This window comes from Narcine bancroftii, chromosome 1 (assembly GCF_036971445.1).
Source record: "Narcine bancroftii isolate sNarBan1 chromosome 1, sNarBan1.hap1, whole genome shotgun sequence".
Taxonomy (NCBI): domain Eukaryota; kingdom Metazoa; phylum Chordata; class Chondrichthyes; order Torpediniformes; family Narcinidae; genus Narcine; species Narcine bancroftii.
This window is the reverse complement of record NC_091469.1, coordinates 260,920,592-261,206,844: the sequence shown is the minus strand read 5'-3', so window position 1 is coordinate 261,206,844 and position 286,253 is coordinate 260,920,592. Positions and strand designations below refer to the sequence as shown.

The 286,253-nt window shown below is 41.6% G+C and overlaps 2 protein-coding genes and 1 long non-coding RNA gene across 7 annotated transcripts; 1 reads left to right on the top strand and 2 right to left on the bottom strand.

The window, feature by feature from the left end:
• Positions 1-52,249: 52,249 nt before the first annotated feature.
• On the bottom strand, positions 52,250-55,487 carry LOC138751344 (uncharacterized). Its single transcript, XR_011349853.1, has 4 exons — positions 55,084-55,487; positions 54,338-54,382; positions 52,530-52,769; positions 52,250-52,420 (listed from the first exon to the last, which is right to left on the bottom strand). It is a non-coding gene; the product is annotated as an uncharacterized lncRNA (long non-coding RNA).
• Positions 55,488-119,511: 64,024 nt separating this feature from the next.
• Positions 119,512-183,242, bottom strand: LOC138742388 (testis-specific serine kinase substrate-like). Of its 4 annotated transcripts, XM_069896697.1 has the most exons (10): positions 182,898-183,242; positions 181,673-181,796; positions 177,978-178,055; positions 172,936-173,282; positions 167,545-167,739; positions 161,244-161,402; positions 153,065-153,200; positions 150,179-150,303; positions 148,806-148,928; positions 144,072-144,144 (listed from the first exon to the last, which is right to left on the bottom strand). In XM_069896697.1, the coding sequence occupies exons 1-9, from the start codon at positions 183,029-183,031 to the stop codon at positions 148,832-148,834; spliced, it is 1,395 nt and encodes a 464-aa protein (XP_069752798.1). In that variant the 5' UTR covers positions 183,032-183,242; the 3' UTR covers positions 144,072-144,144; positions 148,806-148,831. The 4 variants fall into 4 exon arrangements, with proteins under 4 accessions (XP_069752799.1, XP_069752797.1, XP_069752805.1 ...); XM_069896698.1 differs by lacking the exons at positions 144,072-144,144; positions 148,806-148,928 and adding an exon at positions 119,512-119,685 and having other exon boundaries at positions 182,898-183,241; XM_069896696.1 differs by lacking the exon at positions 148,806-148,928 and having other exon boundaries at positions 143,865-144,144; positions 182,898-183,241.
• Positions 183,243-191,453: 8,211 nt separating this feature from the next.
• ptdss2 (phosphatidylserine synthase 2) lies at positions 191,454-279,259 on the top strand. 2 transcript variants are annotated; one of them, XM_069896680.1, is made up of 12 exons: positions 191,454-191,818; positions 204,570-204,671; positions 214,981-215,063; positions 217,721-217,788; positions 231,225-231,359; positions 234,337-234,387; positions 236,155-236,268; positions 243,602-243,720; positions 251,112-251,226; positions 252,275-252,420; positions 255,018-255,203; positions 268,721-279,259. In XM_069896680.1, exons 1-12 carry the CDS (start codon positions 191,616-191,618, stop codon positions 268,860-268,862), a joined length of 1,464 nt encoding a protein of 487 aa, XP_069752781.1. In that variant the 5' UTR covers positions 191,454-191,615; the 3' UTR covers positions 268,863-279,259. The 2 variants fall into 2 exon arrangements, with proteins under 2 accessions (XP_069752781.1, XP_069752789.1); XM_069896688.1 differs by lacking the exon at positions 234,337-234,387.
• Positions 279,260-286,253: the final 6,994 nt, after the last annotated feature.

Sequence of the window (286,253 nt, the reverse complement as noted above, 5' to 3'; positions counted from 1 at the left end):
AATTGGACTGAAAGCTGCAAACCATACACATGAATTATGTAGCTGAATACTTAATGGAATGTTGCACTCTGTCTAATTATTTTCATTGCCATACCTAAACTTTCTTTTCAAGCCATGACATTAGAAAATAGAACATAAACCAGTAAATGAACAGTCACTTCAGCCCATGATATGTGCAATGACTACAATACCAAGTTAAACTAATTCCATCTCTCTGTGCCTGATCCAAATCCCTCCATTCCCTGCATGTTCATGTTCACTCCATCAAGGACATCTACATGAGGCAGTGTCTTAAAAAACCAGCTCTATCCTCAAAGACCCCCACCACCCTCTTCGTTCAGCTACCATAGGGGAAAAGGTACAGGAGCCTAAAGATGAGCTCTCAGCGACACAAGGACAGCTTCTTCCCCGCCCCCATCAGATTCCTGAACAATCAGTGAACCAAAGACACGGACTTACTTTTCATGCACTACTATTTTAATTTTTTTTAATTGTAATGCTATAAGATGATTCTAATATGAATGTTTGCTCTATGATGTTGCCACAAAACACCGAATTTCATGACTTGTTCATGACAATAAATTTTGATTCTGATTCCAATTGTTTAAATACCTCTTCAATGTTTCCATTGTAACTGCATCCACCCTGATCCCAGCAGCTCATTCCAGGCACCGATTACCTGTGCTCTCTGTATAAAAGCTGGCTTCATAAATCTCCTTTAAACCTTCTCCCTGACACACACTCCACCCTGAGGGTCAAGAAGATTCTGATTGTCTGCACTATCTGTGCCTCTCTTAATTTTATAGACATCTATCCGGTTGCCCCTCAGCCTTCAATGTTCTGGGCAAAACAATTCAAGTTTATCCAATCTTTTGTTATAGCCAATACTCTCTACTCCAGGCAAAATCTTGATGAACCTCTTCCGCACCCTCTCCAATGCCTCACAATAGGAAATGCCCACAATACAAGTGCAGACTTTAATACAACTGCCACATAACTTCTGGATGTTTATACTCAACGTTCAGATCTGTGAAGGAACCCAGTCTGCTCATGTTTTCATTTTCAGGGCACAATACCAAGGTCCTTCTGTACATCAATTCTCTGAAGAGTCCTGCCATTTACAGTAGATTTTCCTCTTATATTTGACATCTGAAAATGCAACATCTCAACATCCAGTTTAAATGGCATCCACCATTTCTTAACCCCATTTTTAATGGGTCTGCATCCCGCTTACTCCTTTGACAATCTTCCTCACTATATACAATTCCATCAAGTTTTGTGTTACCTGCAAACTTGCTAATAAACCCATCCAGATTTTTGAAATTTATCAGCATTAATAGAGGTTTCAGCACTAACTCCTGCTGAACACCACTGGTCACTGACCTTCAGTCGGACAAAAAACACTCCTCTCCTACTCTCTCTTCCAAGCAAGACCAACTGGAAATACAATTTTCCATGGATCCCACATGCCTTAATCTTCTGCATCAGCCTACCAAGCTTCACTAAAGTTGAAGTAAACGACATCCACTGCCCTACCTCATCAATCATCCTTCTCGCCTCTTCAAAAAACTCAGTTAAATTAATATGACCTCCTCCTCACAATGTCAAGCTGACTTTCCTCAATGTGTCTATGCTTTTCCAGATGAGCGTAGATCCTATCCCTAAGAATCTTCTCCAGTAATTTCCCTAGCTGTAAGATTCACTGGCTCCTGGTTGGTCTCTATGGTCCTTCTCAATCAGAGGATAAACATTGGTTATTTTCCAGTCCTCTGACATCTCGACTATAGCAAAAGAGGATGCAAAGATTCTGTTAAGGCCCCAGGAATCTCCTCTCTTCCGTCTCTCAATAAACTGGGATAGATCCTGTCAGGCCTTGGGGACATCCATCTTAAAATTCTTCAAGGACCTAGCCCCTCATCCTTCTTGATATCTTTCTATTCTTTTTAAAATATTTGTATTGATTTTAATAAAGAACTTATAGAAACAAAAAAGGTACAATTCAATAAGATAGTATGGACAGTTACATAAACTAGATAAGATATTCTGTATATCACCATCATACATAAATTGTAATCATATCCATAATTCATATTCTAAATAGTACATACCAGTACCTTTTTAAAAAAAAACTCTAAAACTCTAATAATACAAAAAAGGAGGAAAGAAGAAAAACTCAAATCCTTTACCTAACCACGTTGCAAGATGCTATATATATCTCGTATTAAAAGAAAAATAAAGGTTAAAAAAATATATAAGGAATGTGAAAAAGATACAGGTCTGACAATTTGATTACATTGGAGTAAAGTTATAAAGTAAGACAATGATTCATAAATGACCCCCATAGCCTCTGGGATCTTATGTCTGAATTATTAATTGAGCAACGCATCCTTTCCATATTCAAACAGGACGTGATGTCACGTAACCAATGATCATGAGTAGGCGGGGCAGCATCCTTCCATTTAAGTAAAATCACACACCTCGCTTAAAGAAATGGCGCGACTCTGAACCGGAGATTAAGAAGAATCATTCCCTCCCGGATTCTTTGTTAAATCTATATTGAAAAATATCATTCTAATTGAGAATAATGGCATTGCAATACTCCATATACTTCTCCTTTGTGAAAATAAATGTAAAGACTTCCTTGAGTACTTCACATATATTCTCTGGCCCCACCAGACATAAATTTCTTCCTTTCTTACCCTCTTGTTTTTAATGTTTGTGTAGAATTTCCTGTAATTCTCTTCAGTCTTACTCACCAAAGAAATGTCATGGTTCCCTTCTGGCCCTCCCAATTCTCTGTTTAACTTCTCTTCTGTTTCCTTTATAATCTTCCAAACCTCTCCTAAACCACACATATGCTTCCTTTCTCTTTATAATAACATTCACAACATGTCTCAAGATCCAAGGTTTCTGAATCTTACTTTCCTTGTTTTTCTTCCCCATAGGAAAATGCTACTCCTGAATCCTGACCAGTTGGGCTTTAAATAATTCTAGCATGCCAGACACGAACTTACCTAATAATGCTTGTTCCTAATCTACTCTCCCCAGCTCCTCCTACTATACTTCTATTTGAGCCTTTCCACAGTTTAACACTTTAAAATTTCAGATTTATTGTCAGAGTACATACATGACATCACATACAACTCTGAAATTCCTTTTTCCTGAGGGCATGGCAGAATTACCACTAATTGGTAGTGCAAAAAAAAACTCTACACAGTGTAAACATGTAAATAAAAGAACTTCAAATAGATAACAAACGTAAATAAACTGACTGTGCAATACAGAGAGGATAAAAAAAATAAATAAGGTTCACAAGTAAGAGTCCTTAAATAAGCCCTTGATTGAGTATGTCGTTGAGGAATCTGATGGTGCCACTGTTCCTGAACCTGGTGGTGCGACTCTTGTGACACCTACACTGCTTTCCTGATGGCAGGAGAGAGAACAGAGTGTGTGCTGGGTGGTGTGGATCATTGATGATTCCTGCTGCCCTCCGACGGCAGCGTTCCCTATAGATGTGGTTTCCCCTGTGTACCAGTTATATACTTTGCCATAACTATCTGGAAACTTTCGGACAATGTTCAAAGTATTTTTATATATTCTTAAAAACATTTTAGAGATACAACATGGTGACTGTATCGCCACATAAACAGCGCGGGATTCAAACCCAGTTCACATGTGCGTTGAGCTAACTGCTCCTCTAACCGTGCAGCATACAGTAAGTGTACACAAATTAGCTACGGGCATACAACACCTTTCCCCTGGTGTTTAGTGTTTTGGACTTCACAACTTAAGTGTGAAATTCGCCAGATTGAAGAGAGAGAGCATCTCTGTCAATCAGTCTCGCAACGTTTCAGCTTTCTACAACATACAGTTTCTGCTACCAAATAAGCTTCCCAAACCTCCCACATGGTTCAACTAATTTGGTTTAAAAAGCTAAATTCTTTTGAATGGAATTTACAGCAGTCTGTTAATCTGATCAGCAAAATCCAAGTTGAATTGGCCAAACCAATGCAAAAAAAATGTGCAACTTTAAATATGAGGAATTACAATCAAAATCTCTGTATTTACTGTTATCGTCAACATTTGACATGCTCAATTTGTAAAAACACAGAATGCTGGAGGAACTGACGTTGTGGGCCTGAGCCCTTCGTCAAGGTACCTGCAAAACTGGCTGAGCTCCTCCAGCATTTCTGTGATTTTACTACAATCACAGCATCTGCAGACTTTCCTGCTTCACTCTAATGTTAAGTTTGCCACAGTTAAGTCCCATCCACAACAATGGTCTGAACATGGGTCCACATTTCAACATTCTTCTGAACTCATTGCATTTCGGTCAGCCTTCCACTTTCTACCATTCTTAAATTAAAATGAATCCAAAACCTTCTGATGGATCCTCATCCAACACTAAGTCCTGTTTACCCGAGACCTCTGTGCTCTACGGCCTACAATGGCTTCTGGATTAGCAACTTCTTGATATAAAGATTTCTATCCTCATTTTTAAATTCCTCCATTGGTTTATCTCTGCGATCTCTTCCAGTTTTGTCCTTTCAAACAATCTGCACTCATTAATTTCCTCCCCTTGAGAATTTTTGGTTTGAATTCAACACCGCCACCCATGATTCCATGGTCTTGACCCTAATCCTGGTAATTCTCCTTCAAAACCATTTTGCCATACTGCACCTGCTTCATCTGTTAGGATTACACTTAAGGCTGACCTTTCTGGCCAGTATTTTAATCGTCTGCCCTATGTAGTTTCAATGTTAATGTCTCTATTAAAATTGTCATAAATCACCATGGGATAGTTTCATTTTTTCTTGGGAAGTTGCAGACTCTTTCTTTTTGAAATATTCCCTTAGATCAGTGGTTCTCAACCTTTTTCTTTCCACTCACATACCATTTTAATTATTTCCTATGCCATTGGTGCTCTGTGATTAGTAAGGGATTGCTTAAGGTGGTATGTGGGTGGAAAGAAAATGTTTGAAAACCACTGTTTTAATCATACCTAATTGACTCGTTATGTGCATGGTTTCACAACTCCAAAGGAAATGGCCCAATGACAATTTTTCTCAAGCAAAATATTTCAGTAACAATTGGATCTAGAGCAGTGATCCTCAACCTTCCCTTCTCACTCATATTCCACCTTAAGCAATCCTTTACTAATCACAGGGCACTGATGGCATAGGAATTACTTAAAGTGGTATGTGAGTGGAAAGATAAAGGTTGAGAACCACTGCATTATATCAAAATATTAAAAAAGAAAAAAGAAAACAAAAAAAGGAAAAGAAAATCCCCTCCCCCCCCATTAATCAAACCCTTTCCTCTAAACAAGGCAATCTTGGATATCTAATATACTTAGGAAATGAAGGATGACATTTGGAAACCAGATAACGCCAATCAGAAGCATCCAAATACCCTGATTCTTTAAATTATGGCTTGGAAAAATTCACATTTACATCTTTAACATTATATCTGATTTTATTCCAAACTCAGGAAGGACATGACCTCCTGTGAATCCTCTTTCTGTGGGCGACATTGTTTATTGCAATCAAAGTGGGGCATAGAGCACATATTTCAAAAGCTAAATTATCTCACTTTTATTCTGATATCGATCCATGATGTGATCAATGTAAAAATTTTACAGCTTCATTGATACATATGTTTTGGGCTTGCCCCAGATTAGAAACTTTTCGGAAAAATTATTTTCAAACTTTATCAGTCATTTTTAGGGTCAACTTAGAACCATGCTCCTTAATTGCTTTATTTAGTTTTTCCTCAAGAAGAAATATTACTGACCATCTCAGAAGTGAATTTTAGCGTTTACCTCATTGCTAACTAGATGGGCAATCTTGGTGAAAGGGAAAGGCAGTACTCCACCCACTCATACTCAATGGTTGCAAGTTGCAGACTCTAATGTGGCAAGTGAGAATAATGAAAGCATCCTTCTCTCAGACAGGGCAGGAGGTACCTGATGGGGTGGGCTGCTCAGTTATTTATGAAGGCATGTTTCCTCTGCTGCTGGGCTCTTGATGCAAGGACTTGCGGTCCTCCACGCCATTCTGAATGTTCCTAGCCAACTTGTAGTTAGTATGGGGCAAAGATTTCCAGGAATCAGTAGAAATATTGCTCATCGACAAAAAAAGCTTTCACCACACCCCTGATTTATTTTTCGCCATCATGATAGAGCATCTGTTTTTGGAGTCTTGTGTTGGCATTGAACAACCTGCACAAACAGAACCAACTGAATGTAACTAGGGCCTCAATGCAAGTGACGTTAGCCCAGGAGAGGATGCTGATGAAGCTGTGGGTTGTTTAACTGTATTCTTCTTTGGCTTGGCTTCGCGGACGAAGATTTATGGAGGGGGTAAAAAGTCCACGTCAGCTGCAGGCTCGTTTGTGGCTGACAAGTCCGATGCGGGACAGGCAGACACGATTGCAGCGGTTGCAAGGGAAAATTGGTTGGTTGGGGTTGGGTGTTGGGTTTTTCCTCCTTTGCCTTTTGTCAGTGAGGTGGGCTCTGCGGTCTTCTTCAAAGGAGGTTGCTGCCCGCCAAACTGTGAGGTGCCAAGATGCACGGTTTGAGGCGTTATCAGCCCACTGGCGGTGGTCAATGTGGCAGGCACCAAGAGATTTCTTTAGGCAGTCCTTGTACCTTTTCTTTGGTGCACCTCTGTCACGGTGGCCAGTGGAGAGCTCGCCATATAACACGATCTTGGGAAGGCGATGGTCCTCCATTCTGGAGACGTGACCCATCCAGCGCAGCTGGATCTTCAGCAGCGTGGACTCGATGCTGTCGACCTCTGCCATCTCGAGTACTTCGACGTTAGGGGTGTAAGCGCTCCAATGGATGTTGAGGATGGAGCGGAGACAACGCTGGTGGAAGCGTTCTAGGAGCCGTAGGTGGTGCCGGTAGAGGACCCATGATTCGGAGCCGAACAGGAGTGTGGGTATGACAACGGCTCTGTATACGCTTATCTTTGTGAGGTTTTTCAGTTGGTTGTTTTTCCAGACTCTTTTGTGTAGTCTTCCAAAGGCGCTATTTGCCTTGGCGAGTCTGTTGTCTATCTCATTGTCGATCCTTGCATCTGATGAAATGGTGCAGCCGAGATAGGTAAACTGGTTGACCGTTTTGAGTTTTGTGTGCCCGATGGAGATGTGGGGAGGCTGGTAGTCATGGTGGGGAGCTGGCTGATGGAGAACCTCAGTTTTCTTCAGGCTGACTTCCAGGCCAAACATTTTGGCAGTTTCCACAAAGCAGGACGTCAAGCGCTGAAGAGCTGGCTCTGAATGGGCAACTAAACTGTATAAATAATATATAAATAAACAGTTGCTGATTGCATTCATTTCGGGATGAATTTCCTTCCTTTACAGCCACTAGTAGATATCTTTTTATCATGCATCAAGATAAACTTAATTTACTAAGGATCTGATTAATATATCTCAGTAAATCAATGATACGCTGCAGCCTGGTTTGTTGAAGTTGTTTTCATTGTATTGAAAATCAGGACGACGGTCTATTTTACAAGCTAACTTGCCTGAATTTCTCTCTTATTCAGGTTCTCCTATCTAAATAATTTTGTCTATTAAAAGGCATTAACGAAATGATCAGATTCAAGCATCTAAAGTTCCACATTTTTAAATAGGCATCATTCACACAGTTATGAGCACTAATTGGCAATTGAGTGCTGAGACTGGTGTTCAAAATTCAGATTTATTGTTAGAGCTCTTTGCCAGGTCCCATTTCTATTTTAGTGGGACTATCACTTTAAGAGTTCACAAATCAAATTGCAAAGCTGGACAGCTTTGGAGAGAGTCATGTGACCAGCATTACAGGAACAGGATGCCTTTGTGAGCAATTGCCATCTCATAAGCTGTGCTGGAGTGACTCCATGTGATTATGGACAATTTGTTTGATTCTCCCTGTCAGGGGAATAATTATTGAACCCCCACCATGACAAAAAAAAAGATAATTTTGAAGGGGAATTATTGAATCCCAACATCACCAAAGAAAAGGCCACTTTGTAACAACCACCTGTCTGAAAGGACATTAGCACTGGACGCAACGCGACAAGGATTCGTGAGTTTTCAACAGTCTGGTCACTCGGTCTCTCCGACCTCCTTTGTGATTACTTCTTTGCCTCAGTTTAAGAGTCGTCATATCAACACTGGATTTCTAAGACAGAGTTTGGCATAACTTTCCAGAATTGTGCCCAAGCTGTAACAGTTTTGGTAAATCAAACTCACACACACGCACGCACGCACGCACGCACGCACGCACGCACGCACGCACGCACGCACGCACACACACACACACACACACACACACACACACACACACACACACACACACACACACACACACACACACACACACACACACACACACAAGCATAGTTGGGGATTAACTTTAGATAAGTTACCGGGTACTTAGGGTGTTATAGTATGAGTAGTTAGGTAATAAAAATAGTGTTTTAAAAATAACATTGTCTTGGGGAATTTCTATTGCCCCTGGTCTGTGACATAATCTTGAGATTCTTTTTCCTGCAGGGCAAGGAGAATTTCAACTTAGTTGTAGTAAACAAAACTTGCACAAAAGAGAGAAATTTAAACAAGAGGCTGTTCAAACAAACTATGCAATGCAGAAAATAAATATTTAATAATAAATAATGTGCAAAGTAAGAATGAAGAATTGTCCTCCCCCCTAAGCTACCTCCTCGTTTCTAAACTAACTCCTCAGCCCAAAATACCTCCCCCCTAAACAACCTCCATTCCACCCCCCACCACTTGAATCAAAGAAGGATTGCATCAATTATATTTTTGCATCTGGAGATTTCTTCAATAAATGCGAGAGGGATTTTAAGCACCTTCTTGTGACTGGGAGACTTGCTGTAACTTCGATTCTTTTTAGCCTTGCTCTGGATGAACATTTATAGTTCAGTCTCCCTTTTTTGTTTTTTTTATCTGGAGCGTTCTCTCTTTTCAAGTCAGATCTCTACTTTATTTCCTGAAAATTATTGCTTTCCCCTCCAGGATCCTTCTAACTGGTGGCAAGGAAGATATTTTAGAACCAAAGCAAAACTGTGTGCCGTCTTTTAAAAAAAGAGCACAAATGCCATTTCAGTGCATGTGCCAAAAACCTAGCTAAAATATCTTGAAGTGAGACACTAGATGTAAGTGTGACGGCTCCCAAAGATCCAAGAAAATAAGAGTAGGGATCGGCCACCAGGCCTCTCTTGTCAGCACTGCTGTTCAATGTAATCATGTCTGATCTATGTTGATTCAAATCCTCTTCTGTGCCACCTCCTCATACCCCTTTATTTCTTCGTCTTTCAAATATTTATGGATCTCCACCTTAAATATACTTAATGATCTGGCCTTCATTCCAAAGATTCACTTCCATCCAGGAGAATAAATGTTTTATGTGACTGACACCATGCTTTGTAGTTTTATCCCCATGGTTATGACTCTCCCTCAATTGAAAACATCTCAACATCTATCCTGGCAAGCTCTCGTAGGGTCTTACTTCTTTGAATCTGGTTGTAGTGCTGTATATATGTTTTGATGTGCCTCTTGCTGTCTGTACCTGAGGTTCTTCCCACTGACCCCCTGAATAAAGGCGACTACGCCACAGCCCCCTCCTCAGTCCAGGAAAGTCGACCAGCATGGGCGGACATCCGTTCTGGTGTGAATAAAAGCCTACCAGTTTCTCTACTAGTCGTTGAAGTTATTGATGGTCACCTTCATTCTTCTAATCTCCAAGGAATACAAACTCAAATGACCCAGCCTTTCCTGACAAAATGATCCTCTCATTCCAGGAATACGCCTGTAGAATCTCCTCTGGACTACCTCCAATTTCCTTTTTTTAAGTCAGGGGACCAAAATGGACCAGAGCAGAGAATGTGGCCCCTGAGGAAAGCAGAAAGGAGAGGCAAAGGGAAGATGTGAGTGGCAGCTAGTGGAAATGCAGAGCTTGATAGATGAAAGGCGAGGACTGGTTAGAACCAGTTCTGTTTGGAGGGGAGGAGTCAAAAGGAGAAGGCTGGGAAACAGGAAGTGAAAGATCATGACTGCAGGGGAGCCACATTTCCAGAAAGAGCTGGACATTTCACTCACTCTTCCCATGCCCATTTGTCAGATTTGACCTGGTTTGAGATCCACTTTCTCAGATTTAGATTTTAAGAGCTGCCTTAATTATCAATTCCTTTCCCAAGCATGCAATGCAAAAGATTTGTGATCATAGCCCATCCAAACTATTGTGCAGTTTGAGTAATTATTTTTTAAGTTCATCCATGATTAGCATCCCACTATGAAAGTCATGCATTCAATTGTAAATTTGTCTCCTTGATTTAAATTCAGACAGGCAGCACGGTAAAAGTCCCTTCTGGAGCATGAGCCCAAGCCCCGAAAATTAACCTATAATCCCTGCACATTTGGAAGGGTGGAAGGAAGCCAGAGTGCCCAGAGGAAATCCCCACAGAAACAGAAACACTAACGCCTTATGGACAGCACAGGATTCGAACCCCTGACACTGGTGCTGGAATAGCTTTGAGCTAACTGTTGCAACAATTGTGCCGCTCAATTTCTCCATCTTGGCAGATGTTGCTATTTTTCTTCCCATTCATTCTTAACCAAATACTTGTTCAGGCAATGAATTCCTTCGGAAATTATTGGGAGCATTAGAGAACAATTTGCATAAATAGATAGCAACAAGATAACACATGTAAACCTCTATTAGTGATGGCAAGTTCCATGTTATTTTTGTATTTCCTTGCCACGTCAAAACAGGCCTTTTGGCCCATTGAGTTCATGCCAGTTTACCAAGTAATCCCATTAAATGATTGCAATGCAATCTTCCAAATGCATGCAATATGTTGGGAAAATCACTTAAGCACAAAACAAGCTTTCAATAATTAACCAGCATTTCATGTCGCTTTTAAAATACTTCTCCTAAATCTTATTTAAACATTTTAAAATAACCAGAGCATATTCAATTTGATGGCCATTTTCTCATGCTAATATAAAAGGAAAGCGAGAAAAGGTTTTATTAAGGAACAAGATAAAAGAACATTATGAAGTTTAAAAGGAAAGTCTGCTGGCACTGCAATTGTAGTGCAATATATAAAAGTGCTGGAGAAACTCAGCTGTCACGCAGGATCGAAAGGAAGCAAAGGGGCATAACAATGTTTTGGGCCTGAGCCCTTTATCAAGGTGAAAGCAAAAAGGTTGGGGGGGGGGGAGGGGTGGTGGTGGACAAGAAGAAAAGGTGGGAGGAATTGTCAAAGTATGAGGGAAAAGCCTTCACTCCTTTCCTCTGTTCCAATAGACTTTGTATAACCTGCTGAGTCCTTACATTTGGCTCCTGTTGGCATGTGAGACATGATTCAGAACAATAGACCCAAGAACAGAGCCAGTCTCGGTGAGAATTGTTGTCAAGCAAGATTGTATCATTGCTTTGACACATTTCTCAATCTTTCTTGAATGCAATGTTGCACCTCTGCTTCAAGTTTCTTTTTTCTTGAAAGGTACCTGAAACATTTGAAGCTTGAATGGAGCAAGAGCTGGTTAGGCCTGAAGTGTCTGTTTCCAGGCTGTAAAACTCTATGTCCCTATGCTGGAGGGGAGCCAATCTACAGGACTAAAGGAAAACTGTTCAAACTACATCTCCAATCCATAAACAAAGTCACCCCACCTCGGACATTAAGTTGCAGTATGTGATTGACCTTAACATTTTGTTTATGCTTGGAGGCTAAGCTCCAGGTCATCAAGGAGGCACACAAGAGGATGGACGTTATGTAAGATCATGTTCCTTGTCTATATACCACTGGTTTACATGCACCAGAACAGCCTTTAGTCCATTGGTGAAAAGTGTAATGGAAGATCCAGAACTGGCCCAATTGGGTAGCAGTGATTCCCTGCACATTTGGACTTGCAGTGTGTGTGTGTGTGTGTGTGTGTGTGTGTGTGTGTGTGTGTGTGTGTGTGTGTGTGTGTGTGTGTGTGTGTGTGTGTGTGTGTGTGTGTGTGTGTGTGTGTGTGTGTGCACGCACATGTTGGTAAGCTGGGGTTGGTGGACTGGGGTGGGACTTGGGAACATATACTGATGGTGGGTGAGATTCAGAGAGCTGAGAGCGGAAGCAATTTGTACTTGCCCATTGATTTAACTGGAAATAGAAAATGCCGGTGGGGACCAGAAGAGTGAATATGGAATCATGTCAATAATTTCTATAATTAGATCCAAATTCAAGGAACTTGCATGTAGTATTGTGGAACGGAACAGATGGGCACTGCTTACCTGTGGGCACAGTCATCAGAATATAAACTCATACACTTCAAATGTGTTTCTGACTCACCAGAATCAAACTTTTCTTTGGAGGAGGGACAATTTTGCATAAAGGTTTGCCTAATTTGATTGTGTGGATAAAAAATTATTTTAGGCCAGTAGATGCTGAATACAAGAAGATTCTGTGTAAAATTAATTTCTGTGACATTTAAAATTTCATGAACAAATAAGCACCAGACTTGTAAACAAGTTTTGGAATTCAATAATTTGTGCATTTCAAAATATTGGGGCCATCAAGTGCAGATAGGAGAGAGGCAGTCTTTCCCTTACTGACAATATTTGGACCAAGAGATAGGTCAGTTTATTCAATGAGGGCAATGTTCAGGAACCATCTCCTGATTTGGGTGGGTGATTAGTTTAGGGTGGCTGACCGTAATTAAGGTTGATCGGCAAGAGTCACAAAGACTCCAAGTTGCTCAGTATCTGAAAGGATCAATGTGGGTTTGTGCTGTCATATCTTGAAGATTTGTCTCTCACTTAGGTCACATCTAGCCCTTGGATACTGAACTGCCTCTTCAAAGACACCATGACATTGGTATTCATTCTAGAGAGCCATCAACATCCACTCCCTTCCACGTGATCTGCCAGGATAACAAAGGTGTATAGATTGTCTATCAGTTCACCTCAGTCCCTGATTTCCCTATTATTTGATCTTTATTTTTTCCAGTTCTAATGAATAATTGCAAACGTAAACTGCTAACGTTTACTCTCTTCATGCGCATGACTGAACTGCTGAATATTTTCAACTCTGACTAGTTTTATTTTTCAAGTTAGTTCTCACTTTATTTTATAATAAAACCATAGAATCTACCAGAACAGAAAACAGGTCCTTCGTCCCTCCTAGTCTGTGCTTAACTGTTATTCTGCCTAGTCCCACTGACCATATCCCTCCATAATCCTTCCATCCATGTTTCTGTCTAAATTTTTCTGGATTCCCAAACCCCTCTGACCTACCGGACTCCTCAGTACCCTATCGTTTATCGTATATGTCCTCCCTTGGTTTGTCTTTCCAAAATGCAACACCTCACACAAATTCCATCCACCATTTTGCAGCCGATTTTTCATCTAGATCCTTAATATAGATGATAAACAACAATTTATCCAACATCAGTCCTTGAGGCACACCACATGTCATATGTCTCCGGTCGGAGAGGAAATCATCCATTACTTCTCTCTGAATCTGTTTGAATAATGCCAGAGGAATATTCTGATTAATGTAATATCCCACTAAATCAAGGTGAAAGCAAAAAGGTTGGCGGTTGGGGGTTGGGGGGGGGGGGGGGTGGACAAGAAGAAGAAAAGGTGGGGGGAATTGTTTAAAGATCAAATCTTAAATGGTGCTCACACTGATGGAGGTGTCACATCACAAGGTGTTTACTACAAAGAAAGTCAGCTCAGAATAGCTATCTTGTCCATAATCAAGGGAGAGGAGTGAAGCTGCAGATCAAGACTGTTGGAGGGAAGCAAGGACAAAAGAGATGAAAGGAAAAAGGATTCCACAACACCCAATTACTCTGTGCAAAGTGCTTTCAAAATAATTTGCTTCTGTGGAAAATGAGATTGCTCACTTCTTGAAAGCTGGGTTGCTGCTACCCTTTGATACACTGGCAAAACCTTCCCCACTATTGAGTCCATCTGCAGGGAACTTTGCCGTTGGAGGGCAGCAGCAGTCATGAAAGACCCTCACCACCCAGTACACACTCTGTTCTCCCTGCTGCCATCAGCAAAGAGGTATAGGTGCCACATGTCTCGACCCACTAGGTTCAGGAACAGCTGCTACCCCTCTGCCATCAGACTCCTCAACAACAAAGCCAATCAGAGCCTCATTTGAGGACTCTTTCTTGTACACTTTACTGATTTTCTTTTGTTCTCTCTGTATTGCACAGTCAGTTTGTTTACATTCATTTTCTGTGTACATTTCTTTTATTTGTTTGCATGTTTTACGCTGTGCACAGTTTAGTTGTTGCACTACCAATCAGTGGTAATTCTGCCATGCTTGAAGGATAAATGAATCTCAGGGATGTCATGTATGTACCTGAAATCTGAAATCTGACAGAATGATTGCAACCCCTGCAACATTCACCGAACACCTCTGACTGGAAAGTTCTAAAAAGCTAAACCATATTATGAAAGTGGAATTTTTTATCCATCTTCCCTAGCATTATGGATGAAACAAGGACCAAAGCAAAGCCCTTTACAAAGTTTATTCCAACTATAAGATATCACACTTAAGAACGGCATCATTTTTCACAGACAAAATCAGGGAAAACATAAAAGATTACTCCCCAGAGCCCAATAAAATGACAAAAAAGTTCAGAATAGATATTGAAAAGATACGTTTGAACATAAAGAAACAGGGTTCTGTTTGATCTGTTCCATGTCCAGGGCTTATCTGGAGGGAGTAAAAGACATTTATGATCCTACATCCGAGGCTCACTTTGGCCAGTTATCTCACACAGAAAACTTCCTTGGATCTTTCATATTCTAACCACAGCACTGGTGTGATGCCAACAGTACAAATGGGCCATGGATTCATTTGGAGCACAAATTTATTCTGGAGCAAAGAAGAATGAAATTCATAAAAGAGGCTTTATTCTCTGAAATGGAATAAAAAATGTTGGGGATATTCAGCATGTCAGGGAGCATCAGCAGAGAGAGATTGACCCCACAGGCCTCCTGAGTACCCTAAAATTCTCAGTTTTTATTTTGGGTTTCCAGTATCTGCTGCTTTTCGTTTTACATTCTCTTTCATATCGATCAATTTAGATCTCAAACATCAATTTACACAACATACATTTAGCATTGGAATAGAGTCGAAAAATTTACAAGTACAATAGCCTGTTTATTTGAGACATTAATATGACAAATGACTTGTAAACAAGTTTTGGAATTCAAATAAATGAGAAAGGCAGAATTAAGTCAAGGGTAAAGTTTCTCTTTAACATTGGAAGAGGTGAGCGGAAAAATAGATGAAGTTTCCTCCAGTTTTAAAAAATATTACATTTTTGTTTTTTATCATAAATATACATATCAAAGTTTCCCATTTTCAAGATATATAGATATAAATAAGTAATAAGTAAAATAAGTAATAAATAAATAATAAATATTTATGTATCTATATTTACAGCAAAACTTCATTAGAACATGATAGTTGGGGTCCAAGATTTCATATCGCATTACAGCCGAGTCGCGGAACAGATGCATATATGCCATGATTCAGGAAGCAAGAAAACAAGATACTGTGACTTAAACCCTATAATAAGACCTTTAAGACCTTTAAACTCCACATATTAACATACACATCTTGTAAATGACTCATAAGAGTCCATTTCTGAATTTATGGCTGTGAGCCATTGTTAGCCTAGCATCCTAAAATTAATGTTTGGGGTCCACAGGCACCCGCACTATAAATGATTCCGCGGATTCAGGAATCGCATACTAACGAGGTTTCAACATGTATATAAAAACACAACAACCCTTCCCTCTCACCCCTTCACACTATAAATCCATACACCGTCAGGGCTTACAGTTGGGTTTGAAAAAAAAAGTTTCCATTGGGGAGTCAGTTATATTTTTATAATAGTAGCACTTTTTTATTATATTTGGGCTCCTACATAATCCAAATATGGATGCCATAGTTTTATAAATACCTCATATTTGTTCTTAATATTGTATGTGATTTTTTTTCACCTTAGGTATACAACTGTTGTATGTGATGTCATGTATGTACTCTGACAATAAATCTGAATTTTGGACTTAATGCTTATCAAGATATTCATCCTTCCATTTATCAGCAGGAATCTAATTTTCCCTGGGACTATTTTACCACTGCAAAATTTCCCCAAATTACATCAACCTTGCTGCAACGTGCAAAGTTTTTACCTGCAGTGAGATCTTCAGCCGCAGCAACCTCAAATTTGAACCCCCTTGCACAATTTAACCATAAAAATTGCTTGCAATCATTTCCAGATTGGGAAGCAGTCATCAGGAAATTGGCTCAGACTCCTCCAGGTTCAGGGCTGATCTCTGCTGACGTCGCTTGGCATCAATATGCGTGGCCAATGATGTCCCAGGGTGCGCAAAGCGTGGCTCCACTGCCGACGGAACTTGGCAGTTTTTGAAGGCCACGTATCACCTTCATTGTAAGCTCATGAAAATGAAAGTGTTTCCAATGTCTCATTGAATCCTCCAACAAGGAATCCGCCAACCTCAGCAAAATGTCAAATAATTCACCCGAGCTTCTTCACTGATGATATATTTTTAAAAAAATATATATTTTAATATAAACAACTGGAAACGATCACTTGACCTTGATCAGGCCCAAACTACCCTTGGGCCTATCAGGTCAGCTCATTGTGTGTCTATGGAGCGGGGGACAGGAGCCCCAGCACACAGTGTTCCTTCCCTGCCAATCTGCCACCACAGTTTTCTCTCAGCTCAATAGTAGCCTTCTCTGCTTCAGTACAGTGACTGCCATGTCCACTGCAGACAGTGGATCAATTGGCAGCTTGGTCCATAAAGCCACCACCCTCCATTTGGAAAAAGTTGCACCTTGGGTATCTTTGAAACTATCCAGCCACCCCTGCCCACATGCCTGTGCTGAAACTGAAGCCTTCTAGTTATAGACTCTCTGATCCTGGGGAATAGACTGTGACTTCTCACCTTAACTATGTTCCTACAGATGCTAGAATCTGAAAGCAAAAAAACAAACTGCTAGGCCAACAGCAACTCAGAGGTACAGCAATTTCTGTGGCATTTTGAGTCAAATCAGGTCAGCTTGTTTTTGGACCATAGGGGTTTGGCTGCTTGGCAGGGTTCTCTGTAGACAGCTCTTTTAGTAGAGGCCTGCTTGGCATTCTCTTGCCTTACATACTAGTCTGTAGCCCAAGGGATCAGAGTGCATCTTTTGCTCATGAATCTATGTGAGTATGTCAGCCTTTGATTATATATTGTAGGTAGTCTCTGACTTACGACTGTAATTGGGGCAGAAGAATCGGTCGTATCTTTTGCCTGCCTGCTTGGCGTACCAAAGTCTTAAAGCAAATTATTTAATTAAATCTTTTTTTTTTCATCGTACATTTGACAATAACAACTTAAAGCTTTCTAAATTTGTAAATCAACCTTGGTGAATCTTTCCACATTCTGGTCCTTGCACATCTTGTTAGTTGGCGTTCCTGGGTCCCAGGGCTAGGCAAGGCCATCTTGATGCCTGTGCAAATGCGCGAGTCTTCAGTAGGCTCATGCGTAGTGGGATCGCTTATTGGAGTTCGGCTGGCCCCTGCGCAAGAGTTAAGGACGTAAATTCCATATCGTCAGGGTGCTTAATTCTCACGCAGGGGCCAGCCAAACTGCAATATGCGAATCCACTGTGCCGACTGAAGACTCACGCATTTGTATTGGAATTAAGATGGCTGCACCCAGCCCCGGGACCCCAAAACGCCAACTAACAAGGTGATATGCACATTTTGGCCTGAATCCCTGTTATAGTTTGTGAAATACAACGTAAACTGCATAAATTTTATATGTATGTGTATAAAAATCAATTTCTTTAAAAAATTCAGTCGTATGTTCTGATGGTCTTAAGACACATAGTTCGTAAGTTAGGGACTACCTGTACACCTCTCTCATCTGTACCATAACAAGGCTGTGGTTTGAATGGGATTGCTTACTGATCAATTTCTCTTAAATAGGTTAACAAAACTTTACAAAATAAAATTTAGATCTTGAGAATAATTTCCAGTCATAAAGTAGTAATCTTTTTTTTAATATTTTATTTATTAGTAAACAAAGTAATAAACACAAGTGCATGATTAAAATATTAACAGATTATCAAAAAACTCATCATGGTTACATAGAAAAAAAACTAAAAGAAACTACCAGAAATCCTAAAAAAAACCTGAATCGCCCCACCCCTCTTAACTTTACCCCTCCCCTTAACCAAATTCAAACCCAACTACCCCCCCACCCAAAAGAAAAAGAAGCTAAGAAAAATGTAGATAAGGAGAATAACTCAAATCATTCGTTTACTATTGTGGTGGTACACCACCGGCCTACTGCAGGGGGCAACCTCTGTACCTCCAGGAGTGTAAGGGGGACAGGACAACACCTGACTGGCTGTCAATCAGTCAGCCTGAAGGGATCAAACCACACCCGGTCGGGTGTCAATCACCCTCCGGGATATAAGCCTCCCGAAGCTCACTCAGAGCTGCTGCAGCCACAGCCAGCCTGGCTCTGTGGAAGTCTTTGTGGATTAAAGCCTGTTGTACAGTCTTTACCTTTGAGTGTGTCTGATTCTGGCGAACAGCACCCCACAACTATATGATACGGAGATTCAGCAGCACTCACAACCAGTCTCAAATCTTCAACTTAAAATAATTCAAATGTGGGCTCTGAATCCTTTTAAATATATAATATTTATCCATAAAGTAGTAATCTCAGTCTGAACTTCTGATGAAAAATAGATAATTTATCAAGGGAGAAGGAAGATTCAGCATTTCCTTAATTTTGGCCACACATTGGGATCCTTCATTCCAATAATCCCAACAGAGTTAAGCATTTTGTAGAGTTTAGCATTTATCTAAATTGCAAAAACTGAAGAGTAATGCATTTAATCCTGTGATTATTAGAGATTGTGAAATTTGAGATACTTTTGCAGAAGGAAATTGTTCATATGTATATTTTTTTTAAAGGATGATGGAGTGTACGAGGTTGATAAGAGCATTGAAAAGGATTAATCTTGAAGAATGATCAAAAACTAGCATAAAAGTGTGAGGAAATATCACCTGTAGTTAAATCGCTGAAAATTGTTAGTTGGAAACTTGGAAACTTGCAAAGTTGCTTCAAGTCAGAGAAATTGAAATCAACCACTTCATCTAATGAAAAGTCCTCGACCACATTCCAATACCCAAGTTTTAACCCTAGTAATATGATCAAAGAGGTGTTGCAGGGACTTTGTAAGTTGATGATCGCTAATGAAGCCTTTAGGACATTTAACCAAAAGCTGAAGCGTGTTCGGGAATGGAAAAAAAAAATTCGAAACTGAGATTGTTGAAGAGATCAAACTTTTTCTGGATTTTCAGCAAGTACAGGAAAACCTTTCCTTTTCAGGAGACACAGGAGAGATGGCAGTTGCTGGAATCTGGTGCAATGCATGACCCACTGGAGGAATGCAAGGGGTCAAGCAGCATCAGCGGGAGATGCTGCAGGACAGAACCTTTCCTCAGGAAGTCATGTCCTTCAGCAGGTCGGGTATTGCTTTAACTTCCTTCTCTGGCGTCCCCATTTAATCATAGTTGTCTGGAGGTTCTTCACAAGGATTTTATGGTCAGAACTAAAGAAATGAACTTGTGGAGGTGGTGAAGGAAATCTGTTCTCTGTTCTTTGAAACTATAAATAAATGACTCAATGTCAGGAAAAAAAAATATTGGTGAATTTTAATTTTCTCGACCAAAGCATGTTATGTTAGTATGCTCTTTGCTCATTACTGATGGGTCCATTGCTTAAATAATGCTTCCTGCTTCATTTAAGCTGATAGTAGTTTGTGGGAGATGTTAGAATCTCATGTTTTCACGGTACTGTGCGATGTTTGCCGTGACAACTAGAAATCAATGCAAGTTCAATCTTTCCAAGGTTGATTTGCTGTCATTTTCTTGGTCACATAATTAGAATCCAATTTCTTTTTGCCATATAAATTCAGGCAAATGAATTTTATACCTGAAATGATTGACAGTGGTATGTAGTTATGCATTGTCAGGCTGAAAGCACTACATTGGCCTGAAAATCAAGGTGATTAGATAGAGTGGTAGAGAAATAATGTCGCTACAAATTTGTCGCTCCATCACTCCACACTCTGAAAAATGGGAGTTTTCATCTTGTTTATACTGAAGGGAGAATTTTATTCCAAGATCATTCCGAGACGAGTTTTGAGAGTACTGTAATGACCCAGCCACAGAATGCGATCCCATTTGGGATGGATTTTGTGACGAGGCACCTCAATTGCAACAAAACCATTGCTTTAGAAGCCCTGTTGTATTTTGGAATGAGAACAGAAAAACGGCCAACTCCTGTTTCACTTCTACACTTCCACCCAATCCTCACATCTTGCCGTAACTTGCTGGGAAAGACAAAATAAGGGGAAGAAGTAACAGATCCAATGAAGTTAAAAAACAATGCCCTGGAAAATTATTTTCTGACCTTCTGAGGTAATGCAAAGTAATCCAGAAAATGGCATGGGCCAAGAGTTAATTATTCAAAATGAATTATTCCTAATTGGACAATAGTGTTGACATATTAGATGCTTTTCCTCCCTTCACAGATGCTGAATGAGGTGCTGAGTAGTTTCATCATTTCTGCTTTTAGTGCTTTTAAGGCATGATGGTGGCAAGCCTTCTTGAAGCACTGTTGTCCTGGGGGTGGGGGTCTATACAGTGCAGTTTGATCAAAAGTCCCAGGATTTTGATTCAAAAACAGGTGAAGTATTCCAAAGTCTGGATGGAGTGCAGGTTGGAGGAGAACCTGCAGATGCTGATGTTCATGCTTGGTAGAATTGTAGGTGCTGTATTTAGGAGATGCTGCTGGAGTTGTTTTTTTCTGTATTGCACAGTCAATTTGCTTAGATATCTTTATTTATTTAATGTATATGTTTATTCTTTAGTACAGCTTTTTGCACTGTGGTGATTCTGCCTCGCCTGCAGGGAAATAGAAATCTTAGGGTTGTATGTGACGTTATGCTCTGACAATAAATCTGAACTTTGAACTTTTAGTAGCCCCGATGTCTCGCTCTCCACAATATCCCCTCTGCTCTGCCATTGGAGACTTCATCAGACCTTTGAGGATCACTCCCATGGCAACATGTTTGTGGGCCAGACTTGAGTCACAGTCAATAAAACTTTCTAGTTTAGGATCAATCTATAACGTAATACTGAAAGAATTTACGGGAAACATCACAAATTCCCAAGTGCAGATCATTCAACTCAATGCTAAGATTGGTGCACTGGGTAGATATCCCTGCCCACAAGTTGCTACACAGCTGAATTTGACCCAAATTCTTCTTTGTTTCCTGTGGTTCCATACAGGCATCTCTGCAGAAAATGGGAAAACTGGGAGCTTGATTGTTTGTTAATATCAGACAGCATATTTTATCCCACTGCCAGACAGTATATTCAAGATTCAATTTATGGTCATTGTAATCAAACAGTGTCATATTACATGAAATAGCTTTTGCCTGCTGTAAGGCAGAAATTGCCTGAAGCACCTCTTACAGTCAGAGAAAGAGATGCAAAACAGAGTAGCCCCAAGTCACTGAGTGTCCATAGATTCACCTCCAGGGCTTCCGCAGCCTCACCAAACCGATGGCAACCCAAGCTCCAGATCTGGAAGGTCAGGAACCTTTCAGTGCCTTCCGCACCCCCTCGCATCCCAGTTCTGATACTGGTATCCCTTCAGCCAATTTCTAGCCAGTCTCCAGCAGTCCACTGCCTGGTGCGAGTCTCTTGACAGCAGTCTCCAGCAGCCCCCGACCTCCGTGGTTCCTCACCTTGAGTCGCCAGCAGCCCGCCGCATGCATGTGTCTTTTCAGCCGCAGGGCCCCCTCACTAGTGGGCACTGTCCCATGGTCGTCTCCTCTGCTTCTCCTTCTCAGACAGGGAATGGTCTCCCCATTTTCTGGTGCCCTGCTCCAGTCCTACGCTCGCCCTGGAGTCTGCAGCCCTTCATGGCTGCTGCCGGATAGAGGCACCGCCATCTTGGGTTTAGACTCCGCGGTCATGGGATTTTAAATAAAACTACTGTCGGCTCATTTTACGGGCCGTTCAAAGCCTGTGCAGAGCTGATGACAGTCAATTGGGTGGTTGGACCCCACAGGAGCTCTGTATTTCCACTCCTCGAACCTTGCGGGTCCGTACCAGCAGAAATGCTGCCATTACAACGGCTCTGGCATTTATAGTCCCCACGTTAGAAGCTTTCTCAAATCACTTAATCACCATTTTACTAAATTAATATGTGGCTATGCAGCAGGCCACACCGTGAGGGAATCATTCTCAGACTCCAGAATCCCTTTCTAAATGGTCAGTGTTGTGGAGAGAGTTGAATGCAATTCCGCATTTTCTCCTCTGACAGAGTTTATAGATATGTTTTTGGGAGATAAATTGGGAAAGGTTTGTTACAGTAGGTTACATATAAGTACTTTAAAACAGATTTTATTTAAAATACTAGAGCTCTGCCCAATGCTAGACATATCAGGGCATCACAGCCTTTGCAAGAGCTTTGAAGAGTGCTCAAGAGACTTCACTAATTGATTGTTGTTTACAAAATGCAACAGATGAAAGATCTTGCTGGAGTCACATATTGTCTGGAAGAGAACTTGTTGTTCTAGGAAGGTCATGTGGTTTTGCAAGCAAAGAGAGTCTAACAGGCTTTTCTCTTTTCTTTGGCAAGACACTGGAGTGGCTGATTAAAAAGGAATCAGTTGTGGAGGTCCTGGAACAACAAATCTCTCTCTGAAAACCGACAAGAACCTTCCTGAACAGTAACCATTTACCTTTCGAGCACCAAAGCCTGATTTATAAATGTTAAATTCTATGCACAGTATAAGAATTGCCTGCAACCAGTGAACTTGGAGCAATGAGAAATGAGATTGGACTGTGAACCAAAGAACCTTTCTGAACTTACACACACATACGTGTGCGCTTAGAATTAGAAGGGGGTTAAGTTAGGTTAGTTAAGTTAAAGTGTGATTCTGTTTTCATGTTTAAAGATAATTAAAAGCAACTTTTGTTTAAGTAACTATTTGTCTTGGTGAATATCTATTGCTGCTGGGTTTATGGGCCCTGGGCTCATAACACTCCTCATTCTCTATCTCTACACCTCTCAGTCACTGAACAAACTCCACAAAAAACAAATCTCCGCTGCATGTCTCCTGGACCAGTTAAAAATCATGGAGAAGCACAAATCCTGCAGATGCTGAAGTCCTGAGAGTCAGGTGGGTGTCCTGCACTTATCTCCTTCCACATTAGAGGCCCAGCATCCGTAGAAACACATTCCACCTGATGTACGAGAAATACCCAGCCAAGCACCCCACAGCATGGAGAAATTTCCTTCATTGTCACTGTTACAAATACAAAATATTTATTTATCTTTGTTTGCCTGTAGAGCTCCTACCATGAAGGGAAAGAAAAGCAGAAGATTGTCCCTTAAGAGACATTAAGTGTCCGTGGATCCCACCACCTGCTCCAATCCCACCACCTGCTCCAATCCCACCACCTGCTCCAATCCCACCACCTGCTCCAATCCCACCACCTGCTCCAATCCCACCACCTGCTCCAATCCCACCACCTGCTCCAATCCCACCACCTGCTCCAATCCCACCACCTGCTCCAATCCCACCACCTGCTCCAATCCCACCACCTGCTCCAATCCCACCACCTGCTCCAATCCCACCACCTGCTCCAATCCCACCACCTGCTCCAATCCCACCACCTGCTCCAATCTTGTAAACTCTGTTGCTGCACATCTGTTTCAGCCACGAACCTAATCTCTAGTATCCAAGTCACCATCTTTAGCCTCTGGTTCCAAACCCCAAATATGTGTAGGAAGTAGTGTGTAGGCGTCCGAGGAGTTTCAGGAGCTCCACTTGCTCTTGACACCCTCACGTTACCTGGTTTCCAAGAGCCCGTATCCAGCAGCCTGCAGCCTGGTCAGAGGCCATCAGCTGTCGAGAACCTTGCTGGACTACTAACTCCCAAGTGCTAATTTACATCCACCAATTCATCGACCAGAAGTTCTTGGAATGTGAGATGATGCCATAGCATTCCGCAGAAATCCTCAGAGTCATGGGAGGGAAAAATAAAATCCACCCCATGTCAGGATCAAACCTTGGAGATTAATGCTGTGGCACCATAAGAAATACCCAGGGATTGAGATGGAAGAGCATGGCATGCTACCAATAAGCTTTTCATATCAAGCCTTTGGTGTCTGACTCTGTGCGTAAGCCCTTCCACTTTAGACTGCAGTCTCCAGATCATTTCTTTCCTACTTATCACAACATAGGTGAAGGCCTTTCAGCCCTTTGGTCTCATTCCCCTTCCTCATTTCCCATGTCCTTAGGATCTGGCAGAAAACCAGAGCACCTGGGAGAAACCTACATAGTGTCACAGAAAGAATGTACAAGCTCAACACAGACAGCACCAGAGGTTGCCATGTCCCGAGAGTGGCGAAACAACAGTGCTAACTATTGTCTCAATGTGCCATTGTTGCGGTGGTGAATGTTGTCAAAGAAGTGCATCAGAAGTTGATCAATATTATGAGATCAAGCACAGCTATGAGAAGTGCTATATAATTGTCTTATTTCTAGATCATACATCTTATTGGATCTGTTCAGAATTTCCAACAGTAATATGCTTCTTTTATTCCTTGCAGGTTTGAGATTTGGATATCGTTTGAACAAACTATTGCATCAAAAGTAATAGCACTCTGGCATCCCAAGCTTTATTGATTTGTGGAAAATGTAACCATGTCCTTAAAAAAAATAATTGATTGATTGATGATGGTTGGAATTGTTCTTCTTCAGTACTTATGCAAAGCAGAAGAAGCCATGAATTATTCTGGGAAAATATTGCTGAGGCAGGAAAAGGCAAAACAGGCAAGAAGCGCTGTGATTACTGACAAAACAGCGATTAAGTAGATAATAATGAAATTCATCAGTACAAAAGGAAAAGGTAGGTTGTCTGCTGAACATTTCAATCTCTGAGCACATTCAGTGCGCCAGCTTAATATAATTTGTGCACGGATATGATACATTGAAAACAATAGTTCCATTCTCTAAATCACTTCCTTATTCATTCTAGACAAAGAATAGAGATGGTTATTTAAAATCTATCTATTCATTACACTGGATACACTGTTTACGGATTAATGTCATCTTCCTCTGCTAATTTCCAGTCCCCAAATGTCCTCGTGCACAAAGTTTAAAGCAATTAGACCCCAATGGAATGATTTAAGAGGGACCTAAGGGGGAACTTTTCATTTACAGGGTGGCCTGTATCTGCAACGTTGGCAGAGGAGGTACATATTTGAACTTCAAAATACATTTACATAGATATTTGGAGAGGAAGAGTTTAGAAGGATATATACCAAATATAGATTAACTTAGAATGATAACTTGGATGGTATGGATGGGTTGCTCCGAAGGGCAAGTTCCATTCTGTATGGTTCTATGGCTCTATGACTAATTTGCCATCCTCAGATTCCCCCATCGCCAGTACCTTTGGAGTCACTGTCCACCCCCAATAAAAATGATTTGTGAGATAAATAATGTAGGTATAAGAGAAGGACAGACAGTTGAGGTGTGGCTCCTATCTTTATGCCCTTGTACTTCCAACAGCTCCAAGCCACAATACGAAAGATGATGAAATGCATTCTATTAGACTGATTTAAATTGCTTGGCAGGACTTACGAACCAAGCTGCTTCACTGAAAGTTATTCTCTTTGCCACCAGCCGTGGCTGCAGGGTGAGCAGCCAGAGGTTATGGTCCATGAAGGAACAAATAACATGGGTAGGAAGGGTGCTGAAGTCCTGCAAAGAGAGTTAAGAGAGTTAGGTGCGAAGTTGATGGGTTGTGCTCTCAGGATTCCCACCTGAGGATAATGCAGCTTAATACATGGCAGCTTAATGCAGGAAAGAGGGCATCTGACTTCTGGATCATTGTCTGCTCTTCCAGGGAAGGTGGGACCTGTACTGACAGGACGGTTTGGTTCTGATTTGGGCAGGGGTGCAGTGCTGCTGGAGCTCGCCGGAGCACAGCACCAGCACCTCAGGGAGCAGTTCCAGGCACCTCATGGGGCAGCTTCAACACCTCCTTGTCGCTGTTTTTGGTGAGCTTCGGCCCCCAAAAAATTAGCACTGCACCCCTCTTGCAGGAAGGTTTGCTGGAACTGCTCTGGGGGGATTTGTAAGGGAATGGGAACCAGAGTGGCAAAGCAGATAGTGTAGTGAAGGAGGAATAAGATGACGTTAAGACTGCATGCATGGTCAGAAATTAAAGGGCTGTGCGTGGTGGAAATAATGCTCTCAGGTGCATCAATTTTAATGCAAGGAGAATTGTAGGAAAGGCAAGTGGCCTTAGAGCATGGATTGGCACATGGAATTATGACAACATGGTTCCCAGGGGCATAGCCAGGTTCTAAAGTTAGGGGAAGCGAGCACATTAAAAAAAAAAGCCACGACACATACCAGATGGTGAGTCAGTGGTTGAACGGTGGGTTGCACTGATTTTTCGGTGGCGTTGAACTGTGGGGGGGGGGGGTGGTGGTGCGAGGCGGGGTGGGGGGGGGGAACGGACTCTCCTGAGTCTGTCAGAACACAAGTAAAATCAACAAACATCCACGAGAGATAAACGGAGATTAGTTCCATACTTAAGCGTACATGAATTGCGATTAAATGATGGGAAACCACAAACCACAGGTGTCTTCATAATCTTACAGTGTGGACAACATTCAAGAAATGAATGATAATCTTAACTCAAATTAAACACGGAGAAAAGTTCTGGGAAGTGTGATAGTACAGATTCTATCACCAATGTATATATGTACATATGTACAGATGGTAGTGTAGGATGACTGTGATTGGCTGAGAGCGTAGCCACACCTACTGGCAGGCCTTAAAGGATTGCTCCTAGCCAGACCAGGTCATTCTGGACTGGTTGACCTACTTGTGATATGCTCCAGTCTTTTAGTTAATAAAAGCCTTGGTTTAGATCAACAAGTCTTTGGTTCTTTTGACGCGCATTATAGGAAGAAAAGAGGAATGTCTTCAAAACTGAGAGAAGCCTAATTCTGTAACTGATAATATAAATTAGAAAAATCCCATGTGTTGCTCCAGTTCTGCAATGGATGACAGGAGCTGTGGATCCTCATGCCTCTTCCTGGTTATAACTTTATTCGAAAATGGGCATGGACATGATGGACAGCACAGATCGAGACCACTTTTGGTCCCAGCCTGTAGCAATACTGCCAATCCAGCCAATGTGTGCCTCGTTTGTACCTGTGCACAACCCACAGAGTCTAGGACCTGCTGTGTTGCACCTCCTGTTGACCGAGGAGTCCATCGAGCTGGAAGCCCCTTTTAGGGCTTCAGCTGGTCTACACGCATAAATAAACAAGGCCATGCGGGGCAAAAGTCTTTGAATAAAGCAGAGTTCATTTGGGGGAAAATAAAACAGTTCGTCCTCAGTTTACTTCAATATTTAATATTGCTGATTTTTTTTAAACATACTGAGTGAGGGTGCGGTGACAATGCCTGGGAGCACATTTCAAGCAAATGGATGGGGGTGTGTGTACAGTTCTTCATTCTCACCCCAACTCATGTGATGCGAGAGACTGAGCAGTGAGCACACAGTTCAAAAAGGCCCCACTTCTGAAGAATGTGCCACTCCCCCTGCAACATTCCTCCCCCCCCCTCAGCTTCGCCACTGATTGTGACCACAAGTGAAACTTGGTTTCAGGAGGGGCAGGACTGGCAGTTCAATATTCCTGGGTTCCATTGTTTCAGAGGTGATAGTCCAGGGGCGATGAAAGGGGGAGGAGTGACATTGCATTTCAGGAAAAATAGGATAGACTCGAAGGCTCATCACCTGAGGCTATATTGGTGGAGCTGAGGAATGGGAAAGGTGGGACCACATTAATGAGGTTGTATTATTCACCACCCAATGGTGAGAGAGAATTGGATGAGCAAATCTACAGAGAGATAGCAGGCAGCTGCAGGATGCATAAAATTATGTTAGTTAATAGGTTATTTAACTTTCCACACATTGATCGGGACTACCAAACTGTAGTATGGTAGTTTATCAAATGGGTTCAGCAAAGTTTTCTAAATCAACATATTAAGCTACCAACTGGAGAGCATGCAATACTGGATCTCCTATTAGGGAACGAGACACAGTCGGTAACAGAAGTATGTGTCGGAGAACACTCGGGTCCAGTGATTATAATGCTAATACAGGTTCTACCTCTTTAATCTGTAATGTTGGGACCTGGCCATTGCCAGACCACAGAAAATGAAAAATGACCCCTAAGGGAACCCCCTATGTAAACATATCAAAGGTAGAACAAAGCTTAAAAGAGGAAATAATGCTACGGGGCAGCATGGTTAACGTAGCGGTTAGTGCAGCGTCTTTACAGTGCCAGCAATCAGGAGAGGGGTTCGAGACCTTCACTATCTGTAAGGAGTTTTTACTAACAGTGGTAGACTCAAACATACCAGACCAAGGGAGTTGCTGGACAACAGAGCACTGAATAAAAGAGGCACAACCTGGACTTTTAAGATAATTATTGGAGAAGGTCTGGTCCTCGGGTTGAGATTCTAAATTGGAGAAAGAAATGAGAAAGAATCTAAAAAGTGTGGTTTGGGTAAGGTTGTTTTTTGGCAAGGAAGTGTTTGGAAAGTGAAAGGCTTTCAAAGGTGAAATTTTGAGAGTACAGAGTTTTTATGTTCCTGACAGGATTAACAACCATTAGGAGCCTTGGTTTTTGAGGGATATTGGGGGATATGGTTAAGAAGAAGAGAGGTGTCTAGCAGGTATAAGCAACAATGGCCAAATTAGGTACTCGAGAAAAGGATTTAAAAAATGGAAGCAAAAACTTAAGAAGGAAATGAGGAGGGAGAAAGAAGAGTGTGATTGCTCTGGCAGGCAAGGTACAGTAAAATCCTCAGGGCTTTTACAGGTATATTAAGAGCAAAAGGATAGTAAGGGACAAATTGGTCTTCTTGAAGATCAGAGTGGTCAGCTTTGTATGGATCCTAAAGAGGTGGGGGAGATCTTAAATGTTTTTTTTGCATTAGTATTTCCTCAGGAAACTGGCACAGAGTCTATGGACAAACTAAGGTAGGACATACTCGGTAAATGATAGAGCACTTACAGTGGGAGGTTGGTAGAACAGAGAGATCTGGGAGTACAGATACATAATTCACAGTTAGATATGATTATAAAGTGAGTTTTTGGCACATTGATTTTCATAAATCAAAGCATATATAAATGTGTTTTTGGGATGTTATGGCAAGGTTGTGTAAGACGTTGGTGAGGCCAAATTTGGAGTACTGTGTGTAAATTTGGTCATCAAACTTCAGGAAAGATATCAATAAAATTGAAAGAATACAAAGAAGATTTACTAGAATATTGCGGGAGTTGAGGAACTGATTTATATTTATTTATGCCCTGGAGTGTAGAAGAATAGGAGAGATTTGATACAGGTATAAAAAATTATGGCAATGGAATCAATGCAAGTAGGCTTTTTCCACTGAGGTTAGATGAGATACAAACCAGAGGCTAAGGGTGAAAGGGGAGAAGTTTAAAGGGAACATTAGGGTGAACTATTTCACATAGAGAGTCATGGGATTGTGAAAGGAGTCGTCAGCTGAAATGGTGAATGTGGGTTCAATTTTAACATTTAAGAGAAATTTGGACAGGTACATGGATGGGGGGGATATGGACTAGATGTAAATCAGTGGGACGAGACAGAATAATAGTTTACCACAGGCTAGAAGGGCTGAAGGGCCTGGTTCTGTGCTGTATGTTCTATGGTTTAATGGTTCTATCTACATGATATTTAGACTCCTTAGACAGCACCTTCCAAATTCACAAACTCTGAAGCTTGGAGGACAAAAGGCAGCAAAAGCATGGGATCACCTCCATTTGAAAATTGCCCTCCCAGTTACACACCATCCTGTCTTGGAATTATATTGTTGTTCCGTCACCGTCGCTGGCTCAAAATCCTCCAATTCTTTCCCGAACAGCATCTCATGAACTGCAGCAGTTCAAGAAGACAGCTCACCACCACCTTCTCAAGAGCCTTTCAGGGCAGGCAATTAAATGTAGGCTTAGCCTGCTCAGCCCATATTCCCTGATTGGGTTTACAAAAAACCTCAGCAAGACTTCTTAACGGCCACTTTCCAAATCCAAAGCCTCTTCTGTCTTGAAAGGAAACACAGCCGAGTGATCTAACCACCTGCAAATTTCCTTCTACTTTAACTTGGAATTATATTGCATCTAGATTGCATTACAACAACACTGTTAGCATAGCAGTTAGTGCAATGATATTACAGCACCAGGGACCTGGGTTCTGTGATGATGTAATGGGGGGGGGGGGGTGTATTATACTGGCTGCTTGCTATTGGCTATGGCTGTAGAGATACTCCACCCCACTGGTATAACAGATGGAGATGCTTTCCCACTGGCCAGTTTAGAGGTGGTTCTATTCTGTTAATAAAATTGATATGCAATAGACATGGACCAGACAAGTGTTATACTAAAAAGGGCTTTTATTAACAGACTAGAACCACCATTAAACCGGCCAGAGGGAAAGCATTTCCATCTGTTATACCAGTAGGGCAGAGTATCTCTACAGCCATAGCCAATAGCAAGCAGTCAGTATAATATGCACTCCCCCCCCCCATGACATCACCACAGTATCAAATCAAGAGCAGTCTGTAAGGAGTTTGCACACTCTCCCCGTGATCGCATGCATTTCATCTGGGTGCCCTGGTTTCCTCCCAACTTCCAAAAAATGTACGGGATTTGTAGGTAAGTTGTATTTGGGCAGTATAAGCTCATGGGTCTTTTTACCATCCGTTATCTCTAAGTTAAATTTGAATAAACTCTTTAGATATATTATTGCTTGGTCAAAATCCTGCAGCAGTTGAAGGAGGTGACTCATCACCACCTTCACAGGGGCATCAGTGCTGGCATTGCACAAAGATTGGATAATAAACCAACAGAGAGAGGCATCTTGGAAAGGATCCAAAAATGAACACCCGGTTCTGTTCTCATTAAGTCTTTACTGCGGAGGTTACCAAAACTCAAGCTGTACTCCACATGTCCACTCACATAAATACAGATCAGATGTCACAGATGAAGCAGGCCTGCCAGTAATTCTTTCACAAGTATAACAGAAACATTGGATTAGCTTTCCCTCAAAGAATTAGCAGGCTAAGGCATCAACCTTCACTGCTGTTAACCAGCTGAAGTATAGATATTCATTGTCGTTAATGTGACCTTTAAATTGAGATTTCTTTTTCTATAAATATTAAGCAGAACTGAAAATTAGATGAAGAAGAATATCTATTCTGAGTGAAATTCAATATTATTTGAGAAATATTCCTACTGATTTCTCTTTCAGTATAAAAGTCTTTAGAAACATAGAAAACATAGAAAAATAGCTGCAGGAGTAGGCCATTTGGTCCTTCAAGCCTACACCACCATTCAATATGAACATGGCTAATCAGTACCCGGTTCCTGCCTTTTCCCCATACCCCTTGATCCCCTCAGCCACAAGGGCTAAATCTAACCTACTCTTAAATATTGACAAGGAACCAGCCTCAACTACTTCCTGTGGCAAAGAATTCCACAGATCCACCACTGAGAGAATAAATTTTTCCTCATTTTGATGAATGTCTACCTGTAAGAAAGAACATAGAAAACAAATGAATTAAATCTTGTTTATTTTCATTGTGTGATTACATTGTTTAATGGGTTTAATGTATCATATAGTTTGAACGTTGAGTGGGTGGGGAGGGGGGTGAAGGAGGAAGGGAAGGGAGGGGGGAAAAGGGGAGAAAATGACACTGTGTATATTCAAGAGGGAAATGTTTGTGTGTATTTTGGTTAGTATGGTTCATAGTGTGAAAAATTTTTAAAAATTAAATAAATAAGACCAGAAGGAGGCCATTCACCCCCTTGAGCTGCTCTGCCAATTGTACAGAAAAACCCTTGGAACCTGCAAAAAAAATTGGGGAAAATACATTTTAAAAATTCAAATAAAAGGAATAAAATAATAGGTAAAAAAATATAAGTGCCTTGATCATACTTTGTTTGCAGCAGCTGTTTGAATAAAGTTTGAGTAATAGGGAGTTTTTCTGTACCTATTCAACAGGTTGTGGCCTTCTCTACATTGATGACTAGAAGAGCCATCTTATTCAAATGGAAAGACTCTAGATCTTCAACAGTGTTTCACTGGTTTTCTCATATTATTTTGTTTAAGTTCAGAAAAAAAAATAGATATCATGTATTTGGTTCATTGGTGAAATTTGAAGATACATGGTGACCTTTTATGTCTTATTTTCATATCATGTAAATGTTTCTAATGTGATTAGATGTATTTACTCTTCCAGATAAGATAGAGTTTTATCTTTGTTTTTTTGATTTACGATAGGAATCAAAAGCTACAAAATATATGTAACCCTCAGGATAAGATGCTCAGCTGTTTTATGTTTAGTTGGGTTTTTTTACTAGAGTAGGTTAGGTGAGGGTTTTTTTATACAATAATTTTGTTTTTTTTTACTTTCACCCTTTGCAGTGGAGGAGTTTATACTGTTTGAAGTTTTATATTATATGCATATGCGATACTGTATTGTCAGTTTCATTTTCTTTTCTTCATTGCATTGTATTTCCTAGTTAAAAAAATTAAAAAGATTGAAAAAGAAAGAAAATTTGAGTAAAGTTTGAATAAAATGGCATCACCCAGGATGATGCCACTTGCCATTGGGGTGACCCTCTTAAAGTGTCTCTTTATCCCTGTTTAGTAAGGGTCACCCAGTTGGTGGCTGTGATAGTACGGATTCTATCACCAATGTGTATATGTACAGATTGTAGTGTAGGATGACTGTGATTGGCTGAGAGCATAGCCACACCTACTGGCAGGTCTTAAAGGATTGCTCCTATCCAGACCAGATCATTCTGGATTGGTCGACCTACTTGTGATATGCTCCAGTCTTTTAGTTAATAAAAGCCTTGGTTTGGATCAACAAGTCTTTGGTTCTTTCGACGCACTCAACAGTAGCTTTATCTATAAACCTGGGGGAGTGGGGGGTTAATTATCTCTAATGTTACTGTTCATCTTTTGGGTGGCTCCATGGAGGGGGAGGAACCTGTAGATGTTGCAGTGGTTAAATGTTTTGAAAGAATGTGACTGAAAATAAAGTAAAATGCATTAAGGTTTATATATTCGTACAAGGAAGTTGGTTCAATGGAAGCAGAGTATAGTATTTTTGTCTTTTAAACCGTTTATTGTTAATGTAGGGGCTTTTCTGTACATGGTTATGGCTGAATTCCACTTCAATACCATCTTCCCGTCCTTACCCACATCCCTAAACTCCTCCAATAAGGGGGAGGGACAAAGTGGCGACTCTTACGGTAGACAGAGTTAAAGACTTTCATGTATCTTAAATTCTAATTATAGTATTACGTGACAATAACGAAACCTTTATCTTTACAATATCCAGAAATCTATTGGTCTCAGTTTTGAATGCAACCAGTGACTGAATCCTCACAGCTTTCTGGTGCAAAAGATTCCAAAGATTCTTCCCTCTCTTGAATGAAGAAAATTGCCCTGCATTTCAGTCCTAAGTGGCTCATTGTTTATTTTGAGGATGAGACTCCCAGTTCGAGACACTGCAGCCAGTGAAAACCTCCTTGAAACTACCATGTTGAGGCCACTAAGAATGATGTACATTTCAAACTGGTCATCTCTCATTCTTTTAAACTTGAGGATACAGTTTTAACCTCAAATGATGGATGTCATCCCAAGAATCAATCCATGCTTTTATAATTACATTCCCTCTATAATAACTGCAGGAGATCGCCAAGTCATAGATGACCTGACAAGCAAGGCCCATCAGCTCTTCCCCCACTTTTTTTGAGGACTACATCGGGCTGCCTCATGCATCCGCTTCATTCACCTCACTGCCAACTTCCACCTGGTTTATCTCCAACAACACTCTTCACTTTCTGGACCCCTCTGTCTCCATCTCAGAAGACAAGCTTTCCACCAGCATATTTTACAAAGCCATCAACTCCTACAACTACATTGACTACACTTCCTCACACCCTATACTCTGCAAGGAATATATTCCCTTCATGCATTTTCTCTGTCTCTGCTGCATCTGTTCCCAAGGATAGTCCAGATCATCTGAAATGTCTGCTTTCTTCCACAAATGTGGCTTCCCTTCAACCACCATCAACTCAGCCCTCACCTCCACCTCCTCCATTTTCTGCTCACCTGCCCTGGCCCCCTTTGCCCCTAGATACAATGAACACAGGATTCCCCTTGTCCTCAGCTACCACCCCACCAGCCTCTGCATCCAACATATTATCCTTCCAAATTTCCAGCATTTATTACAGGGTCCCACTACCAGACACATCTTCCCTTCTCCTTCCCTCTCCATGACTCCTTCATGCACTTATCTCCTCCCCCACACTGGCACCTTCCCCCATGGCTGCAGGAAGTGCTGCACTTGCACCCATATCTCCTCCCTCACCACAGTCCAGGGCCCCATACAGGTCTTTCAGGTGAAGCAACACTTCACTTGTGTATCTGCAGGACTGATTTATTGCATCCGGTGCTCCCTTTGTGGTCTTCTCTACATCTGGGCGCAGACTGGGAGATCGCTTCATTAAGCACCTTTGCTCTGTCCACACATGTGACAGAGACTTCCCAGTGGCCAACCACTTCAATTCTGCATCCCACTCCCATACTCACATGTCTGTCCATGGCCTCATATACTATCCCACCAAGACCACCCGCAAATTGGAGGAACAACACCTGATTTTCCGTCTGGGCACTCTCCAGCCAGATGGCATTAACATCGACTTCTCTGGTTTCTTCTAACCTGCTCTCCCTTCCTTCCCTTCCCTTCCCCTGTCTTCTTTCCCCCAGCTCTCCACCTCCTTCCCTCTCTATTCACCTAGACATCTTTCCTCCCCCTGCTTACTGATGTTACCTCCCTCCCTTCTTGGGCCTTTGTGGCCGTGCTCCTCCCCCCACGCCTCCCCACCTTAACTTTTTATTTGGACGCCTGCCGACATTTTTTCCATACCTTGATGAAAGGCTCAAGCCTGAAACGTCAGTTGTGTATTTTTATCTTTGCTATATAAAGGACACTGTTTGACCTGCTGAGTTTCTCCAGCATTTTGTGTTTTTACTTCAACCACGGTGTCGACAGACTTTCGTGTTTTACTTCATTATGAAATGCGATGTTACATGGATTATCCCTTACATTTTTAAAGCATTTTGAAGATAATAACAATAATAAGAATGAAATGTTTCATGATATTCGTGAGTGAGTGGATACAGTATATAGTCCATGAGTTTAATTAGGGGTAGTGTAATGCTTGATGAAATAAAAGCATTATGATATGAGCACCTTAAGAAAATGAACATTGGGGTGTCTTTTTTCCTTTATTTTAGTTAGTTTAGGTTCCCTTTCGTTTCTTTTTTTAAAATGGGATAATAAATCAGATAATGGCTCTGGTCAATCGTGAATAAACCAACTTTTGATAAAAATTCTTATAGAATGAGAAGGAAGGACAATTATATAAACATTTTCCTTTATTTTTCAAAAATGTCAAAGAAATTAATAATTCATTCGAGAAGAACTTTTAACTTTATATTTCCTTTATTTCTCTTCCTTTTGGGTTGTTTTTTTTTCTTTTTATTTTATGTTATATTTGACTACACTATGTGCATCGGTCTTTTGAATTATGTCCATATTTGAAATCATTTTTTCCTTATTTTTAAATGTATTGCGCATTGTATCAATTGTTTATATATTAAATACCAATAAAAATATTTTGAAATGAACATTTCTGACATGCAGGTACCAGCTATTCAATAGTACTCAGTAACAAATCGTTAGCTGAGGACTGCCCATATATCCTTTTTTTAGACAAAAGGACCAAAATTATAAAGAACACTCAAGACTTGATATATTGTAATAACACATACAGTATTCACTTTCGTACTTAAATTCTCGAATAATAAAAGCCTTCCTAACTGCCTGCTGCACCCACACGTCAGCAAACAGTGACTTATCAACACACCATATATAGTGTTTCTGCCATTACTTTAAGATTTTTCATCATTAAACATGTTTTTGCCCACATTGTCTAGAAACCTCTTTATGCCCCATCTCTGTTCACATTTCTGCAGATTTTTGTGTCATCTGCGAACTTACATTTGATCTCTTCAGCTAAGTCCTTGATATAAATGGTGCCATCATTGTGACCTAAGCAGTTATTTCTGCAACACCCCTCCAATCAGAGCCTGCAATCCGTTTATTATCAGACTTCTGAAGTAAACGGCTTTTGAAAATCTAATTACACCACATCTTTACTTGATTCATCCTCAAAGAACTCAAAATGATTCAGAAAGCCATACTGACTTCACTCGCTGCAGTGCCTTGGTATCACAGCCTTTAATATAGATCCCAGCATTTTTCCAGCGACCAATATCAGGTTAAAAGGAATGTAGTTCCCTGTTTACACTCCTTTCTTTCTTCTGTAACATCTGTTACTTTCCAGTCTACAGGAATCTCCCAGTCCTGCACTGTTGCAGAAGATGATAACAAAAGCATTCACTATCTCTCTTGCCATCCCTTTTGAAACCTTGGGATTTAAGCATGAGGCTTCAGGCTCATTAACTTCTTCCAGCAGCATTGCTTCCGTAATGCTAATTTCAGTAATTTCTCATTTGCACTCAATCCTTGCTTCTCCAGTATTTGAGTATTTTTTTGTGCCTTGGAAGCTGGAGATGTTTCACCCCCCAGTTATTTTCAATTTGTAAGGTGAAGACTCATTTCTAGTCAGTATTGCGGAGTGAGGGATTGTAATATATGAGAGATGTCTCGGCAGTGATTTCCAGTGTGTGAAAGGATATTTCATCTGCAGTGAATAGCAGCAGTAAAGTGGTACAAAGAACAGGAGAAAGTGCCATATTAGGTTTTTTAATGCAGATTGTAACATTTGAAAATAGATATTTTTTGATATTTAAATTTAGACACACACCACGGAAACAAGCCATTTCAGCCACAAGTCTGTGCTGCCCAATTTACACCCTATTAACCTACAACCCCAGTTCATTTTAAATGGTGGGAGAAAACTGGTGCCCCGGGGGAGACACGGGGAGGACGTCAAACTCCTTAAAGACAGTGTGAATGGAACATAATTGTGATAATTTCCAGTCAACGTATTGCACTGAAAATCTGTTATTCTATGATCTGTACAAAAAGCCACTGCATATCTTCTTTTGGATTAATTGTACATCAGCACATGTAACTGCCTTTGGAGAGCTACCAAGGAAATTAGTCTGTTGTTGGACCCAGGCATTTTTTTCCCAAGCAATATTGGAGGCTAGGGGTTTGCTCGGGTAGGACCTCCTTCAGATTGCTCTTTCATTCGGCCTCAATCCTCCACTCATCTCACTTCTGGACATTCAATTTAGCTCAAGCCCCAATCTTTCCCTCACAATGTGCTGATCTTTGGTGGACCATCATGTCCTGGGCTGACTCTCCCACCATAAAGCCCCTGGTCACCAGTCTCTGCTGGTTCATCACTTACCGAATGTGGCGTGTGTGTGTGTGTGTGTGTGTGTGTGTGTGTGTGTGTGTGTGTGTGTGTGTGTGTGTGTGTGTGTGTGTGTGTGTGTGTGTGTGTGTGTGTGTGTGTGTGTGTGTGTGTGTGTGTGAGTTTGCACGATTTCCCTGCATTCACATGAAGCTTCCTCTGGGCGCTACAATTTCCTCTCCATCCAAAGATATTAGATTGGTAGGTTAATTGAACAAATTGCTCTTGGTGTGCAGGTGAGTGGTATAATCTGGGGGAATAGGAAGAGAATAAAATGGTTTAGTGTAGAGTCAGTGGAGAAATTATTTCTTGATGATTGATGGTCAGTCACACCTAAGGCTCAGGCTGCTGATGTTGGAAGCAATGGCCCATGGCCCAAATTGTTACTGAAAGTCTATAATGTTTCTATTTGGTCCCTCAACTGCTTCAGAAACTGCCTGCTCCTCGGTATTTAACTTTTGTTTTTAACCTAATAACTCCTTCAGAAAATAGGAGTTAAAACAAAGCAAGTTACTTTGGCTGAGACACGAAAACCAAATCATAGACTGATTATCTTAGGAAGTCACTGATTAGGTTTGTCAGAAGGCAAAGTAAAAGCTTCGCTGATTGGCAGAAGATTGAGACTGAGTCTGAAAAAGCAGGTTATGCTTTGAGAGGAAATCAAATATTGAATTCATCTCAAAAAATTATTGTGGCATCGCTGGAACTGTGAACAATCCAATGAAGAGCCTTTTAAATTGTAAATCTTTGGAAACATTTTGAGAATAAAGCTATTCCTTGGGAACTTAGAAAAGAGAGGAATCACCTGTCATCAACCAGGATTCATGTACGATGCTTCTCTGCAAGAGGACTTTTTATATTAAACCCCTTTACTCTCGTGGCTCTCCCAAATTTTATCCGGTGATTTTGTGTTACTTTGAGGTAATGAAGAATAAAGAAGCATGTGGATGATTTACTCAACCCGGTGCACCAGTGGGCTTCTCACAGCTCCTAGACTTTGGTGAGCTTTGTTAAATGGGAAATCTCAGCTCTGAGGTGTGGCTGGAAATCAAATGCAGAACAGGAATGAAATGATTTGTTCATTCTGGTTGACAATAATGCAGCCTACTGTTATTTTTGAAAACAGTCAAATTAGTTGTGGAACGCAAAGGGTACAACTCTCTTTCTTTGTCATAACATAATTTAACCTCAATATCAGAATCATGCAAATCTGTCCTGATCACCCCACCATCCCCTCGTTCCTTACCTTTCAAGTAGAAATCTGTCTGTATATGGCAGAGTGAGGAAAAATTCACCCTGTTCCCAAGACCATATTACGATTCTGTCAACGAAATATGTGTACAGCACCCAAAAAACAAGGAGGATTGTGATATACTTGTCCACCGGATGCACCATCAATAATCACAAAAGATTGAAGTTGTGAAACTGATAGGCATTTATTAATGATAGACTGAAACAGAAGCCAACCTCTGGCTGATCAAGGCAGTGTAGAATGGGAAGCATGCAAAAGGCTATGGGTAGGATATGGTGGGGGGGGGGGGGGTGTCCAGCCACCAGAAGCCAATCACAGTATAACAGTGGTTCACCACACCACCTTTGTGTCAACGTTTCTCCATCTCTCAAATTCACCTGGATTAACCTATTTAAACAAGCAAAATCCTATGACAAACAGTAAACCTTAGCTCCCAGAGTTTGCTTGTTTAAATGGGTTAATCACTCTTTACAAGTCTTTTCTGTCACTGACAACACTAAATGAGGCCACAACTGTTCCTCTGGTCACCAGGTACAATCCATAACAATATGTTTGAACACAGAGTTCCCAAGCATTCACAATTTCTTGTATCATAATGACCATTTTACAATTTATTTTCCAGACATTTCCTCAATGAGACTCATACTTTTCCGCCAGACCAGTCCCTCCCAACGACTGCTATTATCCCTAAATCCCACTGATGTTTTCTGATCTTCCCAGCTACAAAATATGAGGACACTCTCGGAACCCAATTCCTTTCGGTTCTAACTCACCCTCTGGCCAGTGAATGTGGATTGGAGAGAAGAAACAGAAGGTGATCAGTATGTGCCAGAGGAAGTGGTAGAGGTGGGTACAAATGCAACCTTTATTGGGTTCGTGTGGATGGGAAAGGATAGGAGGGATATGAATAAAACACAAATGAACAGAACTAGGTTTGGTGTACAACTTGGTCGGCATGGACAAATTGGTCCAAATGGCCTGTTGCAGTGCTGTAAAATATGACACTAGGATTATGTCTCTCAGGCAGTCATTCTCGCAGAGGATGTTATGACCCTACTAGTGGCCACAGATCATTTAAGTAAAAACCTTGTTTTCTTTTCACATCAACTTACATGACTATTTTTCATTTGTTCTTACCTAGTTGATTGGAGGAAAGTACAGAAGAAACCAAAACTTGACTGCTTCACAGGGAAGAGGGCCCACAAACTTTGAAGAGTGTCCTAGGGGGATCCATAAGCAACAGAGATTGAGTATGGCTGCTCTAAGGCAACGTGGAAGATGGTAATAAACTCTCAGTTTAACATCATTTGGCTGAGCAGGTAGCTGAAGAATCAGCATGAGAGATGCACAGAATTCTTGCATTGAACAGTCATTACTAGTGACTGATAAACAGATGTGCAATGACAAATGCATTTTTTTTGTCTGCAATATATTATTTCTCGGACAATGTACAGATGAATTTTGCATCGATGGTCTTAGGCATAAAATAGTTACAAATTAATCCAGCAGAAACTTATTTACCCAGAGAATGAAAACTAATATAAGTTGAAGTGCCAAAGATGCCATTAAGGAAAAGCTGAGCACCGGCACAACTCAAGAGCTGTGTGCTCAGCCCACTCCTGTTCATGCTGTCACATGACTGCATGGCCAGATCCAGCTCCAAAAGAGTCATCAGGTTTGCAAATGACACATCTGTGTCATGATAATGAATATGTATGAGATGTACCGGAAGTCACATGGTATGAGAGAGAGATAAGAACACAAGCAGGAGAACAAAGGAAACTGGAAAATAAAGCCACTGAGAAGTTTACCTGATAAAACTTGTGTTTAATGTTTTATTAACTTCACATTTCGGGCCACAAATGTGACAATCTGCAATGACGATGAGTCACACTTACAGAGAAGAAGTGGAACGTCTCATGAAATGGTGCAAGAATATAGCAACCTATGTCTCAACATGGACAAGATGAAGGAGATGACTGTGGACTTCAGGAAGACCAGGGTTGAACGCCTTCACTGCACATTAATAGCTCAGTAGTGGTGAGAGTAGAGAGCACCTAGTTCCTTGGAGTCCACTTAAGAAGTGATCTATCCTGGACATCTCCTCACTGGTCAGGAAGACGCACTTTCTGAGAAGACTGAGTCTTTCTACAGGGCCTCTACTGAGAAAGCCCGAGCTGGCCTGCATCACAGTTTGGTGCAGTTGCTGTGGCACATCAGATTGGAGGTCAATCCACAGGACCATGAGAAGCAGAGAGGATTACGGGGGTCTCCCTCCACCACCACCCCCCACCCCATTGATGGGATTTACTGAGATCATTGCATAAAGAGGACTTACAAAATCATTGAGAACTCCAGGACACATCTTTCAGCTACTCCCATTGGGAAAGAGGTACTGGAGAACCAGAGCCAGAATCATCAGGCTGAGAAGCAGCTTCTTCCCATGGGCAGTGAAAATACTGAATGACTGATCAACAGCTCAAACTCTTCATGACTCAACTATTTAGTTAACAATAATATCTATTTGTTTCAATATTTGTATAAAAGTACTGTGCATATGTATTGCTTGTTTGTATGTGCGTTACGTCCATATGTGTGTTTGCACCGAGAATGCTATTTTGTTGGGTTGTACCTGTACAATTGGTCAATGAATAAACCTGAACTGGGAAGAAAGGAATACAATGTCATGCAGTTAGTGTGAGATAAAGTTTGGAGGGAGCGGGCTCCTATGAGCACAAAGACTTACATAGCACATAGCTAAAGATCTGCTGTGAATACTTTGCATAGATTTTTTATCATCTTTATTTGCGATCTTCCCTCCCAGCAGCTCTGCATCTTAAAGAGGAAGTGTTAGCTCCTTTAATGGTTCTGATCGTAAATTCACTGTGAAGTTCGCCAGCCTACCAAATGCCATGCTTTCAAAGAGCTCTGTCAGCTAAATGCCCCTTTATACAGGGGGTGGGGGGTGGAAGAAACATCTGGCCTGCCAGTTGTAATTTCGTGGTTCTGGTATGGATCTCATCAACCTATTTTGCACGTTCCACAGTGCTTTCTGACAATTCTGGTCTTCTGACTGTTCCAGTGAAGCACTTTAGATAGTGGGTGACTATTTTGATTCTGTGCTCCTAAGACTGGGGTGGGGGGGAGGGCAGGGGTCTTAGGAGAGATACCCAGTTGCACAAAGCATGTTATGATTACAGAGTCCAAAGCATTAGATTCTACTACATCTTATTAAAAGAAAAGAAAGTGGATTCTCGTGTAGATAGGGTGGTGAAGAAGGCTTTTGGTATGCTGGCCTTTATAAATATAGGAGCTGGGAGGTGATGATGAGACTATTCAAGGCATTGCTGAGGCCAACTTTGGAATATTGTGTGCAAATTATAGGAAGGATATCAATAAGGTAGAGAGGGTGCAAAGAAGATTTATTAAAATGTTGCCTGGATTGCAGTATCTAGAATACGGAGAAAATTTGAATAGACTGCATCTTTATTCATTGGAGCGAAGAAGATTGAGGGGGGTTTGATATAAAATTTAAGAGATAGAGTATATGTGAATAGGAGGCTCTTCCCCTTGAGGGTAGGAGAGATTGGAACGAGGGGTCATAAGTTAAGGGTTGGGGGCAAAACTTTAGAGGTAACAAGAGGAAGCTTCTTCACTCAGAAGTGACTGAGTGGAATGACCTTCCGGAAGAGATGGTTGCAGCAGGGTCAAGTTTGCATTTAAGAGGAGGTTTGTATAAGTACATGGATATGAGGGGGTTGGAGGGTATTGGGCAGGGAGCAGGTAGGTGGAAGCAGTGGAGTTTCACTTAAATTGGTGCAGACTAGAAGGGCCGATATGCCCTGTTTCCGTACTGTAATTGTTAAATGGTTATAAAATTCTGTTGAAATGTTTGAAATATTGGTGCTCTTTTCCCTTCCTCGAGTGATATATTTCCACATCTATACCTTCAAAGGTTCTGTAGGTCGGGGATTGTTTTCAACAGATTGTTAATAATAAAGACAAAAGTATTTGAAATTGATAGGGAATTATGGATTTTTTTAAAAATCGCTTTCCAACAAAAAAGTTGATTGCTTCAGATTCATCACAGAATGCACCGCTCTGGTACAAAGATTTTCCTGTGGTAAAAGGTATGAAATTAACATGAGATAATATTACAGAATGCAGCCCCCACCACCACTGGTTAATGTCTAATTCTTCCCTTTTGGAAGAGTAGTCAGGTACAAGCAATCATCAGATATAAATAGGAAGAAATGCTTTCCCTGGTAACAAAAGAAATTGATGAAGCGAGAGTGGTTGATGTGATCTACATGGAATTTAGTAAGGCAAGGTCCCCCCATGAGAGACTCGTTCAGAAAGTCATGAGGCATGGGATTCATGGAACCTAGGCTTGCACGTAGAAAGCAGAGACTAGTAGTGGATAGAAAGTATTCTGCCTGGAGGTCAGCAACTAGCGGAGTTACTTGATGAAAATTTGTTTTACGCTGTGTGTTTGGTATCTGGAAGCCATTACCTGCAAATGTGATGGAGGCAGGATTCAATGAAGCCTTCAAGGAAGAATTGGATAAGTATATGGCGAAGAAAAAAATGCAAGGCCAGTGAGAGGAACTAAAGAATTACTTTGCTGGAGTTCCAGTATAGTCATGAGAGGCCAAATAGCCATCTGCCTTGGTGCTGTAACTCTTTATTGGTATTGTAAGTATCTTTCTTCTCTCTTCTCTTCTCTTTGGTTTGGCTTCGCGGACAAAGATTTATGGAGGGGTAATGTCCACGTCAGCTGCAGGCTCGTTTGTGGCTGACAAGTCCGATGCGGGACAGGCAGACACGGTTGCAGCGGTTGCAAGGGAAAATTGGTGGGTTGGAGTTGGGTGTTGGGTTTTTCCTCCTTTGTCTTTTGTCAGTGAGGTGGGCTCTGCGGTCTTCTTCAAAGGAGGTTGCTGCCCGCCGAACTGTGAGGCGCCAAGATGCACGGTTGGAGGTGATATCAGCCCACTGGCAGTGGTCAATGTGGCAGGCACCAAGAGATTTCTTTAGGCAGTTCTTGTACCTCTTCTTTGGTGCACCTCTGTCTCAGTGGCCAGTGGAGAGCTCGCCATATAACACGATCTTGGGAAGGCGATGGTCCTCCATTCTGGAGACGTGACCTACCCAGTGCAGTTGGATCTTCAGAAGCGTGGATTCGATGCTGTCGGCCTCTGCCATCTCGAGTACTTCGATGTTGGAGATGAAGTCGCTCCAATGAATGTTGAGGATGGAGCGGAGACAACGCTGGTGGAAGCGTTCTAGGAGCCGTAGGTGATGCCGGTAGAGGACCCATGATTCGGAGCCGAACAGGAGTGTGGGTATGACAATGGCTCTGTATACGCTAATCTTTGTGAGGTTTTTCAGTTGGTTGTTTTTCCAGACTCTTTTGTGTAGTCTTCCAAAGGCGCTATTTGCCTTGGCGAGTCTTTTGTCTATCTCGTTGTCGATCCTTGCATCCGATGAAATGGTGCAGCCGAGACAGGTAAATTGGTTGACCATTTTGAGTTTTGTGTGCCCGATGGAGTTGTGGGGGGGCTGGTAGTCATGGTGGGGAGCTGGCTGATGGAGGACCTCAGTTTTCTTCAGGCTGAATTCCAGGCCAAACATTTTGGCAGTTTCCGCAAAACAGGACATCAAGCGCTGAAGAACAACTGATTGTAAGTATAATACCAATGCAAAATACACAAAGTATGCAAGACTGATGTGTGACTGATTAATCATTGAAATGCAGGTGAATAGTAACAGATTAAGGATGTGTGACCACTGGTGACAGCAAATGGTAGAGTGAGGAGAGGCAACATCATTGAACGGAACAATTTCTCTTGGCCTTTGAATGATTAGAATGCAGATTAACGTGCCACTGGGAAACTTGCACCATTCCTTTGTAAACACAGATTAGGTCTCATTTGAACAAGGTACAGTATCTAATTCTGGGTAGCACACTTCCACTGGAATGCCTTGTGAAAGGGAGCAGATGAGTCTTACTAGAACAATATCAGCCCCTTTTACACTGCTCTTGAAAGATGCTAATTATCCATCTTTTAACCACTTCACTTACCTGTGTGAATGCGATGAAACTGGGATGGGAGGGGGGGGGGGGTCATTTTTATCCCAGTACTTACCTTCCAAGGTAGGTAGTATCAGAGTCAATGCATTTCGCTTTGGCTCTTGCGTAAAAGACTTACCTGCCTTTGGGATGCCAAAGCTGTAATGTTGCAGGTCCAGCCTCTTTTTGCACCGGGAAGCCGGGTCCTCATGTATAAGGTCGCACTGAACCGGCTTTTCTTGGTTCAATGTGAACGCTCCAATCCGACCCAACCTGGCTTTAAACGTGGGTCATTGACACGGCAATTTAGTGGGATCTCTGTGTAAAAGGGCCTCCTTAGGGATGCAGGAGCATTTACATGGGGAGAACAGAGAAAGGTAAGTGGGATTGGAAAGAATATAAAAGTTATGTAGGGTTTTATTAATGCAAATAAGAAAAAAATACATTCTTTGTGGTAAAATGTTTAGTGATTGGAGGAAACAGATTTAATATTGGGGTGAAGGTTTCAAGATTTTTTAAAACGAAAATGTGTAAATTTCTTAGTAGCTACCTTTCATCATAGCACTGTATTCTAGCTTTCTCCTATGTTTAAAACATTGTAGCTAACCAAAGAAACAGAGGGGCAACAGAGTCATTACATATGACCTTGAAATTTTTGGTCCATCAATTTTAACTCACTATCATTACTAATACCTGTACTTGGGTTTTAGTGGGGGGGCTAAACATGATATGCCCAAAAAGAGGGGGCCGAGTATTGTTATGCACAGCGCATGATTAAATCAAAATGATTGATTACAATGCAGGCAGCATTGCAGCTTTACTGCCTGATCATTTCAATGATTTAAGAGTCCATCCAGTTTTCAGTGCATCCTTGACTAACTGGGAACATCAGCAGGGAGCCAATCTATTGAGTGTCTAGCTGTGCCTCTTAAAGGGGTAATAAGCAGGCAGTGGCAGCCGTGGAGGAAGCGAATTCGAAGCAATGAAGAACAGCACAATCCAAGGCTTTAGCAGCATTAGATAAATTGTGCAGGGGGGGGGGGGGGGCAAAGGATATTGTTGTGTTTTATTCACATGGGTCCAAGTGGCTCTCCAGACCTTGAGGAGCATGTAGCCCAGAAACATCAGTTGGATCAGGGACCCAGATGCCACATGGCAATAAGTTCATGACCTCAAGGTCAGAGAACACATCTTCAAATGATGTTTCCTACCAACTTCACCTCTGAACTCTGGCATTATGCAATTTATCACCCTTCCACTGCTCACTTCTGAACAATCTCAATCTCTCAGGATCCAGACTTGCAAGCACTGCTACAATTTCACCCTTGAGAGACCCTCTCCCACATTTCAGTTTGCACAAAATAACACAAATTCAGCCACGGTGACCATTGGGTACCATCCTCTCATTTGCAGGTGGCTGTGGGCAACTGAATGCTCCATTCTCACTTGCATATCAGTTTGACAGCAGTTTAAAGCACTTGCTCTGCTCTGAGATTGCAATTGTGGCTAAAACATAACATGGATTTCAATAGCATCCTCACAAGAAGAAACATCCTCTGCGCATCCCTGGTTCTTCGACCCTTGATACCCAGAAATATCCTAAATTGGAGAGGTTTGCCACAGATTGATCCAAATTGAATTCCATTGGCCGTTTCTGGAAAGTAAAACAGTATGAGGCTGATAGCTTGTAGACCACTGGGTAATTGTTAAGCATTTAAATTTTGGCACTGTAAAATCAAAGTTTGGGACTGCATGCAAGAAAATATCATAAATGATTTGGGATTGATGTAAAAACCACATACGGTTCATTAATGTCTTTTATGGGCATTGATCCAGAACTTACCAATGTGATTGACTCTTAATTGTTATGGCCTAGAAAATGATTCACTTCAAACTAAATTATATCAGAAAAAAACATAATGGAAAAAAATCCTGAAGGCAACCAGACCAAATTCAAGTTTGTTATCATCTGACTACACGCAACCTGATGAAACAGTGTTTCTCCAGACCACGGTGGACACACATGCACACACAATACACTGCACATAATAATCACATTTATATATATATAAAGATATAATTTAAAATAAATATCTACAGATATTTTTGGATACTGTTCATCAGTTTCAAGGGTTTCAGCAAGAAGCTATTTCCCAGCCTGGCAGTCATGATTTTGATGATCCTGTGCCTTCCTCTTGATGGTAATTGGTCAAAGATACTATGTACCCGATGGAAAGAGTCTTATATCATTCTTTGAGTCCTATTTAAGCAGCTCTTCCATAAAATGTTGATAGAGGAAAGAGAGGCCCCAGTAATATCTCAGCGTTTTGATGATCCTCTGCATTGACTTCCGGTCTGATGCTTTGCAGCTACCATAATGATGCATCCAGACTGGACACTCTCAACTGTGCCCCTGTAAAAAATTGTCAAGATGGGAGCTGGTAGCCTTGTCTTCCTCAAACTCCTAAGAAAGCATGGGTGTAAAGGTTAAAACATGTTTTTTGATTCTTAGTTAATTTTATGTCTGTCTCTTTAGAGAACTATTGTTTGTTGTGTTACCATAGAGACAACGATGTAATATGTTGTAATATCCACCCAGGCTAACAGCTTGCCTTTAATTCTACAAGATGTGAAGGAAGTGTGAGCACGAGAAAGTTTTCTTTAAATTTTTGTATCTCTTTAAAATTTGGTATCTTTCCATACCTCGTGTATCTCTTTAAAAGCTTTGGTATCTCTTTAAGTTTTTTTATGTTTAAATACATTTTGTATTTCTATTATACAGTAAATGTTTTGTTTTTCATTGTTATGAAAGTCTTGTTGCAAAGCTATGCAAGACGTTTATCTGTTCTATCAACAGATTAAAACTACATAAAGTTACATCCACAGAGTTTGATTTGTTGGATTAAAGAGATTAAATTTTGGGATATTTTAACTCTTGCTTTGGAAGATGATACTTTGAAATTAGGATATATTAGAATAAGGAAAGTGACGTCTATAATAGGTGCTGCTGTGCCTTCCTGACTAATGAGGTGCTGGGAGTCCAGGATTTTCTTCACCATTACTTGTGATGCCAATACTGTCGCATGAATCTAACAAGTACACCCATCTCAAATCTCTCCAGATCATTCCTCCTTCATTGATTTGCCCTTTCTTCAAGAATATCAGTCATACCTTCCACAGCCCAGGTTCCTCCCCACCAACCCCCCCCCCCCCACGCCATTTGTGTCATCTAAACCCGAAGCCCTTCTTTATGCCCAAGAATCTGTTTCGCCACATAATTTCTGCCCTCCTTTTCATGTTCTCAACAGTACAAATCTGTCCCATTGACATCTCAGCTGACAGTTCTCTGTTTGATGAGTGTTGTGTTAGAATTACAGAGAGGCTGTAAAGCAAGTTCAAACCGGTCATATAAAACAATGTATTTGGATAACCTATATTAGCCAGTAAGCTTAACAACCCCAAAACATCATGATTTCAATACTGTGTTCCATGCAATTATTTTATGATGCATCAGTTTGATGGATGTTTATTCAATCAGCTCTGCTATCAAGATAAATCAGGCACAATGGCATTATTAGCACATCAGATGAAATTTCGTTAACTGGGAGTTTATTTATTTAAGATCAGTTCCATTTTTTAACATTATGAATGTGAAGATTATGTTTTCACTTGATCACTGATCAGCACCTGCATTCGTGTTTACATTGCTGAATTGTTTCTTAAACTTTTCGGTGTGTTTGATCAAGTTTGCTGGCAGCGTTTGCAGGGAGATAATAAGGTTAAGAGAAACACCAACATGCTGGGCTTCTGGAGATCCATGTGAATTTAATAGCTGAGTTTTTTTTTATTTCATTTCATACTTAGTAACCTGTCAGGTTGAAAGATGGTGGCTGTCAGATTGGAGAAACAGTGATCAAGTACAAGGATAGACAGAGGTTGAAAAAGGGCACAGGCATGAAGGGGGAGTTTGGTAGGGAGCAGTGAGGTACAACGATAGCAGGAACGCTAGGCCTGAGTGGAAGGGAAAGACATAAGGAGGCACAATGCCATTGCTTCACTGCTCCAGTGCCCCAGGTTCAATCCTGACCTCTGGAATTATCTGTGTGGAATTTACATATTCCTCCTTTGACTGCATGCATTTTCTCCAGGTACTCCAGTTTCTCCCACCTCCCAGCCACATGCAGGTTGGTGGTAACTACTTACTGCAAATTTCCCCCAGTTTGTGGGTGAATGGCAGAATCTGGAGAAATGATGGGATTTGAGGGAATTGGGTTTGTCACCAAAGACTTGTAAAATTCTATAGGTGTACTGCGGAGAGTATTCTGACTGGTTGCATCACTGTCTGGTATGGAGATGCCAGAAAAAAACTGCTGAGTTGTGAACTCAGCGTCAGTCTCCACCTCATCAAGGACATCTACAAGAGGCAGTGTCTTAAGAAAGTGGCCTCCATCATCAAAGACCCTCACCACCCAGGCCACTGCTACCAATGGGAGGAGGTATAGCCTGAGGACGAGCACTTAGCAACATAAGGGCAGCTTCTTCCCCTCTGCCATCTGATTTCTGAAGTGACAATAAACCACAGACACTGTCTCATTTTCTCTTATGCTTGTACTAATTTATTCATTGTTAAATGTAATTTTATAGCAATGTTCACACAGCAATGCTGCCACAAAACAATGAATTGTGTGGTATGTTCATGGCAATACATTCCGATTCTGAAATTCTAATTCAGAATGTAGGGAGAATTAAATGAGATTAGTATTATTAATTGTTTGATGGCTAGCATGGACGTATGGGCCAAAGGGCCTGTTTCAGTGCTATGTGATCTATGGTTCCAGGGTTAAAGGAGAAACCCTCCTACTCTTCCAACACCCCCATGGCCAAGCTCAAAAAATCCTTGGCTGCTGGAACTTTCAGCTCCTCTTGCCCTTCACCTAATTGGTTGCAGAGCTGGCCAGTGTCAGATGGCAGGTTCTGATGGAGGATCATTGGTATGAAATACAAACTTGTTTTTCTCTCCCTGTAGATGCTGCTTGATCTACTGATCATTTTCTGTTTCATCTGCCCGGTGTTGAAATCAAGAGCCAAAACGTGACAGGAACCTTGCTCACTAAATGCAGTTTTCTAATCTTATGATGCCTCAAAACGCATTGTGATTGCATCAGAACATTTGGAGCAGGCTGGAATTAGTTTTACTATGATTACCAATTGAACATAACCCTCCTCCCCCCACGAAACAATCCTCTCATCCTTATTGTGAAGATGGGGGCAATGCTCAAAATGTTGCATGTGCCCATATTCCAGAATGACACTACCTCTTTGCTGATCCAATGAAGCTCAGCTTTACATATATCTCCAACCATCCATAGAATAGGATGGTTGGTTACTGGATGATCTCACTTCCATGGGTTTCAAATGAGAGAGAGAGATATTTCTGGTTGCAGTTTTGATTTCCCCCCCCCCCCCCACCACCACCCCCCCGCCACCCAAAAATATTCCACACCATGTGACTTGCCCCTGATCCCATGGGCAAAGAGGACAACAGCTAGTTCCAATGCAGGGTCAAATGAAAGCACTAGGATTGTCTTGAATCTTTCCCTCCCATATTATCCCAGCAGTGGCAGTGGAGGAAAGCCACTTTAGCTGGCCATTACAAGCAAGTGTGGTTTGTTTCAGTGAGTGAAGGAGAAAAAAAATATGATAGCAGCTTTTAGCCTACAGGATTAAACCAGTTTTCAAACTCTTCAACAAATTAAGTTAAAAAAAAATTTAAACACCTCATCTTTTAATTTGGTGATACTCCCTGGGCTTGTTTTGTCCAAAAAGAAAATTACCAAAATCTAAAAATACATATTTTCCACATAGAATTTCTCATCTAGATTCAACACTGTCATTTTTCTTTTTAAAAAAAAATGGATTTTAAAAAGATAGCACTGTTGAATCTAAATGAGAAATTCTTTTTTTAATCCAAAATCCCATCTGAGTTTGGTTTGAGGTCTTTGGTGTCTTGCTTGTTGCAATCACCAGTGTTCCACTTAGAATCTAGACAAGAATCCTCAGAGGAATTTCCTCCAGCACTTTTAGTTTCTTTAACATTAAACTTATTTTTTTCAATGATTCACCCTGCAGAAATTGTGTGTAGCAGAGAGCATTATTTTCTTTCTGGAATTAGTGAACAAAACTTTTTTTTTCTTTTAGCATATTGAGTACATCCACTCTCATTCAACTGCAATCTGAGCTTCTCCAGTTCCTTTTTCAATCCTTTAATTGTTTCTGAAAACAGAATGCATGGCTTGACCTATTTTTCATTGAGATTCGGGCAGAGCTTCTTCTCACTTGCTACATTAACCACTCCAGCAACTCAGGGTCAAAAAAATGTTGATTTGCCTCGTGCATGATGAGAGGTGGAATGAAATGACTTGCTCGAGCAAAAGTAGATTCAAAATGTCCCGGTGAGAGACAACAATTCAAAGAGGGGTCACAAGAGTGCAACAATTCATAAATAAGTAAGACCAGAGCATGTGCAAATTCACCATGTGCTGAGTGATAGATGCCAACGTATTCATCAGTTCTCCGTATTGCTAGACTGCACATCACCTTGGATGCCATTTCACATCCACAGGATAGAGTACCTTTGGAATTTCTTATCAAAGTAGGCTGTGGAGATTCTTTAAGTGTAAAAAAATCATTTGGCAGCCGTGTAAAGCTTGGATTATGCCACACTATTGTGTTAATTTCCTCAACTCATGACAGAAAGGATGTGAGCCTTTGGAAAGGATATAGCAGGATGTGGCCTGGATGAGAGTTTGAGCTAAAGAGAGTGGTTGGACAAATCTGGGCAATTTTTGCGGGAGTGTTTGAAACTCGGGCAAGGCCCACTAGAAGTTTATAAAATGACGTGAGGCGTAGGCAAGGCACAATCTTTATCCTCGGATGGAAAATGTCATGAGGCTTGCGTTTAAGGAGAGAAGCAGTAAGTTTAAAGGAGATGTGCTTGGAATTTGCCCTGAGAGTCTGAAGTAAATAGTTGTACCAAGCAAAGAGTGAGAATAGGTCTCTCAGTACAGAATCAAGCTCGTCATCTAAAACAGGGGCGGGCAACCTTTTACCATGCGTGGGCCGTATGGTGTGTCAGTGGGTGAACGGCGGGCTGCACTGATGCTACCATAAATTAAATTAATACTGAAACACAAACATTATGTAATTTAAGTTTTCGATGGTCTCTGCTTGAAGTAGGTCATGTACAATGCATGAACATGATGGACACTCATTTATCAAAAAACAATCCACAGAAAAAGCTCAAGCAATGAGATCAGCTGTCTTCCATCCAAAAAACTACGATGGTGTATTTCAGGTCAGGGAAGGCATCTTCAAATCTGGAAATGCACCAAAATTCACGAGTTGGTCATTAAAATGGCACAATTAAAAAAACCATAAAAATCAAAAAGGAGAAAAATTAGTCACAATTAAAACAAAATAACTCACCACCAATCAGTGGGGAACTTGATTTTGTCTGTTGTTTGAAAGCATTTCGATATTGGGTGACATCGTTGTTGATGCCAAGAGTTGTGCTATCAATCTCACCACCGGTAGAACCAACTACTTAGCAGGAGTAATAAAATCATCCCTTGCTGGATATAAATATTTCAGACAAGCATTTGGAGAGCTGCAAACTGTCATTTCAACTTGGTTGCTTTTAAATAATTCTTCAAATCGTTCAGGAGTCTTAAAAATATTCAGTAACAATTATTTTTGTTCTAAAACTGCAGACATAAATATATTTTTTCAAATACAGCATCTTGAAATTTTCTCACCAGAAACTATTGTGTATTCCTCTCAACTTCTGCCTTTGATGCAGATCTCCCGCTTTTATTTAATTTCTCTGCCCTCTAAGGTGTGTTTTGAACCATGAGTGAATGAAATTTGCTTTGCGCTATGAATTTTGCTTGCAGCTGGAGTTGGATGAAGGAACATCACAGCATCCCACACACGGACATCTGACTTTGTGCCTATCTGAGTGGCTCAGGCGAGCGGGAAGGGGGGGAGCGGGAAAAGGGGGTAGCGAGGAGTGTGGCTTAGGAGCAGGGAGAGAAGGACAGCTCAGGGAGCGGGGAGAAAGGGTGACTCAGGGGAACGGGGAGAGAGAGATTGGGGAGAGGGGGCAGCTTGGGGGAGTGGAGGGGGCGCTTTGGGTTTGCTCTGAAAGGTTCACTCGGTTGGTCGCCCAGCTCCACAATCACTGGTGGGTGAGTGGCCTGGGACCAGGAGCAGGAAAGCTGGCCACTGATGCACAGCTCATCTCAGGCCTATCTTAATTCAAGAGGAAATATAGTCAAAACTGTCAAGAGAGTGAGAAAGTGGAACGATTTTGGAACAATTTGAGTATATTGCTAGGACAACATGAAAATAAAGAATATCCAAGAATATTTTTACTTGGAAACATATATATAAAAAAGATATTAAACTGAAATTGGATAAATATCAAGAAAAATGTTTAAATATAGCAATACCGACTGCAAAGAAATATACAGTGGGTCACGTTGAAAACTGAGAGTGGTACAATTAGACTGATGGTGTACTGAAATGCAAAATGGTATGCCTTTATAAAAAATTACATATAGCTTAAGAAATCGAGTTGAAAACTTTTAACAAATTTGGAAACCATATATGGATTTTATGAATAAAATTCCATCCACTTTTTCCATCTTACCCACCCCTCTCAATTAGAAACTATAAAAAGTAATCAATGAATATTATATATGTTAATAATGTTATATATGTAGAAGTAGGTGTTCTTTTTCTTCTTTTTGGGAGGGAGGGGGGTTGGGGAGGAAAAAATATAACAAAATCATTTTGTTATCTTTTTTTTGTAATGATGCAAATGATAAATAAAATTTTCAAAAAAAAGCCCATCTTGAGGTGTGTTCCTGAGGGCTCCAGGGTGAGTTATTTTCTGGGGGAAGAAACTGATGCGATTGATCATTGATTCCTGGTCATAACGATGTTGAGAGGCTTCAGTGAACATTCCAATGCGAGCACAGTCATTTCGTGCCCCGAAGAAACGTGCAGCATTTATATAGCCACAAAGTATTTCCTTTGCTGAGGGATGTTTAATCCACGTGCACAGTCCCCAGGGGGCACTGATGACAAAGGCTGACAGTTTAGTGTGGCAGACGGTGTATGTTGGAGCAGCTGAGGGTGTTTGGGTGCATCCCTGATCTAAAACGTACTGCAGAACTTTGTTCAGTTCTAATAAATTATTGTTAACCTGGAGCTGGCAATGACTTACCTACCTGAGGTGCAAAGCAGAAGGATTGTAATTTATATTCCCTGTGGCCCTACCATCAAGTGATGGGTGATAGGAAAACAAAATTCTGTTTAACAATAAATAGTTTGTTCATCCATCGTTCCTTGAATACAAACCATGTCATCAAAATGAAACACTACTGTTATTTCAAAAGCTGTGTCTTTTTGTTGTTCACAAAGTTACTGGGGCTTCAAGTTTATTGCTTTCCCTTCATAGTTCAAAGCACAGAAACAATTGTCTTTTAGAAATGAGGTCCTTAATCCCTATATCCAAGCTATCGTTAATACTGGAGCATTGTGTTGGCAGCATAGACCATGACAAAATGGTCATTTGACCAGTGGACCGAAAACAATTTTTTTCTAATTGGTCTCCCAGCATCGGAAATGAGGTATCTAGTGTACCAAGGCAGAAAATCAGGGCATCGACAGGGGACCCAGGGAAATGTTTCAACGAAGAAATGGCCTTCCATGCTAGATAGAGTCACAGGAAGGAGAAAAGTGAGTCTGGGGCTCCTAAGCTGACATTATGAGGAGGATATTCCTGCCTGGCTTGCACTTCCAAAAGTAAATTAATGGAAGATTATACCTGGGGTCCTCATCCTTTCCTACATTTGCGTCATTTCTCAGGTATCATTAGAATGAAACAGTAATGGGGTTCAAATGACATAACAACTTCTAAATATTTTTGAGCCCCTCCCCCCCCACCCCAACCAACAACCATAGCAATGAGAACCTCAAAAGCTCTGTCAGGATCCAGGGCTAAAATGAGGCCTGCAGAATTTCTTATGAATCTTTGCTGGAAATCAGGTGCTCTTTACCGCCCATGTGTGCATCAAGGAACAAATGACATTTCAATGGAACTCAACAGATGGCATTAGATTAGACGGATCAGGCACAGCTAGGAACAGCTGTACTAACACAGTTCTCAATTAACAGAACTGTGCTCCAGTGCCAGCACTGCTTTCGTATTGGTTGAAGGCCTTTAATGAGGTCCAGCTCTATTGTCAGGTTAACATCAATTAACAAGACTGCTTTACTGATACATGATGTTCACTTGGCACGTCCACTGTGACGTCATCGAGTTTCAGCTGGTCATGTGACAGTTTGGCTCCAGTCAAACAAAGCTGACATCTTGCCTTCAGATGTCTCAACTGCTCTGCCATCACATTCCGCAGATCCAAAGAGATCCATTATGCATAACCAGAAACAATTAATATAGAATGTAGAACACAGAATGTCACAGCACAAGAACAGGCCCCTCGGCCCACAATGACAGCACCAAACACAATGCTAAATTGAACTAAATCTCCTTTAGCCTGGACATGATCCATCTACCCCCATTCACTGCAAATTCATGAGTTTCTTAAGTGGTATTGAATTATATTTCAATCCCAATGAACTGCTCTAACTTATTTCAGGATCATTTCAATCATTAGAAAAAAAAATATTTTAAACATGTCAGACTGAGTTGGAATTGAACCCAAGATCTGAAACTGAAACTGTGAAATGATGCAACCTTGAAGGCTGTTTTGGATGCTTTCTGGTCAGTGGCATCAGTCACTCCATGTGAAGTATCTGGCATTTTTAATCAATGGTGTTTATGCAAATTTACTTTAATCTAGATTGAAGAGAAAAAAAAACTTGGGCAGTGAAGTTTGAAATTAAATGATGATCTACTTTATTCCACAATGAATGTGCAGGCAGCAATGGTCATGGTCACATTCATTTGGTCAAATGAATGCAAATTGCATAATGAAACTAAATATTCACATGCTATGCTTCTCCACATAAAGAAAATTATTTCCCACTGCTCTTTCTGACATTCACATTTCTTCTAGTGTTTGGTGGGGGACTGACAGGCAGAAAATATAGAAATGCATCTGGGCAAATGGCAATGCTTAATGAAATCTCAAACATGACCTTCTACAGCAGATATGATCTTACTGATGGCAACTATAGATTAATCTTCAAAGATCAGCTAAACACGATTATCGACACAATGAAAACAAAGATTAAGCTGATGCGAAAACTAGCAAGCTCAATTTATGTCGAGGGCAATAATTCTTGGCAGTTTTAAAGCTCTACCTTTTTAATGTGCAGCATGAGATTACGTGGTGCCAAAAATGTTTAATGTGGAAAAGTCCAAAGTTTGGTTAGCTGTGCTGAGGAACTCCACAATCAGAAATGCTGAGCTGATGCTTTTAGCATTTTGTTTTCATTTAAGAAAGTACCCTTGTCTTTCATTTGGATTACTGTATTCCTGCATTTTCCAGACAGAGATCAGGAGTCAGGGTGTTTAAGCAGTGCTGCGGCTACGGTCCTCACAAACTCAGAAGACGAACAATGAGGTATCAGTGCATTTTGTTTTCATTTAAGAAAGTACCCTTGTCTTTCATTTGGATTACTGTATTCCAGCATTTTCCAGACAGAGATCAGGAGTCAGGGTGTTTAAGCAGTGCTGCGGCTACGGTCCTCACAAACTCAGAAGACGAACAATGAGGTATCAGTGCCGTCCAAAATGAACCTCAGCTGCCTAACCAATGTGTCATCATGCAATGCATCACTTGAATATTCAAGTCCACTCTGTGCTTGAAAACATTACTCCTCCATCCATACACGTTGACACCACAACCTGACTCAAAATCTAATCAACTGCATTAAATGAACTTCTTCCCATTCACCAGGACCCAAATGATTGGATTCACAGTCGATGTCTAGCACGGTGATTGCTTCACCCTGCAACGGCTTCTCCCAGGTAGTGGTGAAAAACAACAAGCTTTTCTGAATAATTGAATGGGTTCTGGATTAGTGTAAAAATTAGTGCTTGAAGATCGGTTAGGACACAGTGAGCCAAGAGGCCCATTCTCAAATATGTCAACACTTTGAAGAGAGTGTATTAGAAAGCTGAAAGAATGGTGCCAATGGTGCACATTTGATTATCTGGAGAGATAAGAGAATTTGGAACTGCTTTCCTGAAAGTCACTGAAAGGTTCATTAGTGTGTGAAATTTCATGGAGTTGCCATGGAGATAAGCTGTTTCTCCTGGAAAATAAGCAGCTAACTAAAGGATGCAAATTTTTAAACGATTGTCAGCAAAGCACATGGGGAAGATGAGTTTATTTTATTCAGCAAATTAATGATCCGCAAATCGCTGCCTGAATCAAAACTAATTGAACTGTGTATTTCAAAAGCAGGTGCATTTATTGTAAAAAGGAAATAATCCCACAGCTGTGGAGAAATAAAACAAATGAGTTGGACTAATCGGTAGCTGTTTCCTAGACTAATGTTTGCATGCAGGACTGGATGGACTCCTTCTGAGTTGTATACTTTACAATCAGAGACCTCTAGCAATTGAATTGTTGTGTATGCCTGTTCCCTGGCAGTGTCGCAAAATCTTCCACACCATCTCAATCTGAATCCCAGTGGACCTTCTGAATGTAAATTCATCCATATGCTCAGCTGTATTTGTGCTACAATTATCTCAGAAAGAAGACTGCACGCTGGGACACTCCTCACATTCCAAATGGCTTCTCCGCACAACACCTTGGGGATAATCTCCAGTGCTGCGTTTGCGACTTTGCAACCATCATTCATCCCGTGAGAGCCGAAATCTTCCCTATTCTGCAAAAACATTGAGAGGAAAATATTTCAAGCTAATATTCTGAACTGCTTAGAAGGGATCAACTGCATTTTTTTTTAATACGTTTCCACATAAGTAACAATGATTTCCTCCAGACTACTTTTTGATTTACATTTTCATGAAGTTGTCTTCATCCATACCTATTTTTAAGTGAGATCGTGTCGACTGCAATGATGTGCTGGGGTTTCACGGATCCCCAGCATCACGCCAGCCAACAATGCCTGCTGGTTAATTCATGGGTGCGTCAGATCACCACTGTTTATCACCACTGGATATTACAGCATGCTGTAGAAGTAGTTTCCTCTTCATTGGTACTTCCATAAGTGAAGTCTATGGTTAGCCATGTAACAAAATGTTTTCTGGCTCTGTGAACAAGTAGACATCCATGATTTTAAAAATAGCGACACTGCCGGAGCTGCAGTAATGGGAGAACAGCCGCTGGTGCAGACCCAGGAGAGCGGGGAGCAGAGACACAGTGCTGTTCCACCGGGTCCTCCTACCCAGTGCTGATGTTGACAGCTCTGTACAGGCTTTAAACAGCCTAGTGGAGGAGACAACAGTGATTTTTTTTTATAATCCTACAATCACAGCGGTCTGTGCCTAAGATGGCAACATCTGTATTGGGTGGTAGCCCACGAGCAGTTGCAAACTCTAGGGGAGCAGTGAATCAGCACAGGGCACCACAAAAGGGGAGAGGACTCCTTGCTGAGAAGAAGCATGGGAGATGACCCTGCAGAGAAGATGAGCATGGCAGCAGACCAGTGGGGGGGGGGAGGGGGGAGTCAGTGGCAGAAGGGTTCACATAGGCTGTGGGATGCTGTCAACTTACAGTCAAAGGACCTGCAAAGGCGGTGGGCTGCTGGAGATTTGCTCATGAGAACCAGCTATCAGAACCAAGATTCAAGAGGGTGCTGAGGGCAAGAATTGCTCGTGAGAGGCCTCGGGCGCTGAAGGCACCCTGATTGTATCAAAGGTTTGGTCCTGGAGCTCGGGGTGCCAATGGTTTGAAGAGGAGTCTGTGCAGCTATAGAGGCTGAGGGAGAGCTTGAGAGGAATCCAAGGGCACTCAGTGTGAGCCTCTTTTGCTTCTCTTTCTCTTATTGCTGGCGATGCTGGGAAATGCTCATGGTGAATCTTTTTTTGCCTTCAAGCAGACAAAAGTTGAAGAATATAACCATATAACAATTACAGTACAGAAACAGGCCATCTTGGCCCCTCTAGTCCACACCGATTTAAGTGATCTCCTCTAGTCCCACCTACCTGCTCTCTGTCCATAACCCTCCAATCCCCTCACATCCATGTACTCATGCAATCTTCTCTTAAATGACAAAATTGACCATGCTGCAACCACTTCTTCCAGAAGGTCATTCCACTCAGCCACCAGTATCTGAGTGAAGAAGCTTCCTCTTATGTTAACTCTAAGGTTTTTCCCCTTAACCCTTAACTTATGACCCCTCGTTCCAATCTCTCCTACCCTCAAGGGGAAGAGCCTATTCACATCTACTCTATCTATTCCCCTCATAATTTTATATACCTCTATCAAATCTCCCCTCAACCTTCGATGCTCCAATGAATAAAGACCCAGTCTACTCAGTCTTTCTCCGTATTCTAGATTCTGCAATCCAGGCAACACTTTAGTAAATCTTCTCTGCACCCTCTCTACCTTATTGATATCCTTCCTATAGTTTGGGGACCAGAACCTCACACAATATTCCAAACCTGGCCTCACCAATACCTTGAACAGTCTCAACATCACCTCCCAGTTCCTATGTTCCATGCTTTGATTTATAAAGGCCAGCGTACCAAAAGCCTTCTTCACCACCCTATCTACATGAGAAACCACTTTCAAAGAACGATGAACCGTTATTCCAAGATCTCTCTGCTCCTCTGCGCCCCTCAATGCCCTCCCCTATATAACATTCTAAGTATTATTATGTGACAATAAGAGCGACCTTGAAACTTGAACTTGCCTCAGCAATCACTGCACTGCAGGAGAACAACATTCAACTCACCAATCTGCTAAGATTGTTTCAAGAGGTAAGCTTGGTCTTTGTGTTAATGAAGTTGCCCTTAGTGAATCGTAAATGGTTCTCACCAGGGCGGGCCCTTGGAGTGGTTCCATTTGTGGGAGAGTAAGACCTGAGGCCATCACCACAGGGGAAAAAAAGGCAAGGACGCTGTGATTATAGTTTACACCAAAATTGCTGCAGAAACTCAGCAAATCACGCAACAACAATAAGGAACCATAACCAATACTTCGGTCCTGAGCCCTTCACATCAAGGTATGAACAAAATTCAGGTAAACTACCGGGAGGAGCCCTGGCCCACAGGCAAGAGGTCAAGGGTGGTATGGGAGGGAGGGAAAAAGAGGAAAAAGTAAAGCTGAGATGTGTTGGGGGGGGGGGGGCAAGATAGCTCTCTGATCTGAGAGGAACCTGGTTGTCCAGAGAATGCTGTGTCTGATGAGAATGCAGGGAAACTCTGGGAACTAGTAGAGCAGCATAAAACAAAATTCCAAGTATTTAAAGCAGGTAGATCTGGTAGGTAATGCTGATAATAAGCTTCAAATGCAGAGGAAATGCTGTCATGGACTGGTTGGACTTAATGACTTGTTTCTGCTGTATATTCCTTGTAATTCTACCTATTTGCATCCATAAATGCAGCTACCTTAGATAGAAAAAACCAAAAGAAAGCAAAAGCTGCAGTAGTGCCCCCTGAATGTCACCAGCATCACATTTCCCCCCCCCAATATCACCCAATGTAATCTTGGTTTAAAACCATTCGTTGTTTCAATATTGCTGGTTGAGCTCCAGACTATTTTTGCTAAATTAATGGATCATCGTTCGAGGACTGGCACTTTGCACTTTGCACTTTGTAGGTTTCAGTAGTGACATTTTGGGAGTGTAAAATATGTGGTAAGTAATAAATAATCAAGGAGGATGGGGAGAAGTCAGCAATCTACAGCCATAGTCTAGGACAGGAATACAACAATGGCGGTGCCAACTGCTCATACACACCTTGCTGACTCTTGAATCCTCTTAGCGATTAAAATAAATAATGTTTCATTTATTTTATTCAATTATTGACGACAGATGAGGAATTAAAAGAATGGAATATAATCCCTACATGCTAGAGCATTAAAGCACAGAAACAGGCCCCTTCAGCCCTTCTAGTCTGTGCTGAACCATTTTTCTGCCTAGTCCCACTGAACCCAGTCCATAGCCCTCCATACCTCTCCTTTCTATGTACCTGCCCAAATTCTTCTTAAATGTTAAAATTGAACCTGCATTCAGCTGGCAGCTCATTCCACACTCACACCATTTTTTGTGCGAAGAAGTTCCCCCTTATGTTCCCCCTAAACCTTTGCCCTTTCACCCTTAACCCATGACCTCTGGTTTGTATCTCACCTACCCTCGGTGAAAAAATAATGTGTTCCTACATTGACTCTGTCTATCCCCTCATAATTTTAAGTACCTCTATCAAATCTCCCCTAATTCTTCTACGCTCCAGGGAATAAAGTCCTAAGCTGTTTAACCTTTCCCTGTAACTCAGGTTCTGAAGTCTAGACAACATCCTAGTAAATATTTTCTGCACTCTTTCAATCTTATTGATATCTTTCTTGTAGTTAGGTGACCAAAATTGCACACATTACTCCAAATTTGCCCTCATCAGTGTCTTATACAATTTTACCATAACATCCCAAATCTGTCTTTGATTTATGCAGGCCAATATGCCAAAAGCTCTCTTTATAACCCTATCTTCTTGTGATACTGTTTTCAGGAAATTATGTATCTGTATTCCCAGATCTCTCTGCACTAATGTACTCCTCAGTGCCCTACCATTTACCATGACTGTCCTTTCTTGGTTTGTCCTTCCAAAATGCAACACCTCACACTTGTCTGCATTAAATTCCTTCTGCCATTTTTCAGCCCATTTTTCCAGCTGGTCCAGATCCCTCTGCCACCTTTGAAAACTTTTTTTGCTGTCCAAAACACCCCCAATCATTGTGTCAGCTGCAAACTTGCTGATCGTATTTACCATATTATCACCCAGATCATTCATATACACTGTAGACGACAAACAATGGTCCCAGCACCGATCCCTGTGGCACACCACTAGTCAGAGGCCTCCAGTCTAGAAGCAATCACCCACCACTACTCTCTGGCTTTTCCCGTCCAGCTATTGTGGACACCAGTTCACTACTTCACCATGAACACCGAGCATCTGAAACATTTTGACTAACCTCGCATATAGGACCTTGTCAAAGTCCATCTAAACAGCATACACAGCCTTTCATTCATCAATTTTCCTGGTAACTTCCACAAAAAACTCTACAAGATTGGTTAAACCTGATTTACCTTGCACAAAGGCATGCTGTCCATCCCTAATCAGTTCCTGGTTATCCAAATAATTATATATCCAATCTCTTAGAACACCTTCCAATAATTTATCTACTAGTTCTCAGAAAGTAGATAGGGTGATGAAGAAGCCATATGGCATAGAACATAAGAACTGAGACATTCCATTGCAATTTTACAAAATGGTGGTGAGGCTTCACTTGGTTTATTGTGAGCAGTTCTGTTTGCCACACTGTCAGAGAGAGTGCAAAGGAGATTTAGATTCAGATTTATTGTCAGAATACATACATGACATGTCATGCAACCCTGAGATTCTTTTTTCCTGTGAGCGAGGCAGAATTACCACTAATTGGTAGTGCAAAAAATAAACTGTACACAGTGTAAAACATGTAAACAAACTGACAGTGCAAAGCAGAGTGAACAAAAAGAAAATCAATGAAGTGCACAACTTAAATGAGTCCCTGATTGGTGGAGGGAGAGCAGCTGTTCCTGAACCTGGTGATGCGAGTCTTGTAGCACTTATACCTCTTTCCTGATGGCAGCTGCAAGAACAGAGCATGTGCTGGGTGGTGTGGATCCTTGATGATTGCCTCTGCTCTCCGATGGCAACATTCCCTGTAGATATCCTGGGCTGCGTCCACTACCTTTTGGAGGGCTTTACACTCAGGAGTTTTGGTGTTCCCATACCAGACCATAATGCAGCTGGTCAGCACACTTTCTACCACATGTCTGTAGAAATTTTCCAGAGTTTCTGAGGTCATTCCAAACCTCTGCAAACTCCTGAGGAGGTAGAGGCATTGACGTGCTTTCTTCATGATGCCATTCGTTTGTTGGGTTCAGGAAAGATCTTCTGAGATAGTGACTCCCAAGAAATTAAATTTGATCACTTTCTTCACCTCTGATTCCCCAATGATCACGGGACTGTATACCTCTGGCTTTCCCTTCCTGAAGTCAACAATCATTTCCTTATTTTGGTGACATTGAGTGTGAGGTTGTTGTTGCTGCACCATTCAGACAAGTCTGACTCACCTCCTTCCTTACTACCTTGGTATCATCGGCAAATTTGTAGATGGTGTTATTGTTGGACTGAGTCATAGGTGTAAAATGAGTCGAGCATGGGGGCAAAGGATACAGCCTCCAGTACTGATGGAGATGGTGGAGGAGATGTTCTTACCAATATTTATTGATTGTGATCTGGAGATGAGGAAATCCATGGCGTGTTAACTCTCAAGTCTTGGACTTTGCTGATCAGTTTTGAGGGGATGATGGAGTTAAATGCCAATCTGTCGTCGATAAAGAGCATCCTGGTGTATGCATCTTTATAGTCCAGGTGTTTTTTGTGTAGAGCCAGTGAGATGGCATCTACTTTAGACCTGTTGCTGTGATAGGCGAACTGGAATGGATCCATGTCACCGCTCAGACAGGAGCTGATCTGCTTCATCACCAGCCTTTCAAAACACTTCATCACTGTTGATGTAAGCGCTCCTGGTCAATAGTCATTAAGGCAGGTAACTACACTCTTCTTGCCTTGATTGACACCTGTTTGAAACAAGTGGGTACTACCCCCACTGGAGTAAGATATTGCAAATATCCGTGAATGCTTTGGTAAGTTGGTCACCGCAGATTTTTAATATTTGGCCAGGTACTCCAACCGGGCTGGATGCTTTCCTCGGATCCATTCTCCTGAAGACAGCACACACGTCATCCTCAGAATGGGACCTGATGGGATCATCAGGGGACACAAGGGTGCAGAGGATGTTGCCTGGATTACAGGACTTTAATTATGGGGAGAGACTGGACAGGCTAGGTATATTTTCCCTGCAGGGAGGAGACTGAGCAATTGTTGCGGTCACGTACCTACCTTCGTTGGGTGCGGTGCCGGTTGCCGCTGATGATGTAAGCGATGTAGGAAACGGGAGTAACATCGTGTTTGCGCGGATGTGTTAAGCATCAGTATATGGGTGATGAGCCTCAAATGCAGGAGGAGGAGGGTGAGAGGGTCAGGATCACTCGTGTGGCAGTGAGAAGGTCAGGGGAGTTTGGCTGGGTGGTGTTTGGGGAGTTGAAGAAGGCAATGTGGTGTCTAGTGAATAATAAAATAGAAAGTTGACTTCAGGTTGTGTTGAAAGAAACGAGTGAGTGTATTCTTTATTTGTTTATAAGCTGTGGTAAATCAGTGCTGCTACACAATGACCTGATAGAAGTGAAGAAGAAGATTAAGAGAGTTATAGATGAGATAGATGGGCATCATTTTTTTTTGCATAATATGTGTTTCAAAACAAGAAGCCATTGTTTTGAGATGAGAGATAGGAGTTTTAAAGCTGATCTAAAGGGAAGTTTTCTGTTACACAGAGAATGGTTGATATTTACAATTCACTGCCAGAGGCAATGGAGGAATCAGATACAATTGCTACATTTCAAACACACTTAAGCAGACACTTAAAAAGTCAAGCTACTGATGGATATGGCCTGAAAGCAAGCAAGAAGGAGTGGTGTAGATGGCAAAAATGTTGGACCAAAGGGCCCATTTCCATGCTGTATTATTCTATGATTCCATGGCTAATGTTGGCATTTCAAAGATAGAATCTGCAGATCATCATCACCCCTTCCCAGTGGGTGAAAATTGGTCCACTTCAAAAAAAAGAACTACCGTGTATTTTGTCGTATAAGTTGGCCCCCATTATTCAGCCTCGTTTTAATGGTTTTATGGTATATCCAGCATACAAGTCGACCCACATTTTTCAGGCTGTCTGGGCCTCCCAGCAACAACCCAATTTTTTTTTAAAACACCCCAAATGCAAGTAACAAAGCTATAAATTAAGTAAGTAATAAAAAGACCTCAGCCTACCGGGCAGCGGCGGCGGCGGCCCATGGAGCTGGAGCAGCCACATCGTGCTCCTGGCAGGAGCAGGAACCTCAGCCTGCCAGGCAGGAGTGGCGACCTCAGGGTCCCAGGTAGGAGTGATTATGGTGGCGCCCAGCATGTCAGGGAACAGTGGCACCGGCGGTGGGGAGATGCTTCCAGCATTGATTTATGACGAATTGACATCAATCTGGGTTTTTTTTCGGTGTATTTAAGGTCTCAAAAGTACATCCATTGTATAAGTTGACCCTTTTGAGAAACTTTTTAAGGTTTTGCAACTTGACTTCTAAGCTGAAATATATGGCAATTGCTCTTTTAGATACTGTCTTGTACCCAAGCATCAAGATCAACTCACACCTATTATTCCTCGATTTAAATTTGTAAGTTATTGAAACCAATGCTGCAACATCTTTATTATCCACCTCTCCAGCATTCAAGGAACGAAACTGGGCAGAGATCTACAGCACAATGCTGGTTCTCTATTCATGCAGTGCATTTACAGTGGGGGAAGGAAAGACAGGTATATACTCTCACTTCGAGCAGGCACTACTTCCATTGCAAGGACTGACATTGCATTTCTGACGAATTTACAGCGGAGAAGAATGAGCAACAGGAGAAGTCAGGCTACTTCCAGCTTACCCCATCCCAAAAAGGGAGTCTCTTATTTGCAATCTCATTAAGCTTGGTACAAGAAGTTTCCCCCCTCGATTTAACCAGGAGAATGACATTAAGGTGACATGCATCTGTCCCAATTTAAGACGCCAGCTCTGAAATGCACGGACTTCAAATTATATTTCATAAATTCCCTCCTTGGCTTTCAAATATTTAAATCAAGCCTTCATCAGTCTGCATACAAGCATGATTCTTGACCCTGTTTCATTTCTTGCCTGTTGTTCAGTTGCACACTTATTACCTGACCCCAACTCTTGTAAATACAATGACCAAAACTAAAATCAATACTCTATGTCACACATGTCAAACTCTGGCCCGCAAAATCATGTTAAATATATATTAGAATTGGCCCGCTGGCCGCCGCGCCAGTATAGCGCATGCACACTGAAGGTGAAAATGAAGACGCCGGAGGTGTGGAGGGATCTCAGAGTCCCGAATCCCGGGGATCGGAGCGCCGCACTCAGCCCACCCGGCTCCCGGACACACAGACGCGACTGGAGTTGGGGACCATCCTCGCTGGGTCTGCGCTTCAGCGACGACGCCGGACCGAACGTCTCGTTGGCGATGCCTTCCCCCTCGCTCCGTGCGCGGCGGATCCTGCCTCCCACTCCTTTTGTTGGAGACAAGCCCGGCACCGTAAGATCGCAGTTTAATCCCCCTCCAACCATGGGAGGGGGGTGGGAGCAACGCGCTCTTCTCAGCCAATTCCTCCACTGCCCCGGACGCCAGCGTTTCAACGGGGGGTTCGGGTGCCTTCGTCAGGCGACCGACCTGTTGGTCCAAGACAAGGGGAGAGCGTACAAACTCCACACAGACAGCACCTGAACTCGGGTGAACGTGGAGCTGCGACCCCACATTCCACATCAGGACTGTGTGTAAGATTGGGAGCAGTGAGACAGAAGCTTATTTTGTTCCTGTGATTTAAGCCTTTCTTGGGGTGGGGGGGGGTCCTTCTCTGACCACTTGCCTAACAATTAACCTAATCAGATGTGGAGTTACCACAATACAACAGTTCTCAACCTTTTTCTTTCCACTCGCGTCCCTGTGCCATTGGTGCTCTGTGATTAGTAAGGGATTGCTTAAGGTGGTCTGTGGGTGGAAAGAAAAAGTTTGAAGACCACTGCTTTAATCATCCCTCATTGACTCGTCATGTGCACGGTTTCAGACGCTAAAGGAAATGGGCCAATGACAATGACAATGAAAGAGTTTATCCAAAACTATTATTAAACATTTATTTTAAAAAGAAAAGAAAACATGCAGATGTTGTTGAAAATTTTCAATAAATATTTAGTTCGGCCCTCGACTTAGTCCAAGTTTTTAATTTTGGCCCTCCGTAAATTTGAGTTTGACACCCCTGCTCTACGTGCTTTGCACCAGCTCTTTATGGAGAAATATAGCTGCTTCCTTAGGCTTGCAGTCCACGTATGTGACAACCTGAATTTTCTCTGGCAATCACTGTTTTGTGTCATAAAGCCGTTTTCACTGTGGATTTAGCTACCAGATGAAAGCTTCCTTGATTCATTGCATGTGTGACTGTCTCCTTCACTGACCACTCATTATTATTTCTATCAAACACTTTTCAGAGCTGAATAACATTTGTCACTCACCCACATAGCCCTTTTTCAGTTTGGTATCAGAAGCCAAGTATTCATCAACTGCCTTTGTTAATAAGGATTATTAATAACTCAGATGATTTCCTATGGGTTTCTGCGACTTGTAATCTAGCTTCGTTAGCAATGTTTACAAGATCTTTTCTTTAGTCTATAGTCCTTTAAAACCCAAACATCATCACTAAAATGATATTTGAACAGTCTCATCTTCTCTTAACTAGCTTCTAAGTGTTACATTTCGGTCAACATGCGTTCATCATGACAACTTTCAAGACCGGCCAAAGGCACCAGCAAGTCCTGTCTCTCCATTTGTTGAGGCCCTGCAGCTGAGTTGAGGAAATTGCTATTAATGTGATTTATCTGCTCAATTTCAATGGTGTGAACTGTGCATTGTTAGATTTCTTAAAGTTTGGGAAGCAGAAGATTCATCCAATTTGTCTGAATGCTGATCTTTACAAGGGGCTAAAACATTGTCAGACTTGCCTGAATTTTGGGCAAGTGCAATAAGATTGGGTAAGTGTGACAAATCTTGTTCGGAGATGGTGCTGTGGGACTGGAAAAGCTTATTGTTGGGAAAGGAAGCAGACAAAAAAGCACTTGTACCAAAACAAACATTGAAGTCAATTATTACACTTATCATGGGTGTGAAGAGTAATGGAATTAGTCCAAATCAGCCAAGATTTATGAAAGGGAAATTACGCCTGACAAATCTTCCAGATTTTTTTTGATGATGTAACTTGATGGCAAGACTGACAGCAAAAGAAACTCTGGATAAACTTAGGATTATACTCACTGAAATTTTGAAGGATGTGAGGAGATTTCATTTGGGCACGTACAGTTCTGACAGGTTAGATGCAGGAAGAGTGTCCCTGATGTTGGGAAAGTAAAGAACAAGGGGTCACAATCAAAGGTTAGGGGTTAAGTGTAGGTTTGAGATGAGGAGAAACTTTTTTTTCCCTCAGAGAGTTGTGAGCCTGTGGAGGCTAGTTCATTAAATATATTAAAAAAGGAGTTGGATGTGGTCCCTGTGGCCTAAAAGTTCAAAGGAAATGGAGAGAAATCAGGAATTGTTCAGAGTTCAAAGATCAAGTTTATTGTCAGAGTACATATATGATATCACATACAACCCTGAGATTCTTTTTTCCTGCCGTCCAGGCAGAATTTCTACTTAAAGAAAAATATACATATATAAAAGAGAGAAATATAAACAACAAAAGAAATATAAATAAACTGACTGCAATGCAGGAAAAAAAAATATTCTGTGATAAATAATCTGCAAAGTGAGAGTCTCTTATTGAGTCTGCTGTTGAGGAGTCTGATGGTGGAGGGATAGCAAATGTTCCTGAATCTGGTGGTGTAAGTCTTGTGGACCTAAGCCTCTTTCCTGATGGCAGCAGTGAGAACAGAACATGTCCTGGGTGGTCTGGATCCTCGATAATTGCTGCTGCTCCCCAATGGCAGAGTTCCATGCAGATTTTCACGGTGGTGGGGAGAGTTCTGCTGTGATGTTCCGGCCTGTGTTCACTACCTTTTGCAGGGCTTTCCACTCTGAGGTATTGGTGCCCCTCCCTGTACCAGGCTGTGATGCAGCTGATCACCACACTTCCCACTACATATCTGTAAAAGTTTGGCAAGTTTTCTGATGTCATACCGAACTCTGAGGAGGTTGAGGTGCTGACGCAATTTCTTCACCCATGACATAAATATATTAGGTCCAGGAAAGGTCCTCCAAAATAATGACTCCTAGGAATTTAATTTTGTTCACCCTCTCCACCGTGATCCCCCAAAGATCACTGGATTGTACACCTTTGCTTTTCCCTTCCTCACATTGACAGTCAGCTCCTTGGTTTCAGTGACATTGAGCGTGAGATTGTTGTTAGCACGCCATTCAGCCAAATTTTTGATCTGCCTCTAGCAGGCTGACTTATGATAGGGCACTGAAGTCACATGATCAAGCATGTTTGTATTAAATGGTGGAGCAGGCTTGAAAAGCTGAATGGCCTTCTCCTGCTGCTATTTCTATTGTGCTACGTTTCATAGAAGGGAATGGGAAACAGAGAGGGAAAATGATCATTGAAAAGACAGAATCAGAGGAAGTGAAATGAACCAGGAAGATATTAAAAAAAAGACTGAAGCAGTTTATCACAGTGATTTTGTTAATATTAATGAAGGAATCAAGTGGACCTTGTCTGTATGTAATTGAGAAATTCTTGCCTTGGGTGTGTTACGTTCTGTTGCAAAATGGAAATACATAAATCCATAAAGAGGATGGGACAGTCTGCCAGCCAGAACGCACTATTCTATATGCAAATGACAGAATATCCCAAAGGATTTAATCGATGCTCCAAGCACTTCTAATAACAATTCACTCCTTTAGAGTTTGACCAACAGTGTGGTGGGAAGGATGAACGCAAACACAGAAGTGGATAAAACACTTCCACATTTCTTAAGTCTGGCCTGTCAGATCATTAGAAATGTTTTAGATGATATTAGTCTGGACACCAGTTCAAGCACAAGGCAACATCAATCACTCATTCAGTTCCATAAGCATGGTGATTTCTCAAACACACTTAGACATGGAAATAAACGACAAATTTCTCACTATTTCTTATCAAGAGAATTGATTTATTTTAAATATATATTCTACACCCCATCTGGCCCAGCCTTTCAGGCTTGCAAACTAAGTGGCTTGCTGGGTTACAAGCCCAACACATTGATCTGAAATCACATAGAGCAAAGGCAAGGATACCTGATGGGTATTGGTGAACTCGATGCTGTTTTGCAACAATCTAGTCGCTACTTGGTCACTATTATATGAAGCTGTGGGAAGGTAAAAGTTTGGTGGGTTCAAAGAGCAACAAGTCTGGACACATGCTGAACACAGGAAGGATCTTCATTAAAACACGCTGAAGGGGATCACAACAGGATAACACACACAAATGCTATCAATCACAAAACACAGTATAATCAGTCACATCGGACCACACTACTGATACTAACAACTGCTTACACTCAGACAATCTCAGTATAATCCAATCATATCAGTCTTAACACTAGCAACTGCTTACATTCATCCAATCACAATACAATCCAGTCACATCAAATTTAACATTACTGATACTAGCAATTGTGTATAGATGTACAAACATAATATAACCAAGTCACACTGGACTTAACATGACCAATACTAGCAACTGCATACAGACTTACAAGCACAGTATAACCAAGTCATATTGGACTAAACATGACTGATACTAGAAGCTGTGTACAGACTTATAACAACCAAGGATTACAATATGCTACCCCGCCTTTACTTGTCTAATGTGGGCATGGCTCCAATGCTATCTAACAGCCTTGATCCCTGGGTAGTGCACACCTTACCAGCGACTCCTGGAAGGGAGCAAGGTACGCTTCAGGGAGAAGAGCAAAGAGGAAGAGCTACTGTACCTGGAAGACTTTATAGTACAGTAAGCTGGAGGGTCTGGCCCAATAAAGGAGCCAATGGTCAGGTGTGCACTAATGGGTGGGCAGAGTCCAATCTTGATTGGCAGATGATGCAACTATACTCCAGTCAGAGAGGTCACTTGATCTTCCACAATCCACACTACAGAAGTGTATATATTAACTTAAAGATTTATTTAATATTTTGAATTGATGTTTCCTTGCTGCTCATGGTGGGATTCAATTTTATGTTGGCAGTTTACCAGCATGCAACTATATCAGCTATCCAACTTATCCCTTTGTCCATTTTGCCAATCACCTTTCTCAAGTCTAGAGCTTTATTAATCACCTCATTCAGGAAGTTTTCCCAGTTCAAGCTCCTTTTTTTGTTTTTCTCACCATCCTTTGGAGTCCTCCAGTAATACTGCTTTGACTACTGTATGTACTCTTTTCTCATGCTCTGGGTCATACTCTATTCCCAGCCCAATCAACACAGAAGCACCCATGGATCCTATAGTAGTTTGTCCAAGACAACAAGCAAAAAAATCTTGCTCTGTGCTCATCCTGTCTCCTGAAAACAATTGCTACAGCACAACTAACTCCTGAAAGGATCCAAATTATTTTGCAGGAAGGTTACAAGTAGCTGTTTTTCCCTTTACATCTTAAACCCTGCTGGGCTTGTTAATGTACTGAAAAACTCATTTCAATTGCATGGCACATTTTCAGCATGAAGGTTCCAAATGAGAACTGAACAGTGACGTATATCATCCACAAAAAGCATCTGCACGTCAGGCACAGACGTGGAAATGCCAGCAAGAATTTTTCATGAAACTCACTATTTGAAGAAGCAAATGCAATGAGTTATAATTTTTCGTCCTTTGTTAAACAAGGTGGAATTTTGGAGATGTTCACAAAAGATTGATGAAGAGGGATTTAATATTCTTTTGAGTTTTACATTCCTCAGTGCTCATTACAGTAATCAAGATTGTATATGGATAGTATAGTAGTTTGTCCAAATGAAATCCATGCTTAAGATATCAGTCATTCAGCGTGTCATTTAAATATAATTTTATCTGTTGAATTTGAAGGTTTGCATTTTAAATTTCTAAAGGGAACTTAGGTGCAAATTTATGACAATAGAGTTAAAGAGCAATATTGAAATGTGCAGCATCTTAAAGTAATAAGCTTTTTTGTGCTTTAGTTTCTGCAGCACAGGTAATGAAATGGATGCATTTTCATTCATCCTATATTATTTTTTATGATGCTCTTGTAATTGAGTTAAAATTGGTTCCAGCAAACATTTCCATCTGAATCTGTTGTACAGAAAACTAAGTGACTTAACATGCCAGTCTCCATTGAATGCTGATCCATTAACGTCAGTCTTCCTAGCTGGGTCCCTGGCACCTGCCTGAACAGATGTAACTGTGGACAGTCACAGCTTTATGAAAGTAGAAAGGGCAGACAGTAAGAGGTCAAGTGATCACATTCAATTACAGATATGTGCGTAGCTCTTCTTCCTGTATGTTTATCCGTGGCTACGGTTTGAATACCTTTTCATTTTCCATTTGTTGTTGAAAGAGATGTTCAGAAAACTGTGTCTCTAATTTGTTGCCATATCTATTTAGTTTGGAATTTCCAAGTAATGTAAGAGATTCCATGGATAAGGAAACCTCTCATCCTGGAGATTAAGGATGGAAACATCAAAGATATATTTCATGTTGTGAGTTAGCTCTCAGGATTGAGAAGATTACAAATATCTGTAGTGAGTATAAATCAAGTGCTTATTAATTTGCATTTATTTAATCTCTTTTTATGAGTGCTGTACATCTGAAAGCTTTATAGCTAATTAAGTACTTCTCGGGTGTAATTATTGTTTCAAGGTAAGAAATAAGACAGATGCTTCCAGATAGCAAATACCTAATAATAACAATGTTAATTGTCAGATAATCTGCCCTGTCAGTATTAATATGGGAAGCAGGGTGGCACAGAGTTGCCTTGCAGCTCCAGAGACCCAGGTTCAATCCTGACCACAGATGCTGACTGTGCGGCGAATGTATATTCTCCCTGTGACCATGCGGGGTTTCCCAGATGCTCAGGTTTCCTCCATGCCCCAAAGAGGTGAAATGGATCCTGTAAAATATCCATTAGTGTAGGTAATTGGCAAAAGAATCAAAGGAGTGTTGATGGACATTTCAAAGAAAATAATTTGCAGGATTCGTAGGGGAATAAAAGTGGTGTGATTGCTCTGGTGGAAGCTGACATGGATCATATTGCCTCATTCTTTGTCATAATAACTAAATTAGTAACTTCAGGGTTAGGATGTTGACCAGACACTGGAAGAATTGCTGCTTCTTCTTAAATAAGATCTTCTACATCAATCTAAGATGTCAGGAATGGTTTCATTTGACTCCTGGGCAACTGAAATAATATGGATTTAGTAATATGGATGTGGGTTTAGATGTGGGTTAAATATTGGAACTTTTTTTCAAGCAGTTTGGTCCTGCGACAGGTTACAACCATTTTGGGAAAAAGTTAGGGTAGTTTTGGAGAAACTATTTAAAATTAAATTACCATTAGACCCAGAGATTTTTTTTGTTGGGTTATATGGTTTCTTTGACTCGTTTGGGGCTGGATAAGTTTCAAATAGCATTTGTACGTTTGGTGTTATCTATGGCAATTACTTGGAAAGACAATGTAGAGATTAATATAGCTCGTTGGCATAATGAATTGAGATCTTGTATTTATATGGAGAAAATAACATATAATTTACATGATAATTATTCTTTTTTTTGTTAAAATGTGGTCGTCTTATTTTGAATATATGGGTTTGGAAATATCTTAAAATATTGTATGTGTTTTATGGGGTTTTTGCCTCCCCTTGAGGGGGCTGGGGGAGGGGGAGGGAGGGGGGTTTATTATTATTTTTATTGTATAAAATTTTCTTTTTGGTATTGATTTTATGTTGTTTTTAAAAGTTTTAAGTAAAGTTTAAAAAAAAAGGAATGGTATCACTTCAACTGCCTCATCTGTTATGATCAGACAATTCTGTTCATTCATTTGACCTGTGTAATCAATAATTTTGTGCAATAATCAAGAGTTTAAAATCTCTAATCTCACAGAGTAAAAATTCTTCCTAAACAATAAGGGTGAAATCATATGCAAGGATATGATACAATCAACTTGTGATAGTACAGATCTATCACCAATGTACATAGTGTATATAGTTACTGCATCTAGACTGTGCTTACAGCGATTGGCTGAGAGCTAAGCCACGCCTATTGTCTGGGCCTTAAAGGGTTGTGTCCCTAGCCAGGTCGGATCATTCCGGACTGGTCGGCCACCTGTGAAGAGCTCCTGTCTTTTGCTAATAAAAGCCTTGGTTTGGATCAACAAGTCTTTGGTTTTTTCGACGAGCTCTACACAACTTAAATAAGAATATATTCACAAGTGTCCCTGTAGGACATCCCTCCTCACAGCCTGTTCAGAACTGCCTTAGCTCCACCTCATTAGAAAAGCCAGAAAGTAAATCTTGAGCAAACATTCTCAATTGAATGGAACCAAGTTTCAGAAGCAAGCTTCACCCCTCCTTCCCTTTCATTCCATACTCTTTCACAGTTTAAGAAAGGATCTAATTGAAACATATAAAGTTCTGACAGAAATAGACAGACTGGATGCAAGCAGGATGTTTCTTTGAATGGGGAGACCAGAATGTGGGGTCAGAATGTCAGGAGGAGAGGTTAGGCATTTAGGACTGAGGAGAGGAGAAATTGCATCACTCAGAGGGTGATGAACCTAGAGATTTCTCTACCACAGGCAGCAGTGGAGGTCATCACTGAATATTCTTAAGAAGGAGGTAGAGGTACATAGCAAGTCACCTGGTAGCTTGATGCTCACATGTGAGTAAATAAGTGCACCCTCTTGATGGTGGGAGCGGGCCGACCAAGTCCAGCTGGACATGATCGCACCGAGAATCTGGAACAGGAAAATCTCCAAGTCTGGATGTCATGTGATGTGCATGCAGCTGACATAGCAAGCAGGTTTGCAACCATAGTCCAACATCCCATTTTACATGAGGCCAGGTAAACCGCTCTGTAATCAGCCTGTCTGACGCTCTTCTGCCTGGATGAGAACAGGTTTTGGAGGGCACTGAAAACTTACCATCGCATTGTCACCAGTACAAAGGCGCTTGGTCTGCTAGTGGAAATGTCGCAAACTAGTATTTTACCTGCGTAACCAACACACAAGTCTTTCAAGTTGAAACCTGTACTGATTCAGCAGTACCGGATGAGATTGGGATTAGTGTGCTGCATACGAGCCATAGAGGTGAAACAAATAGTAGTCATCATGTGTAAGGCCTCTACCTCTTGTCTGCATAGGGCGTCAGCCATCGTATTCGACTTCCTTTGAATGTGCCAGATGTAGAGGAAAATTGTAGGATAAATCCAAGTGTCAGACGTCACATGGTGAATAAAGGTCCATGCTCATTCACAAGGTATATATAAGCGGTTGGTGATCGATATAAATTTTAAAAGGGCGATGTTCCAACAAATAACGGAAGTGCTTTGCCGCATAGTAGATGGCTAGGAGTTCTTGCCTGAACGTACTGTATCCAGAACCTACTGTCACTGGCCAGAGCAGGTGACAGCTTCGCTGAAAAAAATGCCAAAGGCACCAACCTTCCATTGACTTTAAATACCTCTATCACATCTCCCCTCAATCTTCTAACCTGTAACTCAGTTCCTGAAGACCAGGCAACATCCTAGTAAATCTTCTCTGTACTCTTTCTATCTTATTGATAACTTTCCTGTAGTTAGGTGATCAAAACTGCACACAATCCTTCAAATTTGGTCTCACTGATGTTTTATACAACTTTACCATAACATTCCAACAAATACATTCATTTATGAAGGCCAACAAGACAAAAGCTCGCTTTACAAACCTATCCACCTGTGACACCAGTTTCAGGGAATTATGTATCTGTATTCCCAGATCTCTGTTCTACTGCACTCCTCAGTCCTCTGCCATTTACTGTGTATGTCCTTTCTTGGTTTGTCCTTCCAAAATGCAACACCTCACACTTGTCTGCTATTTTTCAGCCAATTTTTCCAACTGGTCCAGATCCCTCTATAAACTTTGAAAAACTTCTTCACTGTCCACAACACCTCCAATCTTAGTGTCATCTGCAAGCTTGGTGATCCAATTTACCACATTATCATCCAATCATTGATATAGATGACAAACAACAATGGTTCCCACATCTATCCCTGAGGCACACCACTAGTCACAGGCCTCCAGTCTGAGAAGCAATCATCCACCACTACTCTCTGGCTTCTCCCGTCCAGCCATTGTTGTATCCAATTTACTACTTCACCATGAAACTGAACTGTGTCTTCTTCTGACATGTTACATTTAGTGAGGAGAAACATGCCCCAAGGATTGAAAACCATGCCTGTGTGTTGTTTGCAAAAAGGCCGGTGACCAAGTTTGATCTCCCTGACTGCCCGAGTAATGCTCTTATCATCGGACACTTCTATCCTTTCCAGAGGATGCTGTGAACCAACGGGGTCTTCACTTATAAAGACTACTGGATACACGCTGCACAAATAATGAAGAGGACACACTCAATTGTCTTCAGCACAAAATCTGAGTGGACATTTTTATTTTTGAGCCTCCACCTTCCTCTTCCCAGATGTCTCCCTAGACACCCCCACCCCCCACTTTTCCCATTCACTCTAGACCCATAGGTGACAGCTATGCAACCTTTCTCTCCTCCTTCTGAGCCCCACGCATGTGCATGAACCACTACACTCTCCTTGCTCCCCAATCCAGCTCATGCATGTTTGTTGCATTTCATGAACATCGCCACGGATACAACCAGCCCTACTCAAGGACGGCCCTGGCCCACAGGGAAAAGAATCTCAAGGTTGTATGTGATGTCATGTATGCACTCTGACAATAAATTTGAACTTTGAAACCTGAACTTTGATAGATTCTGGGCTGTCTGTTAGGCGATCTGTAACACTGGGGTATAATACTGGAAAGCATAGGTCTAGTGCTAAGTGAACTTTCAAGGAGCTCTTGTAAGGAGCTGCAACTGGCACAATGTGCTGAATGGTTGGATACACACAAGAGACTGTAAAAGCTATAACTGGATTATTAACATTATTTCTCCAAAACATCAATCTTCTTCAACAAATCAGTCTTCTGAATCTCCCAACCTGTAAGCAAATCTTCCATCTGATCCATGTTTTCTTTATATTGCTCCACATCAACTTTACAATCAAGAAATGCCTCCAATCTTTTTAAAATGTGTGGTGGTACACCACTGGCTTACTGCAGGGGGCAATCTCTATACCTGCAAAAGAGCATGGGGACAAGACAAAACCTGACTGGCTGTCAATCAGCTGACCTAAATAGACCAAGCCCCTCCTGGGATATAATCCTGAGCTGGCCCTTCAAAGACATTCTCTGAGTTTACAAGAGCTCTCCTCACAGCTGGCTCTGTGGAAGTTTAGGTCAAATAAAGCCTGTTGTACAGTCTTTTGGTTTTGTCTGTTTGCTTCTGACTGACAGCGGACCACAAAATGATCTTGGACCTTATCCACAGCTCTCAAACCCTTATTAATGTCCATTTTAATAGTAGATATTTCACCCCTCATATCTGACATTGCATCTTTCATCTCATTAAATTGCTCCTTGACCACAGCAAATCCCTGGCTCATTTGTACAGCCAGATTCTCCATTTGTTTGAATATATCAGATAAAACAGGGTTAGTATATACTGGATCTGATTTAAATTTAAAAGGTTTTTCTCACTTGAGACCTACCCTCAGCCAAACTTTCTGCTTCCTCCAAAAGTTGTTCCTCCTCTTCTGCTAGTCTACCAATGTCTTCTTTTTCTTCTTCTTCCTCTTCCATCGCCACGGAGGTCAGGGCCATCCGACTGCGGGTGCGAACTCCCCCCACCCCACCAGCCCAGAGTTGCTAGGCTGGGGGAGGTCAGGTCCCCCTACAGCCTGGGCCAATTTGAATGTAGCACGCATATGCGGTTTTGCGCAAGCGTGGTAGATCTTCTTGTTCTGGGGTGGATTGTTGTCGGTCGCCGGCGCCATCTTGCATAGTGGTACACGAGGTCGGAGCCGGCGTATTGTGAATCCTACCCATGGACGATTGCTGTGGCCAGGGCTGAGCCGAAATCGATGAAGGAGTCTCCATTTGTCCAGTAGGCCGAGTTTCTTCCACAGTTCCAGGTTGTTTAATTGTCCTTTTTTTTCACCATTTGAGCCTTAATCTTCTTCATAGCTGCAAAATAGAAGTCTTCAACAGTACTTTTAACAGCTTCAAAATTTTTTTTATAAAGTTGTAAAACGGGTTTTGAATAGTTCTGACAGGGGGAGATGTTTTTCCACACCTTCTCCCTACGCCATCACACCACGCCCCCCTACATCTTAATTATTGAAGACTCCTTCCACTCTGCACACAGCATCTTTCTGCTGCTCCCGCTGGGGAAGAGGTACAGGAGTATTAGACCCAGGCTGAGGAACAGCTCTTTCCCATGGCGAGTGAGAATTCAGAATGACCAAAGGAACAGCTTGCATTAACCATCCAAGACTCTCATTATGTGCAAAAAAAATATTTATTTATTTATTTGTATTGATGACATTCTTGTCCTGCATATCTAACATGTCTACATGTTTTGCACCAAGGACCGGGAAACGTTGTTTCGTCGGGTTGTATTTGTACAATCCGATAACAATAAACTTGACTTGACTTGCTAACTTCACAAACATTCTGCAAGAGGAACTCAGCAGCTCGAGTAGAATCAATGGAAGAATTATCGATGTTTTAGTCCAGAACCCTTCATCGAGGGCTGAATTATTTTTTTATATCACCATCTTGATTCCCTTCCAGACTTCTCTCCGACTCTTTATCCTTGTTAGTGACAGGCATGTAACTGCATGTTGTAACACAGTATTTAGAGGTGGTTTGGGAGGAATTATTAGACCAGGTTCCACACAAACATTTTAAAACACAGAATATTTGCAGGACTTTTGCAGAATGCTTTTTGCAAAGAGAGCAACAAAGTTACAGAATACAGCTTGCCTGGGAGAGCGTGTGATCTTTGCAAGTTGCTCTCAGAGAGGGAGGGTGTGAAACAGAGAGAGAAGGAGACACAGGAGTTCCAGAGGGATAAGCTGGCAAATTTTCGAAGGCTGCCTGGTCAAAGGAGAAGACTGGTGGTGTGAAAGGTAAGCTGAAAGAAAGAGGATCATCTGGAGAATCCTGAAGGGGGGCAAGTTTCATCAGCAAGACTGATTGAGAAGGAATCAGTTGCGGATATCTGGAAAAGGAATCTCTCTCTGAAAACCAGCAAGAACCCTCCTGAGTGGTAACCATTTGCCTGTTAAGCACCAAAGACTGGTGAACTTTGTTAATGCTAACTTCTGTGTACAGAACAAGAATTACCTGCAACCATTGAGATTGGACTGTGATCCAAAGAACTTTTCTAATCTTAAATCTACATTACACACACCTGCGCTTAGTATTAGAAGGAGGGGGATTAAGTAGTTAGGTAGGTTAAGTAAGTAGGTTAAGCAATAAGTTAAAGTTCAATTCTGTTTTCTTATTCAAATATGATTAAAAATCTACTTTTGTTTAAGTGACCCTGTGTTGTGGTGCATATCTATTGCTGCTGGTTTTTGGGGTCCTCTGGACTCCTTAACAATGTGAACATGAGGGGAATTCCCAAATTAACCAATTGATGCTCAAGAATCTCCTTATTAGTAATGAGCAGAGAGAAATGTGTGCAGCTTTCTGACTTTGGGAAAGGGAACCTTGGCTCCATGAGATGAAGGTGTGCTCTTTCGTTACCTCTGAATCGAGCAAGAACATTAACTCTCAACAGATATTTACTGGCTTGCTGAGTGTCTCCAGCATTTTTTTGTGTCATGGTAGATATTGAGGAGCTGGTAAAAATTGGAAAGGAGCAAGAGATATAGTGATTTGGAAAGGTAAGAATGTGGTAAAGGAATGGTGTGGGTTGAAGGGTGGTACAGGGAATGTGAGGGGAGAGTGACAAGGTTTTGAAGGAGTGGTGAGGAAGTGCTGAAGCAGGGTGGTGGGGGAGGGGGTTCGGGGAGGCAGAGGTGAGGGGCCAATGATTGAAATATCAAGGAGATCTGGAGGTGGGAAGGGATATGGAGAAGGTGATAAAAGGGACAGCAAGAACTCTGGCATTTGTGTCCTTAAACTTGATTAAAGGTATGGGTTACAGTTAGAGTTAAGATACATTGCATCTCATGATTTATCCTTAGAGGTAGTTTGGGTTGTAAATCTGTTAATAAAAAAGTTGGGCCTCGCAAGATTAAATTATGAGGACCTACCGTAAAACCATTTGGTTCAGAAAAATGAAAAGTGATCTCATCCAGGTACTTAAAATGGATTGAATAAAACAATCCTATGGTGGGGGGAATCCTAGAGATTAGAGCTTTCCCTGTTAGAAGTGAAATCAGGAGCCAAGTTCGCCACACAAAGATTTGTAGAAGTCAAGTTCGGGCTGTGTTCAAAGCAAGTCAATTGATTCAAAAAACAATAAAGAATTCCCTCGCTCATAAATGTCCACGAGTAGATGACTTTTTTGATGTTACATTAATGAAAGTCAATACTATGGCTTCGCAAAATAGCAAACGTAAGATGTCTTCAATTTTTTTCAATCAGTAATCAACAATTTCCCGAGATAAAATAGCACGATGAGCAATAAAAGATTCATCACAATTGACTTTAAAAATTTATTTTGTAAAGCTAACCTTCAGAGCGTCCAAAATGTAATGGATCTGGTTTTATTCGTGCTTTCAGATTATTACAATCTCCCTGGAGCTCTGATTGTGTATACTCCAATGGAGAGATTAGAAAAGCAATTACAATATGCAAATTAACTGCAGCTTCGTGTGAAACGCTGGTACAGCACAACCTGCCTCACAGCACATTCCAGCTTGTGGCTTCTGATAGAATGTTAAAACGGATGGAACCACCATCTGAAAACACCACTGGGTAGAATAGGCTGCAATTTGGGTCAAATCCAGTCTGAAATTCTCAAGGGACACCCATTTACTGAATGATCCTGTTAACTAAATCTGTGAAAGGCTATTCTGCTCTTTGAGTCTGATGCTTCGTTAAAATAGATGTGGCTAGTCCTTTACCGTGTGTTCCGTGTTAGACATTTGCTCCATAACCCTGTTAACCCTGAACCCACAAATTTTATTTATCTGAATTCTGCAAACATTTTCATGCAAATAACTGGCAAATGTCCAGTCATCGGAAAATAAAATTGACGACTTCACGTCAAGGCAGATGAAACAAATCTCAGTTGTTTGCTGCACTGAAACCTGGCTATCAGAGAACACACTAGACGCGGTGACCTGACCGGAGAGTTTCATCATTCACAGACTGGATCGGAATTCAGATTCGAGCAAGAGAGAGAGGGTGGTGTGTCCTTTTCAGTTAATACCAGCTGTTACTCAAACGTTAGGGTCATGTCAACCTCCTGCTCTACTGCTTTAAAGCAATATTCATTCAATGCAGACCCTTCTATCTACTCTGAGAATTCTCATCAGTTATTTCATCAGAGTTTATACCCTTCCTGATGCCAATTACAAACAGGCCCTCACTGAGCTGCATGATGTGGTCAGTAAACAAGAGATGGCACACCCTGACGTACTGCAAATCACAGTGGCCTGATTATACTCGGTAACTTGAATTAGGTCTGTGTCAAGAAAACCCTGCCCAATTATCACCAGCATGATACCTGCTGTACCAGAGTTCCCAGCACACTTGATTAGACTTACACTAAGATAAAGAAAGCCTATCATTATTTCCCAAGAACATATCAGATCTCTTGGCAGTGTTTCTTCTACCTGCATAACGTGGGGCTCGCGGGATCAAGACAGCCAGGTGCTAGTCACAGGAGGCAGTAAAATGTTTACAGGATTGTCTTAAATCATTGGATTGAGCGGTGTTCAAGAAGTCATCTGAAGATTTGAATGATTACACCAATGCCATTATGGACTTTATTAAAACAACTGTGGATGAGGGTGCACCGACCAAATTGTTCAGGATTTTCCCCAACTAGAAGCTCTAGATGAACAATGAATCCAGAAGCTGTGAAGAGCCAAATCAGTGACATTTAAGTCCGGAGATCCAGAACACTATACAAGGTGTACGTTTGAGCTACGGAAAGCCTTCTCCTGGGTGAAGTGGAGTTTACAGATGAGAAAGAATACCTGACAGCTGTGGCAGTGCCTATATTTTTTTAAAGTAAGGAATTGCAGTCAAGCCACCTGATAATAATTCTGGAAATTAGGGAATTGTGAACCTCCCAGTTTATATTTCCACATTATTTTTTCTATGGACACCCTTGTATTCTTTCCTCTCCAAATAAATTTTCTAATATGTTTATTTAATTCTTGAAAGAATTTTTTGTGGTAACAATATTGGCAAGGTTTGAAAATGGCATTGTATCCACTGGAAGATATTCATCTTAATACAATTTACTCTGCCTACTAATGTTATTGGCAAGGTAATCCTTTTTTTAAATCCTCTTCGACTTTTGTAACCAATGATTATTCAACTTGCACAAACTATTTAAATTATTATCTATCTGTATTCCCAAATATTTAATTGGTTCTTTTGGGCATTTAGATTGAGTATTCAATTTACAGAGAGTAAGAAGGATAACTCCACTTTTATCTCAATTTACCCTATCACCTGAAATCTTACTATATTCTTCCAAGCTTAAATGCAATTTATGTAATGAGGTCTCTGGTTCAGTCAAATAAATCAAAACCTCATCTGCAAATAAACTTATTTTAAACTCCTACTGACCAATCTTAAACATTTTTATTTCCATATCACTCCCAATGATCTCAACCAGTGGCTCTATGGCTAATATAAATAAAGTTGGAGATAAGGGACAGCCTTGTCTACTAGATCTCACCAAAAAAGAAAGGATTAGATATTTGTCCATTAGTTATCACTTTCACTTCAGGATTATCATATAACACCCTAATCCAATTTATAAAAATTTGGCCAAACCCAAATGTATCCAGAACTTTAAACAAAAAAAATCCCATTCTAATCTATCAAAAGCTTTTTCAGCATCTAATGCCACTCAGATCTTTCCTTTTTTTGTGCTGCATGTATAATATTAATTAATCTAGCTACATTAACTGCTGAGTCTTTGCTTTACAAATCCTGTCTGGTCAATATTATTAATTTAGGCAGTAATTTAGCAGGGTCTATATGACGTAACCTTCTACAAAACCATATCTGATGCAATAGGAAACAGCAAGCCTTCACTCCCAGATGAGCTTAATGCCTTTGATGCCTGATTTTACCAGCAAGTACAAAAAAAGAACAGCTGCACATCCCCTGATGATCCTCTACTGTCAGAGTCTAAGGATGAAATAAGGGCTGCCTTCAGGAGATTGAATCCAAGGAAAGCATCTGGTCTGAATGGAGCACCCCACCAAGTATTGAAATCCTGTGCTGACCAACTGGCCGATGTATTCATGGACATCTTCAATATCTCACTCCGACAAGGTGTGGTACCCATCTTTTTCAAATAGGCTTTAATCACACCAGGGCCCAAGAAGAGTGTGGTAACCTGCTGAAATTATTACCAGCGGCACCCACACCACAGTGAAGAAGTGCTTTGAGAGGCTGGTGTTGCAGCATATACTGTTTGAGCAGTGACCTGGATCCATTCCAATTTGCCTACTGCAGTAACAGGTCTACAGAACATGCTATCTCAGTAGTCCTTTTCACACTGTCACAGAGCGGTGACCCTACCTAGACCCTGGTGAAATTCCTGGGAAGGCAGAACCTCCTGAGCCTGGAGGTTGCCCTGGAATTTGCCCTCCCCAGAAATTTAGGGGGGTCCTGGCCCCAGCAATGATGTGTTATACATGAGGCTACTCTAACCAGAATTCTCAGGATCTCGCAATTGGATCTTTATGTTGCTCCCATTGTTCTCCAACCTTCACTGATATGTGAACTGGATATGGGGTGATTATTTCATGATCACATTAATACAAGGGTCTTTAAAGCATTTCTCTACCAAGTTCTCCAATTGGCATTGAATGAGATTCACATATGGTGATATGGTCCAAACGTTTAAAGAGATGTCCCACCCCCACGCTAGGTGCTGTTCATTGCCTGCCCTCCCCCCATTTTGGTCTTGGGGCTGCTTCAGGATGTCGCGACGGCGGCACAATGCAGGATTAATGGCCAACTTTCTCAACCATAATTTTCCTTGCAGATAGAACCACTCTGAGGAATGAAGAGCAGTTCCAGATGCGTGGGGGATTATGGAGAATAATTGATCCCACATTGAGCTACCATCGCAATGTCCTGAAGTGGCCCGCTGTTGTCTTGTGGTATGATTCTTTATTTTAACCACCTGTGAGATGCAGCACGCTGACGTTACGACTCTTCCCCTGCTTGATCATTTGCCTTTTCACTCCGCAGGGAGAGGGTGGTCTGGGAAAATTACCTGGGTCTGCGGCCTTTTCTCCTGGGCTGACATTTTCACACCACCGGTTCACGGGAGGGTTCCCAGGAAAATTTTACTCGGCGGTGTGAAAAGGCCTTCTGGCTCTACACAAAACCCAGTAATACCTGGACAGCAAAGATGCATATATCAGGAGGCTCTTTATTGAATATAGTTCAGCATTCAACACCATCATCCCCTCAGAACTAATCAGCAAACTCCAAGACCTGGTCCCCCATACCCCACTGTGTAATTAGATCCTGGAATTGTTCACCTTCAGACTTCAATCCAGGAGAAATGGCATGAACAGCATATCCACAATCTCCATCAGAGCGGAACTTAGCCCCCTGCTTTACTTGTTTTACTCCTACGACTGTATGGCTCGGTACAACACCAGCACCATATACAAATTTTCTGACGATACCACCATAGTGGGCTGTATAAATAGGGTGTCGGAGGTTGAATATTTGGCTGAATGGTGTACAAAAAGCAAACTCGCACTCAATGTCACCAGAACTAAGGAGATGGTTGTAGGCATTAGGAAAGGAAAACCAGAGGTCCATGAATCAGTGATCATTACAGGATCAGAGGTGGAGAGGGTGAGCAAATTTAAATTCTTTGGAGTCATTATCTTGGAGGACTTTTTCTGGAACCATCCTACTAATGCCATCATGAAGAAAGTATGTCAGCACCTCTATGTTTGTGGAGGTTTGGTAAGTCACTGGAAATCATGGCAAACTTTGTGTAGCTGAAAGTGTGCCGACTGGCTGCATTATGGCCTGGTATGGGGCGCACCAGTATCTCAGTACTGAAAGGCCTGCATAGCCCAATACATTACAAGTAAAACCCTCCCCACCATTGAGAAAATCTACACGGAATACTGCTGATGGAGAACAGCATCAATCATCAAGGATCCTCACCATCTAAGATGAGCTCTGTTCTCACTAATGCCCTTTGAAAATTAGGCACAGGTGCCACAAGACTCTTACCTCCAAGTTCAGTTCCATAGTTGCTTTCCCTCAACCTAAAGAGATTCAATCAGAGACTCAAATGAGTCTCTGATTTAACATCTAAACTTTAAGAGTCCTTAAATCTCTTACTTTGCTCATTATTTATTACTGAATATTTATTTTCGTATACAGTATTTGCCGTCAGTTCATTTAGATTTCTTTCTTTTGTATACATTTGAGTAGTTTCCGACAATTAGAATTCAGCCTGACCCAGAAGAAAAATAATCCCAAGGTTATATGTGATGTCCTATGTGTATTCTATCAATAAATTTTAACATTGACTTTTTGAGATGGGGAATGTCAGATATCCAGAATATGACAACAGTCCAAAATGGATTTGTCCCAGTTGAAAGATTTTTACCATTTGGATCTTAATGTCTAGCATTTGGTAAAGTTGTGCAGCAGGGAAAGAAGCTCTTTTGTTCACCCCCTTCCCCTCCCCGTTTACAGTAATCCTACATTAATCCCTTTTACCTTCTCAAATTCCCACCAGACGCCATCCACCCACCCTCCCCAGACCCTGCCTCATCTGTACACTTAGAGCAATTTATACTGGCCAAGGAACCTACCAACCTGCATGTCTTGGAGGAAATTAAGGCACCCAGAGAAAACCAAGGGAGAACAAAGAAACTCCACACAGACATGACTTGGCAAAGAGTTTCTCTGCATCCGGCTATAAGTTAGTCTCTCTGTTTAAATACCCAGCACGGAAAATCGCTTGATAATCTAAATACAAAAGATGTAAAACAGGTTTATGCAATCTTTCTTTTGATATATTAATTCTGTCACACTTAATTTAAATCAATTGTACCTCTTGATTGACTGTAGAAATTGAACACAGAACAAATGTAAAGGGTGTGATTTCAGGGAGCAGTTTAAAGAAGCTATGTGATCATCTGTTTTAATTAATGTAAGAAAATAATTATTTTAATTTCTTGCACTTGTTCATTTACTGACTCACTGATGTTGGTCATTTGAAAACATCCCACATTCTAGATTAAAAAAGAAGTTAAATCTGTTTAACATTTCTAAAGCAAAGAGAATGCCAGAGGCTTTAATTGATAGGAGGTGACAATAATTAAAGCAATAAGTGGGTTATTATTTGCACAAAAGGATGTTGCAGCCAATAAATGGGTTTTGAAAAATAGTTGTTGATAGAATGGAACCAAGCAACAGCACACTTGCACACAGTAAGTTCCACTGAATGGCAGAAAAATAACTAACATGTGACTGAGCTGTCCAAAGCAACTGACTGAAAGTTTAACATCTAAACTGAAAGTGTTCAGTGAAGGTTTTTAACTCTTCATGGTAATTTCTGTGGCTGAATGGCTTTTTTGTCAGGACTGCATCTATACTCTGAGGATTTGTTGTACCTATATCAGCTGGATGTTCCTTGATTATTTCGGCAAAGAGCAAATAGTAGGACGGCATACTTTTCAGAAAGCTTACCCCTTGTTGGATCTTGTTATTGCCCCTAGTAAAGTGAAGGATGGGTGTGAAGACAGAACTGTGTTTGTGTCTGAGCATGAAAAAGCACAGGTCTGTAACTAAATGTTTAAAATGTTAGCCGAGATGATGGCAGGTTAATCAATTCTATGGCATTGATAGGATACTCTTTCCCCCCCCCTCTTAATTGAGATGGCATTGATAGGATACTCTTTCCCCCCCCCCCCCCCCCCCTAAATTAAGATAAAATTATTTCATTTGGATTATGTTAACCTAACTCAAAGTACCTAAGCTATGGTTAGTTTAAGTTACACCTTACTTAATACAAAGTCTAGTCAAGACTGAAGTACAAAGCAAACATTGCATACATAAGCTGAGAGCATATCTTGTTTACAGGTGGTATCCCCAGCAATTCAGCAAGATTCTACCTGTGTATCACACTGGATAGTTATAAATTTTGGAGGCCAGTGAAAGAAGGAAATGCTCCTTGAAATTCTCTTCTACTTTGATGAAATATTTGTTTCCTATTTATACTGTTTTGTGGATTGATTATATTGGTATTTACCCATATTGTTAAATTGTTGTGTTAGCACATTTTTATTTATGACCATGTATAAAGCTATGCTAGCAAATGCTACCATTCATTGAATTTAATTTTAGATGATAAAATATGCAGTTCCTTTGCCCCTAGAGAGTATTGGGTTTTTAATTTCAGATATTCTATAATAGACCCCAGCACATTCATTTCAGAAATATGTAATTTCTAACGCAACAGCAGTGCTTGCACCAGTAAAATAAAATCTGAGACAGAAAATGAACATTCCTTTGGAAGATCTTTCATATGTATTCAAATTACATATGCACAAGTGAAACCCAGTGAAAGTTCTCTACTTTTATAAGTAAGGAGAGTGCCCTTGTAATCTGTGTCTGTACCAATATAATTGGTATGGATTATATCGCCAGTGTATATTTCTGATCGTATTTTTCTTTGGCTTGGCTTCGCGGACGAAGATTTATGGAGGGGGTAAAAAGTCCACGTCAGCTGCAGGCTCGTTTGTGGCTGACAAGTCCAATGCGGGACAGGCAGACACGGTTGCAGCGGTTGCAGGGGAAAATTGGTTGGTTGGGGTTGGGTGTTGGGTTTTTCCTCCTTTGCCTTTTGTCAGTGAGGTGGGCTCTGCGGTCTTCTTCAAAGGAGGCTGCTGCCCGCCAAACTGTGAGGCGCCAAGATGCACGGTTTGAGGCGTTATCAGCCCACTGGCGGTGGTCAATGTGGCAGGCACCAAGAGATTTCTTTAGGCAGTCCTTGTACCTTTTCTTTGGTGCACCTCTGTCACGGTGGCCAGTGGAGAGCTCGCCATATAATACGATCTTGGGAAGGCGATGGTCCTCCATTCTGGAGACGTGACCCATCCAGCGCAGCTGGATCTTCAGCAGCGTGGACTCGATGCTGTCGACCTCTGCCATCTCGAGTACCTCGACGTTAGGGGTGTGAGCGCTCCAATGGATGTTGAGGATGGAGCAGAGACAACGCTGGTGGAAGCGTTCTAGGAGCCGTAGGTGGTGCCGGTAGAGGACCCATGATTCGGAGCCGAACAGGAGTGTGGGTATGACAATGGCTCTGTATACGCTTATCTTTGTGAGGTTTTTCAGTTGGTTGTTTTTCCAGACTCTTTTGTGTAGTCTTCCAAAGGCGCTATTTGCCTTGGCGAGTCTGTTGTCTATCTCATTGTCGATCCTTGCATCTGATGAAAGGTGCAGCCGAGATAGGTAAACTGGTTGACCGTTTTGAGTTTTGTGTGCCCGATGGAGATGTGGGGGGGCTGGTAGTCATGGTGGGGAGCTGGCTGATGGAGGACCTCAGTTTTCTTCAGGCTGACTTCCAGGCCAAACATTTTGGCAGTTTCCGCAAAGCAGGACGTCAAGCGCTGAAGAGCTGGCTCTGAATGGGCAACTAAAGCGGCATCATCTGCAAAGAGTAGTTCACGGACAAGTTTCTCTTGTGTCTTGGTGTGAGCTTGCAGGCGCCTCAGATTGAAGAGACTGCCATCCGTGCGGTACCGGATCGTATATTGATACATTTAATGGATTTTCTTCTTGGTTTCATAGCATTCATTCCCTAATATCTTACAATTATAGCACTGCCCATTTAGATACAGGAATGAATGAATTAGGTTCTACTCTGCAGTTGGTGAGGTGACTTATTGGGATCATGTTTCCCTCAACCTTAGTAACTGGATTGAAACAGTTTGATAACTTTTTTTAAAAGTTACCTTTTAAAATCAATACAGGATTTTTTAAAGTGTAAGGATGTTTCAGATTTTCTTTTCTTTGCTGTTTCAATAGTAAGTGGAAAGAATTTATTTAGGACAAGGACATTTAGAGAGTGTTCAGTTCTTGTGAAAGCATTTGAAACAGACATAAATTGCCCTTGGATTTTTTTGATTGCAAGAAGCAATCTGTTTGTTTAGTCTGGAAGTACTAACAAGATTACATTAGAATTGAAGCTATGCCAGTAGGAAGATTGGGGGGTTAGTTCAGTTAGTTTAGAGCATCTTTCCCTCCTTTAGGACCACTTTCTGGTTTTGGGTGGTGGGTGGCGGGAGGATTGGAATTTCTTTGGGAGTTGTATTGGCCTTTCAGAGATATTAATCATTTATGGCTATCTTTGACTTCTCACCTAATGTCAATTGTGTGTTTCTTTTCAGAACAACTTTCATTATTAATTAAAGAAAATGAATAATAACATTAGCTTAATTTCTTGGAATGTGAATGGCCTTAACTATTCTGTAAATGAAGCAAAATATTTGTACACATTAAATGGTTTAAGGCTAGAGTTATATTTTTGCAGAAAACACATATTTGATGTGGTGATAATTTGCGTCTTATCAGGCAGAGGAGGGAGTAGCTCTTTCATTCATAATTTCAGGCTAAAGTCAGAGAGATACCCAAACCAATCCCTTTGTTCAACATAATGTGTCTAATATCAATGGTCATTTTTGTGATTGTATCAGGAAAATTATACAATAAGATGGTGATTTTCACCAATGTTTATGCTCCTAATATTGATGATTTGGGATTTGTTAAACATTTGTTCTCTATTTTGCCTGATTTGAATGTATATTTGCTTGTGCTGGATGGAGACTTTAATTGCTGACTTAACCCTACCTTAGACCACCCATCCTCCAACCCAGCGGTTCCGAACAAATCAGCCTTATTTATTCATTCCTTCTTATTAAAAGATGTTTGGCATATTTTGCATTCAGAAGACAGGAAATATTCTTTTTTCTTCTCATGTCCATCATACTTATTCATGGACAGATTATTTTTTTATTGATAAACAAATGGTTCCATTAACTTGATCCTGTGACTACAATACCACACTAATTTCTGACCATGCTCCTGTGTTATTATCATTACACTTTCCTGGTACATCTCATATTGATAGACATTGGGATTTTAATTCAACATTATTATCTGATAAAGACTTCTTGAAATTTTTAGAAGAACAAGTCAGTTTTTTTTAAAACTAATACTTCTGACGAATCTTCTAGTCTGATTATCTAGGATGCTTTGAAGGTTTACCTCAGAGGCCAAATTATATCTTATACTGCAAATGTTAAGAAAAAAGCTAATAAGGAAAAAATAATAATTAGCTGCCAAAGAAACAATGAGATCAACAATATGCTTTGGCTCCAAATCCTGATTAATATAAGAAGTGCATTGAGCTCAATTATAAATGTGATCTTCTTTTGACATATCCAATGGACAGGAATCTGAGGAAGAAGACTATTCATAAAGTCTCTTTATGTTGATGACCTTCTGCATTGCATTTCTAACCCTGAAACTTCTTTCTATGTTATCCTTGCTTTTTCAATTTAGTCAATTTTCAGGCTACAAATTAAATCTTCATACAAGTGAGGTTTTTCCTATAAATATTGTAGTACCTGCTTTTCCTGATCTTCCTTTTAAGTTTGTAAGAAATCAATTCCCTTATCTTGGTATTATAATTACAAAAAATTATAAACATCTATTTAAAGAAATTTTTCTTTCTTTACTAAAACAGGTGAAGGAGTCATTATTGAAATGGTCACCCCTTTGTCTCTAGTTGGATGAATTAATTCTATTAAAATGAATATGTTACCTAAATTTTTATATCTTTTTCAAACTATACCAACCTTCATTCCTAAATTTTTTTTATTCATTTGATTCCATTTTATCGTCATGCATATGGAAGAATAAACATCCTCTTTTAAATAAAACCCACCTTCAAAAATTTAAAATAATTTGAGTTTTGGCTCTACTAATTTCAAATTTTACTACTGGGCAGTTAACAACTGTAATATTACATTTTGGATGTATTATAATTGACTGGATTGCCCAACATGGCTCACACTGGAGTTAAAAGAGGCAAAAAATTCTCCATTACTGCACTTCTTGGATATGTACTATCTTTTTCTTTAATTAAATAAATTAATTGATATTAATTGATATTAAACATACAGTGGGTATTTGGTTGCAATTCAGAAAACATTTTGGTTTAAGCGTTTTCTCTCTTTCCAGTCCTATGTTATCCAATTACTTTTTTTCCCACCTTCTATGAATGATTTAACTTTTCATGACTGGTATAGAATAGGTATTACAAGTTTAAAAGATTTATTTATTGACAATAGCCTTACTTCATTTGAACAAATGGCAAGCAAATTTGCTTTACCTAAAATTCATTTTTTTAGGCATTTGCTGATTAGAAACTCACTCCACTCTCAATTACCTGAATTTCCCAATGCTCCTGACCCAAATAATATTGACAGAATTTTTAATTTCTATCCTTCACAGAAAGTTTAATATGTAATATTTATGATATGTTGATGAATTTGTGTCAAGATCCTTTAGATAAAATTTTAAAAAGCATGAACACACTTGCATTTTTCAATATCTGAAGAGAGTTTGGATTTGATTTTTAAATTGCTTAATACCTCCTCACTATATGCTCATCATTCTCTCTTACATTTTAAAGTAGTCCATAGAACTCACCTGATCAAAGATAAACTTTCTTGTATCTACCAAATATGAATTCTCGTTGTGGCCCATAACAATGGGAATGCTACATTAATCTAAATGTTTTGGACTTGTTCGAGCCTTAGAAGATACTGGACAGAGGTTTTTCAGACTTTATCAATAAATGTTGATGTAAGCTTAAAGGCAAATCCTTTCGTTTATTTCTGGCACTACTGGAGAGAACTGTGTGAATGCCAACTAAACTTCAAATAATGTCTTTTACTTCCTTTGTGGCAAGTCATGCAATACTACTTAGGTGGAAGGATGCTACTCCGCCCATTCATGCTCAACGGTTCTGTGGAATTGTATCTAGGCTTAATCTCGAGAAAATCTGATGCTCTGTAACTGATATGAATATGAATTTTCAAAATATGTGAGGACCATTTGTGAACTATTTTAAAAATGTCTAGGAACAATAACAATTTTGATGATAATTTTGTGTTTTTTTTTCTCACTTTCTTTTTCTGAAGCAGAGTTCTGAACTTCTCACCATACAACCTAGTCTAGATAGTGGGGATAGATATTAAATATTACAATAAAATATTTCATATTATTCTTCAATCAAGCGTTTATTATGGGTTCTGATTATAATAGCTTTAGATAGTGTGTTACTTTCTGTATTTATTATGTATTCCATGTACACTATGTGTTTACATGTTTTATTATTATAAAATTAATAAAAAATATTGAAAAAGAAAGCACTGCGATAAAAATCTGACCAGTGGACTCGATATTTTTGTCAAGACCTTTTGTTTGCTAAAATCAGATGTGCCAAGCAATGAAAAGGCTTTACCTTTCAAATCAAGTTACTCATATAAGGTCAAATTTCTAAAGGTACTCTGTACTAAATGTTTAATTTTGACATCAAATCGATCCATTATTCACGGAAAGCACATTGTTGAGTGGATATTAGTTTAGATCTTTAAGTGTCTGCGCATGGATATTCATAGGATTAGTAATTGACCATACAAAAGTAAATCTGCACAGTGGAATAGACAAATTGAATATGTTTTCAAAATGTTAATTTGGAAGAAATAAGTGTTATTAATAAGATCATTGCTGCCATTTTGATAATTCTGAAGTGCTGTCTGGCAGCCTCTATAAGTGAAGGCAACATGTTCGCCTCAAAAGGGAATGCGAGTGGCCTCATTTCATTGTATGCAATATATGGTAAATACTTAATAAATTCAATTTTTTACATATAGCATGGTAACAGGCCCTTTCAGCCCATGAACCTGTGCTGTCCAATGATACCCAATTGACCTACAGCCCCCGGTATGTTTTTGAATGGTGGGAGGAAACCAGAGCCCTGGGGAAAACCCACGCAGACAAGGGGAGAACGTACAAACTCTTTATAGACAGCGCAGGAACCAAAACCCTGTACCAATCGCTGGCACTGTAACAGTTTTGCGCTAACCGCAACACTAACCGTGCCACCCTGTGGAAAACAAAAAGACATTGGTTCAAATACAAATATTTGAAAATTAGAATGCCCAAACAATTAAAGCTGCAAACAAATAGCATGTGAGGTTCTGTGTTTACACTGAGGTACAGAATGCAAAAAGAAATTTGTGCTGTTAAGTTTATATAAATCATTTTTTAGCTGTGGTTTCAATAGTGCTCAATTCAGGATTACTTTGGGTCTCAGCTAAGGGAATGCCGCTGGAAGCACTTTCTAAAATCATACCAGGCACAAAGTGCTTTGGCTACAAACGAGGAATTTGTGTTATTTTCTTCAGGACAAGGTTTAAGGAAGAGCCAATGGAAGAGTTCAGTTTTAGCAAGGCATTTATTAAGCCCCCCCCCCCACATGAGAGACTCATCCAGAAAGTCATGAGGCACGGGATCAGTGGAACTTTGGCCGTGTGGATTTTAAAAATCAGCTTGTTGAAAGGAAGCAGAGAGTAGCAGTGGAAGGAAAGTATTCTGCCTGGAGGTCAATGTCTAGTGGTGTGCCGTAAGGATCTGTTCTGAGACTCCCTGCTCTTTTTGATTTTTATAAATGACCAGAATGAAGAGGTGGAAGGATGGGTCAGTAAGTTTGTGGATGACACAAAAGTTGGAGGAGTTGTGAATGGAGCTGAAGGTTGTAGAGAGTTACAAGAGACAGGATGTAGAGTTGGTCAGAAAAGTGGCAGGTGGAGTTCAATCCAGATAAGTGGAAGGACAAACCAGAGGGTTGAGTACAGGGTTAATGGTTGGTTACTTAAGAGTGTGGATAAATAGAGGAACCTTGGATTTCAAATCCATACATCGTTCAAGGTCACCGCACAGGTTGGTAGGATAGTTAAGAAGGCCTATGGGATGCTGGACTTCATTAATGGGGGATTGAATTCAGGAGTAGAGAGGTCATGTTGCAACTCTATAAATCTCTGGTGAGACCACAAGACTATTGTGTTCAGTTCTGGTAACCTTATTATAGGAAGGATGTTGGGACAAAAGAGAGAGTGCAGAGGAGATTTACCAGGATGTTGCCTGAAATGGAAAACAAGACTTATGAGTCAAGTTTAGCAGAGCTGGGACATTTCTCTTTGGAGCACAGAAGGATGAGAGAAGATTTGATAGAGGTCTATAAGATTATGAGAAACATAGATAGGGTGGACAGCCAGGGCAGGATCAGCAAACCAGAGGACATCAGCAAACATCAAAGTTAAGGGAGGGAAATTTAGGGGAGATGTCAGGGTTAAGTTTTTTTTTACAGAGAGTTGTGGGTGCCTGGAATGTCTTGCCAGCGATGGTGGTGGAGGCTGAAACATTGGGGGCATTTAAGAGAATTTTAGACAGACACATGGATGAAAGGAAAATAGAAGGCTATGGGTAGGGAGGGTTCAGTACTTTTTTGTTTTAGAAAGAAATATATGGTTTGGTACAACATCAAGGGCTGAAGGGCCTGCACTGTGCTGCATTGTTCTATGTTCTAATAATAATGAGTTTTGCCATATATGGTATAAGTAAGTAAGCAAACATAGAGCATATATATTTCAATCATCTTCAGCCGCAAAGCTATATTGCTGTGACGCAGTTTGTTGAGCATCCACCATAAATAGTAAGTTTAACTATTTTTTTGGTTTATGACCTGTTTAATTTTTCTTGTCTGTCCATGTTAAGCCAGTAGCCTCTCTAGGGTGGGGTTAGATAAGAAGAATAGTAGTTTACTGGTTTTTTTCCCCATTTCTTTTTACTGTAACATACCATCTGTATTGATCTATAAGATTTGCTAATATTCTATTTTATTCTCATGTACCTATGTAACATCTATACAATGAAACTAATAAAAATAAGAGAACTAATTGTAATCTTGCTTAACCATTAAAATGTTGGACGCATATTCTGCAATTTTGAACTGGATATTCGCTGTGAGCTCTTCTAAACTGCAGTACAATCAAAATATAAATAACCAAAGAGCCATATTGTAAAAGGATGAGGATCAGGAAGATTTAGTGCTGCGCTTGAGCTCCAAGAGTAGGGTTGCATGTTCACTTGCTTTACTTCTTCTGCCTCCTTGTATCTGGCAACATTATGATCTCCAGTTATCTGCCCTGCCAACTGATGCAATGAAAAAGCTTGATAGTCTCATGGTCTCACAAAAAAAATTGTGTCAAACCATATGCTAGTTTTCAACAATCCAATCTTCTGTATTCTGTACATAATGCCACACAACCTGGCATCCTCAGGACTATAATGGGATCAGTCTGGCAGATTTTCCAGACTATTGACACCTCGATTCCACATTGTTACATGTTACACAGTAATATGATGAGTTTTTCAAGCAAGCCAATGAGTTTAAAGGAAGCTTGAAATGTACAAGCATTCATGACCCTGGTTCACCCTTATATTCCTGACTCCTAGTGTTTTGAGCTGCAACTGGCTTCAGGCTGTGGATGCAGCCACATGTCCAGGTCCCACCCTGTCCATATCCCAGCCCTGCCTGTGCTCTAGACCCCTGGCTCACAGTCTGCATAATCATTTGGCCTGATACCAGATTATCATGATTTCTGAAAGATCAGATGCCAGATTATTGGAATTCTACCATAATTATAGCTTAAATATCAGAAATTCAGCTAAACGGATCTTTTCTTATGTGTATAGTCAATGCAACTCACCTTCTATATTATTAACTCATGGCATTCCTCGTATTTATTTAGCTTCCCCTTAACTTGCACATAATAGCCTGAATACGGCTGGGATTATCTGATCTTGGAAACTAAGCAGGCTCAGGTCTGGTCAGTGCTTGGAGGGGAGACCACCTCGGAACACCAGGTGCTGTTGGATCCTGTAAGGGGTGCTGGACAAATTGGCGAACCTTTGTCTACCTTACGGTAGACAAAAGTGAAGGAATTTCATGTATGTTACATTCCAAATGTAGCTTCACATGACAATAATGGAACCTTGATCTTTACAAGGGAGTTTTTTTTCCCTCAACTCATGAGCACAGGGACAAATAAAGGAAAAAAAAAGTCTTTGTCCCAAACATTATGGAGGGCACTGCATGTTTTATTATATGGAGTTGTTGAAAAGCATTTGACAAATCTATAGTTGTTTTGAGGCTATAAGAAGATTGGGTAAGTGGGAACAATTAATGTTGTATATCTTGTCATTTTAGAAGATAATAAAATCACACTAAAGATTGCTACACATTAATCAGGGTTCATGGGAATAAAGGTAGTATGTTATTAATGAGTGAGGATTGGTTATTGGATTCAAAGCAAAATAGGTCATTGAGCATTGTTTTCAGGCTGTGTGTTACTAATTGACTGCTTTGAGAGCCAAGAATGAATGTTTGCAGCTCAACTACTTCCAATCTACATCTGATACAAAACTAGATGAGAAAGAAAACTGAAAATGTAAAAATACTGCATATGTAATGGACTGGTTAAGTGACTGGGCAGAAATAAATGAGATATGGGAGTACAGTGTGTATAAGTGAGAAAGTATTCTCTTTGGGAGCAAGAAAGGAAAACCAGAATGTTCTAGAAGGTTTTTTTAGAAGACGAATAAGCATTCAAATTTCAGAGCAATCAGAATCAGAGTTTATTGTCATGAACATCATGAAATTTCGTATTTTGTGGCAGCGTCACAGCACAAACATTCATTTAAACCACTTTTACAAAGTTACCTTAAATTTAAAAAAAAATGGTAATGCAGTGCTCTCGGACACCTCTCAAATCTCCTCGGACACCTCTCAAAGTATAACCTTCTTTGTGATTGTATCAACTTGAAGGTTCCAGTTCAGATTTGTGTATCAATATAAATGTTAGCATTCAGTTTGGATGATAAATGTTACATTTGCATCTATTACAATGCGGTTGAAATATAAATGTAACAATCTTTTGTTGCAATATTACAGGGTTTGGGGAAAGATCCAAAGAAAGTTGTGCAATGAATCGCAAAATGGATTCGGGGATGGGAGGATTGCTCTATGAAGAGACATCATTTAGAAGTGGTAATATTATCTGGAGGTTTGAACTTTGAGAAATGATCTCATTAAAATGATCTTCAAGGGTTTGACACAGTAGATGCTAAGATGTCTTCCCCTGGCTGAACAGCCAATTAGCAAGGCGATGAGGAAAACATTTTTTCATTCAGAAGGTAGCAAATCTTTAGCGTTCACAGAACCACAGATGCATACAGCTTGGCGTCAAGCATTCAGGATGCTAATACAACACTCTTCTCGTTGTACCCTCCCCACATTCCTGTCAGCTAACTCTCAGATTCTACCACTTATGCACACACACAAGTACAATTTACCATAACCAATTAACCGAGCAAACCATACGACACTCAGGCATGGCAGGAAACCGAATACGTGGAGGGAACTCACGTGGACACTGGGTGAACGTGCAAACTTCAGGTCACTGACCTGAGTCAGCAGCTCTGCAAGCTGTGCCACTGCTCTCCTTTTTATTAGTTAACAGAACTATGGGTGAGGTTATTAAATGGATTCAAAAGTGAGGTCTACGGGCTTTTTCGCACAGTTGAACTTGGGATAGAATTGAAATATGGAAATGCTCTACAACCTCTTAAATGATGTAGCAGTCACATTTTTCCAGGTAATGTTGTCCTGCTTCTGTTTATAAAGGAATATTCAGTATTCTATTTGTGAGATGTGATCCACATCTTCCTCAAAGAAAGCTGGACTAGGAAAACAAATATTCTTTTGGCAGAAGATATCTTCTCATAAAATAAGAAATACAAACCAAAGTGATTTTATATAGTAATTGCTTTCCATTGGGAAAATGAGAAATGTTTATTCTTGAATAATCTCATTCATTCTTTCACCGAGATGATTGCCTTTCAAGGGGGAAAGAATCTCTTAAGGTGCTTACAGGTGGCGAGAATACCCGAATGTAAACTCGCCTAAAATACCTGAATAAGGCTGTTGGGAGGCCACCTGAAAGTGGAGAAACTGGCCCCGAGGAGCACTTGCCTAACCCTCCTCAGGGATGGATCGAAGCACTCCCCTAGGCACCTGAAAGCAGCAAGACAAAGCAGCAGCTTTCAGGTGCCTAGCAGCAGGCGGGCTGCTGACAGTTAGCTGGCAACTCGTTGGCAGCTCCCCTCCCCGCGGCCGGAAGCTCCCCTCCCCGCGGCCGGCAGCTCCCCTCCCCGCGGCCGGCAGCTCCCCTCCCCGCGGCCGGCAGCTCCCCTCCCCGCGGCCGGCAGCTCCCCTCCCCGCGGCCGGCAGCTCCCCTCCCCGCGGCCGGCAGCTCCCCTCCCCGCGGCCGGCCCGGGACTTTGGGCCCCTGACATTCCACGCCGGCCGCTCCAACCCTGTAGTCCCATGCCAGCCACAATTTGGTGTCGGTTTATAGAGAATTAGGAAGGCTTGTTAGTTGCAGTTAATCTTTCATATTGATTTTTGCATTCTGGAGAGAGTTCTACATGAGCATCTCTTGACCTTTGCGTCCTTAAACCTGATAAACCGAAACCTGCAGAAATTATGTTATAAATTATCATTGATCAAGAGCAAAGGATACATCAATAAGGAGCAATGTGCAGAGATATTGTTCTCCTGAAAATATTGTCCTCGTTAAAACAAACCAACAACTGTTTTGTGGACGACAATTAAATTTATTTCTTTTCCATTATTTTCATGCAGTGCTGCTACAAGATGCTCCATAAACAAGCCGTGATGACGGCCACAGTCCACAGGAGCTGGCGTTTGTTCAGACGCGGCTCTCCTTCAGCCGGCACGCTCAGGTGACAGAAAGGCATCTTCTCCGCGGCCACCTGAACGTCCCAGCTGCACTCCCCCAGCCGCGTCTGCCAGCGCATTATCTGTATCCGAGCACCTGAAAGCTGCTTTAGAGTTGAATACCATTGAAAATCATTCTTACTACTTGCTGCTATTCTGTCCAAAAGCAAAGTTTTCTGCAAGGAAGATATACAAACATGAGCACAATACTGCAGATTAAATGAAAACAAATCCCATATAATCTTAATTGAATACAGATCAGTCATTTTGTGAATTGCCTGAACACATAAGATCTGCCTATACAATAGGATAATCAAATGAAATAGGAAAATAACATTTAAAAACTGTCCACATTAGATGACAGCAGCAACAACAACCTTTTATTTAGATGGAATTTTTCATGTAGTAGAATATCTCAAGATTCAGCAAACAAAATTTGACTTAGTCATACAAGGAAATATTGGAACAGATCACCTACATTTGGTTAACAACAGAAAGAGGGGCAGTGAGACAATCTGAAGGCATGCCAACCAGTCAATAAAAACTAAGATACTCAAGCACCTGGAACTGGAAATCTGTGAAAGTTGTAGAGCTAGAGGCAGGAAGGAAATAGATCATGGAGCAATTTGAAAAACACAGTGATATTTTGAAAATTAAGGTATTTTGCTTAACATGGAGACAATCAATGGCCAGAAAGGCGGGGAAGGGAGTTTGGGCAAAGGAAACAGGGTTTTGAATTATGTCATCCCTGGTGTGGCGACTTGGGGAGCTATTTGGAATAACAAAGATTAGATCTTTGGGTTTGGTGTAACCGTTAGCTCAACACACAGCACCAGCAATCAGGACCAGGGTTCGAATGCTGCATTGTCTGTAAGGAGTTTGTACATTCTTCCTATATCTGCATGGGTTTTCCACAGGGATTCCAGTTTCCTTCCACTGTTCAGAAATATACTGTGGTGTAGTGTGACAGGGTATATAGATATGTTTTTTGTGAGATAAATTGGGAAAGGGGTTGTTAGAGTAGGTAACATACAAACACTTTAAAACAGATCTTATTTAAAATACTGGAGCGCTGCCCCATGGTAGACATATCAGCTCCAGAGCTTTTGAAAAGTACTCATGAGACTTCAGAAATTGACTTTTGTTTGCAAAAGGCAACAGATGAAAGAGCATATCAGATCCGCTGCTGTCTGGGAGAGAACTTGATGTTCTGAGAGGGTCATGTGGTTTTGCAAGCAGAGAGAGTCAAGCAGGCTTTCTCTCAGTGAGAGAGAGAGAGAGAGGGAGAAATACACACAGATCACTTGTACAGTGTTACAGCCAGCAGATGGGACTGGAACAGGACAAGCTGGCAAGCTTATGAAAATCCCATTTGTAAGATGGCCTGGTCGACGCCCTTGTGGTTCATGCAAGAGAAGTGGACTGGCTGTCTAATGTTTCACTCAGAATAAGTGAAACAAAAAGGAACTCTGTGATGACCTGAAAGAAAGAGGTTATCATCTGGAGAACCCTGAAGGGGTGAGTTTCATCAGCAAGACACTGAAGTGGCTGATTAAAAAGGAACAACAAATCTCTCTCTGAAAACCAAAAAGAACCTTCCTGAGCAGTAACCATTTACCTTTCAAGCACCAAAGCCTGGTGAACTTCATAAATGTAAAATTCTATACACAGTATAACAATTGCCTGCAACCAGTGAACTTGGAGGAATGAGAAGTGAGATTGGACTGTGAACCAAAGAACTTTTCTGAATTTACACACACATTACATACACATGCACTTAGAATTAGAAGGGGGTTAAGTTAGGTTAGTAAAGTTAGAAGAGATAAGTTAAAGTTTGATTCTATTTTCATGTTTAAAGATAATTAAAAGCAAATTTTGTTTAAGTAACCATTTGTCTTGGTGAATCTCTATTGCTGCTGGGTTTTGGGGTCCTCTAGGCTCGTAACAGTAGGTTAATGAGGTGTAAATTGGGCCGCATAAACTCATGGGACAAAATAGCCTGTTACTACTCAGTATGTCTAAAATTTAAAATTTAAAAAAATAATTTAAAAACTAACAAAGTCACATGGGGATTTCAGTAGCTGGTCAGGGCTGAGGCAGGGTTAGATCTGAGTGATATTAAGGAGGTGGACACAAGCAGTATTAGTGATGGCATTAAAGATTCAATTTATGGTCATTGTAATAAAACAGAATCATATTACATGAAATTGCTCTTGCCTGCTGTAAGGCAGACAGATTCGCCATCGGCAGAAATTGTCTGAAGTGCCTCTGACAGTCAGAGAAAAGCAGAGTCGTCGTTCTCTCTTTCCCTCCCCCGCCCCCCACCACCACCACCATGTCACCAAGTGTCAGTAGATTTGTCTCCAGCGCTTCCGCAGTCCAGTCCAAACCATCGTCATCCCGAACTCCAGATCCGAAACTGTGACACAATCAGGAACCCTACAGTGCCTTCGGCACCCCCCTCGCATCCCGGTTCCAAAATCTGGTACCCCTTTAGCCAGTTTCGAGCCAGATCTGCAGCCCATCGTGAGTCTCCTGACAGCAGTCCCCAGCCCCTGCAGGTTCCTTGCATCGAGTCGCCAGCATTGGTCGTTCGGAAGCATATGGTCTAATTCCTCTATTTGAGGAGTACCCCAAGTCCAAACCAGACAAATGTGGATGGATCTCATAGAAACGTTCAATTATGAAAAGGATAGATGAGAAAGAAGAGGGGAGGTTGAATCCACTGGCAAATGAGCTGAGAACTAGGGGTGTAGCCTCAACAAGGAGGGGTGTAGGTTTAAGACAGAGATGAGGAGAAAATGCGTCTCCCAGAGAGCGATGAGTCTGTGGAATTGTCTGCCAAAGAAGCTGGAGACACGCATCTGCAGGGATCTGAAATCCAACGCGATCTGCTGGAGGAGTTCAGCCAGTTGGAGAAATGAATGGTCCATATTTCACGCTGTGCTTCTTGCTCGAGGGTAAAAGCTGCGCCGTTAAATGTATTTAAGATACAGTAAGATGTCTGAATAATAAGGGAATCTGCGCCGGGTGGACAACTGGAATTGAGACCACCGGCTTGGCGGAGCGGGCTCGATGGGCTGGGCAGCCCACACCTGCATCTCTACCTGGGGTCAAGACCGATCCTCAGATTAGGAGGTCCGCTTCGGGTTCAGTGGTTGCCAGGCGAGCGGGCAAGCTGCGGTGGGTGGGGGGGGGGGGGCAGTTGGGCAGGCAATCGTCCACGGCGAGAACTGGAGGCGATATGAAAGTGGAAGAAGTTTCTGCTCTACTCGTGCGAGAAATCAGACCAGCCTTGTGACCAATTAAAGCCGCGGGGTGCGGAGAGGCTGTGGGTGTCCAAGGTTGGGGGGGGGGGGAGGGGCTTCGTTTTCGGAAGGCATCGCCCAGGGTTCCCCATTAGGCACCAGCTCGCCAAGTACAATTTCCCGAATGAAGACGATGAGAAGGAACTCGGGCTGTGACGCACGGTAGACAAACACACGCAACCATTCCGGGAGAAAGCGCAATTGCATCAAATATCCCAACGCGGACAAAAAAAAAGGTATACCCTCATCCAACTCAACGTCAGATGCATTCACGTCGAGCCAAGTGCAATAACTATACAATCAAATGCAGCGCCGTATTCTCCCTAACACTGTTCCTGACTGACCTGTACTTGCAAAACCTGTTTCAATCTATGTTTCAATTAGAGCGGCTGAAGCACAGCGAGAGCACCCAACATTCCCGATCCAGGGGTTCCCAACCTTTGCGTTCCTCTGTACCTCTTGGGCATTTTTATAGGTTCCCGTGTACCCCTAAAAAATAAGGATTAAAAAACCCGACATTGTGCAATCTGACTGCAGATTACAACACCAGTGGTGGTTATTCTCTCAGACACAATGTACCCCCTGAAAAGTGCAAATGTACCCCAGGTTGGGAACCCCTGCCCTCCACCCAACCCCGCGTACAGAAAGCACAACATGGTAAAGCCATGATACACACACCCCATTAATGCAATCACCGAATCAACATGTTCGATCATTTCCAACATCCTAATTCCAAGGGGGGAAACCCAGCCCATCACAAGAGATAATCAGACACATACCAGAAATAACACAACTCTTCCCAAGGTGGAAAGCGGGCGAACTCTTGGATCTCTTTCCCGGGCTCTTGACGTGGGTAACAAACACTCTGACAAGGAACTGGAAGAAAGGCAGTTTGCCAATGGTTACACGCCCAGCTATTCTCGCAGAGAGCACTTATTTGGAAAGTCGGGCTGCAGCTTGACAGTTAAAAACTCAGCAGCTCTTTGCCTCTGCGGTCCTGGTCTCCACGGATGGTGCCGCAAAGCTTGAAAGGATTCCTGGCGCAGAGAGCTCCAGCTGCCGGCTCCTGGCTCGGATCCGCTGGATCGTGGCGCAAACAAAAAAAAACTCCGACCCCGAGTCCCGCTTGCAGAATCGGAGAACGGGGAAGTGCTGGAGTGGAGCTCCCGCACTCCCTGCTTCCCGCCAGTGGATCTGCTCTGCCCCCCCCCCCCCCTCCCCCCGGTCCCTGGCTCGCAGATCAGCCGGCTCCTGCAGAAAAGCTGACTAAGCGCTCTCTCATGATAAGAGGTGCACTTCGTCGGTTAGTGCTGTCATTCTCCACCCCCCACCCACCGCCCCCGCCGGCGGCCAGTCGAGAAAAATTCGCCGAAATAACTCTAATTCTGCGCCCGCGGGAATATGAGAGAAATGCTCTCTCTAACTCTTACCCCCCCACCCCTCTCTCTCCCACCCCCTCCCTCTCGGCCACCCAGACCCGTCTGACTGCGCAAGGACCGGCCTGCAGAGCACTCAGAGAGACATTATTTGGGAGAGCCCCGGAGAAATGAAAACCGATGGGCTCGAGGAAATAGAGGGACTGACACCTTAGAAAAAAAGCATCACCATCACAGAAATAAAGCTGGGGACATTGAGAGAGAGGCGCAGAGCCGCCAGGTACCGCACACACAAGGCTTCATGAACGCTCACAAGGCAACCAAGACTTTTCGCTCAGTCAGTGGCTTCAGTGCTCGAAAGACGTTCTTTGGAACGCGTCGGGCGTTGCGAGGATAGACACCCCTGGGTGTAACGTAGGGGGGAAAGGGAAGCCTGTCAGCCCAACTCCTCAGGTCTCCCACGAACTGAATCGGAGCCCGGCTATCAGAGAAAAAAAATCTCCACTGTTGCATTTAGACTTATTGTTTCCGTCCACTCGAGAGAGCGCCCAGTCCAGCCGCTGAACATCCCGAGTGCAGCCCTCGCCGATTTCGACATTGAAAAGCTTGGCTCGCGTTGGTGAAATCGGGCTCTGATCCTCAAGTCCCTGACTAACGTGTGCCCCCCACCCTCGCCCCTGGAGTTTGGCACTGAGACGCAGACTTATGCCCAACTTCAGCCCAATTGCCACTCATTTCAGAGCTGAATATGATCATGTACGTTTAAAAAAGAAAGGTACGTGGATCAAGAAATTTTAAAAAAAGCATCGAGGGATGTGTGCCAAAGCACAAAATGGGACGAGCTTCGCCGGAGAACTTGGTCGGAATAGATAAGACGGGCCGAAAGGCCAGCTGCAAAACTCTACGATTCTAAACTCTGCGACTCTAACTTGTGCAGTGCAAATCTTCCCACCCGCTGTATGTGAGCTCGCCTCATGCGGGGTGTATCTGGCCAGCGTTAACGGGGAACTCTGGTGGGGATCAGCAATTTGCGGGAAAAGCGTTCACAGAAGTAATTAAGAACATCTCGCGAAAGCACAAATGCCTTACGGCAAGCAAAGGTTGAAGTATATCAGGCATATTACATTTTTAATGTATTATTTATTGCGTGTCAATGAAAAGGACCCTGGCATCTTGAAATGCTGCTTCCTTGAGACTGGAAGAACTTAGGTGGGAAGGGGAAAGAGCAAGCATGAAAAGATGCGACCAGGACAATCTTCCGAGGATTAAGAATACTTTAAGAATCTGATCACAGTGATCGGGAGGGAGGTTAAAAAAAATCTGGCCGAGATGGATAATAAGGCTCCAAATAAAATGACAGTAACCCGAAGACTCCACGGGGTCAAAAAAAATGACAGTAAGCCGAAGACTCCACGGGGTCAGAAACAGAACGTGCTGCCGACATGCCTGAAAGGGCGGGTGGGTGTCCGTCTAACGTGTTGGTTCCTGATCTGACTCCACCCCCCCCCCCCCCCCCCCTTCATTATCGGTTAGAGCAGAGCGACTTCACACATGCAGCGACACTCCTTTTGCACAATTTAACAGCATTGCAATTTTGGCAGCTTGCAGCCTGGAAATAATGCGGAGCTCCATCGTTTCCATTCATTCTATTGTTCACGTGAAGAACTTGCTGAAAAGTCCACTACAGGATGACCCTATTCCTCAAATACAGCGCGTCTATTTCGGTTCAGCAAAGCGTATTTAAATTTTACTTCCAGATGAAGGTTTAGGGACCTGTGCTATATAGTGGTTACTCCGTACACTTTATAAACCCAGATAAATAGATTGAAGCTTGGATGGGAATGAACTCATTTTGCAACCTTTTATTCTATGACTTCAGCTACTGTTAACTTTATACTGAAATTATTTGTTTCCTTCCAGTTAAATATGTCATAATTTTTTTGCTGAACAATTTATTTCGACTAGAATCATAGAATACTACTGCACAGAAAACAGGCCGTTCGGCCCTTCTGGTCTGCGCCAGCCACGAGTCCCACTGACCTTCCCCCATTCCATAACCGTCCAGACCTCTCCCATTCATGTATCGATCCAATTCATTCTTAAGATTGAGCCCGCATTCACCACATCAGATGGCAGCTCATTCCACACTCCCATCACTCTCTGAGAACCTAAAGATCCCCCTAAACCCTTCCCCTTTCAGCTTAAAACGACTCCCCCACTTCTGGAATATGTCTCAGGGAATAATAAAAACCAGCCTCATTATTCATCTATTTATCTCTGTCACATCAGCCAAAGCGATTGAGTGCAAACCAGTAGTCGATACGCTAGGACTGTAGTTACTTTTTTATTAGCAAAATGGACAGCCATTTATAGGTCAGATTCACAGCCATGGTTAAACGTTCATTGTTTTGATTAGAGGCTTTAAATTGCTATTTGCATCAGAGTTCGCAAAACAGGAATTTTATATTGAACTAAATGTTCCCTGCAACTACAGTGCATTTTACAAACAGCACTGGTTCATCAAACTGTCGTCAGGATCACCTATTCATATATTTCCCAGGATGCCATATGCTCTGGCAAATACAGATGTCATTTTTTTGACATTTTCATGGATATTTAATTTGATGAAGAGTCAAAGTTCGAGATTCTTTTATGTCACATTAAAAAAAAGCAGATATAATATTACACATAATTGCCTTTAGTCTGCCATAAGGAAAAGATTCTTCAACAGCAGAAATTGCCCAGCACCCCTTACAGTCAGAGAAAGGGAAGCAAAAGGGACTTCACTCAGACTTCAGTCCAAACCATTGGCAACCCGAGCTGCAGAGCCAAACCTCCGACATGATCAGGAGGCCTTCGGCGCCCATGGCCCCTCGGGAGCTCCTCCAGCTCTTGGCACCCTCTTGCATCCTGATTTCGATACCTGATGTCCCTTCAGCCAGTCTTGAGCCAATCTCTAGCAGTTCGCTGCCTGGTGGGAGTCCTTTGATCGCAAGTTATTATTTCAGGAGTAAAAATACCATGAATAGATATTTCCAGCATAGTGTTGGGTTATCTGAAGTGTTTCTCCACCACTTTTGTGTATTGCAAAGCAAACTGAATGGTGGTACTAGGGTAGTGGTGTATCTGGGACCTCAGTCATCAATGGGCTAACATTGCATATCTCTTACCAATGCTAATGCAACAATAAAACAAAACAAATGAACTATCGGTGTCCGAGCACCTGAAAGCGGCTTAGGTCTCCACCACTTTCAGACGTTAAAGCAGGGGTGTCAAACTCAAATTCATGGAGGGCCAAAATTAAAAACTTGGACTAAGCCGAGGGCCGAACTTAATATTTATTGAAAATTTTCAACAACATCTGCATGTTTTCTCTTCTTTCAACATATGTAATGTTAAACTTTAGGATATAACTTTAGGAGGATAATGTTACAGGTCAGGAGTAGGTAGCTCAAGTTCACCCTTTGCTTGACCTGAGGGAAACCTATTTGGTCCCTGTGGAGATGTAGTCAGCATTCACAGGCTGTGTCCATTTTAGCCTGCATCAGGACTCAGCATTTCCTGCTCACTCCTCAGGCTCTAGGCCTCTATTCACCCTCGACCCAACATCCCTCTACCTGACCAGTCCTTTACCCAACCTCTACTCACCCCTCACTCCACTCGCTCTGCCTCTACCCACCCTATCCTATACACGCCCCTCTACTGCCTCTCCCCTCAACCTGTTCCTCCCTCTACCCATCTCTCACCCTCTAATCACCCCTCCCCTACTCGCCCTGCCCCTCCCCTTTTACCTCTTCCATAGCCACCCCTCCTTCTACTCATCCCTCCCTCTAACTGCCCCTCGCACCACCATAACTTCCCCTGCCCATTACTCCTCACCTACACCCTCTGCCCACCCCTGCTTACCCACCCACTCAGGCCCAGCGCGCTGCCGATCAGCCTTTGCGGAACAGCGGGGGCCGTCGCGCTGACAGGAAATCACAGGCGCTCGCCAATCCGCCGCACTGCTCGACAGGTGGGAGAAGTGACTGGTTGTGCGGGGAGCCTTCCAACTGGCTTGCCGGCTGATGACATCGACAGACTTCTCGTGTTACAATTTTGTTTTCCCCGTTCTCAAAGTTTGCACGGTCAACCTGCAACACTCTTGCTCCCTCCACGTCCCGTGGATCTGATGCCCGGGTGTTGTTAGGATTCCCAGCAGAAGGTTTGTGGAACTTTACCATTCTGGATTCCTTTTTGAGAATATTCAGGCCATCTTTTAAGGGGGGTGGTTTTAGGGTGGAGGGGATAGTTAGGGGGTGGGGAAGGATGTGCAATGAAGGGGGAGGATGGTGGGGTGACATTACCAAAAAACAGCATCGGCTCTCGCTGCAGGGCGGGCCACCTCTAATACATTTTTGAAATGATCTTGCGGGCCAAATATAATTATATCGCGGGCCAAATTTGGCCCACGGGCCAGAGTTTGACATGTGTGCGTTAAAGCCATAACTTTAATTGTTATTTATTTTCATTGTTAATTCTTCTATTCATGATCTTTTGTTAATCATGATAAAGAATTCTCAAGATCATCCTATTATTCCCATCCAGCTTCTTATTCTCTTACCCAACGAGGAATGGTACACTGTGTGTAAGGCCTGCTGCCCAAAATGCCAGAGGCTCCGGTTCAATGCCAGTCTCAGATACTGTCCGTGTGGTGGGTCGCAAGCTTTCCCTCTGATTCTGTGCGCTTCCCACAGATACACTTGTTTCCTCCTCAAAGATGTGGTAGGCTAATTGGCCACGGTAAATTGCCCCTAGTGTGTAGGTGAGTGGAATTATCTGAGGTGAGGGGAGGGGTGGTGAAATGATGAGAACGTGGGAAGAATTAAAAATTGGGATTAATGCAGGATTAGTGTAAATGAATGACTGATGGTCAATGTGGACTCATGGGCTGAAGGGGTTGTTTCCATGCTGTATTTCTCTACGATACCACAATTCTGCTTCTCCCTCATCCACCAACTCCTCACAGTTCCTCCCTAACCAGCATACTAATCAATCACATGGTTTTCTTTCACCCCAGTCAATTATTATAACCAATATTGCTTTTCTTAAATATACACTACTCTCCCCAGCGCTCCCTGCACTCTGCCATTGATTTATCCACCCTACTGTTCAGAACCACATAATCTGCATACCAATCGCTGTGGCAGGGTGGCTGATATCAGGGAATTGAGTATCAATAATCAGTTTGCTCTGCAGTGGCATTGTTCATTGTGTTGTGTTACCACTCAATGATTTAGCACATGATCTAGGGGCTGGGCTTTGCAGCATTCGCACTCTCAATGTAGCTATGTCAACCTTAGTCGCATGTCGGATTCAGCTTTCTTTACTTGATTTTCATTTATTTCATTTAACTCCCACAGTTTTGCAGGGCATGCTCTGAGAAAGCATAAAAAATGTAATAGCTGCAATCCATTATAACGAAACGCCAGTGTTGGAACTCAATTATATCAACATGTTAGTTAAAATTCAATCTTGAAGGAAATATAAAAAATGAAAATCAACCCAAGTTTTTCCAAGTAAAAGCCAATGAAGAAACATTCACACCGTATTAATGAATGAACAAAAATCTCGTATTAGATGTCCATAAGACTACCCACAATTTAAAGTCATATGATGGGTGGAGGGATTTATCCATGAAACTCTCTCCACCCCTCCCTCACTTTACTGTCAATTGACTAATAAAATGGCCATCAATATTATTGCCATCACCTATTATGGGTGCTACAATGCCTAAAATGATACATTGCTTTTGAGGTCTTGGCTATGATGCCTCCCCCCCCCCCCCCCCAACACAGCGCTATTAATTCATCAGGTAGGAGCATGATACCACACAAGATGGAGTGGCTATAGTTATAACTTTTGATATTAAGGGAGTAGAAAAGGTGTAGAAACATATAACAGGTACCTTATTTGTTTGATAAGATTGCCCATTGTGTATTATTTTGCTGCTAAATTTGTTTGCCTGCTGTATTGGGCCATTCCCACATTCATGGGAATTTTTAAAGCAACTTACATGCAGAAGAGATGAAGAGAATTGGTTGGATTTTATATTTTGATAGATTTGCACATTGAGGTGTGGCAATAGAACATCTCGGCTACTCAATAAATGGAATGGATCTCGTCACATTGCTCATGTTAATGCAAAGCAAATGATCATTTATAAGGGAATGGATATAGTGTGGTGTAGATTATATGGAGTTAGACTGGATGCTTTTGAGGAAGCCTGTGGATAATTTGATGGTGCAAACTAGTTGCATGGATTGGGGAAGAGAAAGTAAATAACAGAGAACGAGCAGGTGAAAACAGGTGCTAGCTGCAATTTTGGAAAAGGTTTGAAGATTTAGGGGAGGGAGGAACATTTGAGATATTATATTGAATAGTAAGGCTATAGATTTGTTCAAGAGTATTCCACTCAGCAAACTAGAGGAAGAACATGTGGGATTTTATTTCTATATTTGATCAGTTACTTTAGCGAGCTGTTACTGAGGACATTGGGAGTGTGATTAGTCTTCAAAAGAAGCAATAATGGTAATTAGAATTGAATTAAAGGAAAACAATTAATTAATGGGTGGCACAGTTGCTAGTGCAACGCCATTACAGTACCAGTGAACAGAACAGGACCGGGGTTCAAATCCCGTACTGTCTGTAAGGAGTTTGTATGTTCTTCCCGTGACTGTGTGGGTTTTCTCCAGGGGTTCTGATTTCCTCCCACTGTTCGAAATGGAGTGTAGGTTAATGGGGTGTAAATTGGGCGGCACAGACTCATGGGCTGAAATGGCCTGTTACCGTGCTGCATGTCTAAATTTAATTCTTTTTTAATTAAAATACCAATAGTGTTCAAATTGGTGAGGCACTGTGTAACGTGTGAAGATGGAGGATGAGGGAGAAGCTGGTAATGAGAATTAGAGTTTGGTTGGGAAACTCAGGGCATGGCCAGAGGTATAAGGGCAGTAAGCGAAAATATGGTGGGCATTGAACTGTTAATGGACACGGGATTAGAGAGAATGTGGAATTCATAAGTATCTTGGGACAAGGTGCTTTATGGTAAAGATAGAAGGAAGAGTTAGCAGGAAGCAGAGTGGAAGGTAGGAGCCATGGAGATGTAAATAAAGAGAGACATGATAGTGGGATTCAAATGGAAATTGGGGGCAGCTACTTAAAATGGTGAGCAGTTGAGCTGCTCGCATGAACAAAGTGCTGGAGGACTTTAGGGTCTGCTGATATAACTGTCACGAGTACAAGGGCACCATTTTGTTTGTCTATAATGATTAAATCATGCCAATTCATTTTATATAGTCTCTGGAATTTACCATGTACGGTGGTTGGCAGAAATCTCTCAAGGTACTCCAACCTTACAGTCAGTTTCCGATCAATGCTGTTTATTGAAAAGTACAGTGGCTTGGGGAATATCCTCTAGTTTACTGACTTAGCTCCAGCATCATATCTTGCTTTGTGACTCACTGCCCAGGGGAGTTTCTATCTGGATAACCTTCTATGAGTTAAAGAAAACACAGGAAAAAAAACCCAAATATTCGCAAGCAAAAAAAAAAAGCAGATTCTGTAAATCTGAAATAAAAACAGGAAATTCTGGAAATGTTCAGCAGTCCACACACATTCTGTGGACAGATTGTTAACATTTTAGGTCGCTGATATCTAGTTGGGATAAGTATGTAAATGGTTAAATTCACATGCCTTGTGATAGATTGCAAATAATTACATATATTGGAAGAATGGGCAGTTTAATTACAAAATGTGATAGGGAGATATCAAAAATCAATGCAAAACTCATCTTTACAAATAAAGAACCAGACAATTTGCACTTGTCTGTGTAAAATGTTCTGAGCATCGGCAGAAAAGCCATCTCCATGCTGGCTCTAATGGGCATTTGGCCATGGAACTGTGGTATACTGATTATGATGAGGAATGTGGTGCAGGTCAATTAAATGCTGCAAAGCCAGGGATTAGGTATTTCATCCCATGTAAAAGGAGCAGATCTGTTGACCAGCAGAGTGTTGATGGGCTCTGGTCAAATGACAGATGAACAGTGAACTTGTAGGAAATTGTACTCTTATCAGGAAACATTGCAGTATGGGTAGTGACATGTGCTAATGCACTGAATTGGAAGGAGTTGTATGGAAGGTTACCTGAACTCTCTGATGGGAATCAAGTCAGAAGTCATCTCACCAGCCAATCAAGATTAGATTCACCCAAAGGTGAGGCTGCCACGAAATTGGTGCTCACCTGAGCTGGGCCCCCTCAGACACAGTTGGTTCTGATAGGTCACATGGGCACACCTGAACCCTCCCCCAGCAAGCTGACTGCATCATAAAGACCACACCACGTGGAGAAACTCTCTCTTACTCTCACTCTCACTCTCGCTCTCGCTCTTGCTCTCTCTCTCTCTCTCTCTCTCTCTCTCTCGCTCTCTTTTGGCCTTGAGACAATCCCTGAGCTCCATTCCAGGATGCAAGCTGTAGGTGACGATGAACAACCGATTGTGATGCAAACATTTTCCAAAGTAAGCCATCTTTCAACAAACATACCACACCACATGTCCTAACAAAAATAATTGACTCTGATCTTTAAGGGGACCAATTTTGTCCCTTACTATCCTTTTGCTCTTAATATACCTGTAGAAACCCTTAGGATTTTCCTTCACATTGTCTGCCAAAGCAACCTCATGTCTTTTTATTGCCTTCTTGATTTCTTTCTTGAGGTTTCTCTTGCATTTTTTATACACCTCAAGTACCTCATTTGCTCCACCTCTCTCTTCTTCCAAACCAGATCCTCAATATCCCTCTGCTTTCTAACCTTACCTTTAATCCTGACAGGAACATACAAATTCTGTACTCTCAAAATTTCACCTTTGAAGGTCCTCAACTTACCTCACACATCCTTGCCTGAAAACAACATCCCAATCCACACATTCTAGATACTTTCTCATTTCCTCAAAATTGGCCATTCTCCAATTTAGAATCTTAACCCAAGGCCCAGACCTATCCTTTTCCATAATTAACTTGAAAGTGATGGCATTGCGATCTCAGAACCCAAAATGTTCCCCTACACATACTTCTGTCACCTGTCCTGTCTCGTTCCCTGAAAGGAGATCCAGTATTGCCCTCTCTCTAGTTGGTACCTCTATATATTGATTAAGAAAACTTTCCTGTATACATTTGACAAACTCCAAGCCATCCAGCTCTTTTACAGTATAGGAGTCTCAGTCAATGTGTGGAAAGTTAAAATCTTCTACTATCACAGCCTTATGTTTCCTGAAGCTGTCTGCTATCTCTCTGCAGATTTGGTCTTCCAATTCTCATTGACTATTGGGTAGTCTATAATACAAGCCCATGAGTGTGGTCATACCTTTCCCATTCCTCACCTCCAAGCATATAGCCTCAGTAGACAAGCCCTCTGATCTGTCCTGTCCTGAGCACAGCTGTGATATTTTCCCTGACGAGCAATGCCACTCCTTCCCCTCTCATTTTTCTCCCCTCCCCTGGCTCTATCGTGATTAAAGCAACAGAATCCAGAACATGTAGCTGCCTTTCCTGCCCTGCCTGCAACGAAGTTTCACTAATGGCCACAATGTCATTATTCCACATGCCAATCCACAGACTAAACTCCTCTGCTTTTCCTACAATACGCTGCATTGAAATAAATGCACCATTTCCACCACATTCAACCTATTGAGTTATAACATTGCTTGCAATTTTAACGTCATCTTTTCCCTCCTCCACTCCTCTATCTGCTCTAGCGGTCTGGTTCCTATCCCCCTAAAAATCTAGTTTAAACCCACCTTCCCCTTCCAGTTCAAATGCAAACTGTCCCATTGGAACAGGTCCCACCTTCCCTGAAAGAGAGCCCAGTGATCCAGAAACCTGAAGCTCTTCCTCCTGCACCATATCTTTAGCCATGTGTTAAGCTGCATCAACCTCCTATTTCTAATTTCACTACTACATTCCATGGGTAGCAACCCAGAGATCATAACCCTTCAACCTAGCGCCTACTCCCTGAACACTCTTGGCAGGACCTTCTCACCCTTCCTACTCACATCATTGGCCCCTACATGGACTACAACATCTGGCTGGCTCACCCTCCCTCCTGAGAATACTGATTAATCAATCTGAGATATCTCAGACCCTGGCACCAGGGAGGCAACATGGCATCTGAGATACTCAATCTCCTCCACAGAGCATCTGATCTGCCCCCTAACTATGGAATTTCCTATTACTACAGCTCACCTCTTGGTCACAGGACCAGACTCCATGCCAGAGACCAGACTCCATGCCAGAGGCCTGACCGCCATGGCTTGTCCCTACTAGGTCCTCCTTCCCAACAGTATCCAAAAGGGTATACTTGTAATTGAAGGAATGGCCAGAGGGCTAACACTGCCTGCTTCTTCCCTTTCTCTCTCCTGACTGTCACCCATCTATCCTCCTCCTGCTTCCTCAATTTGATAGTGTCCCTGTAACTCCTGTCTATCACCCCTCTGCCTCCCGAATGATCTGGATTTCATCCAACTCCAGCTCCAATTCAGTTTATCAGGCACTGCAGCTGGATGCACTTCTCGCAGAGGAAGTCGTCAGAGATACGAATGGCTTATCTGGTGACCATGATCTTGTAGAATGATGAAGCAGACACACTGAGCCATTCTAGTGCCTGCTCCTATTTCTTCTGGTTTTATGTAAACTCTTTTCACACTTGCTCCAATTATAAAGGGCCCTGGTGAGGCCACAGCTTGAATACTCTGTACTTGTGTTGACTTGCTTTGTGTTGGATTTCCACGAGTATTAAGCAGAGGCCTCAATAGCTGTCACATTCTAGTCTTGCATGTAATAGTAAGTTTTTGAAAGCTTGAGGAGTCTCTGGATCTGACTCAGTCCCTTGCAGGGCACCATAAATCCATTGTCTAGGTCCATGTGCACAAGGTGATGGAAGGCTACTAGGCTGTAGCATCTCCTCTCTCCTTGGTACCCTCTGTCTTGTACTGTGCACATTCTTTGTTTGTAACAGCAGTTTTCATCATTTTTAGGTCTGCAGTAAGCAGGTGCTACCAACCCCCATCACTGAAACATCTTACAGGTGCTATATTGGGAAGGGTTGTGGCTATCATGTGACAGCACTGCCCCCTACCTAGATGGAGGACACACCAGCTGCCAATCAAGGTTTGGTTCCACCCCACCCATTAGTGTACACCTTGTTGTTGGTCCATGTAAATGACCTGGGCTGGACCCTCCAGCATTATAAAGATGCCATGCTTTCTTTGTTCTCTCTCTTTGCCAGCTTGGGACCATCCTGCTTCACTCCAGGCCTTGAAATGTGGAAGAATGCTAGAGAAACTGTTGGTAAGATGTGCACTGTTAAAAGAGTTGAGAACATTTAATTAGTGTCCCTTGTAGCACTGAGTCATGGCTGCACTGAGTCAGGGGGTGGTGGGGCATTGTAGTGATTTTTCCTTGATCATTGTATGTACCAGTTCATTGTATGTGCGAGTGTATATTTTGTTCCCACACTATTTTCCCCATGGTCGTTATTAATTGTCTGCTATTTCTTTCCCATGGCTGCTGTAAATTGAGTGTGTGCGTGTGTGCGTGTGTGCACAACTGCTGTACAATTGAGAGCATCTGTCTGGTTGCATCGTTGTGTGCTGTACAATAATTGTAAAGCATCAGTCCAAATGTTAATACAGAGGATAATTAAACTGGCTGAGAAGATCACTGAAATGTCCCTTTCCTTTATTGATTCTGTTTACAGGGAGTGCAGCTTAAATAGGGCTTAAACACTTATTGAAGATCCCTACCATTACACAATATTTTTGATCTACCACCAAAAGGTAGAAGGTACAGGAGCATCAACATTAGGCCTGTGAAGCTGGGGAATAGCAGGCTGTGTGAATGATGAATGGCATCCTGTAACCTTGGGTTTCTTCTTAATGAAATTGAGTAAATTCTTCTGTATGCACTGTAAGTGATTATTATGCTGCGTGAGACATGTATGTATGCGTGTGCACTGTAGTCTGGAGAAATATTGTTCCATCGGGTTATATGTGTACAGTCAGATGATTATAAACTTGAACTTGAGGTGTATCCCAAACACTATATACTGCTGATGCAGCCACACATTTTCTTTGTTTTTGGGATGCCAGCACTGCTGGGTTCAAGCGGAGGTGAGAAGCTCCTTCAAAACATATCTGAGACTAAAATACTCAATGTCCTGACCCAATCCCACCAACATCTTCATCTGTGTGGCACAGCATTATCTTACAATCAACTGAGAACAGATTTTTTTAAAAACTTGAAGTAATAATTTTTGGTATGCAAAGAATTCTTTGTATTTTCCTGAATTTCCACTATTTTCACATTTAATAAATGAGCAAGTGCTTTGTGATTTTCTTTTAAAAAAAAAACATGTCAACACGAACTTCTTCCTGGGCTGCTTGCATCAGGGTCCTAGGGATTGATCTTCAATTCCTGCATAGTCCCAAACAATCCTGGAAAGCTGGTGTTCTCAGCTTGTGTTCACTCTGAATGGGCCACAATCTGCCATGCCTTTGGGGGATTCACTAAATATTCCCTGTCATCAGTCGATTCTAGTCTCACAAAATGAGAAAGCTGAGACTCAGTTCATAAGAGTGTGAAAATAATATGACAGTAGACAGATAAGGAATGATCTAGCTTAATGGTTTTCAGCCAATCTGTGGTGTATTTTGAATCTGTTTGTGAAAAGCTTTTAAATTTTTTAAATTGAAGTCAGATCATTTTAAGGTCTTAGAGTTAGATAGATACATTTGTGATGCTTCACTGTTTTGATATGACTCATTAAAATTCATGAATGTGCAGTTTTTTTTGTTAAATAGATTCCCTGTTCTGAATCTAATTGACTACGTCACTTCTTCACGAAGCAGCAATAGAAAAGCTTATCGAGTGTTAATTAATTAAGGAAATCTAACCAAGAAGCTGAGGGCTCAAACACACAGACAATCTCTGGAAGTGGTTTACATGAGTAGCCGAGGAGGCATTGAATGGTAACCTTTTCTTGACTGTTTGCAATGAATGCTAACAAAGATGAAGTTATAGATGAATGATAACCTAAAAAATGTCAATTAATTGATACTTGATTTAAGTTTTCTGAAGATGGTGGATTGTCGAAGAAATTTTGTTCTGAAGCGTTGAAATCTTGAGGGAAAAAGTTTTTAAGATACTTTTTAAAAATGGGGTGCGAATTATTAGGAGGCAGAAAATGTAAATTAGACAGTGGCATATAGCAAGTGATAGCATTTTCAGCGCCATTACAAAATCAAATGTTTTTTTTTGTTTCCAATCGTCTTAGAAAGAAAAAACAGAGTTGTTTCATGCCTGCCTGGTCTTCTACAATCCATTTTGCATTATACCACCCCTGTCTCCTACCCTTCTGGTTTTTATGGCTTCAATTACAAGAGTGATTCCTTATTTGGCAGAGCAGATTGTGTGACAGTTAATTAAGTGTGTTGGATATACAAATTGTTTTCCCTGGACTAATTGGGCTAGTTTTTGCAGACAGTGAAGGTCAAATATTTTATTTGAAGGGGTTGCCTACACTTCACACAAATTCCTCATCTGCCCTCCACCAAATTATTGAAAACAGTGGTGAAGCATTGACCTCTCAAGAATTTTAACGAGTGCACTGATAAATTAACTCTTTAATATCACAGTCACACGCTTTGGATGGGATTCATGCTTCAGGCCTACAATGTGCATTACTTATATTATTTCAGAAGCCCTGTCTTTTGTCCTGCAAAATTGATTTGCTACCACCAGAAATCAGGGGCACTTGAAGGATGAGCTGAGAAGGAAATGCAACTCTTTGTCCCTGCACTTCCTGGCACAGCCCCAATCACCTACGGACTCCGTCCAGGACAGGAAATGACAAGATCTGCCTTTGCTAATTAAATTTGAATGACATCCATGCCAAACCTCTTTTCAGAGCCTGTCCTGCTGGTGGTTGACAAGATTCTCACAGACCTAAATGTGCATACTATAGACTAGACACCCTTTTAACAACAGCAGGGAACATACTGTAATTTCTCAATCAGCTGTATGCTACTTGCTTCGCAGGAAAGTTGCCTCATTGCTTTCCCGAGACACAAGGCCCAGACATAAATGCAGTGCTTTCATGTAGCCATGATTTGCAAAGTACATGGGGCATTAATGTTGACACACTTGCCTCTGGGCACACCTTTGTGAACAGGTATGTGCCAGCAAACATCTCCCAGCAGCAAACACCGTGCCATTTTTTCACAGATTTCATTGCTGCCACCACAATCAGAGGAGATTGAAAAACTGGGTCAATGTCATTTTGTTGATCATTTCTGCAAAGAATTAAAAAGCAATGTAAAGAGAAAATGAGAGGATCAAGTGCTCCTGATGATGGACAGATCAGTCTTACAATTAGACCAAAGAGAGAGAAAAGTTATGGTGCGAAGCATATGGGACAGATGCAGGAGTAGGCTTTGAGGCCCGTCAAACCTGCTCTGCTATCTACTTAAATCATATGTTTTTAGATAGAGTTTGCATGATTTTAGCAGTCTGAAGAATGTCCGACGTCTCGGCATTGGTCATTCAGACATGAATGACCAAAACTCAATTTCCCTTTCCTTGCATGAGTTTAGACGGCGTACCGGAAGTGCGGTAATTAAAGAGGCGGGACTTACAACACATGTCATCAATACATGCTATTCATTAGCCTGTTGTTCACGGAATGTCTGTAGTTAATTTTAGACTGCAGTTGTCCTGGGAAATTTACTAGGGGTCTAGGAGGTAAAATATTGGAATGGGAATGGCACCCTCATTCCCCTTCTGACCTTTTTACACAGCATGTGTTCTGGGAAAATGGCAATAATTTCCTGGAACACAACAGCTGTGTAAAGAAAAAAAACATAATTGATTGTTCAAGAAAGCAATCCTGCCCAATCTCCACATCTCTTGAGTGTTAAAAAATGATCACTCTCAATCTTAAAAATATTCAAGAATCAGGGTCCACAGCCTCTACATGGTGAATTGTAATATTTACATTCCTCTTGGTAAATAAATTTCTCCTCATTATATTTGTTAATAATTGGGTGTTCATCTACTGTAAATTGTAGATGCATGGAAGAATCATTAAGGTGATTCTCCAAAGTAAATATGAAAGAGAACAGGTTACAGAAAAATGTGGAGCAATGATATTGGTCTGAGAGGCAGTAAGGACTAGATTGGCTGAACAGCCTTTCTTGGTGTACTAAGTTCCAATCACTTTCCCTCAGTGAGATGTATAGTTGTACATCATCACAGAAATTCATTCCATTAGCCAATGGAAGGCACTTCAGAGACAGAGCCCACGTATAACACATTTAGATGCATCATCTAGGGAAGAATTCCTCGACACTGGTCCCCAAAAACTACTTTCAGAATCAAAAATTCCAAAGGCAACTGATCATGGGTAATTATTTACAAGCTGTTCATTTTTATAATCAAGTTCTTTCTCTGGACATGAGGATTATGGGGTGGTTCACTTAGCACAGATGCTTGTGCATGGATTGATGAGAATTTTTCCAATCACACAACAGTGACTAACTTCAAAAATATTTAGTTGGCTTTAATATATTTAGCTCATTGTCTGTAAGGCTGAATACAAATTCAAGTATTTAGATTGAGTGCAGCAGTGAGAGTTGATGGCTCGGTTGACTAAGGTAGATGATGCTTTATCTTCTTTGATCCCTTAATTCAGCATGCTTGCAGTCTCTGGATCATTTGCTGTAGATTACATGAAATGTTAATTGCATGTTATCAAAATGAAGGGAGATTTAATAAAATGTGGCATTGCCCTCTACAGAATGCTGCTCATACTGTGAATAATATGAAACAACAGCAAAAATCCCTGGGTCAAATGATTATGATGTAGTTAAGAGTTGAAATAAGATGTATTTAAATGATGCTAATCAATTTGCTCCATAAATTAATCTTACAAGATCTGTGCAATCACAAGAATAACAAAAATGTACTAGTTCTTCTCTTTAGGAATAAAAAAATAATGTAGACATACAGCACGGTAACAGGCCATTTTGGTCCATGAGTCAGTGCTGCCCAATTAACTTATCTCCCTGGTACATTTTGAATGGTGGGCGGAAACTGGAGACCCTGGGGGAAAAAAAACCCATGCAGAGATAGGGAGAATTTACATACTCCTTACAGGCCGCACGGGATTTGAATCCAGGTCACTGGCGCTGTAAAGGCGTTGCACTAACCGTTATGCCATTGTATTTCTTTATTCTTTAACTGTGAGACAAAGAGCATGCTAAAGGGAGAGATAAGTTACTTTTCTGAATGAATAGATGGAATGGAACATAAAACAGAGATGGAGGGTTAAGCTCCAGGGCCCCTTGGGCTGATCTGACATTTAATAAGACAATTGATGATCTGACATCTTCAGCTAACTATCCTGCCCAATCTCCATATCTCTCAAATGTTAAACAAAAACAATCTCACATTTAAATATATACAAGACTCAGCATCTACCTGTTGGGCAAGTCCTTTCCTTGGCACAGACCACTGCAGGCCTCATTTCCACTTCCCCATCCATACCATGAGCCCAAAGATTAAGAGCAAAGGATTGAAGTACAACCACAATGTGATCTAAATGAAAGCTGATGCCTGTCAAGATCACTTGAAAAGCCTGTGGCTGGTTAAAAAAAAAAGCCCAGACTAACATACCCAATCTGCTTTTACCTACACCGAAGTAGACAGAAATCAATCAAAACTGGCATTGAACTGGAGAACCATCCTTTCATTTCAGGTGCACTAAGCATGCATTAACTGGTACCTTCTAGTTTTGGGGTCACTCTGCAGAGTCAATTTGTTCAAAAACATGGGTAGGCCAATGTTACCCTAGCAACAAGGGCATCCTTTGACAGTATAAGAGACTGTTGCTGATATAACATGCAGGAGCTGTTAAACAAAGAAAGGATGTTTCTGATGCAGAATTAAAAACTGTGACAGTATTTCTTAATGCATGCAATTGCCATAAACTGCAATTTTGAAACAAACTTGTCTTTTTCATATTCTATTGTCAATGGATTTGGGAGGAACACAGATGCTAGTGCAAGCATTCTCTGATTTGATGCTGAGGTTATTCATGAAATATCACTGGGCTTCTCTCTCTGGGATTTTCAGGTGATGCCAGTAAGGTTACTGAGTTTTGCATTCATAACTGGAAAAACTGAATTGTACATCTCTACATTAACAAAGATGTGCTAAAGTATTTCCCTAAAGAAGACTACAGATAAAGTCCCCAGCAACAAGACAATTATCTTCACATGTGAACATATAAATAAGGAGTAATATTATTCCTTTCAGCCCTACATATTTGTTCCAGCATTAATTAGATCTTGGTTGATTGTGTAACTCACATGTGCAACAATAATCTACATACCTCTGCCTTAAAAATACTGAAATATTCTATTTCCACAACCCTTTGAAGAATAGTATTCCAAAGACACACAACCCTTTGTGACAAATACCGCATCATAGAATCTGTGGTTAGTGACAGGGCAAATCATTGAACTGGACCATACATGTGCACTGCATTCAGCACATATCCCACCCCTTCCTCAATCCACAGCTCATCTGAATGGAAGCTGTGGAAGATGTTAACAGAAATCATTAACTTCCACTCTGAAACATCTGTAGCACTAAATTTCCATCATTTTCCTTTCAGGCAGCTTCCGAATATATTAATTCAAGTTCATTTATCATCCAACTGTACAAGTACAACTTGAAGAAACAGCCTTCTCTGGTCCTTGATGTAAAACACTGCAAACACACATACAGACATAACACACACAGAAAAATTGACACATTCCCTGCATACAAATATTAAAATTAATAAATATTATTGTTAAACAAATAGTAGGGTCATGTGAGCAGCTCATCAGTCGTTCAGCAGTCAGAATGCCCAGGGGAAGGAGCGGTTTCTCAGCCTGGTGGTCTTGGCTCTGGTCCTTCGGTATCTCTTTCCCCATGGGAAGATGCAGTGTGCGCGATGGTAGTGGTCTTCACCGATTTTTGTGAGACCGCTTTAGACAACTATCCCAGTAAATTGTACTATTGTGGGGGCTGGGGTTGGGGTGGGGTGGAGGGAGATCCCCAGTGATCTTCTCTGATGCTCTTATGTGATGAAGACGGTCAGGATGCTTTCAGAGCTCCTGTAGAAATAGAACTGGGTTATTGTCATGAACATGTGTCATGAAATTTGTTGTTTTGTGGTAGCAGCATGGTACAGAACAAGGTGCAAAATTAAATTACTTCTATAGAAAATACAGGAACACAAGGAAACTGGAGCAATAGCCAGCCTCCAGGCTCCACTATTCAATGTCATCCTGGCCAATTTATGTTGGACTCAATTCCTCTTCTGTGCCATTTTTTCCAAAGCCCTCAATTCCTAAATCTAACAAATATTTACTTGAGGCAGAGCCTTAAAAAAAAGCAGCCTCTATCCTCAAAGACCCCCATCACCCAGGACATGCCCTCTTCACTCTGCTATCATTGGGGGAAAAAGGTATAGGAGCCTAAAGACAAGGACTCAACGGCACAAGGTCAGCTTCTTCCCCAGTGCCATCAGATTCCTGAATAATGAATGAACCAAAGACACTGCCTGACCTTTCATGCACTACTCGCGCTGCCGGTCTCTCGCCCGGCCGACTCGCGCTGCCGGTCTCTCGCCCGGCCGACTCGCGCTGCCGGTCTCTCGCCCGGCCGACTCGCGCTGCCGGTCTCTCGCCCGGCCGACTCGCGCTGCCGGTCTCTCGCCCGGCCGACTCGCGCTGCCGGTCTCTCGCCCGGCCGACTCGCGCTGCCGGTCTCTCGCCCGGCCGACTCGCGCTGCCGGTCTCTCGCCCGGCCGACTCGCGCTGCCGGTCTCTCGCCCGGCCGACTCGCGCTGCCATCTCTCTCCCCATTGCCGGATTTTGGAGCTTTCTGGATTTTAGATGTCCGGATAAAGAATTGTGTACCTGTAATAACTTGCAAAAGATGGTTTATAATATGAATGTTTGCACTATGACGCTGCCACAAAACACTGAATTTCATGACTTGTTCATGTCAATAAATAAATTCTGATCCGGATATTTATCTGTTAGCAGGTCAAAAGGCATCTGCAGAGAAAGAAACAATTTTTATCCTAATTGGGGTCATGACAACAGTACAGTAACAGCTCAAATGAGTTACCTACACAGCATCTACGTACTGATGAAAGAATTGGAGATTAGATAGTCAAGAGGTATTAAAAGGATATGTGATGACAGAATAGCAGTTACTTTATAGAGAATTCACTGAGGGAAAATGGTCAGAAAATCTGTTTTATAATGGACATGTTTGGAATGGATTATGAATTTAGTTGTAAATATAAAATGCCATTTCTGATCAGCTCTAGAGGGCGCAACAGTAGCACACCATCATTCAAATTGCACGAGAAAGCTTGTGGGCAATCATCCCTCTGTAAGAGCCGGTTGAGTATGTTATCACCCAGGGAACTCTTAGCGATGTTTTCACCTGCAGAGTGAATTCTCGGCAATATTGCTCAGTGGTTGAAAGAAACCTTGGTCTGTGATGTCTATCATCTGTAGGAGAAATGTTTCATCACTGTTTAACGGATTGGGCTGGGTCACTAGAACTACACTGTGGCAAATACAGAGATGACCCTCCATTGCCAAAGAGGTCTTGATCAGGACGTGGCCCATTCACATTGAGTGAGCCGGTATGCCAATTTAAAATGAGTCGGCAATGATACAACTTCCCTAGGCGGATCATTTCTGTGGTAATTTGCCCCCACCCACCAGTTCAGGAGCGTTCACACTGGCAGATGAACTGGTAAATTGATGGTTAATTACTGGGTTCAAGTCCCACTGTGAAAGGGGTAAAGAACTCAGGTGGTGTACTCTGATGCACTGACTGGAATACAATGAGAGCACTTTGAGAGCTTACTTTTCTTAAAGCCCTTTGAACTGATTGAAATGTACATGATCATCAAGCACATAAAATCTCTTCAAATAAAAACAATTAATGTGAAAAATAAAAAGCCATTTAAATAACCACATTAAATTAGCTAACACCATTATGATAAAGTAAAATAGGTAAACTACTGACCTATATTTGATTTTAACTCTGTTTATGTGAATGCCTTGTTCTTCCTATTCCAGGGTGGGTGCTGTCGTGGCAAGCCTCTCCCACGTGTTGATGTCGACACCCAGGCCTTTGAAGGATACTTTGAGGAACTGCATGGGAAATGCACCTGGCCTTTCTGCTCTTAGCTAGGGGAAAAATAGCAGAGCAGTAGGTCCACCTTGAGCACTCATCTAACTTTTGGATTTCTGTGCTCAAGTATGGAAAGCAGAGACAACTTGAACAGCAAGCAGAGTGAACTGTCTTCCAGGAAGCTGCCAGCAAAGATAAACAAAATTCTGCCTTACCATTTAACGCTGTGTGAGATCAGTCCCCTGGAGAAGGAAGAGTCCTTTGACTATGACTTCTCTCATTTGTAGCAGAATGAATCCCCCCCTGTGTGGTACCATTACCCATAGAAGGAAGACCCATTTTTGCATAGCAACCCACATTTGTGAAGCAGTGTCCTATTCATATAACAAAATTATGTGCAATATGACAGCTCCCATTTGTAGAGAAGACATTACTGAGAATATGACACTGTGGCATGACATCCGTTTGCTGGAAAGGAATGCACTACAGTCAATTATTCAGTGAGTGGAGGATAATCAGTTGGAAGCGTGCTTTATCCCTGGTGCCTGAATCCATTTGCATGGATTGTTATTTGTTTCACATTTGGTTCTTGTTTGGAAGCAAGCATACGGCAGCTGCCACACTTCAAGACCCATCCTCCATCCACCCACAATTCCGAAATGAGTCAGACCACGTTACCTCTTCTACATCATGCTTTTGACTTCTTGATGTTGTCTATGATTGCATGTTACACTTTTGCTTAATAGTCTATTTGACATCACTGTTGCAGGAAGATAATGGCACAAAATGTTAAACTGTAATCTCCGTCACAAAATAATACACGTCGTACATGGTATAATCATAACTGAAATACACAGGCATAGATTATAATTGTAGAAATTAGGAAGAATATTTTTCTCTCCAGCTTGCCCATTTAGCAAATTTTATGCTATTTTCCAATCAATGTGGTTGAGTGGTTTTGATTTGATGTTTCCTGCCTTCTGTTCTGTCTCACTGCCTTCTGTTACAAGAACTCTTGGAAAGAGAATAATCCAAATGTTCTCCATCACCTTCTGTGGATGTAACGAAGCAACATATGCCTACTGAGCACATATTGTTTGAAAGTGAGTTTAAATCTGTCAGTTGTACATGGGAATAATTACCTTAAATCATTCTCCCTGCATTATTAGGCTTTCCATTCTTCAACATATTTTTTTCTTCTGCTTTCTAGATTATTAGGATTCACATGTTTAGTCTAATTCAGAAAGGTCGCACTATATTTATTCTGATACTTCTGAATTTCAGAACCTACTGTTCAATCTCAGGTCGGGGAGAAGAATTTAAAATGGAGTGCTCACGGGACTCAGTACTTTGGTGGACCCATCAAATCCATGATTAAAGAGAATTAAATACAGGCCAGGGAGAAGTGTTTAAAAAGGAGTGTTTGCGGGGCTTGGCCCTTTGGCTGACCAATCGAATCATGATTCATTCACAGGAACAAATAAAAGTAAAGCAAGTAGAGTGGCCCATGTAGGCATGGTGAGTTGAAGGCTTTGGCTTGAGAGATGCTGATGCTGAGATCGAGCTACAGGTAAGGTCAGGTAAGATCTTCTTGTAATAACCTAGAGTAGGTGGTGGAGATGGCAGCGAGGGCCATGGAATTCTCCAATTGCAGGATGTGGGAAATCTGGGACAGCACAAGTGTCCCTGATGACTACATCTTCAAGAAGTGCATCAGTGCAGCTTTTTACAGAGCTTGTTGGGGACCTGGAGCTGGATAAATTCCACTTCATTCAGGAGGGGGGGGGGGGGGTGGTGATAGACAGAAGCTATAAGGAGACAGTCACACCCAAGAGGCAAGAACGAGGTACCTGAGTGACTGTTAAGAGAGGGAAGGGGAGTAGGCAATCAGCAGAGAGCAACCGTGTGCCCATTGCCGTCAACAATAAGTATGCTGTTTTGGATACTACTGGGGGATTGGGGGAGAAATGATCTACCAGGGATGTCATAGAGATCAGGTCCTTAGTACAGGAGGGAATGGGGGAAAAGAGCTGTTGTGATTGAGGAGACAGCAGTTACAGGAACAGACAGGAGATTCAATGCAAGGGCACTGAGAGTATGTCCTTCCAGACATGTCCCTTCAACAAGGAATCCTATATTTCTTTTTTTTAACTTTTTCAATATTTTTATTAATCATATTATAGGTAAACAATACATGAGGAGAATAGGAGTACAGAATTATAAAGGGAAAAAATATCACTGTATGATATCATTGTTTTGTTGCTGTTGTTCATCCTTTGTAGTCGAAGATGACCATGGCTTCAAAATCAAATGGAAGATTGGTAGCTGTGGGTCTGGAGGTGACTGGTGAGGCCAATCTGGGCCCTGAAGGCTCGCCCACATGTGGGACACAGGTGGGTGGGTGCTGTCGAGACAGTAGATGCTGCTCATGCAGCTTTCATCGTGCCTTGATGATGCGCTTGACTGCAGCTGCATGGGCTCCTGTGGTGATCTTGCTGCGCCAAGCTGGACGGTCGAGGGCAAGCGTCTCCCACGTATTGATATCTCAGGCCTTTGAAGGACGCTTTGAGGTAGTCTTTCTATCGTTTCTTCTGAACCCCCCCCCCCCCCATCCCCGACTGAGCGCTTGCCCTGACAACAGTTCTCCGTACAGCAGCTGCTTAGGCAATCAGCTGTCTGGCATTCTGACCACATGTCCAGCCCACCTGGCTTGAGCTTTCAGCAGGAGGGTGTGGACGCTGCAGAGCCCTCCACGTTCCAGGATTTCCATATCGGGGACTTTGCCCTGCCACCTGATGAGGAGGAGTTTGCGGAGACAGCTCAGGTGAATGTAGTTGAGCTGTTTGGCGTGTCTGCTGTAGACAGTCCCGGTCCAGGTCTTACACCACAATTAATGAATATGTTCTCATCTCAAACTGAAATCTTCAAAAAAAGAAACATTTTTATTATATAAAACCCCACCTAATCTAAAAAAGAGACTGGGCAGCCTATCCTGAGATATATTAAATACAAAATTTATTTACAAAAAAAAGAAATAAAATAAATTATAGTCCAGAAGACAAAATAATTATACAAACTAAGTCATGTGGGAAGTAATTTATAAAAGGTCACCAGTCTCTTTAAATTTAACAGAAGTATCAAATGTATGACTCCTAACTTTCTCTAAACTTAAAAATGACATAATTTGAGAGAACCATTGGGTCAAAGTAGGTGGATTAGAAACTTTCCACTTAAATAAAATACCTCTTCCAGCCAACAATGTAGAAAAGGCTGCAACCTGATATGTGGAAGTGGGAACTTGTCCCACTTCTGGAACTATAATTCCAAAAAGAGCAGTCAGTGGGTTAGGTTGCAAATTGATATCCAGTATAACTGACAAAGTCTTAAAAATATCCATCCAATGCCCCTCCAAAATAGAGCATGACCAAAACATACGAGATAGAGAAGCCGCTTCTGATTTACATCTATCACAAATAGGAATAACATTAGAAAAAAAAAGGGACCAATTTGTCTTTCAAATAATCCTATATTTCTAATGCCAACAAATTACAACAGGAACATAGTCTTGAAATTCTAAAGTAGAACGTTGTCCCTGCAGAACCAAGGACTGTACATCTTGTGGTGCCTTCCCAACATTTCTACAAGCAACAGCTTGCTATTGTATTAGCAGCCTCTCCCAATATATGAGCATTTACTAATTTCCACTCCAAGTGCATGTGGATGTGACCACGCTGGCAGGGGCAGCCTTTATCCCCGACTATGCCATTTGGATGCAGGTTGGTCTGAAATTGTGTGTTGGACAGGCCAGTATACAGTGTTAGAGTGGTTTGCCTCGCAGGAGGCTGTATTTGGTTTCAATAGATAATGGAGAATGAGTCTGAGAGCCATCATAGATGTAGGATGAGAAATAGGAGAATTCAAAAATTTTTTTGTCGTATTTTTAGCAGATTAATAACCTAGTTAATTTAAACTGTCACCATCCTTTTGATTACAGTTATATTCTGAAAATAAAAATCATACCAGGATATTTTTCCTAATGAATGGTTCAAAGCTGGAATCACACTGTGAGAGCACTGCCCACGTTATGACTCAAGATTTGTTTTCTTGTATCGATGAAATTTACTTATTTAATGACTGAATTAATCTACCCCAAAAAGGAAAGAACAGATATAAATATCTCCTGGATATAGAAGCACAAAGTAGATAAGCTTTCATTACCCTGAGGCCTGTATGAACAAATCAAGTTCAAACTCAAGTTTATTTGTCATTCAATTCTACCAGTACAACTCGATGAAACAGCTTTCTCTGGTCCACAGTGCAGAACAGTGGACACACACACACACACACACACACACACACACACACACACACACACACACACACACACACACACACACACACACACACGACAAATAATACATTAATATAGTACATATATTAAAATAAATATTATTAATAAATAGTAGAGTCACAGAGAGTTGTTTTAGCAGTTCCACAGTCATCTGCTGTCTCACTGTCCATAGGATCTGTTCTTGCACCATGCAGAATTGTGGCGACATGTGGTGATTGAAAGAGGAATATCTTGCCCTGAAGATTCATTAACAATTGGAGAGAGAGCGAGCAATTGTATTATAAACTGATGAGCAGGACTATAATCCCTTGACATTAATGAAATCATGAGATCTGTCCTGACACTGAAGTTCATAGAAATTGTATTGAATTTTTCACCATCCAGGGCAGTCAAACTTTTCTGTCATTCCCCTGTCAAATTTCTTCTTTGGTCGACCTTCACATTAATCTGTTCCTACCTAAACCAGCTATGATTTCCCATTACAAATCATAAAAATGCTATTGAATGTTGGATTAGGAAAATGCGTTTGTTGTTTTGGGCAACATGATTTATCTGGAAATAAGTATTGATGAAGTTGACAACTGTACTGAATGGTGAACAATAACACTGCAAAATCCTTTCACCCCGCAATGTTGTGCTGACCTCTGAAAACCTCCACCGCATCAATCTAACCCTTTCCTCCCTCATAGCCTATAACTTCCCACTTTTCTTATGTTCATGTCCCTATCTAAGAGTCTTTTAAATATCTCAATTAAATTATTACTTTCAGAAATTCATTCCAGGCACCCACCACTCTATGAAGTCACCTCCCATCCTCTATTGATCCAAAGACCTTTCCAAACAAGTTATATTTTTCAGTCCAAGCAGCATCCTGGTAAATCTGGTCCAAGCAGCATCCTGGTAAATCTCCTCTGAAGCTTCCACATCCTTCCTTTAATGACATGACCAGAATAGAACACAACAATCCATGTGTGCCCGAACTGGATTTTTATGGAGCTGCAACATTGAACTCAATTCCCCAACTAATGAAGGCTAGCACACCATTGTCAATGAAATTAACAGACTAGAGACCTCGAGTATCGTTTCACAGACTTTATTTCACATGATATATCATGGAGAGCAGGTGGAAGTCTCCACTCTAACTGACTCTGAAAACTATTTCTATAAGCATGTACATTCATACAGAGAGATCAACAAGCTGGAACATAAAATAGAATTAAATCATATAATAAACGACATTAGCATAGAATTTATTGTCATGGACCAGTCATGAAATTCAATGTTTTGTGGCAGCGTCATAGAGCAAACATTCATATTATAACCACCTTACAATAATACAATAAATAAATAGAATAGTGCCCAAAAAAGGAAAGGCAGTGTCTTTGGTTCATTGATTATTCAGGAATCTGATGGCAGCGGGGAAGAAGCTGTCCTTGTGCCGTTGAGTCCTTGTCTTTAGGCTCCAGTACCTTTTCCCCAATGGTAGCAGAGTGAAGAGGGTTTGGCCTGGGTGGTGGGGGTTTTTGAGGATAGACGCTGCTTTTTTAAGACACCACTTCTTCATCTTTATCTCGACCTTTATTACAATTTTTGTATATTAAAGCTTTAGTTTTGTCTAAATTGAAGGAAAATGCATCAGTAACCACTGTTAGCATCCTTGACTACAGTTAAGGCAACAATATAGCTTTGAAATAATGTCTCAATGAACAAAAATAGTCAGGTTCAGCCGCTGTCTTAAAACGGGATGTTGGCCAACTATGCTATTGTCAGTGTCAAAGCTTTCAGTATCAACTTTCTTCCACAGAGTATAAATCCCTTCTTCATAAAACTTCTTTCACAACCATACACCTTCTTAACTGCATGGGATGTTTCAATTCTCATTTCCATATTCTCTGGGTTCTATGATCTACATTGACTTCCTGATTGGATTTTAAAATTCTCTTCTTTACATCAAATCCCATCACAGAATCATTTGGGAGGCAAGGTGATGGACAAGAGTTAAAGGGAGGCAGTCACACTGAGGAGGCAGGAAATTGGTAGCTGGGTGGCTGTCATGAAAGGGAAAACGAATAGGTAGTTAGCGCAGGATGTCCCTGTGGCCGTTCCCCTCAATAAGAAGGAAACCATTCTGGATCCTGTTGGAAATGAGGTGTGGGGGAATGATCTAATGAAGAAAAGCTTTAGCTCTGGGTTTCTGCACGTGAGGGCAAGTACAGGACATTATGGCAGATGAATGTGTGGTTGAGGCAATAGAGATAACCCAGGAAATTGTAGTCTTACTTCAATAGTGGGCAAGCTATTGGAGAAGATTCTGAGAGACAGGATTTACAAGCATTTAGAAAGACATAATCTGATTAGGGATAGTCAGTATGGCTTTGTTGGGGAAGGTCATGCCTCAAAAGCCTGAATAAATTCTTTGAACATTGATGAAGGTAGAATGGTGGATGGATTTCAGTAAGGCATTTGATAAAGTTCCCTTGCAAGATTCATTCAGAAAGTATGAAGGCATGGAATTCAAGGAGGTCTTGCTTTGTGGATACAGAATTGACTTGCCCACAGAAGGTAGAGTGTGGCTTTAGATGGCTCGTGGAGGTTGGTCGCCAGTTGTGTTCTGTAGGGATGTTTTGGGACCCCTCCTCTTAATTATTTTTATAAATTACCTGGATGATGAAGTGGAAGGGTGGATTAATAAGTTTGCAGATGACATGAACATTGGTGGTGTTGTGGATAGTCTGGAGGGGGGGGGTGGTTACAGAAGGAGATTGATAGGATGCAGAGCTGGGCTGTGAAATGGCAGATGGAGTTTAATCCAGAGAAGTTTGAAGTGGTTCATTTTGGTAGGTCAAATTTGAAGGCTGAATGGGAGGACTCTGAGCAGTGTGAAAGTCTTTTAGGTGAATGGAACTGAGGGCAAATGGACATGGATAAAAGATCAGATTGGTAAAAGAAGGAATAGAAATTTTAATATCTTTGGGACATTGATTTGGTGGGCCAAATTGCCTCTTTCTAGTTAATTCTCAGAACAATCTTCAGTCCCTTTGCCTCTTTAAGTTTCCCTGCACTGATACTTCTTGACCTATCCAGCAGCTCCCAGTTGTTCTGGTATCTGCAAACACCTCGGGACATTTTATAGTGGCTAATTAAACTATTAGAATGCTTTTGGGATGCGGGAAGAAACGATGTCACTTGGAGGAAAACCTTATGGTCAGAGGGAAAGTCTGTAAACTCCACACATACATCAGCCGAGGCTGATCAGCTCTGATCAGGCTGGTCAACTCATCAGTGCTCCGGTGACAGCAGCTCCAACTCTGCATCATGCTGCCATCGAGAATCGCTCCATCCTGAAAATAGTGCAAGGAAGAGCCTGTATCTTCTCTTTGGTTGTTCCCTCCCTTTGTCAGAATCATCATCTTGAACATCTTCCTCTTTGTTCTCAGTTCCATTAATGAATGTGTACAAAGAAGAGAACAAGAGAATAGGGTTGCAAACCTATTGGTATTAATAATGTAAGTGAATGGGGTGGAACTTTGCTGATACGTGCTCTGTCGTTGGGATGCTGCGATAATTGAATGAATGTTCAGCTGGTAACCTGGTTTCACTGCGAGAAAAGAATTCTCTCTCTATGGATGGATCCAAATTGAAGTGAGCCAAATGTTGTGGGAGCCCTCTCTCTCCTTTCAGTTGTGTTTCTACGGTAACATCAAAAGTAATAGTAGATGAAGGCTAGTAATTGAGACTCAGTTTTGTCACCCTCTTAATGTGCAAAAAGGATTAAAAGTTTGCAAGCAAACTGGCAGATGGAGATAGATGTTGCAAGCTCCTATATTGTCCACTGCACTAGGCCCCAGGCTCTATAGATTATCTTGTTTGTCTCCATTTGTCTCCTCCACTCAGAAATCTCTTCAAGGGATGCCTACCCTGAAGAAGTTCTCCTCACTTCAAAGGGAATTCTGTGAGAGTTTCTCTCACTGTTCGCCCTCTATTATTCCCACTGCTCTCGAGCTCTACAACCATGTAATCACCAAGACTCACTTATCCACCTCTTACCTGTTATTCTCTGCTCCTCCTCCCTTGGGGTGCCATGATTGGTGTAGCAGTTAGTGCAGTGCCTTTATCACGCCAGCAACTGGGACAGGGATTTGAATCCCGTGCTATCTGTAAGGAGTTTGTACATTCTTCCTGCGTCTGTGGGCTCTGGTTTCCTCCCACTGTTCACTTGAAACATACAAGGGGTATAAATTAATTGGGTGTAAATTGGGCAGCATGTGGGCTGAAATGGCCTGCTACTGTGCCGGATGTCTAAATTTAAAAAAATTAAACTAGTGCTGCTACCTTCCCATGGTGTCTGGTCTCTCTTTGATTCTGTCATCTTGTGTATCCCTGATCTTCATCACCCTCTCGTTGGCAGAGGTGCCTTTAGCTGCCAAGGATCTAAAGTCTGGTAATCATGTCTCTTTATCTACCTTTCTCTCCTTCAAACATCTCATTTGTCAAGCAGTCCCTCATCTGTCCTAACCCTTTCTTATGAGGCTCGGTGCCAAGCAGCAAAACACTTTGAGGTGTTTTGATCTGTTATTTAATTTAATATTTTTAATTTTAATTTAGTCATACTGCACAATAATAAACCCTTGCAGTCTGTGCTGCTCAATTATACCCAATTGACTTACAACTCCCAGTATGTTTTGAAGGTTGGGAGGAAATGAGCATTTTAAGGACACCCATGCAGACATGGGGAGAACATACAAACTCAGTACAGACAATGTGGGTGGGATTCAAGCCCCAGTCCTAAACGCTGGCACAGTAACAGTGTTGCACTAACCGCTACACGAACCGGGCTGACCTTATTGCTACAGTTGAATGGAAGTTTGAACAAAATGAGTTTGTTTTGGCCTTCCTCGGTTTAATTTTAGCCTTTCCAGGTGTGGACGTGGAAGGAAGGTGCAAGTGGGGTGTGGGGAGAAAGGAGAAGAAACCAACACATTCTGGAGAAAGCTTACAAGACAGCACAAAGGGGACAGAAATTTCAATAACACACATCACTTCCTTTCCCCTTGATATAGAAAATTAAGGGATTGTTAAAACTATAAGACAAGAACATTGGAATTTTCATTTATGGCTGCTTTTGCCAGGGATAATTCGTCTGGCAGAATGGAATTCACAACAAACTGAGTTGCTTTTGAGAGTGCAACATCACCATCTTTTGGTTAAAACAAATACTACCAGGGAAATATATTTATTTTCTCCTTTTCCACTGGCACCCTGTCCCATGAATTAACGGGGAATTTACTGGGACAGGATCCTGTCCAAACGCCGTTGTCAAATGACGTCATTTCACGCCGGGGATTAACTGCCTCTACCCCTACTCATATATATGACATTTGCTGATGCCGGCCGGCGTGCTGATAAAACCAGTGGAAAAGGGACAGCAGAAAGTCCCCCTTTTCCAGCTGAAGATGCAACACTCTTACTCCTGGGGGATGAGTGTGTTCAGTGGAAAAGCAATTAGTGTCCCAGTTAAGGGTGGCCCAGTGGAAATGGGACAAATCCCGATATGCTGCACAACCAATTAACTGGATGCCAGTGGAAAAGGGGCTTATGATAATGAAAATGAATTTATTCTCATATAGATTGTACAATGTACACATTCATCAAAATTCTTACTTGTTGCAGCTAAACGGGTGTTTTGCACAAAACAAAAGATTAAAAGAAGTTTCATTAAACAGAGACGATAAATACAAAAACATTTAAAAAAAACCTTCAGTTATCCTTGTGCAAAAAAAAGGACTTAGCAATAGGGCAGACAATCTTTTTGTGGCATTGGGAGCAGTTCCTGATTAGTGTAATGAGGGGAGGTTCAAAAACCTGATCGTCATTAGAATGAAACTGTTCTTGAACATAGAGGTACTGGTCTTCAGGCTTCTACACCTTCTACCCTAAGGCAGCAGTGAGAAGAGGTTGTGATCAGGGTGATAGGAGTCACCTTCTTTTTTTTTTATCTTTATATTTAAATCTTGTTCCCATTTTTGTTTAGTTTTACCATTTGTTTCCTCATTCTCCTTTTCTTGCAGTTTAATATACATATTTGTTATAAATCTTTTGATTATCATTGTATCTGTAATCACATATTCAAAGTTACTTCCCTCTGGCAAACTCAAACTGCTTCCTAATTTATCCTTCAAGTAGGATCTCAATTGGTAATATGCCAGCGCTGTATCTTGAGTTATATTGTATTTATCTTTCATTTGTTCAAAGGATAATAATCTATTTCCTGAAAAACAATTTTCTATTCTTTTAATCTCTTTTTTCTCCCATTTTCTAAAGGAAAGGTTATCTATTGTAAAAGGGAGTAACTTGTTTTGCGTCAATATTAGTTTTGGTAATTGATAATTTGTTTTATTTCTTTCTACATGAATCTTCTTCCAAATATTGAGTAGATGATGTAATATTGGAGAACTTCTATGTTGTACCAATTTTTCATCCCATTTATATAATATGTGTTCAGGTATCTTTTCCCCTATTTTATCTAATTCTAATCTGGTCCAATCTGGCTTTTCCCTTGTTTGATAAAAATCTGATAGGTATCTTAATTATGTGGCTCTATAATAATTTTTAAAGTTTGGCAGTTGTAAGCCTCCTTGTTTATACCATTCTGTTAATTTATCTAGTGCTATCCTCGGTTTCCCCCCTTTCCATAAAAATTTCCTTATTATTTTCTTTAACTCCTTGAAGAATTTCTCTGTCAGTTGTATTGGCAATGCCTGAAATAGGTATAATATCCTTGGAAAAATGTTCATTTTAATACAGTTTATCCTTCCTATTAGTGTTAATGGTAAATCTTTCCAATGCTCTAAATCGTCCTGTAATTTTTTTCATTAGTGGATAATAATTGAGTTTATGTAGTTGGCCGAGATTTTTATTTATTTGTACACCTAGGTATCTTATTGCCTGCATTTGCCATCTAAATGGTGATTCCTTCTTAAATTTTGAGAAATCCGCATTATTCATAGGCATTGCTTCACTTTTATTTACGTTGATCTTGTAACCCGACACTTCTCCATATTCCTTCAATTTCTTATATAATTCTTTTATTGATAGTTCTGGTTCTGTTAAGTATACTATAACATCATCCGCAAATAAACTGATTTTATATTCCTTGTCTTTTATTTTTATCCCTTTTATATTATTTTCTGTTCTTATCAGTTCTGTAAGTGGCTCTATAGCTAAAGCAAACAATAAAGGTGATAGTGGGCATCCCTGCCGTGTTGACCTGCTTAAGTTAAATTGCTTTGATACATGTCCATTTACTGTCACTTTCGCTAATGGTCCCTTATATAATGCTTTAATCCAATTAATATACTTTTCCGGTAAACTGAATTTTTGCAATACTTTGAACAAATAATTCCATTCTACTCTGTCAAACGCCTTCTCTGCGTCTAAAGCAACTGCTACTGTTGGCGCTTTATTCCCTTCTACTGCATGAATTAAGTTAATAAATTTACAAATATTGTCTGTTGTGCATCTTTTTTTGATAAATCCAGTTTGGTCTAGATTTAACATTTTCGGTACATACTCTGCTAATCTGTTTGCTAATAGTTTAGCTATTATCTTATAATCTGTGTTAAGTAAAGATATTGGTCTATATGACGCTGGTGTGAGTGGATCTTTCCCTTGCTTTAGTATTACTGTAATTATTGCTGTTTTACATGAATCTGGTAAGCTTTGTGTTTTATCAATCTGGTTGATTACTTCCAGGAGGGGCGGAATTAATAAGTCTTTAAATGTTTTATAGAATTCTATTGGGAATCCATCCTCTCCTGGTGTCTTATTATTTGGTAATTTTTTTATTATCTCTTGTATTTCTACTATTCCAAATGGCTCTGTTAATTTATTTTGTTCCTCTATTTGTAGTTTTGGTAGTTCAATTTTAGTTAGAAATTCATCTATTTTCCCTTCTTTCCCTTCGTTTTCAGTTCGGTATAATTGTTCATAGAATTCTCTAAAGTTTTCCTTAATTTCTTTTGGATTATATGTAATTTGTTTGTCTTTTTTCCTTGATGCCAATACCATTTTCTTAGCTTGTTCTGTCTTCAGCTGCCATGCTAGGATTTTGTGCGATTTTTCACCTAGTTCATAATATTTCTGTTTTGTCTTCATTATATTCTTCTCCACCTTATATGTTTGTAGTGTTTCATATTTTATTTTTTTATCCGCCAATTCTCTTCTTTTAGTTGTATCTTCCTTCATTGCTAATTCTTTTTCTATGTTTACTATTTCCCTTTCCAACTGCTCTGTTTCCTGATTATAGTCCTTTTTTATCTTGGTTACATAACTTATTATTTGCCCTCTAATGAATCCTTTCATTGCATCCCATAGTATAAACTTATCTTTCACTGATTTCGTATTTATTTCAAAATACATTTTAATTTATCTTTCAATAAATTCTCTAAAATCCTGCCTTTTAAGTAACATGGGGTTTAATCTCCATCTATACATTCTTGGAGGGATGTCCTCTAACTTTACTGTCAATATTAAGGGTGAATGGTCCGATAGTATTATAGCTTTATATTCTGTTTTTCTTACTCTATCTTGCATACGAGCTGATAACAAAAATAGGTCTATTCTTGAGTATGTTTTATGTCTAGCCGAGTAATATGAATATTCCTTTTCCTTTGGGTGTTGTTTCCTCCATATATCCAAAAGTTGCATTTCTTCCATCGATTTAATTATAAATTTGGTAACTTTGTTCTTTCTGTTAATTTTTTTCCCAGTTTTGTCCATATTTGAATCCAAATTCAGGTTGAAATCCCCTCCTATTAATATGTTCCCTTGCGTATCTGCTATCTTCAAAAAGATATCTTGCATAAACTTTTGATCTTCTTCGTTAGGTGAATATACATTAAGTAGATTCCAAAACTCCGAATATATCTGACATTTTATCATTAATATCTCCCTGCTGGATCTATTATTTCCTCTTCTATTTTAAATGGCACATTTTTACTAATTAATATAGCTACTCCTCTTGCTTTTGAATTATACGATGCTGCTGTTACGTGTCCTACCCAATCTCTCTTTAATTTCTTGTGCTCCAATTCAGTTAAATGTGTTTCTTGCACAAATGCTATATCAATTTTTTCTTTTTTCAGTAAATTTAGCAGTTTCTTCCTTTTAATTTGGTTATGTATTCCATTAATATTTAAAGTCATATAGTTCAACGTAGCCATTTTATACTTTGTTTATCTTCCCTTTCCGTTTCTCGATCATTACCTTTCCTTCTTATCCATTTTTGTTTTCTTGTTTTGAACCCTTTATAAGACAACATTCCTAAAACATCAAACATTTTCCTTATTCTCCTATTTAAAACTTCTTTAGCCCCAATCTCCCCTTCCCCTCCTGAGTTGTCCTTTATCCCTTGTCGGACAACCACATCTCCCCTCTCCATTTGGATTTGCGAATTCACTCGCAAGCGTCAGCTGATTTTGCAGTGACCGTAACTCCTCCCCACCCAGCCCCCCCCCAGAAAAGATTTCACTTTTCATATGTAACAAAGGTCACTCTTTTAATTCCCTCCTTATTCCCTCTATTCAATTTCCTTCCCTTATTAATTCTTGTCTATACTCTCTATATTTTCCTCTAAATACGGATACATTCATGTATGCACACTATACATATACACACATATACCTCTTTACCCACATACATATAAATCGTGGTCATTTTTACTCTTATTACATGTCTTCATCTCTCTGCTTGTTTTGTAGTTGTTCTGCAAATTTCCTTGCTTCCTCTGGATCCGAGAATAGTTTTTTTCCATAAGATCGTTTTCGCTGTATTGAACTCCTTCCTCTTCTTCAGGAGTTCAAAACTTATGTGTCTTTTTAGTTCGCAGTCTTTTGTACTCTCGTTACACGTCTTCATCTCTCAGTCTATTTTGTAATTGTTCTGCAAATTTTCGTGCTTCCTCTGGATCCAAGAATAGTCTGTTTTGCTGTCCTGGAATAAATATTTTCAATACCGCTGGATGCTTTAGTATAAATTTATACCCTTTCTTCCATAAAATCGCCTTTGCTGTATTGAACTCCTTTCTCTTCTTCAGGAGTTCAAAACTTATATCTGGATAAATGAAGATTTTTCGCCCTTTGTACTCCAGTGGCTGTTGTCCTCTCTTACTTTTTCCATTGTTTTCTCCAGTACCTTTTCTCTTGTAGTATATCTTAGGAATTTTACTAAAATAGATCTTGGCTTTTGTTGTGGTTGTGGTTTAAAGGCCAATGCTCTATGTGCCCTTTCTATTTCCATTTCTTGCTGTAGTTCTGGACATCCTAGGATCCTGGGGATCCAATCTTTTATAAACTCTCTCATATTCTTGCCTTCTTCATCTTCCTTAAGGCCCACTATCTTTATGTTATTTCTTCTGTTATAATTTTCCATTATATCTATTTTCTGAGCTAACAGCTCTTGTGTCTCTTTAACTTTTTTATTAGATTCCTCTAATTTCTTTTTTAAGTCCTCTACCTCCATTTCTACTGCTGCTTCTCGTTCTTCCACCTTGTCCATTCTTTTTCCCATTTCTGATAAGGTCATATCTATTTTATTCATTTTCTCTTCTGTATTGTTTATTCTTCTTCTTAAATCATTAAATTCTTGCGCTTGCCATTCTTTAAATGACTCCATGTATTCTTTAATAAGAGAAAGTATATCCTTTATCTTGCCTTTCTCTTCTTCTTCTATTTCACTGTACTCTTCCTCTTCCTCTTCTTCCTCTGGGTTGGCCATCTGTTGTTTCTTTGTTGCCCTTTTCTTCTCTTCTTTCTTGTTTTTGTTGTCTTCTATGTTCTCCTCTTGCTGCAGGTGTTCTGCAGCTGTCATTGCCGGCTGTGGAGATCGACTCCCCAGCTGGTCACCCCTCCCGTCGGTGTGTTTTTTTGCATGCGCGGTTGTGCACTTTTACTCGGCTCAGCGAGCCATTTTTGTAGTCCACTTTCTACCGACCTGAGGGAGCGGGTTTCTCTCTCCACCGCGGGCCTCTTCGAACAGGTAAGGCCTTCTCCTTCTTCTTCCGTTGTCTTCTCTTCCTCTCTTCTTACCGTTGGTTTTGATTTTTCTTTTTTCGTCGCCATCTTCTTTCCACCTTTATACTCACTTTACTTTAATTTTTATTTTTGTGCCTTTGTGTTTTCCTTTATTTTTTCTGACTTTTCTGGAGAGGGCTGGAGTTCACCGTCCGGCCACTACTCCATCACGTGACTCCTCCGGAGTCACCTTCTTGAGGCAGTTCAATAGATGGGAGGTTAGAGCCTGTGATAGATCTGTCTATACGTGTTACCTTCTGATGCCTTCTGCATTCCTGGGCAGTTGAATTCCTAAACCAGGCTGTGATGCAACCAGTCAGTGTGACTTTCCACAATGAACCTGTAGAAGTATCTGATGACATTCCAAATCTCTTCAAACACCTTTTTCATGGTTGCCTTGATGTGCTGGCTCCAGGAGAGGCCTTCTGAAATATGGACTTCCAGGCAGGCTCTAACCCTCTCCATCTGCATCTTATCAATGCAGAAAGATGCTTGGTCCCTCAGACTCTCCTTCCTGAAATCAACAATAAGCTCTTTGGTCTTGATGGCGTTGAGAGCAAGATTGTTGTTCTAGCACCACCCGACCGATTCTCAATCATCATCTTGTATCCTGACTCATCATGTCCAGTTACTGTATCTGGCCATCAACGGTGGTGACATCAGTGAATTTATAGATTGTTTTGGAGCCAATCTTGGCTATGCAATCATGACATGAGAAAAACTGGATTGGCTCAAGATAGAATTATATAAATTAGGAGAAATTGTCCTGGAACCAACACACCAATGGCATCATGAAGAAAGCCTCTACTTCCTCAGGAGTTTGTGGAGGAGCTAGTGGAGTTGTTCAAGTGAACCGGTACGGACTTGAAGGGCCGACATGGCCTGTTTCCTTGTTGTAAACGGTTATATGGTTATATATGAGTGTACAGGGGACAGTCATGAGTATGGGACTAAGCATGCAGCCTTGGGGTGCCTCTTTGAAATTCAAGGCTTCTTCAGGTGGATTCTCTGCCAAGAATGCGCCAGCAGAAGTGGAAGCGGCCCTTTGAATTGCCGTTCAGATGGCAGCACTAAAAGCGCAGTGCTGGCCACCTGAAGGGTCAGCTGCACCGGATGTGCCTGAGCGCACTCTGGCTCCTGTCCCTTTGAGGCTGTCAGGTTTGGGATGGCTAGCTGTCAGAGCTGGGACAGCTGGCGTGGAGTATCAGCGCAGGGACTCCCCACACTGATATTGCTGCCCTGCTCTGTCCCAAAGTGTGGGGACTCATATTGGGCTGTTGGGAGAGAGCGGGGCAGCGGCATCAGTGTGGTGACATCCCGTGTGGGACATCCCTGCGCTGACAGCCCACGCTGACTGCCCCTGCCCTGACATCCTGCGCTGGGGGGCAGGGGCAGCTGGGAGGGGAGCAGTTGGGAGCTCACCAGCTGACCGTCATCCCCTTAGCGGCAGCATTCATGTGCTGGGGTGGGGGGACCTCAGTGCTCTGGCGATTATCCCTCTTGGAGGAGGGTTACAAAGTTCGCCTCGCATGCGCCCCCTGTGCTTTCAACTGGCCTTCTAACAGCCACATATGGGCATAATATGCGGCTTTACATCAGGGGATCTTGGCCACCTGAAAGTGCCTTCAGATAAAATACAATATTAAAACTATCATAGTTTTTTTTCCCCCCACTACTGACAGAGGTCGTTTGGTCCCCCCACACCAGTCTAGACCTTCTGAAGGAGGAGCATCATTCACCTCATCTGGATTCTTTCTTTTCAAATTAATTTAATGTATACTAAAGAAAGGCAGTGGTGGAGCTGCTGTGGAGAGAGTGGGGATTGGAGACACAGCACTGCCCCACACGGTGTTACCTCCCAGTCTGACTGCTGACAGCTCTGTAGAGGCTTTAAGGAGCCTATGGTGTTTTATTTAAAATTGGTCTGGGCCAAAGATGGTGGCATCTGTGTTTGGCAACAGGATCGAGGGGATGCAGACTCCAGGGGAGCAGTGGACTGGTGCAGGGCATTAGTATTGGGGAGAACTCCTGCTTCCCCCCCCCCCCCACATTAAGAAGAAGCAAAGGAATCAACCCTAAGGATGGTGACCATGGTGGCAGACCAGCGAGGGGCTCTGCGGCTGAAGGACACACACAGGCAACAAGGTGTTCGTGACATGGGCAAGGGACCCACACCAGGCTGTGGACTGTTGGAGGTTGGGTCACGAGAATGAAGGATCATAACCAGGATTCGAGAGGATGCTGAGGGCAAAGAGAGTTCTCAAAGTTGCCTGAATCTTGTTGGTCTTCCAGTGCATGGAGATGTCCGTGAGGGAATGTCGCCGACTGGCACATCTCAGGCTGCAATACATGCTGAGAAACGCACTGAAGCTTGTCACAGCCGATGTGTCAATGTGAGGGCTTTGTGGGGAAAGACAACAGTGTAGAGTTGCTTCCGCTATCAGACATTAAGGGGCTGAGACTGGAGAGGAAGACCCTCTAACAACAGAAGGAGGAGAAACTATAAGGAGCTACTGTGATAGCAACAGTGTTACATAGCACATAAGAGGATTAATGTAACCTTATACAGTGATTGAATGTATGAATATGAAACGAAGGATGCAAAAAGACTTTGCACGGCTTTAATTTGCACATAGTTGAATATTGTGAATAAAGTTTATTTTTGGAAAATAAATTGTGAACGTTTAAACATTCAACAGTGGTAACTTCTGGATTTATATCCTGAACAGCCACCTTTTAAAAAAAAATTTTGACATATAGCACGGTAACGGGCCATTTCGGCCCACGGGCTTGTGCCGCCCAATTACACCCAATTAACCTACAACCCCTGGTACATTTCGAATGGTGGGAAGAAACTGGAGCCGCTGGGGAAAACCCACGCAGGCACAAGAAGAATCCACAAACTCCTTACAGGCAGCGCGGGATTCGAATGGTCCCGATCGCTGATGCTGTAATAGTGTCATGCTAACCGCGCTGCCCTAGCTGACATTCTTGTACTGGATTTATCCCAGGAAATAGTTTTTTGGACTTGGGTTCATTGGCAAAACTTGAATTAAAAGGATGCAGGTTAACTTCCTGCTGCTGAGACTTGAGATGCACAAAAATCAAACCTAATGCTCCACTACAGCACTGAGTAGTAGGGGGGCGTGGGGAATGACACTATCAGAAGTTACATTATTTACAAGTGACCTTAAACAGAGAGCCCACCTACTCAATGTGAATGATCACTTGGCTTTCTTTCAAAGTCTCCTGATTTCCACTACATTATTAGGCTATGTTTCTAATGCTAAATTCTCCTGCATTCCTTTTATTGAACCTTTTCTATATTGTTCGCACACTCTTGCTGTAATTCTTTGCAGCAATGCCTAATGCCTTCTCAATATTAATTCCTCCAATGCTTTTTCTACTAGGTTCTATTATATTCACTACACAAGTCCCTATTGTTTTTTTCTGTGTTAAGTCTTGCAACATTCCTTATGGGAAATCTTGTACTTTTGTAACAATCCCAGATACATTGGGTTCTGTAATGTTCTCTACATTATGTTCTGCTGAATTCTATTCATCCTCATTTTCTCCCTTCTACCCTGTTGCGTTCACTATAATAAACATGAAATGTGCTTTTCATACTGTCCTTAGTTTCAAATCCTCATATTCACTATGCCAATCATGATGTTGTCTCTATACCAGTTTGTTTTTCCATATGTAGTATGGCGTGTTTTATCCAATATGGTGCAGTATTATATATGGTGCAGTGATTATCTGAAATCGGATTCTCCAAAATCCTCATTTATCCAAGTATGTTTTTAAATTTCAGATAAATCAGAAATTCTCATTTATCCAGACGTCGGGCTTCTGGCAGCAGCAGGGCCTCGGTGGGGAGGTGTCAGTGATTGGTGGCAGCCCGCATTTTTTTGGGTGAGAATTAAACATTATTTTAATACTTAAAAAGCCTTCCCTTGTTGTTTAAACACTGCTATTTGCTGTTGTTACTGAGTTGTTTTTTAAAAAATGACCAATTATCCAAAAAACTGTTCACCGTCACGAGCCCCCAGCCCCGACCATTTTTGATAATTGGAGTGGTATGGTAATATCAATTTATTCTCAAGGCTAAACCCTCTTACATTCTCTGTACCAAGTCATTCTCAACTAACTCATGTGGTAGTTTCCTGAGGATATTTAGGATAAAAGTCATGACATTTTCTCTGAAACACGCCTGCTGTTTTTCCCTCAATGCTTTTAACAATATTATAAAAAGGATTCAGATGAGCTGGCAACCTGTGAGATCATTTATTGCAGGTCATTACCTGACCTTGGACATTAAAACATAAAGAGTGATGAGAAGTTGCAATTTATTTCCGGTGCGCCGACTCCTCGCATGGGAATTCAGCCATCGGCTCCTCTGAATGTCGGGCTCGGTGCATGGAGGCAACAGTGAAGCTGCTCTTTTTATCTTGTAAAGGGAAACTGGTCCCCTGGCTGAGTTCTTGGACACGGTCACATATATCACAAATTCTGCGGAAGGTATCCTCGACAGACTTCTTAAAGCTTGTTTCATGAAAGGGTGGAGTGCGGGAGGAGAGAACAAGAATTTGAGATTAACCGTAATAAATAATGAAACAGAAAATATTGGCCAATTATTACTTCTGGGCTATTTCTGGGTGTTGAGCAGTGAAAGTGTTGGTTTATAGCGGTGGATAGATTCATGAGAAAAAAATGGTGAAAATAGTCCTATTACGAAGACAAGGTGATGTGTGTTCATTCTCTCGATTGAGGTGTTTTAGACAATTCAGAAACGAGTAGAGAAATTGGAAAAAAATAAACTGCAAATGGAGGATCAGCTCGATAAATTATAACAGAAATGGTTCAACAGGTTAAGAAGGAATTTGTTGTTGGTGGCAGATAAAACCTGATGATTCAGAATCAGATTTCACTGTCATGAAGAAGTCACAAAATTCATTGCTTTGGGGCAGCATCACAGGGCAAACATTAATACATTTTTTAATTACAAAATAATTAAAAACTGAGCAAGAAAGAGACAGAACAAGGCAGTATCTGTCCTTCATTGTTCATTCAGGAATCTGACGGCAGAGAGGAAGGAGCTGCTGGCTGTGTCGCTGAGTGCTCATCCTCAGGCTCCTGTACCTTTTTCATTGACATGAGAACCTCAACACAAGTGTGCTGCACAGTGGTAACCTCTGTCCATCCTATATAATTTGGAGAAATACACAAAATACTGGAGGAACTCAGCAGGTCAGGCAGCGTCCATGGAAGTCTAAAGATAGTTGACGTTTCCAGCTGAAACCTTTTTTTTTGAAATTTATTTATAGTATCTCCATACATTCATTTCAAATTGACTTGGTATAATATTACATAATAGATACTAAATAATTTTCTAATTTTCACCCGCCCCCCCCCCCCCCCCCCACCTCCCCTAACCCCTTAGGAAACCACCTTGTGGTGGTTAATTCCCAAAAACCCAAATGGGTGTGGTATAAACCACAAGTGGCATATGACTTTCAGGAGCAGAAGTACCACCCCCTCCCCCCCCCCCACCCAGGCAGACAAAATACACGTATAAACCGAAAAATCATCATTTCTTATATCCATAAAACCCCGATCCATCAATTTAACCAATCTTATTCATAAACTCTTTTTTTTTGAAAATCCAAACTTGATATTAAATTTTGCACCCTTTCCACCCTCCCAACACTGAGTTAAACATTGTTTACAATCAATAAAAGCTTTTTTTTTAAATTTTTTTTTCAAGTCTTCCTGAATTTCATCCACTGAATTAAAACACCTCTGAACATCCCAGTTCAACACCGAATCTTCCATTCTTCTCAGTCTCAAGTTAAATTTGTAGCTTACTTTCAAAAAAAGTTTTTTCAAATCTTTTAAAATTTTCTTGAACATAATTCCTTCGGTCTTGATTTTCTAAAGCATCAATGTTATTCATATGTTCTTTCTTCTATGTTTCCCAATTTAATATCAAATTTTCCACTTTGTCAATCTTCTCAATGTTAAGTTGAAATTATTGTTTATTTTCAAGAAAAACTTATTCAAAATTTTTAACTCTTCTTGGACATTGCTCCTTCAACTTTAATTTTATAAATCATCAATCTTGTTCATAGTTTCTTTCTACTGAGTTTCCAAATTTAATAAAGTTTCCGTTTTTTCCAATTTTCTCAATATTAAACTGATCTTGTTGTTTAGTTTAAAAAAAACCTTTTCAAAACTATTAAAATCTGTTTGCAATGTATGCATACTCACAGATTTTAAATTCACTCTTCCAATATTCCATCCAAAAAAAAAATCACTGATAAACTTTATTGCAGGTCAAGGAGTTCCATATATATGTTTATCTTCAGAAAATATTTCAAATATTTCAAATCAACATTCGTCGCCATCTTTCAAAAAGGAGTCCGAAATCAACTTTAATAAGTTCTGTTCTTGAGAAAATTCCAGCACCAACTCCGGCTCTGTCTGGGCAAATAAGTCAAATTTCTTCCAAAGTCAAAGAATGTAATTTTGTTCTGTATTTATAGATAATAAATTCATCCTTCCGATATTCCATCCAAAAAAAATCACTAATAAACTTTAATGTTATCTGGATTTTTAAAACTCACGGGCAACCAATGCCAATTACTGCAATTTATCTTCATAAAACATTTCAAATCAATATTCATCACCATCTTTCAGAGGGGTGTCCAAGACCAGCTTATCCGACAGTCCAATTAATGAGCTCCGTTCTTAAGAAAATTCCAGCCTTGACTCCGTGGTTCTGTCTGGGCAAATAGGCCGAGTTTCTTCCAAAGTCGGAGAGTGTAGTTTTGTTCTGTATTTGAACTCTATTTTCCTTAATCTTTGTTGCCATTTTAAACATCTTTCAGAGGGGTGTCCAAGGCCAGCTTATCCGACAGTCCAATTAATGAGCTCCGTTCTTAAGAAAATTCCAGCCTTGACTCCGTGGTTCTGTCTGAGCAAGTAGGCCGAGTTTCTTCCAAAGTCGGAGAGTGTAGTTTTGTTCTGTATTTGAACTCTATTTTCCTTAATCTTTGTTGCCATTTTAAACTAAAAACAATTGATAAACAAAACAAAGACTTTTAACAGAAAAGAAATATTCTTAAAACGGGTATTTAAATAACTGCCTGGGGGAGACCGGGAATGCACGTCCGCTCCCTACGCCATCTTGCCACACCCCCGAGCTGAAACCTTTAATCAGAAATCCTTCATTCCTGACTGCTGAGTTCCTCCAGCATTTTTTGTGTCTCTCTTGTTTACCTAGATCATTTGGAATGAAATGGGATCAGGTTACTCATAAAGAAATACAGAATGGAAGTGTGATTCATCCCACCAAGTCTGCACTGACCACCATACACCCAATTTTACACATATCCTACCATAACCCATTTTATCTTCCCTACATTACTAATAACTAACCTCCCCCATGATCATCTACATACTGGGAGAAAATTACAATTGTCAATTAATCTACAAGCTTGCATGATTTTGGAATGTGAGTGGAAAAGAGATCCCCCAGAGGGTGGCCTCAGGAAGAACATGCAAACAGGTCAGAATTGAGCCTGGATTACTGCAGCTGTAAGGCTACAGTTTGACTGTCAAACCACTGTGTCATTAGTCAATGCTTACGCTTCCTGCACCCCTTCCTCTATTGAGAGAAACAATGCCCAGAATTTGAAAGAGGCTCCAGCTATCACGTCTGAGTTTACTTGTTCTCAGAAGTTTCTGCTTGAAGGGGACATTACTCTGTGATGAGCAAAAACTGTCAGTGACAATTTCTTGACCACAATGCCGGGCGATCCTCACACAAAACATGAGTGGAGGATGCAGCACCATTGTGGTTGACAATGGAAAGGAAAAAGAGTTGGGAATATCTGGAACAAGGACTGCCCCACATAGCCAACAAAAAGACAGTAACATCTGCGGCCCCTGTAAATGACTGTGGCTATACTATTGGGAAGTAAGAAGAATCACAAGAGAAGTTGTTGAATGTGAGAACATATTCTACCAGGTGGATGACAGGGTTGGAGGAGGGCAACAGGTTGGATCTTTTTTGCAGAAAGAAGTGAACAGTTTTATGACCTTCCTGATAGAGGATGGGACTGTATAAAGTCTGGACATTGTGGAGAATGAATCAGCAAAGAACTGTAAGTTTGATGGAGGGCAGGCAAGGTGTTCTGGATGTTCTAGATGTGGGTGGCAAGGGACTGGACAACGAAAGGTAGGATAGAGTCAAGAGGAAATAAATTCAGTGGGCAAGGCTAGGCCAAAATAATGGGTCTACAAAGACAGCACTTAAATACACAAATACAGTCATGCATTGCTTAACGTCCACGATATAACCATATAACCATATAACCATTTACGGAGCGGAAACAGGCCATGTTAGCCTTTCGAGTCCGCACCGGTTCACTGATTTTGTGCGCCCTCTTCAGGCATTGGTCCCGGTAGATCTTCATTGAATAACGGTGGATGAATTCAATGCAGGTGGAATCAGTCGTAGAAATGTTTGTGAAATGTACAGTTCAATACTTCATAGCTATTCTTCGAAAATTGAATATTCTGGTCCTTCCCCCATTTCACCCGCCAACTGGCCTCCCAACCCTGACATACTGTTCTGTGAAATAGGACATTATGCGATTTGGATGTTGTGCGAATACCATATTATAAACTATACTTAGCAAAGCTATACTGTTGTGTACCTGTATTGATTAAATAGCCAAGATACTGTACACATACAGTACTGTATTTCAGCTAATGTATCTGGCAAGGTACATTATGGGTTAAGTAGATTTATACTGTACAATACTGTCAACTTTTTATTTGTAAGAGTGAAAGTTCACATTAAAATAACAATAAAAAGTGCAGTACATACATAAGCCAGTAACAGGAGTTTATTATGACTATCAAGACATATGTATTATAGGCTATGTATGTACTGCACCATTATATGCCTGGCAGCACAATCTCTTTGTATACAAGAAACAATAAGATACATGTGTTTTGTGCGGGAAGCTGTTGCTTTTACTATGTCTGGTTACGTCTGCAGCATCCCATTCTCCGATCAGGATTTCTGAACTCTTTTATAACCTTATGGGACCACAGACATATCTGCGGTCAGACGTTGCCCAAATAGACATGATGTGGCGCATGACTGTACAGTTAAAATCAAATGCTTTCCTTACCTTCACCTATATTCTCAATTCCTGCTTTATCCATCCACCAGGGGGTGTAATAACACAGACCCTGCATTTATTTGCAACCATTGGACCAAGTGAGATGAATTGGCACACAAGAGTTGACAGATACTAAAATTGAGAGCAAAAGTCAAAATACTGGAGGAAATCAGTGGAGTGTGCAGAATTTGGAGAGGAAGAAGGATGAGCATCAGTATCCTACTTCAGAGTCTTGACCCAGAGTGTGAACCACTCCTCTGCCCTCTCAGAGAGATGCCACTGAGTTCCTCCCAAAATTTATCTTTTGAGGTGAAATATGACTTCAGTGAAGGCAAAAAAAAAAATAGGGCTTCAACTTAACAGCCATCCCATTATTTTACTTTTTTTCCTTTTACATCATAAAGACCTTTTTAATTTTAACTCCCCTACTACTTTCCTCAAACTAAGTAGATGTTTTACTTGATGAACAATCCAGAGGTGTGATCAAATAGAACATTGTGATTTTAACACAGAGAAGGGTATTCTGCCCATTATTCTGCCCTTATACCAGGTACATGCTGAGAAATTCCAAAAGTTGCCTTCCTCCTCATTTTCCTTTACCTCTGCATCTTAATCTCTCTTATATGTCCATCGACCTAAACTAATTTACATAGTGGATGGAATTTACAGCTACCAGCATATCTTTTGGACGTGGGAGGAAAACAGAGCACCGGATAAGAACAAATTTACAAACGCTACCCAGAGAGATCCTGGGATCGAAACGAGGTCAGTGGATTACTGAGGCAGCAACACTAACTCTGGTGCCTAGTGTCGAAGAATGAATTTAAATCCCCATGTGTCAGGTGAGGAATTCCATTTCTATTAATTAAATAAGTCAGAAATAAGTCAGTCAGGAGCAGCATTCAATTATCAGAAAGATGTAAAAACCCATCGTGTCCTTTAAGAAAATAAAACCTGATATCTTTTGAAAGTCTGGGCAACTCATGCCACAGTAGTGTCGTTGTCTAAAATAGCCTGGCAAGCCACTCAATTTAAAGGCATAGATGATAATATGTCAGCCTTGCCAAAACAAAAAATAAAATCATATTATTCAGGATTCTTACTCCAATTGTAATCAGTCAGCTCATCAGAAAGATGGAATTGTTTGGGGATAGGATCCAGTTTGGCTGTAAAACCCTTCTTGCTAACAAATGCTCATTGTTGGTTCAGTATTATGATGAATGGGTATTATGTTGAGGCATTTTTTTCATCAAAGGAGGATGAAATTACAATTTAATTTTCTTAGGATAGTAAACCACTACAACAAAGCAGCCTAGTTCCTGTAGGCAGCATAATCATTCTGGGTAATGATCAATAGCCTGATCACACGCCACAGCACATACCTTTCACATGACTGCTGCTGGAAAAGATATCTCTGCAGCCGCATTATCTCATCTTTGAGAAGACGGATTTCAGTCTCCATTGCGCAGCAGCGAAAACGTTCCTGGTGCAGCTGGTGACGCAAGTCCTATCAATGAACATGTAATCAAGAGAATGTTTATTGCCATTTGGCTCATTGTGTTTATGCCAGTTATCTACCAGAGTAATTCTCTACAACCTCTCGTCCATAGTCTTGCAATCTTTTCTTCACCATACATTTATCCAAGTCCTTCTAAAAAGCCATAGTGATAGGTAGTGCACTCCAGGTTCGTGCCACATGCAATACAAGAAGGTATTTCCCATGCCATTCTTAATTCTCTTTCATTTTATACCTGTGACTTTTAGTCCTCGATTCTTCACAAATGGAACAACTTTCCATTAGCCATTTGGACATCTCATTTTTTAAAGCCTCTCTAAACTATTCTGTAACCTCAGTCCTTTGTACCAGGGGACAATCTCATGAATGTTTTCTGTACTCTCTCATATTCTTCCTACCATATGGTGTCCAGAATTGGACTCAAAGCAAGGGTTGTGATCAACCATTGCCTTAAAGGTTCAGCATAAGTCTCCTGGTTTTTATACTTCATGCCTTTATTCATGGTCTAGAATTGTTCCCACTAACTACTTTCTCAACCTGCCAAGTGCCCCTGCTCTTTCAGAACAGTATTTTTCACTCTGATTGTTAGAGAAAAAGGATAACTTTTTTCAAATCAAGAAAAACAACATAAATTGGTTGTTCACCCCCCCCCTCCCCCCAGTTGGTTGGGTTGATTGCTTGCCTGTTATAGGACATGCTTGGGATTAGTTTGAAGGGAGTGAAGGGCAGAGGATAAGGATCCACAGATTACTGCTATGTTTCTGAAGAGTGAAATCTACTCTGCATATCTTTTGTGCATCTTAAAAAATGTAAGAGAGAAAATCAGTAAATAAAAAAATAGCAAAATGGACATCACTGTAGAACCACAAACTATCAGCAATTTTACTGCCATTTCCAAACATGGCAGGAGGCTGGACTAACAAATATCCCATTCTCTCTTAAAAATGTTCCTGTGCTCATAAATTAAGGACTACTGATGTTTGAAAAAAAAACCCAAAAAACTGTACAATTGACTCTAAATGTCACTTTCAGATCTAATGTCATATAACCAGGCAAAGAATGAAGTTTTTAATGACTCAACAATTAACTCAGAATAAAGACCTTCTCTGTCATTCTGTTTCCAATGGTATAGGCTCTTTGAAAAGTGGAGATTTAAGCCCAAAGCCTTGGGAGTAAACATTTCCAATGTCAAGACCTGGATTCAAGAAAGCACACTGATGTCTTCTTTCTTATAATCCTAATAAAGTTTGTTACGTTCCCCATGTTCCTCAAATAGCAGTTAGCACAATGCTTTTACAGCGCTAGTGATTGGGATCGGACCAGGATTCGAATCCTGCGCTGTCTGTAAGGAGTTTGTATGTTCTCCCCACATTTGCATGGGTTTTCTCCGGAGGTTTCAGTTTCCTCCCACCATTCAAAATGTACCGGGGGTGTAGGTTAATTGGGTGTAAATTGGACGATACGGACTTGTGGGCCGAAATGGCCTGTTACTGTGCTGTATGTCTAACTTTAAAAAAAATTATACTTTTATAGGTGCACCATCAAAAGCATCCCTGATGGTTGCATCATAGTGTGGCATGGGATCTGCTCTGTTCAAGACTGGAAGTGGCGAATGCACCTCGGAACATCACACAAACTTTGCTCCCTTCACTATCCAACGTACTGAAAGATCATTACCCCCTGGACACACTTTCTTCTTCAAAGAATATGAAATCGAATACCAAAAGACTTAAAGACAGGTTCTTCCCTGCTGCCATCAATGAACCCCGCAAAAGTGCTCTCATACTGTCTATGCTTTGTAATAACTATCTTTTTCATTGTAATTACTCTGTAATTCTTCCCTTATACTTCTACTTTGTATGGCTGTATGAGTATTAGAGTTGACCTGTTAGAATGCTTGCAGAAGAACCCTTGACACTGTACCAGGAATAATGTGACAAATAAAATTTGAAACTTGAAATCAATGTATCTATCATCCCTTTCACCCCAACCAACCTGACCCAAACAAATCCCTGGCCGCCACTGTGAATATTGGGAAGCACGGCGCTCCAGTGCTGATAATGATGAAAAATACACTGAATAATAACATCCTGTTATTTATATTTCTGTATATTTGGACAGGCATGTTCAACAGCTGAAAAGTATGGTATAACGATGTTAGTGACAAACCAAAGGTAAGTGCTCTCTGGCTGATTTACTTCATTGCACCTGGTTTTGACGTTGGCCAAACTTTATATATATATATATATATATATATATATATGTGTATATATGTATATATATGTATATCCCACTGATATCTCCTGCATGCCAGCCTTATGCACAGTTTGTACCTTGCAGGTTGTTTTGCCTTTCCACAAAAAAAAAGCAAAGAAGGAAAAATTCAGGGACAAAGGCAGAATTTGTGGCAGATCTGTGATTCTCGACATCAGATAGATATACTGACCTTCAATACAGAGTGTAGTAGAAACAAAGAAAGAATTTACTCTAGCAAGGCAATTAAGAACAGGGAGAAATCATCCTAAAATTATAATTGAGCTGTTCTGGAGAGAATCCTGAAAATACTTCAATTGGCACCTAATAAAAGTGCTTGGACTTGCAGGATTGAAGAATGAAATTGGTTTAGTTTGCCTGGTGAAGATGCAAGAGACGTAAAACCAAGGTGAATGGATATATAGGATATTAGAGATTGAACTGAGTTGTGGGGCTGGCTCAAGGGGTTGAATGGCCTCCCCTCCCTGCCTGTTTTTACCTCGACCTTTTGTCTCCAGCTCTTCACTTCTTTGTAGGTGCTGTCCTCCATGCAGTGAATTTCCTCTGCTATCGAGGAAGTCGATTTTTTCAGAACCTGCTGCACAACCTCAGCACTGAAGCAGCGCTCAACCACACTGACAAGACAGGAGAGAGTGAAGCAAATGCAAATGAGAATTGGCTTGGAAGAGATGCTCTCTATCCAACCCTCACAAAAATAATGATCGAATCTCAACACAGTCATGATACAAAAAGAATCGATTTCACTATCTTGTAAACTGTTCCCTACTGATATTCTTGTTTGCAATCACATTCACTCAGACCTGGCAAAATGCGAGGTTTTCCTCTCCTCCTTTCCATACTCCCTCAATGTAGTGTTAGTGTTGCACACAGTATGATTATTGTGAAAAGAGAAATGGATGGTGAGATAAAAGATATTTAACAAAGGCGTAGAAGCACATTCAGAGAGCTCGAGATAAAGCAAACTTGAACAGTGTTACGAGCCCAGAGGACCCGGAAACCCAGTAGCAATAGATATTCACCAAGACAAATGGTTACTTAAACAAAAGTTGCTTTTAATTATCTTTAAACATGAAAATAGAATCAAACTTTAACTTATTAACCTAACTTAACTCCCTTCTAATTCTAAACGTATATGCAAGTTCCGAAAGGTTCTTTGGTTCACAGTCCAATCTCACTTCTCATTCCTTCAAGTTCATTGGTTGCAGGCAATTCTTGTACTGTGCAGAGAATTTAACATTTATAAAGTTCACCAGGCTTTGGTGCTTGATAGGTAAATGATTACCAATCAGGAAGGTTCGTGTCGGTTTTTAGAGAGAGATTTGTTATTACAGGACATCCACAACTGATGTACTTCCATCAATCACTTCAGTGTCTTGCTGACAAAACTAACCCTGTCAGAGTTCTCCAGATGATAACCTCTTTTTTTCAGGTCACCACAGAGTTCCTTTTTGTTTCTCTTTTTCCAAGTTAAACATTAAACAGCCAGTCCTCTCCTCTTGCATGAACCATGAGGGCTTTGACCAGGCCGTCTTACAACTGGGCTTACTAGCTCGCATTTTGCCAGGTCTGAGTGAATGTGATTACAACAAGCTTACTAGCTTGTCTTGTTCCAGTCCCACCTGCTATCTGCTGGCTGTAACACTGTACAAGTGATCCCGGTGTCTCTCTCTCTCTCTCTCTCTCTCTCTCTCTCTCTCTCTCTCTCTCTCTCTCTCTCTCTCTCTCTGTGACTCTCTGAGAGAAAGCCTGTTTGACTCCTTCTGCTTGCAAAACCACATGACCCTCTCAGAACAGCAAGCTCTCTTCCAGACAATATGTGGTTCCAACAAGGTCTTTCAATCCATTAGTGAAGTCTCTTGAGCACTCTTCAAAGCTCTTGCAAAGGCTGTGAGGCCCCGATATGTCTAGCATGGGGCAGAGCTCCAGTATTTTAAATAAGATCTGTTTTAAAATGTTTGTATGTGACCTTCTCTAACAAACCTTTCCCAATTTATCTCCCCAAAACATATCTATATACTCTGTCAAACAGAAAAAGCCAATTTGCAATGAAAGATGATAATAACATTTTCTTTCTCAATGTGAAATTATTCCTTTTTAGATGTTTACAGAGGACTTCACAATCAGTCCTTATGTCTGTGTGGTGATATGTAATTAGACCACTAGGTCACCAGGGGTCATCCCAGTGACCTTGTATATAAAGCAGTCCAGAGCTACAGTCTAGCCTTCCAGGTTTGTCTTGCAGAGAGACAAGACCTCTTACTGTACATATTAGTTTATTAAAGCTGTCTTATACTTGCACTGCTGTTGTGGTTATTGTCAGTACAATTTAATAACCTGGAAGAAGAAGAATGCCATGTGCAGCCGGCATCTTGGACAAATGCTACAAAGCAGAGGACACAGTCTTCAGGAGATGAATATGACGCCGAGTACTATCGGATGGAAGGACATGAAGGACATGCTAGACTTGCTTCCCTACGCATGAATCAGGCGAGTCCACACAATTTATCTGACACCATTGTGTGCCTCAAAATTAATGATGTGAGGATAAATTGCTTAATAGATAGTGGAAGCACTGAAAGTTTTATTGACCAGGAGTTAGTCAACCGCCTTGCCTTCCCCACATGCCTGAGTGAGTGATCCTGTTAGCAGCCAGCAGCCTTGCGGCTGAGGTAAAACAGTTTTGCAGGGTTACTCTAGAAATCCAGGGTGCAAAATACAAAGGGTACAAATTACTACTACTCCCTCACCTCTGTGCCCCAGTACTATTGGGGTTAGATTTTCAGTGCCAGTTAGAAAGCATTACAATAGTTCACAATGAGCCTCACCCCCCACTACGCCTTACGAAAAAACAACACTGCAGCCTGTCTGTCCTGAACATAGAACCCCCTCCGCTATTCAGACACCTGACTCCAGAATGCACACCAAGAGCCACAAAGAGCAGGAGGTACAGCCTGAGGGATAGAGCCTTCATTAGGACAGAGGTCCACAGGCTACTACAGGAGGGCATCATAGAGTAGAGCACCAGCCCCTGGAGAGCCCAGGTGGTTGTAGTAAAATCAGGAGAAAAACTGCACATGGCAGTGGATTACAGCCAGACAATCAAAAAATTTACACAACTAGATGCCTACCCCCTTGCCACGCATAGCAGACATGGTCAACAACATTGCGCAGTATAAGGTGTTCTCCACCTGAAGGCAGCATACCACCAAATGCCCATTAGAAACAGCGATGGCATTTACATGGCATTTGAGGCAGATGGCAGGCTGTATCAATTTCTGTGACTTCCCTTCGGTGTCACCAATGGAGTGTCCCTGTTTCAAAGAGAAATGGACCGAATAGTAGATGAGTTCCAACTGAAAGCGGTATTCCCCTTCTTAGCCAACGTGATAATCTGTGGCCACACTCAGGAGGATCTTGACACGAATTTAAAACGCTTCTTCCAGGCAGCCGAGGAAAGGAACCTAACGTACAACAGGGACAAATGCGTCTTTAGTGCCAGGAAGTTGCCAATCCTGGGCTACATAGTGAAGAATGGGGAAATTAGCCCAGACCCAGCCCATATGCGCCCTCTCCTAGACCTCCCAGTACCACACACGCTGAAAGCACTAAAAAGGTGTTTGGGGCTGTTCGCTTACAATGCCCAATGGGTCCCTAATTACACCGACAAGGCCCGCCCACTTATAAAAGTTTTCCCACTGTGCCCAGCAGCCACCAGAGCATTCAGGGACATTAGGGACTATATCGCTAAAGCTACCATGCGGTCCATAGATGAGTCAATCCCATTTCAAGTAGAAACGGATGCATCCGATGTGGCTCTGGCAGCCACCCTAAACCAAGACGGACGACCGGTGGCCTTTTTCTCGTGAACCCTACAGGGGTCAGAGGTAAGACACTCAGCAGTAGAGAATGAGGCCCTAGCCATTGTGGAAGCAGTAAGGCACTGGCGACATTATCTGGCGTGCAAACACTTCACCCTCGTCACAGACCTTTGATTTAAGATTCTGATTTCAGATCAGACTAAATGGCTTACAATCTTTATTTAAAGTTTTTATCATATCATGATCATTCTTCCCTTAACTTTTAAATGCATAACACGTGAATTAGTAGCAGGAGTAGGCCATTTATTTGCTCCCCTGTTTAAAAATAAGCAGAAGAGGGGGAGAATTAAGAACGACAAAATCCTGCGCTGGCGGATAGAATTGTCTACATTTAACGACAACATTCTATACCGCCCCGGGAGACTCAACGAGCCCCCGGACGTGCTGTCCAGAGGCACTTGTGCCATCCTTAACCACACGTCTCAGTTGCAGAACTTGCACAATGAGCTGGGAATGCAAACCGCAATTTTACCAGTCAGACAAAGCCACCCTGATAAAAGCTACCAAACCTTTTGAGCACCTCAGCCTCGATTTTAAAGGCCCACTCCTGTCCAATAATAGAAATGTCTATTTCCTAAACATAATAGATGAATATTCCCGTTTCCCCTTCGCAATCCCGTGTTCTGATGTATTGGCAGCCACTGTTATAAAATGCCTCCAACCCATCTTCAGCATATTTGGGTACTCGAATTACATACACACAGACAGGGGTGCTGCATTCATGAGAGCAGAGTACAGCAGTACCTGCACGAGAGAGGGATTGCTACCAGCTGCACTACAAGTTACAATCCCAGGGGGAATGGACAAGTCGAAAAGGAAAATGCCACTATCTGGAAAACGGTCCTCTTGACTTTAAAAGCAAAAGACCTGCCTGTTACTAGATGGCAAGAAGTGTTGCCAGAAGCCCTACACTCTATACGTTCTTTGTTGTGTACTGCCACTAACATGACCCCACATGAACGTATCTTTTCTTTCACGAGGAAAGGCACGACAGGCACAGTGCTGATGACACCGGGACCTGTCCACCCCACAAAATATCACCACCCTAGACTTGATGGCAGGACCTAATCCCATACAAGAGGATCCCCAGCCCACACGGCCACATGTCCAATCAGTACTTCCCACACCCACACCTCCACCAAGAAAGGCTGAAAGGCAGACGGCACTCCCCACCCCTATACCACTACCGAGGAGGTCCAGAAGGCAACAGAAGCCATGAAAAATTTTTGACAAGGGAAGGATGCCGGGGGGGGGGTGGAAATAACAATTTTTTAAGGTGGGGTGAATGTGATGATATGTAATTACACCACTAGGTCACTAGGGGCATCCCGGTGACCTTGTATATAAAGCAGTCCAGAGCTACAGTCTAGCCTTCCAGGTTCGTCTTGCAGAGAGACAAGACCTCTTAGTGTACATATTAGTTTATTAAAGCTGTCTTATACTCGCACTGCTGGTGTGGTTATTGTCAGTACAGGCTGTATTGCCAGAATATATTTGCATTTTACTTTCATTATCAATGCTTTCATTCTCCTTTGCAGAAATTTTTTATCAAAACTTCATGTTCAAGAAGCTCTTTTTGGCAACATTACAGTAAAACTCCAATAATATGAGATCAAATTGTCTGGGGATCTTAATGGTTCTAGCACCTGGCTCATTCACTAGTCTGGAATATGTGCCGAGACATCCCGAGTGCAAATCGGCCGGAGTCCAGGATTTGGAGAATGGCTGCGACTGGGGTCCAGACTGTGAGGCAGGTGTGTGGTCAGGGTTGGAGTCCAATGTATCAGGGTCAGGAATATGGGTAGGTTTACTACCAGAGCTATTTTTCATTCTCTTTACATTTCCGAGGTTCAGTGGAAATCTAATTATACTCCTTTGTAACATTTTAAGGAAGTGAAATAAAAAACTATTTGTGTCTTGATAGAAATAACATCAATCGCCTGGAAAATCTGCTAATTTGGCACTGTCAAAATTCCAAGGCTGTCAGATTATCAGAATTTATAAACCTTTTCCTTTGATCTAAATCTTTAACTTCTCTTGTTAGTTGGGTCATTTTTCTTGTGGCAACTTAAAGGGTATATATTTGTTGTAAATACTGCATTAGTTCTTTAAGTGCTTCCCAGTCCTTGTTTACTGTTGAACTTTTTGATATGGTTTCCTGATCTATCATAGCTGATCAGAATCAGACCTTTGATTTAAGATTCTGATTTCAGATTAGACTAAATGGCTTACAATCTTTATTTAAAGTTTTTATCATATCATGATCATTCTTCCCTTAACTTTTAAATGCATAACACGTGAATTAGTAGCAGGAGTAGGCCATTTATTTGCTCCCCTGTTTAAAAATATTGTGTCTGATTTATTGTAACCTCAATCTCCAATCCTGCCTACCTCCAGTTATCTTTCACAACCCCACCCCAACGTGCTTATCATTTGTCCATATTTGTTTTCAAAGTAGTCAGTTGTTTCCATTGGTTCTTGAGGAAGAAAGTTCTACAAACTTGCAAACTTATGACAAAAAATAATCTCATCTTTGCTTAAAGAGGTAAAGCCTCAATGCAGTGTTAATGCTGCACACAGCATGATTATTGTGAAAAGAGAAATGGGGAACCTTGGGTCAAAATTCTTCCACAAAAGAAAAAAATCCTCTGTACATCCATGCTGTCAAGACTCTTTAGGACCTTATTCATTTAAATCCAGTTCCTGCTCACTCTTCCAAATCCCAGTGGAATCAATTTAGCCTGTCCAACCTTTCCTCAGAAGACAATTTGTCCATTCGAGGAACTGTTCTGATCAATCTTCTCTGAACTTTTCCAATGCTTGAAGAAAATAAGACCATAAAAAAAAACAGAAGTTGGCCAATCACCCCATAAAGCCTGTCCCACCATTCTATAAGATCCTGCTTATCCAATCATAGCCTCACTTCCCCATATTCTATTTTAATTTAATCCCTTTCTCTTTGACAACTCCGCCAGCTGCAATGTGATCCCAGCACCAACGTCTGAAACTCCTCACCCTTTCTGCTTTTCTCCCTTGTTCATACTTCCTTCCCCATTCATTCATCCCCTACCCTTCCACGACATTTTCTGCTACAATTGTAGGAGGTGCAACACCTGTCACAATACCTCTACCCTCATCTTCATCCTTGGGGCTGTGTTTTAGACTAATAGTCAAATCAGTAAAACAAAATCTTAACTGACAGTCAAGGCAGTATTGTCTTTAAATAAAAAAGTAAAATGGCTAATTATAAACATGAAAAATGGCCGACTGGCAAGAGGCATTGTGCCCCTTTACCTAAAATGTGGGTTCCACCATGTTTGCAGTGAAGTATTTACAATAAGATATTTATCATACTGTCCTTGCCAATGAAGGTGTGATTGTGCACATAATCAAGTAACAAAGATTTCAAGTACTGTACACGTTTGACTGGCTGGCATAATCTTATAACTAAGTATCGGGATGTCAGGGTGTTGGGTGCAATCCCTCTATTGCCATTGTTGTTTTTTAGTGGTAGAGGTGTCCCTCTACTGTTCGTGCACTTGTTACATGTCTAGCAAATCCAGTCTGTCGACTAAACGTACAGCAGCTTGTTCATTTTGATTCATGTCAAAAGCATTATTTTTTTGTCTGCCATTTTACAAGCTCTTTATTAAAGCATTTAATGGGTTTAATTAAGATCTGTTAGCTTGCTTTCTATAGCAAGAACCCCACAATTCTCTACATGTGAAGAGCCCAAACAGGTGAGCCAGAGTTTCAAGCTTCCTCCAGCCTCTTCTATTGCATCCAGTTGGTGAGACTTAGCACAGACCAGACATCTGCTTCGCTAAGCACCTGCACTGTGTCCTCCTACACCAGCTGGAACTCCTGGTTGCCATCAACTCAATGGCATGAACACTGCATTCTCCAATTTCAAGTACATCATTCCCCTTGATCCCTTCCTCTCAGCTTCTCATCCAATGAGATTCTCTCACACACATCCTTCTCTCCATCCTTCCCAACCCTCAGTTACCCGTTCCTCTCCCCTCCCCCATCATCTCACCATGGTTAGCGTAGTAGGTGGTACGGTTATTGTAGCAGTTAGTTCAACGCTGTTACAGACACAGCAAACTGGGTTCAAATCTGGCGCTGTCTGTAAGGACTTCTCCCCATGTGTGCGTGGGTTTCCTCCAGGTGGTACAAAAACATATGGGGGTTATAGGTTAATTGGGCGTATTTGGGCGGCATGGGCTCATGGGCCGGAAGGACCTGTTAACATGCTGTATGTCTAAATTTAATTTAAAAATTAAATTTAATCTCCAGTTGCCCACCACCCAACCCTCCCTTATATAATTCCACTGATCTATCTCCATCAGTAGCTGTCTCTACCTTCACCCTCCCCTCGCCTTCCTGGCTTCATGGACTTGATCTCCTCTTTGTTTGCCTACACCTATCCTCCCTCTGATTCCCAACTTTGCCCCTCCTTGGTCCACCTATCACCTATTGACCCCTCTCTCTCTCTTCCCTTGAATACTAGCGGTCTTCCATCTCCTTTCTCAATCCTGAATCAGGGATTTGACCCATGGGTTTCCCTTCATGGATGCTGTGTGACCCACTGAGTTCCAGTATTTTTCATTTTTGCTCCAGATTCCAGTATCTCCAGTCTCTTGTGTCTCCATATTGATATATCAACATTGCTAATGCAGTGTATATTAATATTTCTCTAGATATAATTAATATGTTGCAGAAAACCTAGAGATTAAATATATAGTGCATTATAAATGCCCTTATATTGAAGCTTACTTTCCACTCTGGGGGTTGGTCAGTAAGTGGCCACTTTTCTGACACAGGTCATTGGCTCTCTGTAGTTCAGCCAAGATAGCTTCTAAAAGTGATTGAATTCTGGAGAGATCACTGGTATCCGCTGCAATTTTTGATATTGCTTCAGAAGATTCATTCATGCTGAAAGAAAATTGGTTTAAAACATCTGATTAGCTTCAGGTCCCAAAAGGAGAACAATCTGAATGTACGAAAGGGAATTCTGGTCTTAATATTTCTGATGTGGTTCTGACCACCTTGTTATCAAAGAGGTTGCAAAGTCTTAATTTCATGTTGCAGGGAGGGAGGGAGTAAATTTTAATTTCAGCTGGAGGTGGCAAACAGATGACCTACAGAGGAACCTTGTAAAGTTAGAGGTATTTCATTCAAGGGGGATGACAGAAATGCCTCCTCTCATATAGAGAACGTTGAAAATTCCCAGTCCTGAAACTTGTTGAAGCTGGATCAGAGATGGAAAGCTTTTAGTAGGATTATGAAACCTAGCTGGAGTTAGATACAGGCCATTTAGGAATTCTCAGTGGAAAAGCATCCAGGCATGGTCCATATAAATGCAGTGACCAATGGCTCTAATTGCAGTCTCTGAGGGTGTGGGTCCAGATATGAAAGTGTCCTGCTGGGTCATTACAAAGGGTCTGTACTGATCACTGAGGGGAAAGAACAGAGACTTCCCAAATCCTCGTGGCAGGACACTCCAAGTGGTTGTATGCATCATACATCAGATCTTTTTGAAATGTACATTATTAGAAAAAAATATGTTTGATAATGGGCTACAATTTTGTTCAGGCTTTATTCACATGAAAGATATAAAATACATATTTGTGACTCTGCGCTAACCTATTTCAAACAGGAGGCAGATCATTTAGTTTGTAGTTTGAAAGGGGTGATCAAAGTGCAGTTAAAATGGAAAGGGGACCAAATGTACCCATCAAGCACAGATTGGCAGTTTTCCTGTGAACATACAAAATGACTCCACATTTGGCCATTGGTCATAGTCAAATTGAGATTCCATGATCCACAGGTTCAGGATGAGAATAGTGTAATCAGGTTCAGTGGGTAGAGGGGAAGAGAAGAAATGGAGTTTAATAAAACATTTTAGATCAAAAATGAAGGAAAAAAGATTTTGAGTGGGTGATGCATTTCAAGGACTCAGATTTTCCAGGGAGATTCAAACATTTAGATAGGATCAAGGAGAGGTTGCAGAGAAGTATGGAGTCATAGATTGTTTAGTAAAAGGGAGTGGAAAATTCAGAAAGATTTGCATAGTCATCCAGTATTGACTATCATTCTCCATGAATTCAAGTTCATGCGGAACCAAGCCATAGGACAGAAAATGTATAATTAGAGGGAACATCAAATGAATTTGCAAAAACTACTCATGAAATAATGACCAACATTCCTACTGTGATCACACCCAGTGAATTGTACAGCAGTGGATGATCCTGTCAAGAACTAACGAAGACACAAAAACTACATAAGTCTTGCTGACACCACCGAGAAGGTTACAAAGAGCTAGGTGAAGCCATTTCAAGGCAGGAATATTGCATTTTTATTGTGTCACTTCTGTGTCAAACTGTAAAAAGGGCAAGCCTGCAGCCTGGGACCAGGATGGGAAAGAATGTGTATGTCATACGTCACACTAAATGCTGATGCTGTGTTACAAGTAAAAGAAAAAGGTAAAGATTCCATTATTGTCACCTAATACTACATTTAGAATGTAACATACATGAAATTCTTTTAACTTTGGTCTACCGTAAGGCAGAGAGCCCCCACTTTGTCCAGGGCCCCTCACAGAAACCTCCAGCACTTGGTGTTCCTAGGCAATCTTCCCTCCAAGTACTGACCAGTCCTGAGCCTGCTTAGCTTCCAAGATCAGACAGTCTCAGGCGTATTCAGGTCATGCCTCTTTTGCTTCCGGAATGCTGGCATACTTTGTAAAATACTCACTGGGGCAGCATTATCCTGACGTTGTTTGGTTCAGTGTAAAGAAGAAAAGCTGGCTTAATGATGGGTCTTCTTTATGGCAGTATTGTGGGATCTCTGTTTAAAAAGGGCTATCGAGTCATACAACGTGGACCAATGTCCAACACTTTCATGCTTACCAAATATGAATTTAATGCCTATCCTTTTAAACCCTTCTTATCCATGTATCTGTCCAAATGTCTTTTGAATGTCATAATTGCACTCACTTCTATTGTTTCTTCCAGTAGATCACTCCAGATATGTTTCGCACTCTAAGTGAAAGAATTGTCCCTCAGATCTTTATATCTTCCTGTTCAACTTAAACCTATATACTAGAATCATCTACCTGATGAAAAGGCTGCTAGTATTAACTTTAACACACCAGTCATGATTTTACAAACCTCTTTCGGGTTCCCCCTTCACCTGCTATGCTTCAGGGAATAAAGATCCAGACAATCCTACCTCTCCAATAACTCAAACCCTCCAGCTCCTGTAGCATCCTGGTGAATCTCTTCTGAACCCTTTCCAACTTACTGTTATCCTTACTTTTTCTGGGCCACCACAACTGCTCACTATTCTAAGTGTGTTCTCACCAGTGACTTGTACAGCTATATCAAAAGTCCCAAATTTTGTACTCAATACCCCACCCAATGAAGGCAAGCTTGGCAAAGGCCTTCTTCACCACCCTATCCATTGGAGTTGCAGGTTCCAGGGAACTGTGCACCTATATTCCAAGGACACCTTTACACATCTTCTACAACATTTTCTAGGACTCTACCATTTGCTACTTGGCTGATTGATCATAACATTTAAGAAGAATTTGGACAGGTATATGGATTGGATTGGTATGGAGGGCTATGGACTGGGTGCAGGTCAGTGGGACTAGGCAAAACAAAATGGTTCAGCACAGACTAGAAGGGTCGAAGGGGCTGTTTCGTGCTTGAATGTTCTATGGTTCTAATTGTTTCTTCTTTCTTTTTGTTACCCATAGGTTGAATGCAAATATGGACCACTGTAAAAATTATTGAACAAGTTAAGGGTCCCATAAAAGAAAAATCTGTAATTTGCAGCAATGTCTTTGCTCATTTCAAAGTTTTGGTCATCAGAGTTGGCTGGACATCACTGCTGTTATTTTTCCTCTTGCTATCCTACCATTTTGGCCACTTTAAATCTCTGCTTCTTAGTCTTCATTCACTTCAAGATGTGTCAAGTACCTCTCTGTGAATACTTATTAAATTGTCCTTCTGCTGGGACTTTTGTGGACTGTCACATTTCTGATTTTTTTTCTATTTTTGATGACAAGAGCCTGCTCAAAACTGGCCATGAAGGATGCGCAATTGTTTGATGTCAAGCTGGAGGATCTTCATTCGGTCTCTGCACAGCAAGGTAGGTTTATGATCATCTACAATAGTATTTTTCAATCTGTGGTCTGCAAACCCCTGACAGTCTGTGGGTTGTTTTAGTCAGGCTATGGTTAATAAAGTCTTAAGGTGGTGTGTGGATGAAAAAAAGATTAAGAACCACTGATGTACAACATTTGATGCTTAACTTTAAATAATTGTTGAGAAATGCCCCAATATTTTTGATGCGTTGCCTGAAAAACTAAATAGTAAAAAGTTACTGCTTATTATTATTAATGATATATTTTGGATGTATATTTATAGGTGACAGGACAGTATTGGACAGGAACATACTCTCTGGCTCATTATGCCCACACTGAGCAAGATGCCAAGTCTCTTCTGCCATCACATGATCTATATCCATCATTCTCTGCATACACATATCTATATAAAAGCCCCTTAAGTTTCACTATGGCATCTGCTTTTACCACAACACCCTCGGAGTTTCAGGTACCTACCACTCTGTTAAAATCTGGCCCCAAGCAACTCCTTTAAGCATATCCTCTCTCACCTCAAATACATTTTTACCCCGAGAGAAAGATTCTAACTATCTACTCCATCAGTGCTTCTCAAAATTTTATAAACTTTTTCAAGTCTCCCCTCAGTGTTCTGAAGCTCCAGAAGAAAAGAACAACCCATATTTATCCAACTTTGCCTCAAATGCCTTCTTATCCAGGCATCATCCTGGTACATCTCTTCGATATTCTTTCCAAAGACTCCACATCCTTCCTGTCAATAAGTGAGCAGAATTCCACCCAGTATTCCAATTCAGCCTGAACAAAGTGCGATCCCGCTGGAACGTGACTTCTTTACTCTTTTACTCATTGTTGTGATGAATGAAAGTAAGCATGCTATTCACCTACTTTACCACCCTATCTCCTTCACCCAACCACCCCCCCCCCACCCACCCACCCACTCACACTTTTGTTCGGATAGCTACTTATGTGGTCATTTTCAGGAAGTTATAGATTTGAACCCATGATCCCTCTACACATCAATAGTGTTAAGGGTCCCATAAAAGAAAAATCTGTAATTTGCAGCAATGTCTTTGCTCATTTCAAAGTTTTGGCCACCAGAGTTGGCTTGACATCACTGCTGTTATTTTTCCTCTTGCTGTTCTAACCATTTTTGCCACTTTAAATCTCTCCTTCATGATCTTCGTTGACTTCAAGATGTGGCAAGTACCTCTCTATGAATGCTTATTAAACTATCCTTCTGCTGGGACTTTTGTGGACTGTCACATATCTGATTTTTTTTCCTATTTTTGATGGCTAATGCTGTGAGTCTTAGTTTCTTGATGTTAATACAATCTGTATACTAAACAAAGGCAGTGAAGTAGCTATCAATGTTGGCATAGTTATCTGTCAAAGCCGTTTGGTGTCCATTTACTCAGCACTGATTTTTTTAAAATGTGGTTAAAAAGGATGGTTATATCTTGCATTGATGGAAACACTTGTCTATTTCTGGATTCTGTTTCAATGACAACTGTCAAAGGTAAGACCCTGTATTTTGAAGGGTTTTGCCTGAAATTACTCATTTGAATGCCAAAAGATATATTGATCCCTCAAGGCCCAGTCTAGGATCATCTCCAAATTATAACCTTAAATTCTTCAATGTGGCACAACAGTGATTGATCATTTCTTATGGGCTTTTGGCTGTGTTGGCGCTGGATCAACTTTCCTCTTTTGTAGGGATGATTTGCTTCTTTACCTATCTGAGTTACAACTTGACAGTGGGCGTTGGCACTCTTTGTTGAACCGGTTAATTTTCAAATGACTCTCCGTTGGCAAGTTCTCTGCTGTGCCTCTGAGTGGCAATGCATGAGAATGGGACAGTTGCAACCCCAGGCTGAAGGTACAGGAGATCTTCGAGGAATTTAGTTCTCAGATGTGAATTGCACAAATTTACAAGCAAGTGAACTTGCAATGGAATTTGCCAGCACTCCCCCCCACCCCCACCACAGGTAAATAGCCGCACTGCCTTGTGGGTACTTTGGGAGCAAGGAAGATCGTGGAGGTAAATCCTAACAAAAAGGTACATGTGGAGTCCAAGTTAGACTAATACCAAGTCATATATTCTTCCTGATAACTTCTATAAGGAAGTGCCAAATACTGTACTCCATATTCCATTAGATCTAATCTTGAAAGTCAAGAGGGGGACCTGATATTTGGGTAGATTTGTCCATATTTTGAGTTGTGCATGTAGAGCTAACACTAGTGCGAAGGTCCATTACACCCATTCCTCAGCTACCATTCACCTTAAACTAACTTACCACGGTTTATCTGCTTCAGTAGGATCTTGGAATTCAGAGACCTTACTCAATAAATGGACTGGGCACACAAATGAAAAGTACGAGGTCTATTTTTCCATTGGCAAAATGAAATGTTGGGACCATGCAAATGGTATTGACAGACAGTCTAGAGCAGAGTAACTACACCTGCAAGACAGCTGTGTTGTACGTGGAACCTGATAGGCTTTAAGTCAACAAGAGATGTTTGATTGAGAATGAATGACTAAAAGGGAAACTACACATTCATGAATTAAGGGAAGAGTTCAGAACAAAGGCACAAGTGTGGTGCAGACTTCACAGTGAGGAGCTTACTGCTCTCAATGACTGAACACCCAGTAAATGGCTTGGAACATTCTCTTTCTATCTGATTCTCAACCTAAATAGGGCTAAATGAGCTTATGAATGTGCAGGCTCATGATGAAAGAACAGATGTGTGGGGAGCATGACACTGCCATTAGTAAGATCCACAAGACAGCTTTTTTTTAAAATCAACTGAAGGATTTTAATGGAAGACTATAGATGAACTGTGAAGCCTGGCCCATCTTATCAACTCATTGCATCGGTTATCTATAAGGTAGTTATGTCAGTTAAATTTTCACTCTTCTCATTGATTTACCTGATTGAAATGCTATTTGTTTCATTTCTGAAGTCTCCAAGCATTTTATGTAAACTGGATTCTTGTTCTTGACTGACCTCCCACTGATTCAGTAAACTGCTCATCTTTTCTTTGACTTTGTCAGTCTGTTTGGACACTTCTTCTGCCAAGTTAGAATCCTGATGGTATTCTGAGTTAAATTCCACGAGTGTCTTCCTGAAATAATCACAGAGATTAGGTCATTGGCATGGGGATCGTCTGAAATGGAGAGAACTTCCCTTTGTAGCAGCTACTACGGTAGATGCTACTAAATAAAAGCAAATGCACACAAAGGTAGTCAACTCAAGATTGGTTTATTGCAGATATAAACAGACCAGGACCAGCAGGTTAAAGGTATGAGCCATTAGTGCCCTGCGCCTTTCGGCAGGGGCTTCATCTGACCCACTTGTACTTTGGTGCCCAGCACTACTAGCCTTCATTGTGTCAGGTAAGTCTGTGAACTGATGGTGGCGGTTCACAATACCGCGCTGTGCGCCCGCTACACCTTCCTTTTCTCTGACTAATCTTTCCCTGACTGAACACTCTGGGGTGTTGAAAGCAATGGCCAGTAGGCTTTACCTGGTGCAGCAGATGCATTCGTTCAGCACACCCTTATGGTCCTACCTCATTGGATGTTGTTCAAGGTCCCAGGCCCTCATAATGTGCCCAGCCCTGGGGCCCATGCTTTGAGCCCCTCGGCATCAGGTGAAGAGCATCTGGATCCACCCAATTTGATGGTGAGGGGAAAGAAGCCCAACTGGATCTAAAACCAGGAACTTGACCCGTATGATCATTAGGGCCTGAACCAGGTTCATTTGCATTTTGAGGTTAAAGTGTACCATACTGTTCCCCACAGGTCTGACAAGAAACTGGCACCAGAGATGTGACAAGCGAAGCAGCAATGGGAGGGTGAGTGGAGCAGTGAGAAGTTGGTGGGTGGAGAGATGAGGAAACAGGGAAGAAGCAGTGAGTGGAGCGGTGAAGAAACAGGGAAAGAGCAGTGAGGGGATAGCGAGGGGTGGTGGGAAGGTAGAAAGGTAATGGAAACAGACAGTGGGTGGAACACTGAGTAGGGCAGGAAGGAGCAGCAAGTAGAGTAGTGAATGGAGCACTGTATGGTTAAAACAAAAGCTTCTCGTGAGTGGTCTCTGAAGTGGCTTGGATTATAATTCTGGTACTTGTCATGAAAGTGCTGTGCCTAATGGTACAAGGCAAGAAGAACACGCCAAAGCAGTAGAAAAATTCACTTTTGAAATGATCTCAACAAGATATTTGTTGTGCAATGAGTGTTAAAAACTTGAAATAATTGGTTCCAAGACCCAGCTGACAATGTGACGCCTCATCTAACTCCTGGATGACTAGAGAAATGTTTTAAGAAGGCAGTTTGCCATTTCTTGATGTTTTCCTGACATGTCATGAAATGTAAGATTTTATGACTAAGAATGTAATTTTGTCTCATTGCTCATCATTCCTGTTAAGAAAGAACTTATTCGCCCTTGCTGAAACCTTATTATTAACAGCACAACTTGCTGATCCTTCTCGGAGCTTCACCTGTGGGAAGAGTCAGTTAGGCAATTGCCAGAAAAGCATGTTTCTCCTGATATTCCAGTCATAACAATGACCACCTAAAGTGTTTGGTATGAAGAACTAATTTCTGTACCCAATTCATGTTTTCACGGTGAAGACCTACTGATGCATGGAGACAGCCTGGTCTTCCCTTCTAGTACATACCCCATTTGTGGATAGGTTAATAAACAACACAACTAGGGAACAGTTACCAAAATACCAATGCCTATAAACAGTCTTACCTAAGTTGTTGAATGGCTTGCCTGAATTCTGTACATGTACAATTATGATTAATAATAGAATTTTAGGGATATGGGATAACTCCAGAAGAGTAGTGCTGAGATAAAAGGACAACCACGGTATGATTGAGTGTTGCAGCAGGGCACAAAAGGCCTACACCTACTTCTATTCTTGATGTTCTTGCATCTTCCAGTGAAATGCTGGGCATGTGATAGGTTCAGCCTGTGGGTCAACAAAAGAGCTGTAAATGCAGACCACCATGGCTCTCACACCTACTCCACTATTCAACATGGTGGTGGCTGAATTCCTACAGGCCTCAACTCCTCTTCTGTGTCATTGTCCTGGCTTACCATTTTTATTCAGATAGAGTAATGAATGAATCCAAACCCTCAAATGTTGTCAAATTTTAAATCTGCCGCAATTCAGGGGCAATTTGGAATGGATGATAAATGTACACATTACTAGAGGAATTGAATGAATAATAAGTGGAAAAACAATTAAATTGCAGAATAGCCAGCAAGATCCAGACCACTAATTTAAAAATACTCCCATTCCCTAATTGACCCTGTGGTGTTTAAGTTCTAAGACAACATTTGCCATTAGTCTTTTCCACAAATGTTTTGCCTGGAATCGTCCCCATTTTTTCAATATCAAGTCACTCTTGAATTTCCTGTGCATTTTCAGACTGTTTAGAATTGAACCATTTTAAAAATGTATATAAATGGGAATTCATCAGCATAAATAATCAAAGAAATTAATTTAAAGATATTTTTAATTGTTTTAATGTTTAATTTAGTAAGACAGCACGGTAACAGGCCATTCTGGCCAATGAACGCACACCGCCCAAATACAATAGGACCAATGAACTTAACATCCCTGTATGTTTTTGAAGGGTGGGAGGAAGCTGGAGCATCTGCCGACACACAGAGAATGTACAAACTCCTGACAGACAGTGCCAGATTCAAACCCAGATCGCTGTATTAATGTTGCACTAACTGCTACACTGACTGTGCCACCACTACCCCACCACCCCCCACCCCCCGCCACGCTAACCGAGCCACCCTTGTTGAACCTCTGCTTTTTTAAGTCTCAAAATAAAATATTTTAACTCCAGTCATTCATCCATGTTATTCTTACAGTGTTAAAAATTATTTATTTTGGGAGGGCCTTTAATTTTTAGCATGAATGGCCAATAACAATAAATTAAAGGCAACAGAAAGCACAGACCAACTTTAATAGGGATATTTATAAAGGTTTTACAGATGCAATTAGAGACCAGACAAATTACTGTTTCACATTCTGCCTTAACTCCTTCTAATACTGAGAGAAAGGAATATGAACAATTAGAGGAGTTTACATAAATGTTGGAGACGTGGCCAATTTTGTGGATGGAAATTCATTAGGTTTGTGTGAAGTAATTCAGTCATGGCCAAAATGAACATAGTTTGCATCAGAATCCAGACATTTTGGGGCACAAAACCAAAAGAAATTCTGATGTTAATGTGATGCACTTGAGTGGAGTTATGTCCTTGTAATGGAAGATTTAAACTGTGATTTTTACTTTTGCACCCTTTGCTTCTGCAAGGCTGAGAACCTGCTTGTGTTTTAGAATCAGCAGACATAAGTTAAATTCCACCGAGGGGCCAGAGATGCAGTTATCTGAGGAAAGGATATCTGTGTACCAAGAACATTTAATCTTTCTGCTTGTTTTGGTCACAGACTATCAGAGGCCTAGCCTTGATGCAAAATAAACCATTGTATTCAAAGTGATAAGCTGAAAATTATGTTATTCAATAGAAGCCTAGGCATGCTAGCTTGATCGCTTATCTTTCTTACTATGCTGGGAATAGGTGCTTGGGTAAGCAGTTTTTAGGTAATATAAGCCATGGTCCCGCTGCTGAAGTTTGAGACTCTCCGAGAGGTGGCAACATCTCTCAGCAAGAAGAACTTCTAGAGTCCAGCCAACGTCCCGGTCAGGGGAGGTGGAGAAGCTGCTACCGGTGCCCCGACAACCAACTACAAGTGTGCGGTCGTTGCCTCGCTTCGGCAGTTGGGACCAGTCCAGGCGTTGATAAGAATAATTGGGAAGGGCTTGCATACTGTAGTTTGAAATCAGCTTTTGAATTTGTAATAAACATTTGTATAAACTGGACTACTCTCGGTGTGGGTGTCTATTTTCTTTTGGTAGCTCGAACACTGTGACCAATCTAAAACGAACAAAGTGAGAGGAAGAAATCCATTGGATAACCAGGCCAAGATGCAGAGTATAATATAATTTTTTCAAATACAATAGAATCCAAAAAGGACCAAAGGCATGGTAATTCTGTAAAAGGCAGGAATTTACTTCACCATGCAGCAAGTTTAGAAAGACTATGGATGATAGAAATCTGAGAAATTCATCAACCTGAAACATTAACCTTGATTCTCTCTCCATATTCTGATCTCCTGGGTATTGGCTGGTTGGACAAGCATGGGTTACATCTGCTGGAGTTCAGTAGAGAGGGATCATAACTGAAGCATATAAGGTCCTGTGGGTTTTTGTTGGGCAAAATGTAGAGAGGATGTTTCTTCTTGTGAGGAAAATATAGAGCCAGGGATTAAAAATAGGGGGTCACCCACTTGCAATAAAGAGACAAAATTTTTCTTTGTGGATCTTGAGTCTTTGTAACCAGAGCGAAGCGGAAACAGAGTTTTTGATTATTTTTAAGGCAATAAAAATATTCAAAAAGAATTAGATACTTGATAAATGTGGGAGTGAATGATTGTGATGGAAAGAGTGAAGATCTGCGTTCATTATCAAAGAAACCATCTGATTGATACATCGCATATGAGCCCTGATGGCGAAGCTTGCTCTGAATGGCTCCATCTCCCACAGCTCTTTTCAGGATATCTTCCTTTTCTCAACTTCCTCCCATCTTGTCCATTGCTTTTGCCTTGTGGCAGACTTAGGCCAGAGGCTCTGTTTCCAAATGAAATTGTGGAAACAAACCTCAGACCAGACCTTGTGCTGTGGTCAGCCTCACTTCATCTTGTTTATATCATCAAGTTTACTGTGTCCTGGGAGGATGTAGTGGAGGAGGCTGATGAGGGCAAGAAACTGAGGGACTCTGAGCTGGCAGCTGATGTGCAGCAATGGGGCTGGAAGGTAAGGGTTTGACCGGTTGAAGTCGGCTGCAGAGGATTTGTAGCCACATCGACATCAAGGCGACTCCGGGAGTTGGGAGTGTAAGGAAAGACACACTGAAAGCAGTCAAAGATCTCTGCTGAAAGGGGTAGTCAGTGGCTCTGGATGAGGAGAAAGGATTCCATCTGGGCCCCCAAGTGAGTGAATAGCATCTAGGGGGTGAGCCCGGGACACCGGAATTCATTGCTGAACCCTCCGGAGATGGCGTGGGTCTAGCAGCGAAACACCGAGGTAGGGGAGCGCCAACTTAATAACCCAGAAGATGCCATCACTCACTTGGCTATCCCGCAGAGTCTAGGCAGCAAGTATCAGGAGTGCAATAAGGGATATTAACATACCACATCAGATTAATCAAGAGATATATTTATATATTATGTGGTTACCTGACTTCTTCTAGCACTGACAACAAAGATTTTGGGTTGTGTGGCATGTTTCGAGTTTCAGACTCTTTCGTGGATGTCACGGGGTCCTTCTCTTCCATTCTGTCTGTGTCAGGGTCCTCCTCAATGGTGCTGATAATGTCAGTCATCATCACCTCCAGGTCAAACATTGTGGCAACGATATATTCAAGTGTCTGGCACAAGCCTTCATTACGGCTGTGATATCTTGATGAGCCAATCTCATCGGAGAGACTTCTCTTTCTGAGTCTCTTACTCAAATCAACTTTAATGTTTTTGTGCTTCTTCATAGTGTCTTCTTTGATGCGTCTGCAGAGCTCTTGCAATTTTAGCTGTCATAGGGAAGAAATAGATAGTGGTGAGCCTTTCTCCCACTTATTCCAAACAATGGAACCAATAATGCATTTCTACACGTGGTATAGCAAAATATAACTCAGAGAAGTCGACATTAAATACCTGACAATTCACTTAAACAGGGTCTCCTCGAGCAAGGAAAACCCTGACATATGGAAATTCTATTTTACGCAAATCTTTGAAGATTTTTTTCTCCATGATTTTTGAAGATTTTTTTAAGACCCGATAGTTAACTATGGAAATGCATACATATTCAGGAGGTAATAGAATCAGAGGAAACAGGTGCTTTGGCCCAACTAATCCCGTTTGGCTGCATTCCACCCACATCCCACTACATCTTTTCCATCCATGCATACCTGTCTAAATGTCTTTCAAACATTACAATTTTCCTTGCTTTTACAACTTCCTATGGCAGCTCATTCAATATATACACCACCCTTGGTGAGAAAAAGTTGTCTAAATCTTTCCTCGCTTAACGTATATCTACGTCCTCTAGATTTAGATTCCCCTACCTGCGGAAAAAGATGATGACTATTTACGATACCCATGCATCTCATGATTTTATAAACCTCCACAAAGTCTCCTGTCAGCCTCCAAAGCTCCAGAGATAAAGACCCAGCCACCCAGCCTCTGCATATAATTCAAGCCTGTCAGTCCCAGTAACATTCTCATGAATCTTTACACCACTTTTTCCAGCTTAATGATAAAGGTAAGAAAAAGGAGAAAATGGCCGATGAGCACGGCGACCTCACGGATCTGGGGGTAACACCAGCTGTGGGCCCAGGTGACCTTCGCGTGGCAGGAAGACGGAGAACTTTGATGGGAATGCCGGCCAACCCGAGGTCAGCGCTCCAATGACGTGGGCTCTGATATCAGCACCAGGGGCCCATATAAGTGGAGCCTCCAGTGCAATAAATCAGTTTTCAACTTCAACTTCCTATGCGTGCTTCCTTCTACACTGTCGTAGCGTGTATGCCACATTGGTGACCCCGAGGGGTCCATCCGGCAGTTTGACCCGAAGATGACGGATCAAGCGGAGCCAGCAACCATCCACGCAATCTCACACAGGCTTCCGATGTTCTGGGTGTCGCAGCTACATATATGATTTGAGCTGGCCGAGGTTCAGTTCCAGCTTTGCCACATCACCACTACCGACACCAGCTATTTCTACGTCGTGAGCACCCTCGATCAAGACACAGAAGCAAGGGTCATAGATTTCCTACAGCAGCCTCCAGAGCAAGGCAAGAACACAGCCCTCAAAGAGCGACTCACCCGCACTTCCAGGCTTTCCTGGCGCAGGCATACCACCTGATTACTGAATATGGACAGATTGGGGGACAAAACCCCATCTACCCTAATGAGCGAGATGCTCGCGTTGACCAAGGGCTACAAGCCTTGCCTGCTCTTCAAGCAGATCTTCCTGGAGCAGCTGCTCAAAGATATATGGCTCTTGCTCACAGACACAGACTTCAGTGACCCTCAAAAGGTGTTCGCCCAGGCGGACATGCACTGGAGAGCAAAGGACAACAGTACTGTCGGAGACCCTGGCAAGATCAAGAGCAGTGGAAAGGCATGTGGACAGCTATGCTACTATCATCAGCCATGGGGTACAGAAGCCTGTTGATGCCACCCATCCTGCAGGTTTTTGGGACACGCCCTGGCCATCCATTGTTGATGGCTGCGGCGGTTGGCCCACGTGATAGCCTCTTCCACATATGGCACTCACTGTCGGGCAGGCATTTCTTGGTCGACACGGGTACTTGCAGGCCTTGACATCCCCAGCAACAAGCAGGACCCAATACTGAAGGCAGCCAACAGCTCCTGCGTTCAAACTTTTGGGACCCGCACCATTTCAGCAACACCTGCTTTACATGGACCTTTATCCTCATGGCAATGGCTCAACCATTCCTGGGGGCCAACTTCCTTCGAGCCCACTGCTTGGTGGACAATCTCATGGGACGGCACAGTGCACGCCAGAACCTTTCAGACTCTGCTTCTGAGGAAAGCCACCAGTTCTGGGGGGGGGGGGGGGGGGGTCATGAAGCGGCCCTCGCATGGAGATGCTAACTGGCCCACAAAATGGCCAACAGACACAGTGACCGTGCAGATCCGAAGTGATCTCCACATTGTGGGAATATGTGGAACTCTGGTGGCAATGCTGGTCAATCTGAAGTCAGCGCTCCGATGATGCGGGGCCCTGATGTCAGTGTCAGGGGCCCATAAAAGCAAAGCTGCCAGTGCAATAAATCAGTCTTCAACTGCTCATGTGTGTGTTTTCCTTCCTCACTCTTCATGGTGTGTACCTACATAACGATCATTTATATCTGATGTGTAATTATGATGAACGAAAGGATTAGTTTGATTAATAAGAATCAAGACCACCTGGGTTTAGCCTTAAAGGAGGAAGGAAAATGTTGCACCCAAACAAATCTTCCTGCTGGACGTGTTATCTCTAGCTCTACTCATGTTAATGTAAATATAATCAGCTTTTCTAAATGAATCATCGTATATTTTGGCAAATAAGTCAACCAGCAGATACGTCGATTCCCCCCACCCCCTCATTTTATTGATTTTATAGTATATCTAGCTTTTAAGTCGACCCTCATTTTCAGGCTGTCCCGGCCTCCCAGCAACGACCCAAAAATTTTTAAAACACCCCAATTGCCAAGTAACAAATCTGTAAATTAGTGTAAACAAGTAAAAAAGAGTTTAAAAAAAACTCAGCCTACCAGGCAGGAGCAGCGACTTCATTCTCCCGGCATGAGCGGGAACCTTGGACCGATGTGGCAGGAATGGCGACCTCATTCTCCCGACGGGAGCGGGAACCTTGGACCTATGTGGCAGGAGTGGCCACCTCATTCTCCCGGCAGGTGCAGCAACATTGGCCTACCTGGCAGAAACGGCGACCTCGTACTCCCAGTAGGAGTGTCAACCACGGCCCACGTGGCAGAAGCAGTGACCTGAGCTTACTGGGCAGGAGCGTCGACCTTATTCTCCTGGCAGGAGCGGGAACCTCGGCTTACCAGGTAGGAGCAGTGACCTCAGGTTCCCAGGTAAGAGTGGGCTCTATAAATTGTAGAATGTCTGAGTAGGTTATGGCAGTGCCCAGTGGTGGGGAGGTGCTTCCAGGGCCGACTAATATGCTGAATTGGCACTTCCAGGGTGGACATATGCTGAATCGGTGTCAAACAGTTTTTCACCCGAATTTAAGGTCTCAAAAGCATATCTGGTGTATGTCGACCCCCATTTTTTGAGTGATTTTTGAGGGTTTTACAACTCGACTTATATGTCAAAATATACTGTAATTCTATTATAATTATGACCAGAAAAATGATTTATTTTAAAATTTCTCGTAATTTAAAAAAGTATATGATAAAGTAAAAATTTGAGCCATTATTACTGAGATAGAAATGAATGTATAATTCTCAATATTCTTGTAAAAATTTAATAGCTCAATGAATTTAATACAAAGAAAAATACCTACATGACTACAACCCAGTGGGTTTATTACCCTATAAAAAAATTTGCCAAGGCAAAGGAAACAAACCAGTCCTCACCGACAAATATTATGTAACAAGTGTTAGAAACATTAAAAATAATAATAGCCAATCATCAAGTAGAAATTCACACTGGGCACGATGTAGTAGGGAGATCATATTGGTAGATCTGAGCACAGCCACTTCTTACATACATTAGAAATTGTAATGCGGAGATGCACGCGATACAGCAAGGAAGACTTGGAACCATGCATGCACAACACTGACATTACTTATCTGTGGTGCTTCAGAACTTTGGGATAGTAAAACACCCTATCTGCTGGCCGCAATATTCGAGTTTCCCTCTTTGACGAGGTTCACAAATCAGAGAATCCTTTATGATTGAAGAATGACCAAGCACGGTCTCTGCTCTGGAGCCGGCTTCGGTATTAAAGAGTGGTGAGCTCTTTCAAGCTCTGGCAGGGATGGAACCACGCAAAGAAACTCCACAAAAAAAATTGTGCAAGTTGCCCACTTTCTGTAGATTCAGCCAGGCCCAGGATATGTAGATTTTGTCATCTGCTCCTGCCTTCCAAGTCAACGACTTTTGCTGTTAGCTTCAAATTGCTGGGCCGTTTAATCTGGAGCATACATTTTCCATTTCGTCGGCACGGTCACACAAGTTATTCAATTCGTACTCAACAAATCACAAACGTTCAACGTGTTCCTCGGTTAATCTCCTGACTTGGTTAAGTTTAATATTAATCTGACCCAAGATATCTTCAAATCATTAATTAACGACTATATCTGTGCTGATTCAGTAGCTTGGTAATAGCCTCAGATTAGTTGGCACTTCTCCTTTCCTCCTTTATTTGCCACTTTTTGTAGTCATTTTAAAGCAAGTATAAGTAAAAGAAAGGGCGAACAATATAAAACATTTTGCTTGTAAAACAAAGAACCAAATAGATGGAAGAAATGTAAAGTAAGCAGAAGCATCTGGGCTGCTTTTGTAATGCCAGGCTACAGCCAACCAGAAGTAAGAAAATTCTTTCCGCCAATATTTATCTTAACATCAGTGAAAGCAGGACATCTTATCATTTGTCTCATTATTCCTTGTGGTACTTGCTTCGTGCAACATTGGCCAATACATTTCCTCCATTGAACAACATGACAAGTATACTTAATAGAATTACTTACCTCTAACAGGGAAAAGTTTTCTCTTACAACAACTGGTTTGCGCTGCGTGCTATCGACTGCTGCTTCAACATCTTCATCCTCATATTAAGAAGAAACAATGAAATGTCAACGTACTAGCAAGCAAAATTAATTGATATTGCAATATGTAGGGAATCTGTGGACCCATTATAAGTTACACTATCCATCCAGGTTATGTAGATGTTGTTTAAAAGACTTCCTGCTGATATTCAAGCCATGAGCACATTTTATGTCTTATTTTCCACAAAAATCTCTATTCATGCACGTTATACACAATTTAAATGCAGGCTCATTGTGAATACCATTGACATATGGTGAATTGACAAATCATCAAAATAAAAGTGATCTTGGACTGGTAGAGCACATAAACAGGCTCTTCACCCCAACATCTCCATGCTACCCATCATTACCACGTACACTCATCTCATTAAATCTGAAACTTTCTATGCCTCAGTGATTTAAGTACTTGACTAAACAATTCTTAAATGATGCGAGAGATCCTGTCTCCATCACCTCATTCCTGTGGAACTCATTCAAACCTTCTCCCTCTGAACACCAATCTCTTATCTCAGTCGCCCCACCATGGGAAGAAGACTATTACTATCTACCATATTTATCCCCTTCATAATTTCATATACTTCTGTCAGGGCCAGAATCATAAAGAAACAGACCTTTCGGCCTAACTCCTCCATGCCTACTAAATTTGTATTCTGGGCTCATCCCATTTGCCTTCATTTGATTCACAGCCTTTTAAACATCCTGCCCATCGATTCATCCACATGTCTTTAGAAAGTCGTAATTTCATCTGCTTCTATAGTTTCCTCTTTGTGAGGTTTTTCAGTTGGTTGTTTTCCCAGACTCTTTTGTGTAGTCTTCCAAAGGCGCTATTTGCCTTGGCGAGTCTGTTGTCTATCTCGTTGTCGATCCTTGCATCCGATGAAATGGTGCAGCCGAGATAGGTAAACTGGTTGACCGTTTTGATTTTTGTGTGCCCAATGGAGATGTCGGGGGCTGGTAGTCATGGTGGGGAGCTGGCTGATGGAGGACCTCAGTTTTCTTCAGGCTGACTTCCAGGCCAAACATTTTGCCAGTTTCCGCAAAACAGGACGTCAAGAGCTGAAGAGCTCACAAAGATTAGCGTATACAGAGCCGTTGTCATACCCACACTCCTGTTCGGCTCCGAATCATGGGTCCTCTACCGGCATCACCTACGGCTCCTAGAACGCTTCCACCAGCGTTGTCTCCGCTCCATCCTCAACATTCATTGGAGCGACTTCATCACCAACATCGAAGTACTCGAGATGGCAGAGGCTGACAGCATCGAATCCACGCTGCTGAAGATCCAACTGCGCTGGGTAGATCACGTCTCCAGAATGGAGGACCATCGCCTTCCCAAGATCGTGTTATATGGCGAGCTCTCCACTGGCCACCGAGACAGAGGTGCACCAAAGAAGAGGTACAAGGACTGCCTAAAGAAATCTCTTGGTGCCTGCCACATTGACCACCGCCAGTGGGCTAATATCGCCTCAAACCGTGCATCTTGGCGCCTCACAGTTCGGCGGGCAGCAACCTCCTTGGAAGAAGACTGCAGAGCCCACCTCACTGACAAAAGGCAAAGGAGGAAAAACCCAACACCCAACCCCAACCAACCAATTTTTCCTTGCAACCGCTGCAACCGTGTCTGCCTGTCCCGCATCGGACTTGCCAGCCACAAACGAGCCTGCAGCTGACGTGGACATTACCCCTCCATAAATCTTCGTCCGCGAAGCCAAGCCAAACTAAAACTAAAATAGTTTCCTCTGACCCTCAGAGTGAAAAAAAAATCCCTCAAGTTCCATGTCTCTCCTTAGACCTATGCCCTCTAGTCATAGAGGAAAAAAAGTCCACCTTGGAAAAAAAGTCTAAGCATTCACTTTATCTATGCCTCACTTGATTTTATGCACAAATCTCATCAGTCAGCCACCTGTTCTTCAGTCAATAATGTCCCAGCCTATCTAACTTCTCCCTTTAACAAGCCCTCCAGCCCCAGCAACATCCTGGTGAATATGTTCCTCCCTTCCAACTTTTGATATCCTTCCTATTGCCGTGTAACCAGAAGAGCACACAGCATTCTACATGTGATCTCACCAATGCCTCGTACACCTGCATCATGAAATCCCAACAATTTTATACAATGCCTTTCAATGAAGGCAAATGTCTTTTTAATGCTACCCAAATTGCCACTTTCAGGCTACCATGCATTTATATCTCCAAGTCTCTCTCTTCTACAACATTTTCTAGGACATTACCATTTGTCCACATCTCCTTCATTTCCTGTTCATCTTCTCTGGTCCCCTATGCCCCTAGATGCAACAAAAACAGGATTCCCTTTGTCCTCCCTTACCACCCCTCCAGCTTAAACCTCTCCATAATTTCCATCACCTACTGTACAACTGATCCCACCATCAGACACATCTTCCTCTCTCCACCTTCCAGAAGGACCATTCTCTCTGTGACTCCCTCATCCACTCACCTCTTCCCATTAATCGCCCCCTTGGCACCTTCCCCTATGACTGCAGGAAGTGCCACTCTTGCACCCACACCTTCTCCCTCACCATCATTTGGGGCCTCAAACAGACCTTCTAAGTGAAGCAACACTTCACTTGTGATCTGCGGGAGTCATCTCCTTCATCCAAATGTCTTTAGAAAGCTCGCGTTATAGCCTTTTCTATATCAGAGAAACTGGACACCGACTGGGAAATTGCTTCGTTGAGCACCTTCACTCTGTCTGTATCAATTTCATGGATCTCCCAGAGGCCAACCATTTCAATTCTAGGTCCCACTACTGCGCTCCCATGTCTGTCAATGGCTTGTGTACTGTCAAACCAAAGCCACCCATAAAGGCAAGTCCTAATATTCCATCTGGGCATTCTCCAACCTGATGGCATTAACATCAACCTCTCCAGTTTCGGTAAACTTACTCCCCATTCTCCTCCCTTCCCCTTCTCTTCCAGATATCCAGCCCCTTCCCTATCCCCCTCTCTTCTTTCCTCCAGCACTCCAGCCCCTTCCCTCTCACTTCACAGAACCATCCCTGCTCCCCCTTTGCCCTCCCTCCCTTATCCACCTATTACCTATGGGCTTGTACTCCTCCCCTTGCCCCTCTCCCCCCACCCATTTTGTTCAGACACCTGCCTACATTTTTCTCATACCTTGATGAAGGGCTCAAGCTGAAACATTGATTATGTATCTTTATCTTTGCTATATAAAGAACACTGTCTGACCTGCTGAGTTTCTCCAGCATTGTGTTTTTACTTCAACCATGGCATCTGCAGACATTTGTGTTTTACTCCTGTGTAAGTTCTATCCTGGTTTCTCTAACCTTCTCCACTCCAAGGAGAACAAACCTAGTCTATCCAGTCTCTCAGTACTCTAATCCAGAAAATATCCTATCACTCTCCTTTACATCCTCCCTTGCACAATCAAATCCTGTAATATCATGTGACAAGCAAAACTGCATACAATACTCCAGGCATGATTGTTCAACATTTCATCAAAGTTATAACACGACAACCCAGCTCTTATATTCTAAATATGAGCTCTTTTATTCCAGTTTTAGAGTCTTAATGCAGAATAATATTTTTACTTTTATATATGTATCAAACATTGTACCAAGACTGAAAACCCCATTCAAGTACCTCCTGATTTTTATTTTGGGCATTATTGGTGATATTTATGCCTGAAATATCTGTGCAGGCATAAGTTCGTTTCAGCGCAATGCACGCATTGTCCAAGGGGTCAGGGGCTGTATAGTTGTTCAGCCTATAAAATAGGAGGAGACAATGTTAGAGCAAAATCAGTAAACATTCTATCAATTTTGCATAGTTTTAATTCTGTTACAAATAAAGAAAACATTGCTTCACCCACTCACATTCAATGGTGACATAACACGTCTTATTTAAATTTGGAAAAATATTAGATCTAAAGATGAGAAGTTTGAATTTGATAAGATGTGGATTGTTATCATAATCTGAGGTTTTAAGTGGTGTAGATGCTCCAAGGATTCCCTGGCTGGGGGCCGTTATTCGATTCATATTTATAATATATACAGATAACCTTGTTTAGAGGGAGGGGGTAATTTAGTAGGAAATTTAGTAGGGAGGGGTTTAACTACAGATTACGGATCATATTACAGAACACATGATCACATTAGAGAAGTATAAAATATCTTGTATAAGGGAATTTTACATGTATTATTTGGATAATTTTTGTATTCAATATTATTTTTGGACATAGTGGGAATTACAATTTAGTTGTTTAATTATTATAATTATAGAATTTGATGTCCTGAATGTAATAAGTGATGTAATAATTATGGGTATGCTTCTAATTTACAATTGATATGTGATATATGTATATGATTTTTTCTTTTCTTTGGCTTGGCTTCACGGATGAAGATTTATGGAGGGGTAATGTCCACGTCAGCTGCAGGCTCGTTTGTGGCTGACAAGTCTGAGGCGGGACAGGCAGACACGGTTGCAGCGGTTGCAAGGGAAAATTGGTTGGTTGGGGTTGGGTGTTGGGTTTTTCCTCCTTTGTCTTTTGTGTCAGTATATGATTATGTTATCATTAATTTACCTTGTGAAAGGGTTTTTGTTAAGCTCAATAAAAATATTTTAAAAAGATAGAAAATGATCTAGCTCCACCATTATAAATCTTTTGTCCCTTGAGCTAAATCTTCCATCATAATTTTAGGTTCAGATGTTTATATTTGTGAATTGCCAGAGTGGAATGATACATAATTTATCTTACTTTACATTGAGAGCGTAATTTTTTTATTAAAAATTGGGATACATTAATTAATCACCAAAATTCAGGATTTGAATATCACACTTTGTCATTTTCCTTGAAGAGTTCCATTACCAGTACAAAGTAGCTTGCATTTCTTCATACTCCACAGGTGACATTTGTTGGCTCCCAGGATAGATGCATGTTTTTTCAACTTTGCCCTTCTCAAACTCTGGGGACTGCCAAATGGTTTTGAAGATGACTTCCATTTTGATGGATACAAAATCTCATATCTGAGTATTTTTGTTAATTAAAATACTTTTCTTCATGCAAACAACCAAACAAAACTTGGTAGGATATTGGCAACAAATAAGTTAGGTTTTGCTTTGATATTGTCTCTCTCAGCTCTCATCGAGTTTGTAGCTTAGAAGACTGTGGAGTACAGTTAGGTTATATTCAAATAAAAGCTGTTTGAAAAGTGTATTGTTGTGAAACTCAAACATAAAAGGTTCTAAAATCATTTTGTGATGTCATAGAACCTGATGAATTCCAGTGATGAAATCCTCTGCAGTATTCAGGCATTTTCTAACCACGTCAAAACGAGTTTGTTTTGAGGTAATGGATAAGTTCCTGGAAGGAAGGTTCCAGCCTATCCAGCCTCTTCTTATCATTCAAGCTGATCAGTTCTGGCAACAATCTCATCAATTCTGTCTGCACCCTTTTCCAGCTTTTCTATCTGTCAAATAGATGGGTGACCAACTGCACACAAAACTCCCTGCTGTCATGATCTCAGGGACCTTTCTTGGACCCAACACACTCATGTCATTGTGAAGAAAGCACACCGGCAACTTTATTTCCTCAAGAGTTTGTGGAGGTTTGGTATGACATCAGAAACCAAGGGCAAGGTTGTGATGATAATGACATGATGAGACACCGATAGGATACCCCTGGTCCTCCAAGTTCACAGAAACTGCACGTAGGCAGGAAGGATTGCCTAATCCCAAACCCATCCAGGAGGCAGAAGAATGTAAGGGGGAGGGTATTCCTATACTGAAATTCACTGTATAAAAGTTGGGTGAGCCCCAGTGTATGTGTGTATTCCCAGGGTAAGGGGAAGCACCCAACTTTGCATTGTTGTTATAATAAATGTTCTTTGTTTTCAATTTTTGTCTCGAGCAATTTCTGTTAAGGTACTTCTATTTCTAACAAATGGGGGCTCGTCTGGGATCCCACTCCCTCCACTGACAGAGTGCCCGACGACGAGAGTAGGTGCACCCCAGCTGATTCAGCTGGACTCACGGATGACGGGTGGCTGGTCAGTGGAAGAAGCGAGTGATATCCGAGAAGAAGCATTGAGAACAAATGACGGGAGAACGTTAAGGAAGCGCAATAAGAGTAGCTACTGGATCTGGTAAGAGAAATTTTTATACCTGCCAGTATGGGAGGTATGGGTAGTAAGAAAGAGAATCCTAGTGAAGGATTGGATGATCAGATAACCAAGCAAAGTCCGTTAAGAGTAATGTTATCTGACTGGGGTACGGGAAGAACCCTTGGAAAAGCAGGGAATAGGAAGCCTGCTGGCTCAGAGGATCGGTTGACGAACTGGTCCTGAAAGAAAAGAGAAGTGAGGACAAGAGAGATGAGGAACCTCTTGTACCTGGAACACAATGATAGGATGTGTTACATTCCCTTCCTCAAGAGAATAGGGGTGGTATGATGACCCGTTCGCAAAGTATTAGATTGCCTCCACGGTCGAAAGGGCAGGACAATGTGAGTCAGTTTCTGAAGAGCAGGATTTCAGAAATAATAAGATAGAAGTTAGCTGGATGAGACCCCTACAGGAGGTTCCCATGGGAGGGGGGTCTCGGTTTTGTAAATCTGCCCTTGACCAGTACGGAGGTGTGTAATTTTAAGAGGGAAGTGATTTCCCTGATAGAGGATCCCCAGGGATGTGCTGAACAATTGGATCAATTGTTGGGACCAAATATATACATATGGGATGAATTAGCAGCTATATTTAGGACTCTGTTTACCCTGGATGAGCGTGGAATGATTCGCCAGGCAGGGATTAGAGTCTGGGATCGGGATCACCAAGGGGGACCAGATGCGGTACCTGGAGAAGCTAAATTCCCCCTGGCTAGACCTAATTGGGATAAAAATACCAATGATGGTCGGGTATTAATGGAAGAGTATAGGGTTAATCTGATTAAAGGAATCAGGGAATCTGTTCCGAAGGGACAGAACTTTAAAAAGGCATTCGAAGTTCCTCAGGGACCCGAGGAGACCCCCTCGGCATTTTTGAATAGATTGCGTACGGCTATACAGCAATATGGGGGTCTGGATATAGAATCCCCAGCAGGGGAACAATTAGTATTAATGAGTTTCATTACAAATTCAGCCCCAGACATAAGGAGGAAATTACAGAAAACTGAGAATTGGCATGAGCAGGGAATAACCCAACTTCTACAAATTGCGCAAAAAGCATCTGTACAGAGATCTGAGGATAAGCAGAAGGGAAAGGCTAAGATTTTAATGCAGGCGTTTAAGGGAGCTGTGGAGGGGCAGCAAGGAAAAGGTAGGGACTGTGTGCCAGCTCCTGGACGTTGGGAGAAGTGCCGGGAGTGGGAGAGTAGAGACCAGAGATAATTTCATAAATCACGACTTCTAACTTCAGTCATTGACCAATATTGATTAAAATTCATGCTAAAATTTAAATGTCATAAATGATCGTTTATCAATACTGTAGAATGAGCGAATTTAACTACCAGTTAATTCCAATTTATGAAATAAATTGTATTCAAATGTGATTTTGCACAGGGAATACCTGAGAGTTGAGTGATGTTATAACATTTGCAGGGAGAAATGTTTGCGCAAATAGGGTGAGTTCTATACGTCTTAATTTTAAGTGTATGTGAGATAAAGAAAGGATCTGATGTGTAAAGTGGCTGGATCAGCCAGTTGAAGGGGGAGTGTGCATGTCCCTTTAAGCACGTTGTGGCACTAATGAATTGTATGCTGTTCACTTGAAACTGAGGCTCCAGGCTCCTCTCTTGCAGTTAGAGGTATGGAGCCCTCTCAATAGATTTAGTACACATTCAGCAGTCAAGGTCTGTGAGCTTAAAGATCGCCCACCTCTGGAGAATAAAGAAACCTCTGGGGAATCCAATAAGTTAATGATTGATTTCTCTGGTGCATTTTCCTCTGGAGTGAAACTCATGCCTCAGCACAATTTCTCTGTATTGCCGCTGTAATTTAGTTCTGGAATATGATTTAATTAGTGGCATAGTTCAGAACAATTGGGTGCATAGGCATAACAATATCATTAATAGCTCACAGATCTTGTACCAGATGCTATTCAGTACATCTTGACTTAAGGACTGGAGAAATTGGCATGTTAGAATGAGATTGGCAGGGCACCAATATTTCTTGATTCAATAATGACCCCACAAGCTCCAGGATTCATGTAGTAGATCTCTAAGTGGAATATAATAGAAACTAGACTGTACTTAAATGATTGTGTGTGCAATCCTCATAAGTACATATTTTGAATGTTTTCGGTGTCGGTTTTTACAGATTGTTTTAAATAAGGCCAGCTCCTGTGGGCTGTGGCGCAAGGCATTTAATGTTTAAACTGCAATAGCGATGTTAAATAATCGTTAAATTCGTTGCCATCTGCAGTGACAAAGACAGGTCTTATTCCCACTCGGCTATTTTTAAAATAAATTCATTTCAGAATACAGTTAATATCACTCGCCGAATCGTTATGGCTAATGGTGTAATTTTCAAATACGAAGCGATATTGATGGATAGGGATGATCTGACTCTGACTACAAGTAGAGAACATAATCCAGCAGCCTTTTTAGTCTCTCCAAGCTCTGCCAACATCATCAATGAGTTAGAGCATATATATTTGGAGGTGATAGACCTGCAGACTAAGATTAGAGGATTTAAGTGATGAGCCTTTACAGGAGAGAGAACAATGGTTTATTGATGGCTCTTCCCGCTGTATTGATGGCACTTGCTATAGCGTATATAGTATAGTGGATGGGAAAGAGGGGGTAGTTATTGAAGCCGGTCGCCTTCCCGGTCACTGGTCAGCCCAGTCTTGCGAATTATATGCCCTCTGTCGAGCTCTCCAAGGTCTGGAAAATAAGGTGGGCACAATCTACACAGATTCAAAATACGCTTTTGTGGTAGTGCACACCTTTGGGAAAATCTGGAAGGAGCGGGGAATGATAACGGGAAAAGGACAGAAATTGATGCATGAGAACCTAATTGTCCAATCCTTGGAGGCTCTGATGTTACCTGAAGAAATAGCTGTGGTTCATGTACGGGGCCATCAAACTGGTGACAGCCCTGAAGCACAGGGCAACAGACAGGGAGATGCAGCTGCTAAACAGGCTGCGCTCACTGCGAAAGTGGACATGCAGCTGTTACTCCCTATCCCACAGGAGCTTAAAAAGACTCCCATCTTTTCACGAGAAGAGGAGGTTTATATGAGGGATCAGGGGATGCGTCAAACTAGTGATGGGTTGTGGTGGACAGCCGAAGGACGCCAAGTGCTGAACAAAGCATTGGCACGGCAAATGTTTGATCAGCTCCACCAACAGACACACTGGGGAGCCCAGGCGCTTGTCGACACTTTTGTACGCTCCTTTCATTGTTCGGGCGTATACACTATAGCCAAGCAGAGTACTCAGGGATGCCCAATTTGTCAGAAAATTAATAAGAAAGTCATGTGCCAGGTAATGCCTGGCGGTCGCGATATCGCTGTACGCACTTTCCAACGGATACAAGTGGATTTCACAGAGTTACCTAAGATAGGTGTTTACAAGTACCTGTTGGTGATGGTAGATCATTTCACGCAATGGGTTGAGGCCTTCCCGACCCCGAATGATCATGCTAGCACCGTTATCAGAGTACTGCTGGATTCTGTGATTCCACGGTATGGGATGATCCAGACCATTGACTCGGATCGGGGTACACACTTTACTTCTCGGGTACTCCAGGGGGTTTGTAAAAGACTGGGCATAGACTGGCAGCTCAGAAGGGTTTACTAGCTCAAACTCCCCCCCGGAGTATCCAATTCATCTTATTAAACCTGGTGATTGGGTATTTGTTAAAGCTTGGCAAGATACACAACTAAAACCTGTCTGGGATGGCCCCTACTGTGTACTTTTGATTACAGACACCGCTGTACGAACGAAAGAAAAGGGTTGGAGCCACATCCAACGAATCAAACGAGCTGCTGAACCACAGACTACAGATCTTGAAAATCCACACTCCACCTGGCGTGCAGTCCTTCATCCTGACTTGAAAGTTACACTACGCCGGGAAAAAGTCTTGTAATGTTGTTTTTATTATTTATTGTACTGTTTAATTGTTGCCTCCCAAATTCTGGGACATCACTGAAGTATTCAAAATGTATTAAGTCCTCCTGGAATAGGGGCAGCATAGATGGCCAGTATTTTACTTTAGAATGTAGACGGGGCATAGATATAGGGTACGATCATAGTAAGGTAGGGTTAATATAGATTTAAAATGTGGACCAGGGGATCAGAACACCTCTCAATATGATGATTTTAATGGTATTTTGGACTCTGCAGATATTAACAAGATCAGTTTTAAATGTTTAGCACAAAGCAGATGTGGGCACAAAGGCAGACAGGATAATTGTCAGGATTGTACATGTGGCAGAGAGAAAGTTGATACATATGCTAATGTTCGCAGGCAGGCTACAACTCACAGATTCTTCTTCTTTGGCTTGGCTTCGCGGACGAAGATTTATGGAGGGGGTAAAAGTCCACGTCAGCTGCAGGCTCGATTGTGGCTGACAAGTCCGATGCGGGACAGGCAGACACGGTTGCAGCGGTTGCAGGGGAAAATTGGTTGGTTGGGGTTGGGTGTTGGGTTTTTCCTCTGTCTTTTGCAAGAAACACCCCTCCCCAACCTGTGCTATTGTAGAGCATCCTTTGGGTTACACAGCCATTTCAATTCTTAAATACCACTACTTTAAGGGGAGTCCCAATGGTAAACGAAATAAACAGCTCCAGAATACTAAAGCTGCTGGGCATTTAAATCGTTTGTTCAGACTCCAGGCGGCTTTGGAGATCGTCGCCGAACGGACGGCGATGGCCCTTAATGTAGGGGCTGAAGAAAGACGGCAGCTACTAGCAACGATTCAACAAAACCGCCTGGCTCTCTATTGGTCGTTGGCTGCTGGAGGCAGCATCTGTGCGAGACTCAGTACTGACAATGCTTACAACAGTCAGGCGGTTAAAGACACTGCTTCTGGACTTCGACAAGAATCTGCCCATGCCCATGTTCAGACTTGGCAACCTTGGACTGATGTGGGATGGACTAGACTTTTTACTGAAAACTGGAGCCTGATACTCACAGCCCTTATAGCAGCAGGACTCACTATTCTGGTTAGTGTGGTGCTCCCCTACCTAAAGGCTGGTATTCATTTCATGATTTTGCGGACCCCTATTTCTATAACCCAAGGGGTGTGTGTTTCCCAAATGGATGCTTATGACACTGCAATTCGTTTATTGACCCGCTGGGAGAAAGGCCAACTTTGCAATAGCACATTTTATTTGACAGATCAGTGACACTGTCTAAAAGAGAAGTGAGGATTGTGAGAGATCAGTATCACTGATCTAAAAGAGAAGTGAGGATTGTGAGAGATGAGGATACTTGACATAAAAATATGAAAGATGGGGAAACTATGTGGAGTGATGGATTAAACCAGTATGAACAGGCTAAGCATGGAAATTAGAATGCAGGAAGCAAAGTCAGCCTCTGTAAGATAAGAATCTTCTAGTCTTTTTGACAGGATCAGTGAGGTAAAGAATAATAGAATATAGGAAGTTGAGATAGTCTGGATGAGATAAGGGTCTCCTAGCCCTAGACAGAAGTACCAAGTTCTACATATATAATTAGGAAGCCATACACAGATTTATCAAGTTAGGCATATTTAATTAGTAAACCCTAACCCTAGACAGGATTAGCGAACTCTGCATATGAAGGGACTGTAGCTCTGAGAGTTGGAAAGGTCTGAATGGAGACAAGGGCAAGGTTGTGAATAAGGACAATGGGGATAATGACATGAGAAGACACAGACAGGATACCCCCTGGTCCTCCAAGTCCACAGAAACTGCACGTAGGCAGGAAGGATTGCCTAATGCCAAACCCATCCAGGAGGCAGAAGAATGTAAGGGGGAGGGTATTCTGATACTGAAATTCACTATAAAAGTTGGGTGAGCCCCAGTGTATGTGCGTATTCCCAGGGTAAGGGGAAACACCCAACTTTGCATTGTTGTAAAATAAATGTTCTTTGTTCTCAATTTTTGTCTCGAGCAATTTCTGTTAAGGTACTTCTATTTCTAACAGCGGTAACCATTTACCTTTCGAGCACCAAAGCCTGGCGAAGTTTATAAATGTTAAATTCTGTGCACAGCATAAGAATTGCCTGCAATCAGTGAACTTGGAGGAATGAGAAGTGAGATTGGACTGTGAACCAATTAACTTTTAGAATTAGAAGGGAGTTAAGTTAATAATAGATAAGTTAATGTTTGATTCCATTTTCATGTAAGAATTTTGGTGCATATGTACAAAGTACAATGTATTACGACAAACCCATGATTAAAATGTGGAGATGTGAGGTCATGCACTTTGGTAGGAAGACTGAGTTCACAGATCTGTGTTCAAGTGCACAAATCAAAAAAAATTACCAGGCAGGTCCAATAATAGTTGAACCAATTATATTGTATCATGCGTAACCTCATGTTTATTGTATTTCTCATAGTTCCGGAGCATAGCTTTTCCCATTTTTCATTTTTTATCTTTATGACACTCCAATGGCATCATGAAGAAAGCCTCTACTTCCTCAGGAGTTTGCGGAGGAGCTAGTGAAGTTGTTCAAGTGAACCGGTACGGACTTGAAGGCCCAACATGGCCTGTTTCCGTGCTGTAAACGGTTATATGGTTTAAGAAACCATTTGTCTTGGTGAATATCTATTGCTGCTGGGTTTTGGGGTCCTCTGGGCTCGTAACACTAGCTAATAAGCACACAGTGCCAACTTACTATTTAAAATAAAATCTGTCAGTTTCTACTTTGAATAAATCTGTGACTGTAATGTTATTCTGACACAAGAAAGGATACCAGGAGCTCACATCACTAAACAGCCACTACACGTCCACAGATCAGCTGTTCCATGAGGCTTTTTGCTTAAATCTTGAAGGGCTCAGGCCCGAAACGTCGGTGACATATCTCTACCTTCTATACACGCTGTAAGACCCGCTGAGTCGCTCCAGCATTTACTGTGTTTTTTTTAAAAACAGGGAGCAACTATACTCATCAAAAGTTGCTGGTACAAGAAATGCCCCACAACCCTTGCTTTTATACTAGCAGGGGCCTCTCAAGCCTCTATCCCACTTTGCCCCTCAGGCTGATTTGTAACACCGGAAGTTAAGCCCCTCAAGCCTCTATCCCACTTTGCCCCTCAGGCTGCTTTGTAACACCGGAAGTTAAGCCCCTCAAGTCTCTATCCCACTTTGCCCCTCAGGCTGCGTGGTAACACCGGAAGTTAAGCCCCTCAAGGCTCTATCCCACTTTGCCCCTCAGGCTGCGTGGTAACACCGGAAGTTAAGCTCCTCTAGCCTCTTTGTGATCCCAGCGACGCTCCCGAGTGGTGCCCGGTCGGTTGTCAGTGGAGGAAGGCTGCGCATGCGCACGGATGTAACTGCGAGCTGGCCGGTGGCTGGGTCCGTGGAGCGGAGTACAGCCCAGAGCAAGAGCTGCAAGAGGACGCAGCTCGGGGACATTGCTCTGCACTCCATTACCGAGCCACCATGATCCGAGGGGCCGATGCTGATGGCGCCGCGGGGAGAAGCCGGGCCGGTGGTGAGCCGAATGGCTTGTGGAGCAACCGGGAGCCGGGAGGACGGCAGGAGCGCGGGGAGGCGGTCAGCGGCGGCTGGAGGGGCAAGGCGGACGAGACCCGGCGCAGCACCGAATCCGAGGTCTTTGACGACGGCACCGTCACTTTCTTTTGGTGAGGACTGGGTGCAGAGGAATAGATCAGGCTGACTGGTAGTAGAGGGAGGGGGGGAAGGAACGGCCGGCGATGGGGGGGTGGTGGGGAGGAGGAGGCGGTGGCTGGGGGGAGGAGGAGGAGGCGGAGGCTGGGGGAGGAGGAGGAGGCGGAGGCTGGGGGAGGAGGAGGAGGCGGAGGCTGGGGGAGGAGGAGGAGGCGGAGGCTGGGGGAGGAGGAGGAGGAGGCGGAGACTGGGGGGAGGAGGAGGAGGCGGAGGCTGGGGGGAGGAGGAGGAGGAGGCGGAGGAGGAGGAGGCGGAGGCTGGGGGGAGGAGGAGGAGGCGGAGGCTGGGGGGAGGAGGAGGAGGCGGAGGCTGGGGGGAGGAGGAGGAGGCGGAGGCTGGGGGGAGGAGGAGGAGGCGGAGGCTGGGGGGAGGAGGAGGCGGAGGCTGGGGGGAGGAGGAGGAGGCGGAGGCTGGGGGGAGGAGGAGGAGGCGGAGGCTGGGGGAGGAGGAGGAGGCGGAGGCTGGGGGGAGGAGGAGGAGGCGGCTGGGGGGGAGGAGGAGGAGGCGGCTGGGGGGAGGAGGAGGCGGCGGCTGGGGGGGAGGAGGAGGCGGCGGCTGGGGGGGAGGAGGAGGCGGCGGCTGGGGGGGAGGAGGAGGCGGCGGCTGGGGGGGAGGAGGAGGCGGCGGCTGGGGGGGAGGAGGAGGCGGCGGAGGCTGGGGGGAGGAGGAGGCGGCGGAGGCTGGGGGGAGGAGGAGGCGGCGGAGGCTGGGGGGAGGAGGAGGCGGCGGAGGCTGGGGGGAGGAGGAGGCGGCGGAGGCTGGGGGGAGGAGGAGGCGGCGGAGGCTGGGGGGAGGAGGAGGCGGCGGAGGCTGGGGGGAGGAGGAGGCGGCGGAGGCTGGGGGGAGGAGGAGGCGGCGGAGGCTGGGGGGAGGAGGAGGCGGCGGAGGCTGGGGGGAGGAGGAGGCGGCGGAGGCTGGGGGGAGGAGGAGGCGGCGGAGGCTGGGGGGAGGAGGAGGCGGCGGAGGCTGGGGGGAGGAGGAGGCGGCGGAGGCTGGGGGGAGGAGGAGGCGGCGGAGGCTGGGGGGAGGAGGAGGCGGCGGAGGCTGGGGGGAGGAGGAGGCGGCGGAGGCTGGGGGGAGGAGGAGGCGGCGGAGGCTGGGGGGAGGAGGAGGCGGCGGAGGCTGGGGGGAGGAGGAGGCGGCGGAGGCTGGGGGGAGGAGGAGGCGGCGGAGGCTGGGGGGAGGAGGAGGCGGCGGAGGCTGGGGGGAGGAGGAGGCGGCGGAGGCTGGGGGGAGGAGGAGGCGGCGGAGGCTGGGGGGAGGAGGAGGCGGCGGAGGCTGGGGGGAGGAGGAGGCGGCGGAGGCTGGGGGGAGGAGGAGGCGGCGGAGGCTGGGGGGAGGAGGAGGCGGCGGAGGCTGGGGGGAGGAGGAGGCGGCGGAGGCTGGGGGGAGGAGGAGGCGGCGGAGGCTGGGGGGAGGAGGAGGCGGCGGAGGCTGGGGGGAGGAGGAGGCGGCGGAGGCTGGGGGGAGGAGGAGGCGGCGGAGGCTGGGGGGAGGAGGAGGCGGCGGAGGCTGGGGGGAGGAGGAGGCGGCGGAGGCTGGGGGGAGGAGGAGGCGGCGGAGGCTGGGGGGAGGAGGAGGCGGCGGAGGCTGGGGGGAGGAGGAGGCGGCGGAGGCTGGGGGGAGGAGGAGGCGGCGGAGGCTGGGGGGAGGAGGAGGCGGCGGAGGCTGGGGGGAGGAGGAGGCGGCGGAGGCTGGGGGGAGGAGGAGGCGGCGCAGGCTGGGGGGAGGAGGAGGCGGCGCAGGCTGGGGGGAGGAGGTGGCGGCGCAGGCTGGGGGGAGGAGGAGGCGGCGGAGGCTGGGGGGAGGAGGAGGCGGCGGAGGCTGGGGGGAGGAGGAGGCGGCGGAGGCTGGGGGGAGGAGGAGGCGGCGGAGGCTGGGGGGAGGAGGAGGCGGCGGAGGCTGGGGGGAGGAGGAGGCGGCGGAGGCTGGGGGGAGGAGGAGGCGGCGGAGGCTGGGGGGAGGAGGAGGCGGCGGAGGCTGGGGGGAGGAGGAGGCGGCGGAGGCTGGGGGGAGGAGGAGGCGGCGGAGGCTGGGGGGAGGAGGAGGCGGCGGAGGCTGGGGGGAGGAGGAGGCGGCGGAGGCTGGGGGGAGGAGGAGGCGGCGGAGGCTGGGTGGAGGAGGAGGCGGCGGAGGCTGGGGGGAGGAGGAGGCGGCGGAGGCTGGGGGGAGGAGGAGGCGGCGGAGGCTGGGGGGAGGAGGAGGCGGCGGAGGCTGGGGGGAGGAGGAGGCGGCGGAGGCTGGGGGGAGGAGGAGGCGGCGGAGGCTGGGGGGAGGAGGAGGCGGCGGAGGCTGGGGGGAGGAGGAGGCGGCGGAGGCTGGGGGGAGGAGGCGGCGGCGGAGGCTGGGGGGAGGAGGCGGCGGCTGGTGGGGAGGAGTGAGGTGGAGGAATAGGTGGTGAGGGAGGGAGAATAAAACCCTGAGATTGCTTTTCTCTGAGACGCAGTTATCTTCCTCACTGCCTCTGAATTCTATGTGGAAACACTTAGTAGGTTAGGCAGCATTTGGGGAAGGAAGAAGCATAATTGTTGTTTCAGGTCAAAGACCTTTTGTTGGAAATGGAATGTTAACTTTGATTCTCTTGCCACAGATGCTGCTTGATCTATTGTTTGCACCAATTTCTGTTTTTATTTCCAATTTTCAGCATCTGCAATTTGTTGATTTACAGAGGATGTAATCTGGTTATTTTATCTTTGTAAAACCAATCTCAACAAGTTACGAGGCTGAGAAGCTGGAAAGAGTTAATCTTCAATCGTGAAAGGGTTAAGAGTTGGAGTATCTTGAACTCCCGTCACTGCAATATTTTGTTTCTTATAGCAGTGATAGAATCCTTCCAATTTGGAAATAGAACATTAAGCAATCTCCTGGATCAAGAGATTCCCTTGGACGGTGTAGTTTTCTCTCCATTACATGTTATATAAATGTGACGTTTGGTCATCTAACCTCCAGATCCAGTTAAATTTGGATTCATTCATTTGTGAGATCAGCATTATTAACCCATGGAGCATCAGACAGATCTGGGATTTGATGCAGCATCAGAATTGTACATGGAAATAATACATAAAAGTCACCTTGACTTATTCAAAAGCTGAGTTCCAATATCCAAATTATTAAAAGGTTGTTGCAGAAATCTTTTTAGCTAGACTGTTTAGCAATATTGTTTCATCTCTCAAAGCTTGCACCATGACTGCTTTTGAAGAAATCCTGATGGGAAATTATTTTGAAACAGGCGATTCCCTTCTGATCATCTCCCGCAGAGATTTTTTAAAAAATAGTATTTTTTCGAAGGATTAGTTACTTGCACTTTACCCAGATTCCTATTATCAAAGCATTTTAATTACTGTGCTGAACTTTAATTTGTGAATAAAAGTGTTGTTTGGCCACTTTGACAAATACAGGAAATGCAGATGTTTGTTTTATGGTAGATAGTTATGCACACTCTTGCATAATGAAAGACTAAAACAGATTTAATATTTCATCATCATTTTGTGCTTCCCTTGGGTCCAGAGAAATATACCGGTAACAAAGACGAGGAAAAGGTGCAGAGTTAGATTAGAAAATATAAATGATGATCATTTCTTCTAATCCCTATTCTACTTAGTCTAGGAGAAGGCTGTTTCATCCATTGATTCTATGCTAGCTCTATGCTAGACCCATTATCTCTCCTAATTTTCCTGTGTCCCTGAATTTATTTTATTCTCTCTCGTACATGTCCATCGACTCCCTTTTGATTTTTTTTGCCATTAACCTAGACCAGAAGGTCATTTACAGTCCCATTTACCCTATATGTCTGTTTTCGAAATATGGGAGGAGAGCTACATAGTTATGGCAGCTCCACACACAAACAACCTGAGGTCAGGATTATGTAAGACTTTAGCAGTAAACTGCTTTTGCTGGCCATGCTACTCAAATGTCCGTGAAATAAAGTCTCATTGTAATCAGGTTGACCCCAACAATTTCATTGGAAATGTGCCACTAGGCCCATGATAGTTAAAGTACTTACTATATTTGGAAATTGGATGTTGATCTTGGGCATTGTTTCCACTTAAAAATTATCAAGTAAATTAATCTTATTTTTCTGGAATGTTCTGCCTTTATTTCAGTTGATGGAAATTACTGTTTTTTATTTGTGGCCTTTTTCATTTTCTGAGTGTGCTCAGTTGGTCTGGATTTAATTTTTAAAATTTTTTAATTTGGAGATAAGGCATTGTAACAGGCCTGTCCAACCCATGAGCCACTACTGCCCAAATTAACCTACTCACCCTGTATGTCTTTGGAATATGGATAGAAACTGGAGGAAACCCATGCATACAGTGGGACAATGTACAAATTCCTTGCAGATAGCACTGGATTCAAACCCGGCTTGATGGAGCTGTAACAGTGGTGTGCTGACCACTGTGCCACCCTTGTGAAGTGTTGTGAATGAAATTTTGGCAGACTGTTGAAAGCGTTCGGTAAATGGTTCCCAATGAAGCTCCTGTGTTGAAGGGGTAATGTAATCAGTTGTGCTTCTCCAGCTCGTATTGTAACTGAAAGCAACTTAATTAGAGATGGACTCGGACCAAGATTTCTCCGTCTTTGCAGCATTTTGAGTCATAACTTTGTTGAAGCTATATTGCCCTATGTAAAATTAGTAAGTTTTATGATGCTTTGACAGGGAAGAACCTGTAAAAAATCTGCTTGTGGTAATTTACCAAAATTACTCTGAGCAAGTCCTCGCAGATTGGAAGGCAGCAAATGTCACATCACTTTTTTCTTTTAAAGAAAAGGGATTGTAGGCAGAAGGCAGATTACTGTAGTCCATCCGCTTAATGTCTGTAGTTGGGGAAATGCTTGAAATCAACTTGAAGAAATAGCAAGATATCTGGACACAAGTTTTTGTTTCATCAGACGGATGTAGCATGGCCTTGTGATCCCACCACCAGACACATCTTCCCCTCTCTGCCTTCTGTAGGAGTCACTCCCTCAGTAGCTCCCTTGTCCACTCATCTCTTCCTTTTAATCGCCCCCTTGGAACTGCCCCCTCTGGCCACAGGCAATGCCACACATGTCCACATCTCCTCGCTCACCACCATTTGGGGCCCTAAGCAGTCCTTTCAAGTGAAGCAATTCTTCACTCATATATCTGTAGGAATTATCTACTGCATCCAGTGCTCCCGTTGTGACCTTCTCTACATCAGAGAGACTGGACAAAGATGAGTAGATCACTTCGCTGAGCACCTTCGCTCTGTCTACATCAATGACAGGGATCTCCCATTGGCCAACCATTTTAATTCTGGGCCCACTCCCGTGTTGATGTGTCTGTCCATGGCCTCGTGTACTCTCAAAGCAGGACCACCCGTAAATTGGAGGAGCAACACCTAATATTCTGTTTGTTCACTCTCCAGATGGATGCCGTTAATATTGACCTCTGTGGTTTCTGTTGGCCTACTCCTTGTTCTTCCTCTCTCTTCTCCATTCCTCTGCTTTTTTGGAGCTCCGCCTCTCCATTCACAGGGCCGTCTTCCCTTCCCTTGTTTGCTGGTCTGCCTTCCCTCCCTTATCCACCTATTGCCTCCTGCCTGTAAGACTGTGCTCTTCCCCGTCATTTTGCTCAGCCACTTGCCCACATTTTATCCATACCTTGATGAAGGACTCAAGCCCAAAACATTGGTTATGTATCTTTATCTTTATATAAAGTACACTGTTTGACCTTCTGAGTTTTTCCAGTGTGGCTTTTACTTTAAACACTGTGCCTGCAGATTTTTACTTCTAGACTCGGAATGGGAAGGTTGTATCTTACAAAATATTGGAATTCTTTGAGGATATAATGAGGGCAATGGATAGAGTGAACACCTGAAGATTGTAAACTTGAATTTCCAGAAAGCGTTTGATAAGGTGTTAAATATAAAAGAAATCCCTAAGATAAGGATGCATAGAGTTGGGGATAGTGTAATAGCATGGATAGAGTAAAGACAATGCTGGAGAAACTCAGCAGGTCAGTGTACTTTATATATAGCAAAGATACATAACTGATGTTTCAGGCTTAAGCCCTTCATCAAGGTATGGAAAAATGTCAGCAGGTATCTGAGGAAAAGAGTTGGGGGGGAGTGAGGTGAGGTCGCAAAGGCAGGAGGTGATGCGTGGAGAAGGGAGGGAGGGGACAGCAGCGATCAAGGAGGAGGAGGAATGACTAGGGGGAAGGGAGGGAGGAGGAATGGAAAGAAGGACGGAAGGTGAAGAGGAGAGCAGGTTAGCAGAAATCAGAAAAGTCGGTGTTAATGCCATCTGCCTAGAGTCCCCAGAAATCAGGTGTTGTTCCTCCAATTTGTGGGTGGTCTTGGTGGGATAGCACGGATAGAGGATTGGTTAACCAATAGAAGGCAGAGTTGGGATGAATAGATGCTTCTTTGGTTGACAATCAATGTCAGCTGACTGTGGCAGGGGTTGGTGCAAAGCCTGCAATTGTTCACTATGTACATTAGCCATTTGGAAAAGGAGACTGAGAAGTCTATTTTAGTTTGCTAATGACACTAAATTGAGTGGAAAACAAATTGCACGGAGGATGCAGAGAGATGCAGGTAAGTTAAGTGAGTGGGCAGGAATCTGGCAAATGGAGTGCAATGATGGTAAATGCCAAGTCGTCCACTTGGAATAAATTATTTAAATGATGAAAAATTGGTGCATGCTGTTGTGCAAATGGCCTTAAGAGTGCATGTCAATCAATGAATCTCTGAAGCTTGTTTTGCAGGTGTAACAGGTAATCAAGAAAGCAAATGACCTTCATTGCTAGATAGAATTGAAGAGCAGGGAGGATCTACTACAATTGTACAGGGTACTGGTGAGGCAGCACATGGAGTCTTGTTTATAATTCTGGTTTTTTTAATTGAGGAAAAAATATGTCCTGGCAGAGGAGGTTCACCAGGTTTATTCTGAAGATGATGGGGTTAAACTACAAGAGATTGAGTCACCTGGGACTGTATTTGCTGGCATTGAAAGAGGAATGAAAGCAGATCTTAATAAAATACAAAATGATGTAAGGATAAGATAGAGGCAGGCAAGTAATCTCACTTACCAGTAGAAACCAGAACTAGGGAATATAGCCTGGAGATTTGGGGGAGTAAATTTAGGACAGAGAAGAAGAATTGCATCTGTGAAATTCTCTGTCCATGGAAGCAGTAGAGGCTGCCTCTTTTTAATATATTTAAGTCACCCAAAGATTTTTGCAAAGAAGTGAATTGAGGAAAAGGCAGGCAGTTGGAGCTGAGTCCACAGCTTGATGAAGTGTGATCTTGTTAAATGGCGTAGCAGGCTTGACAGCCAAATTGGCTTCCTCTTGTGTTCTCAGAAATTTTATATTCACTAGTGACCTTGTCATTTTGCATTTGAATCATGATTTTTGATGCATTTGAATCATGATTTTTGAATTCAGTTATTAGAATGGAAACTACATAATTGATAATTAAAAATTGGTTAACATTTCTACTATATACACCATAAAAATGCAAACATTTCATTTTAATCCAAGAATATCATTCCATGTTTTTTTTTGTTTTGTTTTAAAAATTTTTATTTTTCACACCATAAATCACGTTAGCCATGATATACACTTTTTCTTTTTCACACATATACAGTGACTTTTTCTCCCCCCCCCTCCTCCCATGCCACCCCCCCCACCCCCCCCTCTCATCCATTTTAGGTAATTATTATTCCATGTTGAAGACAAGATGTTTATTAGCTATTAGTGGAAGCTGCAATACATTGCAACAGTGGTCTTTACTCCTGTTAGATCTTCTCCCAATTTACCATATTCCATTATTTTTATCTTTATTATATCATTGAATGAGTTTAATTCTGTAATGCAATTGATGGATTCAGAATATTTTTATTCATTTATTAAATTACACATTTTGTCAGTTGACAACTGAATTGTTTGATCTGAATGACTGCCAGATACTCTTTGTACAAATGGACAAGGTGGTGGAGAAGGCATTGGGCATGCTTGAAGCCTTGAATAGAGGAGTTGGAATGTCATAACTGTACAAGACCTTGGTGAGGTAACACTTGGAGAGTTGTGTTTTGCTACTGAAATTATCTCATCCAGTTTTAAATAAAACCAGAATAATCTGGGATTTTTTCTCCCTGGAACATAGGAGGCCGAGGAGTGATCTTACAGAGGTATATAAAATCATGAAAGCCATAGATCATCATGAATAGTGAAGTCTTTTTCTCAGGACAGAGAAATCTAAAATTAGAGGGGAGATATTTAAGATGAGGACATTTTAAAAGGAACCTGAGTGCCACCTTCACATGCAAGGTGGTGGGGATCGAGAATGTGCTACTGGAGGGAGTGGTAGAGATAGGTGCAATCGCAGAATTTAAAAAAAATCGTTGGACAGGTATGGGGATAGAAAAGGTTCAGAACGATATGGCCCGAAGTTTGTTGACGTGGACAAGTTGGACCAAGGGATCCTTGAAGAATTTAATTTGGGGAAAGAGGAGATGGAATTATGTAAAAATATTGCTGCCATTCAGGCTTTTTTTTTTGTGGGATCAAAACAGTGTAATTTTTCAGTTCAATATATCTTCAGAGTCTTTGGGTTCACTGAGTGGTAAATTAATAGAACTTTAAGCTTGTAGTCACCTTTGTCATTGTCTCCAAGGAGAATTGAAAGATGATCTTGGACTGCCTGAAGCCCAGAGTAGTTATTTCACCACTTCGGATGAATATGAAACACAGCATTCTATTTCAAAGAGCCCCATCTCATTCAAGTTATTTACTAGCTAAGGAAGGAAACTGTCTTCCCTGATCATTTGTTCTGGCTCCTTGGGGAAACTTCCTGTGTTCGTTGTATCTGGGCTTGCTGCCTCCTGCAAGGTGAATAAAATGCAGGTTTGTATTTTTTGAAATGTTTGAACGACCAAGTTCAGCCGTAAATGTGTGCACACTTTCCCAATGTTCCTGTGTGCTTTCAAGGCTTGTCACAATGACCTTGTCTTTCCAATGGATCATCACCAACCTGCAAGTAATTCTAATTCATCTGCATTCTTAACCCTTTCCATTCTCCAGTTTATAATATCTGTCCTTCAAAATGCATGATGTACTCACAGGGGTAACGATCTGCTGCAGCCAAAAAGAGATGTTTCAATAGTCATTAAATTAATAGGCTTCAGATCATTTCAATTGATGCTATGTTAATGATCTGTGTGAACAGTAGTCTATTTGAGTACAGTTATAAGTCTAGTGGGTAATGATATGTGTTGACACAGCTGTGCCTGAGACGAATTGCCATTTATTTCTCCCCCTCGCCCCTTTTGCAGCATTAAGCATTATTTATTATTTTTTTAAAAATTGTAAATCATGGAATGTTTAAAGTAGTGGACAAGTTGCAGTCCTACAGGCTATTTGTCCTGACTTGTGTTGTTGGAACTGCATTCATCCAGGTGGATGTTCTATCACACAGCAGTTTTGTAAATGGATGTACAGTGAGCTTGAATAATCAGGGTATTATGCATTACTCATTATTTCTACCTCAAAAGTTGGTTTTGTGCATTAAGTAAAAATTGGTAATATATCTGATTACTTCAAGTATGTCGTTAATGTAAATCTTGTAAATTTGAGAGGAATGGAAGGTTATGGAAATTGAGAGCACATAGGCCAAGATTTGATCAACCTTGATTTCAAATCTAAAAATGGCAGTTGAAATAAATCTGAAATAAGAAATATTGGCAATATTCAACAGGTCAGAGGGGAATAAAGTTTGTTTTGTTGAATTTATATATTTTTTTACTTTTGTTTTATGATTGAGAGAATAGGGATGGGTGGAGAAGGTGTCCATGATGGAATAGAAATCAAGAAACTGACCAAGTGAGAGAGTGGCAAAGGCTTGTCAGTCAAAACTCATCTGACTGAAAGAGGAATGAAAAAAGCTAGTTATCAAAAGTTGTTACATTCAGTTTTCCAATTTAGTTTTGCACAATTTTTTTTAGAATTTTTTTTCACATTTTCCTTTGGAATAGAAACTACACCTGGTTGAGATATGGACTAGGTGTTGCAATCCCTGACGTTTCAGTATTGATTAGATTGATCTTCTCTCATCATCAGTATGGTTGGTTCCCTCAATTACAATAATGGAGGATGACCATTAGAGAATATTAACCTGTATCGGACATATATTCAGTTGTATTCCCTGGTATCATTGGGTGTTTTGGCCTTTTTAATACAAGATATCCTCTGCTAAGGCAGTCCCATGTCCCATGTGAAAAAGTTAGCTGGTAGCTTGTCAAATAAATACAGTTTTTAATTTTATTAAATTATTAATAATAAAAAAATTGAAAATATTGTATTGTCAGTTTTTCTTAAAATGTCTAAGATCCTCCTTTGTGCAATATTAGATCAGATTCTGAACCCAGATTGCTAGATTTATTTTGCATCGATGAATTTATTACTGTCCAATGTTGTTTGTTAACCAGCTAAATGGTTAAAAAAGAGTTGCTGAAGGACCTTGAGGGTCAGGCAGCATGGAGGGAAATGGAGATATCATCAACTTTCCATTTTCCTCCTTAGATATTGCCTGACCCAGAGTTCCTCAAGCAGTTTGCATTTCGCTCCATGTTTCAGCATTTGCTGTCTCTTGTGTCTCTAAGTTGATATAAAATCAGTTTGGAAACTTTTGAGTTATCTTTTTTAATTAATGTATATTTCAGCAAAGCAAATATAGTTCAGCAAGATTTTGCCTTGTGCTCCCAGGAGAATTAAAGAGCATGTAGCACACGTCTTTGACATGACCTGACTCTGAATTTACAACTAAAATACTTGTTCTGAGTTTGAGGTTTATGACCTAAAATGTTAAGATAAATGTCCCTCAGCTCCTTTTTAAATCTTTGTCCCATCATCTTAAACTCATGTCCTCTAGTTTTGGACTCTCCTACTCTTGAGGGGGGGGGGAGGAGTGGGGGGAACAGTGACAATTTAATTTAGGCACCTCATGATTTTATATACTAAGATTGCCCCTTAGTCTCCTAAGATCCTGGGAATAAAAGTAGTTTGAGCTCCTCCAGGCTTTCCTTGCAACTCAAGTACTTCAGTTTTAGTAACATTCTCGTGAATCTTTTCTGCACCTTTTCCAGCTTCATGAAGTTCTTCTATAGTGAAATGTCCAAAATTACACAGAGTAATCCAAATGACATTTTGTTCAGTTGTTCCAGCGCCTTGACTGATTAGGGCAAGCACGCCAGACACTACCTTCTCTACCTGTGAACCACTTTCGGTGATTTGTGTGATTAAAGTTGGAGATTTCAATGGAGTTTTGGTATTGAGCGACTTGGAGTTACAGTTGGAGCTATTGATGGAGATTCTGTATCCCTTGGCCTATCTGTTCGACATGATGATCGTATCATACCAGGCAGTTCAAAATATTTTAGTCAGAGTTAAATTAGATATGATCCCATTGTACTTGAATGTGTGATTTTAAAAAAAATTATTTTCACATAACAAATGCAAAGTTTGTGCCAGATATAAATGGATTGTATTTGAAATAGGTAGAAATGAGGTTGGAAATCTCCAAGATACTTTGCGCCTTGCAGCATCAGTGAAGATTTGTCTATCTGATAGAATTAAAGTATGACCAATTAGGGTCTCTGCTCTGGATCCTGTTGGTTATGAGAGACATTCTACATAAATTAAGTTGCGGAAACATAAAATTGTGGGCAATAATGGCATTCAGAAAAATGTTGCCCTTTGATTTGTATTATATTAGCAAATCTAAATTTTTTAAAAAGGATGCCTTTTTTTAACCATCCTATCTTCATATTAAATGCATCTAATTTCTACAGCAATTTCACATTTCAGGAATTTTGTGACGTGGTGAGATGTATTTGGCTTTCTTGTATTTCATGTGCACTGTATTTGCTGAATCAGTGGATTGTGGATTCTGACTCCGATCTCCTGCAATATCTCCATTATATATTACAAGAGATCTCAGTCAGAATCCACAATCACAAATCATGTTTTTGGTGACTGTTCAATAAAGCAAAAGCAAAAAGGTATACGCATTCTACTGTTTAGTGGAAATTTATCAGATTTTTTTGATTTTATTGAGAATGTGTATTAATGAGTGTCTGAAAAGATTTGAGATTGATTTCTCATTGTTCTTGATTAATTTTGCACTGCAGCTTGAGATGAGTGTAGTAGCACTTTGGCATCTCTCAGGGGGATCAAGTTCAGATTCTAGCATCACTCCCATGCAGCTCAGGTTAAATTCTTCCTCCTGATTGGAACACTCAAATGGTGCAGAAATAAAACAAAATAAAACACTTAAAGGGTTGAAGTATTGACAGTGATTGGGAAGGGAGAAGAGATCTTTGACTAGATTTCAGTAGATTCTGTTTAAGAGCAGAGCTGAAGAGAAGTAATAAATGGATGCTTTACTAAAAGTATAGAGTTTTGCTTGGACAAACAAAGAAACAAACATTTAAAATTTTAATAAATAAAGATGACAACATGCTTTGTACATTTTTTGGGTATTCATTGAATAGGAAATAGGTGCTGTGAAAGTAAGTGATTTTAAATCACTAATATGGAATAAAATAAGGCATTATTTTGAGCTTAACATGTTCAGCCATTTAATAGCACTCTGGGAGTCACATATCCCGGTGCATTTAATAACGTGGGTTCATTAAGTCTATGACAGTTTATTGAACCAATCATTTTATTTCCATTTGCAGGAGAGCTCACACCTTGACTGTGTTATTCATCCTCACTTGCGCTTTGGTTTACATTACCCTTTTGGAAGAAACTCCTCAGGATACAGCCTATAATATCAAGAGGTAGGTGAAGATTTCTTGTAAATCACTTATCTGAACCCTTTTCATTGCTGAAATTCAACCTATACTTTGTTTTTCACATCCCTCAAGTGCACTGAGAGGTACTGTACTAAAGCCTGGTTCAGCAAGTCTGATGACTGAAAAAAGTCAAAAGTCCATAATCTCTCAACTGAGATGCAAATTGTGCATTTGATCCATACCTCTGAGTGCAGTAAAGACCCTTGCCAAATTGTATTTTCTGCCCTTCGTGCATTGTGATCTGATCTATCACATCAGTTTACTACCCTCCAAAAGACAAGATTTTGACCTTCAAACAATTAATTGTCATATTTTGAAAGGAGGAAAATGGCTTTGTGTGGCCAAGATGTCTTGGAATAAATGAAAGTTCCACATGAATTGCTGCTATTCCTTTGTACATTAAGATCCATTTGTACAGCGCTCCTGTCCTTGCAACCTGCCTTGAGCTTTTACCATATTTCGACCTACTCAGATTAGCAAATGATCTATACAAACAGAAGCAGCCTTTTCCAGTCTTGAAGTTTGCTGCGGCATCACAAATGTAAATTGACCAAGCAGTTCACACTTGTGGAGCCTGTACTTTAAATAATGTATTTGCCCATGGGGCACATATCTCTATCCTGGACTTATTTCCCCACCCACTATTCAGGTGGAGCAGACTTGCTTGATTTTTTAAACAGCACAGAAATTAAATGTAAGGCTGGTGCAAGGTCTAACAATGCTTGAGTCTTGTGTAATTGGTCTTGCATTGCTGAAACTTCAAATGGAACCTCCACTGGACTGTTGCACACCATTCCATTCACATCAATCTAACAGAGCAGCAGTGCAAGCTAAACAGTAACCATTTCAGCCTCTATTATTCACCCCTTTCTGGTTGTTTCAATCTTTTACACTTAGGTTTATCATTTTGTGTTTCGTGCATAATCATTCTGGATAACCCTGAACTCCACGTTTCATTTTGAATGCAGATCTAAAATTGTGGTAAATCATACCTTGTATCACTAATGCAAAACCAAGCACTTTCTTTTAAACTTGTCAGATGTGGTACCTGAGTAAGATGGCAATAATTGATTAAGCTCATTACCTTTCAGCAGATTGGCTTAATGTTCAACTTTAGAGGGCAGCTAGAATATATTTTACCAGCTTGATTGTCAATTATGCTAAATTTTCTTTCCTGAGGAAAGCAGAGGGTTCTTTTAATTTCATGGCCACAATTGTAGGTGTCAGCCTTTTCTTCACTGAATCGAAATTCTCTGTCATAAGATTTAGATTGCCTCTGCGAACTACTGAAGGGTAGTTTTGTAACTTGACCATTGCAACAAGACCCCAGTTGGGACAATATATCTAATTTGGTCTACAAGAGTGTGGTGTCTAAAGATCATCTTATTATAGAGATGATACTTTAATGTGTAATCAATGGAATTGATAATCTGTGAGGAGAAATGTTTGAAATATGGAGGTATCAGCAATTTAAAAAAAATTCAAGTTCATGATTAGTGGATCAATATTACAGTAAGAAGATTCTTAATGCTACACTTGTGGCCAAACCTCCTCTCTCTCCCCATGATTTAGAGCTCCAAACTCCTTCCAAGTGAACACTTGTGAATCTGCAGCTGTCATCAATTGCATCAGGCGCTTCTGTTAGGGCCTCATTTACATGGGAGAGACTGGATGTAGACTGGGAGATGGCTTCGTTGAGCACCTTTGTTCTGCCCATTGCAATAACAGGGACCTCTGTTACGAGCCCAGAGGATCCCAAAACCCAGCAGCAACAGAAATTCACAAAGACAAATGTTAAACAGAAATTGCTTTCAATTATCTTTAAACATGAAAGCAGGATCAAAATTTATCTTATTACTATCAACTTACTTAACCCCCTTCTGATTCTATGCGCACATGTGTGTAGTGTTTGTGTAAGCTTAGAAAAGTTCTTTGATTCACAGTCCAATCTCACTTCTCACTCCTCCAAATTCACTGGTTGCAGGCAATTCATATACTCTGCACAGAATTTAACATTTATGAATTTCACCAGACTCTCATGCTTGAAAGGTAAATGGTTACCGCTCAGGAAGGTTCTTGTTGGTTTTCAGAGAGAAATTTGTTGTTTGCTGGACACAAACTGATTCCTTCTAATCAGCCATGTCAGTGTCTTACCGAAAAAACTTATCCCATCAGGGTTTTCCAGATGATAACCTTTTTCTTTCAGGTCACCACAGAGTTCCTTTTTGTTTCTTGTATTTCAAGTGAAACATTAGGCAGCCAGTCCTCTCCTCTTGTATGAACCACAAGGGCTTTGACCAGGCTGAACTAAGAACTCACAACCTGTCTTCAAAATGGTTCCAGCCTCTCTCTCTCTCTCTCTCTCTCTCTCTCTCTCTCTCTCTCTCTCTCTCTCTCTCTCTCTCTCTCTCTCTCTCTCTCTCTCACTCTCACACACACACAATCCATTAGTGAAGTCTCTAAAGGCACTCCCCAAGGCTTTTGCAAAGGCCCTTGGAGCCAGCCTGTCTGGCTTGAGCAGAGCTCCAGTCTTTTAAATGAGATTGCTTTTGAATTCTTTGTATGTTACCTACACTTAAAAAAAAATCTGCCACAATTTATTTCCTTTAAAACATACCATATAACCATTTACGGAGCGGAAACAGGCCATGTTGGCCTTTCGAGTCCGCACCGGTTCTAAACCTACTCTGTTTTCCTTTAAGAAATAAATCTTCTCATTGTGTTCCTTCTTTCCCAATTGCGAACACCTTTCCAAAGCATGTCCACTTTCACAGAGCAAACAGGTCTTCTCAGCAGGCAAAATCTCCTTTTCTTTAGTTACTTTATCTTTTTCCTTATTTACAACTGACACAGTAGAGGCAAAGGTACTCCTTTTCAATTTCAGACAGGCTGTGACTTGGACTTCTTTACGTCTTTACTCACTGTTGGAGTGTCCTTGATATTTCCAAATACTGGTGCAACTGTGATCTGCACATGTAATTCGAGGAACTCCACAATATCCTCAAAGGTAGCATCCTTCCTATATTTTGTCTGAAGTTTACAAACTCTTGTTCTCCATGAATTGTTCAGCCTATAAGGCAATTTGCCTAATAATGATTATAAAATACAACATTCTGTCACACCTCCCAATGGCCAACAATTTCTATTCCACATGCCATTCCCACACTGACATATGGCCTTGTGCACTGCCAAACTGAGGCTACCTGCAAATTGAAGTAACTAGACCTAATATTCCATCTGGACTCTCTCCAACTAGATGGTATTAGCATCAACCTCCAATTTCTGTTCTCTCTCTCTCTCTCTCTCTCTCTCTTTCCCTATCCTTCAGTCTTTCTTCCAGCTCCCCACCTCCTCTCATCACTCCTCAGCTTTGTTATCTCTTCTGCCCTTTCACCCATATCCACCAATGACCTCTCATGTGCTGGCTTGTGCATCTCCCACTGCCCCTTCTTCCCTCCTCTCCTTCCCCACTTTTATATTCAGGCCCCTGCTTGAATTTTGCTCAGACCTTGATGTAGAGATCAGGCTGAAACGTTAGCCCTTTGCTTCTTATAGATGCTGCATGACCTGCTGAATTTCTCCAGCACTTTTGTGTATCGTACTACAATCACAGCATTTCAGACATTCTGTTTAACTCTTAATTAAAACACACGGAGTACTTGTAATGCAGGTCCTAGAATTGACTGCTGCAGATAGGTTTCATTTTGTCACCCAAGATAAAGATTCACAGCAGTCCATGATTGTTGGACGCCTTGGACTATAGAAGCATCATTTTGTTTCACCAGTGCTTGGTAAAACTGGACAATTTTTTGATTTGCCATGTTGTTGGCAAGAGCTTGACTGAAAGAGAATTCTTGCCCCTAATTACCTTAAAACTGTTTGGTGCACAAATGGGATTATTGTTTATTAGGCTCAGCTGTTCTGAATGGCTGATACACGATGAAGTAGACACAACAGTGGTTTCAGTTATGGGCCCACTGGTGTACATTTCAGTAGTGTTCAAGGCTTTCATTGCAACTGGATAATCTCACAAATACTCTTCTCATGTTCTTGCTATCCATATTGTAATTTCAGTCAAGTGACGTTGAAATAAACAACTATCCCAATGAGTTTCTAGATTGCATTTCTTTTGAAGCCCACATGACGACTCTGATGCAAGACAGGTTACATTTGCTCGTTGTTGTAAAACCATTAATGCAGGATTATTTGCAATAACCATAATAATCCGATTACTGCAGTAAATTAAGCACCGTCTAAAGCTCATGACGTCCTCTCCTCGAAGGAGCTGTTTTTCTTAATATATTTAAGTCTTTCCATTATCTCTCTTCCAAGGTATTGTTAAATGCCACTAACTTAAATTTCTCACCTGTACATCTTAACATCTGTCTCCTCCTTTGGGTAGGTCAGGCACTTGTGCACATTTTAAGAAGTGCTCCATTATTAAATGAGCTAGAAAAGTTGTTGTTCATGGACATTTTCTTTCAGCCATTCTGTTGAACAGATGGAATATATTTAGGCTGTATATCCTAAATTTTCATGGTGGCTTAGCAAATCCATTTATCTTGGACATGTGATCTCAAAGTATTAGTTCCTAATTTGTAAAATCCTTGTTACATTTTTTTTTTGCTGCTTCAGGTCTACTTCTAACCAATAAAAATTTGAGTCAACAATTTAAACTATAATCGGGAGCTTTGATATGATATAAATCAACTGATTAAGTGGATCATACTCTCCTCATTTTAATCTATGTGGATATTGAAGGATCAAAGTTTTCTTCTTTGCGTATGCTATTCTGAAATTTATTTTTGACACTGTTTTCTGCTGATATAATAAATGTAAAACCTCATTGTACAGCAGAGGGACATAACAAGAAAAGGGTGCATGTCTAAATCATTCAACCCACTCGAGCTTGTTCCACTGTCCCTGTGTCTCATGGATTGTCCTAATATTCAGAAATCTATCAATTTCAGCTTTGAAACTGAACTTTCACCACCCTTTAAGCAAAGAAATGTAATTTCATTTTTTTCCTCCCAATTAGCCTACCATTGCTTTAAACTGTGGCCTCTGCTCTAGACTTCTCAGCTAGTGGAAACCTTCTCCCTATATCTCTCTAGTCAAAAGAGGAAATGTTGGAAACGGTCAGCTGGTCAAGCAATGTCCATAGAGGGAGAATCTGCTAACATCACAGGCCCAAGATCCTTGATTAGAACTCGGAAGAGTTGAAGGTTCAAGTTTATATTCATGTACAGTAATGATGGTGATGAGAGTTTATTGTCAAATGCACAAGTACAATATATAGCTGCACTGACATTCTTGCTTAACGTAAGAGCCACGTACATTAAGTTTCAGATGTTTGAGAGTAGCAAGAAATGAAAAAAATATAACATACATTTTTACTCTTGCATACAAATTTTGTTACAAAAAGTTTGTATAAATATTAAGAAATACATGTACCTAACAATATTCATGTAGTTACTAAACTGCTTCAATAATAAAAGTACGCATACCATAAACGTATATTTGTACTATCGTCGAATGTTGTGGACCAATTATTAGGGTATAATTTAGGGGGTCAACTATAACCCATATACTATTTTTGACTGCAGTACCTGCTTCATTCGACATGTCAGGAGTGCAGGCAAGCAGCTGGGGACTAGATGGAAGTCTGAAGTTGGAGTATCAGGTGCTCAGATGGGTGGGAGTTCACAGTCAGATGGGAGGGCATTGGGAGCTTGAATGGGTGGGTGGCCAAGCAGGGATTGGTGGTCTGGGCATTGGAACTTCAGTGGGTGGGCGACTGGTGCGAGGATCCGCAGTCACGGCATTGTGTGTTTGGATGGGCTGGCAAGGATCTGCGTTTGGGGCGTCAGGAGCTCAGGTCGGTGGGTGGCTTGGGCCAAAAATAGGGGTTGGCTTTTACACAGGATATATGAAAAATGCGTGATTTTTTTGGGGCCAAATTAGGAGGGCTGACTTTTACAGATTATATATGGTAATATGTAAAAATAAGTATCCTTAAATGAGTCTTTGATTGAGTTTGTTGTTTAGGAGCCTGATATGGAGGGGTAACAACTGTTCCTGAACCTGGTGGTACAAGTCTTGTGGTATCTATAGCTCTTTTCTGATGGCAGCAGCAAGAATAGATCATGTCCTGGGTGGTGTTCTTGATGATTGCTGCTGCTCTCTGATGGTAGTGTTCCATGTAGATTTTCTTAATGGTCAGGGAGCTTTGCCTGTGATGTACTGGGCTGTGTCTACTACCTTTTTCAGGGCTTTCTGATCAGAAGAATTTGTGACCCCATAACAAGCCATGATTCAGTTGGTCACTACACATCTGTAGAAGTTTGCCATGGTTTCAAACCTCCATGAAATGGGGAAGTAGAGGTGCTTTCTTCACGATAATAACAGGTGTTGGCTCCATGAGAGATCCTCCAAAGCGTGAGCTCCTGGGAACTTGAAGGTACCAATCCTCTCCACTGCCATTACCATCAATGAAGAAAGGTGTGTGGTCCTGTAGTCTCATCTTCTTAAAGTCCATAATAAACTCCTTGATCTTGATCAATTGAGAGCAAGATTGTTGTTCTGGGACCACACAGCCAAATACTTGATCTCCAACTGTTTACTGACTCATCATTCTCTGGTATTTGGCGGTGTCATTACCAATTTTCTAGATTGTGTGGGAGCTGAACTTGGCTATGCATTGTTAGTAGAGAGGGTATGGGGTTAAGGATGAAGTAGACAGCCTTGAGATGCCCCCTGTTGATGGTCAGCAAAGAGGAGGTGATGTTGTTAATCCACCCTGATTTGTGGTCCCCCAATGAAGAAATTAAGGATGTAATTTCAAAGGGAGGAATAGTGCACCAGATTCATGAGTTTGATTATTAGTTTTGCTGGTCTGATGGTGTTAAACACCAAACTAATCAATTAAGTTAGAAGGTTTCTTCTTGAAGTGAGAAAGGAATATATACTAGAGTCTGGAGCAGCTATTCTCAGTGGGGACCAAACAGTCCCCCCTGAGGGCAACAGCATATTTAAAGGGGAGGGGGGGGGGGTGGCACGGACTGAAATTATTAATTTTTTGTTTGTTTTTATGTTGTTGGTAGAGGAGAAATAAGGAAGAAACAAACTAAACTGCTTCACAGGAAAGGAGGCCCATAAACTTGGAGCAGAGTTCTAAGGAGGCCAAGGGCAAAAAAAAAGTTGAGAATGGCTGGTCTAGAGTTATACAGTGTAGAAGCACACTCTTTGACCCAACTCACCCATGTCATCGAAGGTGCTGACCTGAACTCGCTGCATTTGCCAACTTTTGGCCCATTCCCTCTAAATCTGGTTTTCAACCCCCCCCCCCCAACTCACATTCCACCTTCAGCAATCCCTATGCCATAATTGCTCTGTGATTCTGTGATTAGTAAGGGATTGCTGAAGGTGGTATGTGAGTAGAAAGAAAAAGTTTGAAAACCACTGTTTTAATTGTCCCTAATTAACTCATTATGCACACGGTTTCAGAACTCCAAAGGAAATGGGCCAATGACAATTTTTCTCAAGCAAAATATTTCAGTAGCAATTGGGTCTAGAGCTGGGGGGTGGGGGGGCAATTTAAAACGACTGCTCTAAATCATCCCCATCCATGCACTTGTCCAAGATAACTTTTAAATGTAATTGTACCTGCCTCTACCATTTCCTCTGGTAGCTTGTTCCGTAAGTGCACCACCTTTTCAACGTATAAACAGTTGTCCCTTGGGTCATTTTCCATCTTTCTCTGCTCACTTTTAAGTCTTTGCCTTCCAGTTTTAGACTACACACAATACTCTAATGTTACCACTGTCCTGATCAACTGTAAAATAAATGTCCCAATTCCTGTTCTCGGTGTCATGACTGACTGAAGCAAGCGTGCCAAACAGCTTCACCGCGCTGTCAACCTGAGTCACCGTTTTCAAGGAGCTATGTACCTGTACCCTTTAGTCTCTTTGTTCTACCACACTCTCCAGGGCCCTAACAATCACTCTCCACAACCAATACAATATGTTTCAGTGAGGATGTACCACATTCTTAACACTTCTGAATACATGTCTTGGCTACTGATACTCCCTTCCCAGAACTGAGATTTACTTAAGATTGAGATATTTTCAAGTATGTAGTTCAAACTCCCTATTACTAAATTTACATCTGGTTCCAGAAGAATCAACTTGAGGTGAATGGATTCCTGCAATTGGGCATGAGTTTTCTTCAGTCGTACATAAAGGACTCAATATATAAACAATTTTAAGTTTTTTTTAAATTGAAAATGTTTGTCTTGTACAGAATATCTCTATTTTCCCATTTTTCATTTCTGTTTCTTCACACCTATATCTGAGTGGTTCTGACAATGCACAAGTAGATTTTTCATTATTATGTTCTTTTTCTGTTAATGTTCTAGTGTCTGCAGAGAATATGCATGGGGAAGAGATGAGGACAAAAATGGGAGTAAATATGTTTGATTGGAGACAGGTGCAAGAATTATTTTGTTGCTTTATGCTTTGATGTTAATCCATTCGGGTAGGACATTCCAAGAATGGATGATTTCCCATCTCTTCAAAACTGATCAGCAAACTTCAAAACCTGGGCTTCAATACCCCAGTGTGTAGTTGGATCCTGGATTTCCTCATCTCCAAACCCCAATCAGTGCAGATTGGCAAGAACATCTCATCCAGAACCTCCAACTCAGGACTTCATCCTTAGCCCCCTCCTCTTCTCGCTTTACTGCTATGACTGTGTGGCTCGGTCTGACAACGCCATCTAAAAATTTGTAATGATACCACAGTCGTGGGCTGTATAAAAGGGGGTGGTACATCTGCATACAGGAGGGAAATTGAAAACTTGGCTGAATGCTGTACTAGCAACAACCTTACACTCAGTCACCAAAACCAAGGAGTTGATGGTGGACTTTATGAAGGGAAAACCAGAAGTGTATGATCTAGTGATCTTTGTGAGATCCGAGTTTAAAAGAGTGAGCAAATTTAAATTCCTGGGAGGACATTTCCTCGACCCAACATACTAATGTCATCGAGAAGAAAGCACGTCAGCACCTCTACTTTCTTAGGAGTTTGTGGTATAACATTAGAAATTTTGGCACACTCTTGTGAAAAGTGTGCTGACCGGCTGGTTTCAGGGCACCATTCCTTCCGAGTGGAAAGCCCTGCAAAAAGAGTGGACACAGCCCAGTACATCACGGGCAAAATTCTCCCCACCCTACATGGATTGTTGCTATCAGAGAGCAGCATCAATCATCAAGGATCCTCACCTTACAGGACATGCACTGTACTCTCTGCAGCCATTTGGGATTAGGTATAGGTTGCACAGGACTCGTACCACCAGGTCTAGGATCAGTTGTTACCCTTCATCATCAGACTCCTAAACAAAATCTCAATCAGAGACTCATTTAAGGGCTCTTGGTTTGCACATTATTTATTCCTCAATATTTTTTCCATATGGCACAGTCAATTTGTTGACATTTCTTTATACAGTTTGCAGCTACCAAAAAATGGAAATTCTGCCTGGCCTGCAGGATTAAAAATAAATGTCAGGATTGTATGTGATGTCATGAATATACTCTGACAATATATCTTAACTTTGACCTTTATCAAAGATGCTGCTGCAGTGTTACTCATTGTTTATAGCCATTTGTCAATTAGCTACTCGAATTATTCTGTCAAATTTTCAAACTGACACTCCATGACTGACAACAGATTTAAATAGAAAGCATTGATTAAGATTGCCTTTACTACAATTGAACGTAGGAGGCCTTTGCATTTGCTTGGAGTGATGTCTGAATGCTAACAATGGAATATGAAATCCTGTCTTCCTGCAGCAACAATTTGGTCAAATGAGTGCAAAATACTTAATGAATTCTACTGCTTATACAATGTTCATTGGCTAATTTTGCAAAATCACATAAAAGATAATTAATCAAAATTTGTCAACCTTCAAGCTAGAGGTTTTCAAATTGCTCTCACTCATGTCCTCTTCGACTCTCATGTCACCATTAACGACAATCAAATCACTTCAGGATATCTTGGGACAATTGCCTTTCTAGACATTAGCGAGCGATTCCTTCTTGCAGTGGGAAAATCAATCCATTTTTACATGTTTAGAATTTAATGAGTACCTTCTGGGGATTGATTTTGAATTTCTTTTTTCTCTTTGTTATATATTTAAATTAAGAACCTTGAACACTTGTAAGGGTGTTTAATACCTTTAGGGATTTGAATTGTGTTCAACTGCTCTCTTGAGATTATTTCTCCTTTTGGACTTGCAGAGGAATTGTTGCCAGTATTCTGGTCTTCTTGTGTTTTGGAGTCACTCAAGCAAAAGATGGCCCATTTTCCAGACCTCACCCAGGTATGGTTCTTAAGTCTGTCTCAAGCATTATTATTTTTTTTTCCCAATTTTAAAGAAATAATCAAAATAGTTAATTTATCAGATAATCAGATGACCCAGAAGTCCTGATGCAGGCTCTTAACCCAAAGCATGTACCATCCCTCTGCCTCCGAGGTTGCTGCCTGATCCACTGAGTTTGTCCAACATAATTTTTTGATGATTGCAGCATCTGCAATCATCTCTTGTTTAATGCAGAAATCTGTTGGAAGAATGTCTAATAAGTGTTGTGAAACTGTTGCTTTAATTGCTTAAATTTATTTCATTTTTTTTCCCTAATTTACTGGTACCTTTCACCTTCGCATAATTGATCAACCTATATTTTATTATTTTGCTTCCTTGAATGAAGTTGTAGTGTTAGGGCAGCATTTCTACAAAGAGGTAACATGTGCCTGTATGTATATCCACCTTTCCAATTTCACAGCTTGCTTAAGGAAAGATCAGTCCTCTTTGCCACTGGAAAGACCAAACTTACCAACTTGTTAGGCTTTTCCATTGTTTTCTTTTGAAATTACCTAAAACTATCTAAAAGACTAGTCATTTGATCTAAATTGCTTCTCTCTTCACAGATGATTTGCATTTGAGATGAAGCCTTCCTTGCAATGACATTTCTGCAGTTAGAATCACTTTTCAATGGGTATCTGCCTACCTCTAACATTTCTTCCTCATTGGCATGGTTATGTGACAGGAGGGCTGGGGCATCACAGGCAGTAATGGACATGATGTGGCAGCTGAGGTAGAATTGCTCCGCAAGTGCAATCATCAAATGCAGGGTTTATAGGCAGCAGCGCCATGGAGAGAAATGGTCAGCCAAGATTTTGGGTCAGGACCTTTACTGGGACTCTTTATAATCTGCTCTAGTCAATGTCCCATCTCATTTGCCTACTTTGAAAATGCACTTGGGTAAATTTTGTTCTTTCTTTGATAAACCTCTCATTTCCTGAGGACTTCCTCACGTCTATGTTCACTTTGACGTGTTTTGCCATCCCTGATTTCTCCATTTGAGACAGGGATAGTCCATCACAAAATGCTCTGCTGCAGCTGTTCCTGGAGCACTGGAGTATCATGTGGCACTGAGGGAATGTCCCCAGAAACAATACATAGGAGTACTGTTAAGTAAGTGATATATACCTGTGTTATTCAGACGAATGCATTTGGGTAGGGACTTACTGGTATATGCAGCCATGAAGAAGTATCAGTGATTAGAGAAGTTGCACGTGCTGGCGTTCCCATGCACATGCTGGTCTTGTCTTCCCTGTTTGTAGAGATTTTGAGTTTGGAGGTTGTCCAGATGAGTAACTGTATGCCGTCTGCTTCTGTGGCCTTTACCATCTCTGGAGTTCTTGGCTATTGATATCATGCGGACTGAATCGAGCTGTCTGAAGGCCATCTTCTCTGATGGTGGGATCTTGGGAAGAATCTCAGACAGATCATCCACTTGGTATTTCTAACTCAGAAGGAGTCTAAGAGCTTTAGTCCTCAGCACTCGCATGCTGGATCCCAATATCCTGCTTAGCAAGGACTGCTAAACTGCATTGACCTTGCGCTGCTGCTGTGCTACACATTGCAAAGAGGGGATTTAGCAGGGGTCCAAAAAAAATTAATCTCATAATGAAATATAGTTCAACAGTGAGAGGATTATTTGGAATGGAGCCTAGAGCTTATATCTGCTAAAGTTAATTACGGTACCTACTTACAGTCCATGTGAATTTCAAGTTGTTTCAGCTAATTTCTGAATAAGAAACATGAAACTTTCTATTTAAACCCTTTGCCAATGTACGTGAAAAAATTGTGATTCAAAATGAAGCATGTTGTTGCTGTTGCACGTGACCTTCCTGAAATATACACCCTTGAGCATAAAGAAATAAAATCAATCAATGGACTTTTGGAGAAGGCATAATTCTTTACCTTTTGACCTATGCGAATGCTCTATGCGTATGACATTTAAATAGAACTTCAGATTTTGAAAAATTGCATGTTTTCAAAAACACTTTTTTAAATAAGCATTTAAACTCTGCAATTTTGCTGAAATATTTTCTTTCCTCAGATAGCATACATCGCTCATGTTCTATAAAGAAATCACCATTAAAATATAAATGGGGCTATATGCCAGTTGAAATAAAAATGGCCAGTGCATGAGGTATCAGGTATCTGTAGTGAAAAGGGTGTGTTGAGGTATTGATTTTAAAAAATAATTAGGCTTAGTATTAAAAATTTGTGTTCTATTTTCAAACTACCAAATCCTTTCAAGCAATGTTGGTTTTGTATATAATTTTGTTCTTGGGTTTTCTATAAAGATGAAGTGCCTTTGAATGCTTCTACTCTCATTTTTAAACAATTTATTCCCTGTGTTTTGAGGTCATACTATTGCTGCTTAATCTACTGCGGTTTGAAATCATGTAACATGTCAATTAAGTGTTTAAAAAAAATGATTGTTTTACCCTTATGGAAGATTTGGAAGCTTTTCTACACCATGAAATATTGTCTTTTCTATATGGGCTGTTTGACAGCATCCAGTTGCTTGTGAACATATTCAAAAATATGATGGTGTGCTCATGTTAAGATTTTTTTTTAAACCAGTTTAACTAATACTTTCTGCATTTGGGCATCTTCTCTTGCAGCATATTGGAGATTCTGGTTATGTGTCAGTGTTGTTTATGAGCTGTTTCTTATCTTCATACTTTTTCAGGTAAGTGAAAAATCCTTATTTCTTCACTTGGGTATCTTTAAACATTCTCCATAGAGCTTTTCCTGGTACATCATGGTAAATATAGTCTTGACAACATCTCTAGGTTAAAAACTAATATTTTCTTTTGGTGGGCCCATTGTGATTTTTGACATTCTGCCTGTAAAATTGTCTGACATAAATGCTGATTGGAACTGCATTCGATTATGAACACTGCAATCCATCTGTTATTGTTTTCCAAATTTACGGGCATCATTGGTGTGTCTGCAACTGCTACATCATCAATTAAGCCAAGAACTTTGTCTCTTTAATTGAGAAGGCGACTGAATAGCCATGCACCGCTTCGTTTGAATTTGTGCTTCCTTTCCACACTTTATCCTATGAAGATTTTTTTCACCACTTTCTTTTGTCCACGTGTCTCTGTTGGAGGGGTTCAGACCGACTTGTATTGCCATTCTCACGGATATTTGAATTAATCAGGCCAAACTGAGACATCAGTATCTGAATCTGAAACTTGAGTGGCTATTTCTGTGGTTTTCGTACTCAACGTTGAACTCGATTGTATTGTTATCTAGCCTCGTCTGATCTTCAGTAAGAATATTGACAATATTGATTTGACATAGATATTTGTGTATATTTTTATTGATATTTTAATTTCTCATTCCTCCATACTGGGGTTTGTAAAAACAAATTACAGCACATTCAATCATCTTTGTGTACTTTTACATCAGATTTTTTAAAAAAATATGAGGAACTTTGTAAAGGATCTTGCAGTTAAATGCATTAGTGGATGTACGCATAGCATTCAAGTTATGGATTCAGTGATATCATAAACAATGATTCTGATCATGCTTAATTCAGAGTTTGGTATACAGGTTGAAACTTTCTCATCTGGCATGTTTTAAATCTGCTGCGCAGATTCTATACTAATTAACTAATACTGACTAAGATCTAAAATTAGCTATGATCCATACCAATCTGTAGCTAATTATCTTTACAGTTCAACTTTTGTGATCTCAGCTGACAGCATTTCTGACTTAATGGGAGCTTCCATTTATGGACAGTCTTCTGAATTCTTATGTGAGCTGTGGAATGTCTAGACTTGAAATTGGTTTTCCTGCTTAGAGGGAGATGATCTGAGTAAATTTGTGTGATTTGGATTTTCTGAGGTCTGGCTCCAGTCAGGCCCCAAGGATGTCAGTCTAGAGCATACATGTCAAAATCTGGCCCACGGGCCAAATTTGGCCCGTGATATAATTATATTTGGCCCGCAAGATCATTTCAAAAGTGTATTAGAGGTGGCCCGCCCTGCAGCAAGAGCCGATGCTGTTTTTTGGTAATGTCACCCCCACCATCCTCCCCCTTCATTGCACATCCTTCCCCACCCCCTAACTATCCCCTCCCCCCTAAAACCACCCCCCTTAAAAGATGGCCAGAATATTCTCAAAAAGGAATCCAGAATGGTAAAGTTCCACAAACCTTCTGCTGGGAATCCTAACAACACCCAGGCATCAGATCCACGGGACGCGGAGGGAGCAAGAGTGTTGCAGGTTGACCGTGCAAACTTTGAGAACGGGGAAAACAAAATTGTAACACGAGAAGTCTGTCGATGTCATCAGCCGGCAAGCCAGTTGGAAGGCTCCCCGCACAACCAGTCACTTCTCCCACCTGTCGAGCGGTGCGGCAAATTGGCGAGCGCCTGTGATTTCCTGTCGGCGCGACGGACATGGCAGGCTGCGCACGGCCCCCGCTGTTCCGCAAAGGCTGATCGGCAGCTCAGAGGGCCTGAGTGGGTGGGTAAGCAGGGGTGGGCAGAGGGTGTAGGTGAGGTGTAATGGGCAGGGGAAGTTATGGTGGTGGGAGGGGCAGTTAGAGGGTGGGATGAGTAGAAGGAGGGGTGAATAGGGAAGAGGTAAAAGGGGAGGGGCAGGGCGAGTAGGGGAGGGGTGATTAGAGGGTGAGAGATGGGTAGAGGGAGGAACAGGTTTAGGGGAGAGGCAGTAGAGGGGCGTGTATAGGATGGGGTGGGTAGAGGCAGAGCGAGTGGAGTGAGGGGTGAGTAGAGGTTGGGTAAAGGACTGGTCAGGAAGAGGGATGGTGGGTCGAGGGTGAATAGAGGCCTAGAGCCTGAGGAGTGAGCAGGAAAAGCTGAGTCCTGATGCAGGCCAAAATGGACACAGTCTGTGAATGCAAACTAGATCTTCACAGGGACCAAATAGGTTTCCCTCAGGTCAAGCAAAGGGTGAACTTGAGCTACCTACTCCTGACCTGTAACATTATCCTCCTAAAGTTATATCTTAAAGTTTAACATTACATATGTTGAAAGAAGAGAAAACATGCAGATGTTGTTGAAAATTTTCAATAAATATTTAGTTCGGTCCTCAACTTAGTCCAAGTTTTTAATTTTGGCCCTCCGTGAATTTGAGTTTGACACCCCTGGTCTAGAGTTTCAACCTGTAATCCAACTCTTTCATATTTGCCACTTTATTTTACCTAAAATGTGTAGACAATTTGGAAGGAATCGATTCTCACGCTAAGCCAATCTGAATGAGATGGGTAATTTAAAATTCGAAATTCTGGTCGAGACCTCCACAACGTAGGCCAAAAGAATCAGACTAAACTGCTCATCTTGAACTAATGTATGATCTATCATGGTTAGATATAAAGGACTGAAGATGATTCTGTCTGTTAGCTTGACTAAGTGAAGCAAATAATGGGATTTAAATGTACTGTAGTCCCCTGTCACTTTATATCTGGTCATTTGTGCTGCATTTGACCCGAGAGAGGTTGGCATTGGAAAGGAGGCGAGTGTTGTTTTCCCATTGCCGTCATACTTTTATCGTGAGTATTGATTCAAATGATGATTTGTTAGCTTTATTAGTTTTGCTGGTTTATCCTTTAACTTTTTGAGTAAAGTCAATTGTTCTTGAGTTTAATATCAAAACTGGGTTGAACGCAATCTCTGTTCAAGGGTTACATTTTTATCCAGATACTAATTGTGGATATTATACTGTGGTTAAAGATGACCTTTCACGTTGATCAGGCCAATTGATTCCATCATGCTACTGAAGAGACATGGGCCAACTAAACTATGCTGCCCCACACCTGGAAGTATAGGATAAATTAATCTTTTATCTAAAGATCTATGGTTTCCAGATAGGAGCATGAATTCTGGAAATGATTTCCATTCTCAGCTGTGTTATTGTTCGTTGAATCGAAGAGAAAATTATTAATAAAAATGTTTGAATTGAAATAGTAATCAAAGTTGCTACCTTGCAGCTCCAGTAAACTGGGTTCAGTACTGATCTCTGGTGCTGCTCGTGTGTTCCTTCTATTCATTTGTCCTGTGTTCATATGGGCTTTTTTGAGGTTCTCTGGTTACCTCCTACATCTCAAAGGTGTGTGGATTGATAGGTTGATTGTTCACTACAAATTACCCCTAGTTTATGTGAGTTGTTGACTTTGGGAAAAGTTGTAGAGTGTTTCGAAAATAAAATAGGGTTAATGTAGAGTAAATTTGTGCTTGTAAAAATCAGTGGGCTGCATAACGTAGTGGCAATTCTCAAACCCTGATCCATGGTCTTATTGTATTGTTAGATGATTGAATGATACAGCAATATTTTGAACCCTTCCATTCTGTTGAACCTTTATTGGAGCCAAATAAAATTCCTTTTCTGCTACTAAGAACTTCATTGTGGTTCTTCCAAATTAACATGGGATAATTATGAACCTCTTAACAATATTAACAATGGGATAAACTAACTCCCCTTTCTTCCACCCACCCCTCCACCATGCTGCCTGTAGCCCTACCCTATGCCTAAATGCTCAGTGCTTTTCCCTTTATAACATCCTTCTTAAACATAGTATTATCAAAAATATTTTCTTTCATGTTGAAGTATTGCTTTTAAAACTTCACATGCTGTTTACCCCAGCAGGACTTGCTGAGGAAAAATGTTTGTCTTCATTCTTTCGCTGACCTTGCAGAAAATTGCTGTAGAGATGCACTTTCAGTAATAGCTTCTCATTAATTAAACGTGTACATTTTGATTGCTTAACTTTCTGTGCACCAAACAGACCAAATCCAACGGAATGTCTTCACTAACTCATTTCTTACATTCTATATAATAAAAAGTAAACTTCCTCTTCATAGGTTTGATATTCACACTAAATTGTGCTGCCTCGAGTTGAATTTGAGGCCTAATGGGTGAATAATTACACTCTGATAGCTTAGTGGTTAGACCACTGGGGGTGAGTTCGTTCCTCGCTGGGATCTCATTTCTGCGAGGGGCGCTGGATAAAGTGGTGACTCTCTGTCTGCCTTATGGTAGACAAAAGTTAAAGAATTTCATGTATGTTACATTCTAAATGTATTGTGACAATAATGGTACCTTTGCTTTTAGCATAGCTTGCTTTTTCAGTCAGTGGATTGATTCATAAATCCAATGATCATGTCTGCTTCAGCTGCTTTTTGTTCTTCCACCTTCAAAGGTACTGTTTATAACAGCTGTAGTGAAAAAAAATCCCCTCATTTTGCATCTCAGAATTAAAATCTCATACAATACCTGTTATTGGAACTTTGCACCCTCATTTCCTTGCAACACAAATGCATATTTTAATGTTTTCTACTGTAGTTTTTCATCTGTTCTTTCCTTTTATCTAACAGTAAAATGCACATGAAATGAGCAAAAAAAATTATTAAAACATTAAAGCAGTCTTTATGGTTTTAAGCTATTTCAATATCTATGAATCTCATTTGGCATCTAAAGATGAATGACACCAATAGCTGTAGAGTTTTAGGCTAATGGAAGGAATGTCCTGATTCAGGGTTCTGTTAATGCCTTAAGTGCACTTTTGGTGGTGAGTTATGGAATTAAAAGCAGCCTCCATACAGTGGCATATGTTTTAGTCTTTGTTCTGAAATATCTCCCTTCAATCAAATGAGGCAAAAGAAGACTAACATGTAGGGAGGTGGAGGAATTCAGCTGGACAGGCAGCATCCATGGGAAGGCAATAAGATGGTTAATTTTCAGGCTGAACTTAAATTGTTGCAGAGGCATCATGCCGAACAGCAATTTTTCAAAAGCGAATAGTTGCAAGTTGTTGGATTTACTTCTGTTTTTGTTCATTTTCTTTTTAAACCTAAATAGCAATCTACTGTTTACCCCAGCAGGACTTGCTGAGGAAAAATGTTTGTCTTCGTTCTTTCGCTGATCTTGCAGAAAATTGCTGAGGGAATTGGAAAATGGGGTAATTGACATAATTTGATGGCCGAATGATTCTTATCATTGATACCATTGATTGCACTCAGCAATTTTGGAGAGTCTCATTGATTAATGTTTTATCTCGCAGGAAACGTGGATATATATGTAAACAATATTTTCAATTGGCATGAGAAGGATCATTTTTGTTTATCAAAGTGCTCAACAAATTCTATAAATTGAGAACATGTGACAATGCATTAAAAAAAGTGCTTAGAATATTGCTGTTCTCAGATGGTTGTTCCAAACTCTTCACCTCTGTCAATTTGATATCGAGGCTGAAAACTCTGAAGAACCGTGCTTTTTAAATTCAATTTAATAATGCCTTAAAGCATGATATTGGGAGGATGTAAAAATCACTTAGGCATAGGTATTCTTTGGAATATTTCAACCAAGTTTGCCAAAAGAAATTGGACTTTAGCTTCCATTAATCTGAGGGAATTCTCGTATCTAAGATCATTCGAGATTTGAAATTGGAGTATGAAACAGAACATTGCAGGACACCCATGATGTTGCAACAGCCTATATAAACCACAACAATCTAATCCTTCTCCACCTCACATCTATAACCCTTTTTTTTCTTATATCCACGTACCCAATTAAGACTCTTACAAATGATCCGATTGTGTCAGCCTCCTCCACTTGGAAATGCATTCTAGGGTCTAATTTCTCTGTGTTTATATAAAAAAACCTCTGATGTCTCCCCTAAACATTCTTCCACTCAACTTAAATAGATGTGCTCTTGTATTTGCTATTATCGTCCCACGAAAAAGATGCTGGCTTTCTACCCTATTTGTGCCTCTCATAATCTTCTAGACTTGCATAATCTTCTAGACCTCCATTAAGTCACCTCTTATCTTTTGTCACTCTAAGGAGAAAGTCTTTTGTCCCTCAAAGGAGAAAAATACTGGCTCAGTTAACCTTGCTTCATCAGATATTTTCTCCTGGTAAATCCTTTCTGCAGCTTCTGCATTTTTCAGGCAACCAGAACTGAACTGAACACAATGCTCCAAGTGTGCTCTAATCAAAGTTTTAAAGATCTACAACGTTATCTCACAGCTCTTGAAGACAATCTTCTGACCAATGAAGGGCAGCACACAATACGTTTTCTTAACCACCTTGTGTGACAACATTGAAGGATTTGACCCCAAGATTCCTTTGTTCCTCCATATTGTTAAGAATCATCTAGGCTCTTTAGGCACTACTTGCTCCTCACTAAGCCATGCTGACTATCCCTGAGAAGACTGCTTCTCTAAATGCTTGTGAGTCCTGTCCCTAAGAATCCTCTCCAATAATTTGCAAACCACTAATGCAAGACTCACCAATCTATAATTCCTAGGTTTCTCCCTATTACCTTTCTTAAACAAGGGGACAACAGTTGCCCTTCTCCAATCCTCCAATACCTCTCCTGCAGCCGGGGAGAATCCAAGAATTGTTGCCAATGCTCCAGCAATCTTTTCTCTCACTTCCTGTAGTACACATCGAGTCCAAGGGAGTTATCTATCTGTATGTTTTTGAGAAGATCAGTACTTTTTTTAAAAAAGAACCTCAACATGTTCCAGAACATTGGGCTCTTCTCACATTGACCAAGATTCCTCTCCCTGGTGTGCTTCAAGGCAAAGTATTCGCTTAGGACTTCCCCTGCCTCTAGACACGCTTCAGCCTAAGTGGCCCTATCATCCCTCTAGTCATCCCTTATGTGCAGAAAGCCTTTGAGTTTTTTTTTAAAATCCTTGCTGTGGCCTTCTCATTCCCCTTTTGAGCTCTAATTTCTTAAGATCCTTCCGAGCTGTCATACAATTCTCGTGCGCCCTTTCTAACTTTTGCTTCCTAAGCCTTGTGTCTGCTTCCTTCTTCCTCTTGATTAGCTGCCGCACATCAGCATTTGGGTACGAGATTCAATACTCTGACTTTTCTGGGCATAAACTGGCAGTTTCGTGCATGACATTGAAGAATTCAACTAAGTGATTTCAGGGATGAATGGCTTTAGTTATGACAACCAAATCACTAGACTTCAAAGGTTCCTTTTATTGTCATTTATTACAGGCATTTCAAATCTGTCTGCCAAAATGCAAAGAGAGTTGCCATGAGCATTGCCTAGTGCAGTTAACAATATTAGAAAGTGAGGCAAAAGAAGAGTCCTTTCAGAGACACTGAGTGTCCGTGGATTCGCCTGCAGCCCCTGCAATGGTTCAAACCATTGACAATGTGTTTTCCAGATCCAAACCTCTGATAGGATCAGAAGACTTCATTGCCCAAGTCCCTTCAGGAGCTCTTTTCAAAGCACCCTCTTGAATTCTGGCTCCCCCTGAGCCAGTCTCCAGCAGCCCGCAGACTGTACAAGTCCTTTGACCGTAAGTTACCAACCACCTACAATCCATGCGACTGCCTGCATCCTTCAGCCGCTGAGCTCCTTGCTGGTCCTCTGTCATGGTAATTGTAACATTGTCCAGTGGTTTTCTCTTCAATCCCCACATTTGGTGCCCTGCGCCGGTCCACTGCTCCTCTGGAGTCTGCACCCATCGTGATGCACTGCCCATGATTGCTGGATTTTTTAAATAAAAAAAACACCATCGGCTCCTTTAACAGACAGCATAAAGGCTGCATGGAGCTGTCTGTTTTAGGATCGGGTGGTAGACCCTGTGGATCAGTGCTGTCTCTGCTTCCCCACTCTCCCAGGTCAGTGGCAATGCAGCCATTTTTTTCATCCATTGCAGCAGTGAACAGGGTCTTTGAAAGTGGTGGGTAAAAAAAAAATGCAAAGTATGTGCAAGAGTAAATCATTTGACTTTGCCATTTAATATGTCATGGGATATCTGTTGTCCTAACTTCACATTTCTGTTTATCAACAGTAACCTTTTGTCTCTTGGTGTTATCAAGTTTCTGTTCACTGCTTTCCATTCAAATGCTCTTCTTCCATTGGTCTTTGAACTGAGAATTCCAAATGGTCTTGTCAGAGAAATTTTCACCTCATTTATCTTAAATGGATGATGGCTCATTTTTACAGTGATCTTTTGTTCACATTTCTCCCACATGTGACAAAATCCTTTCCTTATCCACCATTGGGATCTTGTATTTTTAACCAAAATAAGACTTCTGAAGCATTCAAGATCTTTGGGTTTCTAAATGGTCATTGAAAAACCATAGAAAATAAAGGCATCCATACATGTGGCTCATTTCATGATCTCAGGATGTCTCAATGCCTTATAATTTGTGTGTGTGTGCGAGCTCACTGACAAAAGGCAAAGGAGGAAAAACCCAACACCCAACCCCAACCAACCAATTTTCCCCTGCAACCGTGTCTGCCTGTCCCGCATCGGACTTGTCAGCCACAAACGAGCCTGCAGCTGACGTGGACATTTAACCCCTCCATAAATCTTCGTCCGCGAAGCCAAGCCAAAGAAAAGAAAAGAGAAAGAATATATATATATATATATATATATAGTACTTGTATAAATAGGTTTTCATATTTGTTGTTTGTATGTCTCTCTGCAAACAAGATGTATTATTCAATTGGGGAGAGCGTTTGTCATGCACAAAATTTTATTGATCTTCCACTGATCCTTGTGCTTTTTAAAAAAAAAATTTCCTTGGGTATTTCATAATTAAGCTTTCTGAATTGAAATTTCAGTGCTCTAAACAACACCTTGTGATTTCCCCATTTAGCTTCAGCATTTTGGAATAGGCGCAACGTGGAATTATGATTAATTCTAGTGAATGCTATAAAATGTGTATAAATTTGGTTTTATAAAAAAAGATTGGTGCAACACTCTGACATGTTAACTATCCCACTTGTACACAAGTTTAAATTCAGATAAACTTCCCCATTTAGCTAGTAATTACTGCTGATTAGGGGCAATTATTTGTGTACTTCTACATTTAGGATTCCTTATTTCATGCTGACTTGAATTTTGAAGAGAAAAAAAGTTAACATATTTATCTTTTGCCTTCAGTCTGTAGTTTTCCCAATTAAAACAATATAAAATATATATAAAAAAACAATTTTCTTACTATTTGAAATATATACAAATCTTTGGCTTGGCTTCGCGGACGAAGATTTATGGAGGGGGTAAATGTCCACATCAGCTGCAGGCTCGTTTGTGGCTGACAAGTCTGATGCAGGACAGGCAGACACGGTTGCAGTGGTTGCAGGGGAAAATTGGTTGGTTGGGGTTGGGTGTTGGGTTTTTCCTCCTTTGCTTTTTGTCAGTGAGGTGGGCTCTGCGGTCTTCTTCAAAGGAGGTTGCTGCCCGCCAAACTGTGAGGCGCCAAGATGCACAGTTTGAGGCGATATCAGCCCACTGGCGGTGGTCAATGTGGCAGGCACCAAGAGATTTCTTTAGGCAGTCCTTGTACCTCTTCTTTGGTGCACCTCTGTCACGGTGGCCAGTGGAGAGCTCGCCATATAACACGATCTTGGGAAGGCGATGGTCCTCCATTCTGGAGACGTGACCCACCCAGCGCAGCTGGATCTTCAGCAGCGTGGACTCGATGCTGTCGACCTCTGCCATCTCGAGTACTTCGACGTTAGGGATGAAAGCGCTCCAATGAATGTTGAGGATGGAGCGGAGACAACGCTGGTGGAAGCGTTCTAGGAGCCGTAGGTGATGCCGGTAGAGGACCCATGATTCGGAGCCGAACAGGAGTGTGGGTATGACAACGGCTCTGTATACGCTTTGTGAGGTTTTTCAGTTGGTTGTTTTTCCAGACTCTTTTGTGTAGTCTTCCAAAGGCGCTATTTGCCTTGGCGAGTCTGTTGTCTATCTCATTGTCGATCCTTGCATCTGATGAAATGGTGCAGCCGAGATAGGTAAACTGGTTGACCGTTTTCAGTTTTGTGTGCCCGATGGAGATGTGAGTGGGCTGGTAGTCATGGTGGGGAGCTGGCTGATGGAGGACCTCAGTTTTCTTCAGGCTGACTTCCAGGCCAAACATTTTGGCAGTTTCCGCAAAACAGGACGTCAAGCGCTGAAGAGCTGGCTCTGAATGGGCAACTAAAGCAGCATCGTCTGCAAAGAGTAGTTCACGGACAAGTTTCTCTTGTGTCTTGGTGTGAGCTTGCAGGCGCCTCAGATTGAAGAGACTGCCATCCGTGCGGTACCGGATGTAAACAGCGTCTTCATTGTTGAGGTCTTTCATGGCTTGGTTCAGCATCATGCTGAAGAAGATTGAAAAGAGGGTTGGTGCGAGAACACAGCCTTGCTTCACGCCATTGTTAATGGAGAAGGGTTCAGAGAGCTCATTGCTGGATTTGACCCGACCTTGTTGGTTTTCGTGCAATTGGATAATCATGTTGAGGTACTTTGAGGGGCATCCGATGCGCTCTAGTATTTGCCAAAGCCCTTTCCTGCTCACAGTGTCGAAGGCTTTGGTGAGGTCAACAAAGATGATGTAGAGTCCTTTGTTTTGTTCTCTGCACTTTTCTTGGAGCTGTCTGAGGGCAAAGACCATGTCAGTAGTTCCTCTGTTTGCGCGAATGCCGCACTATGATTCTGGGAGAATATTCTCGGCGACCCTAGGTATTATTCTATTTAGGAGAATCCTAGCGAAGATTTTGCCTGCAATGGAGAGCAGCGTGATTCCCCTGTAGTTTGAGCAGTCTGATTTCTCGCCTTTGTTTTTGTACAGGGTGATGATGGTGGCATCACGAAGGTCCTGAGGCAGTTTTCCTTGGTCCCAACAAAGCTTGAAAAACTCATGCAGTTTGGCATGCAGAGTTTTGCCGCCAGCCTTCCAGACCTCTGGGGGGATTCCATCCATACCTGCTGCTTTGCCACTTTTCAGTTGTTCGATTGCCTTATATGTCTCATCATGGGTGAGGACCTCATCCAGCTCTAGCCTTAGGGGCTAGCCTTAGGGAGCTGGAGCAGGGCGGAATCTTGGACTGAGCGGTTGGCACTGAAAAGAGATTGGAAGTGTTCTGACCATCGGTTGAGGATGGAGATCTTGTCGCTGAGGAGGACTTTGCCATCTGAGCTGCGCAGTGGGCTTTGGACTTGGGGTGAGGGGCCGTACACAGCCTTTAGAGCCTCGTAGAAACCCCTGAAGTCGCCAATGTCCGCGCTGAGCTGGGTTCGTTTGGCGAGGCTAGTCCACCACTCATTTTGGATCTCCCAGAGTTTGCGCTGAAGATGGCTGCATGCGCGACGGAAGGCTTGTTTCTTCTCTGGACAGGACGGCTTTGTAAGGTGAGCCTGGTGGGCAGCTCGCTTCTTTGCCAGCAGCTCCTGGATTTCCTGGCTGTTTTCGTCGAACCAGTCCTTGTTTTTCCTGGAGGAGAAGCCCAGTACCTCTTCAGTGGATTGCAGTATGGTAGTCTTCAACTGATCCCAGAGGGTTTCAGGGGACGGGTCCGTGAGGCGGATTGCATCGTCGAGCTTTGCTTCGAGGTTTGCCTGGAAGTTTCCTCTCGCTTCGTCTGACTGCAATATGAGGATTTCAGCTCAATATATTAACAATAGATGATATAGGAAAAAGAAATATGAAATGCCAGTTTGCCAACTGTAGATCTGAGATGTATCAGATTTTTTAATGGAAATATTTATCACTTTATTGGTAAAGAATATTTAATTCAAGGTTCCTGTGTTATCATGTTCCCACAATACACAAAATTTGTTTTATTTTCTTGCCCTGTTGAGGCACTACAAGATGCACTATTCCAGAGCCTCTATCAAATCAAAAAAGAGAAGCCAAAGGGAGTCTCTCAAACTTTCAGTGGCCTTGATCCCATTACCTCCTCCATTGCCACCTGTGCTCCTGTAAGCTCCATACCTGCACAGCCTCCTGTATTTTATAGGTGTGGACTCAAACCATCCGACACCCTCGGCCCTGAATCTGAACTCCGAGGCCTTTTAGGAGCTCCTTTTGCCATCGGTACTCTCATGAATCCTGGTCCTCAGAAACCGGTCACCAGCAGTCTGGGGCCTGTTGTGTGCCTAAACTGGTTCTGTTATCCCCACTCATGGGGTTGACTCCTAGGTTTCTCCTCCTCACAGTGGGTAGGAAGGTTCTCCAGCTCTGGTGCCATGCAGTGGTCCACTACGTCTCCAGAGCCTGCAACCTTTGTGGCGTGGATTACCGAGCAAGAGTGCCACCATCTGGGGCACGGTCATGGTGTAGCAATTTTTTTTTATGAAAAGCGCTGCCTGACCTGTTTTGCAGGTTGTTTAACCCTGTATGAGGCTGTTGGGTGTGAAGGCTGGTTAGTTGGACCCCGCAGAGGAGCATTGAAAGATGTGTCTCCACTTTTCTCAGTTCTGTACCATCAGCTGCAAGAGTGTCGCCATCTTGATTTAGGTGCATTTGGTGATGACTTAGCCTGCCCACCTCCTGTCCCTGCCATTCCCTCAAAACCATATTAGTGTCATTAAATTGATTTGTACTGAGGTGAGGTCATGAATAGAGCTGCCGCCAAACAGTTCCAATAACCCATATTCATTCCTGAATTTCAGTGCTGTTGAGTGGCACTTGCACGTTTTCTTCCAAAATCTGGCCACTCTAGTGTGTAGGTGAATTGTAAAATCTATGGGAGTGAATAATGAGTGCTTGAAAGTTGGTTAGGACTTGATGGGCCAAAAGGGTGTGGTCCCCCATGCTGTGTATCACTCTGAATCTATGAATATTTCTTTTTAGTAGCATTGTTGTAGTGTTGGACTTGAACATATACAGCCCAGTTAACTCCTGTTCAAATACGTTGGTTATTCCATTCATGCATAGAAAGTGAAGAATTAACTAAATGAAGTAAATAACTAAATTCTGTAATGTTTGTTTCTGAAAGTGTGCTAATAAAGTCTGCATGTAGTCGGGCTACGGGCTGGAGATTCCAACCAGTGTGATTGCCACTTATAATTTTTCAGGCAAAGAGTTTTTGACCAGGAAATTGAAATCCCATTTCTTGTGGTGTTTACTTGAGAGTTTGTGTGCTGGTGTTTTTGAACAGCAAACACTGCGGATGAATAGGGTGGAAAGTGCAATTCAAAGGGGGCATTATTATAACCAATTCAATTATAGATAAGTTGGCAGGAGAAGGGAATGTTGTCACATTTATAAATATTAGCTGTATGAGTCTTTCAGTTTAAATATTTTTTGGAAATGTGTTTTTTTTAATCATTCACTTATCTTGAAACACTAACTTCTGCTATATTTGTGTAGCATTACTTAACGCTGGTTTTGTTCCCACAGACTGTTCAGGATGGTCGTCAGTTCATGAAATTCATTGATTCAAAGCTGGGGATGCCTTTGCCTGAGAGGGACTATGGTGGAAACTGTCTTATTTTTGACCCAGGAAACAAGACAGATCCATATCACAATATTTGGGTGAGATTGATTGGTATTTTGAACTGCTTTATTCCTTCTCCAATAGTGGGTGGAAACCCATTTGCACTTTAGTACTTGGGAGTGCTTCCATCTTAAGTTTTCACAACATTGTCAACAGGCCTATCTTTGTTTACTTAAAATTGAACTCTTCCAACAAAACAGAACAGAACATAGCAAATATTTAGCCTTTCAAAGGGAAGAAGGGCATGGCCAGCAAATGTTAATTTTGCCAGATTGTTGGTTGAGAAGAATGAGAAGTGGCATCTTATGGTTAGTGTGTCAAAAGGAACTTGCTGTAACTTCAATAAGTGCTCCCGAACGATTGAGTGATCAAGATCCAGCTTGGAGTGATTCCAAATAAATTTGATGGAAGGAAGTCATGGATTTAGAAATGACAACTGTTAAAGAAATGTGGATAGGAAAGGGCAATAGAGGTTAAGGACAAGGCAAAATGTTGTAGATGCAAGATGTGCGAAATAGGAAATGCCAGAAGTGCTCAAGATGGAGGATCTAGAGAAAGATGTGATTTTAGGACTGGGGCAGCATCGGGAGGTTAGAGCCAATAAACAAATTTGAAGAAGAGTTTAAGAGTAATTAATTGATTTGATCTTTGGCAAAAACATTCATGTGCTTCTTACGCTTGTTTGAGTGAAGGTGGGTGGTGATGCTTTAAGATAGATTGTCATGGAGTTGTCATCACATTTTTCCTGATTCTCAAATATCATGTGCTTCGACATAAATTTTTACCAACTGTACTGTGCAATGTAGAAGAATATTTGTTTATCATCTTGCCAATCCATTCCCCCTGCCAATCCATTTGTGACCCATAGTCGTCAATGAACAAACAGAAATGTATCAGAAAACATTGTAATGAGAGCAGATAACCAAAGAACTAAATGTTCTATTTATATTTTCAAGTCATAGCCTTGAATAACTTGACATGCTCAATAAATGTTAACTTCTTGGAATGTGCATCAGCCCTGGATTCCATTACCTACCTCACTAAACTGCTGTACACGGTCTTCATCTGGAATTTTTTTTAATTGAACTTTGATGGCATTGTGGAGCGAGCGGAATGCTAAATAAAGGAGAAGCATATCAGCAAAATTTAGAAAAGGTTAAGTGAAGAATAGATGAATGAAAGGATATGGGAGCCAGAAGGGCATAGAGGATTAATACCAATGGTGACCTGTTGGGTTCAACAGTGTGGTTCTATCGTGACTTGTGTGATTACTGTGTATGTGTTTCTCTCCAGGGTATTGTGGCTTCATTTCTTGTGTGCCATTTGAATTAATTACTTTTACTCAATCCAGATCTCCCCTGGCTTTTGTGGGATCTGCGATGCACTTAATTTTAATACAGACATGAACTCTGAGCTCTACTGATGAATTCTTTATTGAATCATCTCAGTTAAGGTTTGCTGATATTTGCTGTCCTATTTAAAACTATCTAATCTTCAAAGAAAATTACGTGGTTTATGAACTTTAAAGCCTAGATTTTTCAAATTAAGGATTTCCCCACAAAAAAAACATGAAAAATATCCTACCTCTCAATATTTGTTTTCTAAAATCTTCCATGTGGAGGTACATCAGTTATATCTACCTCATACCTGATGGTTTGCATTCAAAACCACAATTCTGTCATGAATCATGGTCTTTTAGGCTGCAAACTTTTATGCTGACTATTCTCTTGGTAAGAGCTAAAGCATAACTCAGTTTTAATAGCTAACAATATTGCTTTTTAAAAAAAGGTCTTCACAAGATGGTCATTCCCACCTCCCAAAATACATTTTTAAAAATTCCAGTTTTATCCAATGTTTAACCTGATACCTCTTGTATCCTGACGATTGTCCTCAATGAAAATTGGTGGCAAGGTTAGCATAGCAGTTCAAATCTAGTGCTGTCTGTAAGGAGTTTGGACATTCTCCCCAGGTGCTCCAGTTTTCTCCCAACTTCCAAAACGAATGGGGTTGGAGGCTAATTAGGGCAAAATTTGGCGGCATGGGTCTAAATGGACGGAATAGGCTTCTACCATGCTATGAATAAAATTTTTTAAAATATTTCTGGCATACCATTTCATGTAGATCACACACTTATCTGATTTATAGTTTACACAGCAGAAAGCTGCATCCATTGGAAAATCTTTTTACATTTTTAGCAATGAAGTAATCTTTCGCTGCATTGCAGGTTTTTTTGCAGTGGCATTTTGCATCTCCATACCATATTTGACGGGATTTGTATTTACATGCAAACTGTTCAATTAGTGAAGGTTGCCTGCAAGCATTGGCTTTTTTGACTATCAATGTCGCATAGTATCGAAGCTTTAACTCGTCCAATTGAGTTTGGTTCCCAATGACTTTGAAGCTTTAGGGCAGGAAAATGGCCTGATTTAACTTTCAACATATAATGGTGTTTGAAGCTTTTATTTATTACACATTTGCATTTTATAATTTTTACTGTCTGATTTTTAACCTTTTATCCAAGTAGGAGCTAAGTTGAGAAAGTCTCAAAGTTCTTGGGAGTTGAGAGATAAAGTGTTCTCTTTTTTTAAGAAAAGCTGCAAGTCATTAAACCTGAGTTATTCCTTACTGCTTACAAATCAGTTTGGAGCCATTACCTGATTACTAATCAGAATGGCTCTTCCAAATTATCCTCCATTCACTCCACTTTAGACTGTTGGTATTGGACATGCTAAAGGCTTTTGGTGTTGCTTTTTCCCCATATCTACAGTCTTTATGTCGTGAGAGCAGAAGTTGGATAGTCATCCATAGATTTTTAGTAATCGTTTTGTATATATATTTTAATATTTTTTTTCTCAGATCAATCTGTGAGGTAAAGCAGCTTTTAACAACATTTAGCAAAAGGGCACAAGCTAGTTGTCAGAAAATTGGTAAAGAGTCAAGTATTTTGTAAAATTTAAAAAAATGAAATGATCATACTTTTAAAATTTGGAATTTGTTGTATCTGTTGTGTTTTAGGACAAATTGGATGGATTTGTCCCAGCCCATTTCCTGGGTTGGTACCTTAAGGTAGGATAAGAACTGGATTAGCTCCTTGACAATTTTACTAACAAAGCTCAGCTATGATTGGTTATCCATTGTGATAAGATCATGTTGGTACCTTGTCTGTGGGGTGAAAGTACAACCTTGCTAACTTGGAGGATGTGCATTCAGAAGAGGATAGACATATTCTATCCTTGTTATAATCACTTCAGAGCACAGTTACTATAGGGATGCAGTGAACTAATGTGGGCGTTTGTAAAGAGCATGTCTAAAAACTACAAACAAGACCATCCAAACATGGTATACATCGTTAATTTGTGAATAGAATAGGCTTTGCCTTTCTAGTTTTGTAGGTACTGTTGTACTTCAATATTTCATGTATTTCTACCACCAATTCATAATGAATAACTGCACAATATACATCATAGAATTATACAGGTGTTCCTCAACTTACAGTGGGACTGCGTTTCGGCAAACCCATCGCAAGTCGAAAAAGAATACCACACCTACCATTTTTCATAATTCAATTTTGAATACCTTTATTCCACACTGAATAAGCATTACTGGGCATGAAGATTGTTTGAAGCATCGAACTAAGATTAATTGCTGAATGGTGGGGATGTGAGAGAGTAGCATGTCGCAAGCGCGGGAAGAGATCAGAGTTCGAAATTGAAAGGACACATTTGAATCATGTTAACTTCAAAAAAATCATAAGTCTGACCACTGTAAGTAAGGGAGCACCTGTATAGCCTAGAAGTAAATTAATTTGGCTCATTGTGTTTGCATTGAGTCCTTGAAATGACTTCAGTTGGAAACTTTTCGATTTTTCTCTTCTTGAAAGAGAACAGTTCCTGTTTAAAGGTTATTATTCAGTCTGATTTTTGTCACCTTCTTAACCAGTGCATTCCGGATTGTAACTTGGATATCTGCAGACTATTTTGTCTTTTGGAGCCAGCTTTTTACCATCCAATGAGATCTGTGATCCAACTGCATTTCGCCAACTGTACCTTTTATCCATCATGCCCTCGCTTAAAAATATATCACGGACTTTGGTTCAAAATCAATAAGTATGCAGCATCAATTGTAGATTTCCAGATTTTTACCACAGTCTCCTTGAAAAGACCTTTCTAATTTCTGTGCTGAATGATTGGGCTTTAATTATCATTTTTAATTTAAATCTCTAAATTAATGGCAAAAGTTTAACCACTTGTGTCTTCCAGTCCCTGTCAAAATACTCTGACTTGGTGGATAACTTAACTCTTGGAGCTCTCCACTCAACACTTCTTCCAAAGCCGATATATCCTTGTAATTAAATACTGAGATATGATTATCAAATTCTGTTGTGTAATTGAATACCTTCTTTAAAATTTTGTGAACATAAGTCCATACTGAATGTATTCATTGGACAGACTGCCAATTTCTCACCTCCATCTCATTCTTAAGGCTGTGGTGAAAAAAAGTCTTATAATAAAGTGAATAGATAAAGGGCAGCATGGCTAGTGTAACAGTTAGCACAATGCTATTACAGCACCAGTAATCTGTCACTGTCTGGAAGGAGTTTGTATGTTCTCCCTGTGTCTGCATGGATTTTATTCCGGGTGCTCCACTTTCTCTGACCCTTCAAAACGAATGAGGCTTGTGGTATTTGGTTGACACAGGCTTGTGGACCAGACAGCTCTGTGTCCTTGCTGTATGTCTAATTGTTTAAAAAATTACACAGTTCAACTGCTCAGTGAATTGTTCATTCGACTTGGTCTTCTGTGCTCTAATTTTTTTCTGTTCTCTTCTATCTAGACACTAATGATTCGTGACTGGTGGATGTGCATGATAATCAGTGTGATGTTCGAGTTTCTGGAGTACAGTCTGGAGCACCAGCTGCCTAATTTCAGTGAATGCTGGTGGGACCACGTATGTACCTAGGAAAAATCCAGCCTTTTCCACGCTGTTGAACAACGAGAAGTAAACTAATAATGCAACTGTTTATTGACACAAAAATATCTTCAATTCCATGAATTACCTCATGGCTTTCAAGAAAATTGTTGGCAATTTTTGTCTTGAAGGCAAGCTCTCAATATTTGTTATGCACATTAATATTGCAACTGTTTCTTGACACAAAAATTTCTTCAATTCCATGAATTACGTCATGGCTTTCAAGAAAATTGTTGGCAATTTTTGTCTTGAAGGCAAGCTCTCAATATTTGTTATGCACATTAATATTGCAACTGTTTATTGACACAAAAATATCTTCAATTCAATGAATTACCTCATGGCTTTCAAGAAAATTGTTGGGAATTTTTGTCTTGAAGGCAAGCTCTCAATATTGTTTGTTTGCAAGAAAAAAATCTCAACAATTCTTTTGTTAAGGTGGAAAGGAAACTATAGATGTGTAGGAAGATGAAAGGGGAGGAAAGTGGGGAAATGTTGGAGGGAAGTAGTAGTTCCCTCCTTATCTGTAGGGAGTATGTTCCAAGACCCCCAGCCTGAAACTGCTGATAGCATTGAACCCTATACATGTATGCGCCGCATAACATCCATGATATGTTCTGTGAAATTTGGCGTTACACGATGTGGACATTGTACGAGCACCATATTATATACTTAACAAAGCTATATGGAATATTGTAGTGTGCCTGTAAACTTTCATGGGGCAGTGGGATCAGTTTTTGGGACCAACATGGGACTGTGGGGAGAGAGAGGAACAGTGGAATCAGTGTGGAGACTGATATGGGGCTTTGGGGAGAGAGCGGGTCAGTGGGATCAGTGTTTGGGACCAACACGGGGCTGTGGAGAGAGAGCAGGGCAGTTGGATGTGAGTCCGACCACAGTTGACCACAGGTAACTGAAACTGCAGAAAGCAAAATCGCAGATAATAGTGAACCACTGTAATGATGTGTACAGATGGTCGGTAAGGGTGGGATAGTGGAAAAAGTTCAGAAAATAAGGTGTAAGGACTCAAATAATTGCATGGCAGTGTGGAAATTGACTCTGCTATTAATAGACAATAACAGCTACAAAATGTTCTGTATCTTTTTATGAGACCTCATTTTGCAAATTTTTGAGGCTCGGATAGATTTTTAGTTGTTTGAAAGGGTAATTAAGTTTAATACACAAAAGTGCTGGAGAAACTCAGCAGGTCATGGAGCATTCATTATGGTAAAGATAGATAACCAATGTTTCGGGCCTGATCTCTTCATCAATTTATGAGCAGGTGCCTGAATAAAATGATGAGGGTAGGGGCAGAGGGAGGCCCATAGGTAGAAATGGGTAGGAGGGCAGAAGAGAAAAAAGCTGGGAAGTGATGAGGGAGGGGGTAGCTCTCTGACTGGGTAGGGAACTGGAGGAAAAGAGACAGAGGGATAGGGAAAGAGAGGGGAGGAGCCTAATGGAAAATGGAGAACTCGTTATTAATACCATCTGGTTGAAGAGTGCCCAGACAGAATTTGCGGGTGGTCTCAGTTTGGTAGTTCATGAGGTTATAGACAGACATGTTGGCGCAGAAGTGGGTTGTGGAATTGAAATGGCTGGTCTCTGGGAAGTCCCCAATATCGCAGCAGACAAAGCGAAGATGCTCAACAAAATGATCTCACAGTCTGTGTCCAGTCTCTCTGATGTAGAGGAGGCCACAATGGGAGCACCAGATGTAGTAAATAACCCCTGCAGGATCACAGGTGCTGTGAAAGGACTGTTTGGGGCCCTGAATGGTGGTGATGCATGTATAATTTCCTGTGGTTCCACGGGTAGACACCAAGGGGATGATTTGTGGGAAGGGATGAGTTAATGAGGGGGCCATGGAGGGAGTGATGTGTGCAGAAAGCAGAGAGGAGATGTGTCTGGTGGTAGGATCACGTTGTAAGCGGCAGAAATTGCGAAGGATCAAATGTTGGATCTAGAGGCTGGTGGGGTGGTATGAGGACAAGGGAATCTGTCCTTGTTGTGTTTGGGGCCGAGGGGCCAGGACAGATATACAGGAAATAGAGGAGGTATGGGTAAGGGCTGAATTGATAGTGATAGAGGAAAAGCCACAATTTTTGAAGGAGGATATCTTGGATGATGTGGAATGAAATACTTCATTCTGGGAGCAATGCGACAGAGGAGTTGAGAGAAAGGAATAGAATCCTTATGGGGACAGAATGTGAAGAGGTATAGTTGAGGTAACTGTGGGAGTTGATGGGCTTGTAGAAAATTGGCTGTGGAGAGTTATATCCTGAGATAGAGAAAGGGGAAAGTGTTGCCAAAAATGGACCAAGTGAATTTAAGGTTGGGGTGAAAGTGAGCAGCAAAGTATATAAAATTGATGAGCTCATTTTGAGAAAAAAAAACACTGGAGGAACTTAACCAGTCTTTTCACCATCCATTGGCAGCAAAAATACAGTGCCCTCCATAATGTTTGGGACAAAGACCCTTTTTTCCTTTATTTGCCCCTGTGATCCACAGTTTTAAATTTGTAATCAAACAATTCACATGAATAAACCCTGGAATATGGACTTTAATTACGAGGAGATTTGTATACATTTTGGTTTGACCATGTAGAAATAATAAGCACTTTTAATACACAGTCCCCTCACTTCAAGGCACCATAATGTTTGGGATATTTGGTGTCACGTGTATTTGTGAGTACTCAGATATGTTTAATTGCATCATTGATGAGAGATAAGAAAGCTAGACTTGCTTCTAAGCTTTTGATCACCTTTGTAATCTATATTTGCCATTTTTCAACATGAGGACCAGAGTTGAGCAAATGAAAGTAAATGGAGCTATTATAAGGCTGCAAAACAAGAACAGTAAGGCATCGCCCAAACCTGAGGATTTCCAAAATCAACAGTTTGGAACATCATTAAGAAGAAAAAGGGTACTGGCGAGCTCAGTTATCGAAAAGGGACTCGTCTTCCAAGGAATCGATGCAATTAAACATACCTGAGTACTCACAACCACCTGTGAACCTAAATGTCCCAAACATTATGCTGCCCTGAAGTGAGGGGACTATGTATAAAACATGCTGTAATTTCCACATGGTCAAACAAAAATGTATACAAATAACCTTGAATAAGCTTTAGAATGCACACTTTAATTATATGTGAATTGTTTGATCACATGTAAAATTGAGGAGCACAGGAGCAAATAAAAGCCCCATTTACTTAGGCAAACTGCTAAATTGGTGGGTGAACAAAATATTTAAGAAAAACCGGTAGTGCTGCTAACACTGGACCAAGGAAAAATTGTCTGTGCACCCTTTCACACTGCCTATCAGTAGCACAGGGCAAAGGGACGCCTATCCTCAAGTAGTGACAACCTGAGTGACCCAATGAGTGATGGCGGGCCTGCCCTCCCAGAATTGCATGCGGCAGAGAAACCTCTCCATGAGTGCTCCATGCATACAGCCCTTTCATAATGCCATAGCTCACTGGGACATGGGATCTTTAAAGGAAAAGGCGGCTAGTTCCTTGCTTGCCTCCAATCACTCTCTCCCTCAGTCTCTCGCTCTCGCTCTCGCGCTCGCTCTCTCTCTCTCTCGCGCTCGCTCTCTCTCTCTCTCGCGCTCGCTCTCTCTCGCTCTCTCTCTCTCTCTCTCTCTCGGTCTCCCTCTCTCGGTCTCCCTCTCTCGGTCTCCCTCTCTCGGTCTCCCTCTCTCGGTCTCCCTCTCTCGGTCTCCCTCTCTCTCTCTCTCGGTCTCTCTCTCCCTCTCTCTGTCTCCCTCTCTCTGTCTCCCTCTCTCTGTCTCCCTCTCTCGGTCTCCCTCTCTCGGTCTCCCTCTCTCGGTCTCCCTCTCTCGGTCTCCCTCTCTCGGTCTCCCTCTCTCGGTCTCCCTCTCTCGGTCTCCCTCTCTCGGTCTCCCTCTCTCGGTCTCCCTCTCTCGGTCTCCCTCTCTCGGTCTCCCTCTCTCGGTCTCTCCCTCTCTCGGTCTCTCCCTCTCTCGGTCTCTCCCTCTCTCGGTCTCTCCCTCTCTCGGTCTCTCCCTCTCTCGGTCTCTCCCTCTCTCGGTCTCTCCCTCTCTCGGTCTCTCTCTCTCGGTCTCTCTCTCTCGGTCACTCGGTCTCTCTCTCTCTCGGTCTCTCTCTCTCTCGGTCTCTCTCTCTCTCGGTCTCTCTCTCTCGGTCTCTCTCTCTCGGTCTCTCTCTCTCGGTCTCTCTCTCTCGGTCTCTCTCTCTCGGTCTCTCTCTCTCGGTCTCTCTCTCTCGGTCTCTCTCTCTCGGTCTCTCTCTCTCGGTCTCTCTCTCTCGGTCTCTCTCTCTCGGTCTCTCTCTCTCGGTCTCTCTCTCTCGGTCTCTCTCTCTCGGTCTCTCTCTCTCGGTCTCTCTCTCTCGGTCTCTCTCTCTCGGTCTCTCTCTCTCGGTCTCTCTCTCTCGGTCTCTCTCTCTCGGTCTCTCTCTCTCGGTCTCTCTCTCTCGGTCTCTCTCTCTCTCGGTCTCTCTCTCTCTCGGTCTCTCTCTCTCTCGGTCTCTCTCTCTCTCGGTCTCTCTCTCTCTCGGTCTCTCTCTCTCTCGGTCTCTCTCTCTCTCGGTCTCTCTCTCTCTCGGTCTCTCTCTCTCTCGGTCTCTCTCTCTCTCGGTCTCTCTCTCTCTCGGTCTCTCTCTCTCGGTCTCTCTCTCTCGGTCTCTCTCTCTCTCTCGGTCTCTCTCTCGGTCTCTCTCTCTCCGTCTCTCTCTCTCTCCGTCTCTCTCTCTCTCCGTCTCTCTCTCTCGGTCTCTCTCTCTCTCGGTCTCTCTCTCGGTCTCTCTCTCTCTCGGTCTCTCTCTCTCTCCGTCTCTTTTTAGATATGTAAATAGGAAAAATTAGTTAGGACCAAAATTGAGCAAAATTATTACAGATAGCAAGGAAGTGCCTGACGAGTGTAACAGATGCTTCAGATCTGACTTCACCAGCGAAGATATAGTAAAGGTCAGATGGGGGTCGAGGTCCTGCAGTATCAAAGAAATTGATAGAAATTCCAATGGTAATGGAGGAATTGATGGAAATCCAGATTTAGAACCATATGGTCTTGAGTAATTTGAATGGACGGAAGGCTGATAAGTCCCCAGGGCCTGAAGGACTGTATCCCAAGATGCTTGGGGAGTTTGCTCTTGAAATTTTGGATTCATTGGTAGACATTTTCCAGTGTCTAAAGATTCAAGAGAGGTTCCTGTGGATTGGAGGGTGGCTGATGTTGTGCGGCTTTTTAAGAAATGAGGGAGGGAGAGAATGGGGAATTACCAACTGGTTAGCCTGACATCAATAGCAGGGAATATATTAGAATCTATTATAAAAGAAAGAACAGAACAGTTAGAAATAATAGTATCATTGCAAGTCAGCATGGACATGGGAGAGCCAATGGATGTGATGTACTTGGACTTTCAGAAGGCTTTTGATAAAATCCCGCATACATGATCAGTAGGCAAAATCAGAGAGCATAGTATTGGGGGTAGGGTGCTGACATAGATAGAAAATTGGTTGACTGTCAGGAAACAGAGTTGGGATGGCACTTTTAGGATGGCAGGATGTGAGGAGTGGGGTTAGGAAAATGCAGGGGACTTGGACAGATTAGGTGAGTGGGTGGATGCATGGAAGATGCAGTTTAATGTGGATAAATGTGAGGTTATCCACTTTGGTGGCAGGAGCAGGAAGACAAATTTATTTAAATGGAGTCATGTTTGGGATTGGGGAAATGCAACGTGATCTAGGTGTACTTGTGCATTAGTCACTAAAAGCTAGCATGCAGGTTCAACAAGCTGTGAAAAAGGCAGATGGCATGTTGACCTTCAGAAAAAGGGGAATAGAGTATAGGAGTAAAGATGTCCTTCTGAGACCACACCTGGAGTATTGTGTCCAGGTCTCCTAATTTGAGGAAGGACATTCTCACTATTGAGGGAGTGCAGTGCATAGATTCACAAGGTTAGTTCCCAGAACGGCAGGATTGACGTATACTGAAAGATTGGATAAACTGGGATTGTATACGTTGGAATTTAGAAGGATGGGGGGTGGGGGGGATATGATTGAGGTATATAAGATTATTAAGGGTTTGGAAACAATAGAAACCGATTACAAGTTCCCAATGCTGGGGGAGACTAGGACTAGAAGCCATAGTTGAAGAATACAGGGAAGGCCAGTTAGGACAGAGATGAGAGAATTTTTTTTATCCAGAGAGTTGTTGGTCTGTGGAATGCCGCAGAGGGTGGTAGAGGCAGGTTTTCTGGATGAGTTTGAGGGAGTTAGATAAGATTCTTGTGGACAGGGGAATTGAGGGTTACGGGGAGAAGGCAGGGACAGGGTACTGATGGAAGATCAACCATGATCTAAATTAATGGTGGTGTTGGCTCAATGGGCCAAATGGCCTACTCCAGCACCTATTGTCGATTGAAGAAGGGCTCAGGACTGAAATGTCAGCAATATATCTTTGCCTCCTATGGATGCTGAAAAGACCGCTCAGTTCCTCCAGCATTCTGGTGTGTTTTTATGACAATCAGAGAGAGCATCTGCAGACTTTTGTGTTTCACTGAGTTCATTCATCACAGGTTGCATGAGGCAGCACCAAGGTTGTCATCAGTGCAGCAGAGGAAGAGTTGAGGAGCCTTGCCTCTGTCAGCTTGTAGCCTGGATTGCTCCACCAAGTCAACAAAAAGGCAGGCATAGTTGGGGATGATGTGGGTCACCACAGCTACTCCTTTGACTTGGAGAAAATGGGATGAGTCAAAGGAGAAATTATTGAGGTTGAAATGGTGATTTGGTGTTGGCTGAAGAATATCATTGATGTTGCTCATCAGTTGAACCATGGTCTTTTGAAGGCAGTTTCTTAAATTTCTGTGATGTTTGTAGAAGAATTTTATACAAGTGAATTGAGCCAATCAAAGCTGCTTGAACAGGAGCACTTGAGCTCAATAAGAGGACACTGAATAAGCTAAAGCATTTTATTGCATTAAAGTAAGTGTATCTGCAAGGCTAATGATGAAATGGGCAAAGAGAACAGTGAAAGAGACCCTTTTGAAAATAGAGATCATAAATGTCTGGGCACCATTTGAGAAAGTGATATTGAATATATTGCCATGTATATAAATACAGTGGTAAGGTCGTGGTGAGGAAAATGTTGAATGTGAAGTTTCTCTATATTGTATTATACTGACAATTATTTTTTGCATTCTGTCATTTGTTTGAGCCATATTGGAGTTAAATTAATCTGGCTCTATGTGCATTTGCAAACTTTCATGCTAATCACCTGAAAGAAAATATCCCTGCCTTGTGTAAGTCTAGTAAAATGAGCCTTTATTTACAGTGGATAATGGATGTGTTTCTATGCAATGGATTTGGAATCTATTGTGCAATGAAGACCTTGGAGTGGCTCTCAATGAAGCCTTACCATTGGCAAGGACTGTGGAATATTCACAGTTACAAGTAAGTCAGTCTGGTTGTGAAGATGCAATGGATCATTCTGTGCAATTATGACTTTGCATTGCCTTATACACGGGCTAATTAATGACAAGCACAGCTAGGAAGGAGGAATTTTTGTGTGGAAGCTCAGAATTTTAGCTCCACTCCTGCAGTGTAACATCCTGTATATAGATGGACAGGCATTTGTCGCACTTCAGTATGGATATGTTTATTCTGCAGAGTGAAACCATTGTTGCTAATATTTGTTTCTTTGTCTGGGATCCAAATTTTATGAGGAATTGATAGTCTTGGCGAATTTTCAATCTGCTGAATGCTGCTGCTTTTGACAAGGCTAATGCTGGGAACTGACTGTGTGCCAAGCATTAACATTTCAAGTTTGCAATCAACTTTTCAGCTCCGTGTTTGTCAGCATTTTGCAAAGCAATTAGTTATTGATTTTTATCTTAGAAAATGAGTGTGTAGCCAGTGGCACTTGCTTCCATTGATTGTTGCATAGAGGTAGAATATCCTAATGAATGAGGTACTTCTCAGCGGAATAAATAGTGTAAAAAATCATTCCTAAAATGCAGCTTTAATAACATTTTTTTTTAAATTGGTGTCTGGATGGGTATCAGTCAAATAGGACAAATGAGTCAATAGAAAAAAAATTCCCAATTTATTATCTATTTGTCTGTGATTAAAATATCTATAGCAGGGGTTTGCATATATTCCCAATCAATATGTATAGCAGGGGTTTGCATATATTCCCAATCAATAAGTATAGCAGGGGTTTGCATATATTCCCAATCAATATCTATAGCAGGGGTTTGCATATATTCCCAATCAATATCTATAGCAGGGGTTTGCATATATTCCCAATCAATATCTATAGCAGGGGTTTGCATATATTCCCAATCAATATCTATAGCAGGGGTTTGCATATATTCCCAATCAATATCTATAGCAGGGGTTTGCATATATTCCCAATCAATATCTATAGCAGGGGTTTGCATATATTCCCAATCAATATCTATAGCAGGGGTTTGCATATATTCCCAATCAATATCTATAGCAGGGGTTTGCATATATTCCCAATCAATATCTATAGCAGGGGTTTGCATATATTCCCAATCAATATCTATAGCAGGGGTTTGCATATATTCCCAATCAATATCTATAGCAGGGGTTTGCATATATTCCCAATCAATATCTATAGCAGGGGTTTGCATATATTCCCAATCAATATCTATAGCAGGGGTTTGCATATATTCCCAATCAATATCTATAGCAGGGGTTTGCATATATTCCCAATCAATATCTATAGCAGGGGTTTGCATATATTCCCAATCAATATCTATAGCAGGGGTTTGCATATATTCCCAATCAATATTTATATTGTCTTTTTGTCACTGCATGCAAAAAGTAAATTTAAATCTTGTTTAGATTTTAAACAAGAGCAGTGGTTCAAGGAGACAGCTCATCAAAACTATCATCACTTCAAGGCCATTTAGAGATGGACCAGAAGTTCTTGTCTTGCCAGTAATATTCACATCTTTTAAAGTAGATGTTTTAAAACAAACCTCAACTTTCTAGAAAGTCCTAATTACTTAGCTTGTCAAGTGACCAACATGGTCACAGCTCTCTGGATGTGAATTCAGTGACTTTTATCTTCTCCAAATTGTATCCATTGATTCATTCTGACTAAATGGCACAGTTGACATAGTAGCTAGCTCAACACCATTACTATGCCAAGGACCTGGGTTCAAATCTGGCGCTGTCTGGAAGGAGTTCATACATTCTCCCCATGATGGTGTGGGATTTTCCTGGGTGATGTTTCCTCCCACGCATGGGAGTTGTAGGTTAATTGGTGTATTTAGGGAGAGCGTAGGCTGGAAGGGCACGTAACCATGCTATACATCTAAATTAAAATAACAACTCAAATCTATTAGCTGTGACTGCAATTTATCTAACTTGGTCATGAGTCTTGGTGACTGATTAAGTAAATGATCTTAAAATCAAGATGATTTTGGTAACGTTTTCTATGATTCTGAAGCCTTTTTTGATGGCCTTACAAGGGTGCGTTGACATTGTTTATGTCTAAATTAAATACTGTATGTTGAAATGCTCTTCCTTTTGAAGAACTTTGTGCCATTTTATCACCGCCAAAATAAGACGAAGACAACAAGCATGCCTCCACGTTGTGTGCTGCTCTGATTTTAAAATATTTTCCTATGTCGATTGCTGTTGGTTCTACATTCTGGAACACCCTGCTCACCACTCCCTGGGAGTGTGTACATCAGAAGCATCACAGGTTTTCATCACCATCTTTTTTTGGGCAGCAAGGACATTGCTGCTTTGAGTATTTTGACCTAGCTTATCTTCAACATGCAAGAACTGGAATCGTAAGGATTGCATGACTTGTTTTTGTAGAGTACTGTAGTATTATTAATTCTCTCTGGAAAGAAGGGTGAAGCAAAATTTAAGTGATGGTTTCATCAGGGTGGCTTCAATGTGCTTTTTTGTAAAATGAGCAGCATTTTTAAAAATCCCTTTGGCTCCTCTGAAAGTTTACGGAAGCCTATTCAGTATCCTGAACAAATGAACAATAGGTGGGTTGGTAAGAGCCTTAGTTGTGTTTATATTGCTCCAGGGAGTTTCCGAAATTGACACCTTAAGACTGTGAAGTCTTAAATCATGTTTTCTCTGTCCGTTTTTGGCATGTCCAAACTGTTCTTAATTGTAGGAAAATTACAAAAGGCTGCTTGTCACCACTGTATTGGTGCAGGGGTCATTTTTTTGTAAGAATGAGTTCTGCCTTTCTCAACTCTGGCATAGTTTTTTTGGAGGGAGTGCTGTCTCATTATGAATGGCCTGTCTGAAGCAGCAGTGGACAAATGCATGTCACATAATTAAGACACTGTATTCAGATTGAGTATTGAAGTTGTCTTGTGAAGGTGCTTCAACCGTGCCAAAGTAGATGCTAATTATCTAGCTGGCGAAAGCAGATTTTGAAATTTCCTTGCTGTGTACCCCCTTACAAGCAGGTACCTGTGAATCCAGTACTTGATGTACAAGATCTTGTTGAATAGCAAATGTTGATGATAACTCATTGTTCTTCTGCTTCAATGGTAGGTTTGGTTATGCAGAACATAAGCCGGTCTCATTGGTTCATAATTCTGCATAAATAAACCTAGCTTTCGTGGGTGGACATTGAATAATTTGAATAAGTTGTGAGTTCTGTTTCAAGCTATACCATTCCTGTCCAAAGCTGCCACATGCTATGCTTGAACATCTGGGATGGGACTGACAGCCTTGATTTTTGAGCACAAAAGTACATTTAAAGCAATATAAAATGTTGGACTGTGTTGAACAGGAATATGAAGCAGAATGCAAATAGTTGGAATTTGCAATTTATCATTAAGTATATACATATGATGGTTCATGTAACATCTGAAACAATCAGAAGCAGTAGTCAAGTTTATTGTCGTCTGATTGTTCAAGTACAACCCGACGAAACTGCATTCTCCAGTCCGCGTTGCAGACCCACACCAGACATAACACACATACAGACAAACAATACACATGCAGGACAAGTGTTTCATCTATATTAAATGAATATTGTTTTGTACATATGAAAGTCTCGGATGGTTAGTGAGAGCAGTTCCTTTGGTTGGTCAACGTTTTCACTCCCCATGGGAAGAAGCTGTTCCTCAGCCTGGTGGTGCTGGCTTTGATACTCCTGTATCTCTTCCCCGATGGGAGCAGCTGAAAGATGCTGTACTCGGTGGAAGGGGTACTCAATAATTTTGCGCACCTCTTCAGACAATGATCCTGGTAGATCACATCAGTAGTCAGGAGAGAGACTCCAATGAACCTCTCTGCCACTCTGTCCTGTGGATTGATCTCCGCAGTAACTGTACCACACAGTGATGCTGCCAGCTAGGACACTCTCGATTGAGTTCTGGAAAGTTGACATAATGGTAGCCCGCCTTGCCCGCTTCAGTCTTCTCATGAAGTACAATAGCTGTTGTTCCTTCCTGACAAGTGAGGACATACACGTGGGGGAATTCGCAGCAAGGAATGGACACACAGACACGTGCACGCAGAAGATGCGCATGCAGGCATACACACGCACACAGACATACGCACACACTAATCACTGATAATCGCAACTCCCTATTGTGAAGCAAGAATTAAACAAATAGTACCCACCACCCCTCTCACAGCAGGCACGACACACCAATTAACTAAAAAGTACAAATCTGCTGTCAATCTACAACATGTGAAATACTACAGTCTCCCCTGGATGCATGCTACAAATAGTTCCCACCTTCTACTGGGAAATGCCTTACAACTGGTCCTCCAGCGTTGCCCACGGCTCATCAACAGGATCTGACCTTTCAAAATCGATTGTTGAGTATTGACCATGCCTTGCAACCGACAGTGGGGCTCAGGAATTGTCTCAAGGCCAAAAGAGAGAGAGTGCTGACTAGCTGCATCATGATCTGGTTTGGGCACACCCTGAATGAAAAACCCTCCAAAAGGTGGTGTACACAGCCCAGGATATCACAGGCAAAACCATCCCCCCTATAAAGAACATCTACAGGGAATACTGCCATCGGAGAGCAGCAGCAATCATCAAAGACCCACACCACCCAGCACACGCTCTGTTCTCGCGTTTGCCATCAAGAAAGAGGTGTAGGTGCCACAAGACTCGCACCAGCAGGTTTAGGAACAGCTGCTACCCTTCTACCATCAGACTCCTCAACAACAAACTCAGAGTCTCATTTAAGGTCTCTTCCTTATGCACTTTATTGATGTTCTTTTTTATTTTCTCTTTATTGTACAGTCAGTTTGTTTACGTTCATTATATTTACAGTTCTTTATTTGTTTACATGTATACTCTGTGTGCAGTTTTTTTTCGTACTACCAATTGGTGGTAATTTTGCCATGCCCACAGCAAAAAGAATTTCAAGGTTGTATGCGATGTCATGTATGTACTCTGGCAATAAATCTGAAATTGCAGCCATTTGGGGGACTAGCTCAGGTGAGCCCATGTTATCTATGAGAACTAATTGCCTTAGGGTGGGGGGGTGGTAGGATGGCTCGAGTGCGCCCACGTGATCTATGAGAACCAGTTACGTAGCAGTCTCACCTGTGGGTGGATCTAAACTTGATTAACAAGGGGAAATTACTTTTGGCCTGCCCCCTGCATGGCTGGTCAGGTGACCCTCCAGGAGCAAGCTCGTGAACATTTCTTTGTTCGGACCAGTTTCTTGTCCGATGTGTTGGATAATCCTTTGGATAACGGTGCCTGAGCAATAATCTTGCTCTTAACCTCAGCAAGAGCAAGGTTTAGATTATAGGGTTTATGAAGGGGAGACCAAAGGACCATGCATCTGTATTCGGCACCTTGTCTTCTATCTGGGCACCCTCCAACTAGATGGCATTAACATCGACTTTTCTGGTTTCCATTAAATATTCCCCCATCCCCCCACCTTCTTCCCCATGTCGTCTCTCCCTCAGCTCCTCTCTCTTTCCTTTTCCCGCCTACTCCTTTCACAGAGCCAAAATTAATTTTCACCTTTCCATTATCATATCCAATTACCACCTTTTGACTGTTGATCTGGACTCCTCCCCCTGACATTATTCAGTCTTTATTCAGATACCTTCCTAATTTTTGCTTATACCTTCAAGAAGAACTGAGGCTCGAAATGTTGGTAATATATCTTCACCTCCCATGGACACTACGAAACTGGCCGAGTTCCTCTCGCATTTCTGCATTTTTGCTACAATCTCAGCATTTGCAGGTTTTTGTGTTTCACTCCATACCTTCTGTTTTCACTGATGGGAGTTATGTGAAGAGGGTGAGTAGCATTAAGTTTCTGGCCGTTGTCTGATGAGGGTGTGCGAAGTCATTGAGGACCCCTTCCACCCTGCACACACCATCTTTCAGCTGCTCCAGTCAGGGAAGAGATACAGGAGGACCACCAGGCTGAGGAGCAGCTTCTTCCCTCGGGCAGGGAGAATGCTGAACGACCAAAGGAACTGCTCACACTGCCCCTCCGAGACTCTCATCTCCACAAAACCATCTCTCTCTATTTATTTATTTTTATAGATTAAGATACTTGTCCTGCATATGTATTATTTCTCTGTATGTGTGTTATGTCTGGCTGTGTGTTTTTGCTCCAAGGACCGAAGAACGCTGTTCCGTCGAGTTGTACTTGCACAATCAGATGACAATAAACTTGATCCACATATCAGAGGGCCTCTCATGGGGTCAGCACAATGGAGCCACCTGTGGAAAAGGCACATTATTGCCTCTACTTTCTGAGGAGCATAAGGAAATTCAACATCATTGAACACTCTGTTGAATTTGACAGGAGTACTGTAAGTGCCTAATGGAATGGTTTGGAAGCAGATGCCCAGGAACACAGAGGGATGCAGAAAGTGAAAGGCACAGCCAAGTCCATCACAGGCATGGTGCTGTCTCCATTAAAGACATCTATTGGAGCTGCTGCCTCAAAAAGACGACAAACATAAAGGACTGCTATTACCTTGGTCATACTTTTTTTGTTTCCCTGAAGCAGAAGGTACAGAAGCCTGAAGTATGGCATCTTTAGGTCCAAGAATAGTTTCTTTACAGCAGTTATCAGAATCTTGAACCTCACCATACCATCTCTAAGGTCTGTCTGAACTACTGATTCAAAGCATTTTTTTTCCACTACAACCAATTGTGAATAATTATGAGTATTTATTACTTTTCCTCTGTATTTTTTCTCTTGTGTGGTATTTTGCATATTGTATGTCCTGGGAAAACTGCAGGTTGGACTTCCATTATTTCTGTGCATTGCTCTTGTGTATGAAAATGAACTTGCATTCAAGTTTAACTTGAGTAATAACTGCACCACACAGGTTTAAAATTTGTAGGAACTATTTCTTTAACTATTTCAAGTTTCAGCACTGTTGTTATAATGTTTGTGGTAACATTACATTGAAAATGCAATCACAGGAAACATGGTCTAATTAAAATTAGTCCTGAAATTTTCATTTTTAAATGCATAAATTTTGTTTTTCATTTCTGGCAAGTGGCTTTATCCTGGATGTAATCAAGATGCTTGTGTGGGTTGTACTTGTTCAGGCAATTTGGTTTTTTTTAAAAATGGCAGCAGTTTTATGGGCCCAAGGTTTGTAAACAGTGGAAGTATTGCATATATAAGTCAGTGATTTCCTTCCAGGTAAAAGGAATATGATGTAAAATTGAGCTTCAAACCCACTAAAAATGACTTCTCTTAGCAGAAATATTCAAGTAAGTTCATCAGCAATAATGATGTTAGTCAAAATAAATAAGTTTGCGTCTCTGGTTTCAAACTATCCATTTCTGATTTTTACTTAATGTTCTGCTTCTCCCTCAGAGGAAAAATCAAGCGCATTGCTTTCCAATTTACACCTTACAGCTGGGTGAAGTTTGAATGGAAACCAGCCTCAAATCTTCGCAGGTGGCTGGCAGTTTGTGGAATTATTTTCATGGTAGGGAACTGGGGCATTGTGCTTCCTTTGAATGTAGTTAAACTTTTATTTTCCTCTGTTTCAAATATTTTTGTGATACTGTGTGCTTGAAGGGTCGCAAATGGGCACAAATTATGATCATTCATCTGGAAATTTCAGAAGTGGTTCAATAATACTTAATGGAATTGTAGTATAGAAATTTGATAACTAAATGTTAGCAAGGCTTGGCTCTTGATTAGGAGAGAGAGATTAAAAAACCCACCAACTATAAAATTAAATCTGAATTTGAGTTATATAAGCAGGAAAAACAAACTTGCATCTGTAATTTAACAAAATAAATTATTTTCAAATTGTATATGAGATGTGATTTGCCAGATCTTTGAGTGAAAGTTGTTTTCCACCCAGTCTGGCCCACGTGAATCCACCACTGAAATTGAGGGATAACTCGGACAGACGATAAATGCTAGATTATCAAAAGTTTGTACGTCCCATGACTAAGTTAAATTTTCAAAGTTAGCAATATTTTCCAACAATTGTATTTATCCATGCCTGTTATAATGGAACAGTTAGCAGCTGTGAGAAGGTGGACACAAAGGTGTTTGGGATTGTTGCATTTCCTGCAAATGTTAGTTAATAATTGTCTGGGAAAAAAGCAATTCTTGCACTGTTAACGTGCCTGGAATCTATACTAACCCCTTGTATCTCTCAACCCCTTGCACCCAATCACATTCTAACCTTCCCATAAATCAGATGTGGAACATGTCATTCACTGATAGAAGTATGAAGCCCTCCTCCCTTTTGATCTGTGTTGATTTTTTTCATAGCATCAGTTAGCATCATTATAAAACAGTAAAAATGTTATGGTTTTGAATTTTGTCATCCAAGTACAGGTCTTGTAAATTGATAGCTTTTTTAAAAAAAATGTGTAATTTGAGGCATTTGTATTTCCAATAGCAAAATTTAAAAAATTAATTTCCCATTTCATTGAAAGGGAAAGTGCCATCAACTGTTTTCATTTGAAACTCATTACTTCTAAGAACTAACCATCCCTTTTGGCCTTGTTTTCCAGTTCTTGCTTGCAGAGTTAAATACATTTTACTTGAAATTTGTCCTCTGGATGCCTCCCGAACATTATCTCGTCTTGCTACGTCTAGTTTTCTTTGTGCATGTAGGAGGTGTAGCAATGCGGGAGATTTATGATTTCATGGATGATCTGTAAGTATTTGTTGGAAAAGAGAGCCTAGTTTAACAATAGTGTCATCATATTCTCCACTGTAAATTTCATTGAGAAGTTCCCAGGCTTATGAACAATTAAGTTCAAGTTTATTGTCACATGTATAAAGAGAATGTGTTTGGCCAAGCAATCCCTTGCATTGTAAGGCAAGTAAAGCACGTTGCAGAAGTCCAAACTTGAGCTCCCTGTAACAAATTGTTTTAACTCGCCCGACGATCTATATTTATCAATGGATGAGGCAAGGTTCTTGTGCCATCTATTTGAAGCATTTACATTGCTATGAGGGATTCACTCACTGATGGGTGGTCACTCACTGACGGTTATCCCTTTGACTACATCGGTTTCCTCCAGCAAAATATCCTCCTGCAACATTCCAAAGATATGCATGTTGGTAAATTAATTGGCCATTGTAAATTGCTGTGACGGTGTAGGTGAGTGGTACAACTGGAGATCATTAATGAATATGTGGGGCTAGCATTAAAAGAATGAATGGGAATTATTGTAAATGAGAGTTTGATGGTCACTGACTCAAAAATTGGTATTGATGGTTATTAATAATATACCAACTTAAAGAGCTGAATGCCTTTTTTTCCCCTCAATTGATGCCAAATGCTTTTAGTGTAGAAGTATAAACCAAATCCAGATTTGGTATTTATTTCCAGATGTGGTGATGAGATTAATCAGAATGACTATCAGTTTTGTGATCTCATATATGAACAGAGATGAAACCCTTGATTATCTTGCAGGATTCATTGCAACCATTTCGAGTGTGATCCTTTATTAGACTTGTATGGAATTAGGATCATGTGAAATTCAGATCAATCCAAGTGGATCAGTGTAACTTACCAGATATGATTTAGGAAGAGCAAATATTACATGGGGGTGGGGGAAAGAAGTTTGTTTGCATGCAATTTGGATGAAACTGTGCAAATGGACCCTGGATTTCCTCACCTCCAGACTTTAATTAGTGTGGATTGGCAAAAACAATCTCCATCAGACTGGAGCATCACAGGGTTGCATACTTAGCTCCCTGCTCTACTTGCTTTACACTTATGACTGTGTGACTCGATACAACAACAGCATATACAAATTTGCTGACAATTCCACTGTGGGTTGGAGAAAAAGGGGCGGAGTCAGCATGCAGGAGGGGGTTTGAAAACTTGCCTGAATGATGTACTAACAGCATTCTCTCACTCGGTGTCACCAAGTCCAAGGAGCTAATTGTAGACTTTAGGAAAGAAAAACCAGAGATGTTTGATTCAGTGATCATTGGGGGATCAGAGGTGAAGAGGGTGAACAAATTTAAATTCCTGGGCTTCACTAACTTGGAGGGCTTTTTTGGGACCCATTATACTAATACCATTGCGACGAAAGGATGTTAGCACCTCTACTCCCTCAGGAATTTTTGGAGGTATGGTATGCCTTTGAAAACCTTGGCAAACTTCTGCACGTGTAGTGGAAAGTGTGCTGCCTGCTTGCGTCATGGCCTAGTATGGGGACACCAGTACCTTTGAGTGGAAAGCCTTGCCAAAAGTAGTGGACTCAGTCTAGTACATCAAAGGCAAAGTTCTCCTCAACATCGAGAACATCTATAGGTACACAATCCTTTATCTGGAACCCTTGTGGGACAGTGTGTTCCGAATTTAAGATTTTTCTGGATTTCGGAAAGCCAGATTTAAGCCTACCCGAATTGTGCTGCCGTATCCACCCCCACCCCCTTCCAGTCATGCTGATGTCTCCCCGTCCGTCTGACTCGCACTGCTGGTCTCCCCCACCCCCATCACCCGCCCGACTCGCGCTGCTGGTCTCCTCCCCGCCCAACTTGTGCTGCCGTCTCTCTCTCTCTCTCTCTCTCTCTCTCTCTCTCTCTCTCTCTCTCTCTCCACTTGCTGGATTTTGGAGCTTTCCAGATTTTAGATGTCCGGATAAAGGATTGTGTACCTGTACATTGAATATTGGAAAGCAGCAGCAGTCATCGTATCCAGACAACCCAGGAAATGCCGTTCTCACTGCAGCCATCAGGAAATAGGTACATGTGGCGCAAATTTCAGACCTTCAGGTTCAGGAACAGCTGTTAACCCTCAACCATCAGACTCCTGAACAACAGACTCATTCAGAGACTCATTTACGAACTCTTACTTTGCTCATTAATTATTACTGAATATTTGTTTTTCACTATTTGCAGCATCGGTTTGTTTACATTTCTTTCTTTTGTATGCCCTTCTTTCAACTTGAGTACAATTTACAGTTACTTGTAATTAGAAATTCTGCCTGGCCCACAGGAAAAAGAATCTCAGGGTTGCATGTGATGTCATGTGTGTACACTGACAATAACTTTGAATTAGAAGGGACCATGATGGTCTCATTGTAAATACTTTCAATTTGGGGGATGTGTTTGAGTGCATTTTTATACACAAAGTAATAATAAAATGCATTCTTGTAATGAATTTACCATACCAATTATGCTAAATATCAGAGGGCATTGTTTCCAGTTTTCTGAGCAGATCAAAATGCAAATTTGTTTAATTTTCTTAGTGGTAAATTTTGAATAATATTGGTTCAATCACGTTTTCCACAGACATTTTCATAAAAAGCTTGGTCAGCAAGCTTGGTTGGTGGCTGCGATCACAGTGACCGAATTCCTAATTGTGCTGAAATATGACCCTTACACGCTCACACTTCCAATTCCTTTCTACGTCATCCAGTGCTGGATCCTTGGTTTTACACTGGTCCTGACTTGGACAATATGGCGTTTCTTTATACGGTAGGTTTTTACACAAATATGAATTTTACAAGTTAATTGATGAGTTAAATAAACATTATTCACTTAAAGCAAATCTTAAGTATATACATTTGTTTTATCAAAGGTTTCTCATCAATTTAATGCTTTGCCAAAGGCAAGTAATGGTTTTAATCAAAGATTGTATTTTTTTTCTCCATTCTTTACTGGTATGGTTATAGATATATCAGGTTTATGAATGGATCCTATTGTGTGCAATATTCTTCCCAGTGATATTCCATATTTATTAAGGATGATGGAATATTTTCATTACATGTTCGAAAGGAATATTCAAACTGCATATTCCTAACTTCCATTGCACAGAGAAAATCAGAAGAATTAAGATGCTAGAAAGCTGAAATAAAAAGAATATGTTCTAAATGCTCAACAGTAAATGCAGCATCTGTGGAAACCATCAGAGCTAATTTCAATCAAAGTCTCCGTTTTATTTTTACTTCACTTCACTGTGTTATTCAACAGCATTTATCTATGCCAGTAACAAAACCTGGTGTATCTGAAAAATATTTCTTCTTTGTTAATCATACGTTTAGTTCTTCTGTATTCTCCTCTCCTGAAGTTGTCGGCACATTTATTCACTTGGCAGTTTAGATCTCTCAAGTTTAGTAAACTTCCAGCACTTGAAATCATGAACGCTGAAATGCTCTGAGACCAAACATTATGTGGCAGGACTGAGCTACCACAGATGGATTTTTCTTTTTCTTTATAATTTGGCTTTATAATTAATATTCCAGAGAAATCCTTCAAATCAAACTGGGGATTCAATCTGTAATTTTCTGGGATTAAATGGTTTAGTGCATGGCCTAAGTTTATTGATTTGCTGAACCACTGAGGAATTTTCAGTTTAATTTTAATTGATTGAATTAAATGTTGTTGTTCTAACTGCATGTAATTGTAATATTCTGTGGGGGTTGAAAAATGTATGATTTTAAAATGTTCATGCTTCTTTTCAATGACCTTTTCTTCCCTCACTGTGGTGGTAGTCAGAGGAATGTTTGCACCAATTGGCTGCGTGTGAGGAATGTTTTTAAATCAGATTTTTACGAGCATCTAGTGCAGAAATAAATGAGGTGTGGGCAGCAAATTACAATCTGGAAGCTAAAAGGCTGGTGAAAGTAGATTCAACAAGAAGTGGAATAAATAAGGAAGCACAAATGAGTAAATCTGTTTGAATATTTAAGGCCCTGTCTGATTGCCCTTAAACTGAGTGAGTTGAGAAGCTTACATAAGAAATAGGAGTGGGAGTAGGCCATCTGACCCATCGAGCCATCTCTCCCATTCAATGTGATCATGGTTATCTGATGATAGGCTCATCTCCACTATCTTCCCTTTTCCCCATATCCCTTAATTCCATTGCTATGTATAAATCTATCCAACTGTGCCTTACATATATGTACTGAGGTCACCCCCACAGATTCCACAGATTCACCACCCACTTGGAAAAGCAGATCCTCCTCATCTCTATCCTAAGCTTACTACCATGATTTTTGAGGCCATGTCCTCTCAAACTGGTCTCTCCTACCAATGGAAGCAACTTGCCTACTTCAATCTTATCTTTACCTTTAAAATTGTATTTGTTTCTATAAGATCCTCTCTCATTCCATCAAGTACAGTCCCAGACAACTCAGTCCCTCCTCTTAGGCCAACCCCTTTATCCCTGGAATCAACCTGGTGAACCTACTCTGCACTGCCTCCAAAGCCAGTATATCATTCCTCAAGTAAGGAGACCAAAACTGCATGTAGCCTCTCCAATACTCTGTACAGTTGCAGCAAAGCCTCCCTGCTCTTCTGTTCAATCCCTCTAGCAATGAAAGGCAGTATTCTATTTTCCTTCTTGATAGTCTGTTCACCTGCAAGCCCACCTTTTGTGATTCATACACAAGCACTCCGAAGTCCTCTGCATGTCAGCAGGCTGCAATCACTTTCCATTTTAATTATATTCTGACCTTCCATTTCTTCTTTCACAGTTGCCAACATTGTATTCCATGTACCAGACCCTTGCCCACTCACTTAACCTATCTATATCTCTCTGCAGGCTCTCTGTATCCGATGAACAATTTGCATTTCCATTCAATTTAATGTCGTCAGCAAATTTGGATACACTACACTCTTCCAGATTATTTCAATAGACTGTGAACAGTTGGAGGCCAGCACTGATCCCTGTGTCACCCTGCTCACTACTGATTGCCAACCAGAAAATCACTCCTGCATCCCAACTCTGCCATTCCTCTATCCATGCTAATACATCACCCCCAATTTCATGCATCCTTCTGTATAAGTCTTTTGTGCAGCACCTATCAAACACCTTTCAGAAGTCCAGGTAAACAATGTCCACCTGCTCCCCTCTATCTACTGCGCTCATTATTATCCCCAAAGAATGCTAGTAAATTTGTCAAACAAGACCTGCCATTGCTGAATCCATGCAGTGGCTACCTGATGAATCCATTTCGCTCCAGATACTTTGCTATTTCTTTTTTAATGATAGGTTCAAGCAATTTCCCAACTACAGATGTTAAACCAACTTGCCTACAGTTGCATAGCTTTTGCCTACATCCTTTTTTGATAGTGGCAAGATATTCACCATCTTCTAATCCACCAGGACCTGTCCAGAGAATTATCACCAAAGCCTTGACTATAACTTCTACCATATCTTTCAGTACCCTGGGATGTATTCCATCAGGACCAGGGGATTTATCTATCTTTAGACCCTCAAGTTTTCTGAGTACGACTTCTTTAGTGATAGTTAATACATTCAGGTCCTCATCTCCCATCACATTCATAACATCTGTTATAGGATATTCGATTTGTCCTTCACTGTGAAATCCTGACATAAAATAGTCATTCAAAGCCTCAGTCATTTCTTCAGTATCCAATATCAATTCTTTCTTCATATCTTCCAAGAGTCCAAGCTTACAAAAGTTTGATTTTATTTCTCATCCAATTGTACAAGTACAGCCCAACGAAATAGTGTTCTGCAGTCCTCGGTGCAACACACTGCAAAGACATAACACTCATACAGACAAATGATCATATGCACTGTACATACTGGTACGTACATACATAATTATATAAATAAAACTGGGGAATTGTCAATAAATGTTAGAGATCGATTAATGGATATAGATTGATAAATCAATGTTGTTTAATAAATAGTTGAGTCATGGAGGGGATGTAAAGGTTAAAAAGGTAAAGGTTCCATTAAGTAATATTACATTTAGAATGTAACATACATGAAATTCTTTAACTTTTGACTATAGTAAGGCAGACGGGGAGTCGCCACTTTGTCCAGTACCCCTCACAGACACCTATAGCTCCTGGTGTTCCTAGGCAATCTCCCCTGAAAGTACTGACCAGGCCTGAGCCTGCTTAGCTTCCTGAGATCAGATAATCTCAGGAATGTTCAGGCTCTTAGCTGTTCATCAGTTGTTTAGAGGCCTCATTGCCTGTGTGGAAAAAGCTGTTTCTCATCCAGGTGGGTTCTGCCTCTGATATTCCTGTATCTTTCCCAATCAGATGCTAAGCAAAAGAGAGTTACACCCTTCCCCTACCCCCCCACCCAGAGTCACTGATTGCATGGATTAGCCTCCAGCACTCCCGTGGCCTCCTCAGCCACACATCAGCAACCTGAGCTCCAGATCTGAACCTCCGATACAATTAGGAACCCTTCAGTGCCCTTGGCACCCTCTCACATCCCGGTTCCAATACTTGGTTCCCCTTCAGCCAGATTCGAGCCAGTCTGCAGCCTGGTGCGAGTCCCTTGACTACAGTCTCCAGTCCAGCAGCCCATAGCTTGTGTGGGTTCCTCTCCTTGAGTCTCCTGGTAGAAGTTATAGTCAAGACTTTGGTGATAATTCTCTGGACAGGTCCTAGTGGATTGGAAGATGGTGAATATCACGCCACTATCAAACAACCTGCTGCCTGTGTGTTCTTCAGCCTCAGAGTCACTCACTGGTCCATTGCCAGTGGGTCATCTCCTCTGCTTCTCTGCTTCCCTTCTTGGGGGGGGGGGGGGGGGGATGGGGGTGGTTTCTCTGTTTTTCTGGTGCCTTGCATCAGGAATCCACTTCCCTGGAGTCTGCAACCTCTAGTGGCCTCTACATAAGTGGGTGCTGCTGTTTTTGGGCGCATGCGCCGTGATCGCGGGATTTTAAATAGAGCTGGAGACCCAGTAATCCTCTCCCACGCTCTTATGGTCCTGTGGATTGACACCTCCAATCTGATGCTCTACAGCAACTACTACAATGTGATGCAGCTCACCAGGATGCTCTCAATAGAGCTCCTATAGGAAGTTAACACAATGGTGGCTGGTATCCTGGCCTGCCTCAGTCTTCTTAGGAAATGCAGTCATTGTTGACCATTCCTGAGAAGTGAGATGTTTCGTGTCCAGGATAGGTCACTTCTTAAGTGGACTCTAAGGAAAGTGGTGCTCTCTCCACTATCAAGCTATTAATGTGTAGTGGAGGGTGGTCCTCCTGAAGTCCACAATAATTTCCTTTGTCTTTCAGTGTTGTGACGCTCATTGTTCTTTTTGTATCATTTTGAGATTTTCCTCCTCTTTTCTGTAGTGCCACTCATCATTGTTGCTGATACTGTTGTGGCGTCATCTGCAAAATTGATGCGTCACTTAGAGCCGGTTTCTGGTGTTGCAGTCGTGGGTCAGTAGCTTGAACAGGAGCGTGCTTAACGTACAGTCCTGAGGTGCTCCAGTGCTCAGCGTGGTTGCTCTCGACGTTCTGCTGCCAATCTGGTCACCTTATGGTCTTTCAGTTAACAAGTCCAGAATTAAGTTATAGAGAGGAGTGTTGGGTCCCAGTGAGGACATGTTCTCCATCAGTCTCTGGGGTATGATGGTATTAAAAGCTGAGCTGAAGTCGATGAAAAGCAGCCTGGTGTATGAGGTGTCGATCTCCAGTTGGGACAGGACAGAGTGGAGGGAGAAGACTATAGCATCATCAGTGGAATTATTCTGTATGTAGGCTCATTGAAATGATTTCAGTGCCTCTGAAAGGTTTGCTTTGATGGTTTCCATCACCACACACTCAAAGCATTTCATAGTTGTGGAGGTCAGTGCCACTAGTGGTAGTCATAGAGTCCTGTGACTGTTGCCTCTTTGGTAGCAGGATAATGATGACTGTCTTAAAACCCATGGGGATTATGGACTGCTTCAATGACATATGGAAGATGTCTGTAAGGAACTCAGTCAGTTGATCTGCACAGTCCTTCAGTACCTGACCGGGTATGTTGTCTGATCCTGCTGTCTTGTGAGGGTGCAGCTTGGATAGAGTTCTCCTCACCTTGGCTGCAACTATGCAAGGGGCCTGTTCATCACAGGGAGATGGAGCTTTCTTTGGCATAAGCCTGTTATTCTTCCTTTGGCATCAGTCTATCTGAAGGGAGGTGTTGTCTTTAAATTGCAACTTTTCCCCGTGGTCTGTTCTGGTCTTGATCCCTTGTCACATGCGCTTCATGATGCCAGAGTCGCACAGGTGACTATGGATCTTCTGTGACTACTCACGCTTTGCCTTCCATATTGCACTGGAGAGTTCAGTTCTGACTGATCTTCGTGTCATCTTGTCTTCTGTCATGAAGGCAGCATCACGGACCTCTGCGTCCAACTGTAGTTTCTGGTTAGCCCTGGTTGTGCAGCAGTTGATCTCCTTGACATCCTCGATCCACTTTCTGATGTTAGCCAGTCATTGAGCTTGTGTTCTTGATGTTTACGGGGCCATTGTAGGTGGCCGCATCCCTGAAGGACCTCCAGTCTGTGGTCTCGAAGCAATTCTATAATGTTGCTGTGGCCCCTCCTGAGTCTTCCTCAGTTTAAATATCAAACCAAACTGCGGTTGGGGGTATCAAGTCACGCATAGACCAGAGCAGGTAAGGTTGGCAGATTTCCTGTTCAAAGAATGCCAGGTAATCTCTGGTCATCGACACTCGTGACTTTTGTCTCTGTTTTGAATCCCTGATAATTACTGTAACTGAAGTTAAATTCCATTGCTGCTATAGTGGGATTTGAATTTAGGTCCAGGGTAGTTAGCTTTTGTACTACACTAGTCCTCATAAGGTTAACTGCTGTGCCAGTGCACAACCCAATTGCCAGGTTGTGAGTAAACGGCGAAATAAAATGTTACTCTGCACAGAGCACTTCTGTTGCTTTTGAAGGAACACCTGACTTGGTTTTAAATCTGATGTTTCAATTAAATTGTGAAAATGACATGTTTACTTTGTATTAACCCAGGAGCAAGTCTGTTTTCCAGAATATTCAAATACTTTCCCCTACCACCACAACCTCACTTTAGATTTGATTCCTTTATTATCATGAAATAGTTGTAAAAATGTAATATTACATGAATTTCCTTTACCTGACCTATTATTATTGTCTGGCACCCTTACATTACAGTAAGAGCAGAAGAGAGTCCCTTCACATTCACAGAGTGTCCGTGGATTTGCCTTCAGCATTCCCATAGCCTCTGCACCCACACAGGCCCCTGTTCGATCCATTGGCAACTAGAGTGCCAGTTCCAAAGCTCTGACATGATTAGGAATCCTTCAGCACCCGTGGCCCTTCTGGAGCCTTTCTTTTCCTCAGCACCCTCACAATCCAATTTCCTTCAGTCACTGACTGCCTGTGTGGGTCCTACAGCCTCTGAGCCCCTCGCTGCTCTACTGCTGTGGTCACGGATGCATAGAGTCCTTCAGCTACTGAGCCCCTTGCTGGTCGTCTGCCACGTATTGCAGGATCTCTGCCCCTTCTCAACAGGTAGCTGTTCTCCCAGTTTCTGGTGCACCGCACTGTTCTGCTGCTCCCCCATAGTCTGCAATCCCTCATGGTCGCTGCTGAACATAGGCACCACCATCCTGGGCACAGATCCAAAGGTGATAATTATTATTCTTATGTTTAGTCACTGTTGACTGTATAGGTCTCTTTTCCAAAGTGATAAATATTTGAGTACTTTGTAAGTCATGGAAGGGTGTGAGTGAAATAATGGCTTTGCTTGCCCTTATTCATGGTCAATTGATAATCCAGAATGCTACCTTTGGGAGGTAAACTGGCAAAGAATATGCATTAGAATGCAGGTTCTTCATATGGCAATCCAGCTATTGTCTACAAGTTCTCGTAAAGCAAATTCAGGCAAAATGTGCAACATTATTCCTATGGATGCTGCATGACCTCCTGAGTTTTTGAAACCCTTCTGTGCATTGCACTAACTAGACTCCAGCATCTGCAGATTTTCTTGGTTAACTGCACAACATTTCTGTTAAAACATTTTAAAATTGATAAGTGCAAATACAATAGGTTCGTGAAATGTAATTTACCACTTATAAAGTGCTTTTAATGTGTCAGGAATTTGTTTTTAGAGAAAACTTGGGCTGAATAATGTTGGATTGGGGCTCCTGCATACCGCAACTTTCCATACCCCCACTATCTGCTGCAGATAAACGTACCTAATAATCCTGGGTGTCTAATCTGGAGTTGGGTGATAAAACCTAGACTGGCCTCATCAATATCTAGCTCTCTATCTATCTACTGGAGTAGTCTTTGACAGAAGTGAAGGGAGGAAGCTTTATCAGGCATTGATTTTTTACACCAGCCACTGAATCTCCATTGCCTCTCTTGAATGGAGTATTCCAAAGATTCAGAGCCTTCTGGTGAAGCTTTTTTTTCATTGTCAAAATAGAACAGAAAGATTGAATGTAATCCAAATGGGAGATGCTTGGACAATGACAAGAGATGAACTTTTTAATTTCTTAAAGGAGAAAAGAAACCCCTGCCCTTGTCTTTGTGGACTGATTTGAGCTAGAATTGGTAGCATGTAGATATTTTGGACAATAATATCAGGGCTGGTTGGAGGTAGAGTTGGAGAGACAAGTTAAGAAATAGAGACCTGAAACATTTACTTTTCTAATTTAAGTTTGTATATTGATATTAAACATACACAAGACCTGACACAACTCTCAGGACTGTGAAATATAAAAGAAGTGAAGAACAATTATGCATACTATCACTGTCAGGAAACTAATCTCCCACCATGTATTGCAATCAGAAACACACATTGCTGCTTAGTTGTGCAAAACATGAGCTACTGGAGGAACTCAGTGGGTCAGGCAGCATCCATCAACAATAGTACTTACTGTTTGTTGCCTTGCATCTGACAGTGAATCCATACAAATGGCCAGTAACAAAACTCACTGCAGGGTGTACAGATTGATGGACAGAAGACCCGTGGAGCTCGCTGTCTAGTTTACACAAAGATTCAACGCCAACCGCTCACATGATAGAAGCCGTTGTGAATAACATCATGCACATTTGCATTCAATGCACTGGTTGACATTTTAAAAGGAAAGAATAAACTCTTTTGCCAGTTTTAATAGGAAAGAATAAAGTAAAATATTTTGGCAGTTTTAATAAAATCAGTAGTCTTCACTTTTCCTGTGATATTAACCTTATTGAACAGATCAACAGATGCTGGTCTCTGGACATATTGTCGGTGCCTTGGAATTCTTTGAAAGTGTGCCATGTAAAATAGATTAATGATGTATGTAAATGTTCAGAAGGTTTTTTTGATAATGTGCCATTCAAGGGATTGATCAACAAGGTTAAAACACAAGGAACATGAGGTAATGTACTGGTGTGGATTGGTTAACAGTGAAAAGCAAAGCTTGGCAATAAGTTGGTCTTTCTCAGGTTGGCAGGCAGTGATGAGTTGGGTTTGAGAGTTTGGTGCTTGGGGTCCCAACCTTTCATGATCTCAGTCAATGATATGACTGATGAAACAACCTGTTACATCTCCAAGTTTACTTGATGAAAATACAAGTAGTGAGGAGGATGCGAAGTGGCTTCAACAAGATGGAAAGAAGCCCAGTGAATAATATGGCAGATGGAAGTGTGAGGTCATCCACTTTTGTGCACCGAGCAGCTTGTACCCAGATGTTCAATATCAATCCATTTGAATTGCGATCACTGAACCCTGGAATTTGTGCCATTTTTACAAACTCTATGATCCTGCTGGAGTGGTTTTGAAGGAAATTTCCACAGTTGGAATGGAACTATTTGAAGATGGTTGTGCTCTGCAGATCTGGCATACTGTCGACCAGATGGATACTTGGGTACTTTTCAAATTGGTAGTTGCTATTTGGAGCTGGAGCCCTTTGACCATCACCTCTCTTCCCACGTCTAATCTCTCACTAGCCACCCATGCCTTTGCTTTGCCTACCAGCTCCCAATTTCCTCCTTTGCGTACCGTTTTGTGCCTGATTTCTTACTCTGGCCGCATACTTGCCTGCATCGGTCCATATCCTAAACTCTTCCTAATCGCATATCTGAAAAAATGTCTTTTGAATGTCTTAATTGTACCTGTTTCTATAGTTTTCTCAGAGTTCATTTCAAATACTGATTACAATCTGAGTGAAAATGTTGCCCCACATGTCCCTCTTAAATCTTACCCCTCTCATGTTAAACCTATGCCTTCTAATTCCAGCATGATTTTGTTGGGGTGGGGCTGGGGGGAGAGAAACTGGGCACGTTTCATTTTAACCATCATCCATATGATTTTATGCCTCCCTAAAATCTCTCTTTCCCCCCAACCCCTACTTCAGCTTCAGATGCTCCAGAGAATAAAGACCCAGTCTATCCAACTTCTGTCTAATACTTAATTTCTCCAGTCCTGGCAACATCTTGATGAATCTCCTCTGCACTGCTTCCAGCTTATTGATATTCTTTCCGTAATTGTGCAGCTCAAACACCACTTGGGTCTCCAAGTGTGGATTCCAAGGTTCACTTTATTGTCATGTAATAATACATGAGAAATTTAATATGCATGATGTACTTCAACTTTTGTCTGCTGTGAGTCAAAGAATCGCTAAGAGGATTGTCACCAATGCCTTATACAGTTACATCATGAAGTCCCAACCTTTGTCCTCAATACCCTGCATACATGCCTTGTGCCCTTTTCACGGTCCTGCTGACTGACCCAGCTCTTTGGTGCAATCCATTTCGCATATCCAATCTCTGGTCCTGGTCACCCTCTCACTCACATTGCCTTCCTGCCTCCTAACTCAGTACTACTTCCACTTCTATATGTGCTCATTTGTGCTGCAGCGACTGGCTTTCAATGCTTTGGCCTGATTGCACCACTGGATTGAGATCTCACTTTGTCTATGTGAAGACTCGTGTGCAGCAGCTACCCCATGTTAAAAGAAAGCTGCAGGAGATGTCTGAGACCTGGAATGACATGGAGAGGCTCAGCAGTGACAGACCTGAATGCTGCTCTATTATAGTAACACAGGGACACAGACAAACCCAGTTGGAGTGAGGTGGAATGGGCATGAGTTGGGCAATCTTAAAAGAAAAACAAATGATAGGAGTAGCAGCATCTTTACAGCAACCCCTGTAGAATTAACAAATATGGTGTGATTCTTTGACGCATTGCAAGAAGCAATCAATGTTCCTGGTTATTAGTACATCCTCTGAATGAGACCAAGAACAACTAAAAAATTTGGTTTGCATCTCAGAAGAAGACAAATCCTCCAGGTTAATCCTGATGGTTAATCCTCCTTGAACTGATAAGACCCATTGGTGAGGTATGTGAGACAATGTAGGTTAGGGAAGGGTAAAACCAGGAGAGTCCTACACATGGCAAAATACTGGTAACTTGGTCTTGTCATAACTAGCACCTGCTTTTTCAGACCAGCATGCGCAAGATATGATGGCAATGATCCTGTCCCAAATGCTGGCACCTGATGGATTATATCCTAGTCCAAGTAAGGGGCACAGAAATGTCCACCTTGGAAATCTGTGTCATGATTGGTACTAATGACTGTTGCATTGACATGATCATCTAATCCACAGCATCATTTCTTGCAGTCTGGCTGCAAGATATCAGCATCACCAGAAACATTGCAGCTGTTCAATTTCAAAGCTGTCAAACACTCTACAAAAAAATGATTCATTTCAGATTGAGCTTTTAAAACAATCTGAAGTCCCAGTCTGCAGAAGTGGCTGAATGTCCTCTACTGGCCTGAAGTCGATCAGAATTGACACTCTTAGATAAGAACCATATCTGGTTGGATCCTAATGATCTCCTTTGGAAATTGAGGCTTTTATTAACCACAAAGTCCTCCATCAATTGGAAGCTCCTGGCCTCAATATGCCTGGCTCTTGGATACTGTCAGGACCAACAATGTCTCAACGGGCCCTACCCCATTGAGAGGAAAATGTACCAGCTACAAACTTGTCAGGGACAGATAGGAAGCCGATGCCTCAGCGATTAAGGTGTGGAAAGTTGATTTGAATACTCAATCCAGGGTAACTGATCCAGTCCAACCTTGCTGCTATTCCTGAATGACGAGCTCTCAATCAGGCTTTGAGAACAGCTTGTATCCATACTGAAATTTTAAAACCATCTGGCAAAGACCTTCAGACACATACCCGCAATCTCCGCATCCACATCAGGGGACTTTGGATATCATTATCATAACTGTCTTCACAAAAGCTGATATCTGACTCTGATAGGTAGAGGAGGTATGCAGCAGGGAAAGCCAACACCAATTTCCTCCTTCCAATGGGTGAAAAGCTGCTCCTTGAATTGCAATGTGGATTCATCTTTCTAGAGGCACAGTAGATGTGATCTACATCACACAGTAGCTCCAAGATAAATACAGGGAGCAACACCAACTATTGTAGATGGCCTTTTGGATCCTCTGTAAAGCCTTTGACCATCAAATAGGAGAGACTATTGTTTGCTTCATGATGCATGCAATTCCAACCAAAAAAATCAATGACCAATTGTAGTGAGGACCGATATCAGACAGGATGCATTATTGCCCCAACACTTTATTAATTTTATGTCACAATGCTACAACATAAAATGGGCTTTGCAGTCAACATTGCAGAAGTCAAAGGCCTCTTCTAACCTGTCCCCATTATGTAATGCAGGCCTTGAGCCACGGGAAAATGTTTTATTGGAAGCTGCCTCTCCATGCAGGCAGACAAGAAATTTGTCAGTTCCTTCTTGTGCAGTAGCTCAGCGTTTTGTTCAATTAAGGAAAAGGTGTCTGAAAATTATGACTTCAGACAAGTTACACTATGCCTGATCTACCAGAAACTAGTGATCCCTACTCTCCTATGTGATTCTGAGACTAGCACTACCTACAGAAAACATTTGACAGATCCAACTAAGGTGAAGGTTAAGTGAACTAATGTCAATGTCCTCCCCAAATATTAACATCAGAGTTACCTTCTTGGCTCCATTGGTCAGTTGACTGGATTGATGCCAAGCTCTTGGAACTTTATTCTGTAACATTCAAATGTACTGTTAAAGTCGAGCAGTATTCAGAATGGTATTGAGAATGTTAAGTTCATGAATTAGGGGCAAAAGCAGTGCACCCTCTCATAAACTATCCACTCTGACAATAGCTGCCTGAGCCAAGGAAAAGTCTGGCTCCCATAGAATCAACCACCTCAAACCCTACAAACTGGATTGGAAGCAAGTCATGCTGAATCCTGAGGGAATGCCTCCTTTCTTCTACTGAAGGGTCCCAGGCCTGAAACATTAACACTTTTTCATATCATACAACATCTGTAGATAGTTTTTCCAGCATTTTTTGTATCAGGTTTCCAAAAATTTTAAATTTACTTTTGTGGAGTTACTGCTCTATTTTTCCCTACACATCTAAATCTGTTTTGCTATTCATGTGACCTTTCCATTTCAGAAGCAGCATGTAACTGCAGTGACAGACTTCAGCCTGATAAAAGGACAATTGTATTAGCATTTTGCAAGCTTTCATTTACTAAAACATGGCTTTGTTTGTATGTTTTGAGTCATCTTTTTAAAATTCCAACGTGAAAGGATTTACTTGAATAATGGCACATTTTTGATTAATTACATTCATTTTTTTGCTTGACCACTTTGAAATCTTGAAATCTATTCTTAAATATTTTAGAACATATGGGGCAACTACTTCGTCTGAATTAATCCTTCCTTTCCTTACAGTCTATAACCATACTGACTACATGAAAGATATTTAGTTATGCAAGGTGAAAAGAAAACAAGGCTTTTGTTTTGTGCTGTGGCCCCCAAGGAGCTGTGACTGCTCTAGAACATGATGCTTTGCAAATCGCACACAATTTATTTCTGACCATACACTATTGCAGTCATCTGATGTGTTCTCCAACTTTAAAAATGGAAAGGATACGCTTACTGTAAATGCCCTCAAGGGCTTCCTGTTTGAGTAGATGGCCAAATGCTGGACTGACTTTGGAGTTGCAAAACAACTGCTCGAGCTATATGGTTCTATGCAGACTGAAATTGTCATGGATATACATTGTGCAAATTTGAAGGATTGATGAGTATCATCAGTGCTGGCCAGGGTTAATGCCACCAGTGAAAATAATCTGATATTTCCCAAGCTCAGTGACACTGAAGCTATCAAAGCAGACATCACCTATTTTTAATAATAATTTTAAACTATTTTATTTCCAACAGGAATATCACACTGCGATGGAAAGAAACCAGATTGCAAAAGCAGGACAAGACTCGTGAAAAGGAAAAAATAGGCAATGGCAGTGCAAATCCTTTCACAAAAAGCAAACATAATGGCAGCGATACAAGGCAAAGAAAATGTTGAACGTTTTGAAGGAGGAACACTGACAACTAAGCACCATTAATAGAATTGCAAGAACAGTTTCTCCATTCGGGTAACAGGAGTGACATTTCAGTTATTGGCTGAATATATATATATATATTTGTTGCATTCACTGGGTGTTTAGTGCTGCAGTCAATTTATTAAGATAACCATATTATCATAATTTCATGAAATCTAATCTTGCCAATGTACAATATTTTGGACCACTGTTTCTTACACTACTTGCCAATGCAGGCAGAAACGTTCTGCTTCTAAACACCCATAGGTTCATCTAAGGCCTCAAATTGCACGTGAATGTGGATCATGAACTAATTACTAACTTGGTCATCTCAAGCCAAGAGTTTATCTTATTCCTTTAATGGAATTTTGAAGTGGCCAGCACTGCTGGATCTAGGAGACAATTCAGGCTTCCACGCCTGATAATCAACAAATACAGAAAGAGTAGTACCATTCAACCAAAAATGTCATGGCAACTTGTACTGAATGTTGCTGGTCATCATAGTCGTAGAATTGCACTGAAACAATAAACTTTTTATTTCTATTTCAGGCTGTTAAATCTGTTAAACTGTTGATCCAATATAACTATCCAATTATGCAATTGGATTCCTGGTTGCATCTAACACTGCTGGTCAGTGTTTTGTAAGAAAACTTCTTCCTCGTAATGCATTAAAAATTTTGGCACCTTTATGAAAATATTTTTGCTTTCATGAAATTACGGTATTCAAATCCTTTAGCAATAGTGATCTTGGTTTTGTAGTCTTAAAACCATAGTTATATATGTCATATATACAGACATTTCATCCAGAAATTGAAATCACTGATGTTTTTATACTTGGACTTAACTTATAAAATAGTATTTGATTTTTTTCTACTCTTCTTCATTATGCCATTTTTAAAAGCTGTTGGATTTTTTTTCTGAACACTGGGTACAGGATGAAATGCGAATTTAGTTAGTCAAACAAAGCAAAAAAAACTACAGTGCTAAATTTTGAGATTTAACCAAAATGTTTGAAATGCTTTAATGTTTGAAATATGACTATTGTGTTTTCAGTAGATTATGACAATTATTTTTGTTTTATAAGCTATGGAGTCTTGTGAGAAGAATGTGGTGTAACAAAGTCTTGGATGTGTTCACTTTTAGAGTGGTGCCCCATATAGAGTGAAATGCATTCCTTGGAGGGTGCCTGCTGCTAGTCTTAGATTTTATAGCCATGATTGGTTCAGTCATGACTGAATTAAACAAAGAGTAGTTGTCTAGATTTTGTAAGACTAACAAAATAATAGGAATCTGAAGAATAAGAATCTATTTTCTTGTCAAAGAAAACACTCCTGTTTATCAGCGGTTTCATGGACAGCTTGCAACATAATATGAAGATATTGGTTTGTTGACTTTATCACCTCTCGAAGGTATCATTTTAATGATATTGCTTCCTTTATTTTTTCCCCCAACAACCATCATGAACCTAACATTGAATAGAAACGTAAAACTTTGCTGTTGAAATGCATATCAAGGCTGTGCTTCTGTTATTTTCCCCATTTCTAAAATAAGCCTATTGCCAAGTTGGTGTTAAAATATTTTGTTTTGATCCAAGGCTGGAGAGTAAGCTTACTCCTGAAAGAAATCCGTACCACTAAACCCAAGTCTTGTCTCCACGTCAGGTGAACAGGTTATCACCAAAATGAGCTTCCTTCCTGTTGTGGGAATGCGTGACATCATCACGCAAGTTACGCGGGCAATGGGATTACGTAAGTGGCGCGGTAAGGGGCGGGGCAGTTTAGTGTGTGCACCATTTTTTTGAGAATAAAGAATGCTAACTGCTCAACAAAGAAGTGTCTAAATTAATGTGGATGTGACAGATTGGCAACGAGGATTTTTTTTAAAATCCGGACTACAGAAGATGCAGGGTTTCAGCTAATAAGAAATCAAAAGTGAAGGAATTTCATTGGAATTAATGTCAAAAGACATCAGGAGGAAAGCAAGTATTCAGCAGGAGAAAATGGCAGAAGGGTGTTTTGGAGAATATAAAGAGACCGAAGACTGGCTTGAGATAGATTTGATGTGCACAGCGAGGCCATGATGTCATTGATCCTGAGATCTGTAAGAATAAATGGACACTCTTTTTAAGTGAAGTGGGAAGCAGAACATATCATCTGATCAAGTCTTTAGTGGCACCACGAAAAACAAATACCAAGTCTTATAAAGAATTGCATGACCCGGTTGGAGAACATCTGCCACCAAAACCGACAGTAATCGCCAAAAGATTCAAATTTTATACCAAAAAGCAAAAATCTGGGGAAACAGTTAGCCAATATCTGGCTGAACTGCGTAAGCTTTGTGAAACTTGTAATTTTGGTACCTTTTAAGACAAAGCATTGAGAGACATATTTGTCATCAGGTTAGTGAATGGTCAGGCCCAACAAAGATTACGTGCAAAGGATTTAGGCATTGAGTCTGCCTATGACGTAGCGAAATGGCCCAACGTAATTCTGAGATTATACCGGGGTTACACGTGATCAATAAAATGGACTAATGAGAATGTTTCCAGTGTGGAAAGAACAACTACAGCCCTAATTACTCTATTTTCAAAAATGCTAAATGTTTCTTATGTGATAAGGTGGGGCACACCAAGGCCAGGTGCCCAAGATAGAACAAAAAGAAAGAAAGAGGACCACAGGAGGATGAAAACACCACTACTGAGGTATAAGAAACTATCTTCCAAGGTTAAACACCTTAAGAGAGATGAAGAAAATGAGCCAGAGTACCAAAGTGATCGTGAAGGAACAGCGTCAGAAATTCTTGTTCGAATGAAAATCTATAATGAATGGTCCACATGGAACTCGAAGCAGGGCCTGTTGTATCCTTAATGTCAAAAAATCTGAAAGAAAAACTACTGCCAAAGCTTGGCATAAAACAGTCCACAACATGTACCGGGAAAAAAAATCAGTGGTAGGAAAATGTAAAATCAACATTGAATATAAAGAAAGTACTAAGAAAGGACTATCTCTCTAAGTATTTCAAGCCCTGAATTTGGGAGGGGGGGTCGTGGTTGAAATTCACTAAGATAGCCTAATTGTAAGCATACCAACAAGTTGAACTGGATCTGGATTCAAAAAAAATGTGGCTATTTACACGTGTGTGTGTGTGTGTGTGTGTGATATATATATATGTGAATGTTATATGGGATATCAGCACCAAGTTATTACAAGAAATAAATGCTGGATGCTACTTGGATCATAACGAATCAGGACGACTCAGAATACCTAACTACTCTGGAAAAGGTTAGAACAGACCAAAGTTCTTTAGGCTTGTCTTCATGGCGCCCGTAGTATCCTATTTGGAGTTCATGATTGACCATGAAGGTATTAGAATGGATAAAGCAGACACTAAAGCCGTTCGCAGAGCTCCCTGCCGAGCAGAGTTGCAATCATTCTTGGGATTGGTTAATCATTCTTGGAAACCTATTCCTCTTTGCAGCCTGCTAAACCAATTATCAAAAAAAGATCATACATGGTGCTGGAATGATGAAACAGACAAGGTTTTTAATCAGTTGAAGGAATTGTTGACCTCAAATGATGATGTTCTTATCCATTATGAGCTGTCGATACTTCGCTAGTTGGTCTGGGCCAGTGTTGTCACAAGCCACAGAAAAGGGGAAACTGCCAGTGGCATATGCGTTCTGCTCCTTAACGGCCTGTGAAAGAAATTGTGCCCAAATCAAAAAAGTTAGGACTGGCCATTATATTTGGTCTTAAATGTTTTGCCAATACTTATATGATTTTTTTAAAAGTTCATTTTGGTGACAGATAACAAACCACGGAGTTTATTTTTAGAACTGAAGATGAGCATCTCAGTATTAGTGGTGACAAGAATCCAAAAGTGGGCGATGGAACTTGCAGCTTATAATTATGATACAAAACTGCTCTGCAAACAAGAACGGGCACGCGGACGCATTATCATGCTTACCCATGCCTACAGCAGAACAGAGTGAAGGGAATATCAGTTGGATGGCAGAGGCCATGGCTATCAACCAAAAATAACTGCGTCAATTGCCAATCTCATCCAAGGCCATTAGCCAAGAAGTAAGAAAGGAGGCTACATTGTCAAAAGTTTTGTAGCTCACCTTGAATGAGTGGCCAAATGCTGAGATCATCACCTCTGAACTAAGGCCATTGAAGAGGGTTGCCTGTTGAGGGGGACAAGAACGATCATTTTCAAAAATAATGGCAGGAACCTTAATTGTAGGAGCTCGACACCAATCATCGTGGAATGGTCTGGATGAAGGCGCTGGCACCTAAGCACGTCCGGTGGTCAGAAAGGGATATTGAACAGCTGGTACGGAGGTGCCACATCTGTCACAAAATGCAACCAAAAGCACCTCAAGCAGAAGCAAATCCTTGGAAATGGCGGTCACAACTACCGCATAGGATTCACATAGATTTTGCTGGGCCATAATTGTGGATGCACACTCCAAATGGCCTGTTGTGTGGCTGATGTGATCAAAAACAATAGAAAATAACTCAAAATTACGTAATGTGTTCGCAGAGTATGGGTTGTCAATAAAGCTGGTCTCGGAAAATGGGCCTCAATTTGTATCGGATGCTTTCAAGCAGTTTCTAAGAAACAACGTGAAATATCAGCACCATACCATGTGAGTACCAATGGGAAGCCGAGCGTTTTGTACAGACTTTTAAAATGGCGGTGAAGGCCAGAAAGTCAAATGGGGTATCCCGGAACTAGTACATCGCAGATTTTCTGCCGTCATATCGAACAGCGCTGCACTTCACCACAAAACGCACACCGACGGAACTGATGTTTGGACGCAGCTTAAAACCATGACTCACTGCAGAACCCCCAAATATCAGACTCTGCATCCAACAATCACCATCACCAAACAAATCAGCTGGATCTCTGGAGATTGGGTAACCAGTACTTGTAAGAGACTACAGACAAAATGAAGAGACTTGGGTAAGAGGCGTGCTTTTAAAAAAAACTGGTCGGAGCCATCGAATGGAAAACACATTGACCAGCTAAGAGCAATCGAAGGCTAGTTTCAATTTGGCCCCGAAGAGCTTGTGGACATTCCAGTTTGGATACAGCCAGTTTTTTTGTGGTCCCTTGGAAAGCCCCGGTGCTAGTTACAGAAATACCAGCAGGGAAAGCTGCACCAGGGAAAGAGGCTGGCCAAGCATCCGAGAGGCAAACCATCGTGCCAAGGAACGAGAAGAATTTAGCTGCTCCAAAAAAGTTGGAAACTCCTGTCCATTGTTCTCTACTCCCAAGGAAATCCCAGAGGAACAGACACCGCCCAGCCTATCTTAAGGATATGTGCAGTGACTTAAAGACACAAGAAGGTGGTGAAAGATGATTAATGATAATAATTGTGTGTGTGTATACATATAAATCCATTTTGTTGAGAATAAAGTATGCTAACTGCTCAACAAAGAACTGTCTAAATTAATGTGGCTTTACACTCCCCACTGCAAATTAGATACTTCTTGATAACAGTATTTCTGAAGTTGTTCATCCCATTGTAAACACTTGCTCTGAGGCTAACTTGTTTCATGTTTAAAATTTGCCTCCAATATAGGCAGTTAATGAACTGATTTGGCTTGCTCTAAATGAAACCTGACCAAGAAATTATGCTTTTATAGCTCTATACCAGTGTAACAAACTGACATTGATTCCGATTCTCAGGAAATCCACCATTTTTTAAAAGATTTTGTAAACATATTTTCATACCTGTTGAATTGACAATGTTTGCAATTACAACTTCAGTGGACATGATTTGCGTTTACATTATGCCAAAGCATTGAATGTTTCTTCCTGGAAAATATCTGGCATTTAAATGATTTGCAAAATGTGCAAATCCTACTTGACAGTGTGGTTCATACAAATGTGATTTCTGGAACTCCGTGTCCTTTTGAGTTTTAAAAGAGCTGGATGGATTTCTTGAGTATGGGAATTTATGAAAATCATATTTTTAATGGCAGAAGCATTACAAGTATTTGGGTCCATCTTTCAGGCGTACAGTGCTGATGCTTGGGAATTGTGGAGATCAAGCGAACAGAGGAGAGTAAAATAGTTGAATTAGGACTAGGCCCATAGTTTTCAAATCTAATTTTATAAAGATCAAAGTCATAAAATGTGGGTTTCCAATTGGATTCATCACAACACTCCCTTGTTTATCTCCCATCTTTCATTCTGATCTCCCCCCCCCCCCCCGCTTCTTGTTTACTGCACTCACTATTTTCCCTCTACCCTGACTTGAGGACTCCCATATCCCCCAGTAATTGGCAAATGTACATTGATAAGATACTGTTATCCTCAAAAATTGAACAGCCTAGTTTACCCAAGTGATGTTCATGTGAAGCAGTTCTGAACATAAGGTGCCTTGTAGGGAATTCATTTGTGCTGAAGGCTAGACGAAGTGCCTAAATGTAGCCATGATCCCTATTCTCTTGGCCCTTGAAACACCCTTTCAATACTCTTAAATGAATGGAAGTACATCTTAACCCTTTGTTAGGCTGCAGTATTAATGGGCTGCTTTGATTTGCATTATACACTTCAAAATAATTTTGAGACGTACAAACTTAATCCTGGTCCTTTATATAACTTTCCCCTTATTAATAAATCCTAACCTTGTTTTTAATGTATAATCTCTTGAAGACATGGATAGTTTTATGAATATTTTTACATAGTGGTGTTCATCTCAACTGGTCTGAAGAATTGATTGTGGCAATATATTCTAAATAAACTGGAATATATTAGATTAATTTTGTTTCTGTCTCAGTTACTTAAACTATTTTGTTTCAGGAAGCTTATTGGATATATTTATTAACAGCTATTTGACTTTTATGTTTTGAAGTTAGCTTCTTGTGAGTGCACTGACGAAGGGATAGTATACCTTGGGCGCTATCACTTCTACATTGCAAGTATTGGAAAGCCCCAGTGCCTTTTGTGGCTGGTTGATCTAAAATCTAAAACAAATGTTTTGCCATGTGATGGTGTCACAAGTTGCTGTTGGTGCTCATTCCGCTGCTTATTTAGAATCATTTATTGCAAGGATGAAAGTAACTTGGATTTTCTGTCAGACTTTTAACACTACCAATATAACTGATTTGTACCTCTTGTGTCTTCAATTTTTTTTTGCTGGTATGATGTGCCAGACCAGTCAGCCTTGGTTTTGCTTCTGATTTATTGTAGTTTTGGGGACTTGATATTGGAATTGGCAGAGGCCTGTGTTGTAAAACTCTTTTTAAACCCTTTTAGTGGGTTTTAAGGTTCATGTAAGATCTATTGAACAAAGAGCAGAGTCTTGTTATTCTTATTAATTATTCTTCAGCCCCCATCTTAAAAATATGACCTGATGATTTATCTTGTTAATAATTGCGGGAGCATGTGTGCAGATCGGCTGCTCCAGGTCTAAGATCACAGAAAAATATAACGACATTAAAAAAATATTTAACCAAGTTCTTGGCACATCCTGAGGTGGTGTTATGCATGCATGCATATAGATCTATTTGTATTAACAGTAATATAACATCCCACAGTTTGATGTTAAAGTAAAATGAGTGTTTTTGGTTGCAATAATTTGTGGTTACTGTTGAAGAATAGAAGTGGGCTACTCCAAGCAAATTCATCATCATGGAAGACGAAATTACAGGTAAGCTGTTCCATTACCCAGTGATAAGGTGTTTAATCACTTTAAATCTTTGGAGCATCAATACTTCTGAAACTAGAATAAACCACTTTGAACCAGCGTGAAATCAAAACCAATTCATGTTACATTGCTGGGAAAGATGGTTCGTCAGCTGAAATCACAGCATGAAATTGTGTACAGTGCATGACATGGAAATTATCGCTCCTTTTTCTACCAGTCAAGCTTGCCAAATACTCCAGTCAGTTGAAGGCATGTATATATGATTGAAACTTGTGGAAAATACCTACCTGTTTCGTGGCATTCCTTGTGAGAACTTGGCACTCTTCTGAAGTTTTTATTTCGGCTAGTGTGCAGAAAAAAATTACATTTAATAAGTTGCAATCTATCTATCCTGATGAATACTGCTGGCAGTGTTTTACAACTAAAATTACAAAGGGCGATTGAGGAGGAATGTTCTTTAGAAAGCTATGTCAACTTATCCAATTTACTTTTTGCCTTCCCTGTTTATTGCTTTCTCAGATGGAAAGATAATTCTTGCTTCTTTGTTTCTTAGCTAGTCTTTCCTATTATGTGCATGTTGAATTATACAATAGAATCATGGAGTTTTACAGCACAGAAACCAGTTCTTTGACCCATCTGGTTTGTGTTGATCCAGGTACCTTTCTGAGCTAGTCCTGCTCCTTGTATTTGGCCTATATCCCTTTAAACCAGGTTTCCCAAACTTTTTCTTTCCACTCACATACCTCCCTAATTATTCCCTATACCATAGATTCTCTGAGATTATTAAGGGATTGCTTAAGATGGTATGTGAGTGGGAAGAAAAATTTGATAACTACTGTTTTAATCGTACCTAATTGACTTGTTATGTGCACGATTTCATAACTCCAAAGGATTAAAAATAAATAAATTTAAATTTAGACATACAACACAGTAACAGACCATTTCGGCCCATTAGGCCATGCCAACCAATTACTATACAACTGTATTATTCCTATTGCCTTCTGTAAACACCCTTCATATTTGTTTCTCTTAGTCCCACTGCCTACAATGCAATCCAAAAGTAATTACCCCCTTCTAATTTCTAACCATGTAGCTTCAATGAACATTTCCTGAGAAATGTCCTCTCTTCGTACTGCTGTGATGTTCTCCCTAATCAAGCTTGCAACTCCTAGTCTTCTTTTACCTCCAGTTCTCTCACAGTTGTGGTATCTATATCCTAGAACATTGAGTTGTCAGTCATACCCATCCTTCAAGTCCATTAATCGCTATAATATCACCATCACATGTACTTAACTGTACCTATCCATACCCTGAGCTCATCTGCCTTCTCTGTCCAAATAAGAAATTCAAATAAGCCTCTGAGTCTTAGAATGCCTATGAAACATTTTCTCTTTTTATCATATAATTCTTTCCCTGGGCTCGGGAAGGTAACAGCTATTTTTGGCTTTAATAGGCAAGGCTGGTCATATTCCAAGTACTGTATAGCTTTCTGGATGATCTCTTTTACAGTGTAAATTCTTGGCACTATGTCAAGTTAAAAGTAGTTCAAACAGGATCCGTTTCTTGTATCATTTTGCAAAGCTGAAGCTCTGGGAAACTGAACATTGTTGTATTATTTCATCGGGTGTTACAATTTGACAAAATCTCTAAGCTGTAGGATACTCAAATTATGGGCAAAGAGCAGTGAAATTGAGTTCGAGGATCAAGGTATTTTTGGCAATATTTCAAGTTGCTTTGGGTTTATAAAAATTCTTAGCGGGACATTAATGAGGCTGAAGTACAATACAAGAGCATCAGGTTTTTATGTGATGTGATGTTTTGGCTGCTTCAAATTTTGAAAGATGTGGTCACTTAGAGAGAAGCAGTTGGAGGTATTCCAATAATAGGCTACAAGATATAATCATAATCTTCATGTAATTGTTTAACTTTTGAAGCTTTCTGTCATTTATTTCTTAGAAGATGACTGCAGCGTAGTTCAGGAAGGGAAAGCCAGAAGTATACAATCATTGGGGAATCAGGTGGAGAGGGTGAGCAAATTTTGGGAGTCACTATCTCGTAGATTCTTTCTTGGACCAAACACACTAATGGTATCGTGAAGTACAGCACATCAGCGCCTCTATTTCCTCAGGAGTTTGCAGAGGTTTGGTATGACTCCAGAAAACCTGGCAAATGTTTAAAGATGTGTGGTGGAAAGTGTTTTGACTGGGTGCATCACGTCACCAATATCCTGAGCGTAAAGCCCTCCAAAAGGTAGTGGACGCAGCCCAGGACATCACAGGCAAAATCCTCCCCACTATCAAGAAGAGCCACAGGGAGCGTTGCTGTTGGAGGGCAGCAGCAATCATCAAGGGTCCACACCACCCAGCGCACGCTCTGTTCTCACTGCTGCCATCTGGAAAGAGGTCTAGGTACCACAAGACTCACACCACCAGGTTCAGGAACAGCTGCTCCCCCTTCACCATCAGACTCCTCAACAACAAACTCAATCAGGGACTCCTTTAAGGACTCTTACTTGTGCACGTTATTACTTTTTTTAGTCTCTCTATATTGCAGTTTGTTTACATTTTTTATTTGTTTACATGTTTATGTTGTGTACAGACTTTTTGCCCTACCAATAAGTGGGGATTCTGCCTCGCTCGCAGGAAAAAGAATCTTAGAGTTGAATGTGATGTCATGCATGTATTCTGACAATAAATCTGATATGGTACTATTTTGCAATATCGAGTTCAAATACTTTTTACCTGTTCACTTCAATGTTGTCCACCTGTCGCGTCTTATTGAACTAACCTGAAACTTAATCCAAAGATCTTTGCTGTTTTATTTATTAATTTAAGAGACTATATTTTATTATATCTGAAAATTATATGCTGCTTTTTACATTTTTTAGCTTGCATCGTGTGGAAATAGAAGCAAATTATTTGGGAAAGTTCAACTTCAAATAATTTTGACATCATTAATGGATTGAGGTGGTTATTGGAGTAAGATTATTCTGAGCTTGTTATTTCCAGGTTTAAGAAGAAAAGATTTTAATATCTTGTCATTTCTTGACAAAATGTACAATCTTTCTGTTGGATTGTACTAGCATTAAAAAAAAAGGAGAGAATGTGAAAACTTGCCCTGGTGTTTTAATCCTGTTTCCTTTCCTCCATCTCTGCATTCACAAAGCCACCCCTCCCCCAATCAATTCTCACCTTTTCTCTTCTGTCTATCAATGTCCAATTATCACCCTTTGTATGTTGGTCTGTGCTCCTCTACCTGCTCTTCCTTCTCTCCAGCCTTTAAATTAGGCTTCTGTTTTTTTTAAAAACATACCTTAAAGAAGGGCTCAAACCGGACACGTCAGTTATATATCTTTACTTACTATGGTCGCTGCAATACCTATCTAGTTCTTCCAGCATTTCTGTGTTTTAATAGAGGATTACACACAAAGATCAGCGTGTACAGAGCTGTTGTCATACCCACGCTCCTGTTCGGCTCCGAATCATGGGTCCTCTACCAGCATCACCTACGGCTCCTAGAACGCTTCCATCAGCGCTGTCTCCACTCCATCCTCAAAATTCATTGGAATAACTTCATCACCAACATCGAAGTACTCGAGCTGGCAGAGTCCACAAGCATTGAATCCATTCTGCTGAAGACCCAACTGCGCTGGGTGGGTCGCGTCTCCAGAATGGAGGACCATCGCCTTCCCAAGATCGTGTTCTCTGGCCACCGAGACAGAGGTGCACCAAAGAAGAGGTACAAGGACTGCTTAAAGAAATCTCTTGGTGCCTGCTGTCTTAGGTAAACTTATACCTCTCATTTTGTTCGTTTTAGATTGGTCACAGTGTTTGAACTACCGAAAGAAAATAGACACACACACCGAGAGCAGTTCAGATTATACAAATATTTATTACAAATTCAAAAGCTGATTTCACACTACAATATGCAAGCCCTTCCCAACTATACTTATCAATGCTTGGACTGGTCCCAACTGCCGAAGCGAGGCAACGACTGCACACTTGTAGTAGGTTGTCAGAGCACCGGTAGCAGCTTCTCCACCTCCCCTGACCGGGACGTTGGCTGGACTCCAGAAGTCTTCTTCTTCTTCTTGAGAGATGTTGCCACCTCTCGGAGAGTCTGCTAACTTCAGCAGCGGGACCATGACTTATATTACCCAAAAACTGCTAACCCAAGCACCTATTCCCAGCACAGCAAGAAAGATAAGCAAGCAAGCTAGCATGCTAGGTTAATTAACGAATAACATAATTTTCAGCTTATCATTTTTAATACAATGGTTTATTTTGCATCAAGGCTAGGCCTCTGACAGTCTGTGACCAAAACAAGCAGGAAGATTAAATGTTCTTGGTACACAGATGTCCTTTCGTCAGATAACAGCATCTCTGGTCCCTTGGTGGAATTTAGCTTGTGTCTGCTGATTCTAAAACACAAGCAGGTTCTCAGCCTTGCAGAACCCAGAGCTGCAAGTTTAAAAGACAGATTAGAATCTTCCATTACATTCCACCCCTTGGTCACAGGCTGTCAGACACGAGACTTGACAAGCATAAGAGTACAAAAAGAGCGTAAAAGAGAAAGTAAAACTACAATAATCACAAAAACAAGCAATAAATTGAGCAACCAACGGAGAATAGTGTGGCCCAACCCCACAAATGTACCAGCTAACTATGAAAAATGATTCCAACCAAGGCTCACATTATCCTTGTTGGCCACAATACCCAGATACTGGAGCTCACAAACAGATTTTGAAATATGCTGAACAATAATATATCTATATAAGCTGCACTTGAGGCGGGTGACCGAGGACTTCCTTGATGTAATGCCTCGGACCGTGTCTCCCACGGGCAACTCACTCGCAACGTCCTCGTCATTACAAATCCAATTGTTGGCACCAAAGCAGCTGTTAAGCCAGATCACCAGGAGCGTAAAATGGAGGACCTGGAACAAAGAAGCCTGACACATTTCATTCACGATGCCGTAAGTATTCAGTGTTTAAACAGACTAAATCATCCTGTCCCTCAATAGCTACCCATCGAGTGTTACCCTGGGCAGGTGTCACTATTTCTCCTTTGACAGGAGGGCCACTACCTGGTGGTGCCACCCATACCTTTTGTCTGGCATTCTCTAGTTCAGGAGTGGGGGGCAATTATTGTTTTTCCTCTGGAATAGGCTGTAGTTCAGAAGCGTGAAGAAGTCGGTGGAAAGGTATACCTCCTTTTAAAGGGCGATGATTCAAATTGTCGACTGCCTGCTGCAGCACATGACACCACCCCTTCAGGGTTCCCAGTGGTGTTAACAAACGAATTTGTTCCTTCAGTAAGCCATTCATTCGTTCAACTAACCCAGCAGCCTATGGGTAATAAGGAAAATGGTGAACCCACAAGATACCGTTGTCATTTGCCCAATCACAGATTGCTTTCCCGGAGAAGTGCGAGCCATTATCAGACTGAATCTCCTCTGGAACATCATAACGAGAAATTAAATGATTTAGTCCTTGGATAGTACTAGCTTGGTCAGCCGTCTTGGTGGGAAAGGCAAAAATCAAGCCCGAAAAGGTGTCAACCATTACTAGGACGTAACGTTTACCCATACAGTCTGGCATGAGGCCTATGTAATAAATTTGCCAAACTGCAGCTGGGCGAGCACCCCATTTTATTCGGCCATGCGGACCAGGAGGAATGACACGGGACTTCACAAGTTGACATTCTGGGCATGTACGCACGACCATGCGGACATCATCCTGATGGACGGGTAAAGCATGTGTTTGAGCCCACATAGCTGATCCCTTCTCCCCCAAATGACCACTCTTCATGTGCCCATCGAGCCAGGGGGACGGTATCAGCACGGCTGGTAGTGGCAAGCTGATCTGCAACTGCATTATGTTGTGCCATGTTAGTCGCCACATTAGTATGGGCATCAACATGATACACGGTTAACTCACGGTGGTGGGAAGCATCCCACAACAGCTGCCACAACTCTTTTCTCCACACTGGGCGGTCATGTATCATCCAGTCGTTCCTTTGCCAATCAGGCATCCATACTACAAGTCCATTAGCCACAGCCCAGGAATCAGTAAACAGGTGAAGAGGGTGATCATGGGGATCTAGTGGTAAAGTGACTGCCTTCAACTCAGCATACTGACTGGAGCCACCATCCCCCTCCTCTAATAAGTGAGTTCCTGACTTGGGATGGTAAGCCACTGCCTTCCATTTTTGCTTTCCTTGCACCCATCGGCTGCTACCATCAGTAAACCAGGCATCCTCTTGTTCTGCTGGAGTGAGCAAATCATATGGTTTACCCCACTGAACTGGTGAAGGGGGTAAAGGAGGGGGCAAGGCGGGTTCAACGTCCTCATGACGAGATGGAAGATCAGCCACCTGTTCGTGTATGTGGCCCACCCCTTCAGGCCCTCTGGTTGCACGACTCTGAATATACCACTTCCATTTAACAATAGAAGACTGCTGCGCCTGCCCAATCTTTAGATTAGCATCATTAGCCAGAACCCAATTCATTATTGGAAGTGCAGGTCTCAATTGAACATCTGCATCACCTGTCATTCTCCAGGAGCCGTCCGGCTTCTGGACCGGCCAAACAGGGCTATTAAAGGGTGATGTTGCGGGCCTCACTACCCCTTCTTCTTGTAGAGCATCGATGGTGGCAGTAATCTCTTCCTGCCCCCCAGGGAGATGATATTGTGGAATGCACACTGGTTTCATGGGGGGTGGCACCATCACAGGATCCCACTTAGCCTGACCCACTACTAGTTTTTTTGTAATAGTCCGAATTCCAAATGAAAATTCCCCTTGGCTAGTATTAAGGGCCGTACCGGCCAACATATTAATACCCAGGATACACTCGTCAGTAGCAGCCACAAGGGCATGTAACCAGATAGGGGAAAGGCTATCACCCACCGTGGCATGGACTTTTATTTCCTTTGCCAGGGTGACTGCCCCTCCCAGCCCCTCTATTCGAAAGGTCGGTCCAGTCCAGAGGTCGGGGTTACCCCGAATCACTGAGTGCTCTGCACTGGTATCGACCAAGGCCAAATATTGGCGGTCATTACCCCCACCCCAATGGATTGTTAACGGTTTGTAGGGCCGTGGCTCCCCGTGTATCTGCCGTATCTCAATGGAGTAGTCACGGGAGCCCTGCCCACACCTTCATGCTTTAGTAGGGTTCGAGGGCTTCCAGGCGCAGATGCCACTATTATCCATAAGAGCCTTGTTAACCATTTGTTGTACCTCATCACGGGGAACTGGAGCAGGAGAAGCCGGCTCAATAGGAGCAGCAGGGGGAGCAGAGGCCACAGCCGGGCCAGGAGGACTTAGCAGCTGGGGATGATGTTCCCCTGCTTTTCTCTTATAAAGGGCAGAAAGGACCGCAGTCGGTTTCCCATCAATATCACTTTTAGGTACGCCTAACTTTAACAAAGTTAGAAAAAGGTCCTTTCTTGTCGGTCCGTTATTGGCAGCAGCCCCTCTCTTTTCATCCTGCTTGTCTGATTTAACCTGGGTTGTACGTGAGTGGATTTTACCTCCCAATTCTAATTCTCTAAGCCCAGATAAGGCGTGCATCGCCTCAGACAAAGGGTGCCCAATTAGTGGACTAGTTACGGACAGAACCAGCCCCCGTATAGTGGGTTGGGCGGAACGAACCAATCTGGTATGCATTCCGGCTGTGAATATCTCTTCATCAGGGCTCCTCCCCCCCCCCCCCCCCCCTCGTGTACACACAGCCTCGAACGCCCTGCATACAAGGCAGAGGCCAGGGCCTGTTGACGAATTACTGCTATACCCTCCTCTGGGGTTCTCCAATTGTTCTGCAAATGTACCAGTGATAGGTATACTCGTAGCAGGGCATCCCCTAGAGTAGTAAGTAAGTAATCCATCTCTCTCCCTCTACCCCACAGCTCAGCAGCGACCCTGATATCAGTAGACAATGTTCCTAATCCCAACAATTCCTCAGGGGTTAAAAATACATTACCCCCTCCTTGTTCCCAGACACGCAAGAGCCAGGCTGCCAGAGTTTCTCCTGCCTTTTGCCTAAATCGATCTCCAATGGCAGCCAGCTCTTTTATAGAGAAGTCACGTATCATTGACTGTTTCCGACCCCTGTTCCCACTTTGGCCCACAGGGCCCTCCACCCAGTCTAGGGGAGGATTCCTAGGCCATCCTGTAGAGGGAGTAGGCCATAGAGCATAAGCAAGGGTTTGGGTATTTTTCCCTGGGTCCATGTGGGAGACCGGGGCATCTATCACTTCTATCTCTACCCTTACATCATCTCCCCTTCTGTCTGTTTGGGAAGTCTGCTGCCTTATGGGGCGGGCGTGAACAGCAGGTGGAGAGGGTAGTATGTTAGACACATGCTGAAGAGTATTTGCATTATTACCATTGTCATTCCAGATATTCCCATCCCAATCCTCAATTACATCAGGATCGTTGCCATTCATTATCATGGCACGAATACGATATGGATCAGGTTCTACTCCTTGCCTTTCCTTATCTGCACAGAGCTGCTGCCGGAGTTTAATATTACGACAGATCGTTTGGACATGCTTATCTTCCAATTCCTGACTGGTGCGAACAATTTCGCTCATCATGGAACAGCATTGTCGCATGGCTTCTAGCTCCTCTAATTGCTTTCTCCTGCGCTGAGACTCTACTTCTCTTTGAACTAATTCTGTTTCACGCTGAACGGAGTGGTGTAAGCCTGTGGCCAGCAACCAAAAACCATCCGTCAGCGTCCCCTTTTTATCAGGAAATCGTTTTTCTCGAAGGAGAGTGGCAACCCGCTCTCCCAGAGGTGCACTTGATGAATCTAACTTCCCATCCCAACTAATGGGTGGTCCCAACAAAGTCAGGGTATTGGCCAACATGCCAAACCCATTGTCTTTGGAAGTCCATCCTGGAATCAAGAACTGCTCAGGGCTCTCCTCTTTCTTTCGGCAAAACATCTTGAGACCAACCCTGCTCGCTGCGCCAATTGTCTTGGGTAAACTTGTACCTCTCATTTTGTTAGTTTTAGATTGGTCACAGTGTTTGAACTAACGAAAGAAAATAGACACACACACCGAGAGCAGTTCAGATTAAACAAATATTTATTACAAATTCAAAAGCTGATTTCACACTACAATATGCAAGCCCTTCCCAACTATACTTATCAATGCTTGGACTGGTCCCAACTGCCGAAATGAGGCAACGACTGCACACTTGTAGTAGGTTCTCAGAGCGCCGGTAGCAGCTTCTCCACCTCCCCTGACCGGGACGTTGGCTGGACTCCAGAAGTCGTCTTCTTCTTGAGAGATGTTGCCACCTCTCGGAGAGTCTGCTAACTTCAGCAGCGGGACCATGACTTATATTACCCAAAAACTGCTAACCCAAGTACCTATTCCCAGCATAGCAAGAAAGATAAGCAAGCAAGCTAGCATGCTAGGTTAATTAACGAATAACATAATTTTCAGCTTATCATTTTTAATACAATGGGTTATTTTGCATCAAGGCTAGGCCTCTGACAGTCTGTGACCAAAACAAGCAGGAAGATTAAATGTTCTTGGTACACAGATGTCCTTTCGTTAGATAACAGCATCTCTGGCCCCTTGGTGGAATTTAGCTTATGTCTGCTGATTCTAAAACACAAGCAGGTTCTCAGCCTTGCAGAACCCAGAGCTGCAAGTTTAAAAAAAACAGGTTAGAATCTTCCATTACACCTGCCATAT

Bases quoted from the DNA above. Each gene is read 5' to 3' on its own strand.
- LOC138742388 (XM_069896696.1), bottom strand. From the start codon at position 183,031: ATGGAAGTCATCTTCAAAACCATTTGGCAGTCCCCAGAGTTTGAGAAG. The intron at 181,797-182,897 runs GTAATGGAACTC...CCTATTTTATAG, and splicing joins ATGCAAGCTACTTTGTACTG to GCTGAACAACTATACAGCCC. The intron at 178,056-181,672 runs GTACTTGAATGG...TCTTAATATGAG, and splicing joins CCCAAAATAAAAATCAGGAG to GATGAAGATGTTGAAGCAGC.
- ptdss2 (XM_069896680.1), top strand. From the start codon at position 191,616: ATGATCCGAGGGGCCGATGCTGATGGCGCCGCGGGGAGAAGCCGGGCC. The intron at 204,672-214,980 runs GTAGGTGAAGAT...TTGGACTTGCAG, and splicing joins ACAGCCTATAATATCAAGAG to AGGAATTGTTGCCAGTATTC. The intron at 243,721-251,111 runs GTAAGTCAGTCT...CTTCTCCCTCAG, and splicing joins TGGAATATTCACAGTTACAA to AGGAAAAATCAAGCGCATTG.